Raw genomic sequence first — 236,165 nt, 5'->3', positions numbered from 1 at the left:
TGTGCTGGACAGAATCCCATCACCAAAACTCACAGCCTTCTTCTTACAAAATGCTTCAAAACTTCAGGGATGGTGTAATTGCTCACTGTCCCCTTGCTGGCAGCAGATTTGGAGACTTGCTGGTGTGGAGAGCCTGCGGCTCCTGGGTTTGGTGGTCCCCAGGCTGCCCTGTGCTCCCAGTGAGCAGCAGCAGCCTTGCTGGTGGCCTGGAGAGCCCCTGGGGCAGAGCCCCTACACCAGGATGCCCTGTGTCAGTTTATGGCCAGCTCAGTCCCAGGCTGGATGGGGATGGTGACAGAAGGATTTCTGCCTCCTCTCCAATCTGCCATTCCGACCTACTCCACAACTGGCTGCAAGCCATTATTCCCCTAACTGTTGCTGCTTTTTAAGCCCTTCAGCCGCTCTGCACCATCCTGGCCACCTCTCTGATTGCTCATTAGGGACCTGCAATCCTCTTGGTTTATTCCATTTACACCTGGATTTAACTCACCCGAGTTTTGTGCCCCATCACCTCTTCATTACGGGGCTGAATCGCTTCCTGAGGACCAAACCATGCAGAGTCTTGGGCGCCTTCTCTTCCCATCCATTTCACTTAGGCACCTGCTCCCCGTGGAAATCGATGGCCAGCTGGGGCTGGATGAGTCCTGAGCCCAGGTCCTGCGCTCCAAATCTTCATCTGCAGCAAACAGGGCTGCTCGTGGCTGGGTGGGAGGCAAGGCAACGCGTGCGCGGCCATCGGGGGCTAATCAGGGATCAATAATCACAATGATCCAGGTAACTGCTTTGGAATATTTAACCAGGGGCAGCAATTAAGGTTCTTTCGGATGTTGCAAATTCAAAGGCTTGAATCCAAGTCAAGTGTTTGGCTTCAAGGATTGCGAAGTTTCCCCAAATGATGTTTCCTCCCTCTCCAGCTCAGCTGCCTGCAGAGCCAGCACTAAGATCACATGAAACTGAAATTAACTTCACTTTTAAGTAATGCCCAGATAAAGATAAAATTTATAATTTAACTGGCATGATAGCCAAGCATTAAGTGCTTCCCTAGGAAATTTTGAATTTTATAAAGCATAAAGATCTGCCAGAATTCCTGAAGCTGAAGTGCTACTGGGCTTTTTGGCTTTATTTCTCTAAATGATATTCAGAGTTTGAAAGTGAAAAAGAATATTTCCTTCCTGGTAGCCTGAATTCCACCAAGATACAAATCTCTGTCTCTTTGAGAATGATAAAAGAAGTCAGGCAGGGTATTGTATACCATCCTGCATTAAGAAAAACTCGAAGGTTTAAGGCCATCTGTATTTAGATCCAAGGACAGATGAGACATTTAAGTTTTAGTAGCACTCAGTTATACACCTGACATAGAGAAATGGCTGCAATCCTTTTTATCAGGCTGGAGAATAGGCATTAAATGACAAAATATTAGTCAGGCCATAGATCCCCGAAATGTATAAGTTCTGCAGCAGCTTCATTAAATCTGTTTTTTATCAGAGAGGAGAGAAGGGTCTGGTACAACATCGCCAGCCTTTGAGGCATTGGGCTTTTAGAGATACTTCATCCATCTGTCTATTTTCATATTTATTGTTTTACCAATCACTTTATTCATCCATCTGTTCATCTGTGTAAACCCATTTTTTTAAATTTTAATTTTTATTTATGGACTGACCTTAATAAACTCCCCTCAAGTACGGCGTGTTTATCACTGTCACGGGTGAGAACGTTATTAATGACGGGGGGCCCGCGCGGGGACCACGGGCGCCCTTTAAATTCCTTTTCAGCTGACTGGGCTGCAGCCTCTCAGCTGGGAGGGGGTGGCTGGATCGATAGGGTCGGAGTTCAGGCACCGCTCCCATCTCCTCCATCATCCCCCTCGCTGCCAGCTGACCATGCCTGCAGCTGGAGCGGGGGCACCTCGGCGCCAAAGGCTTTCCCGCCCCGTAGGAAAAGCTGGGGGCAGCTTGGGATGGTTAATTTTGGGATGTGCACGAGGGAACACGTGGGTGTCAAAGCAGAGGAGCAGCCCGGGGTGCTGGGAGGCTGAGGGGCTCAGCTCTTCAGGGAAATTCTGGCTGAGCATAAACTGGGGATGCGCTGGTTGTTGAATTCCCTGTGTGCTCCGCGAAGGAAGGGGAGGTGAGTTGGTTTGAGCACGGTCACCCGGGCTGTGCTTTCAATCCAGCCACCCAAACTGCTTTGATTTCCTCAGAGCCAGGGCTGCTCACCACAGCAGAGGCGCCTGCAGCAGCCAGGGCTCCTACACCACACCTGGTTTGGGCAGCAAACCTTTGGGCAGCTCCTCTTCACAGGTGCACAGCTCCCAGCACCCTTCAGAAAATGCTGTTTGTTACCTCTGACCACGCCATCCCTAATTTCCCCCAGCAATATGGGGGATAATTCCACGGAAGGTGCTGAGAGTGTCTCGAGTGCCTCAAAATTACGCACCCATGGATTAAGAGCGTTTCAAATTTATGACAGGCAATAGTCATGAGGTGGCTATAAATGCTTTACGGGTTCACTTCGTTGACATAAAGCCTAACCTTGCCACAAAAATACATTTTTATTCCGCTGGCTTAAAGCAGGTTTGACAAATACTCTCCAGGATAACTCAAGCCTCGCGTTTTATCTTTGCTTGGCCCAGGCGCCGGCCGCCACAGAGTTTTGTCATGAAAGATGGAGCTCCGAGGCTGGGGACATTCCCCTCATGGCTTCATCTCACCTCCCAGCTCATTAGAAACCTTGGGTTCCTGCCTGGCATTTTATTTTGACATCAGAGGTGTAAATCAAGTCATAAACATATTTAAACTAATGTTGTTGAAAATCCGTAATTCTGACAGCGGAATGAGCGGCAAAAAGTGCATATAATATTTGGTGACACGTAATTTTAACTTCATCCCGTCCCTTTGCTTTTGAGACATTGTTACCTGCAGGATAAGGCAATAAAATAAGGATGTACAAGAATGTGTCAAATGTAGGGCTTCCCTAAATTACGCTCTCAGGCACAGATTAATACATTTAATACATTCCAGTCATGAGTGAAGTACTTATAGCAGAACAACTGCTCCTTCAGTGATATCATTCACTGGAATGAACTACAGCTAACAGTGACAAGCTGGAAAAATGCCCCCACTTTTCAAACTGTACAAATGGCATTTGGACACAGTAACTCAAAACTGGACACTTCATTTCAAGTTTAAAGCTAGTGGTCCAGTCAAAAGCTATTACTCCATCTTCTTTATTTGTAGTCCATGCTTTTGTGCTCTTTAAGAATCAAATAAATACTGGTGTAATGGTTAGCAACTGCCAGTTCAACGAAAAATACTGCTAAATTCGCCAATAAGTCTTTTTTCTACACACACAAATTTATGACATAAGAACTGAACCCATTCCTGTTACAATGTCTGGATAGTTTTTTAATGTAGAGGGAGACTCACTTTAGTGATAAGAGTTTAAACCTCAACTCCTTTTTCCTTCTCTCTGGATCATACATCTGGATGGGGAAGAGCCTGAGACAAACGGCCCCTGTGTGCCAGCTGAGGTGCACTGAGCTGGCCTGTGCTCAGCTCCAGCACAGCTGAGGAAAGAGCTGCCCCTGCTCATGCCTCGGGTTCAGCTTTTCTATTTTCCAGATTCTGTGCTGCTTTAGTGTGTGGGTCTGGGCTGCATATCAGGGGATGCTGAGCTCTCTGCACAGAGCAGGGACACAAAACAATTCCTGCTCCAGCTGGGCACCAAGGACAAATGATCCAAAGCTCAGCCCAGGAGCACAAACAGCGTGGGCTGGAGAGAGAAAAACAAGCAGGGTGGGAGTGCCTGGGCTAAAGCTGGAACGGGACAATGAACTGCAAGGTGCAAATGGAGCAGAGCTGAGCCAAGGGAGAGACCCCGGGAGCGCTCGTGCATTTTGGGACCATTTGGGTTCATCTTGGGTTCATTTTGGGACCATTTTGGTTCATCTTGGGTGCAGCCCTGGCTGGGCTCTTGCGCTGCCCAAGGTGGATCCATTGAGGAGATGCTTTGAATAAATCCCTGCTTTATTCTTTAGCTCTGTCCAGTCTCTGTTCTAGGGCAGTCTGCACAAGGCATCAGTGGCTCTGCACTGACTCCTTCCCTTTTGCATCCCCACTGGGATTATTTGAAAGCAAAGGAATTATTTACTCTGGGATTATTTAAATGTGGATGCAAGGTCTGCCCCCTGCTCTGTGTTATTTTAAGAACTGGATGGAGAAGGGGACTGAGGTGGGTAAAACCTCACTAAAGCCTTCTCCTTTTCAGTTCTTTCTCATCCTCTTTGGTCCACTAGTTACTCTTCCCCACCACTGGCTAACAATAGTTGGATCCCAATTTGTGATCAGCACAAGGCTCCTGTCACTGTGCCAAGGGAGGGAGCAGCACTTCCCTCTGTCAGAGCAGGAATCCCTACAGGAACCAGATCTGGGACAGGGGCTGGTTCCTTTCCATTCACTGTAGCACCACGTGCAGGCTTCAGGGCTGGAGTTTTTAATTCCTGGTTGATCCTCTTATGCAAAAGAAGCAATCCTGCAGAGCAATCAGGTGTGTCACACCCCCAGAGAAATCGGCTGTGTCCCCACACAGCCCCTGCGCCAGGGGCCACGGGGCGTTTGTGAATTAATGCTTATTCCTGACAATGACTGTGCTAAAAATGCATTATTAGGTGCTACATCACACCAAGAGAAACACAGATTACACCAGGAACTGTGCTGAACTTCTGCATTTGGCTGATGCGAGTCCCAAATAGGGACAGTGGGACGAAGGGATAAATATTCCAAGTGCAACTGGAATATTGCCAAGCTCCCCAGCCAGCTCTTCTACAGTGTGTTGAGCAAATGCTACATTAAAACAAGAGATGAACGATGGATTTATCCCTAAAAGGAGAAAAAAACTCACACCCTGACACTTTCTCAGAGGTGCTGCCCCAGACTCATGAGATTGCTTACAAATTGTTTGAGGGGACACAGGGAACTAAACCACAAGTTATTCTGGATTTTGTGAATGTATTGGTTTTGTTGTCCAGCTTCCCCAGGTAGTAATTATAGGCCTGCTCTGTTTTGTCACAGATATTTGCAGCCAGAAGCCTCAAAACCGTGGGGCTGTTCTCATGGGTTTTTCCACCAGTGCTCGTGGTGTCCCATCATCCAGAAGATCCACAGTACCTGGAAGACTCAAGAAAAACTGTCTGGAAACAGAAATTATTTTAATTTCTAAGAAATGTCTTACATTTTCTTTAATTCAGTTTCTTAAAGATGGTGAAGAAGGATTTTACATTCCAAGTAATTTCATTTGGTGTCATAATTACATCTTGATTAATTCTATCCACAAGAAAAATTAGGAGGGGTTTTGGGTTTGGGTTTTTTTTTTCTGATCTGCAGGGCAGATTTTAAAGATTTTATATGACTACAAGTAATGTGAACTGGGAAAGACTGTGATAACCTGCAAGCAAAGCAGGTTTTGGGGCTGAGAGGGATAAATGACAGGTGTGACAGGGGCAGGACTGTCCCCGGGATCTCCGCAGTGACATTTTGAGGACGCAAAGGCTCTGGCAGCTCTTGTGCAGAGAAAAGCAGGCTGCTATTACACACACCTCTGCCCCCTCACTTTGCCACTGCTGGCACCAGAACCACCATGCCTGTTGTTATTTCCTTCTAGGACAGGAGCTCACCAATTTTCCTTAAAAAATAATCTAGACCCTGGTTTGTAGTAGCTCACACCCAGTCCTAACCCAGCTTGTAAACACCTTGGAGCAGATTCTTTATTTCTTTTTTTTTTTTTTTTTGGCTTTCACCCACCTGACCGTGGTTTATATGCATCCTGTACCACAGCTAGGGATCCTGGATCAATACAAGTAGGGATGAAAAATAACCCTGTGCTCTAAACTGCTGTGACTAATTCCTTGGATTAGAAATACCAAAAAACAATTCAATCCACACTGCAGGATTTTATCCCAGGCCAAGCACCAACTCAAAATTTTACCTGCTTTTCCATGGAATGACAGCAAACTACATCTCCAAATCTGGTTTTGACTCATCAAACCCTGTTGACAAAATGATTTGTTTTGAGAATTAAACGAAAGCCTTTTCAGAAGAACTCTCCTCAAATGGAAACAAGGAAATCAGCCCACAAATGTGCCATCCTTGGAAAACCCAACAGGACACTGGTTCTCCTGCTGCAGTGCCTGTGCAGAACACGGAGCACAGAGCAAACTGACAAAATAATTGGATTATACACGCACAATTCAGACTCTCAGTTACTGGGTGCTTTCTTGCTCCTGGTTTCCACAGAAAAGTCAGGTTTTTGTTCCTTAAGTCCTTGTACTGCTTATTTACATATGAAAAGGTAAGTTTATAAAAGAGCTTTCCTATTTTACTCCACCTAATAGTTAATAATTTAAATCTGTAGCCATTATCATCATATAGATTGACACAAATGGCATATGGATCATTCTGGGGATGAGGGTTAGTTTCTTTTAAGAGAGAATTGTTTTAGTTTTTGCAGGAAATTAATCAGGGGAATGGGCTTTGTGGAGCATGGAGCAAATCTAATCTGTTCTTTGTTCAAATTTGCCTTGCTCCAATTCCTAGCAATTGTAGACAACATGCTCTTTTGTTCAGGAGCCACTTGTTACATGCATAATTAGAGACTGCAGTAGCTGTGTTTAAAGAAAAACTGTTTTCCAATGTAATGTGTGATCTTGATAATAGTATTTTCATCAAAGGTAGCAATTACATTCATTAAGCTGGGACTGGCAAGGCAGCAAGGAAATTAAGTGGAAGGTGAATAAAAAGCTCCCCGTTTCTTTTTAAAATCTCTGCCTCTTTATAAGTTGAAATGCACCACGTTGAGCTGCAAACTGGAAAATACATACTGAATATAAGGGGGAAAAAAGAAAGAAAGAAAGAAAGAAAGAAAGAAAGGAAAAAATAAAGTCCTCCTTAACCTTTCTGAATAATGATCCAGAAGATATCCTAGGGACACCTACTATAGATGCACTTTTCAAATTAAAGGGCTTTATTCTACATTAATTTCTTATGCAAGTTTTAAACGAGCTCAACATATGATTCAGGTCTTTAAAGGCTCCAGGGCTCTCTAGGATTAATTCACTGTTCTTTTCACACATGAATTAATTGTTTTGTGTTCTCAAAAACAGCAAACAGCACATAAATCAACCAGCTTGGAAAAGGCACAAGGCTGGTGCCTTTTGCAAATCACTGAAGTTTACTCTTTACACTCCATTATTGTAATAAGCAACTTTTAAAGGAAAAGCTGGGAAAGTAGGACATATGTTCTGAATTCTGAGTGGATTTCCTGAATGCATAACTCATTTCAGTGATCTGATTCCTTGAAAGACCAAAGTTGTGGAGCACTGAAAAGCTTTTCTTCCAGCATGCCAGTTGTTTATTTCCCAATTAATAAATCAATCACACACCACTAATATACTTGCAAACATTCCCACATAAAAAGAGCTGGCTGTGAGGGATTTTTTTACCTCTTTTTTGCCTTAACCTGTAGAAGAGTGAGATTTGCAGATGGAAAAAATGTGAAAATCTAAAGATGTGAGCACAGAGCCCCACGAGGGGCCATGCCCAGCCCGTGGGCTCCCCCAGGCTGAGCACACACACAGCAAGCTCATTTTTAACCCCCAAAATCCAATCCTGACTTTATTCCAGGCACTGTGTCCCAGGCTCAGAGGGGGAAGTGTGTGTCCCCTCACAGCTGCGCTGGCAGCAAGGGCAGGCCACCGCTGCTGACAAGTGGCTGCTTCAGGTCAGGGCTGAGGATCAATTCTGCAGGAAAATCCCCCAGTTCAGGGCCTCAGCCAGCACCAAGCAGAGCAGGTGACACCTGCAGCAAGGGGGATGAGTTTAATTCACCAGCAGGACAGGTACTGAGGAGGGTGGGGGCAGGAAATGTGCTCCCTCCTCAGCAGGGATGTCCCAGCCCACTCCCAGCTCAAGGTAAGAGAGAAAACTGCAGCCAGAAGCCAGCTGCCCACGACTCCAAAAATAACTGTTTGTCCCTCTGCCCTTCCCAGAAATAGAATCTGAAACCACAGCATCTTGGCCAAATTGGAATTTGTATAGTTCTGCGAAGCATTTCCTTCAGTTAGGAATGATTTAATTATTCTCCACTTCCTCTTCTAGAAATCATTCCTGGATAATGAGGTTAGCATAGAGCAGATATGTTTCAGTCAAGGAATAGATGTAATTTAGTGCCAGAAGGCTTTTACAGTTGGGAGAAAAAAAAAGAAAAAAAGAAAAAAAAGGGCTTTTGGACACTTCTAAATAGAAGCAGCAGGATAGAGAAGGTTTGCTATTAAATTAGAACAGTCTGAGACACCAGAGCATGGGGTGCTTTAGCCCAGTGCTGTGTCAGCCCCTGAAGAATCGGAGCCCTGCAGCGCTCCCCTGCAGCCCAGATTGGTACACAAGGGTAACAAGGCACATTTTAAATAATTATTAAATAATGGCAAGCTGCATTACTGCCAGAGAATTGTTTATCTCTGCAAATTGGATCACTGGAGTCAAAGTACAGTACAGCTAAAATTCTTCCAGCATTAAATGGAAGATCTGTTGCTGCACCTTCCCTTGGGCCCTGGAAACTGGGAATCCTGCATGGCACCCAAATGTATTTTATGACAAATATCCTGCTGAATCCAGCTTTTATTATTCAAGCAACAGTCAGAATAAACTGCCTTATCAATCAAATGTAGGCACTGCTGCAATTAAACCCAGAAAATGATTTTCCTTCTGCAGCCTGGCTGGACAGACATTGAGAGGATCAACTCCATCTTCAGCAGCTCTTGACCAAACAAGTCCTTTGGAGCTTTTCACTATTTAACTATGCTTCCAAAACCTTAACTTTTATTTTTAAATTATTCCTGGATTATTTTTACAGCAGTTTAGCAGATTTCTTCTACAGAAAACCAAAAAGTGCCCAGAGAAGCTAATGTCAAACATGTAATTATCATGTCTTTGGGAATGATCTAAACAAAAGCAGAAAACCTCGGCAGCACAGTATTAAATTAAAACCTGCTCTGTTTGTACTGACAAATTTGCACTTAATTTGCACGTTTAGGATGCAAATTAAGGAATAGAAGAATTTCACAGGGTGTCCTTGAAAACAATTCAGGCCAAAAAAATCCGAGAGTCTTGTGGCAAACTTAATGTGAAGAGAGGGATGATCAGAAAATGATTCTGTTCTGAGGGTAGGTCATTGCCTGAGGCTTGGCTGAATGTCCCTGGCTGAAGGCAGCAACCAGCCCCTCTTTAGCCTCACTGAAAAGGAATCACTAAAAACTGGACTTTTTTTAGTTTGTCCAAGTCCTCCAGTGTTAGCAGCTCTGCAGTTACTGAGAGAGAGAATAGCTTCAGAAAGATGTAAATCCAAATGATCTTGAAAGACAAAATATATAAAAATGCTATTTCTGTCTAGTGAGACTGCACATATTTTTGATTTAGATTTCTAAATATTTCACCGGAAAAAAAATGTTACAGTGTACACTGCATGTTCCTTTGAACAATAAACAAGCTGTTAGGGAACACACTGGTTATTTCTAGTTACCCTGAGTACATCCTGGGGCTGAGGAAAAGCATTTCTTCAGCTTTTGTGTATCCAGTACCAGCTCAGGGAAGTCAGACAGCTGCTTTCAAAACAGACTGGGCTTCCAATCGAGCTTGGCTTGGTGGAAGAACTTCAAATGTGTCTCTCACCAAAAGATTTTCAAGTGGAAACGCAATAACATGTTAATTAGAAAAGTCTTTACATAGCAAAGGGCTCCCAAAGAACAATAACTCTGTAGTTCATGTAAGCCTTTTCCAACACAATCTTTACACGGGGAAAAGAAAATATGAAAGAAAGAACAACAGCATAGAAAGGATGATACAAAATGTTGTATTTGAGTATTTCCCAAGTAGTGATTAAACCCTTCTGTGGAAATCTGCCTTGATCACCAAGCAGAACAGAACTAGAGAAACCTGACTGACACAGCCATTCTCTCCTGGTACAAAACCTCCAGGATCTGGCAACAATTTTAAATTACGGAATATTAGAGAAGCATGAACTCATATACAAGATTAGCATTGTATCAAGCAAAAACAAAATTCAGGCACTTTTTAATACATTCTCAAGACAGGTCTTTTCTTCTAACCAGGGAAGCTCACATGAAACATTTGATACTGAAGTTGCTGTTCCAGGACAACAGACTGGGTGGACTAAGGGCATAAAAAGTCACTAATAAAATATATCTTGAGTACATAAAGCAGCTTAAAAGCTCAGAAAGCCTCCCAGCACTGCCCACACCAGCTCTGCAGTTTCTGCCCACAGTGCCAAATGTAGAATTGCCATCTATGACCACCCAGAAATGCCTGCCCCAAAGCAGAACGAGGGCTGGGAGCACAGGCAGCTCGAAACAGCTCCTGGACAACAGCACAGCACTTCTCATTCCTAACCACACAGCTGAGTTCAGGTGGCAGGGGTGGGATTTAAGGTCCCTTCCAACCCAAACCATTCTGTGACTCTCTAACTCTCCCCAGAATCAGAGACCAGAGCAGCCAGTGCTCTCCACACAGGTACCTGTCCTCTTAAAACAGCAAGGAAAGTTACTCAGGGGTCGTAATTGATTTGTGCACATACTCCTCCACAAAATTTTGTATATAAATACAATACATTATTTATTTCTTTCAAAACTGTGTACAAAATACAGCATACATAACAAAGACATGAAATATTTACAGCTGTAACATTAGTTAAAGGCTTGACCTTGCTTTATTGAGAAAAAAAAGCTCATCAGCAACTGTTGAATTGCTGCTGAGGATGTTCAGGTTGTTTGCTGGACTCAGGCATCCCACATCAGACTGTGAGGAATCCCATTAAATCTCATTTTCCCCTGGTTATTTTTTCAAATGGATACCTGACACAGTTCTACACAAAGAGAGTCTTTTTACATAATCCTGGATATCCAGCCCTTAACAGTCCTTCAAAGAGCTCTGCACTTTCCCCCACAAAGGGTTTGTTTCTGGCACTGTATTGAATCAGTTAAGTATTGCCAGTCCTCAGTCTCACACAAAACTGCAGATGCCAAGCTGAGAGTGTCTCAAACCAGGAGATCACAGCAAAAACCAAACCCTGTTTTGTGTGGACACTCATGTGAGCAAAGCAGATTAAACCTCAGCAGCCAAGGGCTGCCTCACCTTGGCACAGCTCAGCACAGTAATCAGCATTAAATCAAGCATCTGGCAGTGTGGTTTTGATTATTTTAGATTCACACATAAACTGTGTGGAGCAGAATAACTGCAGTTAAATGTTGTGGTGTCTGTAGTCTTAATTCTAGTCTTAATTCTAATCAAAATAAGAATTAAGACTAGTCTTGATTCTAATCTAAATTTCCCCAGCTGTTTCAATTCAGCTGAAAGTCTGCAAGTAAATCTGAAATGCATTAATAATAATAATAATAATAATAATAATAATAATAATAATAATAATAATAATAATAATAATAATGATTAATAATAATATTGCTAGAAGAAAACTTCAGAAACCATCTAGCCTACTCTTGTATTTTTGTAAATCTCAAAGCTCTTGATCAAACTGATAAGGGAGGGGCTTTTTTATTGGCACAAGGATAATCACCACAATAATTCTTTGCCCATTACCAGGCAAAGCGTGTACATAGAGGGATTAATTCACTAAAGCAGTTACTTCCCTTTGAAGTCAGAGAACTTTTTAATAGTGCTTTTCATCCTTGCTTGTTTCTTTGTCTAAGGCACTGCTTGTTTTACAAATCCCACTTGTTAAGTGTCACTTGCCCTGGCTTTGCTAGGAAATCCTCTGGGAGTCTCAGCCTGTAATGTTCTAAGCTCCACTCAGAGTGAATCATCAGTGAAAGGCAAGCTTTAAAAATGAGATTCCTCTAAGTCAGCCAAAACCAGAAAACCAATCCTTCCCTCCCCAAAACACTTGAAACAGATTGCCAATTACAGCAATTAGGATGATTTTTCATATATTAAGCTTCCTGTCTCTTGATTATTAGTTAATTAGCTCTCCAGCACTGAAGAGGTTTCTGCTGTAAATAAAATGTCTAATTTTAGAGTAAACAGAGATAAATAAAAAAGCAAATACTTCCCAGCCCCCTGCCCTTTTTTCTCTCTTAAAAAAGGGAAAAACTGTGCTAGAGAACCACTAACTTCCAGGAGCAAGGAATTCTAGGCTGGAAATTAACAGTGCCTCCCTTTAAAGTTTGTAAAATGCATTGAAAGTGGAAAGGCCACTGGGAGGTAGAATCACAGCACTCCCATTACCCAGCTTATATCTGTCCTTTTGCAGAACTACTAGAGCTTTTTTAACCCCATTTCAGAAAGATTTCAACTCAACCTTTTATGAAAGGAGAACTATAAATAGGCTCTTAGATTAAAACCCTTAACAGCTGAGAAGGCTGGAAAGGGAGGTGGATATTATCCACCTTTCAGGAGTACAAATTGGGGCTGCAAGGGCTTAATTACAAAGATATCCTCAAGAACACACTGAGGGCTGCTATAAAAATGACTCCAATTACAGCAGCTCCATGGACATCACTCCACCTGGGAGAGAGGAAAGCACCACTTCCCTTTCTTTGCACCCCATACTAATGCAGCAGCACACCCCAAGTGCAGCTCCACTCCACACACCAGCTCGGCTGCACGTGGAGAGCCCCTTCTCCCAGGTGGAAAAACAGAAATGCCAGGGATTTGGATTCCTTTGTTTTCACTCTGAAATCTCCAAGTGGAGATGAACTGCTGGCATGAGCTAAGGGAGCTAAACCCAGTGCTTGGAAGGGCCTCAGGCAGAAAGAAGTCCAGATTTGAATGTGGAAATTATGATTTCACATGAATCTCTCCCTCTCCTGAAATGGGGAACTCATGGTTTTCCCTGTGATTTCACTGTGATGGTGTATTCTTATTTATGATGCCATCAATGCCTTCTGTAATTACAAATACATTTACAATCCGTGTTAAGGGAAATGATTTTTATGTAGCATCAAGAAAGTCCTCATGGCTTCAGTACTCCTGTGCTAAGAATTTTGCAATTGTGCTCAACTGGATATTTGAAGTTCCTTCATATATTGTACCTGAAATCAGAAGAAAACAAATTAGTAAACTCTAAACCCACAGTGAGTTTATGAAGAGAGACCAAAATATAATCCTAAAGTCCAGTGAGAACCTTTTCAATTATGAAATGAAGCTTTACTGTGCAAGTACGAGCAAAGAATTGTAATTATTTATATAATATTATAAACGTTCATATTTTATTATCTGTAACAATGAAAGCACTTTTCTGGCAACACATAATGCAAAGATATTTTCCTGAAAAGCAAGTCTTAAATAGCCAACAAAAATGAAGAAGCTCCAAATGCTGTTATAATAAAAGCCAAAGGGTAAGATTGTTAAAAATATCAAACTGTTGTGTCCAAGGATTATTCTGATAAACAAGAAAGCCTTGAAAAGAGAACTCCACGTGGATTCAGATCTTAAAGCTAATGAAGGCATTTTTAATTATTTGTTTTTTCTTACAGAAAGTTTCTTAATAGAATGAGACACAGTGTTTGTGTCTGCATTTTGTTGGTATCTAATGAAACATTTTAACTAGCCTTGCATGTACATCCACTTATACCTTAACTTTTATATCTGAGCTTCTGAATTAGTGTTGATACAGTCTCAAGGGAAAAAATATCCCGAGGAAAGAAGCCAGCCCTTCTTCCTCAAACTTCAATAGCACCAAAGCTACAAGAGATACCTGGTAAGAAAGTGGCACTCACCTATCTTGCAGTCACGGTAGTACTTTTCTATTGGGTAATTTTTGGTGAATCCAACACCTCCCATCCATTCAATACATTTACTGGTTGTCAGTGTTGCAACCTATGAAGAGAGTTTCAGAGCCACAGGATTCAACTTCAGACAGTGATAGCAGAACTTATACTTTGTACCTAATTAATAACAAAACAGGGAATAAAGCAGTGACTAGAACAGGAGGGAAGAAGGATGGGTATTTTGGTATTCATCTTCAGCAAGCCATTTTAGGATAAAAACAACAGAAACCAGAGGACATCAGGACTTCACTAACTGTTACTGCAATAGTTTCTATGCTGCTCTGTGCAAAAGACCAGCAGTGGTATGCAAGACAGCAACTGCAGAGAGGGAAAACTCATCCAGTTTTGAGTCATTTTAAGACTCACAGACGTGACCAGCAGAGCTGAAATGGTCACAAATGAACTCTTTACAGTGTCATTTCTCATGCCACAATAAGATTTCTGAGAAAATTAAATCTTTCTTGGTAAGTGAAAGTATTAATTCACTTTCCTCTTTTAGCGTTGCTGGTTGGTTTTAAAAATTTTATTTAGGGGCACGAGCAGCTTATTCTTTGGTGACTTACTTCAGATTCTGTGCATGAAACACAGAATGGTTTGGGTTGGAGGGGATCTTAAAACTCATCTCATTGCAACCCCCCTGGCATGGGCAGGGACACTTCCACTAGAGCCCAGGTTGCCCCAAGCCCCACCCAGCTCGGCCTTGAACACCTCCAGGGATGGGGCATCCGAGATAAAAGTACATCCAGAGCTTCCACAGCCAAGATGAATTCCGAGCAGATGCTGGGTAGCAGAAGGAGCTTTAGCAGCAGTGGGATGAGCGAGGGAGCTCAGGTACCTCAGCAGTGAAGTACTTGGCCATGCTGGCCTCCTTGATGGCCGGCCTGCCCGCCTCCGCCAGCCGCGCCGCGTTGTAGGTCAGCAGCCTGGCTGCCTCCAGCTGCGTGGCCACCTGGGCAATCTGGTGCTGCATGCCCTGCAAGAGCAGCACAGCCCTCAGACAGAGCCACAGCCCGCTGGAGCTGCCAGCAACGAGCATCCTGCTCACCACGGAACGCACCTGCACTCTAAAATAAAAACACGAGATCCAGGTGGGAAGTGATTCTGTGGTACTTCTGTGTTTATCCACAGAGGTTGGGAACGCTCCTGGGCCACTGAAATGCTCTCAGGAACTGCAGTCATGTTTTCCTGGTCTTGGATTCAGGAGCACTGGGGCTCTTTTTGCCTAACTGGACAGAGGGTTACCTATTTAAACCCAGGAATATATAGGATAATTTTATCCCAATCTTAGCATCCTCCTCAGGATTACAAAGGCGTGAGTGAGACAGAGCTGCATTTTCATTCTGCAACTGTTCACCCAGACAAAGCCAGGTCTGGTTCCCTAATGAGCTTAGCCAAGGAAGACTTGTAAACAAATATTTCTTAAATAAAAGTGGAGAACTAGCAAGATGACAACTCCTTTCCTTGTCCCAGAGGCACCAGACAAGATTTAGGAGCAGCTTAAAGGTACAGAGGACACGACTGAGGAATGGATTCAAGGGGAAGGAAGGAGGTGATGGAGCTCACATCTGAATGGTATTACGGAAGAATGGGTTTATTTAAGAACACCCAAATATTATGATCATTGAAAATGAACATTTAGTAGTCTAAAACACAATGAAATCTTTCATCTTATTAGAACATTAACACCATTCTCTCAGATCTGCAGAAATATATAGGCAGGTCAAAATACCAAAATGATTTGGCAATTATAAATTCCATTTCCCATTCAAAAGACGTAGTTCCAATCATTTCCTAGGTATCTATGAGTGCTTCCTAAAATTTGCATAAATTATGAGTAGTGCTAATGTTCCTTCTCTTCAGCTGAGATGTAGGTTTCTTTTAACAAGAAAATTACTAGAGTAATTACAATTATGTATCTTCCTTATTAAACTATACATCATTTTTGCAACAAAGAGTCTTTTTCGCTGTAAGAAACAGATATTATAATGAAAACTAAATGTCTTTGTACAACACAGGAAATCTAATAATTCAGTTTTCCTCATCTTTTTATCATCTTTAGTCTCCAGAAAAAGCCCTTCCCCTACACCTCATGAAAGGGTACAAAAACTGGGGCACATTCAGTATAGTGTGCTACTCAAATCAGAAGGGAGTTCCACGTGTATTATTTTCAAAGAATGTCAATAAGGTATCAAGCAAAAGGAATACATCAATAATATTTTTAAGTTTTAAATTATTTGCGTGGCACTTGCAAAGGCACACAGCACTGAATTGCTGAATTTTATGATAGATTTTTCATGATAGATGAATGTACATCCAGAATTTTCCTCTCAAATCTTGAGGAGGAAAGACAAGACGTGAAGTGGAACATAAATTTTGCAAATCATAATACTAATTTTACTGTTTATTGTGTTATTATCACTGTTATTTATTCTTTCTTGGAGGAAATATCCCATGAACAAGTACCTGGAAATCAAACACGCTTTTCCCAAACTGGACTCTCTCCTTTGTGTAGGGAACTGTACGGTCAAAACACCCCTGGGCCAGTCCTAGCATCTGTAAGGAAAAAAAAGGATATGGTAAAATAAAAAAAGATTCATTGAATGCCCCCAATGGAGATGATAATAATTGGTCATCTTCTGGTCAGGCAGGTTGATATCCAGGAGAAAAGTTGTTCTCTTCCTACCTAGATATTGCTAAAACTTGCATAGAGAATTCTAGGAGCCAGAATTTGACAGTTATCACACAAACTGAGGTGAGTTATACTAAAGAAAAGTTTGAGGAATAAACCTATTGCATGCCCATTTCTTACCATATGTAAGTATTTGTGAAAACACTACCACTCATTTTTGAACAGAACTTATGAGTCAGCTATAATAGCAAAAATATTAAGTGTTTTTTTTTTAATTCATAATTGTGTAAGAAAATGACTGTAAACTGAAGATCTATAGATCTACATTACCCTATTAAAGGAAAAATAATCTGAATGATTAATCAAAACTGTTTTCATAAGCAAGATAATTTCTCATTTTCTAGAGGACACCAGACTGAATTGCCAAAATCAGCAATTTATTTCAGAAGTTAGAAACTTAGTGGAGTGGAAGGAGAGATAACATTTCTTGCACTATCTTCCAACTCTGCAGAACAACTGTAGAAGAATTGTAGATCAATTTTGTCTTTCCACAAAGGCAGAAGCAGTAAAGTGTCACATCAGACAGCTTAGAAAAACTACCTTTAATGGTGTACAACAGAAAAAAAAATGATACCTAGTAAAAAAGTAAAAGAAAACATTGCAGTCTGCTGCTAATCAGCCCCATTATCAGATTTGTCATCTCCTTATATAAATTATAAGAACAAAGTACATCAACTTCAGCACCTGTCATAATATTGCAGCTGCCTTGCACTAAAACCATCTGAAACTGTTTTCAAAGCCACAATTATCTTTTATAAGATCTTCATTATCTTTTAAAACTATTACTACTGCAAAACTAAACTCAATACCACAGGGCTTTAGAGCTGCTGTTCTTGTCAAGTCCATTTCTCTTAATTTGAAGGTGCCAAGAAGGCAGTAATTAAGATATAACAACTACCTGACCTTAACTTTTAATTAAGGTGTAACTTGGAGTAATTAAGAGTAAAATCCAGACCATGTCTTTTACTGCCAGAGCCTTTATATTATTTATATCTCTGGGAACAATGGGGCCCACAGCCCTTTTTAAATGCCAGATCAGAAAAGTTTAATCAGAGGTAATCTTTAGAAATGATGGAAAAGCCAGCCCAATTATCAGCCTGGTGTATTGCCATGTGGAAAATCTCCATTTCATGAAGATGGTTTCTTCTGGTCTGTCTGCAAACCAGGGCAAAAGATAAAGGAGATTGGTAGTGCAGAAATATTGCACAACAAAGTATAAACAAAGAAAAGATTACTTTCAAAAGTAAATTAAAAATATAAAAAACTTATCACAAGTGATTTTATTCTGGGGCTGAACTTGATTTCCACTGAGATCAGCAGCATTCTGAAATCCAAACTGACTTTACAGCAAAATACAACATTTTGAAATAACTCCAAGGTCAGTAAGGATTTTCCCCTAAGATGTCATACAGTGCCATTTTCAAACACAACAATGAACTGGAACAGTTCTGCTAGAGAAAATCACATTTATTAAAAAAAAAAAAAAAAAAAGTTGACTTTTAAAAACAAGTTGTTGGGAAAACATCAGTTAGCACTAGGTTACAATTGCCAGCCCCATACAACCCCACCTGGAAGCACTAATTTATACATTGCAGTGTGTTAAAGTTTCCAATGTTACTTTTCTTTGTAAAATAAATTTTCACAGTGGAAGACAAGAACGTGGACACAATTCAGTAGCGATAAGTTAACGACCAAAGAGAAGCTAATTGCCATTTAATGTTTTTCAAGTCTATTGCTTATGTGACCACAGGAGAATTTTCCCAGTGGCAGCTGTTCCCATCTTGGCTGTTACTTTGCTACGGGAACAGTGACATCTAGTGGCACTCGAGCTTTTAATAAAGTATTTTCCAAACAGCTTTAAATATTCCACAGATTTCAGTCCAAATTCAAATGACATCCTGGCTGTGCTCAGTAAGAAACCAAACCACTCACCTGTGCAGCAATCCCTATCCTGCCAGTATTGAGCATTCCAATGGCATACTTATAGCCTTGTCCAACTTGGCCCAGGATACTGCTCTCAGGAACCTAAAAAACAAAACCACCCAATTATTCCTGTTCTATTCTGCTTTGCAACTGCTAAAAGGGTTCACAAGTTTCATCAATTGCTCCTCGTAAGTGAAGGCATAAAACACAAACCACAGTTTGATTCCTAGGATACCTGATTAGAGCATTCCCAGATTCACATGGTTATAAACTGATGACTGAGAGAAAATCACATAAAAAATTAAGAAATCCAACCCCTCCCTGGACTTCTGTGGAAGGAAGATGCTAAAATATGCCCAGCAATCAGTGTGTCTAAGGGAAAAAATAGGGAATTTATTTAATATTCTTTCCTTACGTGTGGCCAGGTTCCAGTTGTACACAAATTATGCTTCAAGAGCTGAACTTACACTACCTTCACGTTGTCCAAGGTGACTGGGCAGGTGGAGCACGCTCTGATGCCCAGCTTGTCCTCCTTTTTCCCCACGTGAAGCCCCTCTGTGTTGCGATCCACTACGAAGCATGTAATTCCTCTGTAGCCCTGGGGGGAATTAAAAGTAATCAAAAACTGGTTTTCATCCCAATATCCCTCACAATCTACTACCTGCATCCAGACTGGGCACAAACCTGATGCTTGCATATTGAGCTGTGTAATTTTTCACTGGACATATTTTACTATAAAACCCTTTTTAGCTTTCCATTTTGCCTTTTACCAACAGGAAGTTGTCAGCTAAGTCAGAAAGGCTGGAAAAGAGTGAGTGCTGTTACTCAGAACACCACCAGTGCTGTGCTCTTCATCTAAGCAACCATGATCCTGACATTTTTATTTTCCCTGGTTGGAGAAATTTATTAAATTGCTCACCAGGTTCTCAAGTTTTGTTGGGAAATATTTTGAAAGGTTTGCAGTCAGCTAGGAAAGGGTGCACAGAGTATTAACCTCTAACATCAGATTTTTAGTATAAAATCCACAGTTTCACCTATCAGCAGCTGTCACTGAAATTCAAGAATTCTGTAGCAACTTACTGAGGATGGATCTGTATTTGCCATGACAAAGAAAACTCCTGCATCCTCTGCTAAGCTGATCCACATCTTTGAGCCATTGATGATGTAGTAATCTCCCTTCTTTTCAGCTCGAGTCTTCAAGGAAAAAGCATCACTGCCAGACCCAGCCTCGGAAAGACAGAAACTCCCTAACTGTCAAGGGAAGGGGAAAAGCCAATTTAATTTTCACCAATATAAATTAATCCTATAAGGAAAATACTTACAAGCCAGCACAAGTCTCTGAAATTCAAACATTTTAACCTATTGCATTAAAGTAACTGAGTTTCAGCTATGAAGATTAAGAATAGAAACACTGTGTAATTACACATCTCTCAAAGTCAACTGCTTTACAGTTCTTTTCCACAGTAAATTAAATTTTAATGAAACTAATAAGTGCCTTTCCACTTTTACCTCTCAGCTACTGATGACAGGATGTATCTATATCACCACAGATCCCAGCTCTAACCAGTGTTTCAAAGTTCACACATATTTCCAGAGCTGCAGACACACATTAGCCACTGAAAGAAAAAATCCCCACTAACATTACTAAACAATAATATAAATTCAAGAGTTAAGTCAAGTAAGACTTTGACTCACTGTATCTTTGGACACCTTGGGCAGGTAAGTTCTCTTTTGTTCTTCTGTTCCATAGGTGGTAAACAATTTATTGGTTAGAGTGTTTTGGAGTTCACACACAAGAGCCACAGCTGGATCAACTTTGGCCAATTCTTCCACTGCCAATATGATTGAAAAAAAGGAAGCTCCAGTTCCTCCATATTCTTCCCCAAGCTCAATACTCATCAGCTGAAATGGAAAAGGTACAAATGTATAAATTTTGCCCTGATAGCTGGAAAGGCTACAATTGAATCCAGGAATGAACACCAGGATTTTGGCAATGTAAGTCCTCACGGCTGCCCAGTAAGGCACAGAGGACTCCTGGTTCATCAACACCTGGAGTCATGGCCTTTCCAGCATCCAACTATGCTTATCCAATTTAGAAAAACTGAGGGAGGGAAGACAAGGAACTAAAAGATAAGGTGAAGTATGTGGTATGGGGGAGATGGAAAAAAAATACAGTAAAAGATGGAGACTGATAATGCTGTAAAGAAAGTTGTCATGTGATTGACAACTCCAAAATTTTTAATGATTCGTTAGTTCATTTGAATTATACCCCTCAATCTTTTCATCTATAAATCTGAACAAGGCACAGTTAGAGATACATAAAATGCTGTTACTTTCCAAATAAAAGATTAGGTAAAGGTGTGCAGACCCCTTGTTCAAACAATCCCTGCACGATGGAGTCTTCCATTTTTGCATTCTCGTCCATTTTTTGCACGAAAGGTGCAACTCGCTCCTGGGCAAATTTGGTCACTGCAATGAAGAGAAGAGAGAAAACGTGTAAATATTCCATAAATAAATAAATAAACAGTCTCCTCGGGGATCAATACAACAGGAATGTGGTGCTTCTGACAGTTTATGCATGTCAGAAGAAAAAGTAAGCAGCCCAAGCAGCACAAGGCGTAAAGCACAACTCCCCCAAATCATCTCAACATTTGGCTAGAAATAAATAATGAAACAAAATTTTAAGCTAAGATATCCCTTTAACTTGAAACATTTCTGAATTTTAACTCCAGAGATAATAGCTACCCATGTCTTTCAGCATGGCCTCCTCTTCAGTGAACATTTGAAGTGGAGCACAGGCAAGTCCATCACCGGCTACGTTTGGCTTGGGCTCTGATTTGGAGGAGCTAAAAGCACAGGCAGAAACCCTCCAAGGAGCCAGGCGTGCTGGCATGTGTCTTCTCAGCTGCTGGAAACAAACACAGAACATGCAAACAGTTAGACTGTATGCAGACAACCATATATAACTTTATCCAGTGCTTTTATTCAGCAAATAAAAGTTCAGTTCTGTGAACTGAAGTTCACAGCAAATGATCAGCAAATGATTAGGAAATATAACTTGCATCTAATATTCAGCTTGAAAGCTTTTGTGAAAATATAACCTTCCCCTCCCCTAAAATATCTATATTTTAATATCTATATTTTAATATTTAATTACTTTTAACATGACACAGTTTTCTTCCTGGTAGTTTACTAACACAAGATTATTCTACAAAGTACGCACAAGCATTTTTTTAGTCAATTTTAGTGTTTACAGCAAATAAACCCTGCTGATAGTATTCATCTGGATAGATAATTTTGCACGTCTACTGCAATATTCAGAGTAGTGTGTGTTTCAATAGAATTAATACTTTAATTAACAAGAATCATAAAATACACATACAATGATTTTCACAGGCCTGTCAACTTTAATTGACTGACTTTAGCTTTCCCCCTGCTTTTCTAGGGACCAGCAACTCTTGTTTCTGAAGCAATCTGACAGCCCCTCATGTGGATTGTTGGCATTTTGCTGTGAAAGGGCCTAACTTTTAACAGCACTGTGGATTTCTGTATTCAGACTGGATTCTTGTCCACCACTTAATGATTTTCACAATGAGCACGCATTTTGTAGACAAAGCCCTGGCATTTGAATGCTTCTGTACAGTTAATTCCCACACAGGTAAAGTCTCACAGTTTGTGTGTTGATAGAGTTACTAATAACTAATGTTGATGGAGTTACTAATAATTAATGTGACTAATCTGGTTGATTTATTTTAAAAGCATGGGAAGGAGCTAAAACGAAGTGATTCATGCTTATGCTCCCCATTTGTCCACAATATATAACAATGATTTCCACAAGCATTGGTTATCCAACCAGAAGAGCAGAGGCTGAGCATTTTACTGTGGGGAACAGCATTAATATGTGGCAAAAGTCACAAAAATGAACAGAACAGGGGCTTTTGGGAGGAGGCTACACACAGTGATTGTCAGGACATGGATAATGGGACAGCTTTGTCCCTCAGAGACCTAAAAGCTTTTGTGTTCAAAGACTTTACCTCACAGCAGGCTTTAGAAAGGCAAGTTTGGTATGAAGGACAATATGCTTTCCAAACACAGAATAATTCCTTAGGATTTAAAAGGAAGTTGGCATAAAGCATCTGGCTCAAAAAGTAATGGGCCAGCAGTAGCTAAAATGTACCCCTGAAAAGCAGCACAGTTTGTCTGTGTCTCAGAAATGCCACAACAATGGTTCTGTTCTCTCCCACAGCTCCCCAAACCCAGCCCACTCCGGGGCTGATCTCTGCTGCAGATTGCTGGCACTTCTGCCATGTCAGTCCCAAGCGTGGAGACACAAACGTCTCACCAGGACAAGTGCTGACAGAAACCCCCAGGAGAGACACAGCTGGGCCACGAAGAATGAAAACACACGTCTGCCAGCACGGGTTTTTGGCAGCACTCCTTGTGACCCCCAGAGTGAGGAACAGACTGGCTGCTCGACTCTCAGAACACAGGGCAACCCCACAGTGCACGCTGGGACAGCAGCATTCCTCCAAAACCAGCAGAAACTCTGGGGTCAGGAAGTAAAAATTCCTTTGATCCTTCTAATAATTCCCCCTCTTTCATGTTGGCTTTCAACACTTGTCATCTTCCTGGCTGAAGAACTGATGGAAAACACATCCACGAACTCTCGTGGAGACAAGAAGCAAAAGCCTGCTGTGATAAGGAAATTCTGATTTTGGCACAAAATGAAACCCAACAACAACAAACAGTCAGAAGTGGTAACAGAGAAAATAAATATTGCTGTGAAAATTCAGTGTTTATTCACATTCAACACCCCTGGGGACACAAAACAACCACTGGTGAGCAGGGCTAAATTAGGAGTACATTTGGATGGTCAGCAATAGCTGCAACACTTCCAACTGATGATGCAGTTACTGGAGTCACTGTGATAAAATAAAGAAACCATTGTTTTAATAGAGATTAAACCCCAGGCAAGCATGTTGTGGGAGCAGGCAGCCAGGAATGGATTACTAATGGAACACGCAGCTATGCTGGGGTCACCTGACAGCCAGGTGTGCAAACATCCACCTGTGCAACTCTGTCCTTGGCGGGCTCTGAGAAGGAAAAACCCGAGCACACACGTGCACACTTCTGTTTAACACTGTGCTGCTTCCTGAGCACTGACAGGGCTGCAAACACACACACCCCTCCTGCTCCTTCCACCACTTCATCCCCAAGTACAGAGAAAAGAGTGTTCTCCTCCATGGCAAATCACTGGGAATTTAAAGCATAAAATCATGGAGTAGGGACATTAAAGCTCATCCAGTGCCACCCCCTGCCAGGGGACACCTTCCACCACCCCAAAGTGCTCCAAGCCCTGTCCAAGCTGGTTCAGGCATTTATCAACCATGCTTTGGTCAGTAATTGTTTGAGACACTTTGCTCCTTTGCAGGAGCAAAGGAACATTCCTAAAATTCCTAAAAAGGTCACCTTGAAAAGTTTTAAAACCAGTGGGATGCATCCAAAGGATGGGATTAATGCTGGCAACTCCCACACAAAGTGCAGCAACTCACAGCTGTCCCAGAGGAATAACAGCCCAGTGTGGAAATCATGTTTTAGTTCAACATTTAGGCTTAAAAACTAAATAAACAATCAAGTCACTACATTATTGTGTACTTTTTTTTTTTTTTACAGGCCATGCAGTATCACTAATTTCAGGCAATTATTTAAAGAGCATGTGCATTACTTAAATCCTTGGCTGCTGCTTCCCTGCCTTCTTTCCCTGCTCTTCTTGTGTAGGTAGTGATTTATGCTGCTACAGGATTCAGACTGCCCTACTAAACACAGGCTTTTGAGAATCAGTTGCTGATAACATTGATTTTTCTGTTTATCTCAATTCTTACCTCCCCCTTAGCTCTTTAAAAGATCAGTTCTCCTCCTTTCCTTGTTTGTTTTACAATCTAAACCAAGATTTTACTGCTGGACCTGGCAGCAGCACTAAGGTATAGACAGAAAAAAACCCCAAAGCAATTTTTTTTCCCTCAGCTCACTTCGCTCGCCTTGGTGACCTCCACTCCTGTGCCCGTCCCAGCTGGTTTCCACACAGCTCCTATTTCCCAGCAGAGAAGTTCCCCAACGGGAAGCTTGGTTGTCTTTATTTCAGTTTCTTTCCAGAGCCACAACCCCCCCAGGAGCTGTGTGAGATGTTGCCAGGCCAGCACATCTCCAGGGCTGGTTAAACCCCGGCGTCTCCGCACGTCTTGATCACACTCCAGCGCCTCAGGCGCGTTTAGCAAAACCAGGAATATTCCGAAAGGGACGCACAGCATCACCCAGTGCAGCCCCTGGCCCTGCACGGACACCCCAAAATCCCCGCCCTGGGGCGGTGCAAAGGCTGCTGGAGCTGCGCAGCCCGGGCCGTGCCCGTTCCCCGGCAGAGCCTTCTGGGGTAACTAAAGCAGACCCCGGAGCGCTTCTGCCGCCAGGCCGGCGCTGCTCCCCACACGCATTTCACAAGACTTACAGAACTTCCCTCAGCGCCAGCACCGTCCCTCCACACACAGACTCACGGGGCACAAGGAGAAAAGGACGCTCCCCGCCACCCTCACGCCTCTCAGAGCTGCCCCTGCACCCCGACACGTCCAGCCCGGGGCCAGGGAGCCCCACCGCGCTGCCGCTTTCCCTCGTCCCGCTCCCCCGTCCCGCCCTGAGGCGTCACCTTGGCGCAGCCCCTCAGCCAAGCTCCCGCCGCCGCCGCCATTGTGGCGCCCGCCCCGTGACGTCAGGGCCACCTCCCGCATGACGTCAGAGCCAACGCCTCCGTGACGTCAGAGCCGACGCCCCCCCTCCCCGGCGCGCGCGGGTCTCGCGAGACTGCGGTGGGCGGGGCCGGGCCGGGCCGGGGGGAGGCACAACAAACATGGCGGCGGCGGGAGGCGGGAGCGGCGCGGGGCGGCGGCGGTGAGTGCTGCCCGGGCTCCCCTTCCCGCTGCTTTCCTGCCCTTCCGTCTCCTTCCCTCTCCCTTTCCCTCCTTCCTTCTCCTTCCGGGGCCTCCCTGTGCCGTGACGGAGCCGGGCGGCGGGGGCGGGGGGCCGCGCTTGGGGAGGGCCGCGCTGCCCCGCCGGGAGCGGGGCCGGGTCAGCAGCGCGGCCCCGAGGCTCTGCCTTGGTGTGGAGCTGGGGGACACAGGAATCAGAGGAATCGCGGAATCGCAGAAATCACAGAGTTACTGGAATCAGGGTCGCAGAGTGGGTGAGGTTGGAAGGAATGGATCCGGTGCCACCTCCCTGCTCAGGCAGGGCCGTCCCCGAGCACACCGCGCAGGTTCCGGGGTGTCTGCGGCGAGGGAGACTCCGCACCTTCTCTGGGCAGCCTGTTCCAGCGCTGTCACCCTCGCAGCAGAGAAGTTCTTCCTCGTTGAGGTGGAACTTGCTGTGCATCATTCCCTGCCCGTGGCGCTGGTGCCACTGCTGGCTCCCGGAGCAGAGCCTGGGCCCTGCTCTGGCACCCAGGGACAGCCAGGGCTGAGGAGCCCAGCTGGGGCTCCTCTCCACGCTGAACAGCCCCAGCTCCCTGAGCCTTTCCCGGACACGGAGCTGCTCCAGGCCCTTCAGCATCTCTGCTGCCCTTCCCTGGATGCTCTCCAGCAGCTCCGTCCCTCTTGTCCCGAGGAGCCAGGAACGGCACACGCGGGTTTCTGGGAGCTTTCCCGTGGCCGTGTCCCTCCCCACTCTCGCTTGGGCTGGAGGAGGAGGAGCGGGATCGAGCCAGGGCGTTCGGGGTTGGTAACAGGTCACAGGCAGCCACCGACGCTGTGCCTCACCCCCCCTCCCCACGGTAAAACTCTTTCAGGAGGGCCTGGAAGGGCTTGGATGGAGTTTGGAATCCTTCCTGCTTTCATTTATTTGCTATGGAAAAGATGGAGCAGTGAACACTCCCCCTTTTTTCCCCGGGGTTCCTTAGAAGGAGGTGGGATGCATGCATATGCTCACAGTAATTCTGTTCTCTTACTGCACACGTGTCCTCATGGATACTTCATGCTCTCATAATTACTGCAGGATTACTTCTGACTGGGTGTGTCAAACTGCTGGGTGGACTCTTTCTTTAGCAGCATTATTTAGGCAGAATATTTCATCCTGGCACGCTCTTTGACAGCAAACTTAGCTCACCTCAGTGAGCCCTGTTCAGTCCAGCAGCTGTGCCTGGGTAGAAAATGAGTAACCGGTGCTCTGCTGCTGGTGGTGTGAAGCTGGAGGAGGTGTGGTGGTGTCAGCAGAGCTCGGGTGACACCTGGTGTGATCAGCCCATCCCTGGGGTGTGAAACACGAGCTGGGCTGCTCAGTTTCTGGTCATTAGAATTGCATTTTCTGGTTTGCAGCAGTGACACAGCAAGGATCAGATGCGTGTCATTCTCCCCTGAGAAGGAGAGCTGCTGGCTGTGTAGCTCTAAAAGATGCCACATAAAGTCACAGGAGTGTTTGAGCACACAGATGGGAGCTTTGGGTCGTGTTTAAATTGTGGTGACTTCCCTGCCCTGGTGTAAAGAGAAGGATGAGTGTTCTCATCATAAATCAGTGAGGTAGAGAAAGGAAGTTTTGTGCAGTTGATCCCTAACCTCTTCATGAATTTTTATGTCATTTTCTTTCAAAATTAAATGTTTTTTAAAAGCAATCAGTGCTGTCAAGTAAAGCTGAGAGAACTGGGGTTGTTTGGCCTGGAGCAGAGAAGGCTTTGAGGTGACCTAATTGTGGCCTTTCAGTACATGAAAGGACACAAAAGAGGGGTGGAGTGACACTATTTACAAGACCCTGGAGTGACAGGACAAGGGGAAATGGGTACAAACTGACAGAGAGCAGGGTTAGATGGGATATTGGGCAGAAATTCCTCCCTGTGAGGGTGGCAGGCCCTGGCAGAGGTGCCCAGAGCAGCTGGGGCTGCCCCTGGATCCCTGGCAGTGCCCAAGGCCAGGCTGGACAGGGCTTGGAGCAGCCTGGGACAGTGGAAGGTGTCCCTGCCATGGCAGGGGTGGCACTGGATGGGCTTTAAGGTCCCTTCCAACCCAAACCAGTCTGTGATTCTCTGAAATAAGTTTTAGTGCCTTGCCCAAAGGCACACTCAGATTCTTCTCTGATAGCACAAACCTTTGATGTTGTTTTGAATGGTTTAATTTTAAATTGTTATTTTTTCTTATAATTCATGGAAAGTTGGCCTGGTCAGGACTCTCTGTTACACTGTCCTGTTCCTCTCTCCATATTTTCAATATTAGAGGTATCTTTATATTGTAATTCATATCCTGATGTCTTTGTTTTATTGCAGGAGACACCAACAAATGGAACACAAATTAACTTAAGCCTACAGGAGGCTGGTGACACCTGGAACAGGGGAGGTAGGTGGATACATAAAGATGTGTTCTAAACTAACTTAATGATGATAATTAATGCTGGGAGTTGAGCACACTCAGGTAAGATGTGAAAGAACATCCTCATCTGTATGCCAAAAATGAACAGACATCTGTAAGTAGCTTTGGATGTAAGATATCCAAATATTAAGATATTTAAATGTGGTCTGGAACTCAGAACTTGAGTTCCTGTAGCTCACCTGAGTACCTATTAAAAATAAGGAATATTCTTATTGAAATGGTAGCATTGTAAATTATTTCTAATTATAATCTGCAGAAATAATGTGACAGACTTCTTGTCCTCCTTCCAAATCTATCCCAAGCTCTGTCTTCCCAAATTCATGGTGAATTGGGACTTCATAGAGATTTGTTATTTACACTCTCCAAAAGAAGCCTGAGCACTGATTTCTGGGGAATATTTTAATCATTTCAGTGTGAAATAATGGACTGGATTGAGATTTTTACTCAGGATAGGAAAGTCAAATTTTGGGAGAACTGTGAAACAGTACTTTGTCATTCAATTGTTCAGTTGTTTCCCAACATTGCAGCTCCCATAACTGACAGACCCAAATCTGGGGTTTTTTGGAGCCAGGTGTTTATTGGAAAACAGAAGTGAGTCAGAAGTGTCCTTCAGGTGACATCCAGGAAGCAGAGGATGCAGTCTTTGAAAAACTTTTACTGGAAGTGAGATTGTTTTAATGAAATTTGGAGCAGCAGAGTGTTAGATTCCTGTCTTTCAAGCACAAATATTTTTCAGTTTTCTTTCTTATATCTCATGGGGGTTGGGAAGAGTCATGGACTCACATTTTCTTTTTATTCCTTCTAGGAAAAGTGGAGAAGCTGTGCTCTGTGCTTTTTATCTGACGTGTTGAGGTTCATTTTGGAGCATGTTTGCTACTTAGCAGGAACTAAAATTCAGGTATGATCCATTGTTTTTTATTTTTAAAAAGGCAGGTTGATTTTTATTATTATTATATTTTTAATTTTAATATTTTATTTACTATGTTGTTATTATGTAATTTACCTCTTGCTGAAAGTGATTTCCCCATAAATTGTATTTGGTGATCTTTAATGAGTTAAATATTCAAAAACCAATATTCTCATGGTTGCCAGTTTGCTCTTGGACTCAGTGTAGTGGGTCTAATGCTGCCCAAATGCCCATGCATCCACTAAAAATTATTTATTTACTCATTTCCTGCTGTGAGATATGGATTAGGAGGGGGAGGGCAAACCAGGCTCAAAACTTGAAATGGTATAAAGAAGAATTTGTGAACAGAATTAAAATAAAAAATGATAAAATCAGAAAAAATCTTCAAAACACTTCTCCCCCAACAGCCTCTTTTTTTTCCCCACGGACAACGTAGAGACAAAACCTGGAAGTTTCAGTCAGTTTGCCCCCTCTAAAATAATCTTTCTTCAGTCCACCCAGAGAGTGGAGTCTCTCTTGCCATGCCATGGAGGCTTCTCCACAAGGAGCAGTTCTCTCGTGGCTTCAATGTCGCAGCAAACCAGCTGCCAGGAAAGGAAAATCTGTTTGCAGTGTGAACGTCCCTCCCATGAGTTACAGCCTTCCCAAGGCTGCTTTCATGGGCTGTGTTCACTCATGGTGCACTCTTTTACAGATCAGCTGTTCTAGCATAAAAACAAAAGTTCTCTACTTTTATCTCTGGGAACAGAGGTTTTTCTTCTTCTGTCCCTGGGGCAAAGTTTCTCATCTCTCTCTCTCTTCAAGCTTCTTGTTGGATTACAGCTTTTCAGCATCCACGTGCTCCAGCACAAGTGTCCTTCTCTCGGGGGCTGCAGGTGAATGCTGCATCCCCCCACGCACTTCATGAGCTACAGGGAAAAAACAAAGCCTGATTAGATCAAAATATATCTTCACCATAGCCTCACAAAAGAATTTCAGCTCAGGACTAAGGCATCTCCTCATTCCCCTCCCATCTAGAATTTGACTCCTCCTTTACTGCCCTCAGCGTCCATGTTGTTTTCTCTGCGTGTCTTCACCCTTTCCTTTTCCTGACTTGGGAGAGAATTAGTATGTTCATTTTTGCTCAAGCTTTATCAATTGAAGCAGTTTTTGTAGAGTCCTGCGGCGCTGAAAGGTTGATGTTGTCCAGGCTGCATTGCTGAGGAGTCGCCGTGTCTCTGGCTGCTGATCGCGCGCTCCCCGCCGGCGCCACATGTGAGGTGTCAGGGAAAGAAACACAACTGCTGCTGCTGCTGCTGCTTGTGTCCTGCTGCCTGCAGCGGGGCTGCCCAAAGCAGCTAACAAACGGAGTTCATCGTGAGCCGTGCTGAGCTAGCCCTGCCTGTGCTGACCCTGGCCCAGCGCTCCTGGCCGCCCGCGGTGCTGGGACACTCCCGGCAGCATGGCCTGCTGGTGGCAGCAATCCCAGCCCAGCAGTGAGCCAGCCTGGCACCGAGAGCCCGGCTCAGCAGGGCCTGGCCTGGCACCGAGAGCCCGGCTCAGCAGGGCCTGGCCTGGCACCAAGAGCCCGGCTCAGCAGGGCCTGGCCTGGCACCGAGAGCCCGGCCCAGCCGGGCCTGGCTTGGCCACGAGAGCCCAGCCCAGCAGCATGCCAACTTGGCCACGAGAGCCCAGCCCAGCCAGGCCTGGCCTGGCACCGAGAGCCCGGCTCAGCCAGGCCTGGCCTGGGCACAAGAGCCCGGCTCAGCCAGGCCTGGCCTGGGCACGAGTGCCCGGCTCAGCAGCACGCCAACCTGGCACCGAGAGCCCGGCCCAGCCAGGCCTGGCCTGGCACGGAGAGCCCAGCCCAGCTCAGCTCAGCCGGGCCTGGCCTGGCCACGAGAGCCCAGCCCAGCCAGGCCTGGCCTGGCACCCAGAGCCCAGCCCAGCCAGGCTTGGCCTGGCCACGAGAGCCCAGCCCAGCCCAGCCAGGCCTGGCCTGGCCCAGCCAGCGACCTCTCCAGAGGCCATAGAGTCCTCACGGGCTAGCTTAAATGTGTTCTCATAGAGGCGTATTCTGCTCTTCTAAGTGGTTTAAACAGATGTCAATCTTCCAAACTAGCCAGCTGATTGGCTCTTCAGACTAGGCAGCTCGTTGGCTCCGCCCAGTCCCCACAGGGAACCGCCCCCTGAACAGAAAACCAGACTTTGTTCAACCACGACACTCAAACTGTGTGATAAAAGTAATTCTTCACTTAAAATGCAACCCAAAACCTGAACTTGTTACTATGAATGCAGCCAAATTCAATGACACTTGTGTTCTGAAAACATTTTCCCTTCTAGGCACGAGAGGTTGTAAATGAAAGAGCCAATATGGGGGAAAAGAAGGCAGAACCGTTGGATTTTGTGAAAGATTTTCAGGAATATCTGACCCAGCAGACTCACCATGTCAATATGATTTCTGGATCGGTTACTGGTGACAAGGAAGTAGAGACTCTCCAGGGAGGTGAGCTGATTCCAGTACCATAAATTTGATTTTCTTGAAAGTGATTTCAGTGTTCACAGTCCAGGTAATGCTGCAGCTGTATGGAAGCATTTCTGATAGTCATTTTCACATCACAAAGGATGTGTATGCACCTTTGTTTTAATAATGTTTTTATAATTCTCTATATTTAAAGACCAAGGGCTGAGAGAAGCAAAAGCTCTTTGGCATTTGCTCACAGTGTGACAGATTGTTCATTAAAATCTGTGTTGCATTGTTCACAGCTGGGACAGAAGGTGATCAGAATGGTCTGGATCATCCTTCTGTCGAAGTTTCACTGGATGAAAACTCAGGAATGTTGGTGGATGGGTTTGAAAGGACTTTTGACGGGAAGTTGAAGTGTCGGTACTGTAACTATGCCAGCAAAGGAACAGCACGGCTCATCGAGCACATCAGGATTCACACAGGTATGGCATCTTCTGCTCTGCCTGCCTGGGAGGCCTTGGGGGAGTTACTGACATGGGGATTTCCGTGTCAGCAGTTGGCAAATTCAAGCAGTGTGAGAATTCTTGGCAATAACTGGGTTTTGGTGGGTTTTTCTAGTCTATTTTTGTAAAGGTGTGCCATGTACCTATTTAAACTGCAAAACTGTGCAAATCCCTGCTGACATTTATTATTATAAGTAACTACATGGGAGTAAAGTTTAGCATGAAAGCTTCAATCTAAATTGAATTGAACTAAAAATATCTTCCAGTTTTTCTGTGCTGATGAGGAAAGTGACAAATGTACATTTTCCTCCACAGAGATTTATAGGGCCTTTTCTTCCTCTGTTGCTAAGCCATGAAAATATTCCTGTTCTGCACAACATTCTAGATGTGGAAGTACAAAGCATAGTAATAAGAATAAAGTTATTGGTAGAATATTCAAATGTGAGCACATACCATCAAGTTAGTGACTGGTGTCAGGAGTGAACAGAAAAATTATCAGCTGTGGCTTATTAAAAGAGCATTTGCCACTGTTGGATGTAGAAACCTGAAAAGCAAAACTCTCATAAAGGTTAAAATATCCTAAACTGTTCTGAAAGCTCCAACTTCATGGCAAATGAGAGAAAACAAAAATAAATAGGTGCTTGTGAACTATGTCAAGTGTACCAACCAGACAACTTCAGAGTGTTAAGCAGAGCAGAAAAAAATCGTGTCCTGCAAAGAAGGAAAGTGTTTACAGGTTTCCCGTGTGGTATGGACTATCCCAAAACATCCAAGTGTCTCTTTGCAGTGGCCTTGGGTAGGTGGCATTTTGGGCCTCACTGTTGGAACTGGGATGTGATTGTAGCTCTCCTCAGGTACAGTTTCTCACTTGGCTGGGAGATATTCCTTCCACACAGGAGCTCCCTGGGTGGATTTTGGGAAAGGTGGGGCTGCTTCACTGGCCCTGCAGTGTTGGCTTGTTTCAACAGGGCATAAAGGGGTAGGAAATGGCAACCAGCCAGAAATCAGAGAGTTCTGAGGCTCAGATTCTGAAGGACCTGGTAAATTCTTCTCCTGTGTCTTCCAGAACAAGAAAAGAGTTACTTTGGTTTGGTTTGTTTTTCCACTCAAGGGAAGAAGATCCAAGGCCTGAGTGTTGTGTGCCTTGGAAGGCTGGCAGAGGGCCAGGAGATGGCTGCTGGTGCTGGGAGGGCTCAGATGAGTCAGCGCTAAAGCAGGGAAGTGGCAGCTGATTCACAGCCTCAGAGCAGTGTAAATAAACAGGTACAGCATCCTGGACAGCTGCCAGAGGAATTGTGACCCAGGCATGATCATGCAACCATCATCATTATTATTATATTTTTATTATTAAGTGCAGCCTACCGCAAGGTTGGCTTCATGCTGAGTCTGAGAGCAGATGGTGAATAGCTCACCAGGTGAATCGTGCTACATGCGACGCAAAACTTTTATCTCCAGTTTAGAATGAAATCAGATTGGCAAATTCTGTGTGATGCAGGGAGTTTGTCAATCTTCTCAGACCATTTTATCAAGTCTCGGGATCTTTACCCGTCCTTGTGTGTACATATATGAGTGCAGAGAGATGCTCATGGAGAAAACATGGTTTTACTTGGTGCAAAGAAAGTACTTAGAGGTAGCACAGAAATGGATTTCTTTCCTTTTGGAGAGCCAGTGATGTAGGGGGAGCAAAAGAAACCTATTTGGTGTCTCAGACTGTGATTCCAAACTGGAATGCTCATCAGTCACATGACAGGGATTTAGAAGTTGAGCTGGCACTCGAGATAGGAAGAGTAAGATGATCATTTCAGCACCTGAACACACATCAGATCCTTTAGGCACTTCTGACATTGCAGACCTGGATCTGTAACTCCTAGAGGATCAGTCTATCAAGGGAAAATCAGAAATCCTAAAGTGCTGCCTTACAAAAGTGTAGGTGTGTTACTCACGTTAACTTTTTAAAAAATACTCAGAAAACTTTGTGTCTATAAATTTCATGTGATAGCAGAACAAAGTTCTGTATGTGCAAAGGAGGTGATGGTTTCCCTGATCATCGTCCCATGTGCCATCTGGAAGAGCAGCCAGCTCTCCAGGGAATACCTGGCTTTTGTGTTCTGTTACAACTCTCCAGCCTCAGGATCCTTTTCAGAGCTCCGTCCTTGAGTGGCTGCCTGTGTGCGTGGGTTATTTAGGGTGGTCGTTCCAGGATGTTTAGGAGTAGGGATGTTTGGGAGGTCCCAGAAGGATACCCTCCCTCAGAGTTACCCGGAAGAACAGTGACATTTTGGTGGCACAGACATTCCTGTGCTCCCCTGGGTGAGGGAGAGCTGCGACCCAGGGCAGCACACAAACATCACTGCGCTCAGACCTTGGCATTGTTGCCGCAGTTCTCAGGCAGGCTGTGTGTTACCCTGGTTCCACTCGGGATGTTTGTGTGTGCTGGTGATCCCTGGGCGAGGCAGAGCTGTCCCCATGCCCCAGGATGCCCAGCTGAGCTCGAGGCTGGCGGTGACTGAAGCTGACGCGTGGCTCACAGCGAGCCGCGCACAAAGCCTGTTCCCGGGGTGCTGCGGGCTAACCTGTTCTGATTTTCCAGGGGAGAAGCCACACAGGTGCCACCTGTGTCCCTTTGCCTCGGCCTACGAGCGTCACCTGGAGGCTCACATGCGCTCCCACACCGGGGAGAAGCCCTACAAGTGCGAGCTGTGCTCCTTCCGCTGCAGCGACCGCAGCAACCTGTCCCACCACCGCCGGCGCAAGCACAAGATGGTGCCCATCAAGGGCACCAGGTCTTCCCTGAGCAGCAAGAAGATGTGGGGGGTTCTGCAGAAGAAGACCAGCAATTTGAGCTACAGCAGAAGAGCGTTAATTAATCTGAGTCCGCCGTCCATGGTGGTGCAGAAACCAGACTACCTTAATGATTTCACCCACGAGATCCCCAATATCCAGACTGAGGCCTACGAGGGCATGGCAAAAACCGCTCCGAGCGGTGGCTTGCCGAGAGATCCACAAGACCTCATGGTGGATAATCCTTTAAACCAGCTCTCCACGTTAGCAGGACAGTTGTCCAGTTTGCCACCTGAAAACCAAAACCCAGCCTCTCCTGACGTCGTTTCCTGTCAAGATGAAAAGCCTTTCATGATACAGCAGCCTGCTGCGCCTGCAGGAGTTTCAGCTGTGTCAGCAAATATTCCTCAGAATTCCTCTCCAACCAGCCCTGATTCCCGGCCTGCACACAACCAGAGGAACTATAGTCCCGTGGCAGGGCCCAGCAGTGACCGCAGTGCCCACACCAGTACTCCCAGTATCAGCAACAGCCAGCCCAGCACTCCAGCTCCAACCCTGCCAGTGCAGGACCCCCAGCTCCTGCACCACTGCCCACACTGTGACATGTACTTTGCAGACAATATCCTTTACACCATCCACATGGGATGCCATGGATTTGAAAATCCTTTCCAGTGTAACATTTGTGGGTGTAAGTGTAAAAACAAGTACGACTTCGCTTGCCACTTTGCAAGAGGCCAACATAATCAACATTGACTGAGAACATGCTTTTGTTTAGTTTTCTAACATATTACAGTCTGTTTTTCATACTTGCTGATGGAAAGCTTGCACATTCCCATAAGGAATCTTCACATTAATCAATTGGACAAAGGAGGCAAATTGATTTCTTGTAAAAACTTGCCAGGGAAATTTTGTATCAGATTCAGTTGCTGTTTTATATGTAGCCTTTCAAAAAAAGCCAAGAGTGCTGTAAGGGTTGGAATGCATTTACATGCTGTGGTTGCTAAATTTAAGTTGCTTGCACTTAATCCCAATAAACATTCTGCAAGTGGAGAAGCAGAGCGTGTGTCCTGAGCCGTAGGATGTAATTCCCAGATTGTTTACTAGGCAAGACAAGATAGATTATCCATAAAATATGAAATGTCAGTGCAATGACACATCATGTAGAGACAGGACAAAGAGAAATGGCTTCATGGTGCCAGAGGGCAGGGACAGATGGGATAGTGGGAAGGAATTCCTCCCTGTGAGGGTGGCAGGCCCTGGCACAGGGTGCCCAGAGCAGCTGGGGCTGCCCCTGGATCCCTGGCAGTGCCCAAGGCCAGGCTGGACAGGGCTTGGAGCAATTTGTGATAGTAGAAGGTGTCCCTCCTTTAAGGTCCCTTCCAACCCCAACCATTCTTTGACTTTGGAGAAATCCTTAAAAACGTGGCTGCTCAAACAAACAGAAGCAATTTTCACAAATTCAATCTGATGTAGAAGTTACTTTAATCTGGTGAAGGTTAATAATAGGTTTTTGTTTAGTATAGTCTAAACTCTTCGTGCTAGGACTCAAACACTAATTTAACTATTAGCACAAAACTAGAAGATAACAGGTTATTGTGAATAAAACTATGGTAGGAAAAAGAAAGAGCTAAAAGCCTGTCATTCATGAGTTATTGGAAACAAAAAAAGTAAGATACCTTATTTTACCTACACTCTACAAAATTTTCCATGTCATTGTTTTTCAGAGGAGGCAATTTTTAGAGACATAATGAAGAGCCTGTAGAACTAATATATACTCTGTGAGATTTCTCACTGCCTTAAACTGAGTTGTACAGATATTTAAAATTTGCACAATTAGACTTCTGTCCTGCTGATAGAAGTTCTGATAGAAACAAACAAGAAGTTTACAAATCAAACTCCTTTTTTCAGTTTTCTGTTGGGCCAGGCTACAACTGAGAGGTTACCTGTGTTTTTGAGAGTTGTATAATCCAGTTTATTGTAAATTTCAGCTGACTTGGAGGCCTGGTTTGTCCCCTCTCCCAGGTCTGATGTCCTTTGGGTGTGCTGGGAATAAGGGGAAAGGCTTTTTCTGGACTCCATGTAGGATGCAGAGGAAAACTGACTGACTACACTGAAGTTGTTTTTAGGAATTGTGACTGAAGTTGTTTATTTTGTTTCATAGTGTACACTCATCTTTAGAAGCCCTCAGGCTAAAGGACAGGCACTTTAACATATAAACCTGAATAAAACATCTAATTAAAATGAATAATGACTTTATGTGCTATATAAGAATTTGAGACATTAAAAATAAAGGAAGAACTGTTACTTTTCCCTATTTAGACATGGACTTCGACCTTGGTTTGTCCTACTTGAGACAAATTAAAGCTTCCCTTATATATTTCCCTTTTCCTATCAGCAAACCATGTTTTGTTAAAAGCAAGATTTTATTAATGTTCCACAAGTCAGAGGTTGGAATCTCAATAGGAAATGTTTGGCTTCTTCAATTTATATTTTTATGCTAAAACTTCCTGAAACCAATGGAAAAACTTGCAGCAATCAGGGTGAGATCAACGCAGGAAAACCACTTGTGTCAGAATTTTAGCTGTAGAAGTAATTTTGACTTTAATTAAATAGAAATTGGGATACCAGCCGTGTTTCTGTCTGCCTGACTGACCTGCTGTTGAAGTTCTCTGCTTGAGGAGCTGGGTTCTTTCTTGGCTGTGCAGTCTTGAAGTAATGAGGTCAGAAATCTGCCACTGGAGTGGTTCCAGTGTAGCGAAGATGAACAATAACACTGTCATCCCTAAAAACTGTTTTGTCTTCAGGCCTGGTTCAGAATTCGTTTTGCTGGACTTTTAGGACAGAATGTAATTTGCATTTTTCATCAGGAACCTGTAATTCCAAAAAAAATTCATTGTTGCTTCATACTTTTTATATTTATCAGTAAAGCTGCAAGTCTGTGTGTGTAGACATCCTTTATTTTGAGGAGTGAAAGCTGACTGAACTGGAATCCAGTTAGAAGTTACTGCTCCTGGACAGGTTTTGGAATCAAAATTTTTTCCAGTCAAGGAGGGCAGAAATGGTGGCTCTCTTTGGATCACACACTGAACATTTCTACAGTTTAAATCTGCCTCAAATGTAGTGTTAGGGTAAGAGACATTCCTCTTGAAGACTTTACAATTAGTAATTTATGGAGGTGGTTTTCCTTGCCTTTTTGGGTAGATGATGCACTCTCCTATTCCTAATTTCTGGCATTCCCAAGGAAACTTGTGGCTCCAGGGAGCAGCTTCCAGTGCTGAGTGGTCACAGCAGCCAAGGGCTCCTTGGCTGGTGGCTTTTTCCTTGCTGGTATCACAGGGAGAGTCATTTCCATGTGCACAGATGTGGTTTCTGTCCCCTGGGGCTTCTGCTGGCCGTGTTCACGTTGTCAGAGGCTTCTCTTTGTGTCATGGCTCGGTGGTTTAGAGAAATGACTCCTGAACCACAATGGCCTTGAACAGAACCCAGGGCAGGTCACCAAAGGAGGAGCTGGGAGCAGGGGGAAGCCTGCAGGATCTCGTGGACAAGGGGCCCTTGTTTAGGAGGGGATCCCATGGTAGGGAATGGAACAGAGCTCAGTGTGAAAACATCCATCCCCAAGCCCTGCAGATCATTTGGAAGGATTTTCCTGCTGCTGCCTGGACACCGTGGGTTCTGCTCTGGAGAGACTAAGGCAAAGATTAGTTGGGACGTCTCTGAACAGTTAAGGAATGAAAAATCTCTTTTCCCTGTTTCCTTGGGCAAACTCCTCGTTGCAGGGGGTTCTGGGCAGCAGCAGCAGCGTTGGTGCTCTTCCCTCAGCTCTGCCCCCAGAGCCCTGGGGTGGATCCCTGTGTCCTTCCCGGGGCTGGGACTGTTCCTGTCCATGATCACACCATGTGTTCAGTTGTGCAAACACTGCCCTGACATCGTTGTCTCCTGTCAACTGAGGAGCTTTGGAAGGTGTATTTCCCTATTTTTCACAATTTATACATACTATTGGCTACAATCTAAAGTCCAGAGCTGGTACTGGCAAATTCTCTCCGAGTGTGATCCCTCGCACAAGCAGGCCTTAGCCAGAGTCAGTGAGGGAGACTTGTCCTGGACTCTGGGACTGAGTCCTCAGTTAAAAGAACTTTTCATATTGAGTCCTCCCTGTCCTACTCTGCACTCACTCGTTTTGGTGGTTTTTTAAAAAACCCAAATCCTCTCATTCTAAGGTAATGGGTGATTAGCATTTTAACTGTTATTAATGGAAATTTGGAAAGGAGATTGAATTTTTCAAATTTTTCAGTTCTGTCGAATTCTGTAGTTACAAAACATGAACTTTGTGGGGGTTTTGTTTTTATTGTCACAGCTTATTTTATAGCTTTGTGGACATTTCTAACATGCACCATTTATAGCACTCCTGGTACACACAGTTTTGAGACTGAATATTCCAATGACCATTTGAATATTTGAACATCTTCATTATCTCAGTTAATATTCAACTGTGGAGGAGGCAATAGGAAAAATATTTGTTTTTTCACAGACACATGATTAGACGATTTAGACATAAAATGTTGATTGGCTTTTTAATATACAACTCAGTGCTGGGACACTTTCCAGCACTGTTTTCCAGCCAAATAATCTGTTACTGTTTGTTTTGTTCCAGAATGTTTTGGGGGTTTGCTTTTTGTTTCTTTTCGACAAAGGGAATGTAATTTAGAAGTTTTCACTGGCAAGTTTTCTAATAATTTTAAGCTTGTTTGAAAATCTACAGCAAACGATGTTCTGCTGCAGGAAATCTCTCTCCTGCTAAAGCATTTTTCATTGAGCAATCTTTGTGTATGTGCTTCTAAGTACCTACTTTGTTAATAATATGTAATTCAGTGTAAAGAGCAGATTTTATGCAAAAAAATGACACCTGTTAAGAGTTGTAAAATAAATTTTAATGTTAGTGAACGTTTCTGAGATGACAAGGTTAATTCTGAAATAACTCTGTCTCGTGTAGTTCATGTTGTGAAGCTTTGCTTTTGTAAGATATGAATAAAATAACACTTTCTAATTAGGTCCCATGTCACTCCTTGATTGCAAATCCCTCCACGGGTGGAGCTGGTGATTTCCCAGGTGCTCCTCCTGGGTTAACTCTTGCTGATTCTGTGAAATTTAAATCTCAGGATGGTTTGCTCTTGCCTTGATCTCCACAGCCAAGAGCAGCTTGGTTAGACTTGGTCAAACTGTTCCTCTTCCATATCATGGGGAGAAGAGGCACAGGGGCTCCAGGGAAGGGAGCTGCACCTCGGATCTCTCAGCAGCAGTGCTCAGAGTGCTGCATTTGAAACACTTGGGACTCCTAAACACCCAACATTCTCTCTGTCATTATTTTAAAATATATTTATTTACTATGTTGGTTGCCTCATGTTGGAATGAAGAAATAACACTTGTAGCAGGGTCAGAATATTGGGTTTTCAAAGTCTTTCCTTGCCTCAAGTCTTCCAAAAATTCTGCTTTCAGTTTGTTGAGTTCTTCTGCCAGGCTCTTCATCTCACTTGGGAGAACGTTTTTACCTAAAAGAAAATTGAAGCTGAACTTTTAACTTCATGCTTACAGAAAAAAAATCACAGAACCACAGAATACACAGAAAAAAAATCACAAAACCACAGCTTCCCCTCAGCTGGAAGGGACCCACAGATCACCCAGTGCAGCTCCTGTCCCTGCACAGACCCCCAGCAATCCACCCTGGCAGTGCTGTCCAAACTCCTGGAGCTCTGGCAGCCCCGGGGCTGTGCCATTCCCTGGGGAGCCTGGGCAGTGCCAGCACCCTCTGGGGAAGAACCTTTCCCTGAAATCCAACCTAAACCCCCCTGGCACAGCTCCAGCCATCCCCTCCTGTCCCTGTCACAGGGAGAAGCCTGAACCCAGGCACAGAGCTGAGCTTTTCAGTGATGGACACTGAGCTGCTCCTCATCCAAATCTGCCCCTGTCCTTATTGACACGTGTCCCCAGACAGTATCAAAATCCTCTAAAATGCTGCTCTGTGCTAAATGGCTTTATTTAAGCTGTAATTAACACAGTTAATAAACATGACACAGGTTTTTTAATCTACAAACTTCTGCAAACAACCCTGCCCAGAGCTGTGACGGTGTTGCCTCAGGCACACCTGCTGGGATAGGATCCTGAACAGTTTATCCCAAGGGAATTTCAGGGATTTCCCATGGCCAGCTGGCAGCTGGGACAGGTGGCATGGGCAGGAGAGGTACCTTTGGCATCCTGCATGGCCTCAGAGATGGCCCTCCTGCACGCCTGGTCAGCCTGATGGACAGCACTGGCTGCGCAGATGGCTCGAGCTGCCTCCTGCCAGGGCCACCAGCAAGGAAGAGAACAAACACACACAAACACTCTGAATTTACCTGACTTTGAAATGCTGTTTGAAACAACTCATTAGCAGCACCTCAGGCTGCCTCCACTGTCCCAGCTGCTCCCAGCCCCATCCAGCCTGGCCTTGGGCACTGCCAGGGATCCAGGGGCAGCCCCAGCTGCTCTGGGCACCCTGTGCCAGGGCCTGCCACCCTCACAGGGAACAATTCCAAAGCTGTGCCCTGAAGCCCAGCAGTGCTACCTTCTGCTCCCTGTCCTCCTCGTTTGGTCTCTCTGGATTTTCCAAAGCAGTGGCCAGCAAGCTCATGATCTGCTCACTAAGAGAACAAACAGAGTAAACATGGCAATCACACAGATACATTTCTTTTCTAATGATGCCACAGGGCAAAAAAAAAATGAAAAGCAAGATTTCAGTTAAGTTTTTAAGGCAATCAGTGAAATAATCTGAAATGAAAAACAATTACAACTCAAATTATTACAACTCAACCTTAACATTTCAGACAACTTGCACAGATTGTCAGGGACAGGGTGGGAATGCTGTGAGATTTGAGGTTAACTCTGCAGGGGATGGTGGCTGTGAGCTCCCAACAAACCCGGATTCTGTGTAACTGCCTGGACTCCAAAAATCACCTCTAGGAATACCTTTCACACATTGTGCAGATACAATAAGAAGCTTCTACCACTGAAAACAGCACTCAGGGAAAACCACGGGATCAATCAGTAACGTACTCATCCTCTGAGATGCAATCAGAACTGCTCAGAATGAGGCTGTGCTGCTCCCAGGTGTTCTTCCTCAGATCTGGCATTTCTATTTTCCTTGCCATTAACTGGATTGTCTGCTCGGGCACAGGATCACTTCTGAGGCGATTCCTCTGCAGGCAGCATTCCACTGGGCACTCTAAGAATAACTGGCAGAAGCCCAAGGAATCTAAAAAGAACAGAACCAGACAAATTCATCTTTAAACAGTTCAATTAACAATTTCTGAGAGCAGCATGCAGGAGAAAGGCTCTGCATGAATGAGGAGCTTCTGCTCTGCTTCTGAGCCTGACATGAGCACAAATCTGGACAGGGAACAGAATTTTACCTTCAAAGCTGCACAAGAAATGTCTGAGATCAACACACAGAACCATGGAATGGTGAAGTCATCCCATTCCACCCCAGCCATGGCAGGGACACCTCCCACTGTCCCAGGCTGCTCCAAGCCCTGTCCAGCCTGGCCTTGGGCACTGCCAGGGATCCAGGGACAGCCACAGCTGCTCTGGGCACCTGTGCCAGGGCCTGCCCACCCTCACAGCCAGGAATTTCTTCCCAATATCCCATCTAACCCTGCCCTCTGGCAGTGGGAAGCCATTCCCCCTGCCCTGTCATTCCATGCCCTTGTCCAAAGTCCCTCTCCAGCACTCTTGGAGCCACGTTATGAACTGGAAGGTGCTTTAAGGCTGCTCTAGGAAGGGGTTTACACGATCCACCAATTTATAACACGGCAGTAACAAAGTTCCATTGATTGCTACTCTATTACAGGTACCCAGCAATCACAATAACCCACGCTCCGGGAGAGCACTTGAAAGAAGGCAGCTGGAGCGCGCTGGATTCCCTACAAACATCCTCGTGCCGAAGATCAGGGAACAATTACATTTGCGGGCCAGCTGGTACACCTCGTAGCGCATGCTCTGGTAATAGAAGTTGTCATCCAGCAGCAGGACGAGCGGCCGGGAGGCGGCTCCGGCGTCCCCGTGGGCGGCGGGCAGCAGCCCCTGCCGGCGGCAGCAGCCCAGGAAGCGCTGCCAGCCCGGCTGCGCGGGGCCGGGCAGCGGCGCCCCGGTGAGCAGCGCCCGCAGGAGCCCCTCCAGGCACCGCAGCAGCTCGCGGCGGCTCTGCTTCCAGCCGGGCACCTGTGGGGAGTGGAAGGCGAGAGATCACGGCCCCGCAGCGCCGCCCCGAGCGCTCCGGGCCCGGCCCCGCCATGAGGGACCCGGCCCTGACCCGGCCCGGCCGCGTCCCGTTGCCTGGCGACCGCCGTCGCACGCGATGACGTAACAGCGGCGCGCCCGCGCCGGCCAATGAGCGGAGCCGCACTGACCGAGGGGCCCGGCGGGCGCGGGCAGAAGGCCTCGGGCGGGATGAGCTCGTCGTAGGCGAGCAGCGCGCAGGCCCAGCCCGGCCGCTGCGGCAGCCGCCGCCTCAGGGCGCGGCCCAGGGTGGACTTGCCGGCCGCGGGCAGCCCGCACAGCAGGCACAGCCCCACCCGGGCGCCGCCGCCGCTCTCCCGGTGCTGCCGCTGCTCCGCCGCCGCCAGCGCTGCCGCTCCCGCCGCTTCCGCCGGCGCTGTGCGCATGCGCCGGGCCTGCGCCGCGAGGCGCCCTCTGGCGGGCTCGGTGCGAACGGCAGAGCCAGGAACGGCCCCTTTAACCCGGTCTGGCCTGAGCCACCTTTATCCCGGGTCTGGCCTGAGCCACCTGTAACCCGGGTCTGGCCTGAGCCACCTTTAACCCGGGTCTGGCCTGAGCCACCTTTAACCCGGTCTGGCCTGAGCCACCTTTAACCCGGCTCTGGCCTGAGCCACCTTTAACCCGGTCTGGCCTGAGCCACCTTTAACCCGGGTCTGGCCTGAGCCACCTTTATCCCGGGTCTGGCCTGAGCCACCTTTAACCCGGTCTGGCCTGAGCCACCTTTAACCCGGTCTGGCCTGAGCCACCTTTAACCCGGCTCTGGCCTGAGCCACCTTTAACCCGGCTCTGGCCTGAGCCACCTTTAACCCGGGTCTGGTCTGAGCCACCTTTAACCCGGCTCTGGCCTGAGCCGCCTTTAACCCGGCTCTGGCCTGAGCCACCTTTATCCCGGGTCCGGTCTGAGCCACCTTTAACCCGGGTCCGGTCTGAGCCACCTGTAACGCGGCTCTGGTTTGAGGCACTTTTAACCTGGGTCTGGTCTGAGCCACCTTTATCCTGGCTCTGGTTTGACCTGCGTCTGGTTTGAGCCATCTTTAACCTGGGTCTGCTTTGACCCGGGTCTGCTTTTACCCATTTTTTTACCCGGGTCTGCTTTTACCCATTTTCTACCTGGTCCTATTTTTTACCCTTTTTTTAAAACCCAATTCTGCCTTTACCCATTTTATACCCAATTCTGCTTTTACCCATTTTATACCCAATCCTGCTTGTTCCCATTTTTTACCCAATCCTGCTTGTTCCCATTTTTTACCCAATCCTGCTTTTACCCATTTTTTACCCAATCCTGCTTGTACCCATCTTTTACCCAATCCTGCCTTTACCCATTTTTACCTGGTTCTGGTATCACAATCAGCACGAGAATTGTCTTTAGTCCCCCCAGAGCTTTAAGGGCTGAGCCATCCCCCCGTGCCCCGCGGTGCCTTTTGGTGATCACAAAACAAAGACACCACCATGTGTGCTGCCCCTGAGGATTTATTTTAAATTGTAATGTAATAAATAAAATTAGTGTCATGTTGTACTTGAGGTCTAAATGACAGGGATATTTATTAATAGCAGCTTGAGATTCTGAGGGATTAAGGAAGAGGATGCTTTGGAAGACAGAGACTTTTTTGCCAGCAATCTTTTTTGGGTTCTTTTTTCCAGCTCTTCAGTGATGTGGCCATCTGAGGGGCTGGAAATATTCTCTAGAGGTATTTCCCAATATCCCATATTCTCTGTAACAGAGATGGATGGGTTGTTTCAGACTCAGGACATGACCTGCAGAGTTTCTGGTGTCCCCAGGTGAGGTTTCTTTTCTAAATTACCTGAAATGGAAGCTGACCTGGCTGGTGGGGTGTGAGAGGTGGGCTCTGGGCCCAGCTTTGGTAGGGCTGAGGACACTCCAGGAGGACTGCAGCCACATTTCCAACTGGACTGCTACCAACACCCCGACCAACAGGGTGTCAGGCTGTGTTCTGACTCTGTCAGTGTTGTTTCAGTTTACTGCACTGTTTATTTTATCTTTTCATTTTCTTCTGGTCAAAGACTGGAATCATCTGCCCAGGGAGGTGGTGGAGTCACCATCCCTGGATGTGTTTAAAAACAGACTGGATGTGGCACTGGGTGCCATGATCTAGTCAAGGTCTTGGAATGTTATTTTCATTTTTTAAGACTTTGCTAAGCTTTCTGATGTTTGCATTCTTGTAACAAACTTTCTCACACACAGTTCTGTAAACAACTTATGTTTTGCATTCTTTCATGGAGGAGGAGAGAACTGATGGACTCTTGGTCTGTCCAGTGTCATTGGAGAGGTGGCACTGTCACCCTCCAATCCACTGTCACTTTTGGAAAACTATAAATGTTGGAGTCAGAAAATAAAGGTCCCTCTTTTTTGTTCACCCGGAGAGCAGCAGTGTCCGTGTCGTCTTTATTACGACATTGGAACATGGGTGGGACTCGATGATCTTAAGGGTCTCTTCCAACCTAGAAATTCTGTGATTCTGTAATAAAGAACTGTTATTCTCACTCCCATATCTTTGCCTGAGAGCTCCTTAATTTAAAATTTACAGCAATTCAGAGGGAAGGGTTTACATTTTCCATTTCAGGGGAGGCTCCTGCCTTCCTTAGCAGACACCTGTCTGTTCAAACCAAGACACAGATGTCAGGGCGGGGCACAGGGACTGTCCCCAAACCTGGCTCTGCAGGCCCTCAGAGCTCCTGGCAGTGTCCTGAGGAGAGGAGAGCCCAGGAGGTAAAGTGCAGATCTCCCAGCTTTGTATTTTGTCTGAACAGCAGAATTCATTTCTCCGTGGCCTGAGAGGGAGGCAGCAGCGTGGAGGAGTCCTGTTCTCTGACACTGCCAGGTTCACTCCCGTGCACGCTGAACTTCAGGGTCTGATTTGTAAAAGGTGAGGTAGAGGAGGCACAAACACAGCCAGCAGCAAGGAGCAAAACTCTGGGGTGCCACCAAATCTGAGCTCAGAGCCCCCTGGCACCCAGGCCTTGCAGGAGGGACCTGCTTTCCAAAGGCATTGTGGCTGCACAAGGAGAGCACTGGAGCATTGGAATGCCTTCATTTGTTTTTCAGGCCAGTTTTTTGTCAGAATTGGTTGAGGGTTCCCAAGAAACATCTCAGACAACTGGTCTGGGTGGGACTGGGGGGCGTTGAGGTCCTGAGGAAGCTGCAGGAGGCTGGGTTTGGACTGGCTGCCTGAAGTGTGGAAAACACATTGGGTTTAGTATTTCATGACTTGAGACAGCTGACATTTCCAAAGTAGTTCTTTACCATTTTAAAGCAGTTTATAGCATTTTCCACCTAACTCTCTCTGCCCCTTCCTCTCCCATGCAGCACTTAGCTGTGTTTATGCCAACATTTTTCCTTCAAGCTTTTAATCTATGATTGATGCTGCATGAAAAATCTATTACTTAAATCTAATTAATCTACTAATTAATCTAATTAATTTACATTTATTTTATCTATTAATTAAATCTAATCTAATCTTTAATCTATTTCATGATGCTGCATGAAAAAAATCCCCCTAAGCAGGACACAGGACATCAATAACTTCACTTACAGCAACATAAACATAGGGAAGATGAAGTGAAGAAGGTTTTAAGCACTACAAACCTTGTACCAGGAAAATGCAATGTGGTAAAAACGTTGTGACTTGATGCAGCAGGCTGTAAAAAGCATGGCAGAAAATCAGATTAGCAGAAAACACAAAGTATAGATAATTCTTCTGTATTAAGCTAATGTCATTTTAGAACGGGCTCTCATTTGCTGGGGCTTTCTTCATATTCTCTTGCAACATTTTGTTTTGATAATTTTTATTCAGTTTTATCAGAGCCCACAGCCTGGCTAAGCAGCATCCCCAGTGTCTGGCCTAAGAAATAACAGAGGTGGTTTCAATGGATCAGAAAGTCACAATGCCACGATTAATGTGTTTCAGGAAAGGCACTGTGCAGTCTGGATTACCCAACATGAAATCATCCAAGCCTCCATCTATTTTACCTGATTATTTCCTGTTTCTTGACTTGCTCTGTTGCCTTGCTTTGGTTCCTGCCCGTTGTTATCCCTGAAACAGACACCACATCATCAGGAATCCTTCAGGGATGCAGCATTGTCCAAGGACACAGCTACAGCTCAGAGGTCTCAAAGGATTCTGCTTTGAGTCCATCCTGTTCTGGACCTGACAAACAATCTCAGTATGCTCTGCCTCTGCAGCCATACATAAAATTATCAACAAAAATTAGGAAAGTGCAATGGATTTGGGAAAAAAATGCTTGAGAACAGACAACTGGAGTGTCTGGATTGCACTTCCAAGGAGCAGGGGATGGGCTGTTAAACTCCCCACTGCTGCTGGTAGCAGGGCAGGCTTGTACTTTAGGAGGTGTGGAATATTTAGTGTAGATAAAGCCTTGCTGCACTGACCTGGGGCACACTCTCGTGCTGGAATAGCACCTGTCAGAAGGGAAATACCTGTGCTGTCCTCTGCTTTTCCTGCAAATTTTTCTCCTTATTGCATCACGTTTAAATACTGCTACTGCAGTGAGGATGGCTGCAGGCAGCACCAGGAAGAAGAAAATCAGCAGCCCATCCCGAAGTGATGTATCTAGGGAAAAAGAATTGAAATCATGGAATTTAAAACTTCTTTTTCTGTTTTAAAAAGTACAATCTTCAAATTGTTGCAGAATAGAATTAACAACTTCACTGAAATGTATAATATGTTGCAATCAGAAAAGTAGGATTTGGCCTTATGGCCTTACAAGTTCTTTCTGCCTTACCCACCCTATGTATATGCAATGTTTTTCCTTTTCCATAAAATATTTTCAATAATTTTGAAGCTGACAAATTCGTTTTGTATTTGCTTACCACAAGTGTGGCAAGCATGTTTGCTTTGCCTTCCTAAACTTTTAATAATTACAAAACAATTTTTCCCTTTCCCAAAGTACAAATTTAGTAAAATCCAATAAAGTTCTGCAGAAAGTAACACAGATTTTCCTCAGAAAACTACGGATTATGAACTTTGCTTTTAGACAAAGAGATGGAAAACATTTTGTGGGTAAAGGCCAGCAAAAGCTACTTCATTATCAGACAATAATGTTTGTTCTTCAAGTCAGTCCATGATTTGGGTCTCATGCAATAGAAAAAAACATTAGTATGTTATTAGTAGATTATTTTTATGTTATTAGTGGGTTATTTTCTCAGCCCCTGGGGCAGGATGAGGGCCAGTTTCAGTGTCCTACCTGTGTGAGCTGGACCACTGTCGACACTGCCACCGTAGCCAGACTGGTTACAGAATGGAGGGGCCCATCCCGGATTGCAGTGGCAGTTCCCGTTGTTGTTACACACCTACAGCTCAAACAAGAGGGACCCGTGAGTCAGGCAGGGACAGTTCCCGTTTTTGTCACACCCCTACAGCTCAAACAAAAGGAGTTGTGAGCCAGGCAGGGCCAGTTCCCGGTGTTGTCACACCCCTACAGCTCAAACAAAAGGAGTTGTGAGCCAGGCAGGGACAGTTCCCGGTGTTGTCACACCCCTACAGCTCAAACAAAAGGAGTTGTGAGCCAGGCAGGGACAGTTCCCGGTGTTGTCACACCCCTACAGCTCAAACAAAAGGAGTTGTGAGCCAGGCAGGGACAGTTCCCGGTGTTGTCACACCCCTACAGCTCAAACAAAAGGAGTTGTGAGCCAGGCAGGGACAGTTCCCGGTGTTGTCACACCCCTACAGCTCAAACAAAAGGAGTTGTGAGCCAGGCAGGGACAGTTCCCGGTGTTGTCACACCCCTACAGCTCAAACAAAAGGAGTTGTGAGCCAGGCAGGGACAGTTCCCGGTGTTGTCACACCCCTACAGCTCAAACAAACACAGGGATAGTCAGGCAACACCTCCCTGAGAGTGGCCACTCAAAGCTTTGGCATGGATTTGGAGTTCCATGCATGGAATTGCAGGTGGAAACAAGAAATGCTGCATAGTATTGCACAGAAATACATGAAATATTAACTGGGAATGAGCTCTGCCCTCCATAACACCCCAAACCACTGAGGGATTCTGATACCCTGTGGTAATTCTCTCTAAGTTAACAGTTGTGTTATTTGCCTGCAATTAGTCACAGTCCAGAAACCTTCTTAGTTTTACAACCTCTGAGCTCCATTTTGATTTTTCACAGAGACATATATAAATCATTATATTACCAGACTGTCATCCTCAAAGGAATATTTTCCTTTCACATTTCACCAGCTCAGCAGTACTTAAAAAAATTCCCATGAGAAATCGAGACAAAATGCCTCTCAATGTTAGTGCTAAGGGGTTTGCAGTGTTCTGGCAAATTACAGGTAAAATAAGTGGATTTAACTTTTAATACAGATCAGGAAAAAGCAAAGCCACCTGCTTGGTTATTGCTTAAAACAGGGAATTTGCCCAGTCTAGAAACAGGACACAAAGCACCATCTACTCACCCCATTGTTATTGCACTTCTGCTTTACATCACAGCTGTAGCCCAGAAATCTTGCATCAAGACATTCAAAACCTAAACAGGCCTGCAACAAGTAATGAGTGTCTTGCAAACACAAAACTTTAAAAAATCCCATCCTTTTATAAATACACTATGTAAGTGTATACAAGTTTACATGTCTGCAGCTTTCACTTAGATGTTAAGAAAAAGGACTGATACAACATTCAGTATTTCAGAATTTTATAACTTTATTTGTCTCAGCTTTGCTTAACTCTGTGGATGCACTTTGATGGAGTAATTTGAATGACTGATAATGTGGCACCCCAGTTTTGTGAAGAGCTAATTAATTGTTTGCATGTTATTCAGTGGGTTTTCCCACTGAATGCAAATTTACATGATGAGGTGACCAACATCATTAATCCCAAAAGATTTTTATTGTGTTATGCCATATGAACAAGAGAGCCAGGGAAGGTTTTTGGAAGCTCAGAACCTTCCACCTGGAGTATATTCTGTCAGGCTGCTGTGGTTCCTCTTACCTTGTTCTCTCCACAGGCTGTGCCATCATGAACTTGGGCAGGATCAGGGATATCTGATCCGAGGTCAAAGTCAGAGGACCAGCACAAAACCCCGGATGCATTATTGACAACGCTCCAGGCTGGGAGGTTCTGGAGACTGACAGATGTGCACTGCAGCTTCCCACACAGACTGTGCCTGTTTGCAATAAAGGGTACTCAGAGACAAGGTGAACAGATAAAAATCAGGATCAGTGCAAACCCACTCCAACTTTTTATCTTGCATTTAAAAAAATATTCTTTAAAATCTCTCACTTTCAGGCTTTGTAACAAATATATTTTTTACACTGAAGATTTTAGGGTTAGCTTTTATTTGTCAGTTCTGGAGACTGACAGATGTGCACTGCAGCTTCCCACAGAGACTGTGCCTGCTTGCAATAAAGGATACTCAGAGACAAGGTGAACAGATAAAAATCAGGATCGGTGCAAACCCACTCCAACTTTTTAGCTTGCATTTAAAAAAATATTCTTTAAAATCTCTCACTTTCAGGCTTTGTAACAAATATATTTTTTTTCCATTGAAGATTTTAGGGTTAGCTTTTATTTGTCAGTTCTGGAGACTGACAGATGTGCACTGCAGCTTCCCACACAGACTGTGCCTGCTTGCAACAAAGGATACTCAGAGACAAGGTGAACAGATAAAAATCAGGATCGGTGCAAACCCACTCCAACTTTTTAGCTTGCATTTAAAAAAATATTCTTTAAAATCTCTCACTTTCAGGCTTTGTAACAAATATATTTTTTTTCCATTGAAGATTTTAGGGTTAGCTTTTATTTGTCAGTTCTGGAGACTGACAGATGTGCACTGCAGCTTCCCACACAGACTGTGCCTGCTTGCAATAAAGGATACTCAGAGACAAGGTGAACAGATAAAAATCAGGATCAGTGCAAACCCACTCCAACTTTTTATCTTGCATTTAAAAAAATATTCTTTAAAATCTCTCACTTTCAGGCTTTGTAACAAATACATTTTTTACACTGAAGATTTTAGGGTTAGCTTTTATTTGGTGGTGACTTACTGGACAGGGCATTTCTTGTACACTCCACCTTTCATCCCACAGTTTCCAAACCTATCTCCTTTAATATTTGCTTTTTCAAAGCATATATCAGGTGCTTTCCGTGCCCCTGTACAAAAAAAATCAGTGAATCTCAGTAAGGTGTCTGAAAAATAGCAGAAAGAAAAATTGGCAATGTTTATCAGGAGCCTACAAATGGATTAACATTAAATGCCAAGCATACCTTTGCCATAGATAGATTCACACTGTGAATCAAAGCTCTGGCACACCCCATAGTAGCAATAAGCCTTGCTGTTGCTGCATGGGTGACCGTTCATGATGTAAACATCATCTGGGCAGTAGGCAGTGCTTCCATTGCAGTACTCAGGGAGATCACACACATCTTGTTTTGCTCTGCACTCTGCTCCTGCCACTCTAAACTAGCACCAGAGGGGGAGAACACTTTCAGTATTGCAACACAGGAAGTTCTAGAGTGAAACAAAGGCAACTGGGAACATTTGTAAGACAAATTCTCTTCTCACATGCTTTCTTACTGGTGCATGTCATTTGAAAATACGTCAAGAGGACTAGGATAGCTCTTTTCAAACATTAAAAAATCTCAGGGAATAGTAACAATTTAGTTTAATCAAGCATTGCCCACCTTGCAGTTTTTGCAGCACAGTCCTTGAGCACACTGTGAGCCAGCTGTGAGTTTGCAGGTGGCAGCATCACAGCAGGGGTTGGAGCATTCCTGAGGACATTGAAAGTGTTTTATTTGTACAGCCAGGAAAGCACTCACCAGTCCACGTGGATGCACAAGCCAAACTTCAAGTAACTGTGTCATATTCTCACATTCTCCTGCTTTAAAAAGAACCAGCAGACACTGCTGCTGTGTTTGATTTGTACAGGTCAGCAGAAAAACATCTGTTTTGATGGGTTGTGGCCAATGGAACCAGGGCTTGCTGGCAGCCTTTTGGTTTATTGCCGCCTTTTTGGAGACACTTTTACCCAGTGAAGAATGAGCCAATACCTCCCATTCTTGGGGGGACATTTTGACAATGCAAATGTGACTCTTAAAAGTCATTTTGTGTAGGCAAAGTTGAAGGGTTACAGTTAACAAAGCTATACATATTCTATAGATAAACAGTCTCTGTCATGGAACAGAAATATCCGTGATGCTAAAAGCAGCACAAAACCCAGTGTTCCCTCACACTGCTCTGAATTTCACTTCTTTCTCAGCAGTGCCTCAATGTTCTGTGGAGTCCAACAGCCCTTAACTGAGTCCACATTGAAAGCAAAGCATGGTTTTAAACTTTTACTAACATTTATTTTGATATTGCTTGAAAAATGCAAAATTACAAGGAAAACTCCTCAGATAATAATGCAATTAGGCCAGAATTATATAGAATAACACAATATGATATGATATGATATTATATGATATGATGATATAATGTAATATAATATAATATAATATAATATAATATAATATAATATAATATAATATAATATAATATACAACAAGTATCCAGCTCAATTTCATGTCTTACCTGTGGTTTGCCACAGTCACATTCTTCATTTTGATCGACCACATTATTTCCACAGACAGGTTCTTTGTACACATTACTTGTTTTGGGAGGGTTTCTAAGGCAGTTTCCTCCTCCACTTAGAATAAAGGTCTCAAAATCATCAGCGCTGCAGGTGCTGAAATTCCTGGATCCACTGGAAAGGACAATATTGTATTATTATAAATATTTTGCTTACACGAGAACATACAACTCAAGCTCTTAAAACATTGTTTCTCCATAATAAATATTGTAATTCATAATGCTAGGAGATTATGAAGCAGTTAATTTTTATTTTACTTTGCAGCAAAGCGTAGTACCAGAAGTTTAATATGCTATTATAATATGAGTGGTTTTAGAGGCCAGAGACCACCAGATTATCTGTTCTGGTGTCCTGTGTGAAACAGGCCTTAGAAATTCAATACTGAGTCTAAAAATGTTTGATTAAAAATATTCTCAGGAAAACATTCCTCTTAACTTGGAGTCCCTAAGAACTGAGGAATGCCCCTTCCTAGAGAAGTTTTGTTCAGTGTTCATTTACCCTGATTTATTAATACAAGTGAGGATAAATAAAATATTATGATCTTTTTCTCTTAAGGGGATGCCAAAGAATAAATGAACAGAAGGAAACATAAGCCAAGAAGTTTTTTTTAATTAACTGCTAAATAATTTGTTGCATATTTGCACAAACCCAGTGAGTACATGTAAAGCATTCTCAACAGGGTGAAAAAAACCCAGCAACCACTATTATTAAAAAAAAAAATTAAGTCCAAATATGTTTTTAGGAATGTTACGAATAAAGAATGATGGGGTCAGAAAACAGATAAAATTTAATATAAATTAAAATGATGTCAAATACAAAGTCAGTGAGTCCACCTCTGTGATCAAATTTTTCAAACAACTCCCCATCCACTAAAGCTCTTCCAGATTCACTGCAAACAAAATAAATTCTTAAAATGAAATAAGTGGAAATCTTACTTATCTGTGCTGTGCATGATATAGGACGCAGGACACCTCTTATCATCGTGTTTCATTCCCAGATTGTGCCCCAGCTCATGTGCAACTACTGTGGCGTGCCGTAACATTTTGTCATGATTCAGCTGAAAAAGAGAATCAAGTTTAGAACAGTGAAACCATGGAAAATACTGCTTGTATTCAGTGATTGCTCCCACCACAAAGCTCTCAGGGACTATGAAGGCAGAATCCCAAATTGTACTGTAAGGTGAGAGCAGCAAGGACTGAAAATTTGTCATTTTACTTTCAGGTAGGGCCAGATTATATATATTATCTATTATCTATTATCTATTATCTATTATCTATTATATGTTATATGTTATATGTTATATATTATCTAGTATATGTTATATGTTATACGTTATATATTATACATTATATATTGTACATTACATATTATATATTATATATTATCTAGTATATGTTATATGTTATACATTATATATTATACATTATACATTATATATTATATATTATATAATATACATTATACATTATATACTATATATTATATATTATCTTGTATATGTTATATGTTATACATTATATATTATATATTATATTTTATATATTATACATTATATAGTATATACTATATATTATATATTATATACTATATATATAGTATATAGTATATACTATAGTATATAGTATATTATATATATATATACTATATATATACTATATATATATAGTATATATATAGTATATATATAGTATATATATACACTATATATATACTATATATATACTATATATATATATATAGATACTATATATATATACTATAGTATATAGTATATATATATAGTATATAGTATATACTATATATTATATATATGTTTTATGTTATATGTTATATGTTATATGTTATATGATATATGATATATGATATATGATATATGATATATGATATATGATATATGATATATTATATATTATATATTATATATTATATATTATATATTATATATTATATATTATATATTATATATTATATATTATATATTATATATTATATATTATATATTATATATTATATATTATATTCTGCCACTCCTTCCCTGAGGATTACATTCTGGATAATCAGTTGGCAGCTAGTCTGGATCACCGTTGCAGGTTTTATTCTGTGTGATTCCATTCTATTTTAACACTGTTAGACACTCATTTCAAAGGAGTCTTCAACAACAGATGTAAAGAACAGAATCTGCTTCTGAGATTGTCCACAGTGTTGTGGCATCCATACTTGAGGAACAGGAACCTCTGGAGTTACTGGTTCTGCCCCAAGGATGGAGAAAAGATAGTTTTGTACTAATTTTTTAATTTTTTTTTGCCTGTTTACAGTTCTATTGTGAGGAATTCCAGACACTTGAGACTACAGTGCAATGTGTTCAGTTTCTATTTATTTAAAGATTATTTTGTAGCTGCATTCTCATCCCAACCTCTGTGGTTATGAACTTCAGTGGTAAAAGGATGAGATAATGCAATATTGAGTTTGATGAATCACAAAAGATGACCAAAAGAATTTGTTGAAGATTAAATAAGCCAGATGGGCTGGAATTTGACAAAGAAATTGGGAAATACTAAAAAAAAAAAAAGTGTAAAATATGCACAAGTCTTTACATAAGAAAACCCATGAAAAAAATCAGCCAACTCCCGGCCAGGGTGATTTGACCAAGCAGGTCAAGGACCAGCTTCTTCCATACCCAGATGATGATGTACTCACAGTGCTGATTGACCCTCCCTGCACGTGTGAGCACACAGTACCCACAAAAGCCATTCCAATGGATCCACTGAAAGAGCTTCTCCCTCTGCAACAAGAGCAGGTTGGAGGTGGTGTTAGAGATGGGTTCAAAGTCCATGACTTCTACTAAAAGACACTGACGAGTTGGAAAGAAATATTGCAAGGCAAAATTTGGTCTTCCTGAAGCCAAGAAGGAAGTTATCACCACAGCAGGGTTTTATTCTAATTAATAATGAATATCTGAATAAGAGCTTGAAAATAATGATCAATCACTTAAGTCTGCTGTCAGTGCACTCAGTTACAGAAAGGCTAAGGTGGGAAGGGACCTCTGGAGGTCACCCTGTCCCTGGAGCTGATTAACTCTTAAGAATCCATTATACTTTCTTGTCATTTTTCCACGTTAAACCATTTTGGAAGTTCAGAGGATTCTACTCCAGGTATATTTTAATGAATATACAAGCCCCAAATCATATACATTAACACTGGCATCATGGCTGGTTTTCCCACTGAGTGCAAACTTACATGATGAGGTGACCAACATCATTTCTTGAGCGCTTCAGAAGATCTTTCTGTCTCCAAGAAACAAATCTACTCAGCACATCTCCAGCTGAACCATCCATCACAGATATGTGGTTGGCATCTGTCCAAATCTCTAATCCAACCAAAACAATCTGGATGTTTAATGCTCTATACATCTGAAAAAAAAAGGTAAATAATGTCCCTCAGCTGTTCTTAAGGATGACTTCATTACTACTGAGTAAACAATAAACTGAACATAGTGACCAGGACATAACTTCAGTTTCTTTGAAACTCCATACATGATATTTGTAATTATAAGTGAAATATAAAATATTTATAAATTGTAAACTAAATAAGAATATTTAGAATATAAAATGAAGTATAACTGAAAACACTCTACTTCGTGAAAGTACCTAAACATATTTTTTGGAAGAAAGCTGCTCTTCTGAACACTATAATAAAATAGAAACTACTGAATCCAGGAAACTTTTCTGACCTACCCCATCAACATAATTAATCAGCTCCACTGTTTCCTTTTGCACTGCAGCAGGATCAGAATTCTTCAGCAAAAACTGCAAAATACCACAACAATGTCAGAGGAGCAAAATTAGCAAAACAATAAAATGTATTTAGTGTCGGATGATGTAATTACCCTGTTGTGATCCACCACCACGAATAACTCTACATAGCTTTTCTGGGGCAGGACAGCTCGCTTCTCCTGCAGATGAGAAAGCACAGTAAATTACCATAATGAGTTTGCAATGTTGCATTTTGTAACGCGGGCCTCAATTTGTGTTAGGTCACCACACAGATATTACCGTGGGTTTTCAGGGCAGTCTGGACTTGGTGAAGTGAAGGAGAGATCTTGACTCTATTTTAGAAGGCTGGTTTATTATATTATGATATATATTATATTAAAAAAGACCACACTATAACTATACTATGAAGTATAGAGAGAAAAGAATTATTAGAAGGCGAGACAGGAATAGAAAGGAATGAATAACAAAGTTTTGTGACTCCCAGAGAGTCTGAGAGCTGCTGCCTCCTGGATTGGCCACCAAGTAGAAACATCCCACACTGACTAATTAAGAAAGCACTTGCTGCATTCCACAGTAGCAAATAATAAATTGTTTACACTTGAAGCTGAGGCCCTTCAGCTTCTCAGGAGAAGAAAATCCTAGCAAAGGGATTTTCATAAAATATCACAACCCCACACAAACATCTCCGTGTCAGTAATTCACAGCAGGTCAGACACTGGGATGCATGAGCTGAATGGCAGCTTGTGCATTTCATGTCCTGCCCACAGCTGTCCTGGCCATACTCTGCTGTGTGAGCTGGGTGAGAGCCCCAGCTCTGATCTTCTGTTCCAGGATTTCCTCAGCAGGGCTCCCACCAGCTTGGGGTCCATGGAAATGAAGGCCACAATCCCACCACCACAATCCCACAGCAGTGATGCCAGAGCAAGAGCCCTGGAGATGCCTTGGACTGCAGCTCAAAGGAGAAACAGAAATATATTTACCCTGAGGAGCCTGTCCCTGCTGGAGGTACTGTTTGATGAAAATGTGTATTTCACAGACTGCTTCACAAACATCTCGTGCTCCAGGCTGCCATTCAGCACCCCACAGTGGAAGGGGATACCCTGCTCATCTTCCAGTTCATAAAGCACATGTTCAAATGTGCTGGATGTGTTGAGGGGCTCCATTCCGTACCATTTGCCTCCAATGTAGAGAATTCCCCTAACAATCATAATAGAATGAAACATTATTTCATCGTTCTTCCCTCGTGGTTATGACTAGATGAATGAATAACAGCTGGATACGTGGACACTATGTTGAAATAAATTATTATTTGAAATGATGTTAACATGGGGGTAAGTTCAAAGGCCCAATAAAAGACAAAACAGAACTTATTTAAAATACTCAACAAGTGTGGGCTTCCTGAATCAGTTAGAAAAGGAAGGGAAAAAAAAGGAGAATGAAGCCAAATTTTTAGTAAATGAGTCTGGCTTGTGGGTGCAGGGGTGATGCAAAGGGTCCCCTTCAGCCCTTATCTCTATGCATTTAAAGGACTGCCAGGATATGTCCTGATTTATTGTGAGTGACATCTCTCTGTGAAGCTTCACCTGAAAGATACATGGGTGAATTTTATCCCATTTGTGATTTTACTGTATTTGCAACAGAAAAACCAGTTCAAATTTGGCCAAAACTTTTTCATGGAAATGGTTTGTCTTTTGAAATGTGTCCATTCATAAGACAAAGTTGTTTGCAGGAGTGTTTTAAGTTCAACAAAAGCTTCATCAAGGTAAGATTTTTTTTCAACAAAGGTATTTCTGGTCACAACATTCACATAAAGTACTGGAAGCCTCAGGTCATGCCCAGTTTCTCCCTAAATTTATTACAATTTCTCTCATATTATCTTTTTTTTGTGAAGGAATTTTGGAAAAGAGGAAAAAAGTGGGAGTTGAGGGAAACTATAAAACCTATAATGAGTTTCAGCTTCATCAAAAGGTGAAATATTAAAAAAAAATTGGAAGAGGAAATACCTAAGGCCATCACACGTGCTCAGAGCAAGTGTGGAGTCAGCAATTCCTTCAACAGTGCCGTGATAATAACAGTGTGTCTGAAATGCAACAAACCCACATAATTAGTGACACAACAAGGTGGCTGCCTTCAACTGCAAACTTATTTTCTAACTAACAATATTATTTGCACGGCATCAGGGCTGGCTGTTGGAAATTTACAGAGCTCCCTGCTTGGAAAGTAATCCTGACCTTCTTGGAGGAGAATATCCCTTGTCATGAGTACCTAAAGTAGCCTTTGGTCTCTTGGTTCTCAGCTTTTTAGTTTAACCCATCAGCATCTTTTATATTTTTATAAAATTTTTATAGTATTTTTATAAAATTATAAAATATTTTTATATTTTTTTATCTACATTGCTCATCCTGCTTCAGAACTGCTCTGAGAAGATCTTTCATGCACAGACCACCCAATTAAGTCTCACTGAGCTCACGTGCAGTTTAAAGATTAATTTAGAAGTATTTATAAGGCTTGTTTGATACAGGATTTAAAAACTACAGAGCTTTGATGTTGCCATTGTACTTTAAATTGCATATCATGCAAAGGTGGCTCAAATTCAGGCTTGGCATAATCTCCTGGCAAATCCTTTCACGCCTTGGGGAACAGGGGTGCTGCACCCCACAAACAGCCCAGTCCCTCCTGGACCTCATCTTTAGATCACTGGTAACTGTTAAACAGAAATGCTCCACTGTGAAAACTCACAAAAGTCTCATTCCCAGCAAATCTATTTTTTCTTGGCTCTCCTGGTTTTTCAAAGAAAATTCTGACACAAAGGGGAGGTTTTATTGTGTACAATACCTCATTTTTGGATGGTGTGGCCTGCAGTTTCCCATTCTCCCCATATGTGTACAGCTTAAAGTCATCACTGAGAAGTTTTCTGGAAACAAAAATAAACTACTGCTCTTTTAATGGTCTAGAAACAAGAAACAAGTCAAGAGTCCTGGAAAGTGCTCCATTCTGTTCATTTGCTAAATTATTATTAAAATCCAGGCACAGGAAACAAAATACTTTAAAATGAGCTGAAATTTTTGGAAAATAAGTTATTTTTAAACTTATTTTGAAACTTATTATTCTTTATTTTAACTGAAATATCTATAGAGAGGAATCTAAGCAGACTCAGTTGCACAAGAACCTGGCCTATTACAGGCTCAGGAATGAGGAATAAGAGAAACAGAAACATTTCTTAAAATACAACAGAGCTAAACCCCCTCTGACCTGCTAATAAAAAACTAATATTGAACTGAATTCTAATTTTTCCTAAGGATTTTCTGAAATGTTCTGTCTTGCACTGCTAATAAAAAAAATCAAAATAAATTTATTCAAAGCTAGAAAAACTATTATTCCCTTCTTTTTACAAGATATTACCATAACAGAGACACTATATTTAACAGTATTTAACAGAGTTGTTTTATAGTTGCTACAGTCTGACATTTAAATGGTTTCTTCTGAATTTTTTCACTATAAAAATTATTCTCTGTATGCAACTAACCCCGAAACAAGACAATTCCTTAGAACACTCTACCACATACTTATTTTTCTTCAGCTTTAGGAGGTATGTTCCATTTCTGGTTTTAACTGAGTAAGAAAGATTGTCATCTGAATGCTCCTGAAAACAAAAGAAAATATATCACTTAATTAGGTGATCATTCTATTCGATTTTGTTTATTCCATGCTTTGCTTGACAAGAGAGGCCCAACTCCTGTGTATGTTTTAAGTAAAAAACCACAAGATTCCTAACTCTCAGGCTTCCACATTTCAAACTCTCAGCAGCAAAGTGAACATTCTCTCCTATGTAAAGTGTAAATTCTAGGAATCTATATTTTCATTTAGACAGGAGGGCACAGTCCATGAATGCACTCTTTGCTCGGTACCACATCATGCTTTGTGACACTCCTTATGTAAATCAGATAAACGAGTCCCAGTCTTTATCCCCTAATTGGTTTGCACAAAGATGACTAATGTTGTTTCACTAACAGTTACTTAAGTAAATGAACTCGGTATCTGGCACAAAGGTAAGTTACCTCAGAACTGAAGAATTAAGGCTCAGGTTTCTCTTTTCACTCATCTCTTAACCTGTGCTGCTCTGTGGGATCATTTTTATCCTTTGGCTGAAATCCTCTGGTTCTTATCCAAAGACCAGAACACGGACAGCATGGATGTTAGCTCAAGTTCCAACATCTAATCTGACTCAGAAGAAATGAAAATATGCTTCATGTCCCTTCTCATTTCTGTCTTACAAGGTCATTAACAGGATTAGAAGTTTGGAAGGCACTCGGAGTACAGTCACAGACCTTTGTGGGAACAAATGCACTTAAAACCAGTTGAAAACACTAAGAATCAGAAGAGAGAGTGTGGGGCACATGTCATTACAAAAATCTCTACATACCATCTATTGTGTGTGTGTGTGTAATGAAGGACAGTGTATTGGAAAACACCAAGGATCAGAAAAAAAAGACAATCAGAATAACAAACCTCATGAGAAAATGGGGGATGTTTCTCTCTGCTTGTCAGACTTTGAGGAATGATTATTTCTAATGTAGAAAGTCTGGGCGTGTGTTCAGAGGATACACCTGAAAATAAAGTTTGATATTTGAATCAGAAAGGATAAGGCATTAAAGTTTGAATCAGAAAGGATAAGGCATTCTGTTGGCACCTGCACAGTGGGGATAGCCAAAAGCCTACTCTGATCCAGCCAGAAATGGAGAAAGAGTGAAACAGTTCAGGAACGATCAAACTGACTTTAAAAAAGTTACTTCAGATTAAAGCTGGGGTCTTCTGGAGCACACAAAGAAAAAGTATCAAAGCATTTAAACAAAATCTTAATTCTTTCATATTCTGGATTGTTAACTTTGTGACTTTATCATTTTTTTCTTCCATGGCCAACACTTTTAACCTGATGTACCACAGAAAACTGGTGCAGCTGGCCTTCTCCTTTTTCCATCGTCCTGGATAAAGAATACTTTTAGTTGTCCTCTGGATACAATTTGTCCCCCTCCCGTGTGGAAGAAAATGTGGCTCACCACGCCGCCTCCAGCCATTGCCTAATCTTGCATTTTGTTTGTTCTAGCAACAGTCAGATCTTTGCAAAAGGTTTGTAGCCTTTTACATGATATCAGAATTATCTCCAGAACAACATGCTAATGCAGGAAGCTGAAGATAAGAAGGCTGCCAAGTATCTGGTTTCAGGTAAGTGGTTTTATAAAGACAAAAACAATCTCCAGGGACTTAAAAAATTGTGTGAAGTTGAATTAATCTTCCTTTTCCTTGTCTGCTCATCAACTGGCGTGATCAACAGAGACACAACCATTGCTTTTAAACATCATCAACAATAATATGAGTTTTTAATGGAAGTGGTTTCTTCCCTTTAAATTGTTTTTTATAAGGAAACAAAGAGATTTCTTCACATTTCTAGTAGTACAAAGTCACCCTCAGCTTCCCCGTTCCTGTGAAAGGAATTCATAATTGCAAAAAAGTCACACAGCCAGCCATTCAAAGTGAGGAGGGTTCTCCAGTGTAATGATGATCTCCTCCTGTCAGATAGCATCAGGATTTTTAAAAGCTAGGTGCAGGTAGCATATGTTTAACAGTACAGGCTGCAATTGCAATCGAAATGTGTCAGCAAACCAGTCTGAAAATAATACCAGCACTTGATGTTGTGATTTTGCTCTTAATCTTCAATAATTTTATTATCTAAATCACAAAATCCATTCTGTTTCACGAGTGAAGTGTATGTTGAACTAACCATGGAGATGCTCTTTTAATAATTCAGATTTTGACACCTGAAAGCAGGAAACCGTCTTTGATGCAGGTCATAAAAATACCACTTCCTAAGAAACATTTCAGGTGTTACACTTAAATCTAGAATGTGAAGCCAAATCATAAATGGAGATGAGTTAATGAAAAATTCCAATGAAACTGTAGGAATTTCCCTCACATCAACAAAGAAGAAATGTTCTTCTACAGTCTCTACTATTGGTGAGAGTGACAGCAAATGCAGTTGTCACAACCAGAAAATGATGGATTTACATACGATATCCAGGAGGAAAAAACCCCACAAAGAGCTCAAGTTTTAAAGTTTCAAAAAAAGGTTTCAATCTGTAATCTTTCCCAAGATTCTCTCAATGAGCAGGGCTGCACAGGGAGAGCTGTGGCTCAATGTCAAGGGTGTGCATCACTACAATCAGTGTCCAAGCAGACTTGGAGAAACTTTCTGAATACAGAAAAAAAGAAAGCTTACCTTTTATCCAAAAAGGGTTTCCAGTAAAAATTAGTCCAAAAGTGAACAAGAAGAAGCTGTGCATTAACATGACTTCCCAGAGAAATTACTCCGAGCTGGCTCTGGCTGCTCTGCAGGGAACCAGAAGACCGAGAACCGTCTGCTCCGAAGGTAAACACCAGAAAAAGCTCTCTGATACTGCATCTCTGCTGAGGAAATGGGAAGTAAAATTTAATCCACTAGGCTTGTGAGAAAACTGGTCAGACAGCCTAATGCAAATAAAAAGCAGCACATTCTTAAATGCTGATTGGAGAGTCCCGTGTCAGGATCAAACTGGTTTATTCTAAAGGACTTTCAACCCACGGTGAGATCGTATGAGATTAGAAACTTAAAATATTGCTACTGACAAATGCAGGGTTCAGGATGTTTATCCTGGCTACTGCCAGCTCAATAAAAAACTAGTGTGAATCAATTTACTCTTTGAAATTTCATCTTCTTGTCTTCCGTTTTTCTTCATCTTCACTTTAAAATATAATGAACACATGAAAATCCCCAAAACAGAGGTTCCACCCAGTCCCTTCTATGTTAAACAAATTCTCCTCACCAAAAGTCCGTAATTTTGTGCAGATCATTGCTCTTCCAGGATCAGAGTCATCTTCCGCGTAACCACATTGTCACCAAAAGCAGAAAATAAACGCCTCTAAAACTGGATGAGTTTGCAATGCATTTCAGAAGTATCACGCCCATTTAGAAACACAAAAATGAGGCTGAGACAACACACTCAAGCATTTACATTAATTAATTTTAATTAATTCTTTGATTAAAGCAGAGAAAAATCAGTTTTCCATTGCTGGCAAATGCTATAAAACAATGCCTTAAGTGGTAAAAAGCAGAATGCTGGCTGTATTTGCAGTATTAGCTGGTCAAAGCCTGTCCAAGTCCATTTCCCGAGAGTCAGACTGAGAACAGCCTGAACATTCCTGCACTGAGCCCTGGTGGAAGCAGAACTTGACACCCTCATTCCCTGGGTCTGTGTCTGCCACAGCCTCAGGAGCAGCAATCCCCAGCTCCAGAAGGTGAGATCCTACTGCAAATTAAATGAACCCCATCTTTTATTGATGGCCTCTTTTATTCATAGCCTCTCTCCTGTGCGGTGCACTATCAGGACACAACTCGGGAGAATCCCGCTGCTCCACATTTTGACATATTAGCAAGTTTCACAGAATCCAAGAATCATTTCAGTTGGAAAAGACCTTTGAGGTATTGAGTCCAACAGGGGAGCCCGTTCAGGGCTGGATCACACTGTGGGGGAAGAACCTTTTCCTAAAATCCACCCTAGACCTCTCCTGGCACAACTTCACTGTCAGTCTCTTCTCCCAAGCAACCAGCGACAGGACAAGGGGATATTGCCTAAGCTGCACCACAGGAGGTTTAGGGTGGACATTATGAGGAATTTCTTCTCAGAAGGAGTGATTTGGCATTGGAATGGGCTGCCCAGGGAGGTGCGGGAGTCAGAGGTGTTTAAGGAAAACCAGGACGTAGCCAAGGTATAGTCGGCACGGGTCATGTATTGGACTCGGTAATCTCACAAGGTGTTTTCCAAGCGAATTCACTCCGGCTCTCTGCGCCCCCTGGGCCGTTCCCGGTGCCGTTCCTCCCGGCTGAGAGTGCTGTTCCCCGGGCTGAGGGTGCCATTCCACCGGGATGAGGGAGCCGTTCCCGGGGCTGAGGGTGCCGTTCTCGGGGCCGTTCCTCCGGGCTGAGAGTGCTGCTCCCCGGACGGAGGGTGCCATTCCACCGGGATGAGGGGCCACTCCCCCGGGCTGAGGGTGCTGTTCCCCCGGGCTCAGGGGTGCCATTCCCCTGGGCTGAGGGGGCCGTTCTCCCGGGATGAGGGTGCCGTTCCCGGGCTCAGGGATGCCATTCCCCGGGATGAGGGGCCGTTCCCGAGCTCAGGGGTGCCATTCTCCCGGGATGAGGGTGCCGTTCCCGGTCTCAGGGATGCCATTCCCCGGGATGAGGGTGCCGTTCCCGGGCTGAGGGGTGCCATTCCCGGGCTCAGGGATGCCATTCCCCCGGGATGAGGGGGCCGTTCCCGAGCTCAGGGGTGCCATTCCCCCGGGATAAGAGTGCCGTTCCCGAGCTCAGGGGTGCCATTCCCCGGGATGAGGGTGCCGTTCCCCGTTCCAGCCCCCGGAGCTCCCCCGGGCGGTTCCCGCCGCTGCCCAGCGCGCACGCGCGGAGCCCCCGCGCTGCGCAGGCGCGTCCCGGCCGCGGCGGGGTTGAGGCTCGCTGGGTGCCGCCGCTCCCCGGCTGTCCCGGCCGGGCTTCCCGCGGCCCCGCCATGTCGAGCGGCTGCGCGGCGGCGGAGGAGGCGGCGGAGGAGGGAGGCCGGGAGCCTCGCTGTGTGTCGGCGCGGTGCTCCTGGCCCTGCGCGCCGCCGGGCGGCCTGGCCCGGGCGCTGTGCCTGCGACGGGGCGCGGGGGACGGCGAGCCCGGGTGAGGGCGGCGGGCGGCGAGAGGGGGCGCCGGGCCGGGCCGGGCGGGAGCGGGGCTGGCGGGACAACGCGTGTGGCTTCCCCCCCGCAGCAGCGAGGCCGTGGTGGCGGAGCGGCGGGAGGGCGGCGAGGAGCCCTGCGAGCTGCGGCTGCAGTGCCGGCCCGGCGCCGAGATGGTGTCCGTGGGCATCGTGAGCCAGGCCCGGAACATGGAGGTGTACGTGGGCGAGGAGTACTGCGGCACCGGCCGGGGACAGAGCCGCGGCACCCGCCCGGCCCCGGGGTGAGTGCTGGGGCCCGCACACGCTGCAGGCAGCCTCCTGCTCTGTGTGTGTCTGTCAGGTGCTGCTGCTGTTCAAGACCTGATGTCTGTAACAAGGCTGAGAGAACTGAGGCGGTTCAGCCTGGAGAAGAGAAGGCGCCTGGGGAGAACCTAGAGCCATTTCCACTGCCTTGAAAGTCTGCGAGAGAGTTGGAGAGGGACTTTGGACAAAGGCTTGGAGAGCTAGGATGGGGGGAATGGCTTCCTACTGCCAGGGGGCTGGGTTAGGTGGGATATTAGGAAGAAATTCCTGGCTGTGAGGGTGGGCAGGCCCTGGCACAGGGTGCCCAGAGCAGCTGGGGCTGCCCCTGGATCCCTGGCAGTGCCCAAGGCCAGGCTGGACAGGGCTTGGAGCAGCCTGGGACAGTGGGAGGTGTCCCTGCCATGGCAGGGGTGGCACTGGGTGACTTTAAAGGTTCCTTCCAACACAGCCCATTCTTGGGTTCTGTGAAAGTCTCTTTGATAAGTAGTCATCTCACACTTCAAAGAACAAGAGAGACGATTTAAAAAAGAAGGTTTTGTTTTCCCCTTCAGTACTTCCTTCCATGCTTTGCCGGGGGAAATAAAGCAAATAAGTCATTACATGGCACATCTGCTGCTTAATTAGCTAACTAGAAACCAGCCGACTCAGAGCCTCAGGGAGGATGTGTGAATAATGTACTGAACCTCAAAAGCTTCTCTAGTGCACAGTGCAAGCACACATACAAGTAATTTTTACATAAATATTTCATAAGATTCATTACAAGTTGTATATAAGCATTAAAGCTGCTATTAGAAAGTAAAAACTGCTAAAAACTAGAAACCAAAAGTGCTGTTGGGAACCATAAATCTGCATTAGAAATGTGTTCCAGTCAGTCTTGTTTCTTACCTAAATATTTACTAATATAGTGTATTTCTACAGAAGAAAAGTACCTTGTAAGTTGATGTCACAGCTTGTTAATTTTATTCTTCTAGTGAAACTGAAGAGGTTACTTTATACCACAAGTACCTTAAGTTTGAATGCCCTGCAGACTCCTGTAGAATTAAGGTATGGAGTTGAACAGCATTGTTTTATTTTTCCTCTATCTTTTTGATCACTTAATCAACTAACTTGCATTGCTCTTAGTAAAATTATTGGTTTTATATACTTCATCTCTTCACATAATCACTTAAAAATCTGTTGGCTGGTACTTTGTCTTGATGGCAGAGAGCTCCTTTTAAATTGGTATCTCAGTTTTCTTTTCATGAAGACTTTATATGATACAGATAATTTAGTCTTAGAGAAAAAAAAAACATAAACCAGATAAACTGCAGATCTGTGATTAGAGCTGTCAGTTCTGGGGTTAAATAAGTTTGTGAAAATCGTGTGGCCGCTACTCTTAAATTTAGCTTAGAAAATATTTATTTATCTTTGGGGTACTCAGGCACCTCTGTCCCAGTCAGAATTTTATGGGGAATATTAGCAAGGAGAAATTGGCTTAATTTCAGTGTAAAAGAGTTCATCAGTTTTTCCCAAGACTCAAAGAACAATGCATTGTCCCCTGTGTACAAGGAAAACATGAAATGTTTCTTTCCCTAACCAAAGTATTTTTTTTTCCTTCTTGCAATAGCTGCTCTCCTTTGGTGAGAAGCACAGAGTACTCATCAGTAAAATAATTCTAGAAGTGAAAGCAGTGTCTGCAAAACTAGCAACTGCTTTTCCTTCACTAGGCTCAAGCATAGATCTAGACAGAGTGCAAACTATAATGGAATCCATGGGATCTAAGTTGTCTCCAGGTGCTCAGCAGCTCATGGACATGGTCCGGTGTCAGCAGAAAGTAAGTCACTTTTCCACAAGTTCAAACTGGCACTTCACCAGTTGGGAATGCTCTAAAGAGATTTTGGCTTTTTTAATTTGTACTGAATGCCATTTTCATCCTTTTATCTGTGTTAACAGATTTATCTGTTGCTGCTCAAATGAGTGCAGTGAGTAAAGATTGTGTTATCCAGGATGATGATGAAGAAGATGATGATGATGATTATTATAATTATCAAATATTTGTTATTATATTTATATTTATTATTATTATTATTATTATTAATAATATTGTATACATGGTTGTAATTTTAAGCTTCACTGCAGGCTGCTCTCCTTTTGCCTGTTTCCATTGTCACTGCTGGCCATCCCAAGGATGGTGGGCAGTTCCCTGGAGTGTTTGGGGTGTGGATAGATGGGCTGGTTTCTTTCTAACATGGTCATTATAACCATGTCACCTTCAACCAAAAGGAACATGCTCTCACAGAGCATTGACTTTAGCTCCTGATCCTGCAAAGTGGGCTGTATCAACAGAATCCTGAATCCATCTGATGTTAATAATTCCGTTTTGGGGACACAGCGTGGTAAAAGTGAAGTCAGTAAAGCTCTTTGCTTACTGAGGCACTGACAGGATAATTAACACTTCATATTTACAAGGAATGTAGTTCAAAACTACTTGGAAAATCTTTACTAGTAGAATGCTGGGTTATAATGTATCTGTTGTTATTGCTATGTAATTTCCAGTACATTTGAAATCTCAAATACTCAAATGGGTTTTTTCTCCCCATCAGAACAGTTTCCCTCTTGGAGACAAGCTCAGTTGGATCATGGGGAGAAATTCTGACTTTGGAGGTGATGGAATAGATGGAATAGATGGAATGCACAGAGCAGCTCTGCAGTCATCGCTGAGTCCATCAGCCAGTGAACCTTTGCCTGCTAAAAATCATTTAACAAGTGAAGCAGTGTATAAAGATTTAAAAATAACTCGTGATCTGAACTCAGAGGTACCTGAAAGAGGGAATACTTTGGATTCTGAAAGACTTCCTACCCAGCAAAATGCAGTTGACCTCAGGAATGATTTGAAAGTTGTGGGATCTCTGCAAGTGCAGCAGCTGCAGCAGCAAGCAGGTGAAACTCCAAACTTGGGCAACCCACAGGTGCTTCTTCCTTTTCTTCAGAACTTGTGCACTCAGGTGAATCACCTTCGGCTCAAGGATGGAGAGAGGCACCTTGGGAAGAGTGCAGTGATCAAAGAGGAGGGTGTTCAGAGTGCTGGGTGAGTTTAGTTTGGTGAATCTCTCAAAGTAGTATTGAATACTTACTGACAAGTTTAAACAAAATGTGTAATGTGAGCATTTTCTTCTCTTAGCAGCAATAGTGAATCTTAGAATACGTGGTTTTGAAGGCTCTGTGGTGATGAACATTACAAATTTTCAATTTCACAATTTTTTTGAATGTAGGGGTTTTTCAGAAGAAATCACATCATTTGTTGCACTAAACTGTTTTGTATTCTACCTCCATTTAATCTAATTTAAAAAGCATGTTTCTTCACACACGTTTAGCTTGTATTTCTCATCTACTGTATTTCCATTTTGATTACTTTTACCCCTGCATTCTCACATCTTCCCTTTTTCACGCAGGGTGCCACAGTCTTTCTGCTGTACTTGGTGTGAATCACGCCACTGATTTTCCTGCTCCTCCTCGTTTGTTGGCATTTCCAGTGCAGGTGTCACAGTTACCCAGTTTGGCACTTGAGGAACAATAGTGGAACTCCTGTGATGTAGGAATCAGGATTTAATGGAGACTGAATATCTCAGCTCCAGTACTTTTAATGAATGTAGATGCAAACCCAGAGAGTTGCATAGTTTGGGTAACTTTTGGAGTTGTCAGAACTTTTGCTGACAAGAACAGACAGAATACAAACTCTGTGTTTGTTGACTTGTGTGGATTTTGTGTTACATAATTAAGCTCTCTAATGCATATTTGAGCCTTTGAAAAAACAAGGTTGAAAGAAGATGGCTATATACAATAGCACTGTTTATGAAAAAAATTGAGATTTAAAGTGTGGCAGGCAGGGTATCTTGCTTGTGCTAGAAACCTAGTGCCTTCCAAAGTTCATTGTCTAATGAACGAAATTTTACATTTTACAGATGTTCAGGTGCCCAGATCTCCACATTGGCCCTCGTTATTAAGAAATAGGTTATACTTATTCTTATCTTTGCTCCTCTTACAGAGTGGAACAACAGCCTATTTGCTCCTATTTGGAAAAGATCATTTCAAAAAACCTGGATCTGATGGAGAAGAAGCTAATGGACTATATTGACTGCCAAATCCAGGCTCTTCAGACACACATAGACAATAAAATGTTTCTCTTGATGGACTTGGTTCAGAACTCAAAACCAAACAAAATCTCCCAAGCACACTATGATTCTAACGAGGGGTTTTCTAATGGAGAGAGGTAGAGGGAGTCAGAGGCAGGGTTTCAGTGTCAGTACCTTGAGTAATTACACTTTACAAAGCTTAGTATTTATGATGTTCAAACTATGGAGAACCTCAGTATTGTTAACTTGCATTTTGTTACTGTAATTCTATCCACTGTTGTACACACTTGTTAGTTTTATGAAAGATCTTTAGAATGTGTTTTTTCCTAAATATAAGAGTTTTGTATGCCCTTTGTGGCTTATTTATTTAAAGAGCATTCTAGAAGCTGTATGAACAGTGCCCCAGTTCCAGTTTGAACAATGGAGTACTCTAAATAAATTGAGTTACTGCTTACCTTTTTACCTACATGTAATCAGCTCACTTCTTTTGGTGGTGTTAATTTTGATGTGAAATATGTTGTCAGTAGAGGAGAATGCAGTTTGTTCTTTTGCTTTGTTGGCATTCCTGTTGAAGACATTTCTTGTTCCATCTCTAAAAGGAAGGTTGGATTGTCATTGCCTAATTTGGGCAGTTTGTGGAGCTGTCTTTAGAGGACTGGGGAATTAAAAAATTAGGAATTAGGAAATTCCTAAATTAGGAATCCAGGCTCTTTAAGAGATACCTGAAACAAGACTGTGATACTTCTTTCCCTCCTAAAGTAGCTGAGTGTGCAGGAACAGGTGAAATGAATGCATACTCAGCAGGCTTTAGCCAGGTTTCATTATCCTGAGAAGTGCAAGTGCTTCATCCATGGTTCCTCTCAGGTGGGTGTTGCTCCCAGACAGGGTGTGCTGGGATAGCTCCAGAGGACTTTTCCTGTTGGGATCAGCTTTGCTGTCATTTGTGGGGGTAGGAATGTGACTCCAAATCCCTCTTCTGTGGCAGGTTGAGTTTCAAACTTCATTCTGTTTGTTGCTTTTGGATTCTGGGGTGCACTGTTTCAATTGGAGGGTGACTTCATGGTAACTCCCTCAGGTGGGTGCACAAACATTTTTGGCAAAAGCTATTGATGGGGAAGCAAGTGTTGACTCAAAATCAGCATAAGCATGTCCAAGCTACTATCTTTATTTACTTGCCTGGTATTTTCTTCTCCAGGGAAAGTGATGTCTTTTGAAGGCTGTCAGATCCTGGTGGTAGTAAACACACAAGCAGATTTGGAAGAGAGGATAATCTGCTTTGAAAAGACATCTTGCAGTTGTCCCTGATCTTAACTCCTGCCAGGTGCAGTTTCAAAGTGATTCAAAAAGAGAAAAAGATTTTCTTTAAAGACAAAAGGACCTTAATTATCTTGTACTTCATACCTGTAAAGGTATAAAGTCCATCCTGAGGCATATACACTTTTTCAACTCAGTGACTTGAGATAGAGGGCTAAATTGAGACGGTTTTGGGTGTGGATTTTTTATTTGATAACAAAAGAAGTTCAAATTGATTTCTGAGTGTTGAGTTCCAATGCTGTTAATTTAATAATTTTTTATTTTTTCCCTCTTCCTTCTCTGGGTGACAAATATGAATAGCAGTTGACACTAAATAGAAATCTCCAGAAGTAGTTAAAATGAGTTTTGGACATTCTGATAGCTGTATCCTACATGGTGTTTGCGATGCTTTAGTATCACAGCTACCACAATGAGAATGTTTGAAATTAAAACCACAAATGCCAGAGTGTAGAAGTTGTATTGTTGCAGGTTTGGTGTTTTTTCAGCTTCCACTTCAGTGAGGGATTCTGTGTAGAGAGAAAAATAAAGTGTTTAAATTTAGATTACTGTATGATTTAACTGGGAATTAAATAAGCATTTTTTCAGCTATTTTCATTTGACATGACCCACGCAGAGTGCAAATCCTGAATAGTAGTGCTGAAGAGTTGTAAAAATTACTAATAAAACAATCCTGCAGATCATCATGATGTTCAATTCTTTGCTATTGCTGCAGCCAAGTTTCTGCCAAGCAGTGCTGTCACCATGGGAGAGATTGGAGACATTTGCTAAAGCAAAGTTGGGCAAAAAAAAAGCAATTTGTGGTTTCAGTGGTTTCCTATCTGCTCCTCAGTAAAACTAATTCTGCTTTATACTATTTGTACTTGAATATTTGCCCTTGAGTTACAGATGTGTTCACTTCCACGCATATGGATGCAAAATCTTTCACTATTGAAATAAATGGGTACTTATCTGAAATGTTGCTAGAGTTCAGAAAGGTTAATAATTAAAAAAAATTTAATTACTATTAAGAGCAACATTAATTCTAAATAATATTTCCTAGCTCTGATACCTGAAAGCAAGTGGCCCAATGTGCTTTTCCCAGATGAAGCTTTGGGCTCCAGAAAAGGGAGAACAAAATGAGCACAGTGGGAGTAGCAACACAGGCTTTTAAAAATAGCTTTTCCATATTTTGTAGTTTCTCTTTGCTCTCAGTACCTACTGCAGATCAGACTGCAAATGGCTCTGAAGCTTAGTTGTCATACAAACACTTCTGCAGCTCTAATTTAAAGGCATGCTGCTTTTGGTTTCTGCTCTCAAGCCTGTCCTTTTTCCTCCTGTGCTGTGCATGCGGTGGGAGGATTTTACCTGCCTAGAGTCAGTCAGCTGTGTTTATTATGTGGAGTCCCGACCACAAAACCGAGTGAAGTGCACACATACCTATATTAATTTTTTTATTTTTCCCCTCTCACCTGAGTGCTCAGCAGCCCTGAGATCTCTTTTCAGGCGGATGGGACCCACCACAGTGTTAGTTTTCCATGTGTAGGGAGAGGTGGCTCTTTTCTGCCTGGAGATGCAGCCTCTGGCACAGCGAGAGTTGGTGGTGTTGCTGTCACAGATCACAATGTCACATTGCAGATAAACTGATGGGAAGCTCCTCAGGAACCTGAAGGCCCTAAATTTGAATCTTCCGTGGTTTTCAAACGCTGGGTAGGTTACCACAGTGTCATCTTTATTGCAGCTGCAAAAGGATGTGCAGATCTGTTAAAACAACCCCCTTGGAATGATCATTCTTGCTAAGCCCTGTGAGCTGTAACTACAGCATTTAACCAGGGCACTGTTCCTACATGTGGGCATACGTGATGTGCATTTTTGCTTTGCCCAGCATGGTGTGGTGCATGTTTTTCCTGGCTCTGTGGAACATCTTTAAATTTATCTGCAACTCACTTCCAATCACAGTCTACTGAAGAAGCTAAGTGGAAGAGACAAAAATAAAAGAAGTGCAATTGACGTTTAGATCCCATTTCCTCTCACGTTAGGAGACTGTAATAAAATCAGCCTTACCCACTCCTGATCAGGTCGTATGTCAGTGATCCAGAGCCAGGCTGTGGAGATGCAGTGCAGGTATCAATGAACACCTGAAGGTTTGGGTCAGTGGAATGAAGAGTCACTTCAGCAAAGAGAGTTTGGTTCAAGTCTACGTAGTATGGGGAGTATTGGATGGGCTTGGAGAACAAATCTGACTCGTAGAAGGCCATGCTGACATTGTACCTTCCCCGAGCAGCCAGCTGTTGGATGGCATTGTTTGTTGTGGTGTAAATGAGCTCCAGGGTTTCATTGTTGCTCATGGTGCACCGTGCAGTGATCTCGATGTTCCTCTGGCGGGTGATGGCGCTGCCAGCTGGAGCCAGGGAGATGGTGTTGGTGTAAGTGATGCTGTGCCCTTCGTCCTGGGGAAGGAACCGTGCCAAGGGCTCAGCTGGGGTTGCACCAGCAGAGCAGTTGAAAGGAATTGTAGCTAAACTTACGCACTGTCAGGGCTCATCCCCAGATTGGGGTAACCCCGAAAGATGGAAAAGTCTCTCCCCCAGTCCGTGCCTTCAAAGAAAGACTCAGTAGAACTCAGTCATCCGGTCTCAAGGTAGTTTATTGTTGGTTATCTAAAAGATTTTCTTCTGAGCTGCTGTGGCCCATTCAGCAGGTCAGACAAAGGCACACACCACTCCCAGGGGCTGGTGCCATCTTTTGTATCATATATTACATGTTACATGTTTATAGTTTTTCCCCAATACCTACTACTTATATTGAATGGTGACTTTCTACTCTAAGCCAATCCGTGAGTGCCAACATCACCAAAGACATGGAGGCTGGGGAGAGGAAAGAAGAAGGACAGGGCACACCCAAATCCCTCCATCTTAGAACTCCTGACCCCCATGTACAAAACTTAGACCCCTCTGTACAAGGCCCAAAACCCCCCCTGTACAGCACTCAAAAACTCTTCCCTTCACTTTGCGACTACTTCTACTGCAATACCTAAACCTTTGTGCCTTCCTGTTCTTCCTGCAAGGTTGGTAGATTGTTCCATGGGTCAGGCTCAAAGCCACAGGGGTCTCTGGCCGCATGCCAGGGTCTCAAATGCTTCTGACCTAGGCCCGGAACATCCGGGAGTGTCCTGGGGACATTCTGGGTTCTGACAACACACCTGCCCAGCTGTGCTTATCAGAACCTTGCAACTGTGAAACAGGCTGCGGCCAAAAAATCTTACTTTTATTTTATCCTTTTGTTTTTCCTAAATACTGAACCAATCCAGGCAGCAACAAGGTTAAGGAATATGGATTGTGGGAAGTACCAAAGCTGTGCTCCAGTCACCCTTATCAAATCAGTGCTATGAACTAGCTCTTGGGAATCTTTTGGGGGTTAATTTGTGTGGATTCTCCCAGATTTCTTTTGAAAGGTTCACTGATCATCAGATTCTTAAAGAGGCAAAAATGTTCTTTGTACTTCAAGATGGGAAACATGGAATGGGATGAGCTAAGTGAAAACAAAATCAATGTACTCACATGCTATTCATACACTGCTTTTACCAGCTCTTACCTTTCCTAAGCTCTTGTTAGCTTATTCATATTTTTGTCCCCTTTACCTTTTTAATTGTTCCACAGCTGGCCAATGGGAAGGAGAAGATCACTGAATCTGTTACAACTGGTCTGCAAGATGGATCATTCAGCTGCAGGTGAGCTTCCCTAAAGCCAAGGGAGGCCAGGTAAGACTTGCTCAGAACAATTCTCATGCTGTCTGAAGAGCAGGTAAGGGTTGCTGCCATCGAAAAAGAATCAAACAAAACAAAAACCACATCAGGACAAACTGCAGTGGTCATGTCTCACTTTGTCTAAATCCTTGAACCTGTCATATGATTCTGGATTTGTCAGTGAAAAAGTTCAGCCCACTTGAGGCCATGCAGAAGTTGCACCAAAATTTCATGCTCAACTTCAGAACTAGAGCAAAACCCCATAAAACACATGCTGAAAGTTTAATTTAAAACCCAGTAACACAGAAGGGTCTCTGCATTTTTAAAAGGGAAAACGAATCCAAGTGCTGGTGCAGAATGGTGGGTAAGGGAATTGATTTATCTCAGGCACTGAGGCTTTAGAAACTCTTTTGCACCTCAATTAATGGGAAGATGGGCATGCAAGGATATAGGGCCAATAAGGAAAATAAGGCCCAGCTCAGGGGGCAAGGAAATGATAACATTAAACTCTTGACCGACCAATGCAGACCAGGAAAATTCCCGAGTGCCTTAGGCAACCAAACCATTTAACTAACCAGACAATAGGAGTTTATCTTTGCATCTTAGCATGGTAACAGTGCCTGTTTTGCACAAAAGAAGGAAAACCTTCCTTCTTTTAGAAGATTTTAGAAGATTTTAAGTGGTGCCAGCCAAAAAAAAAGCACCCAAAAGTGAAAGAATTGGTTTTCTTTTGCAGATGGGTCAGGAAGTAACTAATGCTCTCTAGGTGAGATAATGTGGGATTTTTGTGTGTAAAAGGAGTTAAAAGACTACCAGTAAAAAGGCCTCACTCCTCAGTATCAACCATCAGTTCTTTTGGATGTTTGTGAGAGAAGAATCACGTTATAAAAACAATCAGCACCCTCTCCATGTAGCAGGGACACTCACTGTTGGGCTCCATGGGACCTGGCAGGGGAGCAGTGGAATACTGAGCTGAAAATCCTCTGTAGGAGTTGGTGTCATCTGTGGACAGCACGACTGTCATCGTGTTTGAAGAAGACTCAAATGTGGGCTGGGCACGCCCACAGACCTTCCCCAACAATCCAGAGGCCGTGGTGGGGCCATCATAGACTGCTGTGAAGTCAAGCTGGCAGTTTCTGTCCAATTCCAGGCTGCAGACAGAGGAAAAATCATTACAGGGAAATCTGAGTGCAGCTTTGGTTGTACTGGATAGAGGATCCAGTGCAGGTAGAGTGTCTGAGAGTTCCACTCAACTGAGGCAATGGAATGGAGAACAGAGCGCCACAAATAGACATTGTTAAAACAACAACAACAACAACAAATTATTCTGTTTCTCAAAATAATTTTTAAAGTGTAGGGTTGGCTTCTGAAACCTCTTGTGTGTATCACAGAGGAAGATTCTTACAATTTTTCACCAGTGGAGGGTGGATTCTCCCAGAGCAGCATTAGAGATGGACCCTGGCCAGGAATTCTCAGAGCATGGTCCACCCTGTGCAGAGTTAATCATCTCAGAGGGCAGTGGTCAAGGTAAAGATTCCCTGTGGAATCCTGTACATTTCATACTGAATTCTTGCAGGGCATTGATATTCAGTCTGAATATCTCAAGATATGGACCTACACCTCATGGTTGGTCACCTGAGTTGTTTTCTGCATTTCCCTGACTGACACTGCAGCTGCTTTAGGGTAATGCACAGGGATGGGAAACAATCATTTTATCATAACAGTCAACAAAAGCCTTTATTTTAAAAGTGTACAGATGTTCTAAAAGTTAAAAAGCACTTCTTCTTATGTTTAACAAAGTCATGCCTTTAAATAGAATGTATAAAAAGAAATATAACATTTATAAATATATATAAATAGGGATATATATATATATATATAAAATATATAAAAATGAATATAAATAGGGAATTTACTCACAAAAAGTCTTGGAACTCTAAGTTTATCTTTGAGTTTTTTGGTGCTTGTATGTGCCAGACACAGTATCTGAATTGAGGGTAAGGTGCTGGGTAGTTGGGGCTGCTGAATGTCCCATTGGGACCAGTTAATTGTCCCCCACAATTTTCAGTTTCTGAAAAGAAGAGGAGATATTTTGGTAACAGAATACGTCATATAATGAGTCATATAAAAAAAAAAAAAAAACCAAAACAAAAAAAACCCCAACCTTATGTAACTATCAGGATTGATTCTTTAGGACTCCAGTCCTTTGGAAATGATTAAAGGTACTAAAGATGGAAATTCTGTAGGGAATTTGAGGTGGAATTACTAAGTGGAGCCAGTGGTCACTATTTCTGTGAGGGTGAGTGTGGTGACCCCTGAGCTGGCTGTAGATGGGTTAACTTTGGTGCTGGGAGCAGCTTAGTGAGAGCCACTTTTTGGATAAATTTTGGTGCCCTCTTGAAAAGCTGCTAATGAAGATGCTACACCAACCGTGGAAGTGCAAAATCTGCAAGTATGAGAGAGATTTTACTTGATAAAAGCAAAAAAAAAATCAAACCAGTGGAACCTCAAAGAAATGTAGAGTAGAAACAGGGCAGAATCTTTCAGCAGCAAAATTAGAGACTGGAGCTGCATGAACTGGGATTTGGTAACTACTCTGTAAAATTAAGTTTTTAAGAGATTAATACCATGCCACCCGCTCAGCAAAAGCAAAGGGGCTGGTCACAAGCTCAGACTGATTCTTGATAAGCTATTCTTATCTTTCAAAAGAAAAAGAGTAAGGAGCTTTTTGAATTAAAATCCTTACTGACTTCTGTGATCTGTACTTGGCAGGAGTTCTGACTAGATGGTCAAATTCTCCTGGGTAGATGCTGTAATATCTGCAAGCTGAGTGCATTTCACAAAAGTCTGGAGGTAAAAGTAAAGTCCCATAACGTCACCTTCGCCATCACTTCTCTAAGTTAAATTTAACTTTTTGGGATCTCTGCAAACGCATTGCTTGTGCCTCTTTCACTGATTTTTGCCCCACTCCATTGTCTGAGGCCTGAAGACCCGAGTGAGACTGATTAAAGTTTCTTTTATTGTGTTTCATTGCTGCAGTTGAAATGTTATTTAACGGCTTACTTGATCCTGGTGAGAAGAAGTAGTAGTAGACAAAGAAGTTTCGTGTGAAAGCCACGGAGTTGGTTGTTATGAGGAAAGTTAAACTGTCTGAGGATGATTCAAGCACTGGGACTGCATCTGTGTCAGCACACACTTGTCCAAGGAGAGGGGAAGCAGTGGAGGGACCATCAAACACTTTAATGCTTTCTGTTTCACAGCTTGAAGAGGGAGCAAATCTATTGGAAAAAGCAGAGTGAGAATCACCTGAGCCCCTTGGCAGACACGCAGTGGCAGTCCCACAAATACAGGCTGGGTGGAGAACGGGCTGGGAACAGCCCTGAGGAGGTGGATTAGGGGGTGTTGGTGAATGAGACACTCAACATAACCCAAAAGTGTGCACGAACAACACGAAAATGAATGGGAGATTGAGGGAGGTGATTCTTCCCCCCTGCTCCCATGGGACCCCACCTGGAATGCTGCATCCCGCTCTGGGAGCCCCACACAAGAAGGAAGTGCTGGAGTGAGTCCAGCGGAGGCCATGGAGATGCTCCCAGGGCTGGAGCCCCTCTGCTCTGGGACAGGCTGGGAGAGCTGGGGGTGCTCACCTGGAGAGGAGAAGGCTCCAGGGAGAGCTCAGAGCCCCTGCCAGGGCCTGAAGGGGCTCCTGGAGAGGGACTGGGGTCAAGGGATGGAGGGACAGGAAAAGGGGGATGGCTTCCCACTGCCAGAGAGCAGAAATAAGATGGGATTTGGGGAAGGAAGTCTTCTTTGTGAGGGTGGCAGGCCCTGGCAGAGGTGCCCAGAGCAGCTGGGGCTGCCCCTGGATCCCTGGCAGTGCCCAAGGCCAGGCTGGACAGGGCTTGGAGCAGCCTGGGACAGTGGAAGGTGTCCCTGCCATGGCAGGGGTGGCACGGGATGGGATTTAACTCACATCCAACCCAAACCATTCTGGGATTCACTGGAGGGCACAACACAGATTCAATAGAGAGAAATATTTAGAAGCAATCCATTTCTGTGCTATATTCCAGTGAATTAAAACACCACAAAAGCATCTGTAGGAAATACTTACTTAAAATGGGAGAAAATGAGCCTAATTGTTTGGTTTGCATTCCTCTGGATTTGCCAGATGCAGTTTGCATTTGCATTTAGTTCAATCCTTAATGCTTTGCTGGGCTCGTGAAGTGAAGCCCCACAGCGAGGCACCCCTGTTGAACAACAGCAACCACAAAAGCAGCTTGCAAGGATATCTCTCAAGTTTTCTCTTGCAGTAAATATTTAATCCTCCATTATACAAAGACTGGGAGAGTCCATCATCAAACAGACATGAAAAAATGTGCTAATTTAAAAAAAATTATTTTATTTTGCTTCATCTTATGATATCTGATGAATCAGATGGTAAAAGAATATTAAAAAGCCATGGTTTGTCTTGGTTTTCCTAGTAGCAGAGAAAAGGATCAAGCCAGTAGCACAACTGGAAATGCCAAGTGCTGCAGGACACCTCAGCATCTCTCTTCAGCAAGGTTTGTCACCACAAGCAATTCAAGCCTTGGGACTTGTAAGGACTCTAATGAAAAAGCCCCACAACTCAACTATGTCTGACATCACTGACACCATTTATAAGTTATGAAGTAGTTGAAGTAATGGCCATTGGATAGGAAACTTTGTAGAAAGTTTATAATCCACTCTGAGCATAAGATCTCCTTTCTGCTTTAATATTAAATATAAAAATAACTGTCTAAAGCAGTCAGAAGAATTTTCTGTAGAGTGCATGCAGCCCCAGAAAATAAGGCCAGGCTTTCTGATGGACTCCAGAGGAAACAGAAAGGTTGAGGAGAGACTTTTACCAACACAAATGAATTACAGAGACAACAGAACAGAATTACAGGTCAGTCCCACCCTCCTGCACTCTCTGGCTTCTGGGGTCAGACACCAGCGGAGCAGCTCTGCTGCAATATTTCATTATCCTGCAATAGCTACCCTGCTTTAATCAGCCCCATTGCTGATCTGAGCACAGAATGGGGATCCCAGGCTGGGCAGCAAACAGCTCTTTATTGCTTCTCGTTGAACAAAGGAGAAATGAACAAGTCTCTGTCAAAAAGCAAACATTTCCCAATTAGTCTCCTGATTTCTGTTATTCCAATGTAATGTTAATTTATAAAAGCAAATTCACATTCCAGAGTAGAACTGCTTCAAAATCAAGTTCTTAAAATAAAATAACTGCCATAGGGTGGACTGCATAGAATAGTTTTTATTGTTTACCATTTTTAATGCTTGCAGTCACGTTTAGGTGTCACTATCACACCATCAGCACATTAAAATAAGATTTGCTCTTAGAGGTGTTTAACATTTTGCCCTTCAGTTGCCTATATAAGGCAACTGTTGTGCAGAAATCAATACAATATCACAGATAATCAGATTTCCATACCTGTGAATTCTATTGAGTTGCTTTCAGAGAGAGCCAGAGCAGTGAGGAGAGGCAGGAGGAGGAACTGCCTGAGCAGCTGCATTTTGAGGGCAGCTGGGGAGGGCAGGCTTTGGCTTTCCTGACTTTTATACCTCCTGCTATTTCACAACCATCCTGCAGTACCAAGAGGGAGGGTTTAATCTGTCAGTCAGCGTTTCTTTTTAACAGATACAAATGAGAAAGTAACAGGTGGGCCCATTTTTTAAACAGGCACTGTGTGGAGTAAGTTTAAAGTGCTTTTGTCAGCTCTCAAAGCACATTTTCCAGTAGATTTCATTGAGAGGCTGTTTGGGGGTGTTGGCATGAGCACGGATGTTGTGGAAGGGATTCACAGACTCCCTTGGGAGACACATTTGCAGTTTTCTCTCAGCACTGCTCAGCAGGAGTTTGGTTTCTCCCACCTTCATTTTGACAGCTCTTCCTTTGGTTTACACTGGGCAGATCATTCCCTGTCCTTGCTGAGGATTGCAAAGCGCAGCTCTTGTAAAAGAGTTGTCCTGAGTATATTGCTGAAACACCCAGGGGTGAGCAAGGCCAGATTGTCACAGATTAAAAGGAGAAGATTGCACTGCAACCCCTTTGCAGACAGGACTTTCTTACACCCTACACTAGGAGCTACAGAAGAAAAAAGGAATCAGCATTTCCTTCCTGAATCAGCCTTTCCTTCCTGAATCAGCCTTTCCTTCCTGAGGCAAGGAAGCAAGGGCAGCCCTGAAATCCTGAATTCCTTTCGGCACAGCTTTAACAAAGTACTTGTTCCAATATATTCACCCCGTTTTGTCTCATAAGGACCAAAGCTCTGAAGTGCAGAGTGTTTCTCAGTGCAGCAGTGAGCTCCCGGTCCTGACAGCTCCTGGGGCTGTGCCAGTGGCCCAGGTGTGCTGTTACCTGGCCTTGGGTCAGGCTGGTTCCTGGGGGTGGGAGCAGCCAGGGCTCTCTCAGGAGCTGCTGAGGGCAGCACAAACCCCACAGCTGTGCAAACAGGGCTTCTTCCAACTTTGCTAGAAAATAAATTCAAGACCTTCTTGAGACACAGCCCAGTGCTTTTCTTCCATTGTATTTTTTTTTTTGACAAAACCATTTTCTTTTATAAGCAAACTGATATATAATGCATTTGTAATGATACTGTATTTCTAATCTCAGACTATGCCTTCTTCAAAACAACCCTCTCTGATTTTTAACTCACTTTAAGGATTTTGAATGCAACTGTCTCTTCATCCTGAAATGTACTTACACTGCCTTTGAGTGTGGAGGCACTAAATAGTGTTTAAAGATGTTGCACAGCATTTGAATTCCCTTTGGCTTCGGGAAATGCTAAATTTGCATTTACTCTGTGTAGCCTTTTATTTCTCAAACCCACACATGGACTTGCAAGGAATTTTCAGACGTTAACATCCCTTTTGTGCCTGGATGTGACTCTGCAGTGAATGTGTGAGCTGGCATGTGGATCCCTGCCCATCAGTGCTGTGTCCTTCAGAACCCAATGCCCTTTAAATCGTTACCTGTGAGAAGCAGAGCACAGGGTTAGGAGTGTGGTGGAGTTTTGTATGGACTGAGCACGACTAGAACTGAAGGAACATTGAGAAGGAAACAGAGTCTTGAGAAAAAACAGGCAGCTGAGCCAATTATTTTTTGTCACTGAGAGTATTTACTGAAGTTCAGGCTTTTACAGATCCGCTGCATAGATCCAAAAGATCTGAAATTAGGCAACCCAAGTTCATTTAAGATGAAATACCTTTAGATTTACACCCACTAGTATATTTTTAGAAATAAGCAGCAGATCTTGGAATGCAACGAACAGCTCTAGAGGTGCTCAACAGAATGTCATGGTCAGAAGCATCATTACTGGGGGACGATGACAATAACCACGCCGTCGTTTGTGCTTCTCCTGGCTCTTCTCCAGTTCCCTGGGAAAGGTCTGGGAGGAGGGAGCCTATTCCCTGGGAAGGGCCTGAGAGGAGGGAGCCTATTCCCTGGGAAGGGCCTGAGAGGAGGGAGCCTATTCCCTGGGAAAGGTCTGGGAGGAGGGAACCTGTTTCCTGGGAAGGGTCTGGGAAGAGGGAACCTGTTTCCTGGGAAGGGTCTGGGAAGAGGGAACCTGTTCCCTGGGAAGGGTCTGGGAGGAGGAGGAGGAGGGGGTGCATTGCACCCTGATACTTTGCACCGCAGGCAAACTCCAGGTTTTACAGGAGCTCTGTAACGGAGCTGGACGAGCCTCTGGCCTGATGAGGGGTGATTCCCACAGGTTGGATCATTTACACACCTGAAAAGGGGAAAAAAACAACCCCACATATTAATTGTCATGTCATGATTGTGGCATGCTCACCAAGCCCGTTTGTTTCCTCGCTTGCTAGAAACTTTCTTCCAGAAATGTCCACCTGTGATGTCAATCACAACTCACAGCACTGGAGCCCTGCTCATTCCATGCCACTGCATGGAATTCGGATGGCTGTTGGTGCAATGTGCATCACACCACATACAAATGCCACACATGTAAAGCACCTCGTGGAATTTTGACAGTACATATTAAACCACATGATAAGCTGTACAGTGATGAGGTAGTGGAATTTTACTGCACACTCTGCTATGGTTCATGCTTAATTAAAACAAACGAAAGGACAGCCCTGGAAAGAAGGATTTTGGTTTTTGGAAGCTTAGAGCTGTCCATGAAGGATTCCCCTGGACAGCCAAGACGACACCAGCATCCCAGCCCCTCTGACATGTCTTTGAAACCCTGCCAGCATCATCTGGCACCATAAATCAGTGGCTCCAGCAAGAATGGCTCCAGGGACATCTGGATCAACAGACATGCACCAAGAATGCCTGTCTGTTTCCAAGAAGTAATGGTGTTTTGCAAAATTTTAGTGTGATTACTGATTGGAACTATGGCTATGACTGAGTAGTCAAATCAAGTTGTACCTGAGCATTTGAAGGGTGTAACAAAATGAAGTGAAATCATGTTTGGGGTATCCCAGCTTGGCTGGGGCACCTCATCTGAATAATTAATATTTATTCATGATGAATACATACTTACCCTTCCAATGTTACTTTTGGCATCCCAGGTCTCCTTGGCTGGCACACGCTATTCAGGTATTTCAGCAGCAACAGCTCCACGTATTTGGGCAGGGGAATGAGCTCTGCTGCAGGGGAAGGAATTGAATGCTGAGAAACCAGAGGTAAACACAGACCAGAATGCAGCAGGTATTTTACTGCGTTTTTTTTTTTTTTTTTTTTTTACTGTGGTTTTTTTTTTTTTACTGCATATGTATTTTAAATACTGGCCTGCTTTGCAAATTTAAATGTGGGCCTGGAGTAGCAGCTGAGTGGGGAGGAAATGAATTTCTCTCTCTGATGATGTTCCATTGAAAGCTCATTTCTCCCTCCCACAACTAACAACTAACCCCGAGGAAACTCCTTGGTGTTGTTCTGTCCTGGAAGAGGGGGAATTTGGCAGGATCATGAGATGCCTCTGCCTGTGAGCCCCCCAGAGCACAGGGCACTGGGTGGGCAGAGCTGGCAGGCTATGGGAGGACATTTCAAATGGTTTTTAGCCAGAAATGATGCAGACCTGGGCCAGCTCATCCCCTTGGCACTCACCACTGAGGATGGTTCTGCTGCCAGCTCTGTATAAGCAGTGTGTGATGCCTGGCTGAGCTGTGGCATTCCCAATCTCTCTGCCTGCATCCAGCCTCTCCCACTTCCCCTGCACTCAGATCTCTGCCAATGAACTGCCAGCCCTTCCCAACTCACATCTCTTACCCAGGGTATCCTGCCCTTAGGAAGAGGAGTCATTGAAAAGAAGAAAGAAACAAATATCTTACCTGAGCCTGCAGTTGCTGCGTTTGTCTTTGGATTGGCTTTTAATGAAAAAAAAAAAGGTTAAAAAGGTGAGCTGATTGAGGAAGAGATGTGCTTTTATGCCATCAGTTAATAAACATTGTAACGAGCAGAACACATTAGGACCAGGAAATATTATTAGCAACAGTTCTGAGGAATAGAATTGTCATGGACAGAGGTTTCATACTAAGGAAAGTGAGTACTTTCAGTACTTCAGGCTTGAGTACTACAAGTGACACATTGCTGGCCTTAATGGGAACAAGATTTAATTCTGTTCATCTCTCAGTGTGGGGCGATAACCCCATGCTCAAATGTCTGCTTTGCACCTGAAGTTCAGGTTCTTGTGTGTTTTACCAAAGCAGCCAAGTGCCTTTTATCAAAATGTAGCTGCTATGGTCAGACTCTAAAAGAAGCCCTGGCTCTGCTCTGTGAGCAGCTGAGGCAGAGCATTATCAACTAGGGAGCAGAATTTGCAATTTATTTTTTTTTTTCAAAATACAAACCCACTGTGGAAAACTAAGGTTCAAAGCAAATACCAATGAATGTGTCAACAGTCAGGATTCCCACTGCCTCAACTTCCAGTGGGGATGCAGCTTTGGAAGTGCAGGGGGGCTGGCTTTATAGGGATGAGGTGACCTAGAAGAAATCTGAATTTACATTGGTGTGATGTGTCTGCCCCAGTGAATTCCAGTTCCTTAGAACTTGCAGCAGAGCAGGTATTCCTCCCATATCAATGCCAACAATTTAGGTCCCCTGATTTGTATGGAAGCCAAAAAAATTATCCCCAAAGCTCAATATTAATTTGATGAGATGATTCATGGAGACAAGGAGCCTTGCCAGCACATCATCAGATCCCAGCTTTGGTAGGGAATCAAGGGTATAAACCAGGGTAAATCTGTTTCATTTACCTGTGCCAATGGCTGTTGTTTCAGGAGTTGGAGGGACTGATGCAGCAGATGAGCTTGTCACTGTGAGAAGAGATGAAGTTAAACATTGTCTATGTTCTAATACATGGATGGTTCACATGAAACACAGTACACTGTTCCCCACAGCTGCAGAAATGACCAGAAATAAATACCTGGGTTTTCAGCTGTTGTGGGCTCAGCTGTGACTGCCAAAGAGAAAACAAAACCACACTTCAGTGTCTGTTCCATTATTGAGTGGGCAAAACCAGGGCTGTCAAGGGGGAGTGGAGCAGGATTTTACTCAAGCTGATGCTTGATGCTGAAATTCTGACCACTATACTGAAGTCATACGCACCTGCTGCTCCAGGTGTTGTGTCTTCTGCAGGGGCTGATCAGAGACACGGGGGGAAACAAAGCTGCAGGTTAAAAACTGCTTTCCCAGCACTGGGCAGGTGAGAGTACCCAAACCTCAGGAGACTCAAGGTCTCACTTGGGGGCTGGACAGTGTTCCAGAGTGGGAGGAAAACACATCCCTGTTCCCTGTGCTGCCTCTGACCCTGGCTCAGCTCTGGGAGCCTGGGGCTGTTTGCTAAACACCAGTTTGGGCTGCTGGGATAAAGTTTCTGACGTGCAGTGCCTGCCCAGTGCTGTGGGCTGGTGAGGGCTGGGGGTGCCTTGCTGGGCACTGAAGCTGCCACTCCCGTGGCAAATACATCCCAGAGTGTGCAGGGATTGGGATGCAGCTCTGGGAAGTGCAGGAAGGCTGATTTTCTGGGAATGGGATGACCAAGTGCAAATCTGGGTTTGTACTGATGTAGGGTGTCTGCCCCTTCCCAGTGCTTCCATCAGGGCCAGAGTTTCTTTGTTCCCCCTTCCCCTTTTGCTCCTTTATTGTGTCTGGAAGCCAAAGGAAAGGCACGTTGGGATTATCTCCAATTCTAACTGATGAAATTATATTATTACGGAGACAGGGAGGCAGTCAATCCATGATCAGAGCATGGCAGACAGCTAAACATGCAAACCAGAGCAGCTGCATTACTCACAGGTGGCAGAGTCTGCTGGTGCTGCTGTGGATGCTGCTGCTGTGAGAAAGAAAAGATGAATTTAAATGTTGTCTGCATGTTGCATGTATTCTTTTCCCCTGACACCCATAGCATGTAGGCCATAGTTACTCATTTTTACTTACCAGGGGTGATGTCTGCTGGTGCAGGACTAGGAGAAAGAGTTGCTGTGAGAGAGAAAAGGTGAAATTGAATATTAAGCGTATGTTTTTGCTCTGAAACTTGTAGCATGTAATCCAGAGGAGCACTGTATTACTTACTAGTGGTAATGTCTGCTGGTTCAGCAGTAGGAGAGACTGTTGCTGTGAGAGAGAAAAGGTGAAATTAAATTTTATATGCATTTTAAATGTTTTTTTTTCCCTAAAGACTGGCAGCATATCCACCACAGTAATTCTGTTTTGCTTACATGTGGTCACATCTGCAGGTTCAGCAGTAGGAGAGACTGTTGCTGTGAGAGAGAAAAAAAAGTTGAAATTAAATTTTATATGCATGTTAAATGTTTTTTTTCCCTAAAGACTGAGAGCATATCCACCACAGTAATGCTATTTTACTTACGTGTGGTGACATCTGCAGGTTCAGCAGTAGGGGAGACTGTTGCTGTGAAAAAGAAAAAGAAGAAAAGGTGAAATTAGATTTTATGTGCATGTTAAATGTATAATTTTTTCCTCAAGACTGACTGCATGTATGCCACAGTAAAGCTATTTTACTTACATGTGGTGACATCTGCAGGTTCAGCACTAGGAGGGACTGTTGCTGTGAGAGAGAAAGAAAAGTTGAAATTAAATTTTATATACATTTTAAATGTTTTTTTTCCTCAAGACTGACAGCATATACACCACAGTAATGCTATTTTACTTACATGTGGTGACATCTGCAGGTTCAGCACTAGGAGACACTGTTGCTGTGAGAGAGAAAAGATTAAATTAAATATTGTGTGCATTTTAATTTTTTTTATTTTTTTCCTCAAGACTGACAGCATATACACCACAGTAAAGCTGTTTTACTTACATGTGGTCACATCCGCAGGTTCAGCACTAGGAGGGACTGTTGCTGTGAGAGACAAAAAGGTGAAATTAAATTTTATATGCATTTTAACTGGTTTTTTCCCCCTAAAGACTGACAGCATATCCACGACAGTAAAGTTATTTTACTTACATGTGGTCACATCTGCAGGTTCAGCAGTAGGGGAGACTGTTGCTGTGAGAGAGAAAAGATTAAATTAAATATTGTGTGCACTTCAAATGTGTATTTTTTCCCACCAAGACCCATAGCATATAAGCCAGATTAATGCTGTATCACTTAATACAGAACGAAAAGGTGAAATTAAATATTGTCTGCATTTTAACTGTATACTTTTCCTCTGAGACCTACAGCATTTCCTGTTTGTAGGAAATCACGGCTTAGATATAACAGTGAGAGAGCCTAATTTTTCTGGGATACCTTGTAATTGAAGGGATTGGGTTTGTTTTTTCCCATCCTTTAAACACTGCTTGGTTCCGTGTCTCTCCCCAACCTTGCTTCTTCACTGAGACAATGCAGTTGACTGATCTTGAGGTTCATTAATTTACTTTAATCCTATCCATGCAATGCATTTTGAGCAAACTCAAGCACTACTGTTAGGTTTTATGGCACTGTGTCTGTATCTTACCTTCAGCCATGGTGGAGAGGATTTCTGCAGCCGGGGTTGTCGCATTTTCCACCAGTGCAGCAGGTAACAGTGGTTCTGAAGTATTTGCAGAGGCTGTGAGGAAGAGGAAGAAACGAAAAAAAAGGAAAGAGCACTCAGGCAAGCTGGAATCAGCTCTTGATGCATTGAAATGCCTTCAGGTTCCATGGTGGGGGTTCAAAATGAGCCCCATCCTCCCAGCAGGCTCTGCCCGCGGCACTCACAGCTCCCACCTGCCTGGTGGCAGCAGCTCAGTGGCAGCGTGGCCAAACTCACAGACAAACATGAGCTGCACTGAGAGATGCTGATTTTGCAGCACATGTTGGCTTCTCCACTGAAGTCCTGTCCCAGCCACGTTTTCCTGACATGCTGCATGCTGTGCAAGTGCCCTTTACCTGTCTGCGGTGTAATCGGGATTTCTGATGTCCTGCTTTCCTCTGTGGTGGTGGTGGTCGTGGTGGTGGTGGAAGGGAGGAAGGCTGAAAGGGTGAGAAATTAAATTGCTGCAAGCATAAATCAGAAGCTTAAGAGTGATTTCAAGAGCTTGTGACTAGATTTTGGTCTCAGGTTTAATAAAAATACCGATCTAGTGGGTGGTGTCCTTGCCCATGGGAGAGGGTTGGATCCAGGTGATCTTTAGGGTCCCTCCCCACCCAAACCATTCCATGATTTTCACTTTGCTCAATAACTGGAGAGGCTCATCCCCCAGCTGAGGGAAATGAGTGCGAGTGCCAGTCTGTGGTCCTTGATGTTGCCAGAGCTTTTATGGATTTTGGACGCATGGAGTAAGGATGATCTGGACAGTTTATCTTTGCAAATTTGTAAGTGTGTTTTTTTACAGCTACAGCTCAGAGGTGTTAATCAGTAAGTGTAGGTATCCATGCCTGACAGGCTGATATCTTTCAAGTGAAGATGTTGTTGGGGGATTGCTCCTTCACAAAAGAGGAACTAAGGACAACTATCTTTTCTGCTATGAATATTTACAGATTTCCATGGTTTAGCTGAAAACCCCAAATTAACAGAGTGTTTGCTTTAAAAAGCACTTGTGAAATGGCTGTCCTTACCGTCGGCTGTGGCTGGGATTTCAGGAGCTATTGTGGTCATTTCCTCTGTGACAGTAGTGGGTGCAGAAGACACATCTGGGGCCAGTTGAGGAAATACAAAGCAGAGAGAGATTGGCAGCAATTAGGAGCGAACACATGAATGAAAGTAAATGAGCATAAATAAATTTGGGGTTTGTGAGACAATGAGTCATTGCAAAGCCTTTTATTTTTGATTACAAATAAATTACTTTCACCTCATTTAAAATTTATTAACAAAGGCAGTCAGTCTTTGTGTTGTTCCTGACTGCATTGCTTCACTCCTAGAGCTGCAATAATCACTGGGGAAGGTGCAAAGGAGCCAAGGTGAAGGACAATAAAACATGAGATTTGTCTTGTGCTTTGGGGGTGACTTCCAGCCCCCAAGCATGCCTCACCTTCCCTGAGGGTTGCCACGGTCTCTGGAGCGGGAGTCTCAGTCTGTGCTGGGGTGGAGCTGGGAGCAGGGGAGGAACCTGCAGAGACATTGCAGGGGTCTGGGACATCATTCACACTTTGGGTTTCATGGGAAAGAAAGTCAGATCCCTGGGCTTTAGCTTTTGGTCATGTGGCTCAGAACAACATCTTCCACTAGATATTTTAAGTGAGCTTGGGAGACTTGTGTTCCTCCTGCTTGATTTAAAGAAATCCCATCTGCTGCTGCTCAAAATTTCCACACATGACATTTGCAGCTTGTTTTTTAACCTTGCCTTTGCCAGCAGGAGTCAGGGGCTCCGTGGTAGTTGTCACAGTTGCTACTGGGTTAAAACCTTCAGAATAAATGGTTTTGGGAACCAGTTTTTGATTTCTGTGTTACATATCACAAAACACATACTCATGGTTCTATAGGGTAGAAAGCACCTGCTCTTCTGTGACTGTGGATTATGAAGAGCATAATTAACACTTAGAAATCCCAAGAAACATGAGTAGAGTCTGTACTTTAAGGTTTCCAGGGTGTTATGATTATTTCAGAAAAAAAAATTGGAATCAGAACCTTAGACCTCAGACCTCATGTTTCACTAATTATTAGTAGGTAAGTAGCAAATACAGTTTGTACTAGCAATGCAAAGAAATAACGAAAATATAAAGAAATAATGTTGCAGTGGGTGAATAAATAGTAATTTGGAGCAACAACTTGTAATTCAGAACATGTGCCTTTGTAGAAAAATGTCTGCCAAGGAGCTGTAATCACATGACTTTTTGAGTTAAAAATTCGACTCTGAGCACTGGGGAGACTTTTCACAGAGTTAATTTTGAGACTTCTGTCCCAAAATCTCAGCCTTACCTGTTGGTGCAACAGTGGAGTGCATTGCATCTGTGAACAGCAAAAAGAGCAAGAATTTACTTTGTTGGGCAGTTATTTATATTACGTATTTATGACAAGAGTTATTTTTGTTTCCGCTCACACATGCCTGGTTCTCAACTAGATGCCCTCTTATTTTCTCCTTACTCTTCTCCTTTGTTATCTTGGGGGCTGGCTGTAAGTTGTTGACTAAAGTGGTCCTGAACTACCTGCTTTTCACTAATTTCATACCCAGGGTTTGCTGTCCCATCTTGTTATTTTGTGCAAGACATCCTTTTGCTCCTCAATCACTCAGACTTAAACAGAAGAAGCACTCCACCTCCACTTTTCAGCCCCGGCCTGATTTCCCAGCTCTACCCTGACGTTTCTTGCATTTATAATGAACAGCATCGTCCAAGAAGGTTTTTTTCTTATTTTACAGTATTTTATTTTCATTATTATTTTTATCTTTACCTGAGCAGATGACACCAACATCCTCATTGAGTCCACAGTTGTGCTTGCCCCAGCCGGCATGCCGGCAGTCCCAAAGGTGGGATTCAGTTCCTCTACACTGCACATCATCCAAGTGGATAATTTTTCCACTGGGGCCAAAGTAAGACAGCCCCAGGACAGAGACAGCTTGGCCACAGTGAAGTTGTCTGCACACAACGTTGGCACTGTTCATATTGAAATAATCATCACAGACCGTGCCCCATTTTCCATCATGGAAAACTTCAACCCTCCCGGCGCATCGGTGCCCTCCAGATTCCAGTCTCAGCTGTGGTGGTGGTGGAACTAAAGCAAAAGTTGACAGGTAAATCTCAATTTGTTTATTTATAGCTGAACTTCTGGTGTCTCAATTTGAATCCCCGTGGCTCTGCTGCGGGCAGGGCCTGATCTACCCTGGTGGGGTTTGGCTGGCTGTGCTGCTGAGGCGCAGCTCACCCAGAGCTGGCTCAGGGAGCTCTGCCCATCTGCCAGGTGTGTTCACACTCAGGGCACGTTTCTTACCTTTTGGCTCCAATTTTTCTTTAATCCACTCGGCAATTTTGTTCCATATTGAGTTTGGGTCTCTGTCTGGCTGGTTCCACCAGGCTCCACTTGCTGTGGCAGAGAAGGAGACGTATTAGCCCTGCAGTAACACATCATGCTCTTGTTTTGTAAATAATTCAATTTAATTAATCTCTCTGTGACATCACCTCTTTTTGTAAGGGATCGGCAAGACTTTTTTCATGGTGCCTGTGGTGATAAGTAAAGCTCAGATTATCTCATTCAAACTTGCAAGATTATAAATTTGAAGGAACATGTCATGAAGATCATATTTCCACCTGGGTCTGGTAGACTGCTCTGTATTGCTTTCCTCCTCTTTCTCTACATTTAAAAATGTACAGTATAGAATAATTTTAATTGAAACTAGAATATTGGATGAAGAACATTTAGAAAACAACTTTCACATGCTCTTTCCCTTGTGAAAAAGAAACAAAGGAATGTTCTTCAGCCTTCTTCGGTCTGTAACCTTTCTGGGTTATATTTCGATATATAGTATTTTAATATAATATTACATATATATATTATATATATTGTATTATGTATTTTGAAACGCATACATTTTGAAATACATACATTTTGAAATACTTATATTGTGAAATACATACATTTTGAAATACAACCTATGGATTTGGACTGAATCTTTGAAGTAGAAGACAAACCGTCAATTCTACGGTACAAAACTCATCAGCAAAATTCGAAGAGAATCTTTGCCACCACTTCCCAGCAAGCCACCCTGTATTAGCAAATAATTCTGTAACATTTCAGAAATAATTCAGTAACATTTCTGTAAAATCAAAAAGGTTTTCAAGGCAGTACCTGGTTCAGTCAGGAGAGTGGTGCTCAGCAGAAGCAGCCAGGTGAGACGCACGTGAAGGTCCATGGTTGTTGGGGGTGGTCTGTTCTAGCCCTGCACAGCTGCACAATTTATACTCGATGGGTTCTGTGCAACCTGATCCCTCTCCCTGAGCTTCCAGTTGGATGCCAAGGAAGTGATTTAGTGAGGATTTTCCTTTCACAGGGTACATCCTGTGAGGAGATCCAGCTCAGGGAGCTGTTCCAGACTGGCCACCGAGATCTTCCCAAACACTCCCCGGGCACCTTTGTGGCCCTGTGCTGATGGTGTGGCTGTTCCAGGAAGCAGCGATTCACTTTTGGAGATTAGGCTGTTTGGTAAGGATTCTCATGCCACCCATTAAGACATTTCCCAATTTACAACCATATCAACCTGATTAATTGGTGAGAGGATTGTGCCAAAAGATTAGCTTCTCAGGCAAGCCTCAAACAAATTCTCTTTGTTTGCCAAAATTACTCATGTAAGAAGCAAATTTTCTTATTTTCCCGACTTCTCTTTAACCTGGGAGAAGATTCCTCCAGCATGTTTTAGATCTGCAGGTCTCTCTGTCTGACTTGTAGCCCCCAGAGCAATAAAAGAGCTTCCAGTCTTATCCCTGGCATGGGGTGATGATGTCAACACCACCACAGCCTCTAATATCCTAAAGGATGCCTCCAGCTCTGCCTCATTTTGTCCTGTCAGGGAGAAGGGACTCAGCTACAGAGAGAAAAAAAACAAAGTTGTATTTTTTTAGCTGAATTAAAAATGAACATAAATTCTTTCTTTTCATGAACCCTTTTTTTATTTTCATGGCACAGTACAGCTCTGTTTGGAGCCCTGATATAGGGATAGAAGGTGACATGGAAGGAACAGGGCTGAATGCAAAAAAAATCTTTAGTTATTAAGAATCATCAAGATTTGCTTTTTCAGCATTCCTCAGTCTCCTTTACGAAACAGGTAAGGACCCAAGGAGGTCATGCAGAGGATAAATCCTGCCTGCCAAGAACCAGCAGTGATGACAGTAGGGCTGACCTTTGTGGTCTTGGAAGGGCAAAGCTGTTCCCCAGAACATCTGAAAGAAATCTATCCAAATCTGCTCCAAGGAAACAAACAGGGCGTGTGTGAAATAGCTTTGGGCTGGAGGTTCAGCATTAATCCTTCTTCACAGAGTGAAGTTTTGCTGCACTGGCAGATCTCCCCCTCCCTGGAAATAACTTATGTTAGAGTTATAATTTCTCTAAGTATCTGAGCCTAAAGGAGCTAAAAGCAGAGGGAAAATGAGGAGCTGTTCTGGTGGCTGCTGCCACTGGAGGGCAGCTGGGCCCTGTCCTTGGGAAGAGAGCACGGGGCTGGAAAAGATGCTCCAACACCACAGAGCTGCTGTGGTGTCCATAAAGACTCTCCACCTGAGCAAATCCCTTTAAAAGTACACATATTTGTAAGGAATTTCACTAAAGTGCTTTTGAAGGAATAAACTAGGGCTGACTGCCTTTCTCCTGCACGTGTATTTATTTGTATTTCTCATTCCCTGGGGAAAAAGAAAAATCACTGATGTGTGTGAACTCACAACTTTTTCCCATGCTCTAGCAATGTATTTATCATTTCTTTCAGCATCATACTGTGCTCCTGAAAAGTTTTCTCATGTGGTAAATCCTGGTTTTTGCTGCACCCACTGTATTCCCCACAATCTGGGGCAGGCCATGTCCGGTGTCTTGCCACAGTGGAAGTGTTCCCAGTGCCAAACTCAGCTCTGTACCAGCCCCTTCCCCAGTTCTGTTCCCTTCCCTGGACACACTCCAGCCCCTCGATGTCTTTGTTATCCTGAGGGACCCAAAGCTGATCCCGAGGTCTCAGGTGCCTCAGCAGTGCTGGCACAGGGGATGGCCACTGTCCTGGTCCTGCTGGCCACACGAGTGCTGGAACAGGCCAGCTTTTCTCTCTGACAGCCTTTCCACCGAAGTCCAGTGAGTTCTGAAGTGAGAGGTGTTTTTGAGGAATGATTAGAGAAAAGGCAAATCCCAGCTGAAGCAAATCACATCCTCAATAACATAACCTGCGAAGCGATTGCCTGGATTTATGGTGAATTTATTGTAAAGTGGAAACTTTAGGTATGAAGCCCCTGTGTCTGGACAAAACCGAGTGTTGAGTGCTGGGTCCAGCTGCCCAATCCCAGAGGAGTCTTCCCTTGGGATAAGGATGTCACATCCAGCATGTGGGAGCCCCAGTGAGGGAAACTCCTTGTCAGAGGTGAGGGCTGTACCAAAGTCAAGGGCTGTCAGTGACCTTGGCCCCACACATGGCAGGAGAGGTCATTCCATCCTGTCACCCACTGCGGCTTTCTGTCGACACACCCTGCTTGTCTTGGCACCTGCTGCACTCCTGCAGCTTTTCCTGCTCTCCTGTGGACAATGGTCTTAGTGGAGAGCTTTCCTCAGCTTCCAGCAAATCCCTTTGACCTCAGCAGTGACACGGGCAGGGTCACATCAGAGCTGGTGACCTTCCCCAGCACCCTTGGAACATTTGTCATCACACAGGAGTGGCCTTGGGGTGGCCGGGACTGGGCTGTCACTACTGTTACCTTTAAATTTAATTTCAATTTTTAAATTTAATTTTTAAATCAGTGCAGTGAGACACATGAAGTGTGCTGTGTAACTCAATGCCAGTGCAGAGAAGAAGAAAGGCTCTGTAGGCTGCCAAAGGTAAAGTGATTTATTCCCAGCTGAGTAGTGGTTATGAAATTAGTAATAATTAAATAAATTACCAAATTTAGGCAAGGCAAATGATGGTGGGTATTTATTGATATATTTACAATGTAGTATTTAAATTAATAGAGCAAAATCGAGGTTCAACTTATTGAGGCAAGGGTTACCAAGACATGAGATTAATCAAGCCAAAGCAGCACAATGTCACCATGACTTCCTTATAACTGCATTTCCTTTTTTCCTTGCATTTTAATATCACTTAAGGATCTTTGAGCTTCATTAGGAAATACAAAAAAATCTCTTAAGGGTTTTTTTTGTGTGAGGTAAATCCAGATAACGGATAATATTAAAAATGCTGTTTTATGCAACACCTTTCCCTTTTTAAGACTTGAAACCTTTAACAACCTAATCCAGTGAGGAGGTTCTTCACACTCAAAAGGTCACCTCCTTTCCATCCTGTGGCAAATCAGATTTATATTTAGGTTTTATATATTAAATCTCCTTAAATATTAAAAATCTATAGTTAACCTCATGAAAACTCATGTAACTCAGAATTACTGCTTTCACTGTGGTCAAAATACACTGTCTTTAAGGTTTTCCTCCTGCATAAGCTACTGAAGAAGCTAAATAAGGTGCAAATCAGTAATAATTTAAAAAGCGAGTTTTTTATGGTAGGGGATTTTTTTTCAAGATAGGAATGGTTGAACAAATATGAAATTGAAAGTGCCAGTTATTTCAGTTCCCATAGAAGCTGTCAAAGGAGGAAATAGATAAAATATACATTTTAACAATTACAGTTTCTGTAAAATTAACTGTATTTTTCAAAGAGATTCCTCACCCAGAGGGTGGTTGGACACTGGAACAGCTCCTCTGGTTACAGCACAAAATGTACCAGAGGTCAAGAAGTGCCTGCACGACATTATAAGTCAGGTGGTTTAATTGCAGGTAGCCCTTTTGAGGAGCAGGGAGCTGCACCCAAACATCATGGATCGTTTCCAAATCAAGATATTCCATGGTAACACTTCACCTTTTTTGTAAAACCTGTTTTGTTTCACAGAGTGTCCAACAACTGGATAATTAATTAAGAGCTGTCCATCCTTGCCAACAACTTGAAAAATCAGAGAAGAACAAGACTCTGAACTTTTTTTACCATCAGGCAGATATTAAAAAAAGTTGTCAAGGTTAAATTTGGGTAAGGACCAAGAAGGGCCAGAAGGTCATGGCATATCCTTCAGAGGGATCTGACACAGCTCTGGTTCCTTTTTCTTGATTTCTGCCCCTAAGCTGCGAAGGAGTTGTGGCTCTGAACCTTGCATTTGGTTTATCCTGGTTATCTCGCTCAAAGAAATGATCCTCAGGTGTTCAATAAAAGCTTTGTCAAGGTGAGATATGTGAGATTAGGCCTTTAAGCTCAGGAAAAGTCTCCTGTGTGAAAGTTTGTTGGTTCTGTGAGGGCAAAATGTGCCTCGGGATTGATTTTGTTCCTCCCAAGCCTTGGTAGAGAGCAAATAGAGTTGGTTAAAGGAGGTTACAGGTGACTAAAAAAATGTGCTAGTAATACAACAGGATGGACTCTGAGTGACACTGCTTAAAATGCTCTAAAAGATTTTGAATCTTAGTTGGATGGAAGTTTGCCATGTCAAATATGGATTTAAAATAAAGAAAAAAGAGGGAAACACTGCATAGGACAGAGATTTGGTGACAATGTGGGTATTAAGAGAGGCATAATGCTGTGGAGAAATGTGTTTGATAGTTCAGGGGAGCACTTTTCCATTTGACAAAGTTAAAAATTCACTGTGGCTGCTCTTGAGCAAGCAAAGGTGTTGAGCAAGCAAATGGCACTGGCATCACAGCGGCTGTCACACTTCTCCCCACACCACCCCTTGTGAGAACACTCCCACAGGTATTTCTCATTCCCCCTGCACTGCACTTCATCCATGACAATTTTTCTTGGGCTGTGAGCAAAAGTCACATCTCCTGAAGGTGATGCAGCATGTCCACAAACCTGCTGGTTACAGACAGCTGCTGCATCACTTTAGTCCCAGAAATCATCACAAATGTTCCCCCCAGGCTCTTTTGCAAAATATTTCAGCCTGCCCTTAGCACTGGTTCCACCCATTCACCACCTTCACTGACATTTATTTGAAAAACGGAAGAGAATTTCCCTGAACCTGGATGTTTCAGAAAGACAGAATCAGAGATTTATGCAAGTTGGTTTATGCTGCTCGAAGCAGGCTCTTCTGGGTCGTGTCTCTAAGAGCATTGAATACCTCCAGTGTTCTGCTCTGTACAAAGCCAGTTCTGAAACATCAGAGCATGATATTAAATGCAATTACACAAATGTAAGGAGTTTGACTCTTCCTTCAGATCCCGTGCCAGCAGTGAATGAAAAAAATCAGTCACTTCTAGGTGGAGTTTGAGTCACTGCAGCAACAACTACATCTAGCAAGGAAATGGGGAATTGTACATGTGCTGAAGATATTGTTGAAACAATAAGAAGCAGATTAATCCGGGACTATTGATTAATTAATTCCAGGACTATTACACAGGTCTACAACAGAAGTCAGACCAGTCTTGACATGCATTTGTTTATGACTATAAGGGAAAATATGAATTTTTAAAACGTTAGTAGTAAAAAGGTTATATAAATGAAACAAAGTGGTCACTAAAATAAAAAATTCAAGGCAAACCAAAGTAAAACCAAAGGATTTGATCTGATAGGGTTTGATACTACAGAGGAAATATTGTGGAAGGCAAGAAACTGAGAGAGCAGCGATAGCCAATGTAATTTCATTGAGTGGAGATACTTTTAACTTCTAAAAGGTTTCAGTAATTTTTTTTTGCAGGAGCTCCTTTCTAATGGCTTCATTTTTTGAGTACCTTAATAATTTTTTGAAGCCCTTCTCTTCTGTGGGAGCAGTGCTTCACCCCTGCCCTTGGACATCCCACAGCAGCCCCTGGCCCAAGAGGAGCCAGGGAGAAAACATTACCGGGGCAATAGACTGCCTTATCTGCGGTAAACAAAATGCTATTTTTTTTCTATTTTTTTTTTTCCAAAATGCAGCTCCAGGAACCTCTCAAGACTGTCCAAATTCTAGCCTGTGTTTCAAACAGTTAATTTGCAGCTTGATTTCTGTCACCCCAGCTGTGACACTGCTGCCTTTGGGCAGCACCTCCTGTGACAGGGAGCAGCCCTCTTGTCTTCCCCAACAATGCATTCCTTAGCGAAATCCAGTCAACTTCTGGAACAAAGAGGGCTTGTCTCAGGCTGGCAAGGCTCAGATCAAGTGTTTACTCTGCTTGCTCAGAGTGCTGCTCTCAAACCAACACTGCCCGGCACCTCGAAGGGAAACTGAAGCAGCCAGTTCTGCACCTTTGGATTTCTGAGCCTGGGCTGGGGATATCAACATCCAGCATTTGGGATGGAAGGTTTGGCTTTGCCAGAGTCATGGAATCGCTGAGGCTGGAAAAGACACACCTTTGCATGGAGGCACAGAGCCCTCACATGAACACAGCTCAATTTTCATCATATCTTGTGCAGCAAAGCCCTGCTTGAACCAGGCTTAGCAATAGAAGGTGGTAACTAATGCCAAATGCTTCCAAAACATCTCAACATCACCAGTCAGTCACTGGGAGGAAATAGAGAATCCACCTCTCTGAAATTATAGTTCCTGAAAATTGAGAAAAATACAGGGAAAGAAAAGAGACAGTCCTTCAGACTTGGCAGGCTCTTTAGAACAGCAGCAGTACAATTCATGTCTGCATTACACCCTGTGACTAATCCACTTATTTCAGAAAAAAATAAGGAAAAATTTGGTTGGATGAGTATCAGGTGATTCAGGGCAAAAGAGGTGCTCCAAGTGTTACTCTAGGAAATGGAAACAGCTCTCCCTCCAGTGACACAGCCCGGTCACTTATGAGTTTCCTCAGCCAGGACAGGTTTCATTAAAATAGAATTTTTGTGTCCTGAGCCTGGGAGAGAAGATCTCCTAACATTCACAAACTGCTGTGTGAATTTTAGTGTCTCCTTAGGTTTTGCCATCTAGATAAAAAGAGCCAAAAATTAAAAATACAATAGGGACATCCTGGTGCAATCCTGTTATCCTGTTTAAAAAGCTTGGTTGTGACTTGGTGAGTCTGATGGAGTTAACTAAGAAAATAAAATACTTAGTTGAGTGGAATGATCTCCAGAGCATATTCCTTTAGTTATATAATTGGAATTTGGTGCAAGCAGTGGGACTTGGACATAAAAGGATCCCTGGGGCAGAACTGGGAGCAGAAGGTTGTGCTCAGCTGCTGAATTCAGCCTGATGTCAATGGATGTCTGTGGGATTCCATGGCGAAGCTTGGGGAGAAAGTACTGAAAACCAGAAAAATGGTGTTTCTTACCCGTACCCTGCAAACCCTAACTGGGTTTTGGAAATCTCAATCTACATGAGGATTTGTTATTAACAACTGGAGAATGAATCTTCTTGCTGGCTATGAGATGCAGAAACAAAACCATGTTTATTTATACCCAGTTATAAATATTTTTGTGGTGTGTTCCTGGGAAGGAGGGCTGCAGAGCTGAGTGATCTGCTTCATTCTCCAAAATTAGAATAGAAGGATAAACAGGACAGGAAATCCAGCACACAAACAAGCTAACAAGGACTTTGTTTCTGAGCTTTGCTTCAACCCCAGTTCTGGCCAAATAGGTGCCTTGGTAGCTCTGGGAACAGCATGAAGTCATGAACCCACAGACCCCATGCAATTATTTACTAAAAAATATACATGTATTTTAAATGAAATTGCTTTTAATCCCTTCTCTTCTCATTAAAGAATCCTTGTGGAGAGTTTCTTAGGGATGTGCAGTTTTGTCAGAGCTCTGAGCACTTTCAGCTGTTTGCTCGTTCCCCTCTCCCAGCATGATAGGGAGAGAATAGGGAAAAAATACAATAAAATAAAATAAAACAAAATAAAATTAAATTAAAATAAAATAAAATAAAATAATAAAAATAAAATAAAATAAAATAAAATGTCTTGAGCCCCCCCAGCCTCCTCACTGGCAGGGCAGCACGAGGAGCTGACAAATCCTTGACTGAGTGAGAGCTGCTCAGAACCATCAGTGTGTCCTCAACATTATTCTCCTCCTAAATCCAAACAGGGCACTGTACCAGTGCTGGGAAGAAAATTACCTACCCCAGCCACCAGTTCAGGGTGTGATTCAGGCATTGGGTTGACACTTCTAAGGGATTTTTCTCATGGTGCTGCAAACAAAATATTCATTATTGGTGCTGAGATGATGAGTTGAGTGCTGAGTGAACAAGAACATGGCTGAGTCGTGACAGACACACCAGGAGGAAATAAAATTACCCAATACCAAAGCCAGACAGTTGTTCAAAGGAAAGAGCTGCCAAGTGATGGTTGGTGTGTCTTGTCTGAGAGGAGAGGAGGTGACTAAAATAAGCAGCCCCCAGAAAGCTCATTCAAAAGAGCAAAGGAAGTGTCCTTCACGTGCTCCTGGTTCTTGACACCCTTGTGTTTGCAGGCGCCAGCCTTCACTGGGAGATTGGCATTACAGATCCCCTACAAACCAGACAAAAAACCAAAACAAAAGGCCGAATAAACAATTTTAGCTTACGTTTTGGCTTTAATTCTTTGTATTTTTTAACTAGGACATGAAAGGCAAGAAATCCCAGGTCTTGCTTTTCATGTTTTCATGCATCAGTGGTAAATGTTTATGTGGCATTTGGCTGTTTGCATTTCCAGCATATTTCAGTCTGATTTATAAATGTGCACAAGACATTCTGAAAGGCTGGGTAAGTCCTGAGAAGCCAAACTCCTCACAATCACAAAGCATCCAACCACGGAGGGGAAAAAAATTAAATAATTTTTTGATCAGCAACCAAAAGTAATAAAAATTGAACAAAACTCTTCCTTCTGGAAAGCAGATATGAAATGTCTTTCACCTCTTAATTGACATTTGGATGAGAGCTGAAAAGCCTCCTGGCTGAGATTCAATCTCTTGGATGATATTTGTGGTTTGGTCTGGTTTGGGATGTGTGTTAATGGAAGGCTAAAAACTGATATAACAAGCCTTTAGAATAGATTGTGTGTTTCAGCCTTAAAGATTGCAAACAAAACATCTTTAACAGCTCAGCATATTTTGAATTTGGATTTAATCAATCTAGAGAAGTTAAAACTTAATGGGAATGATATTAATCAATGCTCAAAATAATTAGAATGTTGTATAGCCACAAATCCAGTTGCTGTGGTAAGATCAATTTTTACATTTCCTTTCCAGGGATGATCCATTTTCACCAAATTAAATCTTCCTTTCAATGAACCTTGAAGTATTTCTTGATGCCTCACTCACATTTTCACTCCAGCTCACAAAATTTTGAGGCATTAGATAAATGGTTTTAGAATGATGTGAGAGGAGAATTAAAGAGGAGAAAAATGATAAAATAGTTGTGCTAAACAACTTGTGGCATGAAAGTTGAAATTGTTTCTTAATCCTGGAAGAGGTGTTAGGATTACAAAGCTGTTCTAAGGTTTTGTAGCAGCATTGATTGAAGATAAAGATATCACAGCTTCCCACAAATGGCACATGTGAGACTGCCATCAGTGAAGCATTTTGGTGGCTCATAAAATATAAGGTTTGCCCTGCATTCCCCCAGTGAGTGATGCTGACCTTTGCTCTGACATTATCCCACGTGAAAGCAGCTCCTTCAGGGCCAGCCTTGCAGGAAAACCACCAAGAACAGAAACAACAACTGCGAGGAGGGTGACAGCACCAACCACTGGTGTGAAGGAATTGTCAGCAGCAGGGGGAAGATATTTAAATATTTATAATTATAATATTTATAATATTTTAATATTTATATTAATATATTTACTATAATTACATATTTAATATAGTTGATATTATATAATAGTTATAATATTTAAAATTATATTTTATAATATATTAAAATTATTTTTTCATTAAGATATCTAGAAGTTCCCTGTGTAGTGTTTCAGAAGCAAAAGCTCAGACCATCACTCAAACAGACCACACTCTTCATCACAGTAAAATATTTGTATTTTAAGCACAGAGACATTCATTTGAGAGACAAAATAGATTTATTGCTTTGTAAACATTCCCTCCTTTGATTATAAATTACACTGCTCACAGAACAGATTAATTTTAGCTTGGAAATCTCTGCATTTTATAAATAAGCACAGACCCATCATAGTTTCAGTGAGAAATATAGCACTAAAAGCAATACTCAGAGTAATCAGAATATTGTAGAGCCACAATTCTGGTGGCTAGAAGAGCCCAGCCCCATGAATGAAATTTCTGGGGTTTGATCTCAGCACATTGAAGGTCAAGGCACAAACAGCTCCAGTTTTAAAGGGATGGCTCCCAGATCAAAGTCAGAAATAAGCAAACTCACAGATTCATTGCTTTCAACTATTTGGACAGTCTTCATATTTGCAGGGATGACAACTCAATTAAGTAAACTTCATGAGCAGAACACAGCTGAGGGAATGAAATATTTCTCAAGAAGGCTGGGAGTTTGCTCCCAGCTGGCAGTCATGGAATCATGGGATCATTTGGGTTAGAAAAGACCTTTAAGGTTATTGAGTCCTACCACTAAACTAGCACAGATAAGTTCACCAATAAACCATATCCCCAAGTGCCATCAAATTCACAATCAGACTGGAGCTGATTAGCACAATTCAAGGAGTTACAGCACTAAAAAGGATTGCCGGGAACTCTCCTTTGGGACAGCCAGGGAAGTCACACTTTTAAAAAATGCAGGAGAAAGCAGAAGCTTGAAAGGTGTGAATCTCTTCCTTTTTATGTCAAAATTGGCAAAAGCAGATTTCAGTGAGAGGCGACAGAGCTGTGGCTTTGCTTGAAGCCTGTTGATCACCCTAGAGCAAACGTGAGAGAAATTTATTCAGCTTTCCCGGCGCTCCCACTGGGAGCATCCCCTCCTCGGAGCTGGAGGGGCCCAACCACCACATCCACTGCTTCCTCTGCAGAGCTGGTGTCTCTCTTGGGCCTGGAGCTGCAGCCCCGGTAGCAGTGGGAGGAGTAGTCCCCGAGCCTGCAGACCAGCATCTGGCACTTCAGGTACACCGACGGGTGCCGGCTCATGAACTCAAAGGCGTTGAACTTGAAGCGAGCAAAGTGGCTGGAAGGGGAGTAGAACGTGGCATAGGAGGAATCTCTAGCACACCTAGAAAGGAGCGGAAGAAGGGAGTTAGTCTTTGTGGATGCGCACATGCGCGTTCCTGCAAAATTAAAATTCAAATGATTCGATTTACTATTATGAATTCCTGTGAAATTCAGATTAACACTGAATTATATAATAGATGGGTACTAGGAAAGAAGTGGAATAAAAATGTAACCTTCATAGCATAGACTTTAAAAATATAGACTTTTTAAAGTACTATGGAGCAGCTGGAGTGTTGGAAACTCTTCTTTTTCCCAGAGAAGGACACTTCAAGTGATGAAGAGGGAACAACAGACTGCTAGTAATGTCAGTGCTATACAAGGCATAAAAAATTAGTCTAGTGCTCAGCCTGGTTTTACTAAAATATTAAACTCCTAGGATGACAATTCCTACTGCCAGTTTTCACTGTGTCATCTACTTTTCTCCCACTACTTGGAATTCTGTTCACAGGACAAAGATGGAGTAAGTGAAATGAAAGTTAGGTGTAAATATAATTTCTTATTTCCAAGCTCATGCTGCAAAAATAAAAAATCAAAAACTACTTTTCACAATCTGTTGATAGCAAGTTCTAACCCCACTCAGATTGGCTGTATTATTTAAAGTAAATGTGGATGACAGGTGTGCTTCTAGCTTTGAAGAAAGCTCTTACCCATTCCTGACTAAGTAATAGGCCAGCGTGTTAAAATCATGAGGGTCAGGTGATGCCACACACGTGTCCACAACCACCTTCAGGTTTGGATCCGAGCTGTGAAGACAGGCTTGGAGGTAGAGGTTTTGGTTAAGGTCGATGTAGTAGGGAGAGCCGCGCACTTGGCGCCGGAACGCTGGGGAATCGTAGAAGGTGATGTTCATGTTGTATCTTCCAAACTGGTACTCGTTCACATCCACGGTGTCCTCAGCAGTGTACATCACCTGCTGCCAGCTCTTCCTCAGCATTTTGCAGCTGACGTGCAAGTTGATGTTCTTTTTCCTCTTGATTACGTACCCGGAAGATGCGACCCTGATGGTGTTGGAGTAGTTGATTGTGTCGTTGCTCTCCTGTTTAACGATGCAATTTAAAATCAGGAATTGTGCTTTTGTCACATTCCATCTAAGTCTTGCCAAGCTTAGATGTGCAATTGAGTGCCCAGAACAGGGAGCGTACCTCTTGTGTCGTCCCACAGCCGTTGTAGGGGATGTTGAATACAACCTCCTGTGAGGTGACTGTCGGTCTGCAGCGATTGTCATTCAGGGTGACCCTCTGTGCTGAGTAGCCCTGAGACCTGAGGTAGTTTCTGCTGACCACTACGTGCATGTAGTCTGGCAAGCACTGAATGGCTGGTAGAAGAGGAATTTGGTCATTATTTGTGGTAGTTTTTTCTGAATTTAGAAGTCATGCAGTTCCCACCCCAACCCACTCTATTTCAGCACATCATTCAGTTTCCACAACAATCTCTAAATTGACACAGATATATATTCTGCAAACAAAAGCAATAAATGGGCTTGTCTGCCAGGAAGCACTGGCCAGGAACTTACTGGTGTTGTGACCTGCTGGAATGGAGGCGTAGTGAGCCTGAAACCCTCTGAAGGAGTATCTGGAATCGCTGTGGAAGCGAACACTCATCATGTTTGAAGAGGACACGTATGTGGGAAAAGAACCAGAACAGAATCTCCCAAGAAGAGGGGAGGAGTGGAGAGGTCCATCATAGACTTCAATGTAGTCATGCTGGCACGTCCCGCTTTGCATCCTGGTAGGAAAACATCAGAACCTTGTCAAATCCATTTCAGAAACTCTGATTTCACTGCTTAACACGTGATAAAGTCTTTCAGCATTTAAAGTTCTCTCAGTACAAATTTAATTTGGCTTTTATGCAGCTCTAGCAGAAAATGGTGTGTAAAAAATGAAACATCAATCCAAATTTTGATCTGATCTTCCAAGTGTGGATGTTATTGGAAGCATCTCTAAAATTGGGAAGGTTGGTTGTTTCAGATAAGATCTCAAACTTCTCAAGTAAGTCTTGACTTTGATATTTGCCCAGGGAATCGAGGTTTTACTTACACAATATCTCTAAATGTGAGCGTCACACGGAAATTGTTCTCTACTTGTATTTCCCACACGCAGTCAGCGTTGTTTGGATAACTTCCAGGATAGTTGGGACTCTGCAGCACCCCAGAGGCATCGGTGACTGAGCCACCACAAAAATAAGGTGCTGCAGAAAGAAATGGGAAAGAATTTACTTACAGTAACCTCTGCAAAAGTGTACTTTAGCTGTGTGTGCCTCATCCACAGCTATCGAAAAGCAGGTCCCCTGCTGACTGCAGGTGGTAGACTGTAGGAGCTGAATCAAAACTAATATTTGTTTTTGCTTTAGGTTTGCTTTCATATTGGATTTGGAATTCCTTCAGGGGTGGATTTCCATCCATGGTGTCAGACTACCCTCTTCAGGCTGGGCTGGTAACACCTGGATGCCTTCTGCCCCTTTTTAGAGTTGAGGTCAGTTCTGGGAGGTGTCATGACGGTTGAAATGGAAGCACCTTCCTCAACAGACAGCCTCTCATCAGTTACTCTGCTGCTTCTCTTTATCCCCCTAAGGTCTTTGGAGGGTAAATAAGTTGCAATTTTTCTAGAAAACTGCAATTTTCTGGTCTCAGACTGAAAGAAGCACTTCAGGCTACTGTGAAAAGCCCTAAGCACAAACACAGTTGCAAAAAAGATTTAGTGCTCCTGCCAGCATGAATGACATAATTCTTGTCACAGGTAATCCTAAAAGTGTCTTTGTAGGAAGGTGAGCACAACCTCTGAATATAAATGCAACAAGATGTGACATTTAAAGATGAAAATCCATTTTATATTCTGCTTGAAAAAGATCACTCACACTTGCAGCGATATTGTCATAGAGACAAAAGACAAATTTACAGAAATGTGCAACAGGGAGACAGACAGACCACAAATTAGTGTGATGAGAAGAGCCACAGCAGAGCATTACCTGGTGGAGGTGTTGAGGCGGCCACTGGAGCTGTGAGTGTGAAGGAAGAAGAGAGACACGTGAGAAGTGCTGTTCATGAGAAAGGACCTGGGGCCTGGACATGGCCTCTCCTTGAGGCACAGAGTGACAAATTAGGGATCACAGGGAGGCAGAGAAGTGGAAACAGGAGATGAGGCACAGAGGGCCATGAGCTCCGTAGGAGACCCCGTTGCAAGCACTGCAAATGACCTTATTCTTATTTCTCCTGATTGTATCCCAAAACCCAGAGTATATCTAGAAAACATCTCTGGTACAACCAATGCAGGAATTGAAGGGGCGAAGGCAGATTTATCCTTGGGCATGTTGTTCCAGGAGCAGTGAGAGGCAATCCCTCTGCAGAGTTTCATTAAATCAGCAATGGCTGCAGAGTTCCTGGACTCAAAACCCAGCTGTCCCATTTGCCAGCTCTTCCCCAAGCTCTGTTTGCATCCTCACTTTGGTTTGGGGTGTCCTAACAGGAGAGGCCCAGGGCTGGGACACTGCCTGCAGTGCAATGAGCTCTGGCGAGGGAGATGAGGAGCAGTGGGGAGGGCGGTGAGTGAGAGTGGACAGGGTTACCTGGTGTGCTGCTCTTTGCAGTGCTAGCCATTGTGCTTGTGGTGGTCAGCAGTGCTGGGCTGGTTGTGGCAGGGGCTGGTGCTGTGGTGGTCATTTCCAGAGGGGTGGATGTCTCTGTGAGGTGGGGAGATGATGAGTTCAATGGCAATGGCCATGAAAAGCAGAGCTGGAGGCCTAATGCCAGGAGAGAGGGTGGAGCTCTTTCCTTCCCTTCCCCCATCCTGGCACCAGCCTGACCTGTCCCCAGTTCTGTCTCATCCTCCCCAAAGAACAATCCCTCAATCCACAGCTTTGCTCCATCAGTGGATGCCAACAGTAGGAATTATGGAGATCCTGCTGTTCCCTGTCTGTGCAAGAATGGGGATTTTGGATGGCATGGGCTTGAGTCCCAGGCAGCAGAAGACCCCAGCATCACCTCTGCCCTGGCCTGACCCAAAACCCTGTTAGAATGACACGCAGAAGAGCCGTGATTCCCTGCTGGCCACGCACCTGCACAGATGACACTGGCATCCTCCACGTGGCCGCAGTTGTGCACGCCCCAGCCGTTGTGCCGGCACATCTGCAGGGAGGGCTCGTCCCCGCGGCACTGCACGTCGTCCAGGAAGATGCGGCCGGAGCCCAGGCCAAAGCGGGCGTTGCGTGGGGCATCCACGGGCTGTCCACAGCCCAGCTGCCGGCACACCACCTGGGCATCCCGCAGGTCCCACTGGTCGTCACACACCGTGCCCCAGGTGCTGCCGTCGTACAGCTCCACGCGGCCCTCGCAGCCGTTCCTGCCGCCCGCCAGCCGCACGCTGGGCCCTGCCACGCGCCACAAGGCATTGCTTTGAGTCCCTCCAACCCAGCATCGGGAGTCCCAACTACCTCCCCTACTGTTTTGCAGATTTTGCCACAGTGACTTTGATCTTGGTTTTTGCAGCTCTAGGGAGATCAGGGAAGGGCAGTGACTGGGGACATATCTCTGGAATACAGGTGGCATGTGTGACCTCCTCTGTCCTTGCTGCTGGTGTCCTGACTGCGATCCCTGAGGACAGACATACTCAAAAGCCTGGCTCATGTGCAGAAAAGCGCTTTGCTACCCTTGCATGTGGCCCATTCACTGAGGGGGACACTCATGCAGCCGGGAGGTATCAGGGGAATGGGAGAAAAGCAGCATTGCACCAACCAGGATCAGACCCATTGAACTCACTTCTTCTCTTATCATGACAAGTTGGGGTGGGCTTTAAAATTGGGCCAAAGTTGGGTGTGCTGGACTTACCGGCAGTGAGTGGCAGTTGAGGAGGAGGAGTTGGCTGGGGGGCTGCAACAAAGAACAGGGAGTGAATAAATGGGTAGCAAATGCAGCAGGATTCTGAGAGTGGATGGACATGGACATGAACATTGACGTGGATGTGAATGTGGATGTGAACATGAAAACCCAGGCTGCAGGATGAAATGGGAAGGGGGCATGAAGTTCTGTCCAGACTCTCCCAAATGCAGACACCAGTGTGACATGCTCCCAATCCTGCCCCATGTTTCCCACTCTACATTCTCTCAATCTGCTTTTTGCTACCTCATCACTCAGCCCCAGCTCTGAAAAGAGAAGTCAGCATGCCTGCCTTCGGTGGAGGAGGCCAAAACCCTTCAGAGGGACTCTGCTGGCCACGCACCTGCACAGATGACACTGGCATCCTCCACGTGGCCGCAGTTGTGCACGCCCCAGCCGTTGTGCCGGCACATCTGCAGGGAGGGCTCGTCCCCGCGGCACTGCACGTCGTCCAGGAAGATGCGGCCGGAGCCCAGGCCAAAGCGGGCGTTGCGTGGGGCATCCACGGGCTGTCCACAGCCCAGCTGCCGGCACACCACCTGGGCATCCCGCAGGTCCCACTGGTCGTCACACACCGTGCCCCAGGTGCTGCCGTCGTACAGCTCCACGCGGCCCTCGCAGCCGTTCCTGCCGCCCGCCAGCCGCACGCTGGGCCCTGCCACACGGCACAAGGCAGGGTTGGGGTCACTCCAAGCGAGAATCCACGGCTCCCACCAACTCCCCTACTGTTTTGGAGGTTTGGTAACAGTGATCATGATCTGCAGTGGTGCAGACTTTGACTAGGAGACTAGGAGAGGACAGTGGCTGAGGAAAGGGCCTGGGTATGGAGATGACACATGTGCCCTGTCCAGGGACCTGCTGAATCTGCCTGGGGACAGAAATGCTCCAGACCCTGTATCATATGCAGAAAAGCCCCTTGCTAGCCTTGCATGTGCCCCATTCCCTGAGGGGGACACTCATGCAGCCTGGAGAGGTCAGGGGAATGGGAGAACAACAGCATTGCACCGACCATGATCAGACCCATTGAACTCACTTCTTCAATTATCATACCATATTGGGGCTGGTTTTAAAATTGGGCCAAAGCTGAGTGAGTTGGACTTACCTGCTGTGAGCGGCAGTTGAGGAGGAGGAGTTGGCTGGGGGGCTGCAACAAAGAACAGGGAGTGAATAAATGGGTAGCAAATGCAGCAGGATTCTGAGAGTGGATGGACATGGACATGAACATTGACGTGGATGTGAATGTGGATGTGAACATGAAAACCCAGGCTGCAGGATGAAATGGGAAGGGGGCATGAAGTTCTGTCCAGACTCTCCCAAATGCAGACACCAGTGTGACATGCTCCCAATCCTGCCCCATGTTTCCCACTCTACATTCTCTCAATCTGCTTTTTGCTACCTCATCACTCAGCCCCAGCTCTGAAAAGAGAAGTCAGCATGCCTGCCTTCGGTGGAGGAGGCCAAAACCCTTCAGAGGGACTCTGCTGGCCACGCACCTGCACAGATGACACTGGCATCCTCCACGTGGCCGCAGTTGTGCACGCCCCAGCCGTTGTGCCGGCACATCTGCAGGGAGGGCTCGTCCCCGCGGCACTGCACGTCGTCCAGGAAGATGCGGCCGGAGCCCAGGCCAAAGCGGGCGTTGCGTGGGGCATCCACGGGCTGTCCACAGCCCAGCTGCCGGCACACCACCTGGGCATCCCGCAGGTCCCACTGGTCGTCACACACCGTGCCCCAGGTGCTGCCGTCGTACAGCTCCACGCGGCCCTCGCAGCCGTTCCTGCCGCCCGCCAGCCGCACGCTGGGCCCTGCCACACGGCACAAGGCAGGGTTGGGGTCACTCCAAGCGAGAATCCACGGCTCCCACCAACTCCCCTACTGTTTTGGAGGTTTGGTAACAGTGATCATGATCTGCAGTGGTGCAGACTTTGACTAGGAGACTAGGAGAGGACAGTGGCTGAGGAAAGGGCCTGGGTATGGAGATGACACATGTGCCCTGTCCAGGGACCTGCTGAATCTGCCTGGGGACAGAAATGCTCCAGACCCTGTATCATATGCAGAAAAGCCCCTTGCTAGCCTTGCATGTGCCCCATTCCCTGAGGGGGACACTCATGCAGCCTGGAGAGGTCAGGGGAATGGGAGAACAACAGCATTGCACCGACCATGATCAGACCCATTGAACTCACTTCTTCAATTATCATACCATATTGGGGCTGGTTTTAAAATTGGGCCAAAGCTGAGTGAGTTGGACTTACCTGCTGTGAGCGGCAGTTGAGGAGGAGGAGTTGGCTGGGGGGCTGCAACAAATAACAGGGAGTGAATAAATGGGCAGTGAATGCAGCAGGATTGTGAGAATGGATTGACATGGATGTGGCATGGACATGGACAGGGACATGGACATAGATGAGAATGTGGACATGGACATGGACAGGGATATGGACATGAACATTGACGTGGATTTGGATGTGGACGTGAACATGAAAACCCAGGCTGTAGGATGAAATGGGAAGGGGGCATGGAGTTCTGTCCAGACTCTCCCAATTCCAGACACCAGTGTGACGTGCTCCCAGTCCTGCTCCATATTTCCCACTCTACATTCTCTCAATCTGCTTTTTGCCACCTCATCACTCAGCCCCAGCTCTGAAAAGAGAAGTCAGCATGCCTGCCTTCAGTGGAGGAGGCCAAAACCCTTCAGAGGGACTCTGCTGGCCACGCACCTGCACAGATGACACTGGCATCCTCCACGTGGCCGCAGTTGTGCACGCCCCAGCCGTTGTGCCGGCACATCTGCAGGGAGGGCTCGTCCCCGCGGCACTGCACGTCGTCCAGGAAGATGCGGCCGGAGCCCAGGCCAAAGCGGGCGTTGCGTGGGGCGCCCAGGGGCTGTCCACAGCCCAGCTGCCGGCACACCACCTGGGCATCCCGCAGGTCCCACTGGTCGTCACACACCGTGCCCCAGGTGCTGCCGTCGTACAGCTCCACGCGGCCCTCGCAGCCGTTCCTGCCGCCCGCCAGCCGCACGCTGGGCCCTGCCACGCGCCACAAGGACAAGGATGAGCTCACACCAACCAGACCAGCACTCTGCTCTGCCCACATGGGCCACAGCAACAGGGCAGCTGCAAGGCCAGGCATGGGGCTGGGGCGCTGGAATTACCTGTGGAGTTTGGCCTGGATGTGGTGGGTGCTGGGGCTGCAGATGCAAGGAAGAATTTGGTGTCAATGAGAAAGGTTCCAAAGAGATCAGCAGATGTCATGCAGATGAGTGTAGCCCATTTTTGAGGGGCCCCTGTCCTGTGATTCCTACAACATTCTGCAGAGCTCTTTCACTCATCTCAAATCCCCATCCTGACTTTGCTTTTTCACACAGGACCCTCGTGCACACAGAGACCTCTCCAGAATGTCAAAATATTTAAGGCAGCATCTTTCTTTCCTCCATCCACATCCCCGGTGCCAGAGCATGTCTAGGAAATAGTTCTGGTACTACCCATGCAGGACATGAATGGCAGAATGAATCTTTTGCTCCTGGTTGCAGTGGGAGGCAATCCCTCTGCAAAGAGTTTCATTCAATCAGCAACAGCTACAAAGTTCCTGGACTCAAAGCACAGCTGTCCCATTTGCCAGCTCTTCCCCAAGCTCTGTTTGCATCCTCACTTTGGTTTGGGGTGTCCTAACAGGCGAGGCCCAGTGCTGGGACACTGCCTGCAGTGCAATGAGCTCTGGCGAGGGAGATGAGGAGCAGTGGGGAGGGCGGTGAGTGAGAGTGGACAGGGTTACCTGGTGTGCTGCTCTTTGCAGTGCTGGCCATTGTGCTTGTGGTAGTCAGCAGCGTGGAGCTGGTTGTGGCAGGGGCTGGTGCTGTGGTGGTCATTTCCAGAGGGGTAGATGTCTCTGTGAGGTGGGGAGATGATGAGTTCAATGGCAATGGCCATGAAAAGCAGAGCTGGAGGCCTAATGCCAGGAGAGAGGGTGGAGCTCTTTCCTTCCCTTCCCCCATCCTGGCACCAGCCTGACCTGTCCCCAGTTCTGCCCCATCCTCCCCAAAGTACAATCCCTCAATCCACAGCTTTGCTCCATCAGTGGATGCCAACAGTAGGAATTGTGGAGATCCTGCTGTTCCCTGTCTGTGCAAGAATGGGGATTTTGGATGGCATGGGCTTGAGTCCCAGGCAGCAGAAGACCCCAGCGTCACCTCTGCCCTGGCCTGACCCAAAACCCTGTTAGAATGATACGCAGAAGAGCCGTGATTCCCTGCTGGCCACGCACCTGCACAGATGACACTGGCATCCTCCACGTGGCCGCAGTTGTGCACGCCCCAGCCGTTGTGCCGGCACATCTGCAGGGAGGGCTCGTCCCCGCGGCACTGCACGTCGTCCAGGAAGATGCGGCCGGAGCCCAGGCCAAAGCGAGCGTTGCGTGGGGCATCCACAGGCTGGCCACAGCCCAGCTGCCGGCACACCACCTGGGCATCCCGCAGGTCCCACTGGTCGTCACACACCGTGCCCCAGGTGCTGCCGTCGTACAGCTCCACGCGGCCCTCGCAGCCGTTCCTGCCGCCCGCCAGCCGCACGCTGGGCCCTGCCACACGGCACAAGGACAAGGGACAACATCAGGCTCACACCAGCTCTGCACCCGTAGCCCCAAACTTCCCTACTGCTTTTCAGATTTTGCCACAGTGACCCTGAGGTGGAGAAGTGCAGAGCCAAAGGGGATTGTGGTGGTCCGTGACCGAGGATAGACTCTAGGCATACAGACAGCAGTCTGGCCCTGTGCGGGGACCTGTGCATGTCCTGTTGGAGCTGCCTGGTTTCACAAGCCATGGATTCACTGAGTCATTTTCAGAAAAACTCTTTGCAAACCTTGAGGGCAAACCAACCCCGATGGGGACCCTTCAGGCACCTTGGAGTTGTCATGGTCCAAGGGGCTCAGCAGCCTTGCACCGACCAGGATCAGCGCTGTTGGACTCCCCTTTTCTCATCTTGTGCCAGGCTGGGCCTCACTTTGAAACTGGGTATAAGGTTGGTGAGCAGGACCTACCTGTTGTGAGTGGCCACTGAGAAGGAGTGGTTGGATTGGCGGCTGCAAAGAAGAAGAGGTAGTGAACAAAAACGTAGTGAGGCTTGTGGCAGTGTATGGACTTGGATGTGGACATGGTCATGAACATGGACATGAAAATTCAGGCTGTAGGACTAAAGGGGGCAGAGAGCTTGGGAAGAGAGCTTGGGTCCTGTCTTTCCCTGCATTCCTATACTAGCCAGACCTGTCCCCAGTCCTGCCCCATCCTCCCCAAAGAACAAACCCACCCTCCTGCTCTTTGCTGCTTCCTTTAGCCTCTAAAGAAGTAAGTGCGGAAAACCCAGTGTGCCCTCTCTGTTATAAAATGTGTCTTTTGCATCACACAGGAATCAGCCCCTGGTGGCAGAAGGACCCTAGTGAGAGCCTCTGCCCTGGCCCTGCCGGGGAGCTCAGCTTGACTGTTCTCAGAGAACCCAGAACACACTTAGAGTGATATGCAAAAGGCCACGCACCTGCACAGATGACACTGGCATCCTCCACGTGGCCGCAGTTGTGCACGCCCCAGCCGTTGTGCCGGCACATCTGCAGGGAGGGCTCGTCCCCGCGGCACTGCACGTCGTCCAGGAAGATGCGGCCGGAGCCCAGGCCAAAGTGAGCGCTTTGTGGGGCATCCAGGGGCTGTCCACAGCCCAGCTGCCGGCACACCACCTGGGCATCCCGCAGGTCCCACTGGTCGTCACACACCGTGCCCCAGGTGCTGCCGTCGTACAGCTCCACGCGGCCCTCGCAGCCGTTGCTGCCGCCCGCCAGCCGCATGCTGGGCCCTGCCACATGGCACAAGGAACAACATCAGATTTCCAACGATCCCAGCATCCACAGCCCCCACCAACTCCCCTACTGTTTTGGAGATTTGGCCACAGTGACTTTGATCTGAGGTGGTGCAAACCTAAAGAGATCAAGGAAGGGGAGTGAGAGAGCAAAGACCCCAGGTACATGGAATGCTGATGCAAAATGAGCAAGGATCTGCTGGGGAATCCCATGAGAACAGCCTGGGGGTCCTGGGAGCTGCTGGGTATGGGACATTTGCCAAAAAACCCATTTTTGCACACTAAGATCATGTGACATCTCCCCATACCACTCATACACCTTGCAGGTGTTTGAGGCTATGGACCCTGGCAGGGTATCCACAAGGAATTGCCACCTCTGCTTGATGGCTGAACAGCAACAGCCATGACCTGGCATCGGGACAGATATCTGTGTCCTGGGCTGGGCTGGGCTGGCAAGCACACAGGCTTGAGGGAAGGGATTGCCCTCATCCACTTGGTACTTGCTGCCCCGCAGCCAGGAGGCATGGAGTGTCTGGCAGACCAGGGCTTGGACTCAGCACCACTGCAGCTGCCGTTCTGCTGAGGCTCAGATCCTCCCTGGCAGAACGCCTCAAATGACAAGACCCTTTGCTATGGGCAGAAGGGACCAGCAGCATTGCAGTGAGCAGGCTCAGCCCAGTGGGCCCCCTCTCTCTCTCTGGTGCCAGGATGGGGCTCATTATAAAAGCCAGGTGGGAAGGAATTACCTGTTGTGTACGGCCATTGAGCAGGAGGGCTTGGATCGGCAGCTGCAAGGAAAAAGAAGGAGTGAATGAATGAGTACTAAAGGCAGCAAACTTGTGGCAGAGGATGGACATGGACATGGACATAGCATGGACGTGGGCACAGATATGGACATGGACTTGGAAATGCTAGGCTCAAGGAATAGAGGGATGAACAGGCATGGAACTCTTGGTACTGACCTACCAGACATCAGCCTGACATGTCCCTGGTACAGCCCATGCCCTGATCCCACCAACCTACTCTTTGCAAGCACATGGAGCACCAACACCTGTGAGACTGGAGAGCTATTCTGACCTCTCTGTGCAAAAATGGGGATTTTGCATGACACATATTTCAGCACCAGGCAGCAGAAGACCCCTGGCTCTCCTCTCTGCTCTGGCTCTGCATGGCTGCTTCCCATGGAGGCCACCAGAACCCATCCGGTGTGAGCTGCTGGAGAGCTGATGGTCTCTGCTGGCCACGCACCTGCACAGATGACACTGGCATCCTCCACGTGGCCACAGTTGTGCACGCCCCAGCCGTTGTGCCGGCACATCTGCAGGGAGGGCTCGTCCCCGCGGCACTGCACGTCGTCCAGGAAGATGCGGCCGGAGCCCAGGCCAAAGTGAGCAGTGTCCAGTGCAGCCACGGGCTGTCCACAGCCCAGCTGCCGGCACACCACCTGGGCATCCTGCAGGTCCCACTGGTCGTCACACACCGTGCCCCAGGTGCTGCCGTCGTACAGCTCCACGCGGCCCTCGCAGCCGTTCCTGCCGCCCGCCAGCCGCACGCTGGGCCCTGCCACGCGCCACAAGGACAAGGATGAGCTCACACCAACCAGCCCAGCACTCTGCTCTGCCCACATGGGCCACAGCAACAGGGCTGCTGCAAGGCCAGGCATGGGGCTGGGGCGCTGGAATTACCTGTGGAGTTTGGTCTGGATGTGGTGGGAGCTGGGGCTGCAGATGCAAGGAAGAATTTGGTGTCAATGAGAAAGGTTCCAAAGAGATCAGCAGATGTCATGCAGATGAGTGTAGCCCATTTTTGAGGGGCCCCTGTCCTGTGATTCCTACAACATCCTGCAGAGCTCTTTCACTCCTCTCAAATCCCCATCCTGACTTTACTGTTTCACACACTGAAGAGTGAGTGAGAGTGGACAGGGTTACCTCGTGGGCTGTCTTCCACTCTTGCAATCCATGCTGCAGTGGTCGTCTCTGCTGAGGTGGTTGTCTCTGCTGAGGTTGTTGTCTGTGCTATGAGGGTTGTTTCCTTTACCTTCTGCTCTATCATGGGCATCCCTGCTAGGGAGATAATTCTTACAGTGGCCACAGCATTTGGTATGATAGGCAAGGATGGATGCTTAATACTGGTAGAGAGGGTGAAGCTCTGTCCAGTCATTTCCCATAGAGACACCAAGTGCCCTAAGTCCTTCCCCAGCCTCCCAGCTATGTCACCCCCCTGTCCTGCTCTTTGCCACCTCTCTGAAACCATATTCCTGCAGGCCAGGAGAGCCTGCTGTGCTCTCTTTGTGCAACCAGGGCTTTTTCTTGACACATGCTCAGCTCATCAAGCAACAGAAAGCACCAAGGTTTGGCTGCTTTGCCCCACATCTTCCAAGAGAGGTCAGCATGGCTGCTTTCAAGAGAGGGCACCAAAATCCACCAGTGGGACGTGTGCCAGGGGTTAGGTCACTCAGTAAAGAGATCAGGAGCATTAAGGAGACCAATGAGTGAGAGATGACAGGGTTACCTGTTGTGCTCTCCTCTGCTCCCATAGCTCTGTTCTCTGAGGTGCTCAACAATGGTGAGGTTGTCATCCTTGTGAACGTGGTCATCTCGGATGAGGTGATCATCTCTACTGGGGTGGACGTCACTGCTGAGGGGGAAGTCTCTGGTGTGGCACTGGATGTCTCTCTGGTGGTCATCTCTGCTGGGGTGGACATCACTGCTGAGGTGGTAATCTCTGGTGTGGTAGTGGGCAGCACTGTGCTGGCCGGGTATATTAGGCTGGATGTTCCTGCTAAAGAAGTCATTAGTGCAATGGCAATGGACATGAAAAGCAGAGCTCGACAAATAATGGGGGAAGAGAGCACTGAGCTCTCTCCTGTCATTTTGGGAGACTCCCTGCAGTGCAGTCAGGTCTGGGAAGGAAGTGCAGGGGCACTGAAGAGAACAGTGAGTGACAGTGGACAGGGTTACCTGTTGTGCTCTCCTCCACTGTGGTGTCCAGTCTATCTGTGGTGGTCATATCAGGCAGTGAGTGCAACAGTGGTGGGGCAGAGGATGACACTTCTGTCTGTGGTAAAGCAGACATCTCTCCTGGGAAGGTCGTTTGCCATGGGTTGTATGTGTCTAGGGTTGTCATTGGCACTGTGGTGGCCATCTCCACTAGCAAGGATGTCTCTGCTCTGGGGGCTGATGGCACCATGGTGGCTGTCTGCAATGGGGGTGTCCCCTCCCCTGTGCTGGTTGTTAATCCGGCTGTGGCCATCTCCCCAGGGGATGTCGTCTCCTCTGTGAAGACTGTTGATGCTGACATTGATGTCATTGGTTCTGTGGAGGTTGTCTCCAGTGCTGGTTCTGATGCTGACATTGATGTAATTGGTTCTGTGGAGGTTGTCTCCAGTGCTGGTTCTGATGCTGACATTGATGTCTCTGGTTCTGTGGAGGTTGTCCCCAGTGCTGGTTCTGTTGTATATGTTGATGTTGGCTCTGCTTGTTTTGAATCAGACTCTTCTGTGAAAAAAAAGAAGAAAACCACCCCACACATGAGCACTGTGCAAAGGATATGTCTGTGTGGTAGCTACAAGCCCAGATCCTCAAGGATGAAGTGAAATCAAGAGCAATTACTCTGATGGCAGAGTACTTCTTATCTGGGGTCAATGGAGAGAATGGCAGTGGGTAACAGACAAGTTAAAATTCTTCTTAGAAGCGATATTTCCAGATGGTAAGCAGGGTAAGGTTCTGGGGTGGCATCTGCTCCCAGCCCCAGGACTCCACAACCCAGGCACAGCCTGAGACTCCACAGGCTCCCAGCATGAGGGGGGAGCTGTGGGGCTGCTGGCAGCAGCAGGATGGACCTGTCCCCATTGTGAATGCCCTTCTGCAGAGGATCAGGACATCCCCAGGAGCAGTCTGGGCAGTGGTCTTGGGAGGGTGCTTGGTGCAAGGGCAGGAGTGGACCAGGCTGAATCATCTGTGGAATACATCCAGCCTGTAGAAGGCACTGGAGTTATGAATGCAGGCAAGAAATAAATGGCATTTAAAAAGGCTCTGAACACATCACACATAGATTAATACAGGTCTGGTAGCAATTTTTTTTTCTTTTATTCTAAGTGAAAAACACTTCCTTCCAACATGGATTCAGCTCTCCAGGTTCTTACTCTCTAAGGAAACATGGAAAACTGCAATATAGATACAAAACACCTGAACAGTCTGTTGTCATTAGCAATGCTTGGTTCATGATGATCAGTTGTTAATACATGAGAAAATAAGTTACAAATAACCCACATTCTCCTAAAAAATAATGGGAAACTAAAATGAACACAGCAAGGTGAAATAGTACTCAAAATGGATGGAGATTTGAAAAGGAAAAAGGCATTAATGGACCTAAATGAAGGAAGACTTGGAAAATATGTAAAAAATCCAAAGTGAATTGTGAGCTATGACAATCTGAGGGATGATTGTGAAATTATTATTGCCCATAACAAATCCATTAAGAATTCACCTAACCCCATTCCTCCCTGATAAACTTTGCCTATCAGACATAGCTTTGCCTCTAATTTTGAGCTGTTTCCTTATTGCCACTGCCAGGTGATTAGACGGGATAACTGTCCTGCATATCTGCAATGTATATCTGATCCTGGGGTTTTTAATTGCTTTGCATGGATGAGCAAGCGCAGTTTTTACATAATGAGAAGAACACGACCCATGCTGGTTCTGCAGGGTCAGTAGAGTGAAAGGACAGGATTGAGGGGGGGAAATGTGGGAGTACCTGAACAGACAACAGAAGCATCTTCATAGTGGGCACAGTTGTGGATCCTCCACCCCGTGTGGTTGCAGCGCAGCAAGGACACCTCATCTCCTCTGCACCTCACGTTGTCCAGCACGATGTCACCCGAGCCTTGCCCAAAGTAGGCACTTCCTAGAGCTGCGATGGCCCTGCCACACCCCAGCTGCCTGCACACAACCTGGGCGTCAGCGAGGTCCCAGTAGTCGTCACACACTGTCCCCGATCGTCCTCGGTAGTAGATCTCAACACGACCTTCACATCGGTGCCTTCCGTTCACCAGATGGACGTAGGGAGCTTTGGGAGAGAGGACATGGGCACAAAACAGTCAGGGGAATAGGTTGGAAGGGACTGGAAGGGGCATCTATCTCTGCCTTCTTCCCCTATGGTCCCTAGAAGGTGTTGCCAAGCCCATTATTAAGTGCCTGTGAGGACAGAGGTGATTTCGACCTTTTTTATTCCTCTCTTCCAGTCCTCAAAATCAGCCACATGTGTTTTATGCAAGATCCCTGCAGTAAAGTTAGGCAGCAGGCTAAGCACAAGTGATTTAGGCAAGAAAAGAAAATTCTGGGGCAAGATTACGGACCGAGGGTCCACACGTCACCAAATCCTATAGCTTATAACAGTTACTTTAGTGGAAGAATTTCACCAAGTCTTCTACAGAATGGATAATGGTCTAAACAGGATTCTAAAGATTTCAGTAGGAGTTCAGTGGCTTTATTTCTTACATACCAGTAAAAATTTATTACATTTTGAAATAAAGAAATAACCTATCATATATACAACTAATTACTGCATTCCATCAGGTAAAGCCCATCTGCTTTTCGGTTATATATGTCTTGTTTAGTCATTGTGGTGTGGCCAGCATGAAAATCCTGATTTTAGAGATCCATTTTTGGTGAAGAAGTTTATTAAAGGCTTTACTATCAAGTGTAAGCAAGCAAATAAATGTTGTAACTTTGGATTTGCAGTATTTACACTCCGGAAATCAAAACATGCAGCTGCACTTGTTATATTTTACATTGCTGCCAAGTATATATTTACCTTATTATTAAACACTAAGTCATCCAAAGCAAAACAAATTTCAAAAGTTAACACCTCCAGGATTTCTTCACTGCACCTAATTCTTTGTTATTGATCCAGAAATACAGTCAAGATGGTGACCAAACTAAATTTGTCCTGATTTGTATGACTTTCAAAGGGCAAAGCTATAAAAGTGCCCCTTGACTTATATCTGACTTGTTCCTTCAAATATCTACTTGAACACACACATTTTTGAACCCTACTCACAGGGTTTTTGAGAGGTGAAACAGCAAACCTGGCAAAAAGTCAGAGTGGGATTAGGAAATTAAAGCTGACCTAAGCCAGTTTTATTTGCTTTCATTCAAGGCCTGTCATCACTGTGAGAGCATAACCATCAGCTGGGGATGAAATTGGATAGGATGAATCCTTGCTCACACTTCAAAGGTATCAAAAAGACAAAAGCCTGTGATTGTACAAATACAGCAAATACTCTGCTCTGGGACACAGAGGCAGAGAGCAGAACTAGAGCAGCCAGAGTGAGATGAGTTATCACCAGAAAAGCAGGAGACAGATGGAGAGAATTGATGAGGTGAATGGTGGCAATATAAATTATCATCATGAAGCTTAAATAACTCATTTGAAAAGTCATCAGCAATTATTCTAAGACATACACAGAACTATTAACTCAAAGTCACCCAAACCACTCAGGAGATAGAAAGAAATCATGGAAGGAAAAATTCTATGATCATAAAAAAGTTGAACTAAAAGTATTTCATCTCTCATGATTTTTAGATGTCCATCTTTTTACCACAGTGTTAGAGTGTGAAAACCTAACTTCATGTTATATTTTGTTAAATTGTACATAATACCAAGAAGAACCAAATTATACAAGCAATATTAAATATATAGCATATGTGCGCACATGTATATAATAAAATACACATGGAAAATAAGTAAAGAAATAAATCTTCCCATGATTTTTAGATCAGATTTCTGGAACTGGAAGAATACCGCATTCATGGCATGCTCACAGACACAATTCTTGCAATGATACAAAGCACTAAGATGAGTAGGACCCTGTGGCAGCAAAATGAACTCCACAAAATGGTTCAAATAATTTTTATCATCCACTCTGATGATTAGTTCATGATTTTAGTAGAACAAAACTCTGCTCTTTCATCCAATTCCCCCTTTATTCTTTTGTCCAAACCAATACCAGCCTGAATCTAATTTCTGCTTTTGGAACCAACAGAGAGGACCCCAAGCAGTCTTTATAATTTTTTTTCTTTGTGTCCTGGAACAAGTCTAAGTCTTTTACCTGTTTTGGCCTCCAAAACTGCTGGACTCAACAAGAGAAGCCATGTCAAAATCATAGTGGTACCCATCTCACCAGGTGTTGTTGGTAAAGAGGACCTCACAATATATACTCTCTATTTCTGAAGGGGAGTGGCTCTCCAGGTCTCTTTTTCTTCAGCTGAACAATAAAACAACCACAGCCCTCTAATCTGAAACAAACATATGTTTGATTTGTTATTTAATATTTTGTAACTTCCTGGGTTTTGCAAAAAGACAATATCTGAATAGTAACATTTTCCATTGCCTGGAAGGAACTATTTATGCTAGCATGGGTTTCACAATCATCTCATTGTACCAAAAAAAAGAGAGCTCCTGTCCAAAGATACCTTTCAATTCTGGCTGATGCATCTCAGCATTTTTCTTTCATGAGGAGGTTCCTGGTCAGATATTGGGTTGGTAGTGGAATCTTGAAATTTAAATGGGTTTCTTCCAGCAAAATAGCAAGAGACCCTTGCCAACTAATATGGCAGGTCTTCTTGGGGAGCCATAAATGTCCTAAAGCTTCAGCAGACTTTAAATAAAATAAGATCAGACCTGCTGGCCCAGTTTAAGTATGACTGGGGGGTCTCTGAAGAATCTTGCAGCTGAAGTCAAGAGCTCCAGCCCCAGTGAAAACCAATTATTTTGGGGCACGTTAAAGTACAAGCCAAAATTCCCAGTCAAAATTCACTGACAGATTTGCAAAGAAATGTCAGAGAATCAGGGTAAACTGATAACTTTTTGTGCAAACACTGTGGAAAAAATCTGTGGATTTCATGCATAGTGAAGGAAATTACATAGATTGAAACTAATTTGTTCTAAAATTTCATTTGATCCTTTGAACCAACAAACCGGGAAAAAAAAGTCCTAATTTCTTCAGATTAAGAAAATGTCTTAATATATTCCTTGTTTAATTTTACATCGTGACAATAACAGCTGTATCATTCTTTGAAGAATGAATCCAAGGATTTTCCACAATGTGAAATAATGCTTAATTCTCATTCATCACTCTCTTACCAGAGTGGTTCCTTTCCTCTGTTTCTGTGTTTCTAACTATTTAACAAGAAACTCTGATGATCATCCAAACACTGAAGAGTCAGAACATTGCTCTCCATCTCATCCCTACCTCCACAGCCATCACGTCTTGCATGGAATTATCACCAGTGAAAATTGTTGCCACATTTGAATTTACTGCCTCCAGGGACAGCCATCAAGCAGGAAGACCAAAGCTCATGGGGAAAAGAGAATGATCTAAAACATCTTTCCACACAGGCCAATATCACTGGAATGGAAGAAGGAAGTGAAAAATATAAGAGGCCAAAGGTAACTTTGGAAGCCTTGAAAGTGAACATTCAGAATGGTAAATATGTTTCTTCTTTATCCAAACAACCCCATTTGCACATGAATGAGGATATGTACACAACACCTGGTATTCACTATTCATATTCTGGTTTTGACACCCTGACAAGAGTGAAAAATCCAGTTTATTTGACTGGCCAATCAAACACTGCAATCAGTGAAGCAAGAGTGAGTGATGGATCACAGTTCTTCTCCAAACCCTTGTAATAACTGAAAAAGGGTGAGGAGGAAGGGGAACATGGAAGGGATTCCCAGGTGGTTTAAGTGTAAAAAAACCTCTTAAACTACCCAGGTAAAAGATCAAGATTGATTGTTTGATTGATTGATTGGTTTTTCACTACCTTCTTCATAAATAAATTATGCATTTCAAAAATCTAGATATTTCTAGACATCTTTCTTATCAGACAATCTCTGCACGATGGAAATAGATAAATAATTTGTTTTAATTAACCTTAGTTAGTGCAAATACGATACAGTATTTCACCCTTCCCACTGGCAAGATAAATCTCTTGCAGTGACACATTTTTGCTCTCAAGGTCTTCTTCTGGCAGCTTGAGGCATTTCCCAGCACATCACTCTGAATGAAGCTACACTGAGCCTTGAAAACACCTTTTCTTCTGCTGAAAATTGTGAGGGCACTTTGCAAGCACACTGGGTTTTAAAGGTAAGAATGGAGACCAATGAAAGGACAAACAAGATTAATCAGCTTTCACCCATGCCTACAGGAAAGTATCTACACTGGAATAAGGATATCCACAGCCTGCTCCACAAAGGAGTGATAGTCTGAACCCAGGCAGGAGGGTTTGTGGCAGAGAGGCCATTCACCAGGCACATGACCCTTTCCTCATCATCAAACCCAGTTTTCTTGAATCCTGCATTTCTACAACGCTTGTGGGCCAAGAGAGAGAGCAAGAAATGAGGAGGAGTCTGAAACATCTACCACCTAAACAGTTTGGCAACGCTTTCTGCAGAAATATTTAATATGGAAACCAGTGAACTTGCTAATTCTACCTTGTATTTTTATCCAGCCTTGGTATTTCTCCATCTGGGAGCCCTGGCCCAGACATGCTGTGGGAAAACTCAGCACAGGGATGGTGAGGATTGGAGACACCAGGATCTAGGCCTGGGGTCTTTCTGCTTGTCTGTGAAAAAATTACTGAGAGAATAGGAGAAGCGGAAAAAAGTGCCATCAAGCTGTACCCTGCAAGATGGTGTGATAGAAACACCACAGCAGCAGGAACAGGGGAAGGAGAATACAGCAGGTCTGGGAAGAGCACAGGGGAGGGTCCTGTTCTACAGAGTTAGGAAAGCCCGGGTCCAGGAGAGTGCTTGCTGTGCTGAGCAGATGGCTGGATTCCTCTGAGCCTGGACAATCTGTGGTCCAGAGAACAGGTGAAGGCAGATCAGCCTCCTGAGGTGCTCTGCCTTCCAAAGGTGGCTGCAGGCAGAGAGGGGAGGAGACCCCTAAATCCTTGTTCCTCAAGTGTGGAAAAAACCTCTCACTTGTGTGCAGTGCCAGTCCCTACCTGTGTGATCCCTTCCTTACATCACAGAGAGGTGATGAGAGCCCTGCCTGGAGCCATGAGAAGGCAGCTAGAAGGAACAAATGGTACAGGCTGTGGGGCTGGTTCCCGTCAGAGCTGCCCTCATCCTCCTTGTCAGGTCAGGATGTCACCCAAGGGTACAGCTCACCTTCCTCACACGTCACCACTTTGGCTCACCTTGCACATCTGACTCTGCTCAGTTCCAAATGAACTTGCCTCTTTCACAGCTGGCTGGAAAACAGGAACGTCTCAAGAAGGGCATTTCTCAATCAATACCAGTGACCTTTCCACCTGTATTAAGTAGCTTTCCCCAAGAAATTCTTTCTTTTTTGTTGTTTTTTACTTTGTTTTCACATGGGGATAGGAGAGTTCCTTATGGGAACTTATGTCCATTGTCTCCCTCCCACCCATTCCAGGTGTAGAAATGTGTGAGAGCAAGAGCAGGAATCATTGCTTGGCGGAGTCACTTTGTCAGAAGCCATGCTCTCAGACCCAGCAGTGTGTTAGCCATGGGTTCACACATACAACTGGGATGTTTGCAAGTACACCAAAAAAAAAAAGTATGGCTCAAAAAAACATTTTCTTTCCTGTTGTTTTTAATTACACATTTAAGTAACGGGATTATATTCATCCTCCATACAAAATTGTATAGATGGCCTACATTTATTCAGAGAAATATGAATTTGGGAAAAACCAATCTGCCCAAAATCAGGAATGCTGTACAGCAGTAATTCTTCATGTCCAGCACCTGAGCATATTTGCTTATGGCTCATTACTGAGATTTTTTTTACTGCAAAGAAACTTTTTTCTTGTACTTCTTCCCAGTGTATCTATGATGCTACACAGGTGTTTCATCTGCATGTCAGCAAGGGCCAAATAAATCAGTTCTTGTTTCTCAAGTCACCTGTTTCAGTCTTCTCCACAGACACTCAATGAGGAGTTCAACAGAAAAGCTTTGAAATGTCCAGCACTGAAGGTGCTTATTTGGATGCTGGGATGAAAGAATCAATCCTTCTTTACTCATCAGGTTTTAAAATCAGGTTGCTTTGTAAATTCAGTTCATGGTAACATCAGGTGTAATGCTGATTCTTCAAACATGGTCTGGATGGTGGAATAGCCAGGTAAGAGCTGCCCTTCACACTGATTGCAAACCCAAATAACGAAGCAGGTGGCTGGTGAAAGTGTCCTTCCACCTCCATGCCCGCAGCTGCCTCTCACAGTTTCTGGTATGGGATGGCCTCCTGCAGCTTCCTCTTCCAAAAAAATCCTCCCACTGTGAGAACAGCAGCTACCAGCACCACGGTGGTCACAGCCAGAGGAACGTGGGAGCTGTCAGCAGGCTCTGAGCTCAGAGTCTCCCCTTTTGCCTGGATGTCAGAGGCCAGTTCTGTGCATAAAAGAGTCAGAGAGAAACTTACTGTTTTGCTTTTTTCCCCTGAGTTAGTTAATTGCAAAGACAATTAGGCAAAGAGAATTTAAGTTAAAAAGCTCTAATCTGGATCTGATCAGAAAATCACACATTATTTCACTAATTGTTCTGTGGCCATGCAAAACAAGTAAAGATTGTGGCAAGAAATTAAAGAGAAACTGGGAGTCTGTAATGATTACACTCAAAGACCTTAAGATGTTGCTTTCTGGTAGTGGAAACAGCAGCTACAGGACACTGAGAAACAGCATTTCCAAGAGGACCTAGAGATTGATTGCAGATAAATAACAGACATGCAAATTAGGCACAGACATCTTTAGCAAATTAATATAAATCAGATTAGTTACATCTCATCCCTCTTCCCACAGAACTTAATCAATTGCCACTTGATATGTGCAGAACAAAGAATGGATCTAAACTATGATAGAAAGGAAAGAGCTTGTAAATCTAATAGAACTATTTTATATAAATAAAAAAATAATAATCCCCCATAAGAATTATAGCTGAATTGTAAATAAACCAGCAAAGGCACATTTCAGAGCTGGATTTCCTGTCTGAACTGAAATGCAAACAGACAGTAACACACAGAGTCTTACGTTATTGAAGATATTTAAACTCACCAATGTTCCTGCTCTCAGCGTGAGCTTCCCGAAGCTGCACGGGTCCAACAACAACATTCACTTGCTTGTGGGAAGAATCTGCATTCCTCTTGACCCTACTAACGCAGCCTTGGTAGCAGCGGGAGGCGAAGTCGCGGTACCTGCACACCAGCAGCTCGCAGCGCAGGAACACTGACGGGAATCGGTTCGCGAACGAGAAGGCGTTAAACCCAAACCGAGCGATGTCGGCGCGTGGCGAGGGGAAGAGAGAGTAGCTAGGGTCACTGCCACACCTGGAAGGACATAAAATCAACAGGTTAGCTATTAGCTCACAGTTTCTCATGAGCAGAAACACTGTTACACCCTCTCTTTGCAATAAGTTCCAAGGTTAAATATAAAAACCAGGAAGTCAAAGAGAAATCAAAAGGCTTTAAAAAAAAAAAGTGCTTTTAGAAAGAAGAGAAATTGCTAAATGTGCACAGCACAGAAATTTCATAGCTTAACAAGTTCTGTGTAAACATGAATAGCTGGAAAATGGCTAGTGGTTCTGGTGGTTTCTGCATTTGCAAACAGGATTAACTGTTTGAAAAGAGGCCCTTGAAAGTTGTTGCAGAAAGAGAAAGTTCTCCTTTCTTTTCTAGAAGCATGAAACTAATTTTAATACACTTCTCTTTAGTGCTTCAATGTACTTCGGAATAAATTTAGGCAAAGTGGTTTAGGTTTCTAGAATAGTAAGAAAAGGCTAAGGAATTTCTCTTCTTTTTGAGTAGACAGTTTTGTACTCCAGTTATGATGCTGTAAAACTCATGATATACAGAAATGTAGAGCTGTGGACATCCCTCCCTTTCATACATCTATTTCAGAAACAAAGTCAGACCTCAACTTCCTCACTGCCTCCTTGGGTGAAATCTCAGTGCTTGACTGCTACTTCTGAATGATATTTTGTTATCATTCCAAATTTTACTCAGGCTTTGCCAAAAAACTTTTCGTAGAAAAACATTTGCCCTGAGAATTACAACCACAGTAAACTGGTCCTAAATCACCTCATTTCAGAAATTAAGTTCTTTTAGAACAACACATAGAGACGCTTTTAAAGTGATTTTTTACAAAGTTCTTACCCACTCTTGCTCAATTCATAGACCAGTGTTCTAAAATCACTAGAATTAGGCGATGCCACACAGGTGTCCACAAACACGGTCAGATTTTTGTCAGAGCTGTGAAGAGAAGCTTGGAGGAACAAATTCTGATTCATGTCAACATAGTATGGGAAGTCGTGCACTGGCCACTGGAAAGACGAGGAGTTGTAGAACGTCAGGCTCACGTCGTATCTGCCGTACTGGGTTTTGTTGACATCGATGACATCGTCAGCAATGTACATGACCTGAACCCAGGTGTCCCGCAGCATTTTGCAGCTGATGTGCAAGTGAAGGTCCTTTTGCCTCTTGATGACTTTGCCGGGAGCAGGCACTTTAATCACGTTGGAGTAGGTGATTGTTTCATTGTTGCCCTGTTTGACACATTAAATGAGTGTTAAATTACCGCATGTAATGGTCATGTTCACTGTGAGCATTACAAACTTCTGTATGTGCCAGGTCCTGGCAGCCAGAAAGGAGATGTCACACTGAAAAATCCCAGGCATCCAGGATGAGATTGCTCACTCAACTCTCCCCTCTATTTTTGTTCTGTAGAACATCATTCTGGAATAGGTACAGGGAAGGATGTAAGCACCCTGGGAAGGATAAGTAAAAATATTTAACCAACTTCAGCCTCCAGAAACACATGCTCCTATTCTGAGTTTTGCATGCCTGTGGCCTCCAACACCCTTTGCAATCCATGACAATTTTCCAAATGTCTGTTAAATTCCCATACCCAGAACTGTCCCAAATGTCTTGACACCAACCTCTCTACGTGTACCACAGTGGCTGTATGAAATGTTGAAGATAACCTCAGTTGATGTAATTTTTGGTCTGCATTGAGGGTCTGCCAGGCTGATGCTCTCCACTGAGTAGCCCTGGGACTGGAGATAATGTCTGTCTACCACTGCATACATGTAGGTTGACAAGCACAGAAGGGCTAGGGGAAAAAATGTGAATTATTAGTGATTTTGGGTACTTGATAATGCTTTCATATTGCAAGTCCAACAAATGCAATCACTGCTACAATGTGGAGAAGAGAATTCATAAGCCAAACCACTTATTTTTACACTTGAGACTTAGATATGAGTAAGCAATAGGACAGTACTGGAACACGTCACCCAAAGTGGTAGCTTTAAATATTTCATCCTTTGAATATTTCTAGACACTCAGCCAGACCAGTTCTTAATGGATCTGACCTGGTGTTGGCAGTAGCTCTGTTTTAAATAGACTCCATAAGTCCCTTCTAACCAACACTTCTATGACTCTGTGAAAGTTTGTCCAGAAAGGTACAAAAATATATACAAATTATGATGTGGTACAAAGAATATGAGTTTAGAAAACAACAGAAAACATCTAAAGGCAAATAAATTGAATATTTTTAAAGAAGAAAAGGTAGTTATTTTCTGAAAGTGAGCAGTCAACAATCAGTCACAAAATTCAGATAGGAATATCATCTATGTGGGATTCCTTCAACAACATTAACAAGTGATTATTTAATAAAATAAAAAATACAAAAAACAACAGTGTATAAAAGCTTCTGAGCAAAGATAACGTTACCAAGAGAACAGAATTACAAATAGAATGGAAATTTACTGGTGTTCTGGTCTGCTGGAAAGGACTGATACTGAGCCCTAAAACTTCCACTGGAATATCTGGAGTCACTGTAAAACCTCACAGACATGAAGTTTGAAGATGAGGTGTATGTGAGATGAGAACTAGAACAAATTTTTCCAAGCAGAGGAGAAGATTTGGGTGGCCCATCATAGATCTCAATGTAATCATTCTGGCATCCACCTTGCAACCTGAGGAAGAAATGAGAATATATTTTTAATAATGTATTTGCTAAACTTGGGGGTTTAAATGCTGAACAAACAATATAATAGGATTCTGCACTCACACATTTCCCATGTGTATTTATCATTCACTTATAGGATGGGAAATGTGCCCAGGAACTGTGGATGCAGTTAAGATTTGGAATTTTTTTTATTGCCCAAGCAGAAAGTGGTTTACTTACTGGATGTTATCAAATGTGAGCACAATGAGGAAATTGTTTTTTACATGTATTTGCCACAAACAATCTGCTTTATCTGAAGGGGTCAAAGAAGGACTCTGAAATGTTCCGGAGGACGTAAAAAGTATATCACCACAAATAATTTTTTGACCTGAAAAAGGAAAGTAAAAAAAAAGAAATTATGGAATAGAAGTGATTAATTTAGATTTACGTCTGATCAAATAAAAATATGCTCTATATACAGAAACCATGGCAACACAAGGTTAAATCTCAAAAGAAATATAATGATTGAGCTCCTCTCAGGCTACAGGAGTGATGAACTCTTCAGAGAATTATGAATCGTGCTTGCAGTTATTAACTCTGTGGGTTTCAGGCACATGGGTATGAAATAAAGTAAAAGATGATGGCCTAAATACCATAAAATCAGAGAATGAACAAAAGAAAATGTTCCATGTAATCAACATACTCTGAAATCCATCCCCAGCCATAGAATCACTCAAACACAAAAGACTGGTGTATAGCAGGTAGGGAATTAAAACCAGAAAGGAATTTTCCCAATGTATTATACTATGCAAATGAAACAGCTCATGACTACAAAACAGTAATTATGACACCTCAAGAGTAATGGATTGGAGAAATGTGAAAAAACATATAAAATACAAACCTGGAGGATTTGTAACAAGGGCCGTGCTTGTGGCAGCTGTATGAGACAAAGCAAAGGGAGCAGGTGAGGCACTGGAGGACGAGGGAGCATGGCGAGGTTTTCCACCACCCCTGGGGATGTTGGTGCCACCCTGACACTGGGCAAATGGAGAGCCTGGGGGTCTCAGCAGAATGCTCTCCCATGGTGCATCAACCAAAACCAAAATCCTACACTCATCCCAAACGTACATTTCAAGTCCAGTCAAAACAGACCATAAGTAGGAATCCACCCTTGAGAGGGCCTTGATGCTCTATGAATTTTAGGGTCCCACAACTCTCAGTCTCAGCTGTATTCTGCTGTGCTTTTCCCAGGCTCTGCTCTCCCTTGGAGAAGCCTAAACCCCAACCTCTGAGGCAGTAATTGTTTCTGCAGAAAGCAGTGGCCAGAAAATGCAGGAAAAACTCAGACCCACCTGAAGGAGAGGAGATGGTGGGTCTGGCTGTAGTTATGCTTGCAGCATCTGTAAAGGAGGAAAGGAAAGTGGCAGGTGAGGCCTGTTGGATGAAGGTTTGTGCCTGACTTTCTCCAGTGCTGGGCACGTTGCTGCCAGCTTGGCACATGGACAATGGAGAGCCTAGACGTGCCAGCAGAATGGGCTCTCATGGTGGGACCAACCAAAAACATAATCCTGCACTCATCCCCAACACACACCCATATCCAGCCAAGAGGGGACATGTCCTGAAAGAGTCCCCGCATGCAGGCAGTCAAACCAGTGATACCTGAGCACACAACACCAGCATCTTCACTGTGGCCACACTTGTGGACGCCCCAGCCATTGTGGCCGCACTTAAGGAGGGACGATTCCAACCCCGTGCAGTTCACATCGTCCAGGTAGATGCTGCCACTGCCTTGCCCAAAGGAGGCACTTGACGTTGCAGAAACAGCAGCTCCACATCCCAGCTGCCTGCACACCACCTGGGCATCTCTCAGGTCCCAGCCATCGTCACAGACGGTGCCCCGGCCCCCTGAGTGTGAAATCTCCACGCGACCCTCGCAGCGGTTCCTGCCGTTCACCAGGCTGATGGTGGAGGCATCTGGGAAAGAAGGAGACACAGATCCTCTAGCACAAAGGCACCCTCTTCTTGCCAGGGTGATGCCTTTGTCAACCTAGAAATGAAACAACACAGTTTCGGGATAATTTTCATTTAGGAAGTAATATAAAAGTGGATCTTTATTGGAGGCTTCCGGGGCAGAAATAGAAAAACATCCACAAAATACCCACAAATGGTGATGCATCTCCTCCCTTTGTCCAAGTCCCTTCAAAGTCCTCTCTGCCTTCAGATGGGACTGTAATTTGTTGATGAAAATGTGTCTGAAGAGCTATTTTTTGGCCTTTTTAGCCAGGAAGAACCAAGACAGCATAGGGATCCTGGAATGAGATTTGACTTCCTGACAAGGAAAATGTTGGTGCTAAGTTACAGTAAGAAGCTACAAATATGTGTGTAAAGGATACAGAGAATATATAAAGGAAAAAAAAGATAAAAACCAAGATGACATCAGGGCCTTGGAATCATTCTATGAGTTTCAGGCCGCCACAACTCCCAGTCTTGGCTTTCTTAAACGTTTTTTCCTGGCTTCTTCTCTCCAAGGGAGAAAACCAAACACCAAACTTTAAGGCACTAATTGTTTCTGCAAAAAGCAGTGGCCAGAAAATGCAGGAGAAATTCAGACCCCCTCTGTAGGAGCTGGGAAGGTGGTGCTGGGAGTGGCTGCGCCTGGGCTTGTGGCAGCTGTAGGGGAGGAAAGGAAAGAGGCAGGTGAGGCCTGTTGGATGAAGGTTTGTGCCTGACTTTCTCCCAGTTCTGGGCACGTTGCTGCCAGCTTGGCACATGGGCAATGGAGAGCCTAGGGGTGCCAGCACAATCGTCTCTCACGGTGGGACCAACCAAAAACATAATCCTGCACTCATCCCCAACAAATCGTCTAATTCCAGCTAACTAAGACCACCTTCTGAAAGAGTCTCCGCATGCAAGCAGTCAAACCAGTGGTACCTGAGCACACAACACCAGCATCTTCACTGTGGCCACAATTATGGTCGCCCCAGCCACGGTGGCTGCACTGGAAGAGGGAGAACTCCCAGCCTGTGCAGTTCACATCATCCAGGTAGATGCTGCCATTGCCTTGCCCAAAGGAGGCACTTGATGTTGCAGAAACAGCAGCTCCACATCCCAGCTGCCTGCACACCACCTGGGCATTTCTCAGGTCCCAGCCATCGTCACAGACGGTGCCCCGGCCCCCCGAGTGTGAAATCTCCACGCGACCCTCGCAGCGGTTCCTGCCGTTCACCAGGCTGATGGTGGCACCTGGGAAAGAAGGAAGTATGGAAAACTTGGGAAGAGATTTTAGCACAAAGGCACCTCTTCTTGCCAGGGCCTTGGAATCACTCTATGAGTTTCAGGCAACTGCAACTCCCAGGTTAGCTGTATTAAACTGCTTTTCCTGGCACCTCCTCTCCTCTGGAGAAAACCAGACACCAGCCTCTGAGGCATTAATTGTTTCTGCAGAAAGCAGTGGCCAGAAAAACCAGGAAAAACTCAGACCCACCTGAAGGAGCGGAGGTGGTGGGGCTGGCTGTAGCTGTGCTTGTGGCAGCTGTAGGGGAGGAAAGGAAAGAGGCAGGTGAGGCCTGTAGGATGAAGGTTTGTGCCTGGCTTTCTCCAGTGCTGGGCATGGTGCTGCCAGCTTGGCACATGGTCAGAGAGCCTAGACGTGTCAGCAGAATGGGCTCTCATGGTGGGACTAAGCCAAAACATAATCCCCAACACACACCCATATCCAGCTAAGAGGGGACATGTCCTGAAAGAGTCCCCGCATGCAGGCAGTCAAACCAGTGGTACCTGAGCACACAACACCAGCATCTTCACTGTGGCCACACTTGTGGACGCCCCAGCCACGGTGGCTGCACTGGAAGATGGATGGTTCCCAGCCTGCACAGCTCACATAGTCCAGGTAGATGCTGCCACTGCCTTGCCCAAAGGAGGCATCTGATGTTGCAGAAACAGCAGCTCCACATTCCAGCTGCCTGCACACCACCTGGGCATCTCTCAGGTCCCAGCCATTGTCACAGACGGTGCCCCGGCCCCCCGAGTGTGAAATCTCCACGCGACCCTCGCAGCGGTTCCTGCCGTTCACCAGGCTGATGGTGGCATCTGGGAAAGAAGGAAGTATGGAAAACTTGGGAAGAGATTTTAGCACAAAGGCACCCTCTTCTTGCCAGGGCCTTGGAATCACTCTGTAAATTTCAGGCCATCGCAACTCCCAGTCTTGGCTGTGTTAAATTGCTTTTCCTGGGTTCTTCTCTCTCAGGGAGAAGACTAAACACAAACCTCTGCCCCAGTAACTGTTCAGCCGAAAGATATCACCAGAAAAACATGGACAAAATCAGACTCACCTGGAGGAGTGGCCAACCTGATCTTGGCTGGATCTTTGGCTGTGGCATCTGTAGGGAAGAAAGGAGAAGTACCAAGTGAGCTCCTGGTGGATGAAGGAGTATGGCCAGGTTACTCCCGAGACTGGGGATGTTGGTGCCACTGTGCAACACAGGAGATGGAGGGCTTGAGGGTGTCAACACAGTGGTCTTTCATTGTGGGATCAACTAAAATATATTCTCACACTCATTCCCAGCACACACCAAATTCCAGCCAACAAAAACCACAAGCAGGTGCCTTTCCTTGCCAGGGCCTTGGCAATGCTCTATGATCAAGCTACCACAACTTCCAGTCTCAGCTGCATTCTGCTGTGCTTTTCCCAGGCTCCGCTTTGCCTTGGAGAACACTAAACCCCAACCTCTGAGGCACTAATTGTTTCTGCAGAAAACAGGGGCCAGAAATCCCAGGAGAAATTCAGACTGAAGGAGCAGAGACGGTGAGTCTGGCTGTGGCATTGGTGGCATCTGCAGGGGAGGAAAGGAAAGAAGCAAGTAGGGCTCTGTTGGATGAGGTAGGATGGCCAGGTTTCTCCCAGTGCTGGGCATGGTGCTGCCACCCTGTCACATGGCAGATGGAGAGCTTGGGGCTGTCAGCAGGACGGTTTTTCTTGGTGGGATCAATCAGAAACATAACCCTGCTCTAATTGCCAACACACACCAAGTTCCAGCCAGCAAAGACCACAAGCAAAGATCTTCCCTTGTTGGGACCTTGGCATAGGTCTACAAGTTTCAGGCCACCAGGAGTGCCAGCCTTGGCTTCAGTTATGATGGACTTTTCCTGGGCTCTGCTGTCCCATGGAGGTAACCAAATCCCAAACTCTGCAGAAATTATTGGTCCCTCAAAAGCACTGGCCAGACATTTCAGAGAGATTCAGACCCACCTGGAGGAACAGAAGGCGTTAACATGGATGTATCAGTGGTTGTGGCATAGGTAGAGATGGAAGATGAAGCACGTGAGTCCCTGGTGGATGAAGAATCATGGTCAGGTTCCTCCCAGTGGTGGAGATGTTGGTCCAACCCTGTAAAATTGGAGATGGAGAGCAATGTGTCAATCTCAAGGCTGATCTATGGAAGGAGTAAGGAAACCAAGAATTTTTGGACACGTATTCAAAACACTTTTCTTCCTATAAAATGAGTCCTAATTTTTTGGGTTGCCCTGAGATGTTGTGGATTTCCCTTCACTGGCCACTTTCCAGGTCAGACACGGCTCTGAGCATCTGTTTTAAACTGTCTCTGCTTCTTTTTGGAGGTTTAAGCCAGAAGATTATTAAAATTGCCTTGTAACCCAAATCATTCTATATTTCTGTGACTCCACGAGTCTATTACTTTTGGATTCTTGTTGTACATGGCTGCTTTCAGTGACTTAATTTACAATACATTTGATAAACAAATTCATATCAGGTATGTTTTCCCTAGAGAGCTGCATTTTCTGGGATGCAGGGCAAAGCTTTGGTGTCTGCAAAATAAGAAATAATTAGTAATGTCATATTCCACAAGGGCATGGTAGCCTCCCAAAATTAACATTTCAATTAATGAAAGTATGTAAACAAAAACAACTGAAGTAAAATCTGCCAATTAGCAAACCTATTTTTCATACATGCATGTTTGGATTAAAGTTTGGTCAGACTAAAGAGAATAATTTGGATTTTTGACTAATATTTGAATTTTTGGTGGCAATTCTTACTGTATATTTGCTAGGAATGGATGGAATTTGCTGGGAGGTCAATAAACCAAGCATCAAAGTCTTACTGTTAACCTAATAAAGTGAAATACTCAAAGTTTACAGGAAGAGGTGCCTGGGCGTGAGTAATACAGAATATTTTTTGAATTCTCTTAAATCTGTGCTTCTAATTTGAAATACCACAGTACTTTCAGTTGTTTATATACACAGGTTTACCTGTAAAATTAAATGAGTAATAAAAATCCCCCAAACAAGAACAAAGAAAACTTGCATAAATGTATTTGCAATTTTAATGCAAAAAGAAATTGGTGACCTGCTTAGTCAGGGTCAATGATCTGACAAAGCATTATACAAGTGCTATGTCTTTCTCAAGCCTTTTTTATCTGAGTAGCACACACAAAGTACTGGGTAATTCCCAGATATATAGAAAGTGATTTTATACAGTGAGACAGATATCAGACCCTTTTGGTTTCTTTGTTGTATAATTTCATTGTTTTAAATGCCTCTTATTCTGATTTCTCTGATTAGTTTTCATTTCTCTGTTTCTATTTCTACAATTCAAGCATTTTGGACTGTCTTTTGAAAAGCAGTGGGCAAAATGAGCAATGCACACTCTATCACCAATATCCCCAGGGGTATAATGGGTGTTTTTTTCTTATTTATAGCTGCAAAAAAACAGTGAACAAAGAGATGTCTGAGTCAGAAGAAAGTCCTAGCAGGAACATAAGACTTCAGCTATCTTCTGTGAAAGAGGAGTGAGAGTCATACCTTTTTTATTAATTTGTTGGGGTTTATTGTTTTAGCTTTTAAAAAATACTGATAGTGTTTAGAAAGTCCTTAGCAATAATAAATATTGGATTCTGAGGAAAACCAACACTGTTTTGTGTTTGCACGCATGCAGGCTGGATTGTTACAGTCTCCAGGTTTGTATTCCACCTGCCTGAAAGTCTCAAGTTAGTAAAATCACACACCTGGGACTTCCTGACACTCTACAACACAGCAACTGTGTCTTTCTGTTGCACTCCCATTAAATTATATAAAGCTTAAAAAGTATTGAGTGGTTCTGTGTGCATTTGCAAGGTGGAATTTGAAGTACTATAAAGCAGATATGCATTACAGCAAAAAAAAACCTACAACATTTCCTCAATATTTCCTCAAAGAAACTACAATATTTCCCTCATAATTCCATACTGAAAGCCATGGATTTATAAGAACAAGGTCTCTCAGTCTTCCATGGCAGATTTCTAAATTTGGTTCAAACTTAGCTGCAAGACACTACTGCAAAACAATGATCATTCCATCACATTATTAAATTAAATTCACTTCAACAAAACTAATACTTAATTGTGGCATTGATTGGTTTGTATTTTTTGTAAGACAACCTGATGTTATCTAATTTCAATCTGTCTTCTAATCTTTCCAAAGGGTTGATTGAGCTTGCCTGTGAGTGCCATGTATAGACCCAGAGCAGCAAAGTGAGACACCCTTTTTCCTACCTTTTTGGGAAGAATAATTTTTGTGTAGATGAGGTGAGATGACATCCAGGAGTGCTGCATTTAGGAGGAATAACCACAGCAAGTCCCTGGTGGCACCCATCTTGTCCAGAGATCCCAGTAAAGCTGAGCATTAGATTTTATACTCTGCACTGCTGAAAACTGGGGCTCCCAAGGTCAGCCTGGCCCATGCTGTGTCTGATTTATTATGCAATATTTTTTATGATTACCTGATCTTTACAGAAGGATTACATAGGAGTGGTAAAGTTTCCATTTCCTAGATAATTTGTGTTGTTGGAAGAAAAGTAACTCTATGCCAGCCAAAACCAGGATATGCCTTTATTACAAATTATCTTTGACTCTATGTGCTGGCCCAGAGTTTGGAACCAGACTGGTGGATATATGTGTTTCTTTGCCTCAACAAGCCCAATTTTGTTTATTTCTTCCTAATAGGTAATTGCTTGATTATGCAGACTGTAAGGTGTTGCAGGATGAAGCAGCAAATTCATAGCAGGTTTTCTGATAAATTCTTCAGCAGAGTCCTGGCCTCATCAATGTTTATATTTTAGTTCTCCATTTGAAACTGTAGGTTTGTTTCCCTGCTGTTTGTACACCAAAAAAACCCCCAAAAAACCCACATCATGAATGGGATTAAGTCAGGAATCAAAAGTAAATTCATTTTTTGTAACATGCCCTAAGTGGACCTCACCTGCAGGCCTCTGTTGAGCTAGCTCTGCTTCACCAGGGTCTTCCCTCAATCGACAGCTAGGGTCCTCAGATGCATCTGCCAGCAGGACTCCCTTCAAACCCTTCAGTCACAGAGAAGGGTTTAAAAAAGAAGAGAAGGATGAACTGAAATCAAAAGTCCTGTTGAGCTGGTTTCCTTGGTTGGTCTGTGTGAAGTCTTAATGGAGTTGTCGATGACTTGGGGGCATGACAGCGCACAGCTCTGTCTGCTGGGGTAATTTTGTTGCATTTCTACTCTTTCTGCTCACCTGATGAGGAGGAATAGAGGTCAGCTAGAAACAGGCCTGTTTGTTGGTCTAATATTCTTTTCATTACACCCCATCCAGGCTGTATCTCTCTGTTTATTTTGGCTACCAGACCAGCTACAGCCAAACTGCAGTAGTTGGACATCACTCAATACTCTTGCTGGTGTGCTCCAACCCTCCTCCTGTAGAAAAGCACAGCTTGGGTCTAGAACAAGGGGAATAAAGAGTGCTCTTCCTGCAAAGGTTCACAGTGCTCAAATTGAGGAAAGAAAGACAAAAGGCCAGAGTCCAGAAACAGAATCAGAAGCTGTTAAAGCTGTTGCTGAGAAGAGCAAACAAACTGGAGGACAATGGTAAATACGACCGATTGTACTCACATGTTAATAAAGAAATGGAAGCCTGAACATTGCTATTCACAGCTCTACTGCTCCTGACTGCCTGACAAGAGCAAAAACAATGCCATGTGCCCAGTGGAGTGATCACACACTGTCATTGGGAGGGGCTCATGAGGTCAATCCTGCTCCAAGATTCTTGAGAAATGAGCCAGACTTGTCTCAGTGGTGCCTGGTGGCAGGCTGAGAAGCAATGGGAGGGAACTGAAGTACAATAAACTCAACATAAGGAAAGAGAATTCCACTGTGAGATGGACAAGGAGTGGAATAGGGTGCCCAGCAATTTTATAGCTTCCTCAATTCTTCAAGTTATTCACACCAAGTGGACAGTCCTGAGCAGCTTGTTTTCTTTGACCCTGCTTTGAGCAAGGGGGTGGACTTGAGGATCTCCAGATTGTCCAGCCACAGCTGCTTTGAGACACTGTGAACAGAAAATTTATGGATGATGTCAAGGATTTTCACTAACAGAGAAGGATGAAATGTTAAATTTATCCACAATAATTACATCTGTTAGCAAGGTTCATGAACATATGTCAGGCTACTTCCTGGTTCTCACCAGTTTCAGCTTAATGGTGCATTTCTGGCACTTCCAGTAAGTGCTTTTAACTTATATGAGGACCTATGCCTTTATAACAGGCACCTTTGATTTGTAGAGGCTAAAATTCCAACGTAATCTACAAAACATGCCTCAGATTATCTGTTTTATTTATTGCACACACTGAGATTAGAGCAGCAGGAAGTTTTGTGCAAAACAAAGTAATATAGAAGTCCACAAAAAAAGTGAGTTATAAGACTGCATTCCTGGTAGCAGAATATATATATATATATATATATATATATATATATATGTATGTATGTATATATATATATATATATATCAATCACATCAGGAATAAATGAAACTTTTCCCTTGGCTCTTGACCACTGATTAGTGAGATAAAATACACAGAATCAAATTTGTCTTACTCAAAAGCCTTGAGACACCAGAAACTTTAAGACATTTGTCTAAGAATATTAGCCTCAATTAATGCATAACTTGTTTTTTCAGAGGTCAGTTGCTTGCTGGAGCAAGTGTTTATTAAATTATACTGTTATAGTTGGATTAAAAACCAAACATTTTTTATGCAATTTCAATCAAAAATGAAGTTTCAAACTCTTGAATTTTTCAGTCACAGTTGTCATTTTTAGTGGCTCTCAGCTGTTAAACACTATAGAAAGCTCTGCTGTGTTCATTGACCAATCATTTTCCTTCAGTTTGACAAAGGAATAAGAACCTTTCTTACAATAACACTCTGTGCTGGTTTTCTGTCATATGCTTGTTGCAGGAGGGAGCTTGAACAAAATCAGTCTCTCTGTATCTGCCCAGGAATGCTCTGCAAGATTTCAGTTCCCATATCAGCCCCTATTCATTTTGTGTTGTACCAGATGGGCCATACCCCACCAGGGGAGCACCCAGAGCTCAGTTTTTTACTCTTAGTCTCCTTTGCTTTGTCCCCACAAAATGGAAAATGTTCTATTTTAAGTCTAAGAAAGAGGCAAAAATAAATATCAGATGTTTTATGAAAAGCCAAATGCAGGTGAAATCAATCTGTACGCCACCCGTGCCTGTGTCTGACATGGGTGGTGTTCTGGGTCTCACGGCCTCCAAACCCCTTGTATGAGCAGACCTGCACTTCCCTTGTGACCTGAACATGTGCATTTTTTGTCACATAGCAAAAGAATGTCCTCAACAGTCAGAACTGCCTGTATTTGATGGGATTCTGGGAGAGAGTGGGAGAATAACCTTGGTGGATGCTTCTTACTGGGCCTTGAGTGATCCTGCAGCTGAATTCTTTCCTACTGTGTTATAGCCGGTCCTCAAACCTGGCTCTTGACCTCCACCCCCTTTTTATACTCCTCTACTCAGCTGTAGTGTTCATTTAATGCCAGTTTCCTCTCTGAGTTTTACTGAGAGAAAAAGCAACTGATTTGGAGGGGTCTTGTCCTGGGGGCAAGTGGCTCCTGAAAGAGGTGGTGTGAACACAGAAAGCAACCTGGCTCCACGACTCCCAACTCTCTGCAGTGTTACCATCTGTTCACCTTCTTGTCCTGACCTTGCCTTGAAGGCAGCAGGACCAGCAGGAAGGAGATGATGCTGCCAGTTGCCAAAGGGAGTGGCTCAAGGAAGGTCAGCTCTCCACGTGCAAAAAATGCCTAAATGCAGGAAAAAACACTGGTGCTCAAAAGAGAATCCACCAGAGGTGTTGTGCTGCTGCTAGGGGCTTTATGGTGGACATCTGAACCCAAGGGAAGTGTTGAGGAAAGGAATATGCATTTCTGTCTGCGTGAAAGATCTTTTCAAAGCAAGAAACAGAAAAGGAATCAGTCATTTAGCAGTTCCACAGTAATTACTTCTCATCACCAATCTGTTTATAATGTCTTGCTCAACTTTTATGATACTTTAAAGCTGATACAAACTGATAAACATCAAGGTCCTTCTCCAGAAAGATAAAACTGACCTTATATACACCATTTTGTCTAAATATTTTACCTGTTCTTTTACCTTTTCAAGAATGTGTTTCCATGTCTGCCTCTAGCCAGCCTCATTATTTCTTCCTTTGTTCACACAACTTGACAAGAATTATGTATTTCTGAAGCCTTTTAATAAGCCATGAGCTTTGAAAATATATTTGAAATTAATTCTTTGGCCACAATACTACGTCTTTGTCAAGGATTTTTGTTCATCCTATATAGCTCCCAGAAACTATCAAAATTAAAAAGAAATCATCTTAAAGCAATATTCTTCCTGCTTAAACACAGGAATGCAAAAAAAAAAAAAGCTGAATTAAACTACTTTAAAAATAATAAACTGTATTTACTTGGAATGTTAGTGGATTAAAAGAAAAGTTGTTACTAAATTTCTGTATGTATAGTGTTTAAGGACATTCAAAAGCTAATACAGTAAGAATTCCTTTTTGTGATAAAACTGTGGTACCATGTCTCACAGTACTTGTGGTTCAAGTCTATTTATGAGCAGAGAAACACCTGTAGCCATCAGGGAAAGAAAAACCACATTAAATTTACATAATATTCCTCATCCTAAAGAAGCCAACTGCGCTAATGGTTGTGATTTCCAAACATGTAAGTCTACATTTCTAGCTGAGAGTGGATTTGATAATTTCCCCACTCAGCCCAGCTTGTGCAAAGTTTTCCCAGAAATGCCCTGGACAGCAGATGTCTACATGTGCTGCTCTATGCTTTGTGTCTTCTAGGAATTTGTTCTTTCCAAGCTCAAAACTCAGAAAAAAAACCTAAAGAACCATAATGAAAAAGGCAGGATTACTGGCTTTGTATTTTTTCTGATCAATGCCTCAGTAATTTATACCTTTTCTATAAAAAATGTGTGCTTTGATTTGTCATTTAAAGTAGAACTAGATTTTTGTTTGTATCTGTCACAAATCTTTATACTTATTAATACTTTTTTCATTCTTCCTTGCACTGACCAAAGATCTAAAAGCATCAAGCAATTTATCCTAGGAATGTGCAGCTTTAATAATTAAAATCTGCACCAAAGAAAAATTACCAATGAACAAAAGAAATTTCTATCTGCAGTCCAGTACTCAGTGCAACACAATCTACTTTTCTGAGCTTCAAGTTTTATTTTCTCTGAATCACACAGGTAGCAGGATAGAAAACAAAGTCTGGTATGTGCCATTTCCTTTTACATTTTCCTTTTTTCCCACCTAACCGGGCAGATAATTTCTGCCAGTGTGTTTTTTATGGTGTGAGGGATGCTCTACATCTGACCATGTGAGGCAGCAGTATTTACTGAATGAGCGGGCAATAACAACTGTAAATATATCTCACCTTACCCCCACTTTACCAGGCATTCTATAACAGTTCATAGACAGGGAAGAGAAGTCAGTTAATTTTGCCACAGCGAATGAAACCAGTTTTACACATGTATTGCTGCATTAAATACCACGTGATAGCAAATACGCATTGACATTCAACTGTGAGCCAAGAGAAACCATTAAAATAAAATATTTGAATTAGCAAATGTTTAAATAAGTTATGTGCATAACTTTTTCTACTATGACTAGTCTCCCAAATTCTCTGTAAACCACTGGGGCAGTTAAGTGTTTGCCTTTAACCTCTGCATGATCAGGCCTCCAACACGCTTCTTGAAATCCATCCTGAAGATATTTGCTGAACTACTCACTGCTCGAGTGAAGCTCTCAGTTTATAAGTTTCACAATGATGGTGCATATTGAGGGCAAACAGACCTCAGCCCCCACACTGGAAAACTCCCCCAAACCAAGCCAGGCTGTGCCACAGCCTCCTGCACAGCGCACAGCCTGGCTCAACAGCCACATGGCCCAGCAGCAGGTTTTGTTCTTTACCATTCAAAGTCAGAGATGAGGTCTGCCCAGTGGGCTCCATGCTGTGTTAGCTGTTATATAAATAACCAAGAATTTTCTGTAAAGAGCACAGCCCAGAATTTGGCTGCACCATAATTCATGGGCTGGCACTGGCTGCCCAAGGGCTCACAGCCTGCTGGAGCCAGCTGGCAAGACTTGTTTGCCTAAGCCAGGCACTTCAGCAAACCCCTCTTTGTTAGAGAAGATGAATTTTGTATTGGTCTATTTATCTAAATACAGTGGAAAGAACAAAAGGGGGAAAGGTGGTGGAGACATCTTAAAATGAGAGGATATAAAATATATTTTTATGGCTTTCACAGATACTCAGATATATTAGACTGACTTCAAGCTCAACAAATATGGTCCCAGAACAGATCTGATCCACAGAAATGTTCAAAATACTCTGAAAAGATTCTGCATTGTGTTTGCAAGCTAGAATTTCATACATCTCATCTCTTGCTATCCTTTCCTCATCCCTGATCTGTATGCTTTCCTTGAGGATTTCACTGGGCTGCAGCTCTGGCTTTGGTGTTCCCTGGTCCATGTGAATACAACAACACAATGAATCTACTCTGTCCTCCGTTGAGGATGGGTGAGTCATCCCTTCAAAAAGAAAAGGACAATAGCCATTGATTTATTCCATTGTTCTCTTTGTAGCTGCCACCCCGCAGTGTAGCAAGATTGGTGTAGTTTTGAACCAAGAACTTGAGCTAAGAATAATAATAATGTGGGCTTTTACTGAAGTGACCAGAAATAAATGTTAGCACAACCCTTTTCAAATAAGATTTGGTGGGGCACTTTAGGGAAGAGTGGTTAAAAAAATTATGACAGTAGATGCCATTCATTAATAATCATAATTTGCATTTACTAAGAGCACTTTAATGACTACACCATCTGCCCTAAACTTAAGATATTATATAGAACTGGAGAAGTCTGATTATACATAGATAGGGAATGGTGAAGATAACTTCAGGCCTTAATGCAAATGTCACAGTGCAAATACCTCTGTGGGGACATTGATATATTTTCTATTCACTCACCAGTATTTAATAGAAGAGGAAATGATAGAGACGTGTGGGGTTTTGCTGCAATTTGGTTGGTTGAGGTTGCATGATAGCAGAAGGTCATCAGAAACCATTAGCTACTCCACTGGCTTAAGTCACAAATATCAAACCCTCGAGTGTCATTAAACTTCCATCCAGTACAATCCTCAGTCCATGCCATCTCCAAACCCTCTTCCCCTTCAGGAGTCTTCCACTGAAAAATTTCCTCTGCCTGGGCTGCAATTATTTCATCACTGTGGCACACGGTAAGTGAAAGGCACTGAAGTCTGATCTAAGCTTTTCTCCCTTGGGAAGTTTTGAACCCATTTTCAGCTCCAACTCCTTATGTGGTCCAGACCCTTCCCCAGCTCCTTTGCCCTTTTTGGATGCCCTTTTGGATTGCCCTTTTTGGATGCGCTCCAGCACCTCAATGACATTTTGCAGTGAGGGGCCCAAAACTGAACCCAGGATCTGAGGTGCCACAGCAGGGCTGGTTCCCTGTGCAAGCCACAGGGTGGCACTCAGGATTCGGTGTTACAGGCATAGGGTGTTACGCTGTGCTGATCTCACGGCAGATCTGGCTGTGTTTTTCACTGGCAGAATCGAATATCCATCTTGAGAAGATGGATTTTATGGTTCATGTGCTGTGATTAAATAAGAGACCCTGATATTGCAGGGTGGCAGCCAATCTGAGGGTTGTTAAACTTTCCCTGGTTTTTGGCTTCTTCACTGTTGAGTTAGGTCAATCCCACCTCTTTTCATGAAGTGAGCCTCCACCAAGGAAAGCCAGTCAGGCTCAGATTTTAATCTTGAATCATCAATGAAATTACTCAGCACAAGAAAAGTGCTCAACCCACCAAACTACTCAGACAATGTGACCAGGTGCTTAGCAAGGTTTACATAATCTGGTATGGAATCACTTTCTTCATTTTCTGCTTCAAGAGAAACCCATCCAGAGTGAGAGCAGTGACTGAGGGGAGCCCTTATTATGGTCTGCAGCTTCCTTGTGAGGGGAAGTGAGGGACAGCACCAACTCTGGTGGCCAGTGACAGGGCTCAAGGGTATGGCCTGAAGTTGTGTCAGGGAGGTTTAGCTGGATTTCAGGGAATAGTTCTTCCCCCAGAGGGTGCTGGCACTGCCCAGGCTCCCCAGGGAATGGCACAGCCCCGAGGCTGCCAGAGCTCCAGGAGTTTGGGCTGCACTGCCAGGGTGGGATTGTTGAGGTGTCTGTGCAGGGACAGGAGCTGGACTGATGATCCCTGTGGGTCCCTTCCATGTTCTGTGATTCTATGAACTGCCAGGGGCTGACAGCAAAAATTAAATTATGCACAGGAAACATCAGATGGAACAGCAGCTGAATTCAGGTTTTCCTGGATGACAAAAGAATTCAGCTCTGGAAGAGACTAAAAGACCACTCAGTTACGTCCCAAACCTTAAAAAATGCTGGAAAATATTATTCTAGGTTAACAGATTTCTTGCACTCTAATACATCCAGACACAGGTGTATATTAATAGAACTTGTTCATAGAACCTAAACAGCAATTTCAACATTCCAGTTTTTCCATTAAGAAAGCAAACAATGAATAAAAAGCTTAAAGATCACAAATTTCACTCCCCATAGAACTGCTGAGGTAACATTTTTGTTATATGGGGATGACTGAGGTGAAGCGAGATTAACAGGCATGAGTCAGTAAGCATATTCCTAATATTTATTCTAGAGCTTCTGGCAATCTAGCAGCATGGTTTCCTCCAGAATTCAGTTGGCATTTAAAGATGCTATCTGTCAAAGGAGACAGTTTTACTCAGCCCCAAGTTCATTCATCATCTCAGAACCAGGTTCCCAAAGCTGTATTGGGCCAGCAACAACAATCACACTTTCTCGGTCAGAGCTTGCCTCTCTCTTGGACCTTGGAAGACAGCCCTGGCGGCATCTGGAGGAATAGTCATAGGCCCTGCACACCACCAGCTCACACTGCAGGTAAACCTCTGGATTGCTCTGAATGAACTGGAAGGCATTGAACTTAAACCGGAGGATGCTTCTGAGGGGTGAGTAATACGTAGCATAGGTGGGATCTTTGGCACACCTAAAAAGAAACAAAACACGCGGCTCATGAATACACAACACACTGCAGTCAGTCATTTACATGCAATAAAACACACGACATGAGAAATGATTTTTAAGCATAATGAAAACAGTTCACAAAGCTGCCAGTGGGAAAACCAAAATGCCTTTTTTTGGCAGAATTAAACCACATTGCCTTTCCTCAGCCTGTCATGTGTCTGATACCTGGTGTCTGTAGGATTCTGTGAAGGTAAATTAGCCTTACCTGAGGTACATCACAATAATAATAGTAATAGTAATAGTAATAGTAATAGTAATAATAATAATAATAATAATAATAATAATAATAATAATAATAATAATAATAAAATAATCCACCTTGAACTGGCCATAGCCATTTAGTCTACTTGTTATTTTAAGCTGTGGTATGTGTGTGTGTGTTATATTTTGGGTCAATCCATCTCCCCTTTCCCAGTAAATCCTGAATGCTCCTGCCCATTAATTAATTAGAAGTTGTCATTATTGTGTGCTATATTCACACTATTCCATTAAATGAAAAAAAATTAATAAGAGATATAGGAGTTTGAAGGCAGTTTTATCTGTAATTGTAATTCACAAGAACTCACCCATTCTTGATTATAGAATAGGATCTTGTTGTAAAATTGTGGCGAGTGGGAGATGCCACACAAGTGTCCAGAAATAACTCCAGCGACGGGTCAGAGCTGTGCAGGGAAGCTTCCAGGAACAAATTCTGGTTGATGCCAACATGATAGGGTGAATCATACACTGGCCTTGAGAAGCTTGAAGAGTCATAAAATGTGAGGTTCACATCGTATCTCTCATATTGAGTTTCGTTGACTTCAAAGTTGTCGTCCGCGACGTACATCGTTTTTGCCCACGTGTTCTGGAGCATCTTGCAGTTGACATGCAAGAGAAGATTTCTATTTCTTGTGATTAATGTACCAGAAGAGGACCCTCTAATAATGTTGGAATAGCTGATTGTGTTGTTGTCTCCCTGTTTGGCACATAAAATAAAACATAAAATTAATTCAGAAAGTCATTTCTATTCTACATTCTGAACTTTGCTTACAGCAATGTGCACTGTAAAAACATTATTTCCCAGAAAGTCTGATGTGGAAAAGTCTGAATCTAGTAATTTCTGTTCTCAAGATAAGAGTCTGTAATCTTCATGTAATGTTCAGTGCCCACAATTTTGGCCTAGAAATCTACTCACAATAAATGCAGACATAACAGAATTAAATACAGCCTGTACAACATGAAGTATGTAAAGGTTCAGGTCCAGCACGTTATTTAATCTGAAATCTGGCTACAACATTATTAGTCATGTTTAGTGAAAGCTTTGAAACATTCATAGATATCACACTCAGCCTGGGACCTTGAAAATGCCAAGTATTTGTATCCTTCCACATCTTATTCCTTAGGAGATGGATAACGGGCTGTAAGGGAATGCTTTGTTAGCAGAGGCAGGAAATGCAAGTGCAAATAAACCTTATCCTTCAGGAGAGATGGAGACAACCCATAATCACTAGGACACTTCCAGTCCCTGCAGACCCCAGGTAGCTTTCAATTTGTGCTAGTTTTCAGAGAAAATTCTCCTGTTTGAATTTTTATATCCTCCCGGTTTTGCCCCCTTTGTTGAAACACTCAGTCCTACCTCTCTGACAGTGCCACAGCGAGTGTATGGAATGTCGAATGACACAGAATTTGATGTGATGTTGGGTGTGCAAAAGGGGTCGTTCAGGGTGAGGTTCCAAGCAGAGTAGCCGTGGGACTGAAGGAAGTATCTGCTCACAACCACGTGCATGTAGTCTGGCAAACACAGCAGTGCTAGTGGATGGCAAAGAAAACATGTTACAAGCTCAGTGAAGTGACCAAAAAAGGTTGTAAGTAGTGGATTAAATAAACATTATCTTTTGCAGAAGCAGCTGATACGGCAGAAACGGTTCCGAGTCCAAACCATGGAGTTGAATCTCCACAAAAACGCTACAGATCTAACTTAAATTTTAAAAATCTAATTTAAAACACTAACAAGATTAACAACCAGCGAACTAGAAAATAATTGAAAAGCATGTTTCTGCTTTAAAGATGAACTTACTGGTGCTGTCATCAGCTGGAGAGGAATGATAGTTGGCCTGAAACCCTCTGTATGTGTATCGGGAGTTGCTGTGGAAGCGGACGCTCAGCAGGTTTGAGGACGATGTGTAGGTGGGGTAATAACCAGAACAAATCTTCCCAAGGAGAGGAGAGGTGTGCAGGGGCCCATCATAGATTTCCACATAGTCAGAGAGGCATCTGCCACCTTCCATCCTGGGAAGCAACATAACTATTTAGTTTTATGCTTCGTTTTTTATGTTCTTTGGTTTTTGTTTGCTTGTTGGTTTGGGTTTTTAGTCAGATAAGCTCTTTAAAGCAGAAGAATACATTTGATTGATGTGACTGTCAAATCTTTGGAACAGAAGCTACAGCTTCCGATTTCTGTCTCAGTAGATGTCAGCTATGTTTTTGACTAAATAAGGAAAAAATGAACACATTTTCCCTCTCTAGGTGTACTAAAAGCTTTGACAAAGATCCTTGAAATGAGGTAGGTTTTTGCTTAGTAATCCAAGTTGTCAGTCCCATACATTCATCTTCCCAAGTGATAAATTCTTACTTACTGAATGTCTGTAAATACCAGCGTGACACGGAAGTTGCTTTCTACTTGTATTTCCCACACACAATCGGCATTGTTCGGATAATTGCTGGGGTAAAATGGACTCTGAAAGGTACCAGATGAAGAGGAGAGCAAGCCACCACAAGAATAGTCTTCTGCAGAGAAAAGTACAAGAAAAAGATATGTATGCACCTTTAGGGTTGCGTTTGGAGTATGTCTGTGTGAAGTTTATGTCTAAATGTAGAGATGGTGACTTCTATCAACTTCAGTGGCCTCTCCATTAGGTTCATAGACATCTGAATGCAGGTTAGGAGATGTTAACCACACTGAATAGGTTTTATAATGCTGATCTGCAGTGCCTGCACTAGCAGGACACAAATATTTTCCACAGCACTGGACAGTTTTGAGGCTGGAATTGTGGAGATCAGCTGTTCCTTGAAAGAGGAATCCCCTATTACAATTGCTAATGACCAAAGGGAGGACGAAAAAAAATCAAATAATTTTATTTCAAGAAAAGAATGTTGATAAATATCAGATTCATAAACTTACCCAAGTCCTCCAAACCTACCTGGGGTTGGTGACAGAGTAGAAGTATAGGGAACTGTAGGGAGAGAGCAACAGGTGATAAAAAATACAAAATACACTCATTATTTTGCTAAGAGAAACAGCCCTCTGGGCGTCACCCCTCCCCAGAAGGGCTCCTGAAGGGCACTGCAACACCAGACCCACAATCACTGCCTGGACACAAGGTGGGTCCCTGTGTGGCTCCAAGCCCTCCCCTCTACCCACCAGCCCAGGGTGCAGCTGGTGCAACAGCTCCCATCAGCAGGGCCTTGATCTCCTTTGTTCAAGGCCAGCAGGGTGGGACAGAGTGGACCCTCAGCATGTTTGCTGGTGACACCAAGCTGGGAGGAGGGGACGGTCAAGCAGATGGTGCTGCTGCCATCCCGAGGGAGCCTGGCACTGCAGACAGAGCAGCAGCCAGCCTTGCTGCTCCACAGTTTTTCAGCTGCCACAGGAGCTCTCTGCACTGTGGCTGAGCACATCAGCTCCCTTTCTTTTGGAAAAACAAGAAGTAGCCTTTGGCCTCTGCAGCAATGGGTGTGACAGGGCTGAGCAGCTCCTCTGCCTACAGCACAGAACAGCAAAATTGATGATAGCTCAATGGCAGCACTGGGGGAGGTGGAGAGAGCCCCATTCCTGCCCACCGGGCAAAGAAACAGCGTCTGGCAGCAGCTTCATGGCCATCCTATCCTGAAAAACACCCTTGAGCCAGGATGCCTCTAAGTGGGGCCAGAGGGTCTGGATGGCCACAGGGTGTCGAGAGCCGCCAGAAGCTCTTTGTGATCGAGTTTGAGCTCCTGCCCTGGCGAGGAGTAAAGGACAGCTCTAGTCTTACCCATGGTGGTGTCGAAGGCAAGATATGATGAGTAGTAGGCGTGGAAGCCCCTCCTGGTGACGCTGCTGTCGCTGCGGAACAGCACGGTGAGCCGGTTTCCCGAGGAGTTGAACACACGGTGGTCGTTCCTGCAAACGAGGCCCAGGCGGCCGCTCTGGGGCGAGCCTCCGTCGTACACCTCGATGGCATCGTAGGAGCAGCTGCTGCCCTCCAGCCTGCAGGGAGAAGACGTGGCCTCAGCTCTCTTTGCAGAGAGCAGCAGGCACAAGTTTTTTTCCTGGGGAAGGCAGTGAGAAGCTCAGAGAAGAAGAGAAAACAATTCTTATCTCTATTTACTGCTCCTTTTTTTGCAGATGTGGAATGTGTTATGGAGATTGTCTACCCAAAGTGATTTGGTTAATTGGACAGGGGTGAAAGTTGTTTTGAGTGATTAGCCAGTCACTCAAAGCTGTGTCCTGGCTGTCTCAGACAGTCACAGGTTTTTCTTTAGTATTCTTTAGTAGAGTTTCTTTTTAGTATAGTTATAGTGTTAGTGTAATATGGTATAGTTTCAATAAAGCAATTTGTGCAGCATTCTGAATCACAGAGTCAGAGCACATTATTCCCTGGCTGGGGGATCACCTACTATAAGAGGAGGACCTTTCTGACCACAGCTGCAGGGCCCAGCAGCCTGGCCCCATTCCCATCTCGTCCCAGGGCTGGGGCAGAGGCTGCCAAGGCCCTGCAGTGGGGTCAAAGCCCCCCCAGAGCCCGGCTGGACTCACTCCACATCTGTAAACCGGAGCTGGATCCTGCGGGCCGGGTCCCGCAGCTGGATGCGCCACACGCAGTAGGAGTTGTCGGGGTAGGAGTTGGGGTATCCGGGGCTCTGGATGGTGCCAGATAATCCCTGAAGTAAGCCACCACAGGAGAAGTTCCCTGAGGAAAAGAGCAGAGCCCAGGCAAGGGCAGAGAGATCTTATCTCATTGCCAGAATCCGTCAGAGAAGGGCACGACCCCGTTAAGGAGGCTCTGCCACAGCCCCATAGAGACCCTCCCTGCCAGGCACCCCAAAACATCACTCCTGCATCCCCCCAGCCCAGCTCATTCAGTAACCCAGCTCCATGGGGTTGGCTCTCCACTGGGACACCTGGGGAAGGAGATAATCAGACCCCTCAACTCCTCTGGACCTAAATGTGGTCCGTGACACAGAGGGGAAGTTGAGCTGGAGGCACCGGGTGCTGCAGGGAGAAATCAGCAGGGTTCACTTCCAGCATTTTTCCTAAGAGACCAAACCTGCTGGGAGTCAACCCTCTCCAGAAGCCAGGCTCTTTCCAGTGGTGGCCCACAAGAGACCATGGACACAAACTGAAACACAGTGGATTTCCTCTGAACATCAGGAGACACTTTTTCTCTGCAAGGGTAAATGAGCACAGACACAGGTTGCCCACAGAGGTGACAAATAGCCAAAAGCCCTCTGGATATGGACTTGGGAAACCATCTTGGGCCAGATGTACTCCAGAAATCCCTTCCAAGCTCATCATCCCGTGGTTCTGTGATGAATAATGGAGGGCAGCTAGTCCAACCCCACAGCTCCTCTGGACATACCTGTTGTATTCCACAGCGTGGTGGCCATCGGTCTGGAGACAGGTAGTTCTGCAGGGAGAGAGCAGCAGGTGAGCAAGCAGTGCTTTGCCTAAGAGGATCATCCTGCTGGGAGTCTCCCCTCTCCAATGGGAACCCTGTTGAACCCCAGTGAAAGTCAAAGCCCACAGTCAGCCCTGCAGTGTGGCAGGACTGAGGTGGCTGCAGTGCCAACTGTGCCAGCACTTGCTCAAGGCCATCCCCACTGCAGCACCGTGAAGACCAGTGCCAAACCTCACCCACAGAAGAAATGGCTGCTCAATCCCAAATGATCCCAGGCAATCCCACATCTCCCTGAATGTTGGGGACATTAGCCAGGGTCTGTAAATGCAGCCCACACAGAGCATCCCAGAGAAAGAAAACCCCATGGAAAACCCATATATGAACAGAAATCTGTGGTTACCTGTTGCTGGAGTCCCTGTTATTCCCGAGTCTGGAAGGAGAAAATCAGAGGGTGTGAGGCACTAGAACTGCTTGGCTCCCCTTGGACCATGTATTTAATTTTGTGGAAAGTTGTGGAGGGACCCTCAGGGACGATGGCCCACTAAAAACCATCCCTCTCCTCACACCCTGCTCTGTGCTGGAGTGATGCCCAAACCCCAGATTTCCCAGGTACAGTCTGCAAACAAGAGATTGATGCTCCCTCTGAAACACCCCCCTCTGCATCAGGCACGTGGACCCACGACCTGCTGCTGCCCTGCTGAGCACGGAGTGAGGGCTGGGCAGCCTTCATCCCACCTCAATCCAGACAGATTTTCTTCAGGAAAATGCCACCAAAACACAGACACCCACCTGAGCATACGACAGAAGCAGCTCCATGGGGGCAGCCACTGTACTTCAATTTGTAGGGGCAGTGCCACAAGAAGTCCTCGTTGCCCGTGCAGTTCACCTCAGTGATCGTGTATGAGTACGAGTTGCTCGGAGGGAAGGGGTACATGATTCCCAGAGGGAAGCCACAGCCCAGCTGCCTGCACACCACCCGGGCGTCCTGCATGTCCCACAGGTAGCCACACACCTTCTCCCAGGCTCCAAAGTAGTACATCTCCACATTGCCTGCGCACCAGTTGGGCCCACCGCTCAGCCGCACATGGATGTCTTTGAGAGACACAAACCCCTTGGTCAAGCCAGTGGAGCTCTGGGTCCAGGGAATGACACCCAACACCCTCTCTGGGCATGGCTGCATCCACCTGCAGCGCAGCCCAGGGCTGGAAGCCCCTTCTCAGCTCCCACACTGTGGGATGGAGAGGTTGGGGCAGCCGGGGCAGGCTCGCCGTATCCCTGTGCCCAGGGCTGTGACAAGAACCTGGCAGACAGACTCACCATCAGCAATGGTTGGAACTGTGGGGGAGAACAAGCAGAGGAAAAAAACCACACAGAGAGCAAGAAAGTTAGGACAAATTCTTTGGGAGTTGTAAGTGCTTCCCACCCTTCCTCTAGTGAAAGGAATCCCACTGAAAGGCACAAGTGACAGAAGATCTTTTTCATTCTAGCAAGGAGGCTGGTTGCTGGAGGGCAAAGCCATCCCCAAATTCCTCCATCCCTGATAATTTACTTTTCATGGACATCCCCATCCCCACCCTAAAGAAAATGTCAGCTTTTTAATCATCCTAATTTCTTCCCAACCATAAGTCTGTGACAAAACCATAAATCTATCACTATTATATAAAGTAACAATCTGATAAATTCTACTTACTTGTTGTGGGGACAGTAGTATATGGGGGTCTTGTTACTAGAGAAGAAAAAGATAAGATAGCATCTCTGAAGGTCAACCAGGCAAACTTAACATGAAACTTCCTCAAACCCTGTTTCAGTCTCTAGTGATTTGCAGCCAACAAACTTGAGATCCAGGAAATTTCTGCCTATTTTAGTCAGTCTCAGCAGAGTTTTCTTCCATTAACCATCAACACTCTTTGTGAGCCCACCAAAACCTGCAACCGACCCAGAGAGTGCCTTGAAGTGGGAGCAATTTTGTCAGGTCCCCCAGCCCCCTGAGCTGGAACAGGGACAGGGAGCAGAATGAATCCCCCATAATCCAGGGGGAAGCCTGTACACCACTTGGATATTCACAAATCTGTGGGGCTGGATGGCCTTTTACACCTGAAAGAGGAAGGGGTGGAAAGGCAGCAGCTGTGGCAACATTTTTTGATGTTTTTCCATCTCTGCATAGAGGACGCAGCAGCAGCTGCTTAAAAAGAAAGGTTTTGTCTCTGCCAGCAGCAGGCTGGCACCCTGCTCAGTCAGGGAGGTCTCACCTGGAAAGGGGGAAAGTGGTTTTGGAATACAAAAAGCCTATTTCACCCTGTTTGAAATATCCCCCCTCCCATCAGACCCGCCAATATTTCTATTAGTCCCCTAAGAGGTGGAAGTGGCTGGGCAGATCATTGACTCTGCAATCAAATTAAATTGCATTCCTAACAGGAATTAGCCTATGGGAAATAAAACCAATAAAAAAATACAGTAATTTCCATTATAATCCAATCAAATACAAACCCCACAGTTTGTACACCTCACCCCCTTTAAAATAAACATGTGTATAGTCCAGAAAATACTTATTAGTCTTTAAATCCATTATCCCAATATAAAGGATTGGAAAATGTTATCATTGGCTTTGCAGTATATTCATTTTAATTTCCTTTACTAGGCTCTTTATGAAAAATGATGGGAAAAAAAAGAAATCCATTAAGCAGCTTTGGTAACATTGATTTGCTCAGCTCATAGGTTTGACCTGCTCATGGTTTTCAAAAGATCTGAGCCATGCTGGTAAATCTTCTTTTACCATTAAATCCCAGTGTTAGCCCAAGGTGAAATAAAGCTACAAAGGTGATTGGAAGCGAGGCTCTTTACCTGCATCCACCTGAATGTGAAGAATAACCATCACCATCCAAGACAAGATCCTGGTGGCAGCCATCTCCTTGGAGCTCCTGGAGCAGGAGGACACCAGCATTTATAGGCAGAGTCCCCAGAGGGTGCAGCTCAGCTGCCCAATCTCTCGTTTCTGTAGCCCAATACCTCATTCCCCTCTGCTCTCACCTCCATCGCCACATGTTTGATTTGTAAACCAATATTTACAGCTTCCTGGTTCTACAGGAGGACAACACCTGGCATCTGATCCAGGGAAAGCAGAGGTCAAAAGTGGCTGCAGTAGCTGCTGTTTTTCCATCCCATCCCATCCCATCCCATCCCATCCCATCCCATCCCATCCCATCCCATCCCATCCCATCCCATCCCTCTTTGGCTGTGGAGTTCTCGTGCTGTCACTTATGTAACTTGTCCCTTTCTTGGGTATGAGCTGTACCTGAGCCAAAGATGCTTTTTTGGGCTGCTGCAAAATGTGCTTTTCTTTTTGTGACTGAACACATGGAAGGGTGGGACTACAGTGGGAAACAACCCAAGGGCTGATGGAAACCCTTTGTACCCTGTCCTAGTAGATGTCACAAAAACACGCAGTAAAATGAGTGCATTCTTCTTTTTCTGTTCATCCCTCAATGGGCTCTATCCTCACCAGGGCAGCAACAGTCAGGATGTTTAAGCTCTTCAAGTTCATCAAAAGTAATTTTTTGACTTTTGACACGAACCCAAGCCAAACTTTGGTGGTCTTACAGTGATCATTGTTAAACTGCACAAAACCTTCCCAGAGAACAAGGGCTCTAAGTCTGGGGATAGGGGCAAATACAGAAAATAAGTGAAAATTCATCCCAAAATCTCTATTTCTGAAGGTCTTCGGAACTTGGCAGAACTGTTGACACAGTTGTCCCCCTGAGATTTGCAACAGATTTAAGGTAATAGGAAAGTAAGGGCATCCAATGGAATTTAAAATGGATTTTTGCAAAATAAAGTATCTCAGGTCATAATGAATTTTCAGTAAATCCAAGTGCTCATCAAGGAACCCACATTTGCACAGTAAATTTGGCAATGTCTGAACACTATTAAAACCTCAGAATCACAGAACTACTTGGCCTGGAAGAGCCCCTGGTCCAAGCCTCAATTCATAGTAGGGTTATATTCACAGTTCAATCAAACTTTAAAAAGTCTCAGGGTCTTAGTAAGTTGTGTAACTCAGAATTCTAGAGAGAACATGTAAAAACTTCTAGTAGATAAAAAATTGACATCCTGGTTGTTCCTGCTGTTACTTTTGGATTTATTACTGATTGGCAAACAATTTACTTCTCAGAAACTCGGGTAAGAGGTTTCTTGTGCCTCCTGAACCATGCAATGCAACAGTCCTGGAGGGCACATGACCAAACTCAACCTCACACAGCACAGGAGAGCCAAAGGAAGATCAAAAGGAGAAAGGAGGCACAAACTCTGTTGTGAGAATGGGGGGAGAAATGAAAGGATTACTTTGTTAGACATGCAAACAGTTTGCTGACTCTGTAAACATGGGGAGACTTTTATTCTCATGGCTTTGCAAGGCAGGTGGAGGAAGTGGTCTTTTGGAAGGACTGGAGGAGGTGAGAGTTGTGGCTTGGTGAACACTGTGGGGCAGCTGCTGCAGACCCGGAGAGATGAAAGAAAAATACAACCAGACTAAAACCATTCAAAAAATCAATGAAAATTGGTGCTATTGAACACAAAAAGAGAACATGTGAGACAACCCTGCACTCAGGGTGACTGCTCCACACAGATGCCAGTGGCAATCACCACTGCATGGCCATCCCACTCCAGGGGTGGGATTCTCTGTGGGGAGCCCAGCATTTCAGTTCCTCAGATAAAAAGGAAGCATGGTGGATTGCCTTTGGCTGGCTGTAGGACACCCACCCATCCCCTCTCCCATTCCTCCTCCTCGACAGGGCAGGAGAAGAAAAAAAGGTAAAGAAGTTCATGGGTTGAGATAAGGATGGGGAAATCACTTTTTGTCACATGGAAAACAGACTCAGCTAACAGAAAAATAACTTGATTGCCAATTAAAATAGACTTGTATAGAGGGAAACACATAAAACTTAAACAACACCTTCCCCACTTCCCCATCTGCCAGGCTCAAGATCACTTCTTCATTCCACTGCTGTACTTTCCCCCTCTCTGAGTGGCACAGGGGGCTGGGGTCAGTCCCTGGCAGTTTGGCACTGCAGCTCTGTCCTCCTCACCCTTTTCTCATGCTCATTTGTAGGCACTTCCCCTGTGATGCAGTCCTTCAGCACAAACCAACAGCTTATCCCTCAGGATAATCCAGCATCAGCTCTCTGTGGCCACAGCTCCTTCAGGAGCTGTCCTCTTGCTCCAGCACAGGGCCCTCTGTGATTGTGGGGACATCTCAGCTCTGGCACAAGGAGAACCTCCTCCTCCTCCATCTCCTCTAACTTTGGTGTTCACAGGGCTGTTCCTCACGCTTTCTACCCCAAATCCTCATTTCCTGCATGACATTTTGTACTTTCTTAGATACAGTTTAATAGTTAAATACAACTCAGCCGTGCCCTGAGGTGGGACAGTTGCAGGGCTGGCTGGAACACGCCAAAGCACCAGAGCTGCTGGGTCAGTAGTCAAGACACCAGTTGGCATCTGTTGAATCGCCCCCTCCATTTAATTTCATTTGCTTCATTTGCAGTGGTCACTACCCTGACATTGCAGAAAACAATTCACAGAATTCACAGAATTCACAGAATCACTGGGTTGGAAGAGACCTTCAAGACCATCGAGTCCAACCCAGCCCCAACAGCTCAACTCAACCCTGGCACCCAGTGCCACATCCAGGCTTTGTTAAACACACCCAGGGATGGTGACTCCACCACCTCCCCAGGCAGAGCATTCCAGAACTTTATCACCCTTTCCATGAGACAAAGAGCCAGCAGCAAAATGGTGCTCTGGTGCTGACCTGGGTTTTTTTGCACCAAATGACCTTTCTTCCCACCAGGTGGGATGGCTGATAGAGTGGGGATTTTCTTGACTCTTGGCTCATTTAACCAGAGCTGGAACTTGATGGGAATGTGTGGAAGCATTAGTTCCAGTTTGGATCCATGTTTGCTTTAAAAGTCAACTATGCAATGAAATGCTTGTCCTTTGGCTAGGAGAAAGGATGCAAGTTGTTCCCACTTTTTAATTAATTGTTATAAGCAGTCAGCTCTCACTAACTCTTTCAAATTCAATTGTTACCATAACTTCTACTCTAGCATCAGTGATGCTTCTCCCCTACAACAGGGCATGGCAAGGGCCAGAAAGCAGGTGCAAATCACTCATCCCAAGCTGAAATAGCTCCCATGGCACACAGTTCCCTGCTCCCTGTCCACTCTCCCCATCTGTTCCCTTTCCTTGCACCTCTGTGCAAAGCTTTGTTTGCGCAAGTGACACCAAAGCAAATTGTAAGACAGGAATGGTTTCATTGCATCAGGAAATCAAGATTTATGATTGAGCTATGTTTGCTTGGGATGGGGAAGATTAAATTGTTTAATCTGACACAGGACACAGCCTTGCTGCCTGGCCATGGGAACACCAGTTCCCCCCTGACAGGCCTCCTGCCATCCCTCTGCTGCACTTGGTTCCATTTTTCACTGGCCATAAAGTTACAAAAGTGTTCCTTAAATACAGTGGTGCATCTGGCAAGGAGAGAAAACAGGGTCAAATTGACTTTTCCTATAGAAGGCTTGCTGGCACTGCTCTGTCCCCGCCATCTCCAGCTGCTTGGCTCAGCCCTACAGCCCTCCCACTGACCCTCTAGAGATTCCCTCTGCACCCCTTCAGTTCTCCTGCTGTTCTCCTTGTTATCCAGCTGTGCCTGTGTTCACCATGGATGTCTGAGAGCCTGTGCACAGCTGGAACAGAACCAGTGAAAGATCTTGGTTGCAAGGCACCAGCAAGAAGTCACCACTGCAGACAAACTCACAGACACTGAGCTCCCCCTGCATGGCTGTGGGGGTCTCCTCCCTTCATTCCTCTTGTACCCTCTCTCTCCTGGCTTGCTGTTCCTTTCCCAGCCCACTCCTCTCTGCTCCCCTCCTTTCCCTGTCACCCCCAAGGGGAAATTTGGATCCACACCAGCAGCTCACAGGAGGGCAGAGAGGGTTTGGCCAAACAACTCGTGCCTGGTGAGTTACGGGTGAGAGCATCCAGGTAAGCAGGTGGGGACTGGTCTCCATGAGAGCCAAGAGCTGCAACAGGAAATCATTTTATTGTTCTCATGATACTTAGGATCTATGACATTCCAGAGCAGTAACCATACTCCAGCCCAGAGTGGAGTTGAAAAATAGGGAGAAAAAAGGCTCAGCACAAATTCAGGCTGAATTCAGCAAAGAATTGCATTTGACCAAAATAGTAAAGTGTAAAAAATTTCTGTTCTGGACCTGTCATAACAAGATGTTTCAAGTAAAGTCATAGAAAATGAAACCAATTATTATTTAAAGCTTGAAGGGCCTGAGACACAGTTCCTTTGAGCCAGTGAAAGATTGCAGCTGAAACATTCATTAGGAAATCAGCTCTGCTATATTTGAGTTGCTCTCCCATGTTTGGAAGAGATGTTGGAACTGTTGAGGAAATTGGAATCATTTGGGAAAAGCACAAGGCAGATGAAAGGACACTTGTGCCTTGTTTCATTTTGTGCTGCTGTTGGTTGCACCTCATCTGCTTCCAACACTCTTCCCTCTCCCAGACCTCCACTGGCTCCAACCCACCCCAATTAATGAACACCAGCCTCTTGAAATGCAACAGAATTTGTTTACCAAATATGAGATAAGAGAACTCTTTGACCTTACAGTGAGGGGACATGGTGCAGAACAGGAGCTCTTTGATCCCTGTTTGCTTTCTGGTAGCAAATACCCCAATATTTTACACACCATATCAGAGTACAACATATTCCTTTGTATGAACATACAGTCACCACTCCTTAAACCAACACACTCAGGCCTGCAGCTGTTAAGATTGATAAAGGGTCAATGGCAATGGAAAAATAAATAAATAATATCATTTTTAAGAATATCCTTGTTATTAGGATGTCTTAATACCCAAGATCTACATAAACAGCTACTGCAACAGAGACAATAATGATACCTAGAGTAGGGACTAGGACTGAGGTTTCCACACTTTCTAACAACCTTTAAAATTGCAGAAAGCTGCTCCTTACCCTGCAATTCTCCATGCCTGGCACCACAGAGGTAGAAGCAGAGACCTCTCCCACCCTGGCCACCTGGTAATCAAGTGTTTAGGTTGGTTTTCTGGGATGAGAGTGATGGATTTGACCTGGGGCATTTCTTTGCTGAACAGAATAACTCCTAAGCCATTTTAAGATGGGAACCACCCCTGCTCAGAGAGAAAATATCTTCTGCTTTCCTCTCTCAAGTACCCTCATCTGGCACTCGCTGATATCTGCCACCATTTCTGACCTTTTTTGACAGTTGCTAAATGTCCCAGTCTCAATAATTAAATTTAAATACCTCCAAGGTTTGTGGCAACTGATGCCAGCAAGAGATAAGGGAAGGGCAGTTCAGCTTCTATCCATCCCAGATCTCCCCTGGATCTTTCCTTTTGTTTGTTGAACAAATTTGATCTGTTACCCAACAAACCGCAGAAACTGAAGAATGCACTGCTGTGATTTGCAGGAGGAGGGTGGATCTGAAAGATTTTATTGTTTGCTGAACCAAGAAAGGAAAATAATTAGTGGAATGATCCATTAAACCACAGTCCCATGAAATTTCACTGAAGAGTAGAAATGTTACCATAAACTTAAGGATAACTTAAGGATAACCAGTAGCACTTGAGAGCTATCACAGCTCAAAAATTTACATTTACTTGTAACTAAGAACTCCAGACCCAAAGCTGGTGCTCATGCTCATAACCTCTCATGAGTTCCTTTACCCCCCAAAATGCAAAAATATTTTGTCATTAAATAAAGTTTAATGCTGCTATCAAACAAATATTGACAATCTTCCTACGTAGTCACCCACTGCATAAAGAATCAGTGCTCTGTATTATTGACACATACTTTTGCCTATACAGTTTGGCCAGCTTCCTAAACAATCTATCCCACCTGGTTTTGAGTTTAGGACAAAGGTTTCATTAATCAGCTGGGCTGATTGCTGCTGGTTATAAACCTTGCAGCGCTGCCTCCCATTCCCAATATGGCCTGTGATTGCACCAAACCCTTCTGCCACCCTGACAAAATAAATAACACCACAGCCAGAATTAAAAACCTCAAAGCCAAGGGCATTTGTATTAAAAAGGAGAGACTGTATCCATAGAATCATTTAAAAGACAAAAAGGAAAGCACAAAAATATCCTTCATGAGGGGAGCAGCTGTTTGACCTGCACAGACACAGGACTGAGTTCTGCAGTTGTATTTGGAGGCAAAACTGACTTCCAACACCAAATGCCAGAAATTCAGACATTTAAGGCTGTATCCTGGGAGCCTCCCACTCAGAGATCCAAGCAGGTCCCTGCTCTGAGGGACCAGGCAGGAGCCTGAGCTGCAGCCTGGCACTGATGCTCCCAGTGGAGACAGCCCCAGCTCTCCCTGCCCTTCCACAGGAGATTTGGGATCACATCAAGGCGCTTTTCTCTCTTAGGTTTCTGTGCCATTTCCCATTCCTTGTTCTTCAGAGCCACTGCCCAGTGTCTGGAAATAATTTTCTGTGGCCATTGTTGTAAATAAAACAATTCTATTTCTTTGCTGAAGCAGACTCTCCTGGAAGCACAATTTCCCTTCTGTGGCTGAGGTTTGGCAAGGATCTGATCCAGAAACAGAAAATGCCCTAAAGCAGACCCCAAACAGATTGCAAGACTGCAAGAATTACAACCTCCACTTCATAAAACACATACAGGCAGCTCATCACAATAATGACATGCCAGGCAAAACTTGGAGGCAAAATCCTCTCAGAAAACCACATTTCTTATCAACAGCCAGCCCTGCCACCTTCCTCAGTGCACCAGCCATCTGCTCAGCATCCTGCTGAGCCACTACACTTTCAATGACACCTGAAACCACGGGGCACCTTTTCCACATTCCCATTCAGGATCTCCCACGGAATGGCTCAAACAACAGAAAAAGGAAAAATTTCCTGTCATCATAAACACAAGGCTGTCTCACTCCTGCAAGCTCAGTGTCCATCTTGTTGGCTTTCTGAGCAGTGCCCACTTCCATAGGAGAACCTAAATACACTTCTCTTGGACATGGGCTCACCTTAGAAATCCTCTATTAACCCTTCTGAGTCCCTGTGGCCCAGGAGAAATGCAGGCAAAGAAAACAGACTTAAGGAAGTTAATTGCCATAGGTCAGGTTTTAGTGTGGGCATCCCGAAATCCGGAGGCTAACCTCATCTGGAAGCCAGCATTTTTGTTCAAAATATTAATAATTTTGTTAAGTGCAAATGTTTGGTAGGTTGCTGTAATTTTTTTGTCCTGTCATGAGTACGAGTTTCAGGTTTTAGTAATAACAGCATTGTTAATGTCATATAATTTGTGCATGTCATTTTGGAGCAAGGGGTTCGTGCAGGCAATTATCATATTTGAATGTTATGAATAATGGTTGGTTCTAAATAGCAGGATTTACAGTTACAAGTGTTTAATACCATGTTATAGTCACATGAAAGTTATATTAAATTTATTTAAAGATTTGCCTGTGGTAACACCTGGATATGATGACGCCTGGACTGGGGGAGATGAAAAAATCAGCCCTTTCAATTTTAGGAATAAAGCTCCTACCAATTCTGTTTAAGCAAGTTTGAAACACTTCAGTGATGATGAGAAAGTACCTGATGTCTTAATCAATCTTCAGGCTGCAATTTCAAACCCTCCCAGACTGAAACCAGAGCTATAAATTGAATATAATCTTATATAACATCACTTCATGCTAGACAAATGAAGTGCTGTATCTTCTGAGTCTCTTTACTCTCTCCATACGCTGCAAGTGATGCTGTGGCCAGGCTGGGCACCTCAAAAAGGATCTGGACCAACTGAAAAGATGTGTCCAGTAATGAGGACAAGGATAGAAAATGCAACCTGCAAGAGAATAAAGCAATCCCTGAGGACAGTTGTCCTCTGTCTTCAGAGGTATTGTGCCAAGAGCGGAGCTGCAGCATCCAGGATTTGGGTAACAAAGCAAATGACACTGTGAACATCTGTGGGCTGGGATTTGCTTTTATTGTTTCTTTTTCTCCTGGGCAGAGGCAGTGTTGAGCAGAGACCTTTGGCTTTTAATTGAAAAGGAAGAAAAAGCCAATCTGCTCTCCAGGCAATAAAGCCAGCCCTTTGCAGGAGTGAAAAGGTTTGTACCTTTCAGTGCTCACAGGAGCTCACTGCACAGGCTGGAACTGATCCCAGTGGAGCTTTTCCTTTTGCACACTCCTACCTTCTCTGTGGAAGTGCTTTTTTGTTAAACAAACAAACGTTAAAACCCTTTAGCTGAGGATAAATAAAAATAAAACTATTAGGCTGCAGAACAAACCCAAGATGTGTCATAGCTTCAGTCTATCATGGTCCTTTACATAGCTGTTTATGCAAATGTAATGTTTTCATGGCTGTAAACCCTTCTCTGTTACATGAATAAAATATTGATCTCCCACTAACCACACTGGTGAAATGAAGCATTCTTTTGCCAACTCCTCTTTAAAAGGAAAGGAAGGTTTCCTTTCAGGATACTGACCTCCAAGTCAAATTTTGATTAAGATGTGAGGAAATGTACATTTATTCCTCTGTTAATTACAGTTGGGTTTAATTACAGTACAGGTTTGTTTTGCACCAGAGAGTGGCAGCTAGAGTTCCTTTTCTGTTATATTTGCCTATTTCTGGTTGATTTGCAGGTTGGTGGGTTGAGTTCTTTTTCTTACAAGTGCAATGAATTTTCAAACAGTCACAGCATGCTGAAACATTCTGGTTTTCCAGATCAGACAGTCGACTCTCCTTCCTTGCCAGACACATGAACTTACCAGAGATCAGATGCAGACAAAATCTTCTTTTTCCTTGCCAAAACTGCCCAGTTCCTTGGAAGATTGGAATAAATTTTTATGATAACAGGTTTCAGCACTTCCTTCTGACCAGACACTAAGCTCAGGCTTCCATGGACATCTGCATCCTGCATCCCCCTCCTCCTGCAGGAGTCACCCCTCAGCACACACACAGCAGCAGGCAGTGCCCAAATCACAGTGACGCGTCCAGACTCAGCTTCTACAGAGGCTGGGGATGAGTTTTTAGCTTCAATTCGCCCTCTCGTGGACTTACCTGTCCACAGGTTCTCATGATCAGGGTGCCCAGAGCAGCTGTGGCTGCCCCTGGATCCCTGGAAGTGCCCGAGGCCAGAATGGAGAGGGCTTGGAGCACCTGGGACAGTGGAAGGTGTCCCAGCCCCTGGGACTAGATGGTCTTTAAGGTCCCTTCCAGCCCAAGTAATTCTCTAATTCAATGAAAAATACCTTTTTTTTTTTTCCCTGGAGGACAGCAGCTGTGGGGTCATGCCCGAGGGCTGCTGCTTCTCTCTCAGCTTTCAGGGACTTTGGAAAAGGGGATGTCCAGGCAGACACAGCAAATCCTACAGTCACTGCATGGATACAGCCTGAATCACAATCAATAACACCCCACAAATGTGTTTTCCTCTGTGGGGGGGGGGGGGTGGTCTGCACCATGAGCTCCATTTCAGAGGAGAAAGGAAGATTACACTGCACTGCTGTTACCAGAGTTCATCTCCCTCAAATATCCCCATGGCAAACTTTCTGAAAATCACTGTGGTCTCTGCATAAACACTGAACAGAAAAGGAATGAACAGAAAAAAATATTTAATTTTCTCCTCCAGCATGTTATGCAGTATTTTCAAGCTCCTAAATTGAATTCTTTACCACATTAAGTAAATTTGACTCGTATGCTTTAGCCCTGACTCATTTTCCTTCTAATCAGTTGCTAATTATTACCCACTTCCTCAGAAAGTTTATGGGGACAGATGCTGCAGTACCATGACTACTAAACAAAACCCTGAAAATTGGAGACAAACTTCCCAGCAGAAGGTTAAATTGATGTTTCTTTCTTTACTTTCTCTGCCCAATTAGTCAATTTACATCCACACTGGTTTTAGCAGTAATTTATGCAATAAACAATTCTTAACTGATCTAGTTTTAGCATATTTATAGAGGAATGGGACAGAGGATGATCTGGCTTAAATCCTGGGGCCAGAGTGTCCAGCTCTGACTTCCCTGCCAGCATCTTGCACAAGAGATGGGGTTTGGGGGACCTGAAAAGCACTCACAGTGACCTACCATGGGACAGAACTGAATCCTCACTGCTCTCATCACTCCCTGCTCTGGGTTGGTGACTTCTGCCTTCATCACTTCTATTTCCCCATGGCATTTGCAGCTGCAGTTTTAATCAGTTCAATAGATAATCAGCACCGGTAATTCTGCAGTACTTTTCTGACATACAATAAGAACCTGTCTATAATCTAATCCTGCCTTACTAACGTCCCTCTCACCACAGTTTGCAAAGATGTGGTTTTAAAAAAATCCTCAGCTACCTTAACATGAATACAAAATAATTCTAAGTAAGGAGGGGAAAAAGAAAAGAAAAACAGTAAGCCCTCTGGCAATGAAATGACAGGATTTTACTTCCTGGCATCTAAGGCACAGAAACCAGACAATTGTTAGTCATGACCATTTTTTATAGCTCAAGACCTTTCCCTTATGGAATAAGTGAACTTGCATTTCCAAACTACCTCCAAGTGTAGCACACGCAGACATCTACCCAGCACCACACACAGCAACTCCAGTTTCCATTTCAGATGCTCCAAAATACTGAAAATCAAGCCAGAATGTCCAATTTCCCTGATATAGCATCCAACACTTCATAAAACTTCCAGGAAAATGATATTTAAACAAACTGTGCCAAAGCTATTCTTTTCAAGTGCATTTTGGAAAGAACTGTCTGCTGAAGCAACAAAGAACAGAAACCATTCCAGATCTAAAACCCTGTAATACATAACAAATACATGGTAATCAATTGTAATTAAAGAATAACTTTGCTTCCACATCTCTGCTAATCAGTAATCTTACTTTAAATATTTAAAAATAATTTCGAGAATACTTTGATTGTAAGAAACCATCTGGGTAGCTGCATGGTTGGATACAAGGAAAGTAAATTCTAAATTCTAAATATTTTCTGTATGATATTCATGTGGTTACCAATATCCCCTGCACAGAAATTAATTACAAATTAAGAAAAGGTAAGTCAGAAAACCACTTTCAAAGTGAATGGCTGCAATATGAGACCATCTCACATCCCACTGGCTGGAGCTCAGGACTAGAATTCTGGTCCAATATTCCACTAATCCCAATGACCCAGGAAAACCATTTACAGAATTTCATTTGCTTCTTTCCTAATGCCCACACAAAGAAAATTAATGAGCTTGCATATTAAGAGAGCACAACAACAAGCAGCTGCAACAAAGAGAATCAATCAGCTCTGCAAATTGTGCAAGCACTTGTTTTGAAATAAAAAGGCAGATGAAAAATAACTTTGGTTTTAAATACAATTTCCTGGCTTTGGGGCTTCAGTTTAATTTTTGCTAGCTGGGTTAGGTGGAGTATTAGAGAAGGCAGGTGATTTTAAAGCTCGTTTTTGCTGAGAGCTGTGTGTCACCACTCTGTGCTACACAGGGCACAAACAGACTGCAAAACATAACACCACTTCAACTCTGAGCTGGAACAATAATCAACACCAGCAAGATGAACTTGCAGTGCAAAGATGCGCCAAAACACTTCTGCAAAATCATTCTTTGGATTCTTTGAGCTAGAAAGGATTGCAGACTGGCAGTGCTTGGCACTGCAGTATTTGGGCAGGTTTTCACACGTGATTTTCCACAGCCATGGCACAAGGTGGTAATGAGGTGTTCATCCTGCCAGGAGTCAATGCTGCACTCAAAGGCACCCTGCAATTAATTAATGCCACACACTGTGTCAATTTGCTGTGATCCAGGTGAGCAAGGGCAGGCACTGGCAGATACTGGGGATACAGAGGCTCCTCAAGTTGGGACGAACTGAAACAGAGCTGAAATACAGCTGGGAGGAGAAGGAGCCCTGTCCTGAAAGAGAGCTGAAATACAGCTGGGAGGAGGAGCACTGTCCTGAAACAGAGCTGAAATACAGCTGGGAGGAGAAGGAGCACTGTCCTGAAACAGAGCTGAAATACAGCTGGGAGGAAAAAGAGCACTGTCCTGAAACAGAGCTGAAATACAACTGGGAGGAAAAAGAGCACTGTCCTGAAACAGAGCTGAAATACAGCTGGGAGGAGGAGCACTGTCCTGAAACAGAGCTGAAGTACAGCTGGGAGGAGAAGGAGCACTGTCCTGAAACAGAGCTGAAGTACAGCTGGGAGGAGAAGGAGCACTGTCAGAACCCAGCTCTCGAGGATTTATTGCTGCATTTGGGTGGAATACAGCACTTTCTTTAAAAACCATGAACTGCCAGCTACCCAGCTGGAGAGGTTTACTAAAACATTCTTTTTCTAAAAGAGCCTGTTGAGGAATGATAGCCACCAAAACTTGTCTACAGCCCTTGAATTTATTCTCTGAAATACATGTTACAACAGAGGAAAGAGAAGGCTGCTTAGCCTATTATTTACCCAATGAGCAATTACCTTGTAATTAGGTGTAGCTGATTGTTCTCCTTCACAGCAAGACAAACCCACTCAACACCCCCAAGCTTCAAGGGCATCAATAAACATATGTATGAAGATCAATGCCTTTTAGAGGAATGCCCACTATCCCAGAGTCAAAACCAGGTCCACACACACACTAGCACTCCAGATTTGGATAAGCCAGGCCTGTTTTAAAGAGCTTAAGGCCAGGTCTAAACGGTTACAGATATCCTGATATCTGAACCAGAATGGTATGAGATCTGTGATCCACCATGTGGCAACTTCCACAGCGGGCAAACAGATTCCAGGCATTGGTGGAGTTGTAATTAAAACAGTAAGGAAAATGCATTAACATCTGGAAGACATAGGCAATATGACAAATTCAACCCAGCCTTGCTTGCTGAGAACAGATGCACAAAAGCACAAACATAAGGCACATACTGAAAAATAAGTCATGTGATTAAATGATGATTAAAAGGAGACCACCAGGCAGATGTGCCACGCAAAGAAAACCACTCCACAAGGGGAAGCAAAATGAGTCACTCACAAAAGTACTGTTGAATTCTTTTAATAACACTAGGAAAATATCATAGTATTAAAGTCCTGCACGGGATCCTCGGGAGGTTATTTGGGTTGGGATTCCTTTCGTGTTTATAAACCAAACTTTATTATTTCCCAATTTTGTTTTCTTTTAGGCTGACTACTCCTTTAAAATGGCATTTCCAGTTAAAACACAGCTAACCTATAAATACCTGAATGCCACAACACACATTGTGTGCGTGGGTTGTGTTTTGTTTAAGTCTTAGAGGAAATGACAGGAAATTTACTCAACACAGGGAAGCAAACGTCGATTCGTTAAGCGGGGGATGTAAAAGCCAGTAAAGAATACATTGCATACATAATACAGAAGGAAAAAAAATTATCATCTGGAGTATGTGAAATTACACTGATTTTGCACCTTAAACCTAGTAGAAGTTACTCTGTTGGCCAATACTAATCCACTGAACAAGCAGAATGTTGGTCAGAAGTCTAACGTTTTCCTGTACCAGCACAGAGAGAATATAAGCAGTCCATTGCTGTTAAAAGAAAACATGAAATCCAGCTCATGTTTCTGGTTAGGGGTCGATTTCCTCGGGAACCACTGTTAACATCACATCTTCGTTGCCCCTGCGCACGACCATGTGCAACGTACTGTCCTTTTTAATGATGTCACTGACATCACTGGCTGAGCTTATCGACTGTCCATTGATGCTAATAATCACATCGTTGTCCTTCAGGCCACCACTGAAAACACAAAGCAGCAATGGGTTATTATAATTGCAGTTTCATTATTAGGGGGGGAAAAAATAAAAGATGGCTGGGTTATTCCTATTTCCCACCCAGCAGCAGCTGTGCAGACATGGCAGCCATGAGAAAAGCAATCAGAATTTATGAAGCAGTGAAGGTTACAATGGGAGTGCAGAAACCTCGGATCTGATGGATGTACAAGTTTGATGAATCCCATATTTTGCTGCCTTCAAAGGAATTCGCTGTTGCAAACAGCAGTTCATTCTGCAATAAAGATCCTAGGTGTTGATATCTGTCTTCTAAAATAATTGCAACAAGGCAGATTCATTTGAGAGGGGAGATTTCCCAAGCTTTTGTTCCCGAATACACAGAGAAGCAACCCGAGTGGGACTGTGTGCTAATGAGGGATTTCAGCCCCTGTTCTCCTTGCAGAGCTTACTGGCAGCTACTTCACCCACCCTTCATGTTCTAAACCTGAGCAAAGTAACACAGGTAACTATCTAGTTTGGTCACCAAAAATCAGATGTGTCCTTCCTCTGCTGCCCATAGCAGCCAAAATCCCTTTTTCTGACCTCAAAATCTGAACCTTCCTGACTCAAAGCAAGACAGGGCAGAACCAGGGCTGTGTCTCTCCCCAGGCTGGCTGGAGCTGCTGCCAGCACCAAGAAATGGCTGGTGAGGGATGCCACAGACCACAACATCTTGCCCAGTCTTGCACAACGATCTGGCTCCAAGTTATGGAAAAATTAACCAAGACAGATCAGACATGATTCAACCCTTCACAAGCATAATCCTTCACAAAACCACAGACCACTCATCGGCCTCTTCCACCCACAGAGGGCCTGACATGAGTGTCTCCTGCAAGCAGGGTGCCCTTGGCCAATGTTTGCAACAAATCTGGTTGCCTACAGAAGGCATGGCTCAAAACATGTCCATGGAGGAAGCCATTGCATGATTTTTCATGCAGCCTCTCCATGTGACTCACAGCCAGGACGGGTCACTGCAGCTCTGCTCCTGTGCCCCACCAGCACATCTACACAGCACGTGCTGGACAGATCAGAAGGAAACCCCTGAGCCAGGGGACTGGGAATGGGGGAGAGCCAACATGGGCTGCATTTTAACTGCCAGGCCAGCCTTTGAATGGAGCACCTTGATTTGGGTCTCCCTTCACATTAGGTTACATTGCCTCACATTTCTTCTCCCTCTCCAAAGTCCCTCTCCCACTCCCTGCCATCACCCACACTCCTAAAATGGCTGTTCTGCACCTTCAGGCTGAACCTGAACACCAAGACAGCAACTCCAGCCCCACACAGAAGGAGCCAAATCATCCCTACACATTCCTTCACACTGCAGACACTCAGCAGTGCTCTGCCTGACGAGCACTGCCAGCAAGGATCAACTACAAACACAGCAGTAGTTCAGAGAGCACACTGGACAGCTACCACTGTTTATCTCACACCCAAATTGCCCAAAAAGACACCATCCAACCATCCTTGCAGTCTTCCTAAAAGGCAATGGATACCTGTCCCAAGCAGCTTCCTGCCTACGTGCCTTTGGTGCCACATAAGGCTCTTTGCTGCCACAAAGATTCACCCCTCTCTTAAACGATCCCTAGTTTCAGAAAATGAGCAAGGTTTCCCATTTCCTGCCCTGGATTACTGAGCAGTTTCCTATCAGGCAAACCCTGAGAGAAAAGTGTCTCCAGCAAAAGCCAACCAGACCAGTGCCAGTGACCACAGCCCAGCTGCCAGGCTTCAGCCAGACGTGGTACCAACCAGCAGGGCCAGCTTCTGAGCAAATTCTGAGTAATAGGAGCAAAAAAAGTCAGTTGACCAAACCCAAAAGCTCTTCCAGTAATGTGACTGCTGACAAAGCTCTCACATGGAATTGTGTCTGCTGCCAAGAGAGGATTTCAGCCCCAAGGTGTGCCAGGGGAGCTGGTGGGTTTGGCCAACACTGAGGTGGACATTTCTTTCAAAGTGGACCCAAAAACTTCTCAGTTGCTCTCCTGCAGTGACCAGCAGGGCCACAGAGAGTGTGCAGGAACAAAAGTCTTTATTCAGCACTGGCACTGGTACAGCAGATGCCTTGGAAGCAACTGCTGAGAAAAACGAAAAAGGAGTTTTCACACCCCCTGAATCCTTTCCCTTTGGGCCTGGAAGGCTGACAGGGCTTCCCTGCAATACCCTGCTACAGTTACAGTATTGCCCATCAGGGACCAGAATGAAACCACAAACCCATTTCCAGCAGACAACCTAATAGCAATCAGATGGTCATAAGCTTGTTAATTTGGCATAATGAAGAAAGCCAGTCAGGCAGGGAACAGTCTCCATCGCTACCCCCTTGAGTCAGTGGCAGTGGTTTTGAGAAAAAAGTACTTCAACCTACGCTTCAGCTGGTGTTTCTGGAATGACTTCAATGACATAGGCCCCAGAGACAACATCAGGGAAGTCTTTATGGCGATCCTTCAGCTCTCTAGCTTTGCTGAAAAATGAAGAAATAGCAAAAAAAATATTTTGTCAAGACAGGAAAAAACCCCCCCCACGCATTTGGCTGAAGTCACTTAACATGAGTTGAGGTGTTTTACACACATTGCTATGTCACTTCAGCATTCATTTTAACCCTTAGATGCATATTTCAGGAATTATTACTCTTTTTTTGCATGCATACAGCTTTTAATGTCTATTTCTGGTAAAGGCAACCATTTCAATAGATACAGACTATCAGAGTTCAAACATTTCAAAGCTTTAGAACTAGCAGATCTTAAAATCACTAAATGGTTTGGTTTGGAAGGGACCCATAAATCCCATCCAGTGCCACCCCTGCCAGGACACCTTCCACTGTCCCAGGCTGTTCCCAGCCCTGTCCAACATGGCCTTGGGAACTTCCAGGGATCCAGGGGCAGCCACAGCTGCTCTGGGTACCTCTGCCAGGGCCTGCCCACCCTCACAGGGAAGATTTTTTCCCAATATCTCATCTAAGATATTTGAAGCCATTCCCCCTTGTCCTGTCCCTCCAGGCTCTTTGTAAATAGTCCCTCCCCATCTTTCTGTCAGACTCCTTTCAGGTCCTGGAAGGTCACAATTAGGTCAAGCCCAAAGCTTCTCCATTCCAGGCTGAACAATCCCAATTCTCTCAGCCTTTCCTCATGGGAGAGGTGCTCAACCCTTCTGATCACCTTTGGGGCCTCCTCTGGACTGGCTCCAGCAGGTCCATGACCTTCCTGTGCTGGGAACCCCAGAGCTGGATGCAGAACTCCAGGTGGGGCCTCCTCAGAGCAGATTAGAGGGACAGAATCACCTCTTGCAATCCTGAACACCTAAAAACCCGCAACCCCTTCTGTTTCAATGCTTCAAGGCAAAACTTCTGGTTATTTTCCACAGGACATGGCATTACCTGCTCATGAGTCTCTTATAGTCAGAGCATGAATAAGCAAGTCCACACAAAAGCTTCATTTGACATGAAGTGAGTAGTTTAATGAAAATAACTTTATAGAAATGGAAGAACGCACGTAGCTGACGTAAGCCATGAAAAGATACAACAACATGGACATAACCCCAGGACAGAGCCACAGTCACCAGCTATTCTCTTCTGAAGCATTAAGGAGAAGAAAAAGCCAGGAGTTGTTTAAGAGCTAGCTCGTAGGAGAGCCTAGAGGAGAGTCCCACCAGGTGGCAGACGCAGAGGAGAAGGTGGCCAGGACTGGCTGGGTTTGTCACCAGAGAGAGAGGTTTGTCACCATGCACAGAGACACTCTGCTGGCTCCAACCTCCCGGCGCTGCTGCACGTCACCAGCTGGATCCAAATGCATGCAGAGCCCACGCTGGGGAAAGGTGAGGAGCCACCGTGCTTACTTACCTGGGGGTTAGTGACATCATTCGTATGCCAATGTATTTCTTTTTGGTTACAGCTCGTCCTGCAGAAAGGAAAACAGGCCGTGATCAGTTGCCCTGACCCAAAGAGCCTCGCAGGCTGCAGGCTTTCAAAACTTTGTCTTTCACTTGTTCAGACTCTCAGTATTTATATATATTTTTTTCTATTTTTTACCTGCTTGATGGTAGCACATGTTTAGTAGTTATGGATAACTTGAGAACTACTGTTCATGGTTAAATTTACGTTTTGGTTTTGTGTTTACTTAGAGGTGCATTTTTATTTTGATGGTCTGAGGTATTATGGGTTTATTGAGTTAGGAATAATTTTTTTTTTTGGGGTTTTTAATTTAGGTCCATTTTTGCCACTCTTATTTTTGCTGTTTGGTTCATTTGCTTATTGTTTTGGTGCTTTTTATTAGTTTTATTTTTGGGGATATGGGAATTTATATGGCAGGCTTTTACAAGTAGTTTTTTTCATTTTGGTAGTGATGTTTTTTTACTCTTCAGCAGCTTAAACTGTGTTTGTTTTTTTTTTAACACTGCAAGTTAGCTTTTTTTTTTACTTTTTTAGCCATTCTTACAGAGTGTTGGCTACTATTTATGAATTAGTGTAGAGGTAGAGTTCTGGCTACTTTTTTTTTTAAAATCTCAATGCCAGCCAGGCTGTTGGCTTTCTGGTTTATCACTGTTTTCACAGAATGGTTTGGGTTGGATGGGACCTTAAAGGTCACTTATTTCCATCCCCCTGCCATGGGCAGCGATGCCACCCACTAGACCAGGTTATTTTCTGGTTTTCCCCTTCCCAAGTACAGTACCTTTAGCTTGTCTGTCATGGGATTCAGTTAGGAACTTCTTTATTTTATCGGATGGGATAGCAAATGAGATGCCTGCTGTAACTTTTAATGTGTTAATTCCAATGACTTCACCATCCTGGAGGGAAAAAAAAAAAAAAGAAAGTCATTACTAGCAAATATGGAACACCTCAAAGAGAAATGGATCATTTCTTCCAAGCAGTCACAAAGACAAATTCACATTTTGTAGCTGGTCTTCCATTTTCTACATTTGAAGCGTAATTTTTTGAGTCTATTGATAAAACATTACTTAGGAATTTTGGAAAATCAATGTGATTATTCATCTTGCTGCAGAAGAGATCAAAACTGGGCAATTCTCATGCTTGCAGCAGATGAGCAACACATTCTGCAGCTATTCTGCGTTTACTTTAGCAAGCACCACATAAAGCATGGCACCAACTGCTCCTGAGCCACTATTACATAATAACATAAAGAAAAATACAGTTTGCCAAAATGAAAAGTTTTCCTGGCAATATAACTCCAAGAGCTTTGGATGAAACACCTCTGATGTCATCTCTGTTGAAACCTCGGCAGTTTCATTCTCTGGTTCATCCCGGACAAAAACTCTAACTACAGGTGTTTTTAAGTGGAGATTAAGTGGGGCTGAATGTGTGCTGTGAATTGGGTGGGAAAAAAAAAATGCCAAATCTCCTCCAAGGCAGAAACTCTGAGTAGTTCTGAGTTTCAGTCTGTGCCATGCCTCCTGAGGACTCTACCCCATGTACCCTCAGGAGACCTGAGAGCTCTCACACAGTTTTGCAACCTGCTTCAGTTCATTCTACAGTATTGGCAAATAAACCCTAATATCCTGAAAATATGTGTATTTTTTTTTTTTTGGTGTGATTCAAAATGAAAGGGTAGATACGTTTTAGAAATATTTAACTGAGTTTCTGTGTGAAAAGAAAATAATTGCCAGCTGCAGGGTAAACAGCAAGGGCAAGCACCTCACTGTAAATAAAATGTGTTTTTCACTTTTTGCAAGGCTTGAGCAAAAAAAACATTACACTTGTTTGAAACTATGCAAACCATAAACATCCTAAATATTGAAATCCAAATGTAGCTTTTTGCCAACATAAACACAGACAACTGATTAGTAAGAAGCATGTGAATTTTGTGTAGTCAGCCAGATATCGAAAGCTGCAAATCCCACATCTGGTGGGGGGGAGTTTGCTTTTTTTTTGTTGGTTTGGGTGGGGTATTTTGTTTGTTTGTTTTTTGCTTTTTTTATTAAACAGCAATAATCTTGACACTGAGCAAACTTAGAGAAAACTCTTACCAGATTTACTAGGGGTCCTCCAGAGTTCCCATACTGAAAATAAACATAAGTTAAGAACACAGTTTAGTATTTACATCCTAATTTGTTGCAAGCAAAAATAGAAAAGAAATTTTGTCAATATTTCTGTAGTACTGCTTCCATTGTCTATTAAACACAGGCAATAGAACAGTCTTAAACAGCAAACCCATAAACCACACTTTAACATCACCCATTTTAGCTGAGCTTTGCAAATACTCAGTTTTTCTTCTCCTGCCAGAGTAAGTTAAGAAAGCCAAGGTTTTCCTTTTGTTTTCTTAGTGCCACACTAGAAACTGAGAAGATTTTAGGGCAGCTCTGGGAGCTGTTAGTGAAGATTTCTTACAAGGCCAAGATCTGAAGTACAAAAACTATTGTTTTGCCTTAATGCAGAAACAAACTTGAACCCTTAAACGAAGCCTGGCTTCTCTTTCAGAAAACAAGATGTATTTCGAAAAGATATTTATTTGCCAGAGAATATTGCCTCCTCCCTTGCAATCTGCAAGGATTTTGAAGTGAAGGCAGATATTGTGCCTGGCGTGGCTCCTTGGGGGGGTTTCTAAGTAACAACCAAGTGCTGCTGCGCTGCAGATGTCCAGATTTACAGGGAGAGAAATGCTCCCTGCTCCCAAGAAGAGCATCACAGGAGGGATTTCTGCTGGAGAGAGGTCAGGGCTGAGGGCAGCAGCTCAGAGGGGACGTACATTGATGATGGCATCTGTCTGGATGTAGTCCATGTCGGAGTTGCGGAGCCCCAGCTCCTTCCCCCCGCGCTGCGTGGTGCTGACAATGCCCGTGGTCACCGTGTTCTGCAGGGAAAAGGGACTTCCAATGGCCACCACAAACTCCCCTGGCCTCAGGTCTGCAGACTGACCAAGCAGAAGAACTGGCAATTTACCCTGCAAAAAAAAAAGAAAATTCAAATGTTAAAAAGACACTGCTCCGCTGGCAGAACAAACGTTACGGAAGGATGAATACATTCACAGGGTAGAGGAAAAGAGAGAGGCTTTTATCCCTCAGGGATCTTGTTTGTTCTGTTTTCTTTGAGTATTTGGTGTGTGGGTTGGTACAGAAACATCCAGTGTGGGCTCTTTACACTGGAGAGCTTTTTCCACAACAGGTACCCATTAAATCAAGAACAATTAAAAGACCAAAGGAATATTTATGCTCTGCTGTACAAAGCAAACATCTGATGATACAAGAAAGGACCCACTTCCAACATTTCTTGAAATGATTAGCAAACAGCTGCTGAAGTAAAAATATGATATTGTTTGAGAGTGAACACTGAAGAATCATGAAAGCAACAGCCCAAGAGTTTAAAGCATGCATGTGTACAGTTAAAAGTATTTATATTCTCACAAGAGACCAGCTAATGATTCATCTTACTTGCTTTTAATGAAGTATCTCTTCTAAATAATTATATTGCCTCCTACATACAGTGATGTTTTCCTCTGAAGATGTTAGGATTTAAGGACCTGATGTGATTTTTCTCTTATGACAGTAGAAGATACCATTATACTTTCCTTTCAAGATCTTATCTCTAAACATATTAAATATCACATAGTTGAAGACATTCCCACTAAAACATTCTTAAAATCCAGCAAACACTGCATTGTACAGCAATTAAAAATAAAAAAGGGAGGGAAGGTTGGATCCACACACCCTTGCCAATAAATCAAGGGGGTTCTGAAACAGATCATACTTCAAATAAATACTTTTATTTTATTCATCACCTGCCTGTACAGTACCCACTGAGTGCCATTTCTCCCTTTCTTCACACTTTTAAAAGTTAATGTCTACACTTACAGTGATGTGACATGGTTTTAAATATTTTTGTTTTATCTGTTGTCTGAATCATCCTGACCCTCCTAAAGTAATTTAACCATGTATTTAACCATGTGTTTAACTAGACTATTGTCTAGGTAAATACATGGTTAGTTGTCTAACCGTGTATTTAACGAACCTTGTATGTCACTAGACTATTTCTATATAGCAGCAATGAACCTGGACATGTATAAGAGCAGGTTTAGACTTAAGGATTTGGAGGATTAGGTTACTGAACCCAAAAATCAAAACAGAGTTCTGGAGGCATTTATCTTTTGCTTGGCAAAGCTAACTTGAACCTAGCTTCCTCCAAGCTTGACCTACTTCAAGTTTTGGCAAAAAAGGAAAATATTACATGTTTTATTTGGAAACTCATTGCTGGCTCTGAAGGGGTTTCGTTACCAGCAGTTTGAAAGCCTGACTCAATAAGTCATCCATAGGGACAAAAATTCAGTGTTATAAACTAACCCAAATTCCCATCACTTTGTATTTTTCACCTACAGTTTATTTCAAATATCCTAAGATGCAGACAATGCCTGCAAAGTAGGAAGCAAAACATAATGGCATCAGTTATCACTATGTGCTATTGCTAACACAGAAGTTGTGGTTCTGATGTTTAACAAGACTGGTCTTGTGTATCCTTTATCCAGCTTTGTTACAATCCCACCAGGGAAGTTTTACTCAGATGAGCAGATTGTTTCCATAAAATTCATTGCCAGCTCCCAGACATGGTAAGATGCTTTATGGAAAATTATCTTTCAGCCTCCAGAGAGCAAGAAAATAATTAAACCAACTGCTTGTTCAACAGAGGGAGCTGGAAGAGCAACAGAATAGGCAGCACAGAAAGAAGAAAGCATTTCCATGTCTATTTGCATTCAGAGGAAAGTTATCACAACCAGCAGTGCCCTACTAATTCATAATAATGATAAAATGCAGCCCTTATCAGTGCCCCAGCCACAGATAAACCCAGCTGGGGCTTAGTGCTGGGAAGGATCCAGCAGCTCTGCCCAGCTTCCCCATCAGCACTGCAGAGGAGCAGCAGCAGCATCCCAGGGCAGCCCCTGCTCCAGGCACAGCCCTGGCTCCAGGGGATGTGTCCAGCCAGGGGAGCCAGGCATTGTGATCAGCTAACACAAACAGCCCCATACGGGTAATGTTTGGACACAGGAGCACCCTGGCCCTTCCTCCTCTCACCAGATGCTATTGAGCTTACGTAGCACGTGTTTGCAAGATGTCATTGGTCAGAACCAGCATCTTCTTTTGGCACTGCTTCTCCTTCTTTAAAAAAAAACATACCAAAAAACAACAAAACCCACACACACAAAAGGCAAAAAGTGGCTTTTGTTTGTATCCCAGTGCACTGAACACAGATACTTTGCAGAGAAAGGGGACATTTATCAGCAAATGAAACAGAAACAAGCAAAAGAAAACAGAATACTTTTTATGTTTCATTACCAGAAAAAAAAAAAAGGCTGGTCGTGTACAAAGTTAAAATATTTATACAAAGTTCCTGAGTTGTAACAACAGTCACAAAGCCAAAATTGCATCTGGCAGCAGAGAGAAAGTACAGGAACGGCCTGTGACTAATACAATTCTGATTGTGCTGAGTTTTCAGGGCTGTGCCCATACTAGCCAGGCTTCAGTTCAAACTCTGATGCTGTATGGATTGGCTGCAGGTCACCCCTGTGATTCAACATGCCTTCTGGAAAGTCTGGCTAACCTTTCCCTTGCTAGAAACAAAAATCCATTGCAAAAACCTCCTGGTCCTGCACACGTTATGAAACACAGCTTTGGAAAACCTGTCCTCTATTCCTTGTGATTTCCTGGAGTGGGGCAGAGCTGACACACTGACAGCTCTGCATGTAAATGTATTGGTGCCCCTACAAAACAATGCCATGAAGAATTGGTTATGATTAATATATGTGTTGTCATGGCTGCACATTTGGGGGGTTCTCTAAAATACCTTAAAACATTGCCACACTCACTGTTAAATTTTCCGTTATAAAAAAAAAACCCAAACCAAACTCAAATATTTATTTACATTGTACGCGTGGTTTTGAAATGAAACCAGTAAAACCAGTAAAAAACCTATCAAAATCCCATGGTGGAGTGGCAAAAACATCCTTCTGCAGTGGCCAGGAGGAGCCCTGGCAGTGCTGTAACCAGGATCGTGTCAGAACACCCTCTCTGTGCCCTCACACCCTGCCGCTGGCAAGCTCATCCCGAGGAATTAAGGAATCCTGGTGAACTGAGTGTGAGTTCAGGGCTCTTAATAACTATACTTAATAAATGTGCATTCTTCAATCTTTACATAATGTCTGATGGCTGTCAGGATGACATAAGCACCGCTCCAACTCGTGATTCTCCTGCTTTAACCACAGATTTGCCACTGCAGTTAATTAAAAGTGCCAGGCAAAGGACCATGCCTTGCAGCAGAAGCAGCAGGGAGCCAGGAACACCCAAACCCAGCTCCCCAGTGACTCACTGCACGGCCTTGGGCAACATATAATACCTTTTCTACCCCTGTCTTTTCTAACTCTTCCTTTGATGAGGCCTTGGGGCTCTGCTGGATCCGTGTTTACTCAATAAAACAAATCTGCAGGCAGGCATTCTGCGAGCACACAGAAATAGGACTAAACATGCAAACCCCTAAGTGGCACATGACTCACTGTTTACACCCAGCCAGAGAAGGAGCCATTAATTAGGGTTAATATTTTAAGCCTTTCGCATCCCGAAGGGCTTCAGACGTTTTTATATATGGATTTGACTCAAAACCCTGGGTAAACACAACTCCCACGACATGGAGAGCTGCACAGCACCACAAGAAATGGCTCCAGCCAACAATAGGACACAGCTATTGTGGCACAAGAGGAGAGGAGAGGTAGAGGTCAGCATCATCATCAGCCAGAGGGACTCAGAGAAACGTGGAATCATTTAGGTTGGAAAAGATCTCTGAGATTATGGAGTCCAACCACTAACCAAGTACTGCCAAGGCCACCACTAACCCATGTCCCCCAAGTGCTGCATCCACATGGCTTTTATATCCTTCCAGGAATGGGGAATTCAGCACTTGATGAAGAAATTTGTCCCAATATCCACCCTGAGCTGCCCTGGCCCAGCCTGAGGCCGTTCCCTCTCCTCCTGTCCCTGTTCCCTGGAGCACAGCCCGACTTCCCCAGCTGTCTCCTCCTGGCAGGAGCTGTGCAGAGCCACAAGGTCCCCCCTGAGTCTCCTTTTCTCCAGGCTGAGCCCCTTCTCAGCTCCCTCAGCCCCTCCTGGGGCTCCAGACCCTTCCCCAGCTCAGTTCTCTTCCCTGGACATGCTCCAGCCCCTCCATGTCCTTCTTACAGCTCAGGGCCCAAAACAGACCCCATGATTCAAGGTGCAGCCCCAGCAGGGCCAGCACAGATGTTCACCTGGTGTCCTTTACCAGCACAACTTGAGTCAGATAAAATGAGTGAAATCTGGACAAAACAGCTCCAAAACTAAGAGAGGAGAAAGCACAAAACCACCAACCAGGCACAGCCACTGCCACGGAGAAATGGAAACCAAGAGACAGCCATAAAAAGGAGGTGTTTTGGTTTGAACTTTTTCATCCATGAAATAAGTGAATGTGTCTCCACGCTGGCACAGAAAGCAAGTAAATCCCTCCTCTGTTCTGTAATCCCCTTCATTTGTGGATGGAAAGTCAGGAATTTGCAGGAAGCACTTTGCAGTTCAATAAACGGATGAAGAGGAGACAAAAGTTCTGAGTTCAGTTTGTGTTAACCAGCGACAGATCTCCTTCATGCTTCTTATTTTTAGGTGGGAAAGGCACAGATGCTGGTATGGAACAGTAATTCAGCAATGAGTGTAACTCTGGCAAAACATGTAACTGTCCTGGGAATTGCATTTCTGTTCTGACTAATTCAACTTTCAGAATATGTTAAGGCAAAATAAAAACACCAGTCATGAGCACATAAAAATATAGAATATTATCTACAATCTAGAAACTGCTTGACAGAGAGTCAAAGAAAACAAAAAACCGGGGCTGAACACATTACAAGCCTCCAAAAGTATTTCATCTATAGTTAGAAAAGCAAAACTGAGTCTCCTTATCTAAATATGGAGCATGGGAAGCTTGCAGGAAAAAAAAAGAAGAAAAGGATGAAGTGTTGTTTTGATATGTCACCAAGTTTTCAATTGCCTGGCAAGAGATTGCTGTTCTCCCTTAAAAATAAAATACGAATGAAATTACAATTAAATAAAATAAAAATAGTAATTAAAAATATGCTGGTGCTGGCAGACCCACCCTGGAGATGTGAGTACTCTGCTGCATGGGAAGCTGGACCAGCACATTGTCCCCACAGTGAGGGCTACTAGAAGCTGAAGATGGCAGGAAACCACTGCTGCCTAAACTGATGAATAAACTGGAGTTAAGAGCCAAGGTTTTTACAAGCTGTTTCATTTCTATGGGTCCTGAAGACTTCTGGAAGCAATATGTGAGCCTTCCTCAGGCTCTTGAGAGGAAGCAGCATATTACCCAGCCACAGATTTCAAAGTGAAATAGCATTTTAGAAAAGCCACTTACATCTGGTGCCCAAGTAGTTTGTTTCTTCAAAATGCGGGCTATTAAAATATTGATGCATAAACAGGGAAGTTTGCTTTCCTGCCTCCTCCAGTTTGTACACTCAGGGGAAAATCAAATCCCCTCTGACCACAAAGATACAGACACTCATTGCCTCAGGAAACCACCAGGGGAACGAGGGCAGGAGGTCTTGTTGATTTTAAAAGTGTCAGACAAAGTGTTTATTAATAAGATGCAGGAGAAACCTTAAGCTGAAGGTTTCAGCTGAAGGGCTGAAATATCACCACAAATTAGAGATGGGCCACAACCCCACTGCTGCTGCACCGTGCAGATGCCAAATCCTGTCTGGGGTAAAGAGCCAGGAACTGGCCACACTGAGGAACAGAAATCTTCAGGACCTGGCCTGTGTTCCCTGTGTGATTTCAGGGTCAGTGTCTCATGGCTGGTTTTTAAGCACGTAGAAAGAAGAAACACCTCAAAATAAAGCCATTAACCATGCTCCTCCCTGCAGTGCCAAACCACAGGCAACATTTTTGTGGACAGAGCTCGATTTCCAGGGCTGAAAAGGGTCTCCAGGCAAAAGCCACCTCCACCTTTCACTACTTTGGGCTTCCAGTTCCCATGTGGGTTGGGTTCTTTTATAATTCTGCCCCCCATTAACTCTGATGTTGTCCATAAAACCACCCTGAAATTTCCTCCCCTCCTGCTGGTGTTTATTTTTCAGCAGCTGTATCACACATTCTGATTTAACAAGGTAGTTATTTGCCTTGAGATGAATCCCACAATGCAGCTCTGCCAGCAAAAAAGCATCTGCTCCCTTTGGAGTGTTGTGCAACAGTTTTGATGGGTTTCACACTCGCTGCAGCATCACACGTGCCACACAGGAACAGATTATTCATTTCACCAGTCCCTGCCTATGCTGCCAAAATCCAACTTTTTCTAGGGAAGTCTTATAAATTTTGCATGCTCATATCCAAACTGTCTACAACTGCACTGTTCCTTTCTAGTGATGTGGTCTCCTCCTTGCATTTGGAAGGATATTTAGATTGGATTCATGGCTACCACATTGACTCGGATCGTACTTCCTACTTTCAACACTCCAGCACACTGCTCTGTGTGACCACAGACATGAGAAACACTGGTGCTCTCTTTTATAGACTGTAAAAACAAGCACATTTCAGGACTGGAACAACTGCTCCAAGGTTTCTGTTCCTCATTGACTGCAAGATGTTTTTCCACGGAGTAGAATTTAATCAGGGAAACGGTTCACCCTCACTGCTGCCCAGATTTTACCCCCCTCTTTCATTTCCTACTGCACTCAGCTGAGCCAAATTAGTTCTAGTAATGTCTCTGACCAGATATTCACACCTTAGAGGGAAACAGCATTCAGGCTGCTGGAAAATCTGAGCAGCTGTAGGAATACCAGCTGACAGCCTGATGCCACACTTCAAGCCCAGCTCTGTTCCTAATCACAGAGAATTCTTCACCCTTCAGATCCTGCCTTAACATGCCACACAAAAAAAGAGAAGAAAAAACCCTTCCGCATCTTTGATGTCACCTTCAAATAATTTATTAGAATTTAAGAACTTTGCCTCTTCAGAAAAATTCTTAGGGATGGTTTTCATGCCATTTCCAGATTTTTAAGGGGTCATTTGTACCACCCCATTAATTTCTTTAGCCAGCAAATACATTTCAAATTCAACAAATTATTACCCCTGTGATTTTAAAAAGTCTTTTATCTATCTGAATGACTGCAAGGCATTCCAGTACAAAAAGGAAAGCTGAAGCACTGAACTCAAAAGGGTATATAAAATTGCCCCATAAAGGTTCAATCTGAGAATCAATTTCTCTGCTGACCACATTTCCATTTTAACTTTTTTTTTTGTGAACACATAAAATGTTGTTTTTAATTCTCAAATGAAAGTCAACACCTGTCCTGTGAACAGGGGTTCCTCAGGCCTCACCTTGGACTGGGATTTCCCAGAGCCATTTTACCAGATCTGTCTGGAAATCTGGGTCTCCCATCCCTTTAAATTTCCTCCCAGTCTTCTCAAAATTGTCCTGAGCTGCAATGGGAGAGGCCAGGAGGAGAACACCATGCAAGGTACTGGCTTGTACAGCTGATAAGATACTTCCAAGGGCAGCTCAGACCAATTCCAACCCTGTTGAGCAGTGGTTTCCACCACAAGCTCATCTGGATTAATTAACTTTTTCCCAAACTGCTTCCAGGTTCTCCCTAAACACAAGTAGCTTCCCAGGACAACTAGGAGCCATTTCCTCCTTGATAATGTTATATATCAAATTACACTCAAGCCCATGCCTGCTCTTTTCCTGAGTCCTCATCACACCAGTTCAGCGTCTCCTCTCTGCCTGCCTCCTCTCTCCTCTGGAGTTCAGCTTCCTGCTGCTCCAAGTCCTCTCCTCACCACGTTTGCTCTCCCCTCCACCTTGTACTTCCAATTTTAAAGCAGTTTTCCATCTGCCCTTCACTCCCTGCCCCATCCTGCTCATCCCAATGCTGCCAGTGCTCGTGCTGGGGATGTTTCCCTTTGCTTCTTACTGCTTTTTCTTATTTTAAGATAAAAATGACAAAAAAAGTGATGCCATGTAAACAGAGAAAAAGAACAACACGGCAAAAACATGATTGGTAGTGTTTGGTTGTTCTGCCTGGTTGCTGTTCAGAAGCATTTAAAAAAGAAGAAGATTTGAAGTTATAAAGGTGGCAAGGGAGCAGCAGGAGCACTCCACACCTCGGGTCATCCAAGAGCTCTGCGTTAGGCGCCTGGCTTAGTCATGAACTCTGGCACAAACACTTCTGACCTCGCTGGGGAATAGCTCTGAACTAAAACAACGCTGCAAGATCTACACATTTTTGAGTCATGTGTTTCAAATGAAGCATTCCTGCCCGTTAAACTTGGAGGTCATCAACTGACAGGCCAAAGGAGGGGAGCCAGCGTGAGCAGCACCCCGAACAGCCGCGTTCAGCTCATTGCGTCTCCATTACACAGCATTTCCACACAATATCCTTCTTGCTACGTGTGCAGAACCTCCTGACAGCTTTTCTGCTGTGGCAGGAGGCACAGTAACGCTGACAGGGGAACATTTGATATGGAGGGAGATCAGAGATGGGAAGATGCTCAGAAAACCACTTGCATCTTTCCAAGCTGGCTTTAATTTCCATGCTCAAGACGCTCCCCAAGGTGTTTTCCACTTTAGTATCTACATCAGCGAGGGACAAATGTATCCTCTAAAAGCCATTTGTGCCCTCAATATAGCCACTCAAGACCAAGTAGCACAAGCAAAGCAGCCCCACTTCTTCTCTGAGACACTTATATCAGATAACGTGTGTGCAAACAGCCAGCAAACCGGGGCTTTGTTTTTCATTTTGAGGATACACAAAACAGTGCATTTGTAATACTTTCACTATGCTGAGAGGTGACAAAATTACCACTGCCACCCACAAACTTGGCTTTTAAAAATGTGTATCCACCTAGTTCACATATTCTCAAAACCCCAGCCCAGTAAACAACTTGTTTTTCCTTCAAACCTGAAAATCAGCAACAGTTTTGGAAGAGAGGATGTTAAATTAGAGGAACAAAATGTGTCTTGCTTTAACAACTCACCTGAGAATCTATTTTAATTAGTGCAATGTCTGATTTTTCATCAACATCTTTAATTTTGGCTTCGTAAGTCTCCCCGTTCTTCAGCTCCACCTTCACCCTGTTCTTGTTGGTGACCACGTGGGCGTTGGTGACTATCAGCCCATCCTCAGAGACAATGAACCCCGAGCCACTGGCAACAGGAACCTCCCTCTTGGAAAAAGGAAGTCTAAAACACAAGGGAAATAAAACATTTATTGCTGAAAAGAAGTTGTAAGGTCACCAATCATTCCACATAACACACAGCCAAAAGGAGTTTGGTGAGTTCTTAATGTTTTAAGATATCTGCTGTTGCTCTCTTTAAGAAGATAAAGCACATCCATTACTTTAGCTAATTATTTTTCCATGACTCTCAAAATTAACCTTAATTCTCAAGCACGACAAATATTTATTATCTCAAAACCTCTTTGCTATTTCATACCATCAATCAACATTTCTGTCACACTGGCAGCTGTGTTCAAGAATTAAATAAAAAAGAAAAAAAAACCCAAAAAAACCAAGACTGGGCATCTTGTTTACTTGCGAAATAATTCAATGTGAACCACAGCAGGGGCGATCTTCTCCACCACATCTGCAATAAAGTTGTATTTGTGCCTCAGGCTGTTCGGATGTTCTTGGCCTGAAATAGAAACAGAGGACGTGTCATGAGTTCTTCAAGTGACTGCAGGAGGGTCATTGCAAAACACCTGAATTAAAAAAAGCTCTGAGTGGGTATCTTTCCCTTCCTTAAAAGTCATCTGCAGCATGACCCTCGGCCCTAGATTTCCTCCCTGCTTCTCTGCACAGAGGTGGAGTGCTTTATCCTTGGGAAAAATGACCCATGAAACCTCGTGGTGTGGAGTGCACCCCACTGAGCCATGGGGCAGCGTGGGCTCATCCCACTGAGGTGCCCAGGGATGGGGCACTGGATGAGCACAGGGTTTATTCCCTGTCTGCACCGCCCACTCTCCCTTTGTGAAAGGGATTTTGTACTCAGATGCCTCCACTGCTGCCCTCCTTTTCTGGATGGTCTACTTAGCCTCTATGGTCTTCCCAGATTAAACAAACCAGCTCTGTTCCTCTGCCAAAATACGCCTTCTTGGAGGGTTTTGAAGTCTCAGGCTGCTGCGTTTGTAAAATGCCGAGGACACAGAGGTCCTGACCCCAGTGTGAGCCCTCAGCAGCTGCTGAGAGAGTTCAACTTGGGTACAAGGTTGGGCTTCCTTTCCCACCAGTGTCCCCACACAGCCTGACCCAGCAGCCCCTGCCTGGCACCTACATGTGGAAGAACCTTCCACACACTCCACACAACCCCACTCAAGCGTCCTTCCCGTGGCCCCTGAGGTCCATCAGCTCCATGGAGGGGTGGATCCCACCCTGCCTTGGAGCCACTGAGCCACCCCCAGGGCTGCAAAATAGGACCACAAAGCTCTGCATTCCTGGGCAGTGCTGCAACAAGAGCTCATGGTCACTGAGTACTCAGCAGGGGCCAGTGGGATTTTCAAAAGCCACTGGATACCCAACTCCCATTGTGGCCAACAGAAAACCTGTCTGCACCAAGAGAAGTATAAAAATCTCTGGGCGAAGCTCACAGTTCTGACACAGCTTCTCCTTCTCAAGCAGTTCAGGGGCAAAACATTGCTTTTTAAAATCGGGAGCAGCTATGCAAATTGGGAACACCCCAAAGAGTTATTTTGTATTCCTTCAGAGGCGAGAAACACTTTTTGTTTTCATTTCAGTTTTATCTGGTGCACCCATCTCCTGTTACACGGGCACAAGCCAAGCCTGTTGCAGGCTTTCAGAGGAGTATTAATGGGTTGTGCTGCTCCCATCCATCTCTGCCATTTGGCTTCTAAATCCATGCAGAGATTAGAGCAATAAGCAGCTTGTGGATGCTGTAAGTGCCTTTGACGGTGTAAGAGGAAGATTTATTTGCAGAATCACAGAAGGACTATCCCGTAAACCTATCCCAATACCAAAACCCTGAATGCCCTTTGCTATTAGAAAAACCAGAGAGGAAAACCATGCAAATTTTCAAGTACACACTGGAGGCAATAATGATTTGGGAACAAAATGCCCCTGCTTTTAACACTAACCAGACACTGGCTCGATTCAGGGGTGAGCATGTTCCAGGTGACTTCCCAATGCCAACAGCACACACTGTCCCTCAGGAGAGGGGTGCACGCTCCACCCAAACACCATCTGTCACCCAGGAACACGTTTTTTTCTTATTTATACCCTGTGGAACATCTCAAGGGCTTTTAAATGCAGCCAGGCAGGCACAAGCAGCAGCCACAGCAGTCACCAGAAAATCTGATGTGCTGTTTCAGAAATGTTTATCTGCCTTAAGAAGCAGCAACATCGATCAGGAAACTTTTCTCCTCACTTTTCTCTGTTTTCCTCAAGAGCATTCAGTGCTTTCTGATGTACACATGAGCTGTTGCCCTTGGGCTTTCACCCCACAGAGGAATAAGGGCTTGCTGATTGAGAAATATCAATTTACCAAATGATTCATATTCCCTGCTAGAAATATTCAGTATCAAACAAGTCATGTCCTTGCTGTAAAGCTGACAATTATAACAAGGAGAGTTTGGAAAACTGCAGAAATGCAGTCTGGAATAATCCACTTGCATTAAATAGGTGCTTGGACAGATTATCAGATGGGATTAACGTGGTGCTGGGCTAAAACTCCACAGGGCACTGCTGCAGCCATGGATATGCTTTTTGATCACTGCTTATGAAATGATTTCATCTCAGCTGCAATGCTGTAGACATCCAAAGGTCACATCCTGCCCTTGGGAAAAAAAAAAAAAAAAAAAAAGCTCCACGGATGAGGGAACTACACAGGCAAAGCACAGCTTTCTTTCATGCCTTCAATCTTTTTTGCTTTTAGCTATTGAAGAAGAAAAAGGATGCCCAGGCTGTACATGGTGAGACTGCTAATCCCTCACCTCAGAGCTGCCGGCCCCTGGAACTGGAGCCTACAAAAGCCAGGATTTCAGAGGCAGCAGTATTTTGTTCATGGTCCACCCCCTCATGCAGTCCCAAACTAAACTGCAGAGTGAAAAAAAAAGTCCAGAATTTCCTACTTTTGAAAAAGTTAGATAATAAATACTAATTCATGGCATACTGACCCAAAAAGCTCCCAGCAGCTGGCCACGCCTGCCTATTGCTTATGTATTAGGAATTCCTGCATTGTGTAACACGGTTTTGCAACTGCTCTTGAACCACTGCCCGTTTAAATGGAAAACATACCTTTTTAGAGCAAAAAAACAACAGTCAGAGCACTGATCTTGATGGATTCATCGATGAATGCTAACAAAAAAAATTTCTGTAAACTCGTCTTTAGCATCAACCAAAAATCTGAAGGTTGTAGTAGAAGTATTGATACATTGAAAATTTATTTTATCACTGAGATAAAGAATAAAGGAGGGCAAAAGAGCCAAGCTAATTTCTCTTTCGGATTATTGAGCTGCACATGGGGAGCTGAGAGCTCCACTGATCTTTCCTACAAGAAACCACCTCTGTGTGAGGTGGCTTTTTTTTACCTAACATTTTACCTAACATTTGAACCTAGACACAAAGGACCATGTGGAAGCTTAAATGGCCATAAAACCACCAACATTACAAATTTAATATGGGCAGATGCTCATTCTTCAACCACCACAGGGCAGTTTCCAGCAGCGAAACTGAGAACGTCGCCAGGTATGCTTTCCTCTTCTCTCTTACACATCTATTTTCCAGCTGCACCAATAGCTCAGGGCCTTTTGGTAGCAAATATATGTTTCTGGTTTTTGTTTGAGGGGATTTTTTTTGTGGGGGTGGTGTTGTTTTAGTTTGTTTCTAAATCATTGAGAGTTGGGCTTGAATAAAGCTCTAGTTCCTAAATACCTTCAGGCTCTGATGTCCAAATCTTCCCAGACTGCTCCTCTTTCTATTTATATGCTGTGATTATTGTGTTTTGTAATGTTTTTATTGAACTATTGCACAATGCCCTAAATGCCCACGAGCACGGCTAAGAAACCTTTATTAATTACATTATAAAGATGATTGTTGTGAATTCAGTTAATGACAAAAAAAAAAAAAACCCAAAATATAAATAGGTTATAGCATGAAAAATTCCCAAGGCAACTAATTCTTCAAGGACTTCAAAGGTGTGCTGGCTGCCAGCCCTGAAATGAGAAGGCAAATCTCTGCCAGCTGGCATTAACAGGGCTAATAATCAGTAAACAGACTGCTAGGAGAGCAAGACAGAGTACCAAGCCATGAAAAAAAGCACACCCAGCTGTAAACAACTGAAGTAATTTGGTTTCATAAAGAGGAGCCAAAAAGCAAATTAAGATCTGGGTTCTGGTTAGGTCATTACTCAAAGTGGCATCGATGCAATGATGCTCACAGCTCACACATGCTGCTTTTGGTGGTTATTTTCAGCTGAACTGAAGAGATGCTTTGGAGATAGAAATCTCACCAAAGTAACCTCTCCCCTTCTGCTGGGAGAGCTGTCTGCTGCTCTGGAAGGGCTTCTCTTGGCATAGAGAAGAGAGCAGGTCTTCAAACAAAATTTTGGGCACATCTCAGTCAGACACGGGCTGTCACCCTGTTCCTCTCAGCCTTCTGATGTTTACATTCTTGCAATGAACTTTCTCACATGGCTTTATGTAAATAATTATTGTTTTGCATTCTTTTCTGGAGGAGGAGAAATTTGATGGACTGTTGGTTCGTCCAGTGTCACTGGAGAGGTGGCACTTTCATCCTCCAACCCACTGTCACTTTTGGAAATTTATAAGTGTTGGAGTCAGAAATTAAACTTCCCTTTTCACCGTGGAGGTTCCAGCGTGCGTGTCGTTTTATTTTGTGTGCTACAGTGACAATGGGCCTTTTCCCCACCCAGTTTTCACTCCTTTTCCCCTTTTCAAAAAGAGGGTTCAGCTCTCCTTCCCACTGACTGAGGTGAGGAGCAGAATAATTATCCCATTTAACGGGACTTTTTGTCTTAGATGTGATGAAAGGGGGGAAAAAGGCTCATCCCAGGAACTCTCTGTGCCACCCTCACTGAAGGACTGAGTTCCTGGGATAACTAAAGATATCAAACTGCCCAGGCTGCTGAAAATAGGTGGGATTATTTCCTCCTGCACTCACCACTTGTTTATAGACACACACAGGGGTTTGAAAGCATGGCTTGGGATTCTCTGCAGAACGAAACCAAAAGAGCTGCAGCACTCACGAAACCTCTGGGCTGCCAGAACCGGTGACTCCTGACACAAACCACAAACCAAGTTTTGCTTGGAGAACTTCCACCCTCCCAAATAAAACTCCAGCCGCTGGTGTTTGTACAAACTTCCATTCATGCCATAAAAACCTCCAAACCTCTGACTGTGGAGACAAAAAAACTCCAGCAAAGGTGCTCAGCTCACCGAAAACAGGGGGATCAGCAAGCCCTGCTGGAGAGAGACAAGGAAAAAGTGTGGGAATCTGCTGCCACACTTTCTTTTTTTAAATTACAGAAAGCTGCAAGCCTAAATATTCCACTTCCTATTCAAGGATAAGTTGTGTAATTCACCAAAAAAAGGGTATTACGCAATGAAAACACCAAGAGAATAAGGAACAACACTCTACGTGTCACAGGCAATTTGCTCAAGAGAAACTCTTAGGTCATTGGAGGGAATTTTGAGAGGTCTAAACCACAGCACCTTGTTAATACAGATGCTATTGCATCAGTTATTTTTCCCCCTGTATAACCCATGCAGAAACTCAAGACACCTCACAGATTTCTGGGAGGAAAGTCTGGATTACTGTGACATCCCTAAAAGCAAAAATACTTTCATAGCCCTAAATAATGGTAGAATAAAATGCTTGAAATCTCTCCAAACAGTAAACTGCACAAATCTGGTCTTCATTTAAAATATTTCCTGCAGCAAGAACCACTGCAAGAAGAAAGTGAGGATTTTAAGTGAAACTGCTATTTGGCATAAATGCACACGTGCAAAGGGAAACTAAAGTCCATTTTCATCACCATAATATTTAGATGATCAATTCCTTCTTGGCAGTCTTCAACAAGGACTTTGTATTTTCCCTGCTAATCCAAAAGCAGAAACTCATTCATTTTAATCACAGATTTTAAACAAACCCCAAAGATCTGCCAAGCTAAACAAAATGGAATCTACAGAAAATTCATGGAACAGAACAGCTTCCAAATTAATGGTAACACAGGACAGATTTCAGACCAATGTGTGGTCTCTCATAGAACAAAAGAATATTTGAGTAACAAAGTAAAGGTGAAAAAACTTCAAGTTTTAATTGATATTCTACTCATTCACTACCAGCCACAAATTAATGCTTGCCTTGAGAAGAGCTTGGAAAGGAAAGGTATTGAGAATCCCGTTGTAGGAATAAGTAAAAGCAGATGTTGGCAACACAAGAATCTTAGCAATATCTGGTATCCCATCCCTGGAAGTGTCCAAGAACAGATTGAACAGGACTTGGACCGACCTGGGACAGTGGAAAGTGTCCCTGCCCATGGCAGGGGTGGAATGGGATGATTTTTAAGGTCCCTTCCAAGCCAGACTACCCTGTGACAGTAAGAATTATCAAGTTATATGGAGAGAATGACATAGAGAGTTCTTGTGTATTTATAAAACAACAGAAAGTATTTGAAGATAATGAAATTGCAAAGCAAAGCCTTCAGAGAACTTCGGTCCAACCTCTTTAGACCAGCTTCTTTCAGGCTGGTCAGGACGTTCTTGCCACTGAAAATGGTCAATAGGCAAATTCCTTGTGTAATATGCCCACAGCTTTCTTCGAGGAAGTTCCTATAATTTCAGATTTACACTTTCATTTTTAGCCAAACAGGAACTTTTCCTACCACTTATCTACAAGGGAGAATAAGTGGGAAGTTAATCAGATACAGAACATCTTTGTTACAGCTCAGCTGCTGAATTACTGCAGCTCACAGGATTGGAAGGGTCTGCAGAGGAGGAATGCCCTGGATGGGTGCATCCTGGTCCAAGCTGTGTTACTCAGTCTCCACGCAACTTGTAAAAAGCAATTTGTGCTTTAGTGCCTTAGATTTAGCTCTAAAATGGGCATAACCCTATTTTATCTGATTGGAACAATCTCAGGCCTTAGCAACCCTTGCAGAACCTCACAGGGAGAAAATATGTATATAAAAACTCTCAGGAATGCCAGAAATTCCTTTATAAACCAAGTGCACTGGCTTGAGTGCAAAACAGACTCACAGTTATAGCAGCAAGGAGCAAAAACCACCAGACTTTTGGGCTGATGAGGCTCAAAGGCAACTGGGTGTCAGGCAGGAATCCAGAGAGGAGCGACAGCTCCATCTAAAACAACAGGAAACTGCAATTCCTTCTGTAAACAGCAGCGGGGAGGGAGGAGACCCAGCTCGGGCATAAACAGGCAGCCCTGGGAAGGGGAGGGGAAGGAAGGTGCAGCCCTGGGAGCAGGAACACGCCATCCCTGCACCACCATTGCCATATTCACACAATGCTGAGGGGGGCTCAGCAGAGATGAAAAATTAATTGGGAGCCAGGAGCCCTCTGGCAATGGCACAGAGCTGGTGCCAGCAGTGCCCTGCACAGGCAGCAGGAGCAGCATGAGCAGGGAGATGCTCAGACACAAGGAATAAAGGTGAAGAACAATTCAGGGCACGGGCAAAGAGTGCTGAGCTCAAAAATATCATTAAAAAATATCATTCCAGCAGCCCTGTCTGAGCTGGAAGCACTAAGAAATGAAAGTCAGGTAGTTATGGAAAAGAGTCTGCCTCATTTCCTGCAGACAGAGGAACAGAATATTTCAGCCAACAGGTTAAAGCAGACAATTCTCTTCACTGCAGAAGGCTGAAAATACAACAGATGAGTCAGGAATAATTTCTCCTCTCCTTTTTTTTCAGCCCTGCTCAGTTTGTGTCCCTTCCAAGTTGGGTCATCACCCTGCTTTACCTCCCAGCTCCAACTCACTACAGGCAGAGAACCAGCAAAATAACCTCAAAACTCCCAAAAATTAAGTACCAACGATGTGGTAATTCCTATATCCCACATGTAACCAGCAGCTGTCTGATCTTGAGAGTTCCTCCTGAAATTATAAACCCATTAAGATCTCATTTTAAGTATGTGAGAAACTTTCACACTGCATCTTCAGAAGAAATCCCTGCTTAAGAGAGTTAGCTTCAATTTCCAGGAACCCTGGTATGAAGACACCAGGGAATAAAAACAAGTTCTTGTTTTCATGCTTCTTAAACTTCTCTCTAGCCTAAAAAAAAACCTCTTAAGGGGAAAGCCTATAAAAAGCTTCCTATGATGCTGCTTTTCTGCAGCTGGTGGAGGCATTGATTTCACCACTTCTCTGTGGCAGGACTTACGAGTGACATGGAGTTGATACAAATAAGGATCAAATCTATTGGAAAAAATAGATAGAAAGCCCTCAGAACAGTAATAAAACAGACAGCACTCCCACTCTGGGGTGTTGTAATTGTACAATACATGAACCCAGCACAATTACATTGCAAAAGCCTCAATAGCCTGCAAAATCTGTCAGCCTTTGGCAATATCTACATCTGTCTTAAAATCACTCCAAGCCCATCCAGATTTGTTTGAATGCGGACGTCAGAAATCAGTGAGTGGCTGGGAAATGAACCTGGAGTGATGTGGATGTTCCTTCTGCCACCCTAGCTGGAGAGCTGCAGTAAGGGGGTGGCACTGCCACTGGTGAGGCAGCCACTGTCACACAGCCCTGCTGCTCCTGTAGCTCCTCAGGAAAGCTGTAAAGGACAGCAGGTCTCAATCTCACTCTCTCAAATATGCATTTTTTAAAGATATTTAGAGTCCCAATTATTATATTCAATGCTCCCCTATCAACAGCAGCTATTTAAATATTGATATTCTTATCCCCACACCTATCCTGCTTTATTTTATGGATCATCTGGGTATTTTTCATATTTACAAGTGGCTTCTTCTTGCCCACTTTCAGTGTGTGAATACTTTTGTATTCTTTTGAAAACAAGGATTAGCCAAAGCTTTACCTTCATAGATTGAGGTCTGCACAGAGATAGAGAAAGGGCAGACATTCCAAACAGTGCCTGTGCTGTCCTGGAAAAAGGACTGAATCATCCCTTCACCACCACAAATGTTGAAGCGTGAGGTTCCTGGGGGGTTGTGCTTATTTTGGGGGTGGGATGGTGGGGAGAGACTTGTTTGGGTTTCTCTTCCTTCCTAGAGCTTGGTCCTTCACTCCTCCAAGAGGACTTTCTGCAGGAGCAGATCGACAGATCATCGATGCTGTCAGCAGGGCAAAGCCAAAGCTGCAGCCTGAAAGTTTGAGAAATGGAGTAATGGAAAAGAAAAGTAATGGAAAATGGAGCAGCAATGCTGGCAAGGTGCAGAAAACTGAGCAGGAACTCCTGAAAGCTCAGTTTGCTCTCAGCTCTGCTGCTGGCTGACCTTGAGCAAAGCTCTTTATCTTCCCCTGCCCTAGATTCACTATCTGTGAAACAGGGCAATGACAGTGGCCTCTGGAAAAATATTGAGAGCTCCTCCTAATGTCACCCTCTGCTGCAGAAAGTATTTCACATTTTAGAGCACTGGGTAACTTCTGTGCACGGCCGCCAGATTTACTAAGCATTATTTTATCCATCAGTTGTCTGGCAACAAAAATCCCAGTGCTACCAGAAACATTTTAAGCACCATAGCTCTGTCTCACTGGCATTTCCAGTTCTGCAAAAAGGGATGCAGGAATTATTCACTGCACATCCCTCTCCCATGTCTCACCAAAAAAAAAAAAAGGCTTTACAACAGCGAGGAGATGGAAAGACTGAGAAACCCTGATGGGGAAAAAGTGACAGAGGCAAGAATGGGGTTTGGTTAACCAATACCACACAGAGTTTTAATGGCACTGCTTGCAGTGACAGGGCCAGGTGCCAGCCTGCAGGAAAGGCAGAGGAAAATGCATCTGCTCACACATGAAACACATATTTGCTGTTTTCCCACTTTTTTCCTCAAGAAACAAGCTCCTGGCAGAGCACTTGTAACAAATTGCACAACCCAGCTGACCTCCAACCTTGTGCTTCCCCTTATCAGTGCACCAGGGTGCCTGAAATCAACCCAGAAATTCAAGAGCTGCTCTGCCTGCCTGTGTAATTCATCTCCAGCTGCTAAAATATGGTAGCAAAGATCTGCTCAGCTCATTAAACTTTAAAATAACTACTCACCTGTGTCCTGTCTCACAAGCTTAAGATATTATAACTTTCCTGTTACCTACAGATATAAGGTCAACATCCATTAGTAGAAGACCAATTTTTTTATAGCCCTTTGGTATAAGGGAGTGGAGGCTTATTTTTTAGTTATATTCTTCTCTTTGAAGCAGAACAACCAATTTGGGAATCACAATGACCTGCACACAGAGGGCAAAATAAAGTTTTTTTTATTCTACATCCTGAACACAGCCTCCAGAATAATGTCAGGTATTCACTTGGGCCCAGTTACAAAGGCAGTGGGACTCAGTGCCAAGTCCAGCCAGGGATCCTAGAGGCCCCAGCAGCTCCTGGGAGTGAGGAATGGCTGTATTTACAACACAAGTTCCACAGTACCCCGGGTTCTATTTCTGACGTTGCTTCCTTTCACTCCAAGCACACGTAAATTCACATTTGAAAAATATTTTCCAGCTTCTCCTGTTTCTTGGACGGCAGAGCCTGAGAGCTGCTCAGGATCTGCTGCCTCCCTCACATCCTAACAACACTCCTGCTGCTTACTCATGGCCTCAAGTATTCCTGCCCAGTCCACAGGTACCTTTAAATTTCAAAGCCCAGAAGATGAAAGGATTGAATCTTTCCTCGTTCCAAATCTGTGTTTACTGACTTGACTGTTTGAAGTCTGGAGACTGCAAAATTACTGCCTGCTCCCCAGGAAGGAAATCTAGATGTGGAGAGGAGAAAAGGTGAGCTGCTTCTGACAAACCACTTCTTACAGTTGCCTCCTCTCCGAGCTGAATACTTGGCTTTGGAAAAGCTTTTTAATCTCACACTTGGGAATTGGTTCTCTTCTGGAAAGATGTTGCTATTTATTTCCATTGCCTTCAGCTGCCTCTTCATTCCCTCCCTCCCTTCTCCCGCTGCTGCAAAACTGACTGAGGAAAAGTTGGAAAAGAATGATGTTCAGACCACCCAAACAGCAACTGAGGGAGGAGACGACATTTAGCAGCACTGGAATGCTCATTTGTGCACTCAGACCCTGAAAACCTGGCCCTCCTGGGTCATTTTTAATGGACTTGGCACGTGCCAAGTAACCTGCCAAAGTCTCCCAACACTTCTTCAGCACACAAATAACAATAATAAAAACACCACCGTGTGCCTGTTATTATCTTCGGGGAAGCAGCTGAAAGCCTTGTTCATAACAACAGTATCAGCTTCCCTCTTGATAAATATCTGGCTGAGTTCCCAACCTTCACAGATTTCCCAGCTGGGTTTCTCTCCCTGCCTGGCTGTTCCTTGCTGCCAGGCTCAGCACTGCCAGCCCTTCAGCCCTGTCAGGAGCAGGAATGCAGGCAGGTCCCTCTCCTGCTGCACTGAGCTCCCTCTCAGGCTGCTCCAGAAGGACTCATTAATGACAAATGGGTTATTGACCACAGAGGTCCTTTTCTCCTGCCAGATAGTGACACTGAGACACTTGGATGCCTGGTGCATTTCAAAACACAAAGTCAGCCACTTTGCAAGAAAGTGACTTTTTTTTTTTCCCTTCCCCCTCGCTGTCTGTAGAACTGTGAAATCAGGTGATGGAGTAGCACGGCCTGTATCTCAGTGATACACAGCTTTCTAAACCGAGTTACCCCTCACCTCTGCCTTCTCCCCAGGCAGTCCAGCTGTTAATATCCTGCTTAATCCAAGCCATGAGAGCTCCCATCAAACCCCAGATGTGACATCATGGTGAGAGCATGCCTGGGACTGAAGTGAGAGCCACCTGTGACAGATGCCAGCAAGCTGAGGGCTGCTGAGCTCACTGAGACACCACATTAGACATGGTAAACCTAGTAAAAATATGAAAACATATAAAACCAGCTCAAAACCAGGCAGAAAGTAGTTAGAATTGGAGAGAGCAACCACAAGGAATGTTCTCCTTCCTCGGGTGGATGAGGAAAGGACAAATTCAGGTTAGTTTATATTTGGCAGTGTGAGGGGCACTACATGGGCACTGCCCATCCCAAAACGCCTGCCAACACTTGTGGGAAAAACGAGGAAGAGAATAAAGCCTGGTTTAACTTGTGTGCTGAGCCCTCTTCCCTTGGTCAGCAGGAGGGATTTAAGGCCACCAAAAACTTATTTGCAGAAGAAAATGAAAACATCCTCCCAGCATGCTGAACCTCACCACTGAACATCGAGGTCTCGTGGCAGTGACCTCGCTCCTGGGTGTGGGATGCTCTCACACAGCCACAGCTTCTGCCCAGGGGACATCCACCTCTCTCTGTGCCTCTGTGTTCTGTATCAGCACTCACAGAGCTGCAGCAGCACGGGCTCTGCAGGCCTGAGCATCCTCTGGCAGCTCCTGCTCTGATGGAAAAGGAAGATTTCCTTGGTGGCAGCTGCAGCTCAGGAGCCCTGCCCGGGCTGCGGCAGGAGGGGTGGCACTGGTTCTGCTGCCACAGCACAGCTGGGCACTGCTGGGAGGGACTGGAGGTTTTTATGACTCCTTTTGCATAGGGAATCATCCCCGTTCTGCACACAGAGCCAGGGCAACCTGCTCCTGCCTCTACTGCGTCTCAAACACTGCTGGTATTTGAAGAGATTCCCCGGGAATCGCTGATGGACAAAAAAAGCAGCACTGGGAGTGAACTGTAGGATATGAAAATTGAAAATGCCAGAAAGTTTTACTTTATTTTAAGCAATATACACAGCATTGTACTTGACCAGCTACTGTAATACTGTGAAGTTTAAAAACAACAGCAAAAAGTGCTTTCCAAACACTTTCTCTGTGTTCCCATTCCTTTGTTTCCCAAGGCTGTTGCGTTGTATTGACCAAATTATTTACGTGGGTGTGTTACTGTGAAAAAAATGGCTAGAGATAACTCAGTCTTTAGGTAGAAAAAGCACTCCCGATGATGAACTCAAAATAAAATTAAAAATTAATTACTTTAAGGAGCCAAATACTAGGCAATGCTTTTTCAAAACATCGATTCAAGCACTTTACAGCCTACTCTCCATCCCTTTTTATTTCAGGTTCTCTACGTATGAAAAAAAAGCTTTGCTGGTAGCAATGTTTGCTCTCATCCAGGGATAAACATGTGCTACTGGTTGGCTTCTCCAGCACTTTCTTTTTGTTCCAGAGGTGCAACAGGGCAAAATGATTGTCTGGAATTACTCCTGATGGATCTACAACAGCAGAGCTTTCCCAGACAGGGACTCTGTGCAGCCCGTGCACTTTCTGTACCCCCCACCAGAGGCACGTATTGCTCCCGGCTCAAACACAGCCTCAATTCTGCAAAACGTTCAGCAGAAAAGGCCGAGAAAACAATATTGGTTTCACGAATCGAGAATAAAAATCACAAGGCATTGTCTTACACTGGGCATCAGGAAACTGTGGGGTGAAAAGTTTGATTGTCTCCAGTGACAGCAAATGCCAGCAACGTGCCGTGGAGCACAACACAGCTCTGACACCCAGGGGACAACCAGGGGTACAAAAAATTGATTGTGTTGACACCATAGCTGAGAGCTTGATCTGTCGGCTGAGCACACAGCCGCTATACATCAGAATGCTTTTCTGCTGGAGAGATGATGGCTAAGGGTAGAAAAAGACGTGTTTTAAAAGAAAGGAAGTCCAGAAATGATGCAACTTAGACAAAAATAATTAATCCTCACCAAAACCGCGCTGACTTACTAAAAAGTGACTACCGTTCAGAAATAAAGACTTAATTCATGCTAATTTTTACACGTTACCCCCTAAAGGTGCTGAACGGCTTGGAAGGGATACAGAGCCTCGGCTTACGGGTTTAATCCAGCCCGTATTAGGGGCTGCATCTTGTGACGATCATCCCCAGCTTATCCCAGCACGGCTTTGCCCCTCTCGATGTCACATCCTGCACCCACCGCTCCTACCACACCGAACACTTCTCCGGGCTGCTCAGCCACCGTTTCGTAACCCTACACCGTTTACAAACAATCTGCATCCGTCCTGCACTCTGAGAACTCCCATTACATTCGGTCTGACCACGCCGACAACTAAAGAATGCTTTAGGAGAAACTCCACGCATTGTTATTTATCCGCGTCCGTCTTCATCCTCAAAAAACCCCAACGAAAACAAACACAAAAGTCTAGGCTGAGCTTAACACGCTGTTAGCAGGCTTCTTTCTCCCTTTCCAGCAAGTCTTTTATTAATCAGAGCGCATCTGCTAAGCCGGGCCAAGGCAGGCAGCAGCCTGCTCTGCCCACCCCTTTGCTCCATCGCATCCGAGCGGCTCCTGCATTCCTGGCTTTATTCCCCGGGGCATTTCCCTGTGACAAAGCGCCGGGACGGGCGCTCGAGTTATTTCTCCAAACTTTGCTGGAGCCGCATCGCCGGCCCCGGCTCCGCAGCCGTACCCGCTGCTCTGGGTTTGCACCACTTTCCCCCAGTTTCGAGCCCTGCATCGCCCCTCGGGGAGGTGAGAGACACATTTAAATGGGGTACAAGGTTTTTCACCCCCCTGCGGTCGGCAGCGCTGCCAAACCTCATTCCTGCTCCGCTTTCTCGCCGAGCCGGAGCGGCCGGGTTGATCCGCGGCCAAGCCCCGTCTCCGGCTCCTCTCCGGTCCCTCCTCCCCGCGCGGCGGCCGCGGAACCGCATCCCGACCCGGCATGAGGATGCCGGGGCCGAAGCTCCGCGCTCCCCCCGCGCCTCCTCACCCTGCCCGCAGGCTCCGCGCTGGATGGCGATGACGGGCGGCTGCCGGAGGCGCTCCGCGCGGCGGCTGGCGGCCCGCAGCTGGCAGTGGCTGGCGTAGGTGACCGCATCGCTGCCGCACACGGGCTCGCTGCTGGTGCACTGGCAGCGCCCCGCCGCCGCCCGCTTGCGCACGGTGGCCGAGGCGGGGACGGCCCCGGGCGGCACCACGCACTGCAGCCCCTCTCCGCAGGGCGGCCCCGCGCCCCCGCACGCCTCGCCCTCCTCCGCTCCGCACACGCGGCAGCAGCCGCAGGCGTCCAGCACGGGCCCGCCGGGGCAGGCTGCGGGCAGCGCCGGGCAGCGCGACCGATCGCAGCGCTCGGGGCAGGCGGGCTGCGGAGCGGCCAGCAGCGACGGCAGCGCCGAGGGCAGCAGGGCCGCCAGCAGCAGCGTCCAGCCCCGCAGCGGCATCGCGGCGGCTCCGGGGCGGCGAGCGCGGTGAGCGCGCCGGGGGCCGGGCGGCCGCTTTAAGGGAGACGCGGCGGGGCGGGGCGGGACCGCGGGCACGGCCCCCCCGGGCCGGGACACCCCCACACCGCCCCCCCGGGACAGCGACATCCCCCCGGGACAGCGACACCCCCTCCCCGCCGCAGGTCCGGCGCTGCGGGGAATCTCGGCGGTGAAAGCATCGCAATCGCGGCCGGCGATTGAGATCGGGGGGAAGGATGATAAGGCGATCACGCGAACAAGGGGAGGGGGATGTGAACGCTTCCCCCCCTCAGGAATTACGGGAAAGCAATGCAAAGGAAGCGCCGATAAAGCTTCCAGCTGATAAGGGGATGGGGGGAGCGCGGGGCCGGTGCCGCGGTGGAAGGAGCGAGGGGATACATCCATTCTGTGGCAATGTACGCAAATATCAAGCAATTTAATACCAATATCAGTTCCCTGATGGGAATGACCGGTATTTTCCTGAGATCCCGGCTCGGAAGGGCGCGGGAGGCGCTGGCGGTACCCGAGGCATGGGAGGAAGGATGCTCCCCAGCCCTCTGCTCGGCCCCGCGCTCCGCCCGACACGCTCAGAGCCGCAGGGCGAGGTGGATACCAGCAATTAGCAGGAGGTTAATCAACCGAAATAATAATAGGGAAAAAATAAAAAAGAAAAAGAAAAAAGGCGTTTTCCACCGTCTGAAGCAGGCTGATCCCATTTATCCGGCAGCTGGGCACCGGCCAGAACCTATGGACAGCGGCCTCTCTGCCATCTCCTCCTCGGGCACATACAAGGTGCTCTGAAGGAGGTTTAATTACAACCAAGCGCCCTCCGAGGGACAGGGCATCCCTGCCAAAGCTGAGAGGGAACGGTTTAGCAGAGCTGGAAACTAAGCAAAGCCAATTTTTTTTTTTTTTTAATTACAAGCCGATTAAACTTTTGAACTGACTCCCAATCTATAATTATTTCAGCGTACCTTTATCAGGCGCCGATAACCAAGCAGCTAATGAACTTTACAACTCATTAGGCAAGAGGAAATGCTGTTAACTGTTAGATGAGCTGCGACCAAGGAGTTGAACTTGTCAGCAACTACATTAATACAAAAGAATTCAAAATATTTTCTCCTAGGAAAAGTTTAACAACGAGCCGCTTGAGCAGGTAGAAGGAAGGTCCCAAGCACCAGAATTCCAATTGTTCCAGGGAACACCATGAAAACTTATCAAAGTGTGTGCAAAACATACTGAACTGTTGGTTAGTACCTGAAGCTTGGAAACCACCTATATTCCAGTGTTCCCAGTTGAAGTTCCACTGTGAACTCTTTATAGCTGCAGTTTTCCAATGACTTCTGTGCTCTGCAGGAAAAGAGATTTCAGGAGAATCCTCTGACTTCAGCAGAGACCCAAGCAGAAAAATCGAACAATTCACAGAAAATTTTCTTAATACTAACATAATTTGTGTTAGCAAGTCTAAGAAAAAGCTTGAAAATATTTACAAGTTAAAAATCTTTTGAATGTATGTATATACACATACATATATATACCCCCTATATATATATATATATATATATAGATATATATATCCATGTATGTATAGATGGATAGATATGGCAAAATGTTTCCAAGTAGTTAATTACCCATTGCTCATCGACTATTTTAATAGGCTTTGTGGTTTTATAAGCTTGCGGTTTGTTTTTTGGTTTGAGTTTTGCCCCTTCTAAAATAAAGACAAGTCTTTAAGGAAAGGTGATGAGCTTCTAGCAAGAAAGAAAGAAAGAAACAACAACCCCCACCAAACAAAACAAAAAAAAAAAAAAAACCAAAAAAAAAAAAAACAAAACCAAAAAAAACCCAAACCATTTAAATAAAAACAACAACAAAAATTCCAAACCAAACAACAACCTAAAAAACAACGGGTTCAGGAAAGATTTCATAAACTCCTATTTGGAAGCAGGAACAAAATACTCAAAGATAAGTGAATTATTGTGGGGTTTCATCCTCCCCAGCCCAGAAAGGCTCTCTGCTCTCCTCTCACATTGCTGTGGTCAGATAACTTACTGCTCGAAGCTACTGGAGCCTTATCTCCACAGGCAGGAAAAAATTACCCACAGTAGGAAAAGTCCAGGTTCTGTCATCCTCTCTCCAGGGATGGTTGTCTCTCTTTTTATCTCCACCTTTGACAGTGGTTGTTCCGGAGAGGAAAGGTGTACAATTGAATTTTTAACACATCAGCCAGCACTATCAGCTTCAAACTCTTTTTGGTAAGGATATAAATCTTCTATTGAGTATTAAACATATAGTATTTTATTATATTAATTTTATAGTTGTCATGTAGGTGCACAAAATATAAACGTCTTGCTTTCCAGAATAACTGAGCCAAGTCTTTGGGGAGGTTAATAAATTAGCTCACTAAAAAAATAGATTTGTTGTTAATTTGCTATCTGATCTGTGCAGAAGTGCCTTAGACCTGAGAGGAGCTGCACACCCCGTAATTATTATTTCTCCTCTACCTGACACAGAACAGTTCCCCAAGCCAGCAGATATTAAGCAGAAAGGCCAAAAACCTGGTCTGAAAACCACACTCCGGAGTCCCAGAGGTAAAATATCTCCACTTTTCACACGGAACTGGGAGACAGGAGGCTCCACCTAGAGATCACACAGTAGAAATTCCCCTAGAGCCATGGAAGTGTGGGCGCTGCTGCCAGGGATCCAGGATGCTGTGCCAGCCCGCCCTGCCCTGCAATGTGACCCTCGGAGCGCCTGGCACGCACGGAAAGGGGGGAACGAGCAAAGGATGAATAAAGGGCACACTTGAGCAGAGAAAAAAGGGGAACGTTTGAGTCTTGAAGGGTCCCGGCCACAAAAGAGGATGGAGGAGCTTTGGGAAGGTTGGAATGCTGATAGTCTGAGCAAAATCCAACGAAAGCTTTTCCAGCTTTATTCTGTTTGCTTCATTATTGTCATAATTTTGCTTCATGCCTTAATGGCTTCCTCTCAGATTTTCTGGGGGAAAAGCGTTAACATCCCTACTCCCACCTCCCAAAACAAAACCCAGGACTTCTCCACTTTAACGTAACAAGAGAAATATTACAAAAACTGAAAGAAAAAAACCAAACCTTTATAAAAACATAGATTCATTGCTACATACAGGGAAAAAAAAAAGAAGCCACTGCTTTGAAAGAGAATGGTTTAAAACCAGGGAATTTTTAACTCCACGTTCTTCTCCTGATATAATCTAGCCCTGGTGCTTGAAAGCATTAACTGCTGGCATAATTTACAAACGAAACGAACCATCAGGGTGTCTTTTGTAAAGGCTGACACGAAGCCAAGCGACCTGCCCCAAGAAACAATCGCTAATCTGCACCGAGCGTGTCTTTGTGGTCAGGTGGCATTTCCTCCCTGGCGGAGGGCAGAGCTACCAGCAGGAGCGCACGTAGGACACTGCAGGCTGTAAAACAACCCTGGAACTCTGGCATTTATAGAGAAAAAAGCACTGCCCGGCCAAGTGCCACCTCTCTGAAGGGACACAGTGCACAGCCAGGTGGGGGCAGTGGAATCTGGGTGATTGGGGCCAGTCTGGATTTCAGAGAAACCTTCTGATGCATCCGTGTAAAGGCAGAAAAATCCATGTCACATTTTCTTCCCCAGGGATGTTTTTTATCGGTATCCCTTGAGAGCAGAGGTGACTCAGGTGTCCCCGAACACAAAGCGACAGAGTGGTTTAAATTCTTGCGAGATGCTCGTTTAAATTCTTGCAAGATGCGTTCACTGTGCATCCTGATATGCAGAATTCCCCTCGTTTGAAATGCAAATCCCTAATTACAGTGTCAAAAGTGACACTTTGAAGGGCAGCGTTCAACAACTGCTAGGCCATTAGCAGTGCCTTCACAAATGAGCGCCAGTTTCTTTACCTCAGAGGTTACACCGAAAATCTCAAGTGTAAAATCCAGGCAGACACAACTCCCAGGGCAGGATTCAGGTTTCAGTTCTCGAGCGCTGCGTTCAGTATTTCATTATTTCACTTCACCTCAGAAGGGCTTTAGCAGCTCACTGGCTTGGAGCATCAAATAATTTGGAGGCTGTTCTGCAAAGTTCAGATGACTACTAAGACATTAAATGAAACTGTTAAAAGGTAAAACTACACATGGCACAGAGGGCTTCACTGCTTTAATTTCTGCTTTTAGACTGAATTTCCCTATCTAATATTTCCCCTTCTTTCATTTCTTCTCTCTCACCTCTATTTAGAATGGAATTGCTAAAAAGACAGTAATATTTCTGTTTCACACCTTCAGAGTGTACACATTAGGTGCACCCTGTAATTTCCCCATCCATTATAATACTTACTATAAAACCTTTAAAAAAATAGCTCAAAAAAAAAGATCAAAACTAAATCAACGAAAAAGATCAAACTAAATCAAGCACCAAAAAACCCCAACCTGGAACAGCCCAGTGACTTAACAACTGGAGTCTCCAGATCAGTTTTTAAGTATGAAATACACTTTAAAAGCAAATTAGTACTAGACTTGATTTTTAAAGCTGGAGTGTGACCCCTAGGTGGTGCTGACATCCCGATATTCCACAAGGTTTAGGAATATTCCACTTTAATAAACTGTATCCTGACACATCACCCCTCAGCAGCTGCCCCCAGGGATGTGCACTGCAGGCAGCAGTTCCATTTTCTGTAAGTATTTTATTTTAACACCGTGAGTTTAAACCTGTGGCCATGCAGAATAATTTCATTTCCTCTTCAGTGAAGGGGCAGAGTGCACAGCCAGGTGGGGGCAATGGAATCTGGGTAACTGGGGCCAGTCTGGATCTCAGGAAAGCATCTCTGAGAGAGAACCCTTCTGATCCATCAGTATAAAGACAGAAAAATCCATGTTACAGTGTTTTTTCATCAATATCCCTTGCATAACATGTAAAACTTCCACAGAAGAAACTGAGATTAGCACAAGAAAATCAGCTCAGTCTGTTCCATTTCATCCTTAGGCTACACAACCTGATCAGATTTGAAGAATTAGAGATGCTATGGCTGGATAAAGGAGAATCTGATCTCTTACACGCTGAAAAAGAATATATTGCTCTGATAAAATACTTGTCATGGTGCAAAGAAACTCAACCAGCTGTTATTTTAAGTTACCCAAACTGATTTATTGACAATTTAAATGTGACATATTTACAGCACTGTTTCTAAAATAATTTAACAATTTTCATAGATTTATAAAAGTACTGATAAATAGGAGACCCTGACAGTGACCAACCACAAAATTTCCCTATGCTACTGAACTACAACAGTAGTTCATTTCTTTTTTCGTTTTTCTCTTTTTCCCTCCTTTTTTAAAGTCCCATAATGGAGCTGCTTTACCTCCACCCAATGTGTAAAATTGCCAATACCAAAATACAGTAAAATAACCATGCAGTGTGAAAGCTGTACCAGAGCAAGTGATTTCTGATGTTAGACTACAGTAAAAACATTACAATGCAAAGTGTCTTCCACACAGAATGTACTTGTGAAAAAATAAGCTTTTAAAGAGCTAATGGTTTATTTTTATAGAAATTAAAACCTACAATACTAGTACAGACATTTACAGTAATTTCCAATTCTGTGCTAGTTTTCACATATATCTAAAGTCAAACAAAACCAGTAATTTACAGACACCACTGCCTGAAGGCAGTGGTTAGTTAGCTTATGGATTAAAAAAAATAAAGAAACCAAAACCAAAAGAAGGTGCTGATATAATTTAAGGTTTTGAATTTCATTATATTCCATTCTTATATGACACCAATTATTCTGTCCTGGGATCAACAAATTGCTGTGGTAAAGCCATCCATATCTCTCAAGCAGGAAGTCAGTTTGGAAGTTGGAGAGAAGATGGACTTGCCTGATATGTATCTTAGGTTCCAGCAGACAAAGAAAGTCTCACAAAGCTGGACAGCTGGGATCACAGTAAGCAGCAGCATGAGATATCTCTGGGGTTGGGATTAAAGCAAATGGTTTTTTTTTCCAAAAATGATGAGAAGTACACACCACCTAAGCCAATACTTGAAATGTAAAGGTTCTCCTGGCTGGCATCACTGATGCCCCATAACACAATGTACACACACAACAAATACTCACTTTTTAAGAACACATATTGCACAGCAGTGGGTGCAACACCAGAACACTGGTACCCCTGGCATAAATCTTGTTTTGAAGAGCTGTTTCAAGCTATGCTATCCAGAGCAACTCCAAGCCAACGCTCAAACCCAGTAAGAATGGTCTGTGTACATCACTAACCCAAAAGTGTTTCAACAACGTGAGAGAAAACACAGGCACTTCAGATTCTTAGTGCACCAAAAGTTATAGGCCACGATTGCAGGACTAGGAACAGTTCAGTACCAATAACAACACAACTAAAGGAGCTCTTCCACTGATCAATACAGAAACAAGAACTGCTCACAAAGCACTGGGAAGGAAATCATTCTCAAAATAGTAACCAAACAATACATTTAAACATTTAAGAAAACATAATTGCTGCAAAGCCTAATGTAACACAACATAAACTCTACTCAGTTAAAAAGATCTAAAGTGTCCAAATTCCAAAGTCCAAATTCTCTTCTCCCCCCTCCAAAACACCAATACATGCAGTCCATGGAAATCCAAATGTGCAAAAAGTTATAACCCACCTTTAGGAGTGCATCAAAAATAGGCTGACTATTCAAAATATTATTTTAGTGGAAATTTTACAGCACCATAACTAGAATTCCAAGGGAGTTAAGAATTCTTGTTCTGATAACAAATCAGTTGACACTGTTGATCTTAAAGAACAGAAGAAACATTTTGTGCATTTCCTGGTATCTGGAAGTCACGGAGAGAAAAAATTCTCATATATGCTTAAAATCTTACTGTAGTTTAAGATGAAATTATTTAATCACACTTGTTGGCAACAAGTTCTCCAAAATAAGAGCATTAGTTGCAAATTTAGTAAACCTGCCAGATTAGGAATTAGAAGTTGCTGGTACCTTGCTTACTTGCAGAAGTACTTTTTTTTTTTTTTAATGCATTTTGGGTTGGTTTCTTTTTCCTAAACTGTGCAGTTTGGCCCCTCCCTAGTAAGTGATTTACTATCAGGCTTTGAGAAAATGCCTAAGGTCCATCTGTGACCCTCAGCTGAAAGGCAACACACAAACACATTATATATACCCATGTGTGCACAGGAACACACACACATATATATAACAGCAGTGCTCCGGCTTGTATTTTTTTTTTTGTTTTGTTTTTTTTTTTTTTTTTTGTTCTCATTTCCTGGAATTTTCTTTGGTTCAAAGTCCGAGCAAAGAAATTAAAGGACCGAACAAATGGATCATTCTCCAAACGCTTCCATCCCTACACATCGCTAACTGGAAGGCTTGCATCATCCAGATCCACAAGGCCAGGATCCTGTTCCTGAGTGCCATTTTTGCTCCGGGGTTCCCAGGGGCCCCGTTCAGTCACTTTGGAAGTTGATTCTCTTGGAGCGACAGCCTGGATCTTGTAGCTCCTTGGCTTGGCCTTGGTAAAAGACTCGTGAAATCCTCGCTTCTCCAAGGCGGGGGGTTTGGGCTGAGGGGCTGTGGCCAGAGGGCTGCCGTGAGGGGCTGTGGAATGTGAGCTGGCTGCGGCTGCGCCGGCAGCACGGACAGCACGGCCGGGTTCGGGAGAAGGCTCGGGATGCTCCTGGAAAAAGAAGGGAACGTGTCAGATGAAGTGGCTGGCGTCACGTTGGAAAGATGCAGTTTCAGATTTCACACTCACCAAAAAAAAAAACAAAAAAACAAAAAACAAAAAAAATCGAGACAGAAAATACACAAAGCGAAGCATCAGCCACGGCAGCAGGAGGCAGGTGCTTTGTGAGGCACTGCTTTACTGAGTGTGAGCTCACAGCAGCGTGTGACAGCAGCATCAGCCGCTGCGTTCAATGACATGAAATTCTTCAATCAAGCACAGCAGCTCTGTAAGACTTTAGTCCAGCAATTTAGGCTCATTTTACTGAGATGTTAAATAACCTCTTGAAGATGCACACTTTAAAGGCCATCGAAAGTCACATCTTTCCAAAAGAAAAATGTATTCAGACCTATTCATATAAATCAAGCACTCATATCCTGGATCCTGAAGTAATGCACATTTTACTGCTTCCTGTTCTTGGAGCACCGAATCTTCCCAATTTCTCCCAAGGACCAAAAAAAAATTTAAGCTATCAAGGCTATATAAAAATTTTCAAAGTTAACAACCTAGAAAAGAAACTGATACTTAAGCTACTCCTTCCATGCAAGTTATTGTTTTGTGTTTATTATCATTATTCTGCTGACCTCTACATAACTATCAAAGTATCTTCCACCATTTACTTACTGACAAAAACAAGTCCCCAGACTATCCAGGAATGATTTAGTTGTCTGAAGAACAGGCATGGAATGCCATTTGGATGTCCTGGGATAGCCTGAACTCCTGAACAGGAACAAGAAGTTCCTTGGGCTCTGCACTGCATCCATCAGTTGTGTCAGGATGTCTCAAACCCCTGAGCAGTGCTGGGTTTGAAATGCTCTGATCCAAATGCTGGGTAATGTTGCAGTGAACTGTGTGTGCATTAGGAGCTGCAGCTGCTGCCAGTTCTGCCATCACCAGTGTTAGTCCAGGAACTAAAGGAATCTGCCAGCCCATGTGCACACACAAATCAAGGCATTTCTCAAGCACATTTGTTAGGAAAAAAAACAAACCCCAAACCCATCACAGATGTGTGTCCAAGATGCAAATATAAATCCTAAATTAAATACTTTTTTACCGCAGTTTTTCAAGTTTCTTTTAGAATGTTATGACATTCTCATGACATATGAATTAATAAATTTACTGAAAATGGATTCTGCCAAGTACTACCACATTTCTTTTTATAAATGAGCTTAATGTTATTGGATGAACGTGTGCAACTTTTTTTTGGACTTGACTTTGGCGTTCAATTTCACTAAAGTATTTCACATCATTTACACTGCCTTATTTCATACCTGACTTGATACTCCAGTTAAGGAAAAATGTTTGCTTTAGCAGAACTTATGATTCACTGATTTACCTACTGCTCTTATTATTAATAATTTTACTTCACCAAATAGGACAAAAGGGATATTAGGACAAGACCTCTGAATTTTTGCTCAGCTGCCCTGAAGGATAGTTGGATTTCATTACCCACACTGGCTGTAATTTCACAGTTAAGAGACTGTGCTGCTGCACTACTCCTAAGGTGTCCTGCTTGGAACAGGGTATTGATTATCCATCATTATGTAATACTTCTATGTTTGAACTAATCATTTCATGCAGAGATCTCATAAGCCATGCAGATCAGGCTACTTTAGACCCTTCCAAATCCTAGAGCTACAACGTGCATGTTCTGTGTGCACTCATCTGTATTAGTTTGTGGGCAGCTTCCATTTAATCTCACTTTGGCGCAGTTTCAAAACAAATGTAAAGTAAAATGGAAATATGAACTCTCATGCAAATTAGCTTTAGTGCTTTCCTATTAAAGTGACATCACTTATGGTTAAATATTTACTGTGCTTTGAGGTATAAGCAGTGGTTTTGGTGTATTTAATTTCCAATCATTTTAAAAGCAAGAAAAAACAGTGCAAACCTGCGAGTGAACGATATTATTGATGAGTTAGTTTTCAGTAATGGTAATGACAACAGGTAGCATTATTTTTTAGTTTGTTTTATAGTGCAAATTAGTGTCTAGTCCTAGCCCTCTGTTAAGAAGGCGAGTTTCCATGAGAGCCCACATACGTGCTGCATTCACCAGTTCTTGATGTATACCTCTGTATACAAGGATTCGACAGCCTTCTGGCCTGCCGCATCTGGAACACAGTGCAAAGCTAAGATTAGAGTCACCTGGACTTGGGAGAGAGGACAACAGAGGGAACAAGAAGTGATGCAGACAGTCATAGCTACATTGCTCAGTTAGCCCCACACAAAAAAAAAAAAAAAAAACACCACAGGAAAAAAAGCATACAGTAAGAAAAGTTACCTGCGTGTTTTCATTGCCCCCACAAAGAGAAAATTTATATCAGGAAGCTTTATTTAAAAGCAAGAAGCAGCTACCAAAAATTGGTTGAGAGCTTAGGCTGAGTTACCAGAAACATGGTATCAATGCAAACTTGTAGTCAAAAGACAGGTCTGAATTATTAGATTTCAGATTATGGGGGTAATGATATATTCAGTTTATTACAAAACATCCCAGAGACAGAAAACGAAAAACACAGCATGCAATACCTGAAGTGTGAAGTATTCCTGGTGCTACATCTGGGCATACTTGGAGCCACTGTGACACCAGACTAACTCCCACTACTTCCCACAAGTTAATGACCTTTGTGCTAAACAACTAATACAGTTGAAATGCTAGTAGGTATGAAATGCTGGCATCCACGTGGCTTCAGAAATATAAACAACTGTCACAGTGCCCCAGTTCAGTACTGCAAGATGCTGTCCTCACTGCACTTCCAACAGCAAGAACTAATTCATGAGAGCACAGATCTTACTTTACATTTTTATCTGTATCTGCATATACAATAAACTATCAGCAATGGAGAATGTAACAAGTCTCACTGCTAAATTGTCAAAGAAATTAGGATATTGTAATTTGATTGCCAAACACAGCAATTAGCAGAAACACCTCACAGGAATTAGAAAGTTTTAATTTAACTCCCAAACTAGTAATAGTGACAGATCATACTGGACTTCTCCAGGTTAGCACTACATTATCTACGTGTTCAAGACAAACAAGGCACAGAAAGTTACAGGTAGGACTAAAAAAGTGCTCCATTAAAAACACGAAATATTTGACGTTTGAAAGTTCATGCAAAGAGGCCACGTTACTACAGGACAGGAGAGAGGGAAGGCAGGAGGAAGAAGCAGGACTGAATGGCACAAGTGAACAGGAGCTAATGGCATCCCCTCTGAGGTGCAGGGTGACGTACGGAAGCCGCGGATCTGCCCGGTCCCCGCTGGGCTACGATGGCCCCAGAAATGGCCTTGATCCAGCTGTGCATGTCCTCGGGGCTGTCTGCCTGCAGCCAACAACAACACCACGGTCAACAGCAGCCCCCAGCCTGCCCACTGCCCCACCACAACCTCACCCTGCTGCTCAGTGTGCTACTGAAACACTTTATTTCTTACAGGCGGACTGTATTTCTTAACCCAGACATTTCTTACTCTGAAGTTACTGTAAAATGTATACAGCTATATAAAGCATTAAATAAAATATCCTGAAGATCACATTCCCCCTGAAAATCAGGCCATGGTCAAAGTGAAGAAGTGCAGCTATTTCACTTTTAAAGTGTATTTAACTCTGGCAGTCTCTTGGGTTTGCCCAAAGTTTAAAAAAAGAAATTACCTGCACATAAAAGGTTCGAGAAGTTGTTACAATTTCAAAGAGATTGTCTCTCATCATTATATCACTGCAAATGAAATACAAAAATACTTCAAAAGCAAGTACAGCTTTCCCATTGTATTTTAACAAGATTGTAGAACTGGCAGAGGATCAGAGCATTTGCTGTCTGACTTTTGCATTTCTTTATCACTCTACTATTGTTCTTTTCACTAATTTTAGCCCCAAGACTCTTTAGTTTACCAGTGGCACATGTGCTACTACATGTATTTTTAATTGGAACATTTAAAATCATATAACATTACGTCTAAAAATATTTATCATACATTTTTAATTGGAACATTCTGAATCATATGCTAAGTTAAAAAATATTTAGCATTCTAGTCAAATTTCTGTTAGTCTGCTAAAGAAAAAAACAGAAAAATCAGTATCTCAAGAGCTACAAAAGCAATTATTCTTCAGTATATTGCCATTTGGTAGGAGGGTTGTGAAGAGTGTTCTCAGCCAGATTCATTCATCTAACATGAGTTGATGTCCTCTAAAGGTTTAGAGATTATGTAAGCAGAATAGAGACTCCTGAAATTGCTCCCTCAGATCAGACAGCATCCACACATCTCGAATTCTTGGTTCCATGATATTCCCTTGTTCTGCCCTTGTGCAAACTTGCAAGTTTGAAACACACATTAATACAGACCCCTCAAAACCCATTTAATGCACAAAACAATGTGCTGTCCCATAAAGAAAGAACCTCCCACATGCACACATCGAGTGACGTTACTGAACAGCTCTCCAAGGAGCAGCCTGGCCATGACCAAGCAGGGAATCCCATCCCATGTAATGGCATCAGTGCTTCCCTCCTCACCTCTGCTTGCATTCCTGAACTTTATGGACCTCCTTAAGTGGTATAACCCTGAGAGGTTCCTTTTCCTGAAAAAAGAAACATGTTTTAGTACAGGGTATCTAACAACTAGAACAGAAAGCCAGCGCCAGGACAGCAGCAGTCTTACAAAAATAGGACTTTCAAGGCAGTCACTAAGAAAAAAAGTGGTGTCAACCAAAATTTCATTTGCTTTTGTAAGTATTAAACCATCCATGGCACTTGCAATGAAGAGAAGGAGAAATCAGGAAGCAAAACCTCCCAAAACATTAATTCCATACTGTAATGAAGAGAACCATGCTGTCCTCTTCCTCTAACCAGATCAGACAACTGACCCTGGCCTCAAGCAGCTCATTTCAGTAAAATTTGGATTACATTAATCTGCTATGAAATGCTACCATAGAAGATGCTATGTTAATTGGACTGCATGACACGGCTTTAAGTAAGATTAACAGTATCCTATACTTAATACAATTGAAAGTACTACAAAGAAACCAGTCCTCAACACCTGGAAAAGAACAAGTACTCTCAAAGCATTCAGAAATTCTGTTACCACGGCGAAAATAAGTGTTAAAGTTTCACAAAACAGGACAAAAAGTGAGAACATTCAAACAGAAACACTTTCACTTTTCCCATGACAACATAATGTCACACATACTATTATTTTCTAGCGGCTGTTGCAGTAAACTACAAACAAACAGCAACTTATTTTACCTCCTACTGTGTTTTCTTTAAGCCAAGTTGCAATGCATTGTTTCAGCTGGCTACAACTTCCAGGATAAAACAAAGGCTTTCAGCTCTGGAATGACTTCCCCTACCATTACTGTAACAGATCCTTAGGAGATTTATGCTGAGCAAGCAGCAAATGTCACCCAAATGTAATCATGCTCCAAGAGCAGTTTCCATTAGATCATTTTGCTCTTCAGCAGATCAAATGTAGAAAGTTTAATACCCAATGTTTTCAGTTATTGTGCTCCTTCTATCTCTTCTCTGTTGTTCTTAGGTTCAATCATCCATTAAAATGCATTTTCAAAGTAATATATCAACTGTGAAGATCAACTCTGGAGTACAGACACCTCTTGGAGGGAAAAGCCCAGCTCAGAAATGATCATTTTCTGAGACTCATATTGCCTGTATTCCACTGTGCTCCTGTGGACTGGCACAGGCTCAAGGAACAGGATGAAACACTCAAAGTGAGAGCATTTCTACCATCCTTCTATTCCACTCTCCCACAGTACAATTCTTCACTGGGTTAGAACTTGTTAGTGAGCAATCTGAGCTCAGATTTGGTTTTTAAATAAAAATAGAGGGTTTCTTATAGGCAGTGAGTCAGAATTGTTCTGCTGACAGCTCAACAAAGATAATGATGCAAGATCAAACCCCTGCTACTGCTGCCCTCATTAGAAATGAAATCAAAGTTAACTTCAGAAACAGCCTGAAATTTGGGCTCTTCACATTTTACATCTTATGTTTGGCCTGTAAACTCAATTCTCCTTAATTTATAATACTCTACAACTCAGGTTTCATTCCTTAGGTACAGATTTTCTTACATTTAGTCTGTTTTCCCAAAAAAGGAATCCCACACTTCACTGTCTTCAGAACCAGCAATTTAATTTTTAAATGAAGCCTGAAGGCACGTAACATCTGGTCAAAATCAGCCAAAAACTCAGAGTGACAGGGGAAGAAGAAAGGTCATGAAGCCAAAAGAAACTGCAAATGTTGCTGTTGAACAGAAAATCAAGAGGTTTTTGTCCATCTTGGCTGTCCTGGTGAAATCAATGTGTGGGAGAAGATCCCATCCTCTGGATGATAAAGCATAATTCTAACTTTCAATGAAGAATTGCAAGATTACAGTTTTGTCTTTCCCACAGTGATCAGTGGGAATATCATTAAAATATCAGTGATATTTCAACAACACAATTAATTATATGAGAGTGCAAAATGACAAAGTACTAATACAAGAATCAGGGTGACTGCAGAGCAGATTTTATTACCGTTCTTCAGTGCCCTACAGGCAGGTTGCCAAACAGACTGAACAGCTGCCCCATTAATTTTTCTGTTCATCCCAAACATGAAAAGTTATTGCAGTACAGACTCAAGAGCTGCAGGAGCAGCAGAGCACATTTCTCAAACACAAGCATATCCCTTGCAACTGGCACTGGAAAATAACACAGAATTGGAAACTTACCAGTTCAGACTTGAAATATCCTATTGTGTTTTCATCTAATTGAAAGTATCTTCTCTTCCAGTTCTTCATCTGTTAAGTGAATAGAATACTTATATATTTATATATATATATACATATATTTTACATATAAAACAAAATAGACTTACATGTCATGTATTATGAATATATTAAATTATATAATTATTTACCATTCTAGTTTTTATTTATAGTATATATTTTGTAATTCCTATTTATTCATAACTATTAATTTTGAATAATTACAGTTTATTATAATTACAAATTTTCCATCTTAAGTGTGCCCAAGATAATTATTTGCACAATTAATGTTTTTGAAAACTGAAAAAATTAAAAATTCGTTAAGCTACTATTTTCTAAGATTTATTCAAACTGTAGAAACTCAGCAGCAGAACTATTCTATAGGAAAAATTGGAAGACAATACATCACAGGTTTCTAGTTTATTTTTAACTAAAAAAGGGATGTCACAAAAGGAAGCTTCATAATCCAAGATAAAAAGAGTCTGAGAATTCAAAGATGTGTATCTTGCTTAATCTGAACTGTCTGTTCCTTCTTCTAGCAAGGCATCACATGAACAGCTCCACTTGTGTTAATCAGTCTGATAAGATGCACAATTCTTCCTCTGAACTGAAAAATCAGCTTTGTCTAAACATTTGACTGACTTAAAAAGCAGCACTGAACTTCTGTCCCAATTTAGATGTTTTTAGCAAGCAAAATAAAGGTCTCTAGAGAATGTAGAACAGGAGAATTCCCAGCTGCATGCACCAACCATCACATGGAAGTCTGGGCACACAATTTGCCTCTCCAAAATATCTTCAACAACACAACGCTAGGAAAGTCATGAAAAGAAGTAAAAAAAAAAAAAAGTAAAAATTAAGTGCTACTATAGGATACATTTTATCTTTAATTAATCCTTATTACTGTCAGCAGTAATAAAATCACTGTCAACTGCCTTTTGTTTTTAATAATACTTACCACTGCTCCTTGTTTGACACAGTAACCAGCTTTGATAATGGCATTATCTGGGGGATGCTTAGCAGCAAAATAAGGAAGGTGACTTTGTGACCGCTTCAAATAATTCCTGTCAGCCCCTTCACTGCCCTCACTGACTTCTTCTTTCTAGAAAAAACACAGGAAAGTTCAGAATACTCTCAAGGGTTTGTTGTTTGGGGGTTTTTTTGTTGGTTTGTTTTTGGTTTTTTGTTTTTCTTAAAGGAATAACTGTAGTAGTTACAAGAATAGCCATAGTAGTTACAATAGGAAATAACTTTATCATCCCATGCTCACAAACCTCATTTCCAATTTGAAAGAACAAAATATTTAAACTAATTTCCAGAGACAGTGGAGATTCCCCAAGGGTTGAGTCCTTGCAAGCTGCTCTTAGAAACTAAACCAAGAATGTGCTGAGTACTTTCAAATAATAATGACAAACATTCAGTTAAAAAATGGTACAGATTTAAACTCATGCATGTATTTAGTGCAAACTTGTAACATGGGCAAAGCACTAGAGGTGGCTACAGCAAACAAAAAGTTATTTCTAGGACCACAAGACATCAGAATTCACCAAATTTTTAAAGCATTTTGGGAGTATACATATCATTTACATGACATTCATCTAACCTGTAACTATTTTCATCTCAGAAACTTTCAGCAACAGATTCAGTTCTCTCTTTAGCACTGCACAGGTTTTACTTCCATAAGCTTGTCCAGCCTCTCAAAATTTTTTTCTCACTTTTCCTTACAACTTTTTTCCCCTTTTTTCTGTTAAAGGGGCAGAATTTCATCACTGTTAACACCAACAATTAATTTCACACAGAGAAAAATATTATTATTATTATACTAACAGGTATGTGTGAGCAAAAAAAAACCATCAGTATTCAAGCAATTATTTAAAATCTTGTATGAAGAGAATAAAGTCCTCAGGGCCCCCACTATGAATAAAAGGTGCATATAAAATTACAGCTTTGTGTGTCAAATGATAACCCACTCTTTTGGAGGGTATTACCTGGGTGGGTGTAATGATGGGAACACCACCAACAATTTCTGTCCTGTAAGAGACTTGCTTCTTTCCACCTGGGCTTTCAGCTTGACGATTTGCATTATCCATTTGGCAGAGAGGATCAGACTGCTTTGGTACCTGCAGTTGGAATGTGAGAATTGACATCAGTTTCATTAAAAAAAAAAAGCCCTGAGCATCACTCTAGAATTTTGAGGCATTTTCAGTAGGATTTAACAAACAGTCACTAACTGTAAAAGGCTAAAAATGGCTTACACAAAAATTTGTTGTAATGACTATGCTTTAGTGCTCAAGAGGAAAGTGGTGCCAATAAAGACATTTCAGTGGATGAAATCAGTTGCAAGCTTTGCCATAAAGCGCATCACTTAATCTTCACGAAGCACTGCTGATTTATACAACTGGTTCTTTATTTTTCAGCTGCTTTCAGTTTCAGTAAGACAGTGGAGATGCCCCAGTGCCTGCAGAGCCAGCACAGCACGGCCATAAACACTGGGACTTTGGTCACACAGGGTGTCTGACCAGTGTGACATTTGTCCTCACATGTACTTGGCATGAAGATTGTGTTACTGCCCTCATTAATCACACATATATTGCTAAATTCTGGCCAAAGTGATCCTGCCTACCTAACTGTCAGTAACTATTAGATAATTCTCTCGAACGTGGAACTAAGGCCATCAAAACTCCACAGGAATTTAATTTCCCTTTGTTTTGACCTAAAAAGTTTATTCAGTTTTCTGAGTAAATTTCTTTAACCTAAGAAATGCAATGACTACAAGACTTTTTTTCATTTCTAATCTCTGTCACCTCTAATATTAATACAGCACATCTGAAGTGACTTCAGCAAGAAGAGATCAAGTCTCACATCCAAATACCCCACCCAGCAACCCACTGGGTATTTACAGAAGGCATCCAAACTCCTTCAGAAAGAAGGACACACAAATTGTCCATCCAAGACTGTGACACATTCAAAACTTGGAACTGAACTGATCTAGACAAGAAACCAAAGCTACTTTATAGTCTGTGATTCAAGTTCCTGTGCCCAGCAGTGCTCATTTTAGAAAATGCAGCCTGCAGAGAAGTACAGACAGTGCTGAGAGCAGATGTCAGCCTAGGACAGTGTCCTGCTGGCCACCCCTCTGCCAGGGACTCCATCTTCAGCCAAGTCCAGCACTGAAGGATAAGCCACTCATGAGCCTCAGCCTTTCAAGAGCAGGAGCTTGTAACTACAGCTTTGTGGGCAAGTGCTTCAGCTGTCACAAACTCCTGCTGAAAATGCTGCAGACCAAGCCCACAACCACCTCCTCACACAAAGGCATTTTCAAACAGCACTCAAAAACGGGTACACAGCGTGCTGGCTGCAGAGCTTCACAGGCATTCTGACACTATCAGCACTCAAGAGGACTAAAACATGCAATGAATCTTGGAGGATTACAATCTGCAGCAAGTAATGCTCATATTATAATAATTGAGTGATCTTAATTATTTGATTCAATAATTGGCCGTACTTAATACTGTACTCGAGCTGTTCAAAGGCTTGCTCCTTCAAAGACAAAACACCAATGATTTCACCAGCCATTTCAAATGCAAGCTAAACAGATCATAAACAGCATTCACTCTAAATTGATGCAATCATTTATTTATTTATTCACTTAATTTCTTCAACTGGGAGCAGCTCAGGCCTGGTTGTGGTGCATCCTCCTTATGAAAAATCCAAGTGAGAATGCTTTGTGCTTCTGTTTTTTTTAAATTTATTATCAGCAGTAGAATTTTTATAACTCCAAAGAATAGGCTATATTAAAACAGAGCAACTCATGTAAACATCCACAGATAACCCAAAAATAAAAAGTCACTGACAACAAACACAAAAGTGTGCACCCATGCTCAGAACCCCTTCTTTGTCGGGGTGTGCTCTCAGAAGTGTTCACTGTCATCACTTCCCCAAAACTGGAGAAAACAAAACCATAACTTCTGCCTCCTGAAAAGACTGAGATAACACGTGGGGGTTTCTATCATGAGATAACTTGTCCTGGTACAACCCAGAAAAGTAATTTAACATTTACCAGAAGAACCATCAATGTTTCTTCGCATGGATGTTACTCAAAATCAGGAGAGAGGCTTTTGGAGCTTGATCAAATATTTTAGTGATACTTTAAGAAATACCAACTTCTGACAGCAGCTAAAAGTATGTGTATTTTTCATTGCTTATTGGTGTCTTCTGGATATTTCAAATAATATTAAGTATGCACAGCTAATTTTAAATTATTAGAAAAAGTCATATGCTGTAATTAAATATATTATCTTTTGTTCAATTTTCAAAAAGAAAGTTAAACTCAAATTTAGGGGGAGTTCTCTACAGCTTCTCCAAGTACTGGAAAGTTAAGCCAAGACTTGTTTGTGGTGATAGAAGCTGGAGGCAAAGGTTACATTTAAGCACCTTGAGACAGTCACCATTTGAAAGCACTGCTAAATATCAACTCAACCACTTACTGTGATTTTGGTAGCTTTGTTCAGAACATTTACCCATTCAACTAGGTCCTGCTGGTCATTGGCTTGTAGAAAGTATTTCCTCATCCCTGCATTCATAACTGTTAAAAACCATTAGGAAAAGTTAACAACACTGATTTAAGAGCAAACTTCATATCATTATGAAAAGATTTGATTTCAGATGAAAATTCCATTTAAAGTATTTAAATGCTCTGCTGTGTTTCATTTTAGAAAGTCATCTTAAGACACATAAATCCACTCGATTGCTGTATTCTAAAAAATAGTAATTTAAGCTCTCCACTTCAATGGCATGATACAAACTTTGAAAATTGATTTTTCTGATCTAGAAATAAGGTATTGAATTTTATCAAAATATTCTATAGTTCCATTTCCTCTTTGTCAATTTCCCCATGCAACCAGTTTTATACCTGGGGACTTCTACAATTCCTCCTTTTAATCCTCTCCCCAGAATCTGTTGTCCTTTGTGACATTATGAACATGACTATGGTCACTGATTTACTTTTTAAATTTTTTTTTAATTGCTGGGAAAATCTGTATGAATTACTAAGTATATGATGCACAGGAACACCTTTAAGACAGCTACAACACAAATTTTATTTTACTTTAGTGACTTGGCAGAGAAACATGTTTTAATGAGTTTGTATCTTTACCTCACAACCCCTGGAATCCTTTATCTAAAAAGGACAAACACATTTCAGTGTAAGAGCAAAAAAAAATCATGGCTAATTCTTGAAATAGGTTTTATGGTGATTAAAACAATCTGGTTATAAAGACAATAAATTTGTATTTTTCCTCTACAAAGTATGAAAACTCTTTAATAAATTAAATTAAAAATAAATTTAAGCCAGCATCTTGAATCATTAAGGTGTTTTAGAGCTGGCAGGAGAAACTTTACAAGCGTTGAGGACAAAGCCCTCCACAGATGTGCAGAGAAATCTGTAATCTGTAGATGGCACTGAACTGACACACCAGGTACCTGCCTAAAACCAGGAGGAGCTTTAGGATTGTCTAAAGCTTCAGTAAATTTTAAACAAATTTAAACCTAGAAGGCACCCCAAGAATTTTTTTCTTGTGCAGCAACAGAAGCTGAAATTTGACTTAAGAGCATTGGCTGACAGTATTTTTAGATCAACTAAATCAACTCTTTCATGAGCAAAGCAGATTTCAATAGTTAAATTTCTTGTCTTCCCAGCTGACAGGCAGGCCACGTTTCTGAAAACAACTGTCATTACTTATTAATGCCTCAAAAATTTCAGACATCTGAAAAAACAGCTCTCACCTACTCCTCATTAAGCTGCAACATGAAAAAAAACCACAAAAACACCTTATGAGGAAGCCAACAGTTCCATCATACTAAAGAAGAAAGTGAATACAAGCTATTTTTTAAACACTCCCAGCTGCAGCTGGTACCAGAAGCACAGAACATTATCCTTGTTCCAAATGTCTCAGGAAGGCACTTGATGCACACAGCACATGCCAAACTTACCAAAACAGAACTCTGCCTTTGGCCTCAGCTTAGTTGCATCGCTAACCTAGAAAGGAAATTAAGATTATAAATGTCACAGAAGACACACCAAATATCACAAGTTTTATTCTGTTTCAAGGGGGTAAATTCAAAGATTAGCAGCACAGCAAGGTTAGGCATAATGATAAAGAGAACTAAAAATAAACAGAAATGAAAGAAACAAGGAAGGCGGGAAGATGCAGTATTGACAACAAAAATGCAAAGGAAGAACAAGAAATGAGCAGAAAGACAAGAAAAGGTCAAGTATTTTTCTCCATTTATTTGTTAATGCAGTATCTGCTACAAACTTAACCATGGAAACTTTTTTAGTTCACAGTTCCCTTTCAGACATATTTAGAACTAACTGTATACACAGTGTAAAGAGCTAAATATTTTTTAGAATTTTTTATGTCCTGTCTATTAAAAGTCATTATTACTTGCAAAGTATCACACCCGAAGACATCTTCCCCTTCATAAATGACCTGTCTTTCTTCCAAGACTAATGGGAATTTAAATACTCATAAAGAACTGAAATGTCAATTTTGTGAGCACAAAGAGCTGCTGTTTGAAATCACTAAACAAACTTAGACACAGTAATTAATCTGTTCTTATTTTAACCTGAACCTACTGAAGTGTTTTAACACTTCTCTAATTCAGGAGTATCACAGAAGCAAAAGGAGTAAATGGCATTTAAATCTGTCTGAAGTTGAGGCCCTTGGTAGTTACCACCAAGAGTTTAATGAGTGTCTCACATATTAATTATCTTACCTTTGAAATATAGGTAAGTTTAATGGCCCCAACGGGTGGAGATCCAGAGGGAAGGTTCTGAAACAAATCACATATGTTATGAAGTGAAACTAGTTTATTCTCATGCCACAATCAGTGTTTATGCATAAAAAGCAAGTAATTCCACAAACAAAAAAGAAAATCCTACACATTTTTATAGACAATGCACAATGTATGCTCGAAACAGGATCTAAACTACTTGTTTATTATACACACATCTGTTAACTAAAAACAGAAAGACTGCTAGAAACAATACAAATAGTAATTGTTTCAGAGGTTTATGTATTTTACTAGAGGAAAAAGGATTCTTGTGGGTCGGCATCCAGGAAATCCGGAAAGAACACTTTTTCCTTAACAGATGTTGGAGTCTCATGTACTTTGACCAGGGCAGGAGGAAGGGACAAGAAGTGACATTCATCTATTATGTCGGATACTTCAAAGGCCATCTCACATATTTTCCAACCACTTCAGGGGTTTAGAAAGGCCTTCACACAGTTACAAGAACTCTGCAGTTCTTCAGAATTACAGCAGCGGGAGAAAATCAAGAAGTTTCAATTTGTCTCTTGCAAGAAACTCTTCCATTTGTGCACGTAAAATAAAAGGCCTAACCTAGGCCTGGGTGTGCACTGCAAATATCATTAAGTCTTAAAACTTCTGAGGAACTGCAATTCCTACAGCACTTGAAGATTTTGTCCACATGCCCTGAATTGCTTCTTTTCACTCAGATCAAATGTTTGAAGTCTGTGTTACTTGCAGAAATTCTTTTTCTCCTCAGTGAGAACTGCTAAATGCTTCAGTCACAAGTCACATCCATCGAGCTGCACTTCATTTACATTTTGTTTTTGCTGGTTCCTTTGAACAGCAGACTCATGCTTTTTAACTCTGCTGCTCCTGGCAGAAGGATACAGGGATCTTCTTCTGGCAGGCAGCTGTCAGCTGACCCGGATCCTATGCTCTCACTGTCTCTGCATCCAAACCTCGAGCAATTCTGTTCTTCCCTCTGCTAGGAAACACAGGGATGCAGGCACATTGTAAAAGCAGCTTTTATCTTGAGGCTGCTCTCCATCCCAATGGATACAAGCTGTCCTCACTCACACACCATCCACGCTGGACTGCAACTGCAGGGTTCACTAAAAACCGCTTTTCAATGACTGATTCTGTTGAGGGAAAGCAACGTGGAATGCAAGGAAAACCACACACTGCCACGTAAGGTTAAAGGTGAATTAAACACCAGGGGGTGTGATTTGGCTCATCTGGTTATATTCAACTGATTTACAATTATTTCATTTACACAATTATTTTTTTCCCCAGCACCCACAGCTCCCACATCCGTAATACCAAACTCCACTTTTCTTTTGCAAATTCGTTAGAAAATCCAAAATTGAGACAAACCAGGAAACTCCTGCCAGGACCAGCTCACCTGTGGGTTATCCATGTACCACACCAGGTTGTCCTCCTGTGTGTCCAGGATGAAGTACCGCCGCAGGAATTTCCCACTATTCTCATTTTCCTCAATGTCTAAGAAACCACAGATGCGATTCTGGCGATCCACATAAGGCATTTCTGACCCTGGACATCACACTGCACAACAAAAAGCACGGGAGGTAAGCAAAGTTCCTTGTTGCTAATTTTAAGACTGCTCAGTGCATGACATTTTGAGCAGTTTCAATCAGTAGCTTCAAGAAGTTTCTAAGGAAGGGTAAGTGAAGCTAGCTGCTCCCCACACCACCACCACTGCATTTTCAGACAGGACTTGCACACTTTGCAGCTTTTATTTAGCAGATCCAACAGCCTAAGTGTAAAGTTACAAGTGGGAAGCAGCAGATGAGCATCAAGACTTTGACAAGATCACTGAAAAATAAAGGTTTTCCTTCACAACATGCACAAAATTGAGACAGCAGTGGGGTTACACTTCCTCCTTTGAGATTGCCTCTCACGCCAAGAAAGAATCTTGGTCAGGAGCTCCACTGCCCTGTGCAACTTTTCATACCTAGCTTATGCAATACAATAAAAAAGCTTTTAGAAACATTGTTCTCATTTTTCTTCTCTCCTACAAAAAGCACTTCATGTCTAGCTGTGTCTAAGAAGACATCTTTTCATTCTCATACACTAAATAGGAAAAATGAAGCTATATGTTCACCAACAGAGATGAGAACACCCTCTCCTCATGGTACTGAGGTCTGAGTGCACCAGGCTTTTGTTTTGGCTTTTGGGGTCTTTTTTTCACTTTTAAAACTTTTTTTTTTTGCATTAGAAAATGAAATTTAAAGCTGCACTGTGCCCAACTATTAACCTTTTACCATTCACCTTTTATGGATCTGCCTTTTGCATCACGGGTTTTGCTTCCTTTTATTTTATGGAACAGTCATTTTACTTTAAGAGCCAGCCTTGTAAGACCAAAGATAAATTTGCATACTCATCTAAAAATGATAAAAATCGGGTTGATGCCAATCTTTCTCAGGGCAGGAAAGAAATGATTCAGTCTTCACATTTTGTTACAAAATTCAGAAATAGTACAGATCCAAAAATACTAATGTAAGACATGGAAGGTTGAAGCACTTTACATTTTTCATAATTTTCCAACTCTTCCAGCTTTAACTGTGCAATATGGAAGCTTCATTTTAGTATTTCTTTAAATTCTTTACCTTTAATACTTTTTTAAGGTGACTTGATTTAAACACATTTTCATGCGCATACAACGAGACAGACACCTGATAATTACTTGTTATTAGACACTGATAGACCACACCAAAAGGTGAGACAGTTTTTCAAGTGTTGTTTTGGGGAAAGAATCAGTGGTTATTTTAAGGACTCGGATATCTACATTTTTGGGCTGGGGGGAATCAACATACAAACATACAGATGTATAATTCTATTTACAGCTGTCATTTTATAGGACTAATTAGAACACAAGCAAATTTGTGACTCAATCACTTTGAGAAACAGTTTTTAAAAAGTCTATCACCAGCAACAATGGTTTAAATAAAGGTTTATTCTTCAATAAAGTAAGAAAATTTACTAAGGTAATTAAATTTTCTTGGTGTGCTCTTCACAATTTAAATATCACCGATCTAAGTCAAGCTCTGTAACCAAGTTATAAATATAAGGACCACAAAAATAAACACTTGAGCACTCGGGACAATATCATTATTTTAACAAACATTCATCAGTGATTCAATTGAGGCTCTTGGGATCACTTCACACTGAAGCAACAGCTCCCTATAAACACTGAGGGCAAGCTCAAGGGTAGCTGTTCTCTAAATTACACCTCTACTCTGACAGAACTTGGCATCACACCTTGTTTGCATTTAAATGAATATAAAAATTGCCATTTATCAGTATTGCCCTAATTTGTACCAGGTGGTTCCTGAACAAAATCATCCAGCATTTCCAGGACACCCTTTAGGCGTCATATCAACAGTTTATGAAGCCCAGAAAAGTCCTGTGCCTAAAAAAAAGCAAATATTGGTGGCTGGTTTCCTGTCTGAGCAGACTTAAAGCTGTGTTCTCTGCAGATGTGAAGAAAATGAAACAAGGAAAACTTGTTTTTCAAACAAGATCCGGATTGATTAAGAATTCTTGAATAAAACCAACTGAATTTTCAAAGCACTTTTCCCCCATAAGAGAATCTATGTTTCAGAAAACCTTTCAAGGAAAATGAAAGGAGGATGCTCATAATGCTCCATTATGAACATGCAATTAGCTAAAGCTGAACTACTCCAATACTTGAAAATTTTTTTTCCAGGGCAAAAAACAAAACTCAGAAGCTTTTTCTTATTTGTCAGTAAATTAATTCTGACAGAAGAAAAAAAAAAAAAACAAACAACAAAAAACCCAAACATAAATTAATAAAGATTCTCTATTTCAAAGTACTACTAGCTAATTTCTAGCCTACAAAATGACACTATTTGCACCTACTCCATGCTTGAACGAAAATACAGCATGAAGTAACACTAATGTTAAAATGTAAATTGTATAACTGCTGTTTTCTTCAAATTAGTTTGAAATTCTTCATGGGAGTATAGACCTCTACAAGACTGATGGTCTTAAAGAAGAAGACACAAAAAGAAACCCCCTTTAACTTCATAATAAATTGAAATCTAACACAGTATCATATAACTGTTTTCCATTTTTAAAAGCCAGCTTCCACCCATTACACCTTGGCACGATTCCCCTGTAAATTAATAGCAATTCTATTCAACCTTCATTGATGAACCACAATTTGCAATGCACATTAAAAAAAAAAAAAATCAATTTGTGCCTTTCTTCCAGTTACTAAAGGGACTGAACACATGACAAAGCCACCACCATGATCCCCTTCCTGACAACTCCAGATAGACCAAAAAAGCATTGATGGAATTGCCATGGTTCAGACAAGAAACTGCAGAACTCTAATTCCTCAGCATAGGAAATCTGGCTGGAAGACCAGCAGCCTAAAAATTCATCAGAACTTTAACTTAAAAATGTCTTCATGAAATGAGATTTTCTATTCAATTATTTGAAGCAATTCTGAAACAAAAACCTCCAAGTCTGTACATTTTACAGCATTACTACATGCACCTCAGTTATTTCCTGCAGCAGAACCTGCAGCACAGAACAGTGCATTAAATCTAGAATCAAGCATTATAAAAAGATTATGAGTTCTTAGGAAGGCTGAAGGGCATCAAACCTGTTAGAGATCAAATACAACTTCATTTTATTTTGCCTTCCCTCCCTGCAGTGGAGATGTGGGTCAATGACATTGTGCTACTTCAGGAAAAACATCCCAGTGGCCCATTTCCTCCTGGTTCTTGCCACAATCCTCCAGAAACAAAGATGTTCTTGAAAACCCATTTTGTGGTGTATAGTAACACTCTGTAAGGACTCCCAGCTCCTTAAAACTCTTTCCTGGAGGGCTGTGTTATAATGCAAACAGGAGGTGTCACTTATTTTTGAAGCCTTACATCCCTCTTTCCAGCAGCAGGGTACTAATTTAGGAGGTCCATACCTCCCCAGCCCAGCTTCTCTCAGATTTCCCCTCTCCCCGCTCTTTTCCTGTGAGGTACAACACACACTGACATTCCCCAACATTTATATCCCACACCAAGGGCTGCCCGGCCTCCTGGGCACCACTATAAATAAAAATCCCAGATCACCTTCCCCAGTCTCACTGTAAATGCATGACTGCACAAGCAGGACCTGCAGAGGCACACGAGCATCTCCTCTGCACCATTTATAACACACAGCTCAAACTCTCCCACATTAATTCCTATTTTTAGCTTCCCACCAGCACCTGTTCTTGAGTTCACCTCCATTACAGATTGCTTGCAGCCTTCGTATCTTCAAGTACAAAGTCTAGACAAGACTGAAGTGAGGTGCCAGATAACATTTCTATGGCCCAGTCTCTCCCTTGACTTGATTTCCACAGGTAGGTACAAACCATGGACCACTGGCTGGCTAAAGCAAGTGGAATTTTGTCTTCGTAAAAAGACCATGCAATAGGCTTTGCACTAAGAGCTTGATTAAGAAATACAAGAAGAGCATTTAATACCTCTTTATTTTACATCTCTTTTCCCCACGCTTTGGGGAATATTTTATTACTTTTATTTTATTACTTTGGGTAACATTTTATTACTTTTATTTTATTACTTTGAGTAATATTTTATTACTTTTATTTCCTTAATTTAGACGAACAGTTCTACTTCCTGCTCTTTAACATTTGGAACCTTGGATTTAACTCATCCCAGGAGATGACTTTGGGGTTCTTTTTCTATCAGCTAGGAAGATTAAGAAACATCCATTACCTACTTACTCATCCCTATGAAATGAAGAACAACATTCATACACCTCCACTTGATAAATATAAAATGATGCCATGAGTCATGCCCACCCCTCCTCCCCAGCTCCCTTTTTAAGCTCTGCTGTTTACAGCAGCTCCAGCAGCACAAAGGGAAGGTAAAGCAGCATCCCCAGCTATCTCCAGTCTTTCCTGCAGTTCCAGGGACAGCTTCATTAGCGAGGGCTCCTGGCTTTTGCCTAGGCAATTACTCTCAGCTTCCTGCTGTAAATCAGCTGCTCTCCAGCTGGTCATCTCTTTTACTGACCATTTAGTGCCTCCCGAGGGGAAGGGATGAGTTCAGACTGTCCTGCTTATCCCCTGAAGAACACTGCAGTGAAAGCTTTCCTTCTTGTGTACATCCAGGATAAGGAAAGGGAGAAGGGAGGGGGAAATTCCAACCCTAAGACAAGCAGCTCAGAGCAGCCTCTGAAAACAAGTCACATAAATCTTCCAGAGAGTGTAGTTCCAACCTCTTTTTATTTCCTTGAAAACCTTCCACAGCACAGGCAGCCCACCAGAGAGAGAACTTCTATGAGACAATACTGTAAATCCCTGCTCACCTTTCACACAGCTTCCAAAGTACCAAAAACGTAACAAAAAATCCCCACAAACAACTAATCCAGGAGCTGGAGAGGTGACTCTGTTGCAATTCTTTTGACAACAAAAGATAATTCAGAATTTATAGATTTAAAATTACAAGCTCAGCTTTTCAATTTCCTGAAGATGCTCCACTGCCTCATTTTTGTCCTGGAGGGTACAGCAGACATTGGATACTTCTGTCAACAGGGAAGACATGACTTGAATTTGCCAGCAGCCTGTGACACTATGATCAACTTTTTAACTACATCTAAAAATGAGAACTGGGAGTCTCCAGGACGCTCTGCCCCCTACATTCAGATTCCTGGTCTAAAGTAGTCAAAAAGAAGGAAAAACCAGCTGCAAAAGGCCAGTATTCAACTGGAAAAAAATTCCTAAGCAGAAATCAATTTTCTAAATTAAAAAACCTTTAGCACAAGTGGCATTGACCTCTCCTATCCCTGACCAAACTATGAGGAATGTCAGAAGATGCATCCTTCCCCCAGTACCTAAATCCAGCTTCCAAGCAGACCACAATACAGAAAAATCATGGTTGCAGTGATGAATCATCTAACAAAACCAGCAGCCTTATCTTGAACTTCAGTCTTGTCCAGTGGTGATTCTGGGTTGGAAATGCTGAGCTGCTGTTTTCCAGGAACACTTGTTAAATCAGGGCAAGCCAACCACTCCCATCTCCTCCAGTGCACCTCAGCTAGTCAAATGATTCATTTGATTCAATACTATCCTCTAATGTTACTTTCACCTCAGGAAAAAAAAAAAAATCAGTATGTTCTAAGGGAAATCTGGAGTTCTATGGAAATTAGTTATCTGAATCCATCATCCCCTGGCCTATTTCAAACACTGATCTACGAGTTCCATGATAGAACAGGCTGGTATTTCCTCAAAGATTTTTGCAAACATTTCTTTAAGTGATGTTTCCTGTTCTTAACTATGTTCCTCCATTTTAAGGTATTTGCTATAGCAGCCAAAAGCTTTGGGATATGATGGAATGAGGAAATGCACTGCACAGGATGCAAAACTCTTCTCTATCACTGACCTTTTAAGTCAAAACAAAACAAAACAAAAAAACAACCTCACCTATTAATGGTTTTTGCCCAGCTAAAACAATTATTTTAATTGTCCCTCTAAATGCACTGAGCTGACACAAATAAAGAGAAGCATCCTGTACAACAAGGCCATTATAAAAAAACACTCTTTAAATGAATCCATTAATAACTTATGAGTGATGACCAGCTCACAAGGCAATGAAGTAAAATAACAAAGCTGAAAGACAGTGACAGAATATGTCTTTAAAACAGTCAGCTGTAATTTTCATCACATTGTATTAAGCTTGTAGATAATATACTCAAAATGAGATATAACCAGAGATAAATACAATAAAAGAAAACAGAATATAGTTACTCTAATTCACTTTGATATCTCACACAAGCCTCAAAACAAATTTTAAATGCTAATTAATTTCAGTTACATGCTAGTTAAAATCCTTAAAAATGCAAGTACAGAGTTGATTCATATTTACTATTATTTTTTTTTATCAGCCTTTTAAAAATTTTAAGTAAGTGCCACCTACAAAATTCCAAATATGAAAATTAGGTCCTTGTTCTTGAAGATGCTTTCATGGTTAGTCTATAGAAAGTGTCCATTGACAACAACCAAAACAAATTAAAAATTAGGCAGGAAATAACCACATTACTTATTAGGATTACTTACTATTACTAGTTAGTCATCAGAAAAAACCCTGTTTAATTTCAATAATGAACTAATAACTGTTTCATCCAGGCCAAGCACTTGAATTCCACACACTCCCAGCTATTTCAAATTCCCATCTGAATCAAACTACAAATGCTGGTGAAGCTTATTTGACTTTAGGAAGTCCAATACAAAAAGAAGGTGAGGCTGGTTGAATAATGAATTTTGCCATTTGTGAGCCAGTCTTGCTGATTTTCACTCAGAAGCCTGGGTATAAACTCAGCAGTACAAATAAACACAGACCTCCTTCCTGGGATGTACGTAAGAAATGGAAATGCCAGCTAAGAAAATCAGCAATATCTTCAGTTTTCACAGAATACTCTTATATTGTTAAAGAAAGGGCTGGAAATAACTGATTTTTCACTTCAATTCAATATCAAATAATGAAAAGAACATTATCAGGTGAATATTGGACTTGACCTCTTTTACAGATATAAAAGGATTTAATGAAATCAAAGCACATCAAGTGAGTAACCGATTATCAATTTTTATTTTGTAGATCTAATTTAGCAAATTCAATGCAGAATAAAGAAAAATGCAATGGATTCACCTACATTAAAACTCTGGAAAGGAAAAAAATCATGGCTACTCAATTTTCACCTTATTTATTTTAATATTTACAGTCCAGACTGTGTTCATTTCATTGTATAATCCACCACGTGGGTCAAAATTTCCTCTACTGCAAAGATTTGATATTTCCTCCAGAATGCAGCTCACTTGTCAGTTATATCAGAACAACACAAGGATTTCCAGAGATTAGGATTAATCTCAGAGCTCTCCAGTAAGTGCAAGTGCAGTGAAAGCTCTTTAGGCAGAACAGGGCTTTGCCTGTCTCATGTAACAGAGACAGAAATGTGCATTTACAGATGCACAGCTCCTGTCTACCAAGGTGGGAGGGGAAAATAAAGCTCATCAAATGGCAAAGTTTTTGGGACATCACCCTCCCCCTCTCTTTTTCTATACACCTTAAATAAAGAAAACCAAAGCCCTCTCTGGCATATGTGATAGAAGTCTCACCCGACACACAGATGAACCCCACAAAGTGAAAGCTGCTGGGTTTGTAGCACAGTGCCACTTGAATCACATCACTCACTGTGACTTCTCACCGAATTCATCTCCAGTAGCCTTGGAACCAAGCCACGAGCACAGGGAATTGTCCTCATGGCAGGGACAGCCCTGCTTGTGGCCTTCTGCCTCACCTTCCTCCTCATTTGTGGGATGACACAAATACCAGTTACTGCCCAGCTGCTGCTCTGCACTGACAAAGGTGTTTCTCAAAACCTCAGTTATGGTGTGAAGGGAGCCTAACACCCCTCCACCCACAGAATAATCCCAAAAGTACCAAGCAGGCTCCTGGCATTTTGTGGGATTGCTGTCAGACCTACACACAGCAAGGCAGAAACACCCGAGAAGAATCCCAAGTCCTGTGCACATCCAGCAGCCTGGAAATCCTGGATGCACCATGGGCATGCAACAGGCTGGTTTTCAACACCCTGCACTGCTGCCTCCCACAAAAGGGCAGCAAATGGACCTCCTGAAAGAACCATGCTCCTCCACCCAAAAATCAGGGCACCAGCACAAAGTAGGAAGATAGTATGGATAAATTACAGCATCCACAGTGAACTTGATTTAAGGAAGAAACACAAGAAAAAGGTTAATGGTAAAAAAAAAAAAAAATCAAGATAACCAAACTCCAAAGTCCTCGATCAGCAGACACACTTTTAACATCCTTTCAGTGACCCAGCCTTCCAGAACTGCTGCACACACAGGCATGGCCTCCCAGACCTAGGAATAACTTGCCAGCTGAATTATTAGCCCAGCCTAAGTTCCCATTTGTCATTTTCAGCCTCCCTAAAGAGTTAACCAACATATTGAACAGCATCTTTTGAAGTGCAGTTTAAGAGGACTGCTCACTCTTACAACAAACCTGGCATGTAACTGTTTTTAGTGCTTAACAGCAGAACACTTAATTAAGTCACTAGTCTGAAACAAGTTCCAACACATTTTCTTGGACATGGGATGTAAATGTGGTGGGTACCAAAGCACCCAGGGAGAGCATACACATCAAAACAATTACATATTAAATGAATTAATTTATCACCTATCTGTCAGTATACAGAGACTGTTCCTGGGAGTGTTGACTCTCAACAACAAAAACATGTTTGCAAAGCTTGGTAATTGCTGTCTAGTCTACACTTTCAATTTATAGCAATGACAGTGCCCTATTTTCACCAGGAAGATTTTAAATTCAAAATACTTTTAACTCTGTAACATTAATACAGACACTGCTCACTAGTGGTGGCTGCAAATTCTTTTTCCCTTTGGGGGAGTGGAGAGGTAGAAAAGCTCAACCTCTTCCACATGAAAAGCCAGTAAATCAGGCCCAATTTAAGAGATTCTGCTTACCGTGCCAGCAGAAAAAACAAGCTAAATTGATATCCAAAACATCTGGATGCAATGGTTAGCTAGAATTAAAAGCATCTTCAAGAATAGTACGGCCAACAAAGGAACAGAGAGAGCTTTGCTACTGTGCCCTGTGTGGCAGAACCATAACATAAAAGATTTACATGTTTGTGTGGGTATTTTAAGCATTGTTTTAAAATTCTGTTAAACAAACAAGGCCATGCAGTGCTCCTTAAAGTTTTAAGGACTTGCTTTCTCTAAGTGACACCAGAGATTTCCAGTCAAAACCTTTTTTCCACTTTATTTTTCTGCTTTTCCTCCTCCTGCCTGGAGCTCACCCCTGGTTCTTTAACTTGGGCAGTGTCTTCAGCCTCTCCCTCCCAGCACTAGGGAGCTGCCCCGACCACATCCAGCCTGACAAACCCTGACCACTGCTCTGATGCAGAGTTGCTGCTCAGCACCCTCAGCATGAGAATGGAGGGACACAGCAGCAGCTTGTCCCAGGCCACACAGGAAGCTTTTTGGCAAAACAGAGAGCTGAACCTGTTTCCCAAGTCCCAGAGCAGCAACCTCACTATTGAACCACCTTTCTTCTACGTAAAATACCTGAAACTATTCAGATTTTAAGGCAAAGGCATATGTTCAAACCTGAAAACTGTTTAAGCTGTTGAATGCCACAAATGTCTACCAGACCTGCAACTCCCTACTTGTGCAGATAACATCTGCTAAGAGTAAGTGGCTCATACAGTTCTGCACCAGAAAGCTTAATAAGTTCCTTCTCCAAGATTAAAGAAACACCTACACATTCTAGATGCTTCTGCAAGTCCCTGGAGGGAGAAAATGCTGCTTAGTGCTGAGACAATGAACCAGCTTCCTTCCTCAACAGCAACAAAACCCTGCTGCTTTACCTAGCACTGAGAAGAAAGTGTTATTTATAGAACTGAGCCCTATACCAACACGAACCTAAGTACTTCTCACAGTTAGGGTACAGCATGCATCGAGATGACCTTAGACCTATATATTTTCAAAGTCCTAATTTGAAAGATCAGTGTAAGAGCAGAAAAAAATTTGAAGCAGCTCAGCCATATCCCCCATTCCAATTCATTTCAGTGATTCTCTGCATTGAAGTATAACTTCAAAACCTGAGCCATTCTTGTCACTCACAGCTCTTCAGCAGGTGACTTTTTTAAAGCTGTTACATTATTTTCATATGCCAAATAAGCTCACTAGGATTATCATATTTAGGTTTCTTATATAATTTTATAAATCACTGACAGCAATGCTTCTAGCCATGTCCCACTGCCTTTAGTTTCAAAACCAAAGGAATGCATGCACTGACTGTTGTGTTTATATAATTTCCTGGTGACTGGTTAAGCACTTGTTCCACGCTGTATGTTTTATGCTAAAGCCAGTTACCTAAATTCCCATTTTGTCACTGAAATAACTTACTATTCTGTATTTTCATGCAATTATACAACTGCACAAAAGTTCACTTGGCTGCAAACCCCAGTAAGTATTTTCTAAGACTGTTCTTATTCTTCATAATTACCAGTGAAAAAAAAAACCCTGCCAAAACCCATCTTGCAAGACAGACACATGCTCTCATATCACAAGCTATTGTTTGCCTAAACACTGATGCAGAGCTGGATACATCCAAAAGCACAGCAGAGCATGCAAGGAAAATTCTCACTAGAACATGCACTCACTCCCCAGCACTGCTGGTTTGCTGCACTTTGGAGGAACTGCATTTACCATGATAATTGTCAGCTTGAATAACCAGGAACAGTCAGTAATAAAGACATCGATGGAATTCTAAATCTACTAAAATAGATTAAGGATTTTGCAGGCCTGGCAGTTTGGGCTACATCCAACCCTGCTCTGGAGACTGTGTTACAAGCAGAGACCTGTTCTCATTTCACTAATGTCCTCAAGTTCTTTCTAATCTGTTACAGTCAATAAAAACTGACTTCTGCACTTCCTCTCTTCTACACCAACTCTCTGACATGCTGTCAGCCTTTATTTGAGCTGAGATAGCTCTGCTGCCTTCTGGAACAAGCCCCAGCTACCTGCAAAAAATGCCTTTTCCTGCACTCAGGTCTCTTCCTCCTGCCTTCTCTACTCCCCATGTGTGTGTCTGTCTTCTGTCACTCAGCTGCTACTCCCGAGGAAAAATAAATACAGGAGGGGAGGAGGAGGAGGAGGAGGGAAAGCATGAAGATGCTGCCTGCCTATTTTCTTTATACTTTTTATTATTTTATACTTTATATTGTTTTCTTTATATATAATGATTCTTCTTTGCCTATTCTCTAATTTGTATGAAAGCATCTGCTCCCCTGAAACATCTCAGCACTGCACTACACCTGCCAGGGACCCACTGTGCATCTTCTGCTTTACTTTCACCCTTGAAATGCAGAGCTCTGAAATGGAACATAAGCCAAATGTAGTTTTAAAGCAGAGAAACAGCTCAAGAAAATAGATGCCTTTAGGATTTATGAATTTGGAACTAAATCTTCTACACTTACAAAATCAAATCACAATGTTTGATAACTGCAGACAGAACTCAGTGAGTCACACAAAGGTTTGTATTTTATGCAAAGCTGACTCCAGCAGTGTAGCACTCAGTGATACCCAGGACACATCAAACCCCCAGATATTATTTCTTGAATTATCACTTTCTGCATCTGTGCTTATCTATCCCTGAATTAAAAGACTTTCTTCCAAATATCAGCCAGGCCCAGCATCTCTCCCTACCACAAAGAGATTTCAGCCCACTTTTAACACTTCCTCATGTGACAAAGGGGAAAACTGCACTTCTACACTTCTGAGCTTCACAAACGTGACAGCTTCATGTATTGTTACTGCTGTGACTCTCTCAACTAAAAATAACAAGCAAGAGGAAACAAGACTGAATGGACCTAAAATGCAAGTTCACGGTTCCGTAAGGCAGAGTAACTCACGAGAGAGCAACTCAACGTAACCACACGCTTCCAGCTCAGTTAGGATCGTGCTTGTGCTGCACCAAAACGAATGCAGACCAAATATAAAAATAAAAACAAAAGAACAAAACAAAACGAAAGCCAAAAAATCCTGTTGCTTTGGTTTCAACAGGGAGAAGCCACTCCTCACACATCATAGGCCCCAGAACTGTAAGAGCAAATATGGCTCTGTCCTGCAGGGTCATGTATGGGATTGGGTAAGGAGAAGAGAAAATTTATCTTTATAGACATTACAGCCTCTGTCAGGAAAGCAAGGAATTTGTCAGAAGGCATCAAGGAAGTTGATGTTGTTCAGCTTGTTCTATGCCTAGCAGTCTCTTTAAACGTACTCTGCTTTGAGAAGAAGGTGAAGCATGGAGAGATGCAGCTCTTAAGAACCTAAAAAAAATTTAAAAGATTCTACTCTCAGCTTTACTCAGTTAACACCACTCTGCTGATGCCTAATTCAGGAGCTCAGTGTAACAAATAACCGTTTCCCCACTCAAAGACTGTTCTGCTCGATTACAAACACAATACACTGCTTAGTGAAAATCAGACATTTTTCTTACAGAAGGCCCAAAGCAGCAGCCTGCCAGAGAGAAAACTGCTGTCCTCTCCATGCTACTCTGCAAACATTTGATGCAACAACATAAAAGCCTTTTACGAAGGTCATGCATTAGTGCCTCCCAAGGGAGCTGCACAACACGTATAGAATTCCAGCCCGCACAGCACACACACACACAGAATTCCAGCCCGCACAGCACACACACACACATAATTCCAGCCTGCACAGCACTCACACACACAGAATTCCAGCCTGCACAGCACACACACAGAATTCCAGCCCGCACAGCACACACACACACACAGAATTCCAACCTGCACAACACAGCACACAGAATTCCAGCCTGCACAGCACACACAGACACACACACAGAATTCCAGCCCGCACAGCACACACACACACAGAATTCCAGCCCGCACAACACTCACACACACAGAATTCCAGCCCGCACAACACTCACACACACAGAATTCCAGCCCGCACAACACTCACACACACAGAATTCCAACCTGCACAACACAGCACACAGAATTCCAGCCCGCACAGCACACACACACACAGAATTCCAACCTGCACAACACAGCACACAGAATTCCAGCCCGCACAGCACACACACACACAGAATTCCAGCCCGCACAGCACACACACACACAGAATTCCAGCCCGCACAGCACACACACAGAATTCCAGCCTGCACAGCACACACACAGAATTCAAGTCCGTGTTAAGTTCAGCAGCATGTCAAATGCCTATCCGGAATTTTACAGGTGATAAAAACAGTGGTTACAGTTTAACATTCATTTATAGTCAAGTTACCCATTTAAAGACACTCTGGCTCGGTAAATAACCAGCCCCGGTTACAGCTAAGCCAGAGCACGGCTCGGAGCGTGCCAAGAGCCTCCCCGCACATCCCTCTCCAAAGCCGAGCCAAACCGAGCCGGGCACCCCGAGCTGTGCTGGGGACCGCAGAGGCGCAGCGAGCCGAGGCGGGGCCCGGGAGCCCCGGGACCCTCGGCGGGCTCTGCCCGCTGCCATCGCCGCTGCCCGGCGCGCCCGCACAGCCGAGCGCAGCGTGACGAGCAATGAGATCACCTCTCCCCTTACCTCCGGGGCCGTGACAGCGACAGCGCCCTGCCCGCGCCACCGGGGCAGCCCGCACCGCGCCGGCCCCGCGGGCAGAGCCCCCGCGCCGCCGAGCGCCTTCCAGGGAAAGCGGAAAGGAGAAAAGGAGGGAGAGGCAGCGGGACGGTGCCCTGCGCGGTCACACACCGGGCAGGCGCGGAAGGAAGGGCATCACCCGGGGCGGGCCGAGCCCCGCCCCGCGCCGAGGCACTTACTGGAGTGGCGGCAGTGCGGGAGCCCCGTGAGGAGAGCCGGGCGCTCCCCGGGCCCGCTCCCGGCCCCGCGCCCCGCACCGGGAACGGGCTGCTCCCGCCGCCTCCGTCCGCGCCGCCGGCACCGCACTGCGCATGCGCCACCACTCCACCGCCCGCGCCGCCCCGCGGCCTGCTGGGATATGTAGTGCGGGGCGGGGGGCGGGGCGGGGCGCGGGGCACGATGGGAATTGTAGTTCGAGTAGCGGGGGTTTAATCGCGTGTTTGATGGGGAGGCCGCAGCAGGCAGGGCAATGTTGTATATTGTGGAGAAATTCTTCCCTCTGAGCGTGAGGAGGCCCTGGCCCAGAGAAGTTGTGGCTGCCCCATCCTTGGAAGCGTCCAAGGCCAGGTTGGACAGGGCTTGGAGCACCCTGGGACGGTGGAAGGTGTCCCTGCCATGGCAGGGATGGCGCTGGATGGGCTTTGAGTCCCTTTCTACCCAAACTGATTTGAGATCCATGATCCTATGAACTGCCATTCACCAGCCACATGATATCTAACAGCCCAGTGCCAGATTCTGGACCTGAGATAGATCAGCCCCGGATGTCTGGACGGATTCTGGAATGACCCTGGAGGGCAAGGCCCTGGCGAAGGACTGGGGGGGTCCTGGCTGGTGGCAAATGGAGTCTGAGGCAGCAGCGCCCCGAGAACACAGCACAGCTGGCTTCCCTTTCTCAAGGACATCCTGGAGCTAACAAGCTTGAAGGATGTAGTAAATCAAGATGTTGATCTATGTCTGAGTATATTTGGCTATCGTGGCACAAAACTCGAGGTCTGTGCACCCCACAGCTGAGCTGTCTTCACCTGGAGGCTCAGGTGCTGCCTCACAGCCCTTTGCCATCAGTCTTACCAGCAAATGACAATGTCCCCAAATGATGTTTAACCAGTTTTACCAG

General features: G+C 43.7%; 13 protein-coding genes and 2 long non-coding RNA genes across 20 annotated transcripts; 3 read left to right on the top strand and 12 right to left on the bottom strand.

Annotated features, from left to right (window-relative positions):
- Positions 1-10,653: 10,653 nt before the first annotated feature.
- ACADSB (acyl-CoA dehydrogenase short/branched chain) lies at positions 10,654-25,295 on the bottom strand. 3 transcript variants are annotated; one of them, XM_038140706.1, is made up of 11 exons: positions 25,159-25,295; positions 21,207-21,366; positions 20,830-20,930; positions 20,157-20,363; positions 19,542-19,712; positions 18,934-19,059; positions 18,471-18,563; positions 16,313-16,402; positions 14,685-14,822; positions 13,799-13,898; positions 10,654-13,111 (listed from the first exon to the last, which is right to left on the bottom strand). In XM_038140706.1, exons 1-11 carry the CDS (start codon positions 25,198-25,200, stop codon positions 13,041-13,043), a joined length of 1,299 nt encoding a protein of 432 aa, XP_037996634.1. In that variant the 5' UTR covers positions 25,201-25,295; the 3' UTR covers positions 10,654-13,040. The 3 variants fall into 3 exon arrangements, 2 of the variants coding, with proteins under 2 accessions (XP_037996634.1, XP_037996633.1); XM_038140705.1 differs by having other exon boundaries at positions 21,207-21,369; positions 25,159-25,265; XR_005257364.1 differs by having other exon boundaries at positions 13,070-13,111; positions 14,685-14,913; positions 21,207-21,369; positions 25,159-25,266.
- A 58-nt stretch (positions 25,296-25,353) lies between these two features.
- IKZF5 (IKAROS family zinc finger 5) lies at positions 25,354-39,543 on the top strand. 2 transcript variants are annotated; one of them, XM_038140707.1, is made up of 6 exons: positions 25,354-25,400; positions 27,757-27,826; positions 28,665-28,757; positions 31,089-31,251; positions 31,512-31,694; positions 34,306-39,543. In XM_038140707.1, the coding sequence occupies exons 4-6, from the start codon at positions 31,119-31,121 to the stop codon at positions 35,247-35,249; spliced, it is 1,260 nt and encodes a 419-aa protein (XP_037996635.1). In that variant the 5' UTR covers positions 25,354-25,400; positions 27,757-27,826; positions 28,665-28,757; positions 31,089-31,118; the 3' UTR covers positions 35,250-39,543. The 2 variants fall into 2 exon arrangements, with proteins under 2 accessions (XP_037996635.1, XP_037996636.1); XM_038140708.1 differs by lacking the exons at positions 25,354-25,400; positions 27,757-27,826; positions 28,665-28,757 and having other exon boundaries at positions 31,088-31,251.
- Positions 38,821-43,223, bottom strand: PSTK (phosphoseryl-tRNA kinase). Its single transcript, XM_038140709.1, has 6 exons — positions 42,935-43,223; positions 42,488-42,746; positions 41,583-41,781; positions 41,095-41,170; positions 40,736-40,829; positions 38,821-40,042 (listed from the first exon to the last, which is right to left on the bottom strand). Exons 1-6 carry the CDS (start codon positions 43,187-43,189, stop codon positions 39,855-39,857), a joined length of 1,071 nt encoding a protein of 356 aa, XP_037996637.1. The 5' UTR covers positions 43,190-43,223; the 3' UTR covers positions 38,821-39,854.
- Positions 43,224-45,124: 1,901 nt separating this feature from the next.
- LOC119702523 (disintegrin and metalloproteinase domain-containing protein 9-like) lies at positions 45,125-62,625 on the bottom strand. 3 transcript variants are annotated; one of them, XM_038140771.1, is made up of 22 exons: positions 62,456-62,625; positions 60,691-60,788; positions 59,748-59,824; positions 59,017-59,095; positions 58,185-58,261; positions 57,162-57,378; positions 56,295-56,360; positions 56,143-56,214; positions 55,646-55,818; positions 55,106-55,190; positions 53,344-53,465; positions 52,351-52,522; positions 51,462-51,551; positions 51,045-51,240; positions 50,825-50,930; positions 49,770-49,944; positions 49,238-49,318; positions 48,027-48,132; positions 47,212-47,392; positions 46,792-46,855; positions 46,408-46,460; positions 45,125-45,990 (listed from the first exon to the last, which is right to left on the bottom strand). In XM_038140771.1, exons 1-22 carry the CDS (start codon positions 62,523-62,525, stop codon positions 45,912-45,914), a joined length of 2,439 nt encoding a protein of 812 aa, XP_037996699.1. In that variant the 5' UTR covers positions 62,526-62,625; the 3' UTR covers positions 45,125-45,911. The 3 variants fall into 3 exon arrangements, with proteins under 3 accessions (XP_037996699.1, XP_037996700.1, XP_037996701.1); XM_038140772.1 differs by having other exon boundaries at positions 47,260-47,392; XM_038140773.1 differs by lacking the exons at positions 58,185-58,261; positions 60,691-60,788; positions 62,456-62,625 and having other exon boundaries at positions 59,748-59,780.
- A 2,058-nt stretch (positions 62,626-64,683) lies between these two features.
- C6H10orf88 (chromosome 6 C10orf88 homolog) lies at positions 64,684-69,803 on the top strand. The gene is made up of 6 exons (XM_038140850.1): positions 64,684-64,933; positions 65,024-65,215; positions 66,209-66,281; positions 66,844-67,050; positions 67,820-68,304; positions 69,262-69,803. Exons 1-6 carry the CDS (start codon positions 64,779-64,781, stop codon positions 69,488-69,490), a joined length of 1,341 nt encoding a protein of 446 aa, XP_037996778.1. The 5' UTR covers positions 64,684-64,778; the 3' UTR covers positions 69,491-69,803.
- Positions 69,804-70,822: 1,019 nt separating this feature from the next.
- LOC119702565 (CUB and zona pellucida-like domain-containing protein 1) lies at positions 70,823-79,973 on the bottom strand. The gene is made up of 9 exons (XM_038140848.1): positions 79,852-79,973; positions 78,496-78,631; positions 77,448-77,662; positions 76,305-76,455; positions 75,312-75,535; positions 74,280-74,452; positions 72,704-73,089; positions 72,112-72,380; positions 70,823-71,169 (listed from the first exon to the last, which is right to left on the bottom strand). Exons 1-9 carry the CDS (start codon positions 79,931-79,933, stop codon positions 70,997-70,999), a joined length of 1,809 nt encoding a protein of 602 aa, XP_037996776.1. The 5' UTR covers positions 79,934-79,973; the 3' UTR covers positions 70,823-70,996.
- A 1,545-nt stretch (positions 79,974-81,518) lies between these two features.
- LOC119702570 lies at positions 81,519-83,749 on the bottom strand. The gene is made up of 3 exons (XR_005257382.1): positions 83,712-83,749; positions 82,925-83,030; positions 81,519-82,153 (listed from the first exon to the last, which is right to left on the bottom strand). It is a non-coding gene; the product is annotated as an uncharacterized LOC119702570 (long non-coding RNA).
- An 878-nt stretch (positions 83,750-84,627) lies between these two features.
- Positions 84,628-91,660, bottom strand: LOC119702931 (soluble scavenger receptor cysteine-rich domain-containing protein SSC5D-like). The gene is made up of 20 exons (XM_038141716.1): positions 91,587-91,660; positions 90,732-90,824; positions 90,195-90,515; positions 89,724-89,753; positions 88,837-88,914; positions 88,424-88,498; positions 87,755-87,838; positions 87,342-87,434; positions 86,849-86,890; positions 86,702-86,743; positions 86,553-86,594; positions 86,405-86,446; positions 86,249-86,290; positions 86,100-86,141; positions 85,954-85,995; positions 85,819-85,860; positions 85,676-85,714; positions 84,988-85,020; positions 84,806-84,838; positions 84,628-84,695 (listed from the first exon to the last, which is right to left on the bottom strand). The coding sequence occupies exons 1-20, from the start codon at positions 91,648-91,650 to the stop codon at positions 84,628-84,630; spliced, it is 1,347 nt and encodes a 448-aa protein (XP_037997644.1). The 5' UTR covers positions 91,651-91,660.
- A 9,729-nt stretch (positions 91,661-101,389) lies between these two features.
- On the bottom strand, positions 101,390-120,486 carry DMBT1 (deleted in malignant brain tumors 1). The gene is made up of 22 exons (XM_038140847.1): positions 120,329-120,486; positions 117,948-118,284; positions 114,466-114,770; positions 113,964-114,005; positions 112,903-113,214; positions 112,412-112,453; positions 111,641-111,952; positions 111,152-111,265; positions 110,532-110,567; positions 110,095-110,406; positions 109,633-109,674; positions 108,874-109,185; positions 108,483-108,524; positions 107,724-108,035; positions 106,564-106,875; positions 106,075-106,188; positions 105,478-105,507; positions 104,550-104,700; positions 104,027-104,238; positions 103,656-103,828; positions 103,161-103,549; positions 101,390-102,514 (listed from the first exon to the last, which is right to left on the bottom strand). Exons 1-22 carry the CDS (start codon positions 120,393-120,395, stop codon positions 102,229-102,231), a joined length of 4,254 nt encoding a protein of 1,417 aa, XP_037996775.1. The 5' UTR covers positions 120,396-120,486; the 3' UTR covers positions 101,390-102,228.
- A 3,367-nt stretch (positions 120,487-123,853) lies between these two features.
- On the bottom strand, positions 123,854-133,456 carry LOC119702929 (deleted in malignant brain tumors 1 protein-like). The gene is made up of 11 exons (XM_038141715.1): positions 133,432-133,456; positions 132,515-132,562; positions 131,952-132,272; positions 131,106-131,426; positions 129,775-130,157; positions 128,424-128,518; positions 128,003-128,211; positions 127,174-127,346; positions 126,392-126,780; positions 125,295-125,566; positions 123,854-124,635 (listed from the first exon to the last, which is right to left on the bottom strand). Exons 1-11 carry the CDS (start codon positions 133,454-133,456, stop codon positions 124,463-124,465), a joined length of 2,409 nt encoding a protein of 802 aa, XP_037997643.1. The 3' UTR covers positions 123,854-124,462.
- Positions 133,457-144,041: 10,585 nt separating this feature from the next.
- Positions 144,042-150,810, bottom strand: LOC119702567 (deleted in malignant brain tumors 1 protein-like). Its single transcript, XM_038140849.1, has 10 exons — positions 150,710-150,810; positions 150,271-150,318; positions 149,448-149,601; positions 148,684-148,898; positions 147,853-147,885; positions 147,289-147,439; positions 146,730-146,941; positions 146,289-146,461; positions 145,240-145,628; positions 144,042-144,635 (listed from the first exon to the last, which is right to left on the bottom strand). The coding sequence occupies exons 2-10, from the start codon at positions 150,296-150,298 to the stop codon at positions 144,350-144,352; spliced, it is 1,641 nt and encodes a 546-aa protein (XP_037996777.1). The 5' UTR covers positions 150,299-150,318; positions 150,710-150,810; the 3' UTR covers positions 144,042-144,349.
- A 151-nt stretch (positions 150,811-150,961) lies between these two features.
- On the bottom strand, positions 150,962-153,265 carry LOC119702569 (deleted in malignant brain tumors 1 protein-like). Its single transcript, XM_038140851.1, has 4 exons — positions 153,151-153,265; positions 152,000-152,035; positions 151,627-151,644; positions 150,962-151,401 (listed from the first exon to the last, which is right to left on the bottom strand). The coding sequence occupies exons 1-4, from the start codon at positions 153,248-153,250 to the stop codon at positions 151,046-151,048; spliced, it is 510 nt and encodes a 169-aa protein (XP_037996779.1). The 5' UTR covers positions 153,251-153,265; the 3' UTR covers positions 150,962-151,045.
- A 13,124-nt stretch (positions 153,266-166,389) lies between these two features.
- On the bottom strand, positions 166,390-198,730 carry HTRA1 (HtrA serine peptidase 1). The gene is given in 10 exon segments (XM_038140314.1): positions 166,390-167,121; positions 169,513-169,608; positions 170,983-171,040; positions 171,812-171,926; positions 173,124-173,156; positions 173,843-174,037; positions 183,153-183,357; positions 183,708-183,807; positions 198,047-198,559; positions 198,562-198,730. Coding segments are annotated over 10 exon segments (1,638 nt in total). The 5' UTR covers positions 198,716-198,730; the 3' UTR covers positions 166,390-166,952.
- On the top strand, positions 170,492-171,893 carry LOC119702368. The gene is made up of 2 exons (XR_005257339.1): positions 170,492-171,037; positions 171,809-171,893. It is a non-coding gene; the product is annotated as an uncharacterized LOC119702368 (long non-coding RNA).
- A 4,905-nt stretch (positions 198,731-203,635) lies between the features above and the next one.
- PLEKHA1 (pleckstrin homology domain containing A1) lies at positions 203,636-235,388 on the bottom strand. Its single transcript, XM_038140315.1, has 13 exons — positions 235,231-235,388; positions 221,207-221,367; positions 219,769-219,825; positions 218,983-219,028; positions 217,479-217,576; positions 214,980-215,111; positions 213,950-214,093; positions 212,959-213,027; positions 210,756-210,820; positions 209,900-209,963; positions 209,484-209,573; positions 208,324-208,398; positions 203,636-206,205 (listed from the first exon to the last, which is right to left on the bottom strand). The coding sequence occupies exons 2-13, from the start codon at positions 221,345-221,347 to the stop codon at positions 205,876-205,878; spliced, it is 1,311 nt and encodes a 436-aa protein (XP_037996243.1). The 5' UTR covers positions 221,348-221,367; positions 235,231-235,388; the 3' UTR covers positions 203,636-205,875.
- Between the last annotated feature and the right edge of the window lie 777 nt (positions 235,389-236,165).

The sequence above is a fragment of the Motacilla alba genome, chromosome 6 (genome assembly GCF_015832195.1).
Source record: "Motacilla alba alba isolate MOTALB_02 chromosome 6, Motacilla_alba_V1.0_pri, whole genome shotgun sequence".
NCBI lineage: Eukaryota > Metazoa > Chordata > Aves > Passeriformes > Motacillidae > Motacilla > Motacilla alba.
The sequence above is the reverse complement of the archived record's forward strand: the minus strand, read 5'-3'. Positions and strand labels throughout refer to the sequence as shown.

Coding starts and splice junctions, on each gene's coding strand:
- IKZF5 (XM_038140707.1), top strand. CDS start 31,119: ATGGGGGAAAAGAAGGCAGAACCGTTGGATTTTGTGAAAGATTTTCAG. Junction 31,252..31,511: donor AGTAGAGACTCTCCAGGGAG/GTGAGCTGATTC, acceptor CATTGTTCACAG/CTGGGACAGAAGGTGATCAG. Junction 31,695..34,305: donor GCACATCAGGATTCACACAG/GTATGGCATCTT, acceptor CTGATTTTCCAG/GGGAGAAGCCACACAGGTGC.
- LOC119702567 (XM_038140849.1), bottom strand. CDS start 150,298: ATGGCCACCACGCTGTGGAATACAACAG. Junction 148,899..149,447: donor CTCCGGTTTACAGATGTGGA/GTGAGTCCAGCC, acceptor TTCTCCCTGCAG/GCTGGAGGGCAGCAGCTGCT. Junction 146,942..147,288: donor CTGGTATTTACAGACATTCA/GTAAGTAAGAAT, acceptor GTTGCTTCCCAG/GATGGAAGGTGGCAGATGCC.
- C6H10orf88 (XM_038140850.1), top strand. CDS start 64,779: ATGTCGAGCGGCTGCGCGGCGGCGGAGGAGGCGGCGGAGGAGGGAGGC. Junction 65,216..66,208: donor GGCACCCGCCCGGCCCCGGG/GTGAGTGCTGGG, acceptor TTATTCTTCTAG/TGAAACTGAAGAGGTTACTT. Junction 66,282..66,843: donor CAGACTCCTGTAGAATTAAG/GTATGGAGTTGA, acceptor TTCTTGCAATAG/CTGCTCTCCTTTGGTGAGAA.
- DMBT1 (XM_038140847.1), bottom strand. CDS start 120,395: ATGGGTACCACTATGATTTTGACATGGCTTCTCTTGTTGAGTCCAGCA. Junction 112,454..112,902: donor TGCCAGTGTCATCTGTGCAG/GTGCGTGGCCTT, acceptor TCTTCTTTGCAG/CCGCCAATCCAACCACTCCT. Junction 108,036..108,482: donor TCAACTGCCGCTCACAGCAG/GTAAGTCCAACT, acceptor GCCGTGTGGCAG/GGCCCAGCGTGCGGCTGGCG.
- LOC119702523 (XM_038140771.1), bottom strand. CDS start 62,525: ATGTTAATGCACAGCTTCTTCTTGTTCACTTTTGGACTAATTTTTACT. Junction 53,466..55,105: donor AGGGAGGGTCAATCAGCACT/GTGAGTACATCA, acceptor TCTCTTTTTCAG/CTGAATCATGACAAAATGTT. Junction 45,991..46,407: donor TTGCATTTTCCTGGTACAAG/GTTTGTAGTGCT, acceptor TCCACACTTCAG/GCAGCCAGTCCAAACCCAGC.
- LOC119702931 (XM_038141716.1), bottom strand. CDS start 91,650: ATGGACCTTCACGTGCGTCTCACCTGGCTGCTTCTGCTGAGCACCACT. Junction 87,435..87,754: donor CCCGATTACACCGCAGACAG/GTAAAGGGCACT, acceptor TCTTCCTCACAG/CCTCTGCAAATACTTCAGAA. Junction 84,696..84,805: donor CACAACAGCTGAAAACCCAG/GTATTTATTTCT, acceptor CTCTTCTCACAG/TGACAAGCTCATCTGCTGCA.
- ACADSB (XM_038140705.1), bottom strand. CDS start 25,200: ATGGCGGCGGCGGCGGGAGCTTGGCTGAGGGGCTGCGCCAAG. Junction 19,060..19,541: donor CAAATACAGATCCATCCTCA/GTAAGTTGCTAC, acceptor AATTCCCCCCAG/GGCTACAGAGGAATTACATG. Junction 16,403..18,470: donor GGATAGGGATTGCTGCACAG/GTGAGTGGTTTG, acceptor TTTTCCTTACAG/ATGCTAGGACTGGCCCAGGG.
- LOC119702929 (XM_038141715.1), bottom strand. CDS start 133,456: ATGTTAACGCCTTCTGTTCCTCCAG. Junction 130,158..131,105: donor TGTGTGCTCAGGTACCACTG/GTTTGACTGCTT, acceptor CTTCTTTCCCAG/ATGCCTCCACCATCAGCCTG. Junction 127,347..128,002: donor TCCAGCAGACCAGAACACCA/GTAAATTTCCAT, acceptor TTTTTCCCCTAG/CCCTTCTGTGCTTGTCAACC.
- PSTK (XM_038140709.1), bottom strand. CDS start 43,189: ATGCGCACAGCGCCGGCGGAAGCGGCGGGAGCGGCAGCGCTGGCGGCG. Junction 41,171..41,582: donor GATTGCATCTCAGAGGATGA/GTACGTTACTGA, acceptor TTGTTCTCTTAG/TGAGCAGATCATGAGCTTGC. Junction 40,830..41,094: donor AGGAGGACAGGGAGCAGAAG/GTAGCACTGCTG, acceptor TGGCCCTGGCAG/GAGGCAGCTCGAGCCATCTG.
- LOC119702569 (XM_038140851.1), bottom strand. CDS start 153,250: ATGCTGGTGTCCTCCTGCTCCAGGAGCTCCAAGGAGATGGCTGCCACC. Junction 152,036..153,150: donor TCACATTCAGGTGGATGCAG/GTAAAGAGCCTC, acceptor TTTCTTCTCTAG/TAACAAGACCCCCATATACT.
- LOC119702565 (XM_038140848.1), bottom strand. CDS start 79,933: ATGCAGCTGCTCAGGCAGTTCCTCCTCCTGCCTCTCCTCACTGCTCTG. Junction 76,456..77,447: donor CTTCTTCTCACCAGGATCAA/GTAAGCCGTTAA, acceptor TCTTCTTTTCAG/AAACTGAAAATTGTGGGGGA. Junction 72,381..72,703: donor TACGACCTGATCAGGAGTGG/GTAAGGCTGATT, acceptor ATCCTTTTGCAG/CTGCAATAAAGATGACACTG.
- PLEKHA1 (XM_038140315.1), bottom strand. CDS start 221,347: ATGCCTTATGTGGATCGCCAGAATCGCATCTGTGGTTTCTTAGACATT. Junction 219,029..219,768: donor AACTTACCTATATTTCAAAG/GTAAGATAATTA, acceptor TTTCCTTTCTAG/GTTAGCGATGCAACTAAGCT. Junction 215,112..217,478: donor ACAAAGCTACCAAAATCACA/GTAAGTGGTTGA, acceptor TTCCAACTGCAG/GTACCAAAGCAGTCTGATCC.